General features: G+C 38.3%; 4 protein-coding genes across 6 annotated transcripts in view; 2 read left to right on the forward strand and 2 right to left on the reverse strand.

Moving 5' to 3' along the window:
• Positions 1 to 26,110, reverse strand: part of nkain4 (sodium/potassium transporting ATPase interacting 4) — a 115,376-nt gene extending 89,266 nt beyond the window's left edge. For both annotated transcript variants that reach the window (XM_067446734.1, XM_067446733.1), the window contains exon 1: positions 25,832 to 26,110. In XM_067446734.1, coding sequence (XP_067302835.1) covers positions 25,832 to 25,885 — 54 coding nt within the window. In that variant the 5' untranslated portion in view covers positions 25,886 to 26,110. The remainder of the gene's footprint in view (positions 1 to 25,831) is intronic.
• Positions 26,111 to 35,108: 8,998 nt separating this feature from the next.
• Positions 35,109 to 108,151, forward strand: LOC137078912 (phosphoprotein associated with glycosphingolipid-enriched microdomains 1). Its single transcript, XM_067446735.1, has 7 exons — positions 35,109 to 35,394; positions 76,550 to 76,714; positions 87,212 to 87,266; positions 87,376 to 87,463; positions 89,060 to 89,586; positions 99,002 to 99,127; positions 105,125 to 108,151. Exons 2-7 carry the CDS (start codon positions 76,611 to 76,613, stop codon positions 105,587 to 105,589), a joined length of 1,365 nt encoding a protein of 454 aa, XP_067302836.1. The 5' UTR covers positions 35,109 to 35,394; positions 76,550 to 76,610; the 3' UTR covers positions 105,590 to 108,151.
• Positions 108,152 to 116,282: 8,131 nt separating this feature from the next.
• slc2a4rg (SLC2A4 regulator) lies at positions 116,283 to 215,311 on the forward strand. 2 transcript variants are annotated; one of them, XM_067446737.1, is made up of 9 exons: positions 116,283 to 116,672; positions 120,604 to 120,815; positions 177,754 to 177,854; positions 196,269 to 196,504; positions 201,036 to 201,136; positions 202,274 to 202,529; positions 205,673 to 205,780; positions 210,190 to 210,311; positions 210,401 to 215,311. In XM_067446737.1, exons 1-9 carry the CDS (start codon positions 116,481 to 116,483, stop codon positions 210,510 to 210,512), a joined length of 1,440 nt encoding a protein of 479 aa, XP_067302838.1. In that variant the 5' UTR covers positions 116,283 to 116,480; the 3' UTR covers positions 210,513 to 215,311. The 2 variants fall into 2 exon arrangements, with proteins under 2 accessions (XP_067302838.1, XP_067302839.1); XM_067446738.1 differs by lacking the exon at positions 205,673 to 205,780.
• Positions 215,312 to 215,481: 170 nt separating this feature from the next.
• On the reverse strand, positions 215,482 to 229,070 carry gss (glutathione synthetase). The gene is made up of 13 exons (XM_067446739.1): positions 228,875 to 229,070; positions 228,320 to 228,458; positions 226,841 to 226,986; positions 226,684 to 226,759; positions 226,387 to 226,526; positions 224,135 to 224,251; positions 223,046 to 223,126; positions 222,405 to 222,482; positions 221,153 to 221,222; positions 220,881 to 221,075; positions 216,692 to 216,773; positions 216,307 to 216,496; positions 215,482 to 216,226 (listed from the first exon to the last, which is right to left on the reverse strand). Exons 2-13 carry the CDS (start codon positions 228,446 to 228,448, stop codon positions 216,103 to 216,105), a joined length of 1,428 nt encoding a protein of 475 aa, XP_067302840.1. The 5' UTR covers positions 228,449 to 228,458; positions 228,875 to 229,070; the 3' UTR covers positions 215,482 to 216,102.
• Positions 229,071 to 232,266: the final 3,196 nt, after the last annotated feature.

The raw sequence follows: 232,266 nt of genomic DNA on the forward strand, positions 1-232,266 counted from the left end.
ATGCAGAAGAGTAAGGCACTCCCTGGTCTCTTTTCTTATTTGTTCATTATATACATTGTGTATTATGATTAATTAAACCACTTAGAATTGATTTTCTATTTAACCCTCTGGGGTTCTTCGGTCATTTCTGACCCGAATTTTTTTTTGAAAGAAATGTTAAAAATCGTAGCTTCATCTGAATGGTACGAAACTTGGTGAGGGTATTGGTACTTGGTATATGGACAGAAAAAAAAATTGGGGACAGGATTGGAAAAGTCTAAGTGGTCGTAAAAAAAATAGTCACACTCGGGGCCTTCGGGTCAAAAAAGACCCCCATAGGAAATGAATGGGAAATTGGCAAAAATATGAAAATACAGAGTTTTTTTGTGCATATAATCTACAAATCAGCCAGGATGCAGAAAAAAAGGACTCAACAGTGAAGGGGTGAATCTCTAAAACATCAAGAGTGCAAAACAGACAAACAAAAACTCACACACACACACACACACACAGGTTCTGTAATGCACTCTAGTGGTAAAAATGTGCTATTGCGTGATAAAAATGCTCACTGTGTCCACCAGATGGCACCAATCAAATAAAAAAAAATGCTTTCATGAGGCCTAGGCTTGACTCTAAAATGAAATACAGCTTTAATAAAAAAAGAAAAAAAAAAAAAAAAAAATTCTATTATATTCAATGGGAAAAAATGGGTCATAATTATTGCATAAATATTATTTATAAATCATAAAATTATCTCAAAACACCAAAAAAGAAAAGAAAAAATATTATTGAACAAAAATATATTTCATTGATTTTACTCAAATTTTTTTTTCTTTTATTCCCGACCTCCGGGTCCTTTTAGACCCGAAGGTCCTGAGTGTGACCCATAAATGAAGAACCCCAGAGGGTTAAATGTTTTAATTTAAGTTTAACAAGCATGCAAAGTGTAAGTGTATCAATTTTATTTAAACTTTATTTGATCAATGAGTTGGACCAAAAATTACATTTAATATCATGAATTTGAGTTGGGGCTACACATATTTATTAGATTAAAATCCCTCAATTAAACTGAGTTGGTTGATTGAGCTATTGTAAACACACAGTTTACATATACTTACTCCACAAACTAACATACAAAAAGCTAATGTTAACGGCATTTACTTCTCGCCTTTGTCTGCGGCATTGTGTTTTTCCTCAGCCTCGATGATATATGAAGCACTGCAAGCTGTCGTAGAAGATTTCATCTCCTAGCCCTTCTTTAAGCTCTTTCAATCGCATAACTTATGTCTACATTCCATCTCCATTATCACGAAACCCACAACACAAAACGAATAATCTGATCACAGCGTCCTCCATTCTCCAGTTGTTCACAGCACACACATGATATACATGTGATGTGAACTTTGCATAGTGAAAACAAATAGTGAAGAGACAGAACCAAAAAGGGCCGTTGCATACAATTCAACCCCTGAACATGCAAACCATCCTATAACATCTACATAACTGAAGACTTACGAAGTAACCTTGCAGGCTTTATCATGAGTGAGAATTGGCAGAGCTGGTGAGATCCTTTCATGCTAGAATCCCATCGCCTCTCCTGGGGAGTTACAAGTAGAGCACTGGTCATGAACGTCACCTGTAGTCATGCCAGAAAAAGCAGCACGTATTTGATAGATGCATTACGAAGCAGCTTTTTCACATCAGCAAAAGAAAGAAATCCTTCATACAAAATCCAATAGAAGAGAGTGCATACTAGGTAAAAGTGTGCAGTCAAGGTGGTCTATGGTGTAGGGTTTGTAATAGTCCATCAAAGAAAACTTTAGCATGACCATGGCACTCTTTCAAATGAAAACTCCTTTATTATCAGATGCCTACACACAAAATAAATCTAAAAACTCTCCAACGTGTTTCAACCCATGCCTTCTTCACGGAGAGCGACACAACAAACTCATCAACAGGTAAAAGCAGTATCATTCAATAAGTCATCTAGTTAGTTAACAGTGGTCATGCAACCATCATCTCTTTACAGCATGTAACATTCACCAATACATTTTATTTCCATACTCAAAAACACCACTTCAAACATTAAATGGCTAAAAAAAAAAGTGTAAAATCCAAGACCTTGTTCAATCTGGAATATTTATTAGCCTTATTTTAAAAATCCAAAATGTTGAATCAGTTTAAGTTCTCCATTCCCTTTCCTAATAGTACATGATCAATACCTAGTATTCTAAGGAGAGATGGGTTCCTATCTGTAATTTACTGTCCTTGAGCAAGGCGCTTGCTCCTGGGGGATTGCCCCTGTAATAAGTGCATTGAAAGTCGCTTTGGATAAAATAAAGCAACCCTTTGGTTTAACCCCACTAACCAAGGGCTTTCACAGGTGGTGATGAACCAATTTGTCCCCTAAGGTTGTACTACTTCCGTCACTCTAGAGTTCTGCCGGCTTCAATGCAACCAGGAAAATGGCCCTTGGGGAAAATGTAGTTTCGGACCACCCTGGACTAATTGTATAACTACATGGTTTGAAATCCATATAATAATAACATGCATATAGTAAATAGGGTGGATTTTTATTTCATGCCAACTTTAAACACACACACATCTGTATAGAAACAGCTAAAAAAAAATATGGAGTGTGTGTTGACTTTGTCCAGAATATTTAAAAGTATTATACTCACTTAATTCAGAAAACAAAACAGTCCTGCTCATATCTACTTTATTTGCTATTTTACCTCAGACAAAATTAAGTATTTTTCTCAAAAGTTATTTAAAAAACATTTTCCTTTTTACTGTCCACATCCAAGCAAGCACGGCATGCTGGGAACTAGAAATCCCCTTCTCAGTTTCAGCAATGTTACATTAAAGCCACAGTACGTCATTTTTCGTCGCTAGAGGTCTCTTATTCAAAGCAAGGCGTAGCTTAATGACGCCTGGATTTCACAGAGCTTTTATTATTCCACAGATGACGCTTCCACTTCTTCTGCTCATGCGTATGTGGGGTAACACAGCGCTGTTTTATTATATTAGATACATCTGAGTGTGTTGAAAGTTATGTTATAACGCTACTCTGTAGCCCCTTTCACACTGCACGTCGGACCCGCAATATTCCCGGAACATTGCCTGCTTCTGTGTGACAGCAACCACGTCCCGGAATTGATTACCGAATTCGACCCGGGTCGGGGACCTAGTAATATTACGGTATTCGACCCGGGTCGAGCGCTGTGTGAACAAAAGCCGAAACTAATGCCGCAACATGTACGTAGTTATCGTGCGACTCCTAGAGCTTGTTTTTTCAATAATACAACCCTGCAGTGCCAGAAGAGCTAGTCGGTGTTTTAAACACAGAGAGTGTTCGTATACAAAAGAAACTAAAATTAAACAAGCAGAAATGTGCGCAAACTGGACACAAGTCGAGACCACGGAGCTCCTTACTATCCGCGCTGAAGCTGAGATCGCTCGCCATTATACGTCACATCAGGATGTCACGTGTCAACTCGATCCGGGACCATTACGGGTTGTGTGTAAAAGCGCACATATTACGGTATTTCGCTGGCAGTGTGAATGGGCCAAATCTAGCGGTCCGGGAACAAATGCCGGGTCGCATTATCCGTGTATTTGCCGGAATCGCAGTGTGAAAGGGGCTTGTGTGTTGGCTCTGCAGCTATATGAGACACTTGTTCACACTGCAGTGAGCTAGAGCGATATTAGACATGGTGAAACACGGTACTCGCAGTACATCAAGAAAACGTGACGAACTAAAAAACAATGATTTCCAAACAGTTGCTCGCCTGTCTAATAAAACATACAATATATATTTTTTGGTGTTTCCATGGTTTCTACTAAATAAAAACCGGAAATCGAGGGTAACAGGTATGATGTCATTGGTAAGCGACACACAGACATGACCCGTGTCCTGGTTAAAACGGATTATTTCTCTGGCTTTAAACATTCATTTGAAAACATTTGGGATAATGTAAGTACAAGAATCAACAAAATATATAATATCGTTCTAGTGGTTTTTGGATATTTTATTCCAAAAATCTTACATATTTTGCCTTTCAAAAAGGACTGTAGCAACCCACCCTAACAAACTGATTAACTGAAGTTCTAGTTCCCAAACTCAAATGGACAGCACACAATGAAATTAACTTCCAAGATTATTTTAATGAATACATTTAGCAAGCAACAAAAAAAACCTTAATAAATGTGTACCTTTTTCAACAGTTTACCACAAAATACAGATTACATTTTGAGCTGATTTGAGTATGCTTATTCAGCATCATCACTTCACTTAACTGGAGGCCCCTCCTCTTTGTTTTGCATATTAAAAGCACATCCCTCATGACAGCCTGATTTCTGCAGCATAATTTTGGGAGGTTGGCATGGGAACCTCTCCACTGGACCACTCATAGGAGGCACTTGTATGGAAAGGGAGCCCTCTTTTCTCTGTTCAAATTTATAATTGGTCCTTCAACAGTGAAGGTGAGACGAGGCGGAGCAGAAAGTCAGCACACTCCGCCCTCCGTCCCTCTCTAAGCCCTCGGCACATACAATAAATCACACTCTCCAATCAATAATTCACACATGTTCAAGGAGGGGGAGGAGGTCAAAGAGACAATTAGAGACAGATTCGGATAAAGAGGAGAGCATGCTGGGAGTGAACGGAGATTGACGAGTCTTCTTCACGTTACATTTGTTTCGTTTAGAGCTCTAGCATAACCACTCTCTCTGTACTTTCTACCAGCTAAAAAAACAATTGACATATTTCGTATACTATATTGTAGAGTTGTATGCATAGTAAGACACATGGCATGATTCACTACCTGCCGGTCAGTTGCAGGAGGTATTGGAAATTTGGCATTATCATTCAAGAGAACATTTTATTGAGCAAGAAACCTGTGTAGTCACTGGCAGTTTCTTTTCAGATTTTCCCCCTCCAACGTTTTCTTGCACCAGGGAACAATACAGGTCATTATGACTAAAAGTATTTTCTACAATAGCCGGGCAGAATTTGACTCTGTCAAGTATATCCAATAGTAACACACTGGAGGAGGCAATGTATCCAGTCCATAATGGGGTTGTTTTCCTACCTATCTGGCAAAAGACTGACACACAGACTCTTCTCAAGTAGCACATACATTCTTCCTCATAAGTAGCCATTTTTAAGAGCCCACTTTAAAGGTGCTGTATGTAAGTTTTTGACTGTACTTAGTTATGGTATTTTTAAAAAAAATACCATAATATGTTCCCAGATATTTAGACCTAAAATCACCTACTTGTTTCTTAGAAAACCAATGTTACAGCCAGTTATTCTGCTTTGAAATGTGCGTCCCGTGTGGGAATGTCTGTTTTTGTTTTGGTCTGTGCATTAACACACAAGTGCCAGTTTACCCAATAGTATTTCGACACCACAGGTTGCCAGTTGGCGTAAAACACAGCAAATTGCTGCCATGGAAGCCAGCAAACAAACTGGGTCAGTGATCGCAGATTCTACCCAACCTAAAAAGCCTCAGCATCCATTTTATCTCTATGAAAAGAAATGTGGATAAATCAACTCATCAACAGTGTGGCTTTCCTTATCAATTGTGCTTGTTCCTGTTGCGTGTCCTCAAGCTAACAATGATCTCCAATATTTTGAATTTTACTTGCAGTACCTATTCTGACAATCCTACATAGCGCACCTTAAAGGTGCTATGTGTAAAAATTGAGGTAAAAATATCCAAAAAATGACCTACACGCATCAAAAGAATGAGAAGAAATAAGGGCGATGATGTCATTAAAAAAATGTCAAGTTATAGTCGCAACCTTAATTAGCAGTAGCATTACTAGCCCCGGCCCGACAGGTATCGTAATACCAGTCTCGGCCATGGGAGGCGGTATGTGGGCAACATAACCACCAGACAACCTGACGTACTTGAACCTGATGTCAATCGTGTGGAAAGTACAGCCCACTACTTCATTTCAGTTCAGAGAGAGTGGACGAATGGCCGAAGCCCTTGGCCCCTTAAATGTATCTGATATGATAAAAAATAGCCTTTTTTAACCTGACCCGAGAAAGCGGAAGTGCGGGCGCCCGGCGACTGTGTCCCGTCCCGTCATAATAAAAGTCCCGGTACTCGCGAGCCGTTTAGAATAGGCGCTCTCCAGTGGACAAAAAGTTGCATAGTGCACCTTTAAACTACATTAGCAGTGTTGGGAAGCTTACTTTGGGAATGAAATAGGTTACAGATTAAATGTAATGTGTAGTGTAACCATGTAAATTATTTTATTAAAGTAATGTAACTGATTACATTTAATTACTTTTGAGGCATGAAATCGCTCACGGACATTTTCCTGGACCGTTCCCACCTGGTGGAACGACCTGCCGATCTCAATTCGTGCTGCCAAGTCTGTAGCCATTTATAAAAAAACATCTTAAGACACATCTCTTCCAATTGCACCTGACCAATAAAGAATAGCACTTAACTATCCATTAATTTTTGTTTGTTTGTCCAAAAAAAAAAAAAAAAAAAACTGTGTACTGTGCTAATTAATTGAGACTTCTTAGAGCTCTTACAGGTTGTTGGCATTGTTTGTTTCGTTGCTTCTATTGCTCTCCCCTTTTTTGTAAGTCGCTTTGGATAAAAGCGTCTGCTAAATGATTAAATGTAAATGTAAAATGTACTTTTTGATTCCTTTTCTAAATCAAATTCAAACAATCAAATCAAAAGCATCAGAATAGCATTGCTTTACTAAGTGGCCTTTAAATGGCAGGAGGCATCGTGAACATCAGGCAAAGCAACAAATTCATATCATTCAACATACTCTAGCTTTTTACAGAAAATATTTAGAATCGTTGTACACTTTCATAAGTAACTATTTTAAATTACACATTTTTCTCAGTAACTGTAACATCACAGTTACATTTATTTTGTAATTAAATTACGTAACAGTTACATGTAACTATTTACTCCCCAACACTATATATAGTTAATATGAACTCTGAACAACACAGCATTTAATAATCTCAATGTTAATCTCAACATATACTAACATGTATAAGATCAAATGTTATCTTGAACTAACATGAATGTGACATTTCTTATTAAAAGGGTGGTAAAACAGATTCCTTTGAAGGCTTAAATGTGTTTGCGGGGTGCCCTGTAATGTGTTCATACTTCGTATAAAAAACATGTTTTTACCTTTATTCTACACCGCTCTATCCCTCCTTGTAAAAACGGTCTGATGGTTTCCGGGTTCTATGAAGCCGGTCCCTCAAAAATAAACAATGGGCTCAGATTGGTTAGCTGGCCTAGCTGTGTTCTGATTCGCTAACCGCCTAGTTCATGTGTTTGATGATCAGTAAGTTATCACAGGCTGTGGGCGGGGCGCAGCCATTATGTGTTTTCAACACTGACAGGGAGTCGGAGCCTGCTGGATTTACAACACAAGATCATCCACTTCAGCTGATATATTTTATGTGACATTACGTGAGGGAACAGGGTAGAAAATGATAGTGTTAGTTGAACGGTAAAGTTATCACGGGCTGTGGGCGTCCGCGCCGCCATTATATGTTTAAACACTGATGGAGATGGGGCCTGCTGGATTTACAACACAAGATCATCCACTTCTCCTGATATGTGTGACATTTTTTGTGATTGTGTAATGTAATTTGAAGTGTATGAAACCTAAAATAAACATTAAAAGACACTGAGCACAAGTCAGTCTCTCTCTCGCTCAGTCTCTGGCTCAGCGCCAGTCAACGCGCTAAAACTAGATTTCCATTTTTGAATTTGGTAGTTGATCGCTAAACATTCTAACCACACATGTGATCATGTCAAATGGTCAACAAACTGCTTTGCAAAGCCAGACAGCGTTGTCATTTGTTTACTTCCTTGGTACAATTTACAATACAAACTATTACAGGAACACACATCAATGAAAAATAAATCATACGTACAGGTTATGGCCTGTAATCTTTCAGGAAAAGCAGTTGTACGAAACCTGCATTGAACCTGCGACGATTGAGGAAGCTTTCCTCCGTAAAATGTGCAGCACAGAGAGAGATTTGGGTCATAATTATGAGGGGCCGAGTAAATTGAATATGCAATATCCCATTAATCGCCCCCCTTATTTAATATTCTCGGAGGAGGGGTTTATGTAAATATTGGAGCTGGTGATGTCAGCAACCCTGGAGGAAAAGGATGTAGTCCCTCCCGGCCATTTGCTGTAGTCCTTAGAAATTGATTTCTTTAAAAGCAAATATCTCCCTATACTTTAAACTTTGAGTGTTGTAACTTTGTAGATGTTGTGTATGCTCAAACAGCAACATTACACACTAGCTAAAGTAAGAAAAATCACCCCTTTAATGAACAAAGGTTAATATATGCTGTAAAAATATTGCTTATTGTAGTTCATGTTAGTTAACAACTGTAAAAAGTATGCAAATATGTGTAAAATGGGCTCTTTAAGGAGCTCTTTTTCCAAACAATCATTGATTCTCATACAGCGCCTTGCAAAAGTATTCGGCCCCCTTGAACTTTGCGACCTTTTGCCACATTTCAGGCTTCAAACAAAGATATAAAACTGTAATTTTTTGTGAAGAACCAACAACAAGCGGGACACAATCATGAAGTGGAATGAAATTTATTGGATATTTCAAACTTTTTAACAAATCAAAAACTGAAAAATTGGGCGTGCAAAATTATTCGGCTCCTTTACTTTCAGTGCAGCACACTCTTTTCAGAAGTTCAGTGAGGATCTCTGAATGATCCAATGTTGATCTAAATGACTAATGATGATAAATAGAATCCACCTGTGTGTAATCAAGTCTCCGTATAAATGCACCTGCACTGTGACCCTGCGTCCCAATTCACATACTATCCATCCTAAATAGTATTCAAAAATAGAATTAGTGTGTCCCAAATCGTAGTATGTTCAAAAAAAAGAGTATTCCAAAGATTCCCGGATGGTTTACTATTTCCGGTCCGAATTCACAGTATGGATCGATGGCAACTCTAATGGCTGATATTGCCCACAACCCATTGCGAGTTGGACGAGGATTCGATTAGAACTACAAACGCGGATAAAAAGCGTTAAAAAACTACAAACATGACGATTGTGCAAGTTCGACGGTTAAGCATGCGGTTAAGTAGAGAAGTTTAGATAAAGGGGTTTGAGTGACCCTATCAATATTTAACCTGACAAAAATATATTTATTCAGTGTTGTCCACATTATATTTCACCTGCAGCAGCATTGTGAACTTTTGTAATGACACGTTTGGCCATTAACTTTTAAATGCATCATTATATTTAAACTGCAAACACATGAGGAGAGTCTCTGCATTAAAGACCCACACATGGAAGATCAACGAGCGGCTACATTTATCTCTGATACGGTAGGAGATTAAACTGAATATGGAGGATTTGAACTGTGACGAATCTGACGATGATTGACAGGGCAGATAAACGGTGACGGGATGCACGTAACTAAGCGACAGAGTCCGTTAAAGATTGCGAAGTAGTATGTCCCGAAGCTTGCATACTTTTCTGCTACACACTCAAAAGTATATACTTTTTCTTCACAAAAAGAGTACATACTTTTAGGACGTAGTATAAGTAGGCGAATTGGGACGCAGCATGATCATCTCAGAGGTCCGTTTAAAGCGCAGAGAGCATCATGAAGAACAAGGAACACACCAGGCAGGTCCGAGATACTGTTGTGGAGAAGTTTAAAGCCGGATTTGGATACAAAAAGATTTCCCAAGCTTTAAACATCCCAAGGAGCACTGTGCAAGCGATAATATTGAAATGGAAGGAGTATCAGACCACTGCAAATCTACCAAGACCTGGCCGTCCCTCTAAACTTTCAGCTAATACAAGGAGAAGACGGATCAGAGATGCAGCCAAGAGGCCCATGATCACTCTGGATGAACTGCAGAGATCTACAGCTGAGAGATCTACAGGCACAAATCTGGCCTTTATGGAAGAGTGGCAAGAAGAAGCTATTTCTTAAAGATATCCATAAAAAGTGTTGTTTAAAGTTTGCCACAAGCCACCTGGGAGACACACCAAACATGTGGAAGAAGGTGCTCTGGTCAGATGAAACCTGAAAATTGAACTTTTTGGCAACAATGCAAAACGTTATGTTTGGCTTAAGGGCAACACAGCTGAACCCTGAACACACCATCCCCACTGTCAAACATGGTGGTGGCAGCATCATGGTTTGGGCCTGCTTTTCTTCAGCAGGGACAGGGAAGATGGTTCAAATTGATGGGAAGATGGATGGAGCCAAATACAGGACCGTTCTGGAAGAAAACCTGATGGAGTCTGCAAGACTGGAGACTGGGACGGAGATTTGTCTTATAACAAGACAATGCTCTAAAACATAAAGCAAAATCTACAATGGAATGGCTCAAAAATCAACATATCCAGGTGTTAGAATGGCCAAGTTTTCACAAACGCTCTCCATCCAACCTCACTGAGCTCCAGCTGTTCTGCAAGGAGGAATGGGCAAAAAATGTCAGTCTCTCGATGTGCAAAACTGATAGAGACATACCCCAAGAGCAGCAAAAGGTGGCGCTACAAAGTATTAACTTAAGGGGGCCGAATAATTTTGCACGCCCAATTTTAAAAAAGTTTGAAATATCAAATATATTTCGTTTCACTTCATGATTGTCCCATTTGTTGTTGATTCTTCACAAAAAATTACAGTTTCATATCATTATGTTTGAAGCCTGAAATGTGGCAAAAGGTCGCAAAGTTCAAGGGGGCCGAATACTTCGCAAGGTTTTGCCCGTCGCGAATCTACTTGATTTTCTAATATAGGCACACAAGTATTATGTTTTTAAATAATGGAACTCACCCCGTGTGCTCATTTTCCCCCATCACCTTCTCTTCTATAGAGTATCATATGATCAGTCACCTTTCCCCTCAGTGATATTGATCAGCACATGGGTGAATGACTGGCCTGCTGTTGCACTCAATACAGGGGATTCAGTTTTTCAGAGAGCGATCAATATTCAAACTCAAGGAATCAATCGACCCTATTGAGAAACATCATCTTGTGGACTCAGCAAACAGGTGGTCCAAATCAGTTGTCATGGCTGGGTAATGATTTAAAAAGACAAAATGCCCCATTTAGCAAAGCCAGCTAGCTTAGCCACAATGCATTATTGACAATGTGGACAAAATGCATCTGATATATCTACTCAAGACAGATGCACAGCGCTGCTGATATCACCGAGATAAAGCTTGCGAATGGCTTTCTTTTTTTTCTAGGTGTGAATGCGTCATAATATTCAGTAGCATTTCCTTTTAGCCTGTTCTTGTTTTGAAGATCCTGTTCGTTGGCATTACAATCAGTGTCAATGTTCTCTGAGATGACACTCTTCTTGTTTGTCAACTGGCCAATCTTCACAGAAAGAGACCTGAGAGAGAGAGAGAGAGAGAGAGAGAGAGAGAGAGAGAGAGAGGAGAGAGAGAGAGAGAGAGAGAGAGAGAGAGAGAGAGAGAGAGAGAGAGAGAGGAGAGAGAGAGAGAGAGAGAGAGAGAGAGAGAGAGAGAGAGAGAGAGAGAGAGAGAGAGAGAGAGAGAGAGAGAGAGAGATTCTTCTCCAGCTTACGGTGCTACACAAAACATTTATCTATAACTCAACACTGATCCTCACAACGGGAGATCAGGATGTCAGTAAATGTAGCTGGAGGTCAGAGGTCGATGAGATCAGTTGGTTGTTTGCTTGCTGGTGGGGTGTTGATAAAGCAGTGATTCATATGCAGTGACAGTGTTGACTGTGTGCTTGAGTAAGCACAGATATGAAAAATCAAAAATCATATCCATTTTAGCATCTTGACAATTTCTGGGATATGAGCAACCATATCTAGCTCTTTCATTTCCATTTGCTCTTCATTTCCATTTATTCATTTTGACAGAGATTTTTATCAAAATCGTCTTGCAGTGAATTCTAGACACATTTAATATATTTCAGGGCCTGAATTTCGGTGGCAGATTACAGATATTGCATAATTTGACTCATTTCTGCAGGTTTTCGCACCAACATTCATTCACTATAGCATGAATCGTTTGAATGTGAAAATGTACCTAAACAAATTATCAGATCAAATCAGTAATGTGAAAAGTTTCTAAAATACATAATTTCACAAACACCATGATGAGTGATTCCGTGGTACCATGTAACGTCTTTACCAATGATGACACAGGGTTGCCAACTCCCACGCATTTGGCCTGACACACGCTTTCAGGCTCTGTCACGCTCTCACGCTGACCAACTTCATCTCACGCCAAATTGCCGAACCTGCTTTTGATATTAAACAAAGCTAGGTCTATAGATTTATCATTATTATTACGTTTAAATGCGAAATTCAAACAAAAAATAACGTTTTGGTGCTAATGTTAAAGCAAGAGGGGTTGAAAAGCGAGTTGCTCATGCTCTCATCTCCCGGCGGCGCGCGCAGTCACGTGGCTTATGAGCGCTCAATACTTGTGCTGTGTCAATGCAATGCATTTGAATGGCTTAAGCAGATACACAACAGTTTCACTATACAGATGTTTGCAGCAAGTTTTAGTAAACAGTACAGCTTGTGCATTGATTATTAAGTCAGGATCCTTTTATTACGGAGAGTGATAGAGATGCAACATTGTTAACATTAATTTTATTCTTGTATTTAGCCCTCAGGTATTCCTTACTAATTGGTCACACTCATAGGCTACTCATTGATGGTCAAATGTGGCCATACAACGTTACTATTTTTCAATTAAATAAGTGTTCTATATTTTAGTTCAATAATATTTATTGAATATTTTGAAGAGTTTTGGTACTAAATACCATATGTGCAATGATGCACTTAAAATATTGATGACCACTTCAAATATATTTCCTCTAATATTTGTATTATTTATATTACAATTTGTGTAGTAATTAGTAAGTTAAAATAGAGAATTCCAATTCAAAGAGGTAAATTAGAGTCATTTTGTGGCTAAAAAAATAATAAAGTTGTTTGGCCTTATGGCTCTTTAATAAATACATGTATCTAATCTAGTTACTTAAAAACAGTCTTGCATTTTAATAAATATTTAGATATGATCAAACACTAGATTTATTTAATGCGAAATTATAAAATGTTAATAACTTATGCATCATATTAGGACTTAGCATCCTAATATTTTTAATCAGTAATGATACTTATAAGCACACACAAGTGAATATTAATGAATTCAAGCACATATAATTTGACCCAAGACACGTTTAAAATAGTGCTAAAATAGTTCTAAGACAAACTAATGTTTCCTTATTATGTACAGTAAGCTATATACTACATAAGAATTGATAATAAATTAAAATCGAAATAGACCCCCCCCCCCAAGACTACACGATATCAGCCGGTTTTGACACGATTCATCTGATGTTGGCTGTTGTGGTGTGATTCGTAAACAACAATGGTTGACAGGACGCAATAATCGGTCGTTTCATCTCGTATAGTGTCATATTGCATGACAACCAACTGTAATGCTTCATGATGTCCCAACAGAAAGACTACACTGTAAAAAATTTCCCTGTAAAAAAACGGTAATCTACTGGCAGCTGTGGTTGCCAGCATCATTCCGTAAAAATACGGAGCACTGCTGTTTTTGAAATTAACATCTTAATACCGTTTTTTTCAGCTACAGTAGACAATTAAGTTAAATTACAGTTGTCTACTGTAGCTGAAAAAACGGTATTTAGCTGTTAATTTCAAAAACAGCAGTGCTCCGTATTTTTACGGTATGATGCTGGCAACCACTGCTGCCAGTAGATTACCGTTTTTTACAGTGTAGCATTTTTTTTTTCTATCGGCCCTCAACGACAGATTCCGTCACATTTGTGGCGTTGACCAATAGGAGCACAGAAGCTCTTCCATTCACAACGTTCAAACATGAAACTAAAGAGAGATGATGGTATTGGTGCTGCTATGAGGAATTCAGCAATGGAGGAAATGTTTGTGGAGCTATGGCAACAATGCCCTGCCTTTATAATGTTTCCTTGAGGGACTACGACACGACAGCGTGAAAAAGAGATAACAGTTAGTAAACGTTCGCAGAGGTGCTTCCAGTGAAAAGCATTATGGTAACATGCAGCTTTGGTAGCCATTGTTTGTTCACACTTGTTTTTGGAAGTCAGTTGCTAGTTCCGCCTTCTTGATGACACCATGCACTTTGTTAAAGCTACACTGTGTAACTTTTTTAGTTTATTCTTGGCTAAAATCACTTAGTTCTTTCAAACATATATGTGCTCATTAATGTATATTTACTTCTTTCAAGTAATAAAGTATTCTCGTAAGTTTATAATATGCCATTGAAAATACATACGGGTGAGGGGTTCGAATGCTGGTCGCCATGTTGCCCCTCCATCTTGAAAGTGCATTAGCCAAAGAGGGACATACCCATAAATTCAAGCAACGCCTTTCGCGTTTTAACACTCGATGGCACCGTGTCGATTGTGAAGAGGGGGCTTGCCATGTCAATCTTGGACTAAATCGGCCACCGTAGGAGTTCAAACGAAATCGGAATTGAAAGGAACAGAAACTATTATTCACTGGATGGTCATATACCTTTTCACCGCTAGATGGGGTAATTCCCCCTTAAACAAAAAATGCTTAAACAAAAATGTTGCAAAGTTTTTAGCTGCAAAATTTTAATTTGATGTACCGTTTAAACTGTGCTTCCAGGCTCTACATCAGAACGCCAGCCGGAACCAGTATCAGGCATTCCTGAGTTACACAGAAGCGTTAGAAGCGTGCATGTGTGTGTGTGTGTGTGTGTGTGTGTGTGTGTGTGTGTGTGTGTGTGTGTGTGCGTGTGTGTGTGTGTGTGTGTGTGTGTGTGTGTGTGTGTGTGTGTGTCTTTTTCTGCTGTGTCATTCTGATTCATCCCACTAAATACACTCTAAACAGCCTGAGTGCATTAATAAAAGTTACTAATTCAAAGTACATAGATTGTGTGTGAGTGAGAAATAAAAGAGAGGGTGGTGCCCTGTTTTATAAATATTCATCTGCTTGTCTGGTTGGGAGATGCACATTGGGTGTTGGGCTGAATCATATGCAAATCAGCTGATAAACAGAACCGCACATCTCTGCGCTCATTTGTTTCAGAGATAGAGGCTGCCGTCAGGTCTCGTAAAACCACCGGGCATTTCTAACTCCCCTAGCTGTCATGAAATAGCCAACAGGGGCAAATTAACCTTTACAGGAGGGCAAGAGGTTCCATCAACATAACCAATGAACCCCAGTAGCCCTGTAATGACACCTCCTGAGCAAATTAAACCACAAATTACCCCGTCCTCACATTTTTGCTGCCCTCCCGTGAGAGTCTTTGACATTGTGGAGTCAGCTGGTCCGCGTTTCTGCGGCTCCTCGTTTCCAAAGGGAGCGCTGTTTGTTTAGATAATCTGGCTCTCAGTGGGGGGTTAAGAGTAAAAACACATGACATGTCAACTTTACTTCTTAGATAGACCAAGAGGAAAGGGGGGCCTGGTGGGCATCCTGACTGGACCTTTATTTTGCATGTGTGTACATTACAGGAACGTTTCAACTTAATCTAATTGGTAACGTTGTCGATTGCTACAAAAAATAATTCCATCTTTGTAAAACAAAGCAAAATGCATTTGCAAGAAGTCTAAAAAAAACAAAAACACATCGTTTCAACAGTATAACCACAAGCAATGTTTAGAACTGAGAAATTGTTCCATTTTGTAAAAATACCAGGACTGAATGGTGTTCGGTTCTGTTAACATTTCTTGCACATGCATTTTTAAAATGATATAGAAGAAACGGCATGCTAACTTTGAAAGAGTTTCCTGCGCTTCTTTCAGTGGAGAGCCTCTACACCGCTACTGAATCTAGAGCACAACACAGATGGCACAAACCAGCGCAATTCCCCAAACAAATGACTCAAGGCCGTAACACACAGAGCCATCAGTTAGCCAACATCGGGCCTGGTGTTTGTGGGGTTTGCCGCATGTCACTAGTTGGACCCCCATCGCCGGCTTTTTGGTCGACTAAGCATGATGAATCAGTGGAAAAGACTAAATATACAAAGACGGTGCACTCATATTACTCATGAATTGGAGAAAGTGCAACACGAAATACCGGAACAAGCCCAGCCATTCTAAATAAAAGAGCCATTTGCAATTGGTAGAGTCATAGCATCACTGCAGCTGCCTTTAGAAGCTCATGTGCATTGGCTGGTCTAGTCTGATTTAGTTGCTGACTTAAAATTAGTTATTTAAAAAGGAGTCCGACAAGCAGTTGAGATTTCAGGTTTCCCCAGTCAAGCAGATATAGGACTGAAATTAGCTGCCCAGAGGCGTTGCAAGTAAGGGATAACGTACACCCAGCCGGTTGTTATCGCAGAATAAACCCCGACAGAGTGATCAGGAACCCGACGCGAAGCGGAGCATCACTCTGAAGGGGTTTATTCTGCGATAACAACCGGCTGGGTGTACATTAACAACCGACATTTGACAATTGAACTGCTTTCCTTTTTCCAAATATTAATTCCTTAGAAGCGGCACAATTATGGATCTAGAATCGAAAATTATTTCTATCCCTTAAATATTATTTGTGCTGATTTGTGTAAAGTTATATGAAAAACTTTAACTCTTATTATGACCTTGTAAAGCCAGTAAACCCTGTAACTTTTGTCTGATACATGCAAGTATATCAGGAAGAAAAATCCACCTACAAATAATTATGATGAAAATGCATACATTAACCAGATGCCATGTACAGTACACTCTAAACTCTAACCCAATTTGGGTTATTTGGCAACTCGGATTCAATGTTTGTTTTTTAACCTACATTTTGGTGCAAAAGTACTACATATCTGGATTAAAATAAACCTAAAATGGTTGTAATATTAAACCTAGAAATCTACACATTATAAAATCACTTTTACACACAGAATGACTATCAAAAGTTAGATTTATTAAAAATGAGAACAAAGGCTAACACTGTCAAAAGCAACAATGCGCAAATTATATACTGCTTTGAAAACTCACTGCAATGCTTTCCAAATAGAACTTCAAATTTACAGTCTTGTTCAAAATAATAGCAGTACAATGTGACTAACCAGAATAATCAAGGTTTTTAGTATATTTTTTATTGCTACGTGGCAAACAAGTTACCAGTAGGTTCAGTAGATTCTCAGAAAACAAACAAGACCCAGTATTCATGATATGCACGCTCTTAAGGCTGTGCAATTGGGCAATTAGTTGAAAGGGGTGTGTTCAAAAAAATAACAGTGTCTACCTTTGACTGTACAAACTCAAAACTATTTTGTACAAACATTTTTTTTTCTGGGATTTAGCAATCCTGTGAATCACTAAACTAATATTTAGTTGTATGACCACAGTTTTTTAAAACTGCTTGACATCTGTGTGGCATGGAGTCAACCAACTTGTGGCACCTCTCAGCTGTTATTCCACTCCATGATTCTTTAACAACATTCCACAATTCATTCACATTTCTTGGTTTTGCTTCAGAAACAGCATTTTTGATATCACCCCACAAGTTCTCAATTGGATTAAGGTCTGGAGATTGGGCTGGCCACTCCATAACATTCATTTTGTTGGTTTGGAACCAAGACTTTGCCCGTTTACTAGTGTGTTTTGGGTCATTGTCTTGTTGAAACAACCGTTTCAAGGGCATGTCCTCTTCAGCATAGGGCAACATGACCTCTTCAAGTATTTTAACATATGCAAACTGATCCATGATCCCTGGTATGCGATAAATAGGCCCAACACCATAGTAGGAGAAACATGCCCATATCATGATGCTTGCACCTCCATGCTTCACTGTCTTCACTGTGTACTGTGGCTTGAATTCAGAGTTTGGGGGTCGTCTCACAAACTGCCTGTGGCCCTTGGACCCAAAAAGAACAAATTTACTCTCATCAGTCCACAAAATGTTCCTCCATTTCTCTTTAGGCCAGTTGATGTGTTCTTTGGCAAATTGTAACCTCTTCTGCACATGCCTTTTTTTTAACAGAGGGACTTTGCGGGGGATTCTTGAAAATAGATTAGCTTCACACAGACGTCTTCTAACTGTCACAGTACTTACAGGTAACTCCAGACTGTCTTTGATCATCCTGGAGGTGATCATTGGCTGAGCCTTTGCCATTCTGGTTATTCTTCTATCCATTTTGATGGTTGTCTTCCGTTTTCTTCCACGTCTCTCTGGTTTTGCTTTCCATTTTAAGGCATTGGAGATCATTTTAGCTGAACAGCCTATCATTTTTTGCACCTCTTTATAGGTTTTCCCCTCTCTAATCAACTTTTTAATCAAAGTACGCTGTTCTTCTGAACAATGTCTTGAACGACCCATTTTCCTCAGCTTTCAAATGCATGTTCAACAAGTGTTGGCTTCATCCTTAAATAGGGGCCACCTGATTTACACCTGTTTCTTCACAAAATTGATGACCTCAGTGATTGAATGCCACACTGCTATTTTTTTGAACACACCCCTTTCAACTAATTCAACTAATTGCCCAATTGCACAGCCTTAAGAGCGTGCATATCATGAATACTGGGTCTCGTTTGTTTTCTGAGAATCTACTGAACCTACTGGTAACTTGTTTGCCACGTAACAATAAAAAATATACTAAAAACCTTGATTATTCTGGTTAGTCACATTGTACTGCTATTATTTTGAACAAGACTGTACCTTCATTCATTTTATTTTATTTTTTGGAAAAAAGCAGATTATAATGCTTTCAGTGCCGAGCATAACTTTAATCTGAATGTAAGGATAGGAAAATTGTGAATGTGGATGGTGGCACAGAGGTCTGGCATTCATTCAACATTCAGGCCTTGATTTGACGTGTGTGCGTCCACGGGTAAGAAGTCAGAGAGTATCCTCCTCCTGACCTCATTACCGTATCTCTCCACTAGCCTCTCTGCTCTGCCATTAAGAGGTCAAAGCCACTGCCATATATTACCCACAGTCCATCAGTCACTTTCTCCATTCACCGTTAAGTGTGTCGTTTCCCCTCTAGTCAGCAGTGTGTACGACACGGCAAGTATAGCTCTCTTCCATTGACTGATTAGCCCTCCTTTTCTGGCTCACTTCAAAGTCTCTCAATTTCTGTCCTAGTTTGTTTCGTCTCTTAAGGAAAGAGATAATGTAGAGGAAATGTATTGCACAAGGCAGTTTTATGGATGTGCGTGCACTTTCAGACATAATCTCCACCTCTGACATACTTAAAGGATTAGTTCACACAAAAATGAAAATCATTCTCAAATCCACAAGACTTACTTTCTTCTGTGTAAAAAGAAAAAGCATAGGGACCAAAAAACACCATAAAAGTATGATACATTTGATACATTTCTACCTTTGTGTTTCACAGAAGAAACGTCATACTGGTTTGGACTTTCAAAGAGGTTCACTCTAGGGGAATTATTCCGAACAAATCCCTATCCCTAACAAACAACAAAAAGATTTTTCAATCAAGAAAGCCTTATTATTAAGCTTTGCCTGGATACAGACTAAATTCCTCCTAGGTTAACCACGAATCCCTGCACAGCCCAACCATGTGAGAAAAGTGGTAATGAGAGATGGTTCAACTCGGAATTACAATGAACTCGATAACTGTCCAATTCCCTCCCAACATAGTGATTACGAAGTCAGGTCGGAGAATGCCTGTAACAAAAAAAGCAAGTTTAACTCCGCACCAGGGAGTCTTTAAACCTGCTGCTGACAGTTTCATGTGCTTTTAAACAAACTCCCCATCTATTACTGCTAGAACAGAGATACGGAGGAGGAACCAAACCAGATGTTCCTCAAGACGAGCAATAACGGGTAAAGTTAAAAAACGTTTCTCTGTGTGTGTGTGTGTGTGGGGGGGGGGTCAACCTGGGTTTCCCTGTGTGTCTGTTCCTCTCCTTCCCTTATTCTGCACACAAACATGTGTATCACGAACAAAATCCCATCAATATGGAATGATTCCCCAGAGATTGAGCAATGAGGAGCCATTCAAGGTCCTTATCTAAACTTGTACATGCCAAGCTTGCAGCCATGATGCTGTAGCATTGCTATGCGGTTGCAAAGGTTTTCTGCTTATTGGACTCACTGACTCCCTACAAGACATTCTAGCTAGGGATGCATTGATATTAAAAGACAGAAAAAGAAAAGAAACCGGTAGCAACAAATCTTTTCTTCCGTATTGTAGCGTAAAAGTAAAAAGTTGTCGACTGGATTTTGACTGTGAGATTCCAGGTTAAAGGGGTTAAAGCAAACAAAACGATTGGACGAGTCCGGTATACATCACCAGAGAGTAATCTGTCGTTTCACCACGAGATCAGGTTGATATTTTAATTTACATTAACATTACAGGCTCAAAAAAAAAATCTAGTAAAAAAAATGACATGGATGAATCGTCACAATAAGATAAATATCATACATTTACAAAATACTTTAAAGTTCTGATAACCTTATTATTAAAATTATATATTATTTTGTCTAATTAAATTACAGATAAAACACAAAAAAACTATCGTTTTAAATGCTACAAGTGAATTCAGGCATCGCAACATTATAAATGTGCAGTATGAATATTAATTTTAAGATTTTATAAAGATTACATTAAGAGTGCTATATATTTTTTTAAAGGCTAAAAAATATATTTTTTTAAAGTTACCCGGTTGCCTTAAACTTTTGCGTTGATTGTATTAAATCAAATTTTTTATTTCAATGAACATTTTTGAGAATTTTATGTGGTTCAGATACAATAATATTTTGAGTTTCTATCTATTAAACCAATTTCCTTCATTATATCAACTCAAATTTTTTATTTCAATAAACTCAAAGGCAACCAGGTTACTTACTTTTTTAAAGTTAAAACAACATTTTTTAGAGTGTGGTAAAGGGTGTTTGTATTAATCTTTGTACGTTGCCTCAGGAAGGTACTTCTGCCTACGCCTAGCTTGACCATTCCGACGTGACTGCGCAATCCGTGGCAAGCCGCAAAGCAGCGCAGGATGAGCAATTTAGGTTTAAAAGTATATTCATTTCAAAGCTTTGAAACTAAATTGATTTGGACCCTTAACATTTTATGTCTATTATGTGAAAGAAAATCCTGAAATGTTTTCCTAAAAAAAAAAACTACTTTCTTTTTGAACGAAGAAAGAAAGACACAGATACCTTGGATGAGATGGGGGTGAGTAAAATATCAGGTAATTTTCATTTTGAAGTGAACTAATCCTTTAAAGGGGGGGTGAAATGCTGTTTCATGCATACTGAGCTTTTTACACTGTTAAAGACTTGGATTCCCATCCTAAACATAGACAAAGTTTCAAAAACTAATGTTGGACGTTTGATGGAGTATTTCTGTGTCAAAAATACTCCTTCCGGTTTCTCACAAGTTTCAGAGAGTTTTTTTAGAGTATGGCTCGACTTGACGTTAATAAGAGCGGAAGGTCCTTGTATGGGCCGTACGGGCTCTTCTCCCGGTAGGGTGCACGCGCGCGTGACTAGAGCGAGAGAGGAAATGCACGCCCATAAACACTCAGGTGCAGATCCAGTCGTCCGTGAACACTTATGTGGCGCCGCGCTTCTCTTTATTCCTGTGGGTGACGTCGAGCGACTTCAACGCTTCAGCACAGCATTCCGGGAAGGCAACGCTGCATTTGAACCGATTTGAACGCAGAAATGACGGGAAGCTTCACAACATCGCTTCAGTCCCGTCTCAAAGTTGATTTCCACGCCACAGGACTTTACCAAATCATTCCAAAGAAGTGTGTTTTTGACGGAGCGGTCCCAGCGATAAAGGTTCGGTCCTGCTTTGGAAGCAGCCGGTGAGTAAATCTGCTTCAAATGTCTGTGCTGTCGGCTACCGTCGCGTGAGTAAACATCAGTAAACGACACGATCGCGTGCTTCGTCATTCAAATGCGCTAACGGACTCCATTGCTGTTCTCTGTATAACGTTACACTAGTCTGACGTGCAAAACCGTTTTGCTTGCTACTGCTAAGGTTTAGTCGCATACAATAGTCCATAAACCGAATCATGTCCTCATAAACTGTGAGTAAACACACACAAATGTTGACAGGCCACTAAATACAGTACATACCACAGAGACGGACGTCCTGCTGTTGCCGTTTCTCCTGTTCAATTTATTTTAGCCTCAGATTTGATTGTGGATCATTATCTGTATTAGCTGAGATAGCGATGGGTTTCTCCACGCTTGAGGACGTCACCGCTTTGCACGCACTCGTCATTCTTTAGCTCCGCCCACACGATACGCCTCCAGGCGCTCGTTTTTTTCCGGAAAGACTCGGTACAGCCCATATTTCTTTTAAAATTATAATAAAACTAAAGACTTTTCGGAGATATGAAGGATGCAATACTACTCTATAGGTACTCAAGATTGACATGAGATTGACTGAAACTGAGTGCCCCCCCCCCCCCCCTTAAGTATAAACAACTGTAATAGAGAAGCGTCAGTCCACCAATCATCGAGTAAATGACTCATATTCCCAGTTAGTCTAACAGAGTTTTGACATGTTTCCTCTGAGAACCGTACGAGTGGGAACAGTAGTAACTGCCGTAACTCAGTGACATCAAGATAATAAGATCTCACAGGAAGACAGAGAGCAGAACTACATCAAAGCCCAGGAATGTGTTCCCCCCCGAGGTGCTTACAATGAAAAGAAGACGGACGCTGTCAAGCTCAGGAAGGGCAGAAGGTCTGACAGTGGCCTAGTGTGTGTGACGTGCAAACATGCATGCGGGCCGCAGATGTATTACACATCTGTCTTTAGGGGGCAGGTGTCAACGGCTTTTTAATGCTCCTGTCAGAGAGGATTGTGGGAAGAATGGACGGCGCCTCGACTGAGCGTTACACAAGCAGTGCTGCAGGTAATGTAGGAAACAAGAAGTGTCTACTTCACAGCGTCAACGGCAGTCACATTTGAATAACGTGCAATCAGTCTCCTGCAGCTGTTTACCGGTGTAGGCATACAACAACGCCTGTTTACAATTGTCGTGGGATCCGCTCGGTTGTTGAGACTGGGACTGCGGATGGGGGAGGCTGACTGAAACAATGCAAAAAAGCAGCTGCAAGACTTTCCGTATGGAAATTAGGACACCAGCCACTCACAGCAGAACCATGATGGCTGACTTTGAAGTCAATACACTGTACAAAAATATTGTTGTTTTAACTTAAAAAAGTAAGTTAACTGGTTGCCCTAAAATTGAGTTTATTGAAATAAAAATTTGCGTTGATACAATGAAGAAAATTAGTTTAATAAATAGAAACTCAAAATATTATCATCACTGCATCATCACGAATAACACACACAATTAACCAATTTGCTTACAATATCTTTTAATAATATTTGAATAAAGGTTGTCGATTCTCAAAAAATGTTCATCGTATTAACTCAAATTATTAATTTCAATGAACTCAAAATTAAGGCAACCAGGTAACTTATTTTTTAAATAAGTTTTTACAGTGTAGGATAAGGGATTAATCCGGGATATCTTGGTGATTCTGGCTTAATTCATCCCCTAATATACAGTTATCTTTCATTATCGTTATCGTTCTTGGTGCGAGTGTTCCTTCAGGATACGTTTACACAACAGCGGTGTGCAATACATTTTGCATACAGATGACAAGATCACCAAAATATCCCGGGTTAATCCCTTATCCTAGTTTTTTGCAAAAGGCCCCCCTGGTTGACTTAACATTGTGAGTTTGCTGAAATTAAAAATTTGAGTTGATACGATGAAGGAAATTGGTCTAATAAATAGAAACTCAAAATATTATTGTATCTGAACCACATTAAAAATGTGAATAATTGTAAAAATAGCACAATTAGACATGTTCCACTGCCGCATAAAAAATGTAACACACACAATTACCCAATATGGTTACAAAATATTTGAATAAATGTTGTCGATTCTCAAAAAAATGTCATTGTATTAACTAAAATTTGTAATTTGAATGAACTCAAAATTTTACCAGGTAACTTATTTTTTAAATTCTTTTTTACAGTGCATAACATTTCACTGACATACAACTTCTGTGAACACTTAAGCTAGGATGGAGTATCCGATGAACCAGAACGGGCTGCAACAAAGATTAAGCGACAATTACAGTATAATAGCTTCTTGAGGAGAGACGAACATCTCTCTCTTTGACAGGAACATGGGTAGATCTAACTAATGACTAACCACTGAAAGCTCCTGCCAACTCCATCTAGAGTGTAAACAGATCAATTTAGTGTCGAGGTGCTTACCGTGGGGTCTGTAAAGTTCAGGCAATGAACTTTCACATACTAAACTATTGTTCAAAAGCATGTCAGCACAATACCCTCCGTGTCAACACAGTCAGATATTTATGGAAACTTCATCATCGGTCCATTATTCACCTGTTGTGAGTTCAACAAGGCCACAAAGCTCCGCGAGTTTAGTAGGAACTGATTTTCTGAAACTGTTGTAGTGACAGATCTTTACTTTAATATCACGTTAAAGTAAAACAGTTTATCGACAGGGGCGGGACTTGGTTTTCTGCATCAGTTGTTGATTGGATGGAGGCTGATCTTAATTCAAGCTTTGTAGAGGGGCGGGGTCTAAGCGGACTAAATGACTGGAGAAGTCCTGCATACATCACCATACACCCTTTCATAGGAAGATTGAGTTATGACATTTGATTGAATATTATTAGGTAAAAAAAACATACATGGATAAATTGTTTACTAAGTAAGATCTATAAAATGCATTTAGAGTATATACAATTTTAACTTCATTATGATTTAAGTAATGGTGTATATATTTTGGTGTCACAAGCTATGATATGTCAACTCTGTCACCAATGTGATAAATTCTTCTTTTGTTCTTTTTTCCCCCCTTGTACATTTATATATTTTTACAACTATTTTTATTACTTTTCCTATTATATTTATTGTTATTGATATGTAATGCTTTTTTATTGTTATTTATTTATTTATCCCTTCATTTTTTTATTCTATTTTCTGTTTTTGTTAATCTTTTGTATATGTCAGGGCAGGAAAAATGTGTTCTGTATTTGTAATTTTACCTATTTGATAAAAAAATAGAATTGAAAAAAACCTGTGGTGTGTATTTTTTTAAATCTTTTAACAAACAACGCTAGAAAAACAAAATGGCTTTTGCATTTAATGTATTTGATATAAAAAATATGATTATACTTTCAACACCGTAAGCTGATTTTAATGGTGGTGACAATGCAACATGTAGTTAAAAATCAGGTTAAATACTAGACTTTTCTGTATTTATAATTTTCTGTAATTGTAACATATCATTGTAAAATATTTTTTAAAATAAAAATGTAAAAATACTTTTATAATAATTATTATTCTATAGGCTACTTTAGACATCTGACAAGCTTTGACTCATTGAATGACCAGCATGGAAAAACATATTTTGCCATAAAAAAGCACAATTTTAACAGATTAATCCAAAACAATGAATTGGTATATTAACTTTTTGCAGTCCTGTACACTGTGTTGTCCCAGTGCTCAAACATGTGTATGACAGAAAGTTCGTTTGGGATGACTGAAGCTGCTTTTAGTGCAAGAGCAGAAGCACTCAACTGGTCATAAAAGTGTCTTTTACAACTCTGGGTTATTTTTTTGAGGGTCCAACTGCTTAAACACATGTTCAATCCCAGATCAAGACAAGCACACACACTGTTTAAATAATGTACTCATTGTGTATCCAGTGTAACAGCAGCATTACAACAACAAAGCAAAGGGCATGCGTGATATAAACTAAACAGCTGGTGAACACTCATAGCCTAATTATCGGTGTGAAATGCACCCTTTTAGAAAACAAACTTACCAACTGAAACGTGCACAGAAATATAAGGGTGCACCGTCCGCTGCAGCAGCCCATTGTGTAGTTAAAGCGAGATAATGGGATCCTGAATATAGCTATGAGTCTATCAGCAGAAAGTCCTAAACAAACACAGAGGAGCGCGTCAGTCTCTGTCCGACACAAAGCGGCTCCGTTCCCATTGTTTCCCGCGGCGCGCGTGGAAGTGTGAGAGCTGAGCACGGGCAGCGCGTCGCGAGGAGTGTAGCGCGAGGAGTGTGTGAGACTCGGTGTGAGTGACTGGAGTGCGAAGAAAGAGGCAGAAGGAGAAGAAGAACAAGGGGTAGACGGGGTAAGAGGGGCGGGGGTAGCAGTCAGAGGGGGGTCTATGTAAATCACAATGGCTTGTTCTCGACACACACACAGACACACACACACACACCGTCTGTGGGAATAAACCACGGTGGTTGTGTGATGTTGTTTCGAACCTTTAAACAATTTAATAGGAACCATAGCAAAAATAAATAAACCAAACAAGTGCTGGGTTGTCTGGTTTAATCTGGTTTCAGAAGACTGGCCACTCAGCTGGTTTAGTTGGTTGCCCAGCTGTTATCCCAGCCGGATCAGCTCAGAATAAGTGGCCAAAACCCCTCTCAAATCAGCCTACACAACCAGGTTGTGTAACCAAGATAGAACATAAACCAGCCAAAGTTGGTCTTAGCTGGTTTAACTCCTCTTTCACACCCAGCTACTCCTTCTGGTCAAAATTATATTTTTGCTTAATAATATTTTTTATTTAAAATTTATGTTTAGAGGGAATAATGTGGTACCAAGTAGGCCTGATACTTAGGCTTGTGCAATAACTATGATTCATTTTGTTCTTACATTACAATTTTTTCAGAAAGAATTCACTCTTTTCTATGGCGGTACAAGTATGAGTATAAAGGACCATTTCATCTTTTTGAATTATGTCCACAATGTGTGCAGGTTTGGCTATGTTTTATAATGTTATGACAACAAACTAGTGGTGGTTATCCAATCCAAAACTAGTGTTTGGACATATTACTGGTTTAGAGGTAGGGGTTGGGTTGGGTTGGGCCTTAAAATATCAATAACTTGATATACAATCAATGAAAGTCAGTGTCTTCACTAATATAGTCAAACAAGTGTGTGTGTGTGTGTGTGTGTGTGTGTGTGTGTGTGTGTGTGTGTGTGTGTGTGTGTGTGTGTGTGTGTGTGTGTGTGGTCTTGGTAAACCTTACATTATTGTGTGTGTGTGTGTGTGTGTGTGTGTGTGTGTGTGTGTGTGTGTGTGTGTGTGTGTGTGTGTGTGTGTGTGTGTGTGTGTGTGTGTGTGTGAAAATATTATTTAATATTAACAATTACTTTTTTGGACTTTGTTTGTTTATCATATGTATTTCCATTGTATTTGTTCATTTTGTTTTGTTTGAAGAACATCAATGTTTAGTAAATATTTGAATTGAATGTACAAATATTATTTAATAACGTTAACAATGACTTTGCTTGTTATCAAATGAATTTATTTATTATTTATATATTTTGTTTGAATAGTTTTTTTCTTGAGTTTGTTTTTTGTTTTGTGTGAAGAACAGTATTTATTTTAATGTACAAAGATTATTTAATAATATTATCAATTAGTTGTTTGAGGCACTTGTGCCCTTTATTTGTTTGTTAGTTAGTTAGTTAGTTAGTTAGTTTGTTAGTTTGTTTATTTATTTATTTATTTATTTATTTATTTATTTATTTATTTATTTGTTAGTTAGTTAGTTAGTTAGTTAGTTAGTTAGTTAGTTAGTTAGTTAGTTAGTTTGTTAGTTTGTTTATTTATTTATTTATTTATTTATTTATTTATTTATTTATTTATTTATTTATTTATTAGTTAGTTAGTTAGTTAGTTAGTTAGTTAGTTAGTTAGTTAGTTAGTTAGTTAGTTAGTTAGTTTGTTTGTTTGTTTGTTTGTTTGTTTGTTTGTTTGTTTGTTTGTTTTGTTTTTCAGGCATATGTGCCCTAATTTTATTTTTTATATATAATTTGTGTAAATAGTTAATTTGAATATATAAAGATTATTTAATAATATTAAGAATGACTTGCTAAATGAGACTTTATTTTTTATTTTTTTGTGTGTTATAATTTTTATTTATTTCCATTTTTATTAATTCATTTGCATGTTTGTTTTGTTTTATTTTTTTTGTTTTGTGTGAAGAACAGTATTTCTTTTTAAATGTAATCTTAATGTAGCCTACAAAGATTATGTAATAATATTATCAATGAAAAGTCAGTGTCGTCATGCCATTCCCATGAAGATGAAAAAAATCACAATGATTAAAAAAAGTTACAGACGAGCATCAGAGATTAACCATCTAGTCCCAGTTTAAAACCAGGTGAGACGTGTGTATGTGTGTTTTAATGTTTTTTTAAATCAATGATAACTACTTAAAGTCTGCACTCTAAGATGTTGGTGTTGATAATGACTCTTTGAAGTCTATTACCAAATCCAAGGCGCCATCTGCCGGTCGCGTATCAAAACTACACCCTGTTACATATTTTTTTCAAGTGAAGTCTGTTGGTGTTATGTATCCCTTAATTGTTCACAAAAAAATTAGCAACACATTTATCATCATTCAACACACTAACACTTTGTCAGCATAATGATTTCCTCACTGTTTTTAAGTATGAACATGAGCCAGACAGCAGGCAGTTGATGGACAAACAAATGAGGGAATGCTTCAGTGCTGAGTGTAATGCAGGACTCATGCTTTGCTGCTTTGACTGCTCAAAGTTTCTTTTGCAAATATGTGTTTACAATGGAAGGGCAATGTATTGATCTTTTTTTTCATTAAGTTTTTATCAAATCATAAATAAGCTACTGCTCAGCCTGTTCAGAGACACTTCATTTCCTGTATTGAGTCCATCTGCTTAAAGCTATATCCCCCCCCCCCCCCCCCCCCCCGTTTCCCCTGCTTAATATATTCAGATCCAAATGTATATATTAAATATGTACTTTGCCAAACCACTGTAAATATCTCACACATATGCATACAACCTAAAGGTATTGATGATGAAGTTAATGTGAATAAAATGACTTGTTCTGTGCTAACCCTTCCCTTGTCTTCCAGCCGTGACAGCTGTGGCTTTGTCTGTGCTGATCCATTATAGAGAGGCCCTTAAAAGCGGTTCATCCCCCGCGCCTTGCCGCTCGGCTCCTTCCTCTCTGAACATGAAGCAGAGAGTGATGAATCTTTTACAGGTTGAGCCTGTATTGCTGTGGAACACTTCACTTCTCATTACCTCACTGAAGCCTCTGCTTCCTCTCTTAAAAGCTTCCCTCCCCCTGCCACACACACACACACACACACACACACACACACACACACACACACACACACACACACACACACACACACACGCACACACATGCTCAAACACAAACTGCTATAAATAGTTTTGTGATATTTTTGGACAAGAGAACAGCAGATGCTGTTCTTTGAAGAACACTATACTTTGGTAAATATTTCATTTTTTATTTACAAATGTAATTTGATCATATTAACAAATTTCACTTGTTTTTGCTTCTCTTTGTTTTGTTTGAAGAACATTGCTATTTTGTAAATATTTCATTTGAATGTACAAATATTTAATATTAACAATGGCTTTTGTGCACTATGTTTGTTTGTTTGTTTATTATATTTATTTCCATTATATTTGTTCAGTTTTGTTTTGTTTGAAGAACATTGTTTTGTAAATATTTTATTTGAATGTACAACAATGACTTGTAAAATGACATTTGTGAAATTTGTGCACTTTGTTTGTTATCAGATGTATTTATTTATTTATTTATGTTGTTTTTAATTGTTTTGCTTGAGTTAGTTTTTTGTTTTGTGTGAGGAACAGTATTATTTAGTAAGCATTACATTTTAATGTACAACGATTATTTAATTATATCATCAATGACTTGGTCGAAGCATTTGATGAGGCATTTGTTTGTTTGTTTTGAAGGCACTTATTTATTTATTTATTTATTTATTTATTTATTTATTTATTTATTTATTTATTTATTTATTTATTTATTTATTTATTTATTTATTTATTTATTTTAAAGGCATTTGTGCCCTTTATTTCTTTTTGAAGATCATTATTATTTGTAAAAATTTCATTTGAATTATGAAGATTATTCCATAATAATGACTTGCAAAATGAGATGTGCATGTGCACTTTATTTATTTAGTTTTTTATTTAGTTTATCATTTTTATTTATTTTCATTTTTTATTTGTTCATTTCCATTTTTGTTTTGTTTAGTATTTTTATTTTATACACATTTATTTTAATATAGCATTCAAAGATTATTTAATAATTGGTGACTTGCACAATTTGATGAGGCCTTTATTTATTTTTTATTTGTTTGTTTGTTTGTTTGATGACCATTATTATTATTTGGAAATATTTCATTCGAATAATAAAGATTATTCCATAATATTAACAATGAAAAACTTGCAAAATAAGATGTGTGCACTTTATTTATTTAGTTTTTTATTTTGTTTATCATTTTTTTTTTGTTTTGTTTTGTTTTTTGGTTCATTTCCATTTTGTTTTGTTTGTTTTTCTGATCCGATTCGTTAACTCTAAATGCGTCTCTGCATGGCCTCTTGCTTGCTTTGCCGGTCCCCACAATGTGGGCAAAACCTGACCCACACAAACACCAGCAATGGAAAGAAGGTCAAACTAGGTTATACCTCAGAGTCTGATCTGATCTTCACCTCCCTCCAGTTAAAGTGCGTTGATGTGTCCTCCTCTAAAAGGAGGGTCGGGCCTCTGTATTGTACACTTTTCAAACGGCAAGGCCTAATGCAGACTGACAGGCCAGTTAGCAGACGAGACCTGTGCTATGAGCCAGACGTAAATAAAGCCCACAATGAGACTCCAACAAAGACGGAGGAGTATAAAACCTGCCCACACATACACACAAGCACAAGAGCACTCAGAGAAAGTGAGCTCCTCATTGATTGTTCCGGTGAAGACCCACAGTCATAAAACAGCTGCGATGTTGCCATACAGTATGTGGGCCAGCTTTAAACACAGCCATGTCTATTTTAGTGGATGTTGCCGGCGTAGGAAAAAACATATTCTGTGCTTGATGTTAAATAAACAGGAGAGTCTGGTATAATCCACAGGGAAAGACACAAAACATGTTTTTATTCACATTATATGTAAATACAATACATCACAATACAAATCTTTATTTTACTCTTTATTTTACTCCCATATTTTGCTCTTTAGTTCATACTTTTACTGAGTATTCTGTAATTAGTTTGAAACATAAGCACTTATGTAAAGTGTGACAGCTTTTATTTGATTAAAACTATTGAGCTCTACTGAGCACATTACAAAAACTGTGCACATTACAAAAGGGGTTATATAGCCCAATGGAGGCAGGACAATACAACACTTTAATTGTATTAATCCCAGAGGTGCCATTCAGAGCAGGCAAACAGAACAATGAAGCAGACGCTGAGACACCAAAGTGAAGACCTGAAAAGCATATGGTAAATTTTCGGAGAAATACTGTAAATCACATAGTGTTATGTACACTGAGGTATTAGTTTTCAATGCAATGTTACATATACAATCCTGTAAAGAGGAATAATATTACATTCAGAAGGTCTTCCAGGTTTGTGAATTGCACACACAGACCAGCCACTGGTCATGTGACTATCACTGAAAACAGGATTTAAAGAAATCAGTGTTTTCTAACACATGAATTATCACTCTATTTCAGTGAGTTATTTAACCATGCATTCATTTCTTTGGAAGGCTTTTTCTGCCAAACACATAAAATATAGGCCTACAAATTCTCGTCATCTCATATTTACATGGGATTACATGGATTCCTCAACTTCTTTGTCAATTAAATTTATTTGACCTAATATAATATTACAAATTACTTGAAGTACCCCAGAATTTAATTTGTAAATTGGGTCAAAGATCAAATTAAGTCATTAAAAAAAAAAAAAAAAAAAAAACATCCATCATGAACCCCAGGGAAACCCTGACATACAGTGGGTACGGAAAGTATTCAGACCCCCTTACATTTTTCACTCTGTTATATTGCAGCCATTTGCTAAAATCATTCTTTTTTTCTCATTAATGTACACACAGCATCCCATATTGACAGAAAAACACAGAATTGTTTACATTTTTGCAGATTTATTAAAAAAGAAAAACTGAAATATCTCATGGTCCTAAGTATTCAGACCCTTTGCTCAGTATTTAGAAGAAGCACCCTTTTGATCTAATACAGGTTGGATGGTAAATGCCTTGCGCACTCTGGCGAAGGTTTTCGTTTAAGATATCCCTGTGGCCGCATTCATCTTTCCCTCGATTGCAGCCAGTCGTCCTGTAAAACACCCCCACAGCATAATGCTGCCACCACCATGCTTCACTGTTGAGCAGTGCCTGGTTTTCTCCAGATATACCACTTAGAATAAAGGCCAAAAAGTTCTGTCTTGGTCTCATCAGACCAGAGAATCTTATTTCGCACCATCTTGGAGTCATTAAGGTGTTTTTTTAGCAAACGTCATGCCGGCTTTCATGTGTCTTGCACTGAGGAGAGGCTTCCGTCGGGCCACTCTCACCAAGGCTCTTGTCCCACCGATAGTTCAGTTTGGCCGGACGGCCAGCTCTAGGAAGGGTTCTGGTCCTCCCAAATGTCTTCCATTTAAGGATTATGGAGGCTGCTGTGCTCTTAGGAAGCTAAAGTGCATCAGATTTTTTTTTTTTTTTTTTGTAAGCGTGGCCAGATCTGTGCCTTGCCACAATACTGTCTCTGAGATCTTCAGCCAGTTCTTTTGACCTCATGATTCTCATTTGCTCTGACATGCTCTGTGAGCTGTAAGGTCTTATATAGACAGGTGTGTGGCTTTCCTAATTAAGTCCAATGAGAATAATCAAACACAGCTGGACTCAAATGAATGTGTAGAACCATTTCAGGGATGATCGGAAGAAATGGACAGCACCTGAGCTAAATATATGAGTGTCACAAGCAAAGGGTCTGAATACTTAGGACCACGAGATATTTTAGTTTTTCTTTTTTAATAAATCTGCAAAAATCTGCAATTCTGTGTTTTTCTGTCAATATGGGGTGCTGTGTGTATATCCATGAGAAAAAATGAACTTAAATTATTTTAGCAATATAACTGCAATATGACAAAAAGTGAAACATGTAAGGGAGTCTGAATACTTTCCCAACCCACTGTAATGTAATTTATTGCATGTCATGTTGGTGATAAAAACATTTTTATTTATATTTTCTTTATTGTATCTTTATATCAATGTGGTACAAGAATACTCAAATCAATGTGATGAACAAGTTAGGTCAAAAGTAATCTAAAAGAAATCCAAAAGTACTCTGATTATATTAGCTTAAATATGTAATGCAATGGATTACGTTACCAACTACAATTTTTGTCATGCATTTTGTAGTTAGTATTTACCGATTACAATCTGTAAGTAATCTACCCTAGCCTGACGTGGTCATACTCAATTCTAGTCAGAATATGAGTCTGAAACTGCTCCATTGGGCTGCGATTATGGGGCATGTTTCAACCGAACCAGGAAAGACATCAATTGGACAGACCTACAGCCAATCAGAGCAACGAAGCGACGCATTGTCAAATGTCAACAGAGTTCAACTGCACTGTGTTGCCAAGTCCACGTTTTTCCGCGGGTTGTTTTCTATGTCCACGGGTTGAAGCGACTATTATGTGATATATAGACCCATGAGTGCGAATTTTAGCAGGCAACCGTGTCAAAATAACACACATTTTACCCCCCAAACGCCATTTTTCCCACGGAGAACGCCCCCTGTGAAGGTATTGTTTAGGGCTAGTAGTTGGCGGGTTTTGTTGTAAAAACTTGGCAACCCTGTCTGCACGCGCGCTGGAATAAACAATTTTTGCGGTGTTGTAAAAAAAAAAAAAAATTTAATGATACACAGAGTACTTACCCAACATGATCATCATTTCTGAGAGAAATTGTGAAGGTGAATGCATACAAACAAGCTCTCCGTTTAGGATTTGATCAAATATAATCCAAGCCCCTTTGATGACGTGATGATTACGTTACTGTTGATCATCTGTCCATCATCGTCTAAAGCCCGCCCTGATGATCTCATTGGTCCGAACAGTTTCTGTTTGGGGATAATTACTCCTCTATGGAGTGAGGCCAGACCAAACTGCCCGACCTAAAAATGTGTGGGCGGGGCTAAATTCGGCTGGCATCCAGGCTAAATCTACCCAGCTCTGGTAGATGAAATGTTAAAGGGATAGTTCACCCAAAATTGAAAATTATGAATGTGTATATGACTTATGAAAAAGTGTACTGGTTAATCCAAGCTTTATAATGGCAGTGAACGGCAGCCCGAAATTTGAAGCCCAAAATAGTGCATCCATACATTACAAATATAATCCACACATCTTCGGGGGGCGGCGGGTGGTCTGGCTTATTTCTCCGCAAGACCACCTGCCGTATTCAATTTACAGAAAAAGCCCAACTGGCGCGACATTCACTTTCTTCGTAAGTTGAATATGGCAGGTGACCTGTGGAATTTGGATATTTTTCTTACACAAATGCATCGATTCACTTCAGAAGGCCTTTATTAACCCTGTGTGGAGCACTTCTATAATAGATGGATGGGCTTCAAAATCAGCACATTCTCTCCCATTTTAAAACTTGGATTAGCAGGACATTTTTTTAATTTAGATTTAAAAAGAAAGTCAAATAAACCTAGGATGACTTGAGGGTGAGTAAATCATAGGCTCATTTTATTTTATTTTTAATTTTTAGAATCACTAAGACATTTTCACTACTTTTCAGATCGTGAAAATGCATATGTGTGAAGTTTCAGACAATTTCTCAAAAAATAATGTACCCTAATAGGACAAAGTCAGTTCTTTTTCCACCCTTAGAAAAGATCAAAGGTCATATAGAAAACTATTTTTGGAAAACGAATTTAGTCTTAAATATATAATTTATCTTGTTCAAGCTGCGATTTCATGATTAGTCCTATAACGGGTTAAATCTAAATGGTATAAGTAAAGTAACATTTAAGTTTTTTTTTTAATTATTATTATTATTATTTGTGCTAAATCTCAGAGCTGGGCCGGTTCATTTTCCATTGGGTGGCCCAAACACATTAGTGATGAATAGCATGATTTTTCCATTGGGTGGCGCTGATCGGGCTCGCGCAGATGGAGGGATGAGTCTCATCACATGGTCCATATGCCCGGAGAAAGTGAGCGATCATCGCAGCCTCTGCGCTCTCTAAACTCAATCAGAGTAGGCGGCACTGTTCGCGCCCCACAGCAGACGAACTGAGAGCAGAAGCCCAGCCATGATTGTCAGCCTGCAGCTGTGCGCGCTGGGGGAGAGCTGAGGAGCGGAGAGGAGAGGAGAGGAGAGGAGCGGAGCGGAGCGGTGGTCATGCCGGAGAAGAGCGCGCAGTAGAAGTCTTCTCACTGAGGATGGCAGGGATGCTGCGCGCCGCATCAGTCTCTCTGGCTCTGTGAAACGCACGGTAAGCGCGCTTCATCTTCCCTCCCTGATCCTGTCAGTACATGTTGAACTTTGAGCTGTTTCGTCCGCGTTTTAAGTGTTTGGCTAGGTGGCTTGTTGAGCAGAAGTTTATGAGACTCTTTTTATGTTTGTCACTTTATGTAACTAACATTATGTGTAGCCTAAATATGCTAGTCTCCAGACGTTTCACAGACAACAGCAGTCTCGGTCAGGCTAAAACATGATTAAGGCAGTGCTGAGATCTTTTTCATGAGATATTCGAGATCATTGAATGGACATTCTGAGCTCATATCGATGTTCTTATTGATTTTGTATTTTCTTGAGAGGGGCGGTGATGGAGAAGATACGGAGATAAGGTAAAGATGGTTTAAAGTGTGTCCTGAATGAATGTTGGTTGATACCAAAAAGTACCATGGTACAACCTAATTTGTGCGGATATGATACCATGGTTGTTGTTTTTTTTTGGAGGGCATGTGCTATGGATATCATTTATTTGATATGACCCATTGGACCCTTGTTTTTTGGGGGTATACCAATGTTTACCATGTTTTTTGGATGTTTTTGGGGTATTCCCATGGTTCTACCATAGTAATCTATGGTATTTGGAGGTATTTGAATTATTAACTAATAATATTTGCTATGGTACTCCATACTTAGAATACCATTGTAGCTCCTCAATATTCCACACTATTTTTGTAGTTTTAGACAAATATGAAACCGAATATGGTCATCTTTTTTTGTGTTTTGATGTTAGTATTGTGTGTTTAGATTATTTTTTTTCACCTGTGATAAAGCAGCTGTTTTTATAGTGATCTTCATTCGGAGAGTGCAGTAAATGGTGTGTGATCCCCAAGTGTTAAGTTATTCCAGGCCCAGTGGGATAGACTTTATTTGAGCAAGAAAGTGACTTAACACCAAGAGCTTATGCCCCCCAATGCACGCTGACCGAGAGACTGCGAGAGTCTGTCTGATACAGTGAATATGGATGAATGAAATCCTCTTACACTGCAGCTCAGACTCACTGTGTGTGTGTGTGTGAGAGATATGCTCTCTACTGAGGCTTTACTGACTGATGAACTGTCTTTTGCACTTTATAATGAATTTTAAAGCAGCGCAATTCAGAGACGTCAGCAGAAAAATAATATTAAGAAGTTGATAAAGAAGTTGAATGATTATTATTGGTTAAAAAAAGGTTGTCTAAAGTGCTAGGACAGAAAATAAACGTTCACATGCACATTTTGGGCATGTTCAATTAAATCACATCTTCTAGAGATCATTAACTAGTTTAAATAGAAGATTTTGTTAACGTATACCCACCCTCGTGTCACTCAAAACTAATGTGGAACGCAAAGACTTACTCTCAAAAGGTCAAACCTGATGGCTTTCAAGTTCACCTGTAATTTTGCTTTGTTAAAGAAATAATATTTTCTCATGAAATATCAATCAATACATCATTTTTTATTTCATTTTATTTAATTAAAAAATAGAATTTTTTGTTCTTTAATAAAGCAAAATTACAGGTGAACTTGAAAGCCACCAGGTTTGACATTTTGATTTATTTTTAATAATTCATATTTATTTAATGCAATAATAACTATTACGTATTAAGCAAAATTGCATCTAAATAGACATGTAAAAAAATTAAGCTGTCAGTTATAATATATATATTTTTTCTAATTTAATTTAATTTCATTTCATTTAATTTCATTTCATTTAATTTCATTTAAAAATTGACATCACAAGAAATTATTATTATTATTTAAAGCAAAATTGCATCTGAACAGATTATTATTATTATTATTATTATTATTATTATTATTATTATTATTATTATTATTAATTTATTAATTTATTAATATATTAATAATTAATAATAACCCAGACTCCATTGAACAAAAAATAGACGAATATGTAAAAAATTAAAATAAAAACTGTAAGTTATAAACACATTTTTTCTCTGCTCATGTTTTTGCCTTAATGTAAACCAGGACTGGTTTACACCTCCTCCAAAAAAATAACTTAAAAAAAAAAATAGTGCATGAAAGCCCTAAGTATAGACCCCTCTTTCGCACGCACATGCAATTAAGCCCACATGTAAAATAAACTGCAAACAATAGCAAGACCTTCAAAATGTCCCTTTAAGGCCCACCAGCAGCTTTCTTCTGCTCTGTTGCTTGACTCTTTATATTTTAAACATGCCACATCCTTACAGACAGGCTACAGTGGCTGCGTTTTTAAACCACATGACCAGCCGCGTCTGTGTTGTGTGACGTGACAGACCGTCATGCTGTCACAGCAGGATGCAAAACCTGCTCTCTGTGGCTAGAAGTGCCTGAAAGGTGCACGAATGGGTCAGTTTGTACTCTATATGTGCTCTCTGTGGAGACGCTGTGCACAGGCAGGGTTTAATATGCATGCCATGCACTCTTGCCACTGTGGATGTCAAAGTAGATTCAGGATCAAGTAACACTCGTACGCTTCTGTATCTTAAGACAGACATGAGCTGAACTGAGAGAGAGAGAGATATGGTGGGAGGAGGGAGGGAAAAATGAATAGTCCCTATGGATTAGAGTGGAATATGTGTGACGGTGGGTGGAGGGAGGGTTTAGGGCACCAGACGCACTAACTGTATGAAAATCCCTTAATAATTAACACTATTGCAAGAGGATGGGTACAAACGAATGGAAACCTGCTGTGTACGTGACAATTACGCAGAGTGGTCAACATGTTATCTGAAACGGATGAACTGTACTGAGAAGTGTTGGGGGATCTCCCAAAATGAATGAAACATGAATTTCTTCTTAAAGGCTCTTCAGTGTGTCAGCTTAAAGAGACAGTTCGGCAAAACTGAAAACCTCATGTCGTTCCAAACTATCGATGTTTACCTCAGCTGATTGGTGGTAAACATTCGTCAAAACTTCTCATTCTTGAGGGTCCTTAAATAGACTACACTCACTGATGAGCTTGAGCTGTGGTATTCAGCGAAAGACCTTCAACATCTAAAGCACAAAAGGTTTCTTTAGTGCAAAAGGATTCTGAAGCAAAAACTGTACTTCTGTGGCATTGCTCAGGGGGAAAAAAAAACACTTCTTGGTTGTTCCTGCTACCTTTATTGTAAGAGTACATGGGTCTTTGGAGATTATAACAGTTATTGATTGATATGTTATTTAGATTAATGTACATGCTAAAAGAGAATAATGTATGTAAACTTGTTTTCTTTGTCTGTGCAACACAAAATAAGATATTTGGACCCACTTTATATTAGGTGGCCTTAACTACTATGTAATAACATTGTAATTACAGTTTTTGCCCGTTCCTTGAACACATTTTGCAAAACTTCGCTCGTTGTGCCAAAACGCTACACACAAGTAAACATGACACAACACTGGGAAATATACCATTCACATCTGAACTGAAACTCTACTATCAAAACATTAACTTTGCTATCAAAACCCAGCATTCCTTTGTCAAAATGTAACTCTGATGACAAAATGATACACACTTGCATCAAAATTTATTCAATTTATTCAATTTATTCATTTATTCATTCATTCATTTCAATTAATTTTGGTTCACAACAACCAAAAATGAAAGTACTGTTACAAATGACATAATACTGTACATCACAGTACTATACTTCACACTACAGTACAATCTCAGTGCTATGTACTGTACTGTATGTTACGCAAAAATAAAAATAAAAATGTTACTAAATGAGCACTAGCCAACTTACAATACAGTAATGTGGTAAGGTACAGTACTGTAAATACTGTAGATACAGTCTGGAATGGAGAGTTGCTGTTTTCTAATCTGAATGTTCTTATGATGGATGAATCTGTGAACCGGCTTAGATGTGGCCGGACTCTCTGCCCAGCTTCCCTCACTGTCAGGCCATGACTTACCACATGATCCACCAAAAAGTTGCTCTAATATTATCTGAAATATTGTTCTGTTTATAGCATATTTGACCATCTGGGTCTATAGTGTTCAAGCAACGGGCAAAAACTGTAATAATTTGATAAAATGCACTTATTGTGTACATTGTACTTACATTTTTAAAAATACCTGCATGTAATTAAGTCTGTGGGTCATTAAACTGACCCACACCACCACACCTGTCCCTAACTCTACCCTTAAACTGACCCACACCACCACACCTGACCCTAACTCTACCCTTAAACTGACCGACACCACCACACCTGTCCCTAACTCTACCCTTAAACTGGCCCACACCACCACAGCTGTCCCTAACTCTACCCTTAAACTGACCGACACCACCACACCTGTCCCTAACTCTACCCTTAAACTGACCCACACCACCACACCTGTCCCTAACTCTACCCTTAAACTGACCCACACCACCACACCTGACCCTAACTCTACCCTTAAACTGACCCACACCACCACACCTGACCCTAACTCTACCCTTAAACTGACCCACACCTCCACACCTGTCCCTAACTCTACCCTTAAACTGACCCACACCACCACACATGTCCCTAACTCTACCCTTAAACTGACCCACACCACCACACCTGACCCTAACTCTACCCTTAAACTGACCCACACCACCACACCTGTCCCTAACTCTACCCTTAAACTGACCCACACCACAACACCTGACCCTAACTCTACCCTTAAACTGACCCACACCTCCACACCTGTCCCTAACTCTACTCTTAAACTGACCCACACCACCATACCTGTCCCTAACTCTACCCTTAAACTGACCCACACCTCCACACCTGTCCCTAACTCTACCCTTAAACTGACCCACACCACCACACCTGACCCTAACTCTACCCTTAAACTGACCCACACCACCACACCTGACCCTAACCCTACCCTTAAACTGACCCACACCACCACACCTGTCCCTAACTCTACCCTTAAACTGGCCCACACCACCACAGCTGTCCCTAACTCTACCCTTAAACTGACCCACACCACCACACCTGTCCCTAACTCTACCCTTAAACTGACCCACACCACCACACCTGTCCCTAACTCTACCCTTAAACTGACCCACACCACCACACCTGTCCCTAACTCTACCCTTAAACTGACCCACACCACCACACCTGTCCCTAACTCTACCCTTAAACTGACCCACACCACACCTGTCACTAACTCTACCCTTAAACTGACCCACACCACCACACCTGTCCCTAACTCTACCCTTAAACTGACCCACACCACCACACCTGTCCCTAACTCTACCCTTAAACTGACCCACACCACCACACCTGACCCTAACTCTACCCTTAAACTGACCCACACCACCACACCTGTCCCTAACTCTACCCTTAAACTGACCCACACCACCACACCTGTCCCTAACTCTACCCTTAAACTGACCCACACCACCACACCTGTCCCTAACTCTACCCTTAAACTGACCCACACCACCACACCTGTCCCTAACTCTACCCTTAAACTGACCATACCACCACACCTGACCCTAACCCTACCCTTAAACTGACCCACACCACCACACCTGTCCCTAACTCTACCCTTAAACTGGCCCACACCACCACACCTGTCCCTAACTCTATACCCTTAAACTGACCATACCACCACACCTGTCCCTAACTCTACCCTTAAACTGACCCACACCACCACACCTGTCCCTAACTCTACCCTTAAACTGGCCCACACCACCACAGCTGTCCCTAACTCTACCCTTAAACTGACTCACACACACACACACACACACACACACACACACACACACACACACACACACACACACACACACACACACACACACACACACACACACACACACACACACACACACACACACTGTATAACACTTAATTTTACCATTTACTCTCCCTTTTCGAGTGCCATGGGCAAACCATGCTATAGGAAATAAAAAATCCCAGCCCAGTTTCAGTTAAACTTAAGTTCATAAAACTCAAAACCAATAAACAGTTCAGTTTACTTTAAATATGTCAGTGCTGTGAACTCAAAAAAAGAAAGTTCTAAATACCCAGTTCAACAGTTAATTTAACTGAAATAATTTGTTTAATTTAGGTTTTTCCTACTCAAACCAATTAAGTATTTTGAGCGTTAAGGTTTACAGTGGATATATAGGATTAGGAGGTCCTAATGTAAAAGTTTATAATTCAGCCATTACAAAGTCTTAGTGGTGTCCCTCTAAGGCGGTGATTATTTTAATAATTTAAAGCCCTTTAATGCTGAAATAGTTCTTTGTGTTTTTGTTTATGCGCAACATTAAATCAAAATATACCATTTTTACTTCATGCACATTTATTGTTCAAAAAATAAAAACTTGTTTTTCTTTTTTATAAAAGACAAGCTTCATAAATGTAGACCTGCAAGTAAAATGTATTGAGTGATGCTTAATGTTGAGCATATTTGCTTCTATTTTCATAAAACCTAAAAAGCAGATTTCTAATCAGCACCCCAAAAAAAAAAAGGGTTCCACATGCCAAAGAGCCCCTGTTTGCTGCCATTTAGAATCCATTTTTCATTAGAGTCTCTTGGTTTCTGGGTTTTTAGAGCACCGGTACACAGATGGTTTTCTTTCTGAAACTTCTGAAAAAGTTCCCCCCATGGTATCAAGCTGCAAAACCCTTTCCAAACCTTTATTTTTATTCACAGCTGAACAAGATTATGACCTGCATGCGTTTGGTTCACAGACATCATCTTCTGTCTGAGAGGCGGTGACCCGAGGAACAGCCCTCTCATTTCTCTCTTTCCACAGATGACAGAAAGTGAGATTCATGTTGCTATTCCTCTCATCCAAACAGACAGAACCCCCCTCTCTATTTTTCATCAGTGGCTATCATATGGTCAGGAAATAGGAGTGGGCTGCACCGAACTCAATAGGCATTTAGGCACTTAGGAGTATTTCGGGGCCTGTTGTGATACGCATTAGACTAACATGCTTCATCCATAACACTACACAATATTGATTCATTTCCTCAGGGCGAAGGGCATAATAGCCTTTATCTATTTTCACTCCTTATCACCCTTGTTGCCTAATCACTTTGACTGTTCGCTGCCATTAAAGTGCTTAAATGCCAACATCATAATCTCTTAAGGGTCTGTCAGTAAAGGGATAAAGCATTTGTGTCAATACAATGGCGTGGATTTGACGTTAGTGTGATGTAACCGTGACATGGATTTAGTTCACTAACATTTCGCCCTGTAGAAAGAGGTCAATGAGGCCACGGGTTCTCCATTAGCATTGCTCTTATTACTGAAGTAGATGTCTGTTGTGGTGGTGCTCCATAATATGAATATATACAGAGAGAGAGAGACAGGGTACATACAGATGATTTTCTCCAGTTCAAGTGAAGGAACTTTTGTGTGTGGTCACAGCTCATGCGTATTGACCTATTTTTTTCTGTGGATGGTCTGAGATAAGCTTTCCATGTCCTCTTTTGGCCCATGCTGGGTCCTGGTTTCTAGTCGTTGTAGCTCACTATAGAAGTGCACAACAGGAAAAGAGCAGAAATGTTTGTGAGCTGCAGCGCATCCGCCTAGAAAACACAGTAAACTCAGCCACAGACCTGACAGAGAGTCAGAGAGGAAAGAGAGGAAAAGATTTTGGTGGTCGTGGAACATTGGCCAAAAACATGTTCTAATGGGCAGAAAATCTACTCTGGTACAACATGTTAATTCACCTGCTTCACACAAGTATGTAGATGAAAATGTTTGGCCAATTTATCGCAAAATGTTTTTGTGTTGCTGAGGTGGCAACATATCTCAGTACTCCATGGGGCACTTGGGGACACATTGACATTTAACTCTTTCCCCGCTATTTACAAAATTTCCAGCTCTGTTTGTTATATGGAAGGAGGCCCTATTACATATTTTAGAGTACAGAATCTCCGGTTAAAAACACATGCGAAGAAAAAGCAGAAACAAGTAATATCATATATTACTCTGTAGCATTGAGGGTATTGATGACTCGATGGGCCCAATCATACACCTGGAGCAATGCAGTGTTTTTTGCTAGTTTCAGCCGGACGCAGTTATCATTTTTACGTCCAGTTCCACGTTGCTTAAATAGCCAATGCACTCGCACCCATCTGTTCGCCCATGGGTTCAGGTGCATTGTTGGTGTGTTGCTATTTTAAGGGAACTGAAAATGACCAAAGTGCACCATTGACCAAATGAAACCTAAACCTATAAGTCAATAGCACCGTATTTTATTTGTGTTATTTATAGGACCCGTTAGTAATATGCACATTTAGACAGGTCCACAATGTGTGTACACTTATAACACACACAAGGATGCGCAGCAGCACACAAACATTTTTAAACGTTAAAAATAAAAGGATTCCTCTCTGGACAAGTGTTCAGTCTTTCCACTCGCATATTTCGTCTGGTAGATAACAAATCCGCCATGGTGCGAGCGCAACTGACTTTTAAAGGCAATGGGAGATGAGACTCTGATTAGTTTATTGCACATTATGCCCAAAACACACCCATGACTCATTAAGAGACTTTAGGTACAACCCTTTTGGACCATGCACCGGGCACACCAACCATTTTTCCGTCATTGAACTAGCAAAAGTGGATCTGCACCATTTGCTTTCAGACCATGCGTTCAGATCATTAAAATAGGGCCCTAAAAGTGTTTAAAAACTAAAAAACACTCATGAACGATGAATAAATAATATATTTGCGCTAACTTTTAACTAACATTCTATTAACATTACAGGAGGAACGTTTGTTTCATAATTTTGACAGAACATTAGCCAAAGTTCTGAGGACATGCCCTGTTAGTTGGGTGTTTGTGTCATAAGTTGTGGTCTAACATATTTTGTAACGCATTGACATTGAGCATTTGCATCCACATTGTTTGTAGAGAATGTTACAGGCCTTACATCGCACAAAAAGACATGCACCTCCTATGACTTGAATTATCCTGTCTTGTATTTCTATCTGCGTTTTTTGAAGACCCAGCAGTCTGCAGGGATTGTAGAAATTATGCCGACCCCTTTTGTTTAACCGCTGTATTACTAGTGCTAGATGTTCCACTCAGCATTGTGTGCAAAAACAACAGGATGTATGACTTAGAAGTTAGAACCAGGCTATGAACTATATGAAACAAATCAGTCTCTATTTTGTTAAATGCTGTTGAATGGAACCGTGGAGATTGAAATCAAGACATTACATTGTTTATTTATAGTTTATTTACAATCACATAATCTCTGTGCCGTCGCCCTGGCAAACGTCAACTGCATCCTTATCAAAACAACACCTACACGTTGTTGCGCGTCGCAACAGTCTGCCGTTTGCCAGGAGGTGAAAGAGTGTGCCGGTGTGTGGTAGGAAATCAGTTGTGGTAGTTCAAAGAATCTGTGGTCGTACATATGAAGAGTGTGCAGGAACACGCTCACACACACTCACACACACACACACACTTGCTGTGCTGTCCCCTTTTTACCAGAGTGTCGTGAAGCAACGGCAGACACCAGTGCAAGTCTATTTTTAGCCAGTGCCTGCAAGAACCAAGCACATACGTTAAAATGCTGCTCAGCGGTGTAGCACTGTTAGCTATCTTATGCTCAAGATTTTGAGTAGTAACAGGAATGTGTTGTTTGAAATGTGTCTATTTTTATGCACTTGCAGAATGTGCAGACTGGAGGGTCTATTTTAGCTGCTAGTGTGTGACGCTAATGACACTTTTTGTGTATACTGGACAATTTGGTGTCCTGTTACTTAAAAAAAAGCATCAAATGCTATATTTTTTTGTAATAACTGTTAGATATAGTAGTCTAACACAGATTTATGCTAGCTTGACCTGTAGTTGTACATGTACCGCTTTAAACAGGTGATTTAAACAGGTGATCTTGCTCTGAATCCATCAAATAAAATAAATGACATAATCTGTTGGGCGGCTTATCGAGTGTAGTGTTATTTTAATATTGCTTATACTGCACTGAGAAAAAAATGGTGCAGGATTACAATATTTTTACTATAATAATTATAAAGAAACAGCAAGTGTCGAACATTGAATTAAAGTGTGACATTTTTAAGTACCAAATAGTGTATTCCAGTAAAACAGATTTCAGTCTTTGTTTTATTCACAACTTTTATTATTTAAAATTATTTTAGTTTATTGTAGTATTTTTTTATATATATATCTTTCTAGTTAGTTTTAATTTATTTTTATTTCAGTTATAATCACATCACATTTAAAAATTTAATTTACATTTTTTAAGTTTATTGAAATGTATTGAAAAATATTATTAATTTTAGTTTTAGTTAACAATAAGAATATATATTCAGTGGACTGTAGTTCAAATGAGTCATGACAAGTTTTTTTAGTAAAAAAAAAAACTTATTTTAATAGGTTCACTTATATAAAGTTTTTTCACAAAAAAATCTAATATATATATATATATATATATATATATATATATGTGTGTGTGTGTGTGTGTGTGTGTGTGTGTGTGTGTGTGTGTGTGTGTGTGTGTGTGTGTGTGTGTGTGTGTGTGTGTGTGTGTGTGTGTGTGTGTGTGTATGTATATATATATATATTTATATATGTGTGTGTGTGTGTGTGTGTGTATGTATATATATATATTTATATATATATGTGTGTGTGTGTGTGTGTGTGTGTGTGTGTGTGTAATATATATATTAGATTCATCACCCAAATTTTTATCTAATACATTTTTAAGGGGCAGTCAGGTCAAGCTTAAAAAAAAAGCTGAGCTGTTTATTTTAAAAATTCTAATAGTTTATCATAATAAAAAATGTAACTCCTTAAAATTGTGCAACCAAAGGAGTGGCATCGTTTGGACTCCTTTCTACATCTTGGAGAGAATACAAGACAAATATTACTGTAATATATTAATATTATTGCAGTTTGGACTCATTCATCAGACTTAACATTTCAACCCTGTTATCAAGTTATTATAGTAATAATGTTTAACTAAATATTAGTATTTTATTGGGAAATATAAGTTTACTAATAACTATAAACCAGCATTTGTTCCCAAATTAGTCACTTCTGAATGCCATGTTGGCTAAATCGTTTTTTTCAGTAGGGTCCATTTCAATGTAATGCATATTTGACAATGAGGTTGACAATCAATGTAATTTCAAGCACCTATTTTTTTTTTTTTTTTTTTTTTTTTTTTGGAGTTATGTTTTACACCCAATTCATACAATGAGCTTAATATAGCTGCTAGGTATTAGACTCTCAAAGAAAGTGCTTTCATTCCCTAGTATAGCAGGTGAGGCTTTTGCTAAAGTCATTGGAGGATGAGAGAGCTCTATTTCTGGAGTTTTCTTTGTTGAATTAATTTTGTTTATTTATGCATGCACCTCCACATGAAAGCATCCCGCGGTCCCTAGTGGAACTGATGACTTGTGGAATGAGAGGCGTTTTAGCTCTCTCTCTCTCTCTCTCTCTCTCTCTCTCTCTCTCTCTCTCTCTCTCTCTCTCTCTCTCTCTCTCTCTCTCTCTCTCTCTCTCTGATTCCCTTCTTTCACTTCTTCTGTTTTTTGGACCCGTTTTTCCCTCTGTCTACCTTTGCAGATGAATGGAAAGGTCACTAAAGCGTTTATTCCCAGTGTGGTTGTGTTTTATTGAACGTGATGAATAGATTTGTGTCGTATCGATTCCTCTGATCAATAGGTAGAGTGTTCTGAGAACTACAGAGGACTCTAATGATTGTTAGTAACCCAATTAGCTGCAAAAACCAGCTTATGAATTATTCAAGCCGTTATGCTTGTCTGCCATATCAAAAATAAACAAAATGCATTATTATCAACCTGATTAGTGGTAAGCAAGGTCAATGAATGTCAGTTTTCGTTATTAGTGTCATGACTTCGAATGTGCTCGACCTTCATCATTTTTTCAGCTAAACAGCCAATTCTGTCTGTCCAATCCATGAGTTTAAAATCCCTTTAAAGGGTTAGCTCACCCCAAAATGAAAATTATTTCATTAATTGCTCACCCTCGTGTCGTTCCAAAGACTTTCGTTCATCTTCAGAACGCAAATGAAATCTGAGCGCTTTCTGTCCCTCCATTGACAGGATACGCAACTACCACTTTTAAGCCCTAGATAGGTAGTAATGACAGCATTACAGTAATCCATTAAAGTGGTTCTATTATGCGTTTTCTGTTTGAAAATAAAAAAAGATCTGCAAGGTTGCAAATCTCAAAGTCTATTTCAAAGGGAGATGAACTTTACGATGAACAGCTTGTCTGGACTATAAACATGTTTTTTTCTGGATCTTATGAAGTCATAGGGCCCTATTTTAATAATCTAAACGCAGTGTTTCCCAACCTTTTTTCAGCCATTTTGTGGCACCCCCTCACATACGTTACGCTAGGGGTGTAACGGTACAGATTGCTCACGGTTCGGGTTGTATCGCGGTTTTAGGTTCACGGTTTCGGTACAGTTTGGTATTTGCTGTTCAATGTACAAATGAAAAAGTCTGGTAAGATCAGGCTAGCACTTTTGCCCACGTTTTTCTAGTATCATCTCTGTTGTTTTAGTGTAACCGAGGAGCCAGCACGTGTATCCATTGAGAGAAACACACATAAAGCATTATTTTCAAGTTACAACCCATATTAAAGATGCGTCATTAGATGTGAGATGAACCGCGGTGCAAGTGCGTCAGACGGCACCCCGGTTGGGAAACACTAGTCTAAAGTGCATAGCACAGGTGCACTTAGGGTCCAAAAGGGTTTTCCCTAGCCCCCTAATGAGTCATGGGTGCGTTTTGGGTGTAATGTGCAATAAACCAATCAGAGTCTCCTCTCCCATTCCCTTTAAAAGCCAGTTGCACTCGCACCATGGCGGATTCGCTATTTGCAAGAGGAAAAACTGAACGCTTCTCTAGCAAGGAAACGGATCTGCACGTAGACTAATTCTGATACATGCATTGACTATCCATGGCATGTAGGCATTTTTATACTTATGTACACAATAATAATCTTTTACATTTGAATCCTTTCATTTTTCATATGTTTAATGTGTGTAATAAGCTAAATGTCCGCGCGTTGGTAGACCCACCTATCCGCTTGTTAAGTCGTGACGTAAGGAACGCCGTTTCTGGGTCCAAGCCTCAACTCGTTTCACTTGAGAATGCCATTGACGCCCGTTTACGAGCGCGATTTATTCATATTAAACATCAAACGTTTAAAAAAGTTTAACATTTTAAATACTTACAGTCTACACAACAGTCTCTGTGCTCACAGCGTCACATACATTAATATTTTAACGATTTAAAAAAGATGAATCACTGTCTGGCCATCTAGAATTTTGGTATGGAGAAAAAGGTTATGATTATAGCTTTTTTTGTAGTATCACACCACATTGTGTGTGTATATTAGCACCGTTTGTAATTTTTTTTGTGGTATTAGATAGAGTGTTTGGACCCGGAAGCGCTGCCGCGTGACGTCAGCCTTAACAACCGGATTGGCGCCTACTACTAACGTGTTCTTTGTATAACAAAACGAATATTGCAGCATGGCTGTAGGGGAGGTTTTTGTTGGTCAGTGGTGCAGTTGTTTTGAGTTGCCTCTATATAGCAACTTATCAACAATGCACCTGAACACACCTGGTTTTCAGACCAGTGAACAGGGCGAACAGATGGATGCGAGTGCATTTGCTATTTAAACGTGCTATTGTTGAAACTAGCAAAAAACACATTGCACCCGGCACCACATTGCTCCAGTTATATCATAGGGCCCGTAATGTTACTCATTTCAAAAATCTCCACACACAGAATACACAAAAAAAGTGACGAGGCTTGGTTGAGCTGCATTAGAGAAGACTGTATTTTCGATGCTAACTGATGTCACATATGGACTACTTTCATGATGTTTTTATTCCCTTTCTGGACATGGACAGTATAGTGTGCATACACTCAGATACGCTGTCGGACTAAATATAAAATATCTTAAACTGTGTTCTGAAGATGAACGGAGGTCTTACGGGTGTGGAACAACATTAGGGGGAGTCATTAATGACATCAATTTCATTTTTGGGTGAACTAACCCTTTAACATTTACAATGAGGCTTGTTTGCATTAAACAAGCAATGGCTTAATTTACACACGTAAATTCCAGTACATTTAGCGGTTACTTATACTAAATTGTGGATGATTAGTTAATATGATGAAATGCCACATGTAACTGTTTGGTGCTTTTGCCCAAGGAAAGGAATGATAGATGGACAGATGAGCAGTTGGTCAAATTCATTTGGGACTACATTTTTCATAACTCTGTCAGGCGTAAACCTGCCCTGGCTTTCAAGCAGCATAAAATCAATGAGTGCACCATTAACCTACGATTGCACCGGTTCACTCCACCGCTGCCCCCCCATAGTTCGAACACCTCACACTGCTGTGAAAAAGACAAATAGATAGAGAGTAACAAACAGAAGAAAATCAGAGAATCAGAGACATAGCTCCAGAAAGGGAATTTTTTACATACTTCACTAGCTCCAAATACTATGAGATTGAACAATGCATGTTTTAAAATCCCACATTACAACAAACATCTTAAATGAATGGGTTATTTACAGCTTAATAATTCATAATTTATTTATTTTTATTTTTCTCAGCACTCAAAGCACTTTACACATGGAAGGGGGATTATTTAATATCTTAACCCTGTAAAGCCTGGCATATAAAATATATATTATTTTTATTGTATTTTTTATTTAACCTTTTGACAAAATATTTTTAAAAAATTGCCGCATGTAGTTTAGGTTTTGTTGTCTCATATTTGATATATCAGTTGCTGATATTTATATGGTCAAAACGTAAAATGAAATTATGATTACTTGTAAAAGTATTGTAAACCTTGAGTTTGTAGAAAGGCACTATAAAAAATAAACATTATTATAATCATTGAGATATTTATAATACCATAGCAGACTACTTGCATAACATGCATAATGCAAATAAATATTAGTTGTCAATATCACCCAAAAATATGTCTAATTAAGGTAATATTTAAATGCTTAGTTTTATGATCAATGCTCTGTAGTTTTAATTGTTGGGTCAAAAAACATAATTAAATTATTAAATTACACGAAATTAACGGGGGCTTGGGGCAAAAAAGCCACCAAAATGAATTAAAAATTCCAAAATTCACGATTAAGCTAGATCGCCATGTCAGATGCAGCTTCTGTTCCACCTTTGCAGTTTAAAGATGACCTTTGTTGATTTTTTATTGGTTACTACACTGTAAAAAATTATTTAGAAAAAAAAGTTACCTGGTTGCCTTAAAATTTTGAGTTCATTGAAATTAAAATTTTGAGTTAATACAATGAAAATTTTTGAGATTCGACAACCTTTATTAAAATATTATTAAAAGATTTTAAGCATATTGGGTAATTGTGTGTTTTATTTCTGATGACGCAGTGAAACATGCCAAATAGGCATTTGATATGATTTATCACATTTTTTATGTGGTTCAGATACAATAATATTTTGAGTTTCTATTTATTAAACAAATTTCTCTCATTGTATCAACTCAAATTTTTAATTTCAATAAACTCAAAATTTTAAGGCAACCAGGTTACTTACTTTTTTAAGTTAAACCAACAAAAACCAACATTTTTTTTGAAAAAAAATTCACTTTTTTTTACAGTGTGTCTATAGTATTGTGATTGATTAAAGTAACTGGTTACATTTAAGCATTTTACATAAAAAACAGATTTAATAAGGAAATTAGAAAAAAAAAACTTTGTTGGCTATTTACACTAACTCCGCCCACTAATGTCTAGTTGGGCCAGACAAAAGTACCAACAAAAGTTCTGTAACCTGTCGGCAGTAGTGGTGCAGGGAGTAATGTGACCTTTGACACGATCAGCCCACATATCAGAATGGAGAGGCATTTATTTTCTATAAAACATGAAAAAGAAATTTCAAGAAAATGTTAAATATTTCATTTATTTAATAAATCCATTATACTCAATATGTCATCATTGCATACTGTTTTATAATGCAAAATACTGAGGTGGAAATAGTGTCTAACTACTATTCATCAATTGTTCATTTGGGACTCTGAACAAAGCAATACAATAATGACAGAGACGAACAAACAAACGTTCCTCATGATGTATCATATTTGATACTCACATTTAATATGATTTTACCAACAAAACAAAAAAAGTATGGATAATCAAGTAAACCTAAGTTCCTTCAGTCCAAGAGGCGATCATATTGAAATAATAATAACAATATATTAAAGTTATTCTTATGTTTACTTTGTAAAAATCAGTTAATATTTCAGCAACCTGAAGAGAGACATTTAACAATCAATTGTATTGAACCTGGAATGTTCCTTTAAGACAAAAGAGAAGTTGTTATAAAGTAAAAAGCACTTACAATGAAAGTCTATGGGACAAGTAGAAGTTTCAAACCAGAAATGTGAATCTCGTAGCTCTTGTTTAAATCGATTTTTTTTTTTTTAAATGTACCTGTAAAGTTGTCCAAATCATCCTGTCACTCTGAGAAACTTCTAGACATATGCATAAACATGAGGTTGAAAATCATCCGGAATATGCTTTTAAGAACAAGGCTTATTCTAAAAATCAAAGTCTTTTTGAGGGTTGAGGTTTGATGGATTTTTAGTGGGGGATTATTAAAGAAGCTCCCTTTGTCTTTTTGCTGCATACTGTACACTTCAAGCGTCTCACACGGCTGTTATATATTATTCATGTGAGAATTATGTAACGGTGCCTTCGTTGTGAAATGCCATGGAAGATTCAGAGGAGTTTGTTCGGCATCAGGTTCACAGATCTGATCTGGGATGGAAAAGACAGTTACACTTTCTACTGCCATAGACAATCAACCGTCATTCTGCTTTGTTCTCCTGCTGGAGAAAGCATTCTGGAGCGGTGAAAGGCCCTCGTGTGTTTTATGTGTTTGATCACGATGTGTCCCGGTTGCAGTGGTGTGTGGGCGTGGGTTCGTGCGCTGATGTGGAGGCAGGGTGGAGGTTGCCTGCACCTTTGCAGAAGAAGGTGGAAAGTGGGTGAGTCATCCAAAATTAAACCACAAAAGCAAGAGTGGATCTGTGCGCTGTGGGGCTGCGCCTGCACACACACAACAGCATACACACACACATGGCCGATAATGCAGGTTAATTAATGATTAACCTGCCATTTGATAGAATAATGAAATGCCGTTTGTCTAAATTAAGAACTTTTTTTATTTTTTATTCACAACTCAAAATCATAAAACAGGTCAGACGCCTGTCCGACTAACCCCAGATTAGTCAAACAAGTGATGTGAAATGGAAATTGTTTTGTTTTTTAATATTTGATTCAATATATATATATATATATATATATATTTATCCAGAACAATCTGATTTAAAACAAAGTATAGCAAACGGATTCAGAAACCTTTTCAAATACATTTTTTTCAATGAAAAATACTTCCCCTAGTGTTTCTTAGGTGAGTAAAATAAAGTATTTAAACAGTTAAAAAACACACACGCACGCACACACACATCTTATTTAAATGTATTTTTTATTAAATTGAATATATATTCTACGTCACGTGTATTTATAATTTTAATGCTTATATAGGCCTATGTATATTTTTTATATGCTATATTATCTGAATATATATGCAAATATTGAAATGTATTTTTATTAAATGTATTATCTTTTATTATATGCTATATTATATGAATATATAGACTCGGATATAAAAAAAATATATATATGATTTTTTATCTATTTTATTATGCCATATATAATAAATAATATATATTGTTTAAAAATTACAAAATTATATATTTTACAAAATATTTATATGTAATTTGTAATTTATATTACTATATATATATATATATATATATATATATATATATATATATATATATATATAAAACTTTTATAATTTATAATATAATAGAAGTGATTAAAATGCTACAAAATAATTATAAAATTACTTTGTAACATTTTATATATGTAATTTTAATGTTCATATATTTTATACGCTATATTATATTAATACATACACTCAGATATTTAAAAGAGAAAAGATTATAGTATGTATATATATATATATATTTATATAAAAACACACACATGTACATTTTTTTTTTTTAATCAAACTATATGATGAAGTGTGGTTGAAATAGCAGAATTTTTACTCATCACTTTGAGAGGCGAGTGAATCTTTACCATCATCAGGTTCTTGTTCCTCAGAGGACATCTTATCGTCTGTCATATCTCAGAGCTGAGGGTAGAGGAGAACGCGGTCAGCTTCTGAGGTGACCCTGTCAAAGTCACAGAACAGAAGACACGTCTGTCAGCCGCCGCTGTTGTCTCGCACACTGGGGCCGCTGGAGTCTCTGGTGCTGGAGAGACTGAACAAGAGATGTGTCACCCAGTGCAAAAGAGCAGGATGGAGACAAAAAGAACCAGATAAAATGAGTAAAAGAGCGTTTGAAGCAAGGGATTGGTTCTTTCTGCCTGCATGTATGACTTGTTTTAGCACTCAAATTGCTTTCCGACGTCTGAGCAGTCCTCAGGGAAATATGGGGACGCAGAATCAGCGCATGAGGGGAGAGCGGACACTGAGCGGCCTGATGGATTGGCTTGTGAGTTCTGTCTCTTTGTCTCTTTTTTTGGTAAGGGGGATGCAGTTTGTGACGTTTATAAAGCAATATGAGTTTCTGAAACCCCAGAGGGGTTGTCACGCTGTGAAAAATGTTAAGTTGCAAACACCAGTAAGAGCAGCAGGTTCTTGGTGAGCGTCTAACATGTCTCTCAGGTTAAATGATTATTTCACCTAGAATTTATTTTTAAATAAAACCTTCTGTCCCTCAATTAGAAGTCTGTTCCACCAAATCTTTCACACTTTAAAAAGTTCATAAAGACAATGTACAAGTAATCCATATGAATCAAGTGGTCTAATTGTGAACAGATTTAGGTATATTATTTATTTTATATATTTTATTTTATTCACATAAAAACATTTAGTAATGTACATAGAGCACATGAAATAGTAAACAGAGAAGCGGAAAAATGTGAAGAACCAGTGAGATTAGAAGGTTTTGAAAAAAACAACAACACTTTGTCACTGGGGCAGTACCCTTAAAATGACAACTTTGTACCTTATCAACCGCTAAAAGTTTCACACATATACTTTAATGTAGGCTACTAAAATGCACACTAAACCCACTAAACCCCAAGGCTCAAAATAATGAACTGGTTTAAGTTGGGCCAACTCAAATTAAACTACTTAGTTCAAACAAATTAACATTTATGAGTTCACAAAACGAATACATTTTAAGTAATCTTAACTGTGTCGTTGTTTTGAGTTTTATTAACTTGTTTCTTTTCATTTAGACGAACTTAAAATTAACCAGAACTTGGCTGAGATTTCTATTTCCCAGCATGCTTTGCCATGACACTCAAAAGGGAGAGTAAATGCTCAAATTAAGTGTCATGTTTTTTTTGTTTTTGTTTTCCGTGTGTGTGTGCAAGATTAATGTTAAGGTGGAGATTTGATAGTGTTTAATGTTATGTTATAGACAAATTTCTGTTATTTTGTTTTTGTGTACGGTTACCATCATGTGACGAGTGGAGTATGAGCTTACTTTGAGATCAGATATACACTCACCTAAAGGATTATTAGGAGCACCATACTAATACTGTGTTTGACCCCCTTTCACCTTCAGAACTGCCCTAATTCTACGTGGTATTGATTCAACAAGGTACTGAAAGCATTCTTTAGAAATGTTGACCCATATTGATAGGATAGCATCTTGCAGTTGATGGAGATTTGTGGGAAGCACATCCAGGGCATGAAGCCCCTGTTCCACCACATCCCAAAGATGCTCTATTGGGTTGAGATCTGGTGACTGTGAGGGCCATTTTAGTACAGTGATCTCATTGTCATGTTCAAGAAAACAATTTGAAATGCTTCGAGCTTTGTGACATGGTGCATTATCCTGCTGGAAGTAGCCATCAGAGGATGGGAACAGGGTGGTCATGAAGGGATTGGCCATGGTCAGAAACAATGCTCAGGTAGGCCGTGGCATTTAAACAATGCCCAATTGGCACTGAGGGGCCTTAAGTGTGCCAAGAAAACATCCCCCACACCATTACACCACCACCACCACCAGCCTGCACAGTGGTAACAAGGCATGATGGATCCATGTTCTCATTCTGTTTACGCCAAATTCTGACTCTACCATCTGAATGTCTCAACAGAAATTGAGACTCATCAGTGATATATGCGCGCAATTAGGGGGTAGAGAGCAGCACTCTTTACGGCATAACTAGCAGAAACAGAGATGACAGGGAGCTGTTGTGCCGTAAACTACACTAACCGCCAAAAAGATGGATTTAAAATGGAGTGGTGATATATATCGTCCGCGATAATATTGTAACTGTTATTTTATCGCCGTGCGATCTGACATTATCGAGTATACCCATCACATACACACAGAGAATGCATGCATTCACTACGTGATTAACATTTTTTAGTTCCCACGTTCTTACTGATAGTTTTGTAGATTAGACTAGTTCAGAATGCACGCTTTCACTGCGTGATCTACTCAACAGCTCCCATGGTTCCACGCCCATTCACAGCGTCATCAAGCTATGCCTTTGTTTTTAATAAGTGACCTCTAGCAACGAAAATTACATACTGTGCCTTTAATTGGAACATTAACACAACATGATCCAAAAGTTTAATTCTTTAAAGGAAGTATATGCAAGATTGTGGCCAAAACTGGTACTGCAGGTGTATCCCCGTCCCCCTCCCCCAGACTCGAGGTTGCCAGATATACTGCAGGATCAGCAGGAGCGTTTGTAGATCTGCAGCTGTGGTAACTAGAACAGATCTGGCAACCTGGATGCCAAAACACTGCTGACTTCGTGATTGGTCGATAGGTGGAGGGCGGAGCTTCAGGCCAAAACACAACATGACAACATCAACATCAGTCGAGGGCTGCAACAACAACTTTTAAATGACAATATCCTGGCCGGACTACTGTTGTCAGTGATATAAGTATTTGAAATTAACATGATTTCTTAATGTCTGGTGACATATCAGGGCCATTTTATGATTCATTGAAATACATTTCTTACACGCAGTTCCTTTAATGAATGTAAAGTGACAATGTCAAGTGACATCTTTGACACCTTTATGGTGATTTTGAATCCTCTTTGAAAAAGCTTCAAGTTGTAATTACATTGAAAAGACTGGCTGATACAATTCTTCAAAATCCTAATTTTGACAGTATTCCCCAGCTTTAGACTGCCAGGTTGCAGCTTGAAGCAAAAAACTAGGGATAGTGAAATAGGATGAATGGCTATGCAGATCAGACGAGGATAGGGAAGCACATGGTTTAAGATCTGGGTTGCGTGTCTAACCTCAAGAAGGACCAATCCAGTAGCAGGAAAATGATCACAACAGTTTTTATCACCTCTATTCCCTTGAGTAATGCAACCCAATCATAGGGTTTTCTAGGACACCTGTCTCTTAAGTCTCTCTGGATACAAGGGATTTTCTCTTTGGAAAAGTATTCGCTTAAAGTAATAATTTTATTCAGTAAGGATGCATTAACTGATTAAAAATGAAAGTCAAAATGCTGCTCTTTTGAACTTTCTGTTCATCAAAGAATCCTGAAAAAAGGTATCAGTCTCCATACAAATATAAAGCAGCTCAACTGTTTTCAACATTGATAATAATAAATGTTTCTTGATCATGTGACACTGAAGACTGGAGTAATGATGCTGAATATTCAGCTTTGCACCACAGGAATACATCACATTTTAAAATATATTACAATATAAAATTGTAATAATATTTAACACTCTGTTTTTACTGCTCAAACAAATGCTTGCTGAGCATAAGAGGCTTCTTTCAAAAACATTAAAACCCCAAAATGATAGCTTAAAACGTCTTTGTCTCATTTATTTGGTGTTAAGTAGAAAACTCAGAAGGAAGAATTGGTTCATGCTAAACGTGTTTAGTTACCCCTTGAATATTATGGGAAATCTGATGGCATGAACCTTGCAGACGCTGCCAAATTCAGCGACTCTGTCTTCTTTTCAAACGCTAAATCTAGCAGTCTCTGCCTCCTTGTAAACAGAACTTTATTTCCCGGCGGACTGATAAAAACCTGACTCCTAGAAACGGTATAAAGCCAGTCAGTCAGATCAGAACCTGCTCTTGCCACTGATGTGTGCAATCTGCAGCCTGCCAGTCAATCTGAGGCCAGAACTAGGTCAGATATGGCATGATGTGTCTAATGTGACCAAATGCACATTTAGTATTTATGAACTCCTTATTTTCCACATGTTAATTGATTTATAAAGCTTTTATGTTATCAAAGTCTTTGCGATGTTTGGTACAGGTGCTTAAAACATTCGATTCCGGATTAATGTGCTTCTGGTAATCCCGTAACTTCCCTAACCGGAAGCAAGCGGTGAGCCTCGAACAGATCAGAGCATGATGGTTGATGTAGTCCAAAACCTGATGTGCTCTCTTAGCCATTTTGCTGAGTCTCTCTCGTCTCATGGCAGTTGTGTGTACAGAGGAGGAGCAATGAATTATTAAATGTGCAGAAATAGAAAGCAGCCTTCAGAAGTGTGAAAATATTGCTCATCAACAGGGAAAAGGGGACTGGATGCATAATTTTGTATTAAAGAAACTGTGCGCTGTTTGTGATAAGGATTACTGACAATGATTTATTCATCCATCCACTGATAATACTGTGGTTATGAGTAAGTTTAACATGCATACCATCAATGTTATATTTATTTTTGTATAATTTTCTACACTGTAAAAAATTTGTTTGTGTGACTGATCACATCTACATTTTTCAGTTGGCAGAATTTAATTTCTGTGAATTAAATTGCATCACTTCACATAGTTTCAATATGTAACATAAGAAAAATGCAATTCATTTTCTTTTCTACTTTTATTAGAGAGATACTTTTCCCTTTATTTAATATTCAAATGTATTTATCATTTATATTTTGTACAGTCATGAGCTGTGGTTGCAGGCGAGCACAATGTTGAAGACAAAGAGAATATTTCAGAATCTATAGCCTATATTTTTACATAATCAAATCACAGGAAACCACAGGAGAAATGCGAAGCACACATTACCTCAAAGAGAACCGACAAGCAGTAACTCCATTTTATATATATAGATTAGCATTCCATAAGAAATAGACACAGAAAGTACAAGAATTTAAGAACAGATAAAAATAAAAACAAAAAGTATAAAATATACTAAAAGTATATAAAATATATATATATATAATATGTAAGATTTCGGTACAGCAGTTTTACAAAATTACATTTTATTTATTTATATTCAGCAGTGGTTTACTGAAAAAAATGTGCCTGTCCTTAAATGAATTCAATTATAACTAAATGTTTCTTAAAGATAATACTGTAAATATAGTCCTTGGTTAACAACAGAGCCCAAGTTTAATAGACTTAATTCAGTTACAGTATTTATTTTTAGATATAATCAACACTCATAAGCATCACATAAGGCAGTTTTTGCATTAACTTCTGAATCTAATTATAATTATTTTTTTCTCCAATTCGTTGATGAAATACAATTTACACGGCTGTCAAATCAGACAGATTTATTTAACATAGCTACATTAAATAAACTAGACATCACTAACAGGTTCAGTAGAATATAATAAATATCTAAGATATTATAGTATATTATATAGGAATCGATATATAGCAATCGAACTCGGGTTCGAAGTGTTTTCTGTTTTAGATGCTCTTACACAGCAGATAGGGACAGCCGCCGTCACCCAATTTATTTTTGCCCAGGCTGTTAAAAAGTGGCTGCGCAATACACCAGAACGGTCAGGAGGGACTGGACGACAAACCATTCAGACATCAGTGGACCATGAACTGTAAATAGGCAGTCTGACAAGCCAGACCCACATCAAGAGGTTTGGTCTGGAAACTCACCATTAACAGGGCTCAATCTGAGGGGCGGGATAAACGGTTGTCTTTCAAACTCCCTCTGCACAGCGTGCACGCTACTGGATTGCGCTACAACCAACCAGAGCAACGAAGGTGAAGCAGAGCTCGTTGACACATCTTCCCTTTTTAAGAATGTCTTCAGTGCCGTTCTTTGTTCTTTTCTCAGAGAAAAGCTCAACTCCAAGTCTTCCAGAGTCAACCCAGTTTCTGTGTTTACTAGTCACACGCTGATGCAAGCGCAACTCTGCCGTCATTATGTTAAGTCCCGCCCACCGACTCTACACACGATGTGATTGGCGCGACCAGAGTTTGGCCTCTACAGCTCAGAAGTGTATTGAGAGTTGCTAGACGACACTCGCGGCAGATTAGATTGGCTGCCGCTAGGGTGCGTCTAGATTTCTAGGCTAGTAAATAGGCTAAACAGGACAAATAATGAAATATGAGGCCAATAAAATGTTTTTAATTTACCTTACATAGTGTGGTGTGGTCTGTGTTTTAGGCTAGGCTATAGGGTGGGCATACAAACTTTCAAATGCTCCATCACTTTTATGTATGTAGATAAAGCAGGATATTCATTATAAGCTATTTAATTTATGGCATTACAGTTTCGTATGCCTATTAGTCATTTTCTATGGCTTAATAAATTTAAATTCCACTGAAATCACGTTGATCCTTAGTTTGGTTGAAATTTCAACATTGTTTCAATAGTCCTGATAATTTAAATACCATTGAAATTCCGTTGATCTATGGACAGGATTAAATAAATTGTTTAAAAATATATATACCGGGTGCAAAATGATGTTGAATCAACATCCGATTTCGACGTTGATTCAACGACTTAATGTTGACAACCCAATGTTGATTTAACATCGTTTTAATGACTATTTTCTATCTGGGGTGTGAAAGATCTGGTGTGGATGACTGCCTGAGGTAAATGTGATGCTAGCTATAGGCTACGGGACATTGAAGCTGTTTTTTCCAAGAAGTCCTCGCTGCAGCCTGTAGCACGATGACGTACTGGATCAGATCCAACGCGTACTGGACACGCATGCGCGGTGGTTTCATTCACAATTCGATGACGTCATATACGCATGCGCAGAAGAGTTTTGGGGACATCATTGAATGCACAAGAGAGTTTTGCTGGATAGATAAATACTCAAACCGCTCGCGCAAAAATAACGATTAATAACATGCACACGCCATCAGGACACACGTTTTGCATTTTTCCTTGAATGTGTAGGCTGGTATTTTAAAGTTCTTTACAGATCGTGTTGCATTAAGGATTAAAATAACAGGGACAATTACTTGACTCATTTTTCCTTCCTCTCAACAGCAAGTACGATCAGAATATATAAAAATTAACTGTTTTGCATGCATGTTCAGCGAAACTAGGATAATTTAAGCATCACATTTATGAAAAGATCATTTATTAATCAATAATTACTTAATACTATTTATCAGTACTACAACTACACAGTTTAGAACATCATCTATATACAATAATGATCATACATTATGACTAGCGCATACGCATTATAAATTAACTCAGAGATCTGTATGAATGACATTGCCATAACGATCCACCATCCAGTAGCCTACGTATTGGATCTGATCCAGCAACGTCATCGTGCTACAGGCTGCAGCGAGGGGTGTCTCGTTTTTTCTTTCCGCGTTTGAAACACCGATTGAACGATTACAGGACATACATTTCAGTAAGTTGTAATGTATGTATACTCAACAAACCTTAAAAGATATTAATTCATGTTTATTCTTTATGAAGAGATGATCGCGTTCACTCGCGCGCCGCCGTTTGAACTGACGCCGCGCATTGCCTTGACTGTGAACAGTTACGTCACATTAAAGAGCGTCAAAACGGCATTTATTGTTTGAATTTTGTGATAAAATGAACTGAATACTTAATATGTTCGTGTGGGAACTCGGACTGAAGTATGTTCCACACTTAAAACTGTTAAAGGTTGCACTGTACGGTACACGTGTGCACCAAACCGAAAGCCCTGTGTGTGTGTGTGTGTGTGTGTGTGTGTGTGTATATATATATATATATATATATATATATATATACAATCATAACAAAATAAACTAGATGAACTAATCAATGAGTAACCATAGAAACTAATTAACAATGGGAACAAATAATAATGATAATATTAATAATAATAATAGCTACGCTCCTGAACTACTATAGTATGATACATCTTTGGAGAAATCAACTAGCTATTTACGTCTGTTTCCTGAAATCGTATTGTCACAAATTTGTCATTCAGCCATGTTGTGGTAAATGAAGTAATATACCGCACATGGTGAAGTAATAACTTCTCTTAATAAATCAGATCTAATTAATGCTAGATCTTTTAAAAACACATGACACGCTGATGGATGGAGTTTAAACCACTGATGGATGTAAAGTAAAAAGGCGTACTCCCTATGGCTGTTACTCCAAACCCCAGGTTTCACAGACAAGTCTTAAACTAGTCCCAGACTAAAATGCATGTTTGAGCGCTTTTAACTGAAAGCAACTTCCACTGACAGATGCTGGGGCCATGTTTTGTCTCAAGATGCACACCACTAATGTTTGTTTCTAAGGCACGTTTATAAAAGCTCTTTAATGCCCTAATTGAACTAAGGCCAAATCCTGGTTTATTCTAAGCCCTGTTTGTGAAACCGGGCCCAAGTGCTTCTGCAATGATGCCGAGGGGTCAGGATACCAAACAGGACAATCACAGATTAGTTGCGGATCAAAGCGATTGCCACCCTTCACCCGCTTATGCATCACTGACACTGAAGCAGGGAAGAGATTTGTCACTCGCACGCTCCACATGCTTCAAACGATGCCTGTGATGGAGAGAAGGAACATGCGTTTGACTCTCTCACAGCCTGAAATAGCATTATGGAGAAGTGTTGGGTAGGAACCCTCAGCTGCGGCAGGGCTGACTAGTCTGGAGTTAAGATGCTTTATTTGAAGTTAAGCACTGAAATAATTTTAATCTGCTTTGAGCAGACGGTTTGATATTAAGACAAATTCAGTCAGCATCGTAAATATCCCATTTGGGTGTTTTTACAGTGTACTTGAGGCGTTTAGACTGCCTTCAAACTGTTATGAGAAGTCCTCGAGTGTTTACTGATAAAGCCTGCAGTGACTGTAAACTTCAAAGAGCTGGAGAGCTCAGCGAAGGTCATTTTACAGCATTAAAGAAATTCTTAATGCCTAACATCTTACCTCCATGAGTGTACGCTAGTGTTTGGGATGTTCCTTTAATACTGCAGTTTGCCAAGATACATCAATCTGTTTTCCAAACCACTTGTCCAATATTCTCCCCATTCATTTCCCCATAGTGAGGCATATTGACATACCGCCGTTTGTTATCGCTGAATAAATTCTGACTGGGTGATCTGGACCCTGATGTGAAGCCATTAATCTAGTCTTCAGAGTCACATGATCCTTCAGAAATCCTTCTAAAATTGCTGATTTGATACTCAAGAATCCGTAGAAACGTTTTGGCAATCCCGCATTCGACTCCGAGATTTGAGAAGCAGTCGTCAGTTATGTCATGTTCACAGGAGGACAATGTACAACATAGTCTGGCATTATGCAAATGTATTTTCTAGTGACTTAGCTCTGTCACACAGTGGTATTTAAAATACAGTCGACTGGTTTAGGTGGTTCAGAATCTGTTTTTTCTTTTGGGAGACAATAACATTGTTTATCATGCACTATCGACTATGCAATGTTTACGTTCACAGACAGCTATATTACACACTGCATGAAAGGCAATATTCCAAAAACCATAATAGGGACACTTTAAAACAGTACGCGATCCTTCTGAAAATCACACTGAGCTCTGATTGGTTGGCTGGACCAGTGTGCTGTGATTAGTCAACTATATTAAGCCATTCATAACCGCAAGCGTCAACAAAACCGCAAGTTTCAGTTATGTTGGTGGTTATGTTGAAGTTTATCATTGAAGAAACTTATAAACTTAGAAGCTTCAACTCAACCAGACCTCGCTTGGGAAATTATTTAAATACAGAATACTATGACGTGTTCGTTCCCAGAAGAAAACTCAAGACTACAATGGAGGCGTTTCAGGGAGTTCAGTAACAGTAGCCACGTTTACATGCACACTTTTTTGTCATTCTGATTAAAATCATTCCGATTGAAAGATTCAGTGGACTGTTTACATGAGACGTTATCTAATCCGATACAGGGTTTACATGTCCCGTCTTTTACAATCGGAATGACTTTGTGACGTGCACATTTGCCCACTTTTATGTAAAGTGTTGCTCTTAATCAAGCAACAGTGTGAATTTGTAGGCATATTAATACTGGAAGGTATGAGGAAAAGACGGGCGCAGGTTAATCTCATCCGAGGTCACAGGGTTCTGGAAAGCCTACATCCACTCCATTGTGACCTACGTTGGATAGTGGTCGGCCACCCATAATTGCGTCCATTTGGTCAAAAAAAGGGGAAGTTGGAGGGGTCTGCTCCACTTTTAATGTTGTGCATTTTAGCTTTGAAATACGAGGTCTTCAAAGTCTTCCACCAGTTTCGGTTTTATTTGACAGTATGGTCTGCGCCATTTTTTAAATTTTTCATGAACTGTTTTAAATAAATCCATATATCTAACCTTCCTGCTGTCGTTGAATTATATTTAGTGCCTTCAGTGTATTTATTAATTGCGTTGTTTCAGTTTTACTCCAGTTTTATTTTGCCGCCGCCATTTCACATTCTGACGACCCCTGACCCTGTGTCGTTTGACGCAGACGCAAACGACACAGGGTTTTTTGTTCGGTTTATAGAAAGGTTTATCCCACCCCTCTCAAACCCTTTACAATTTGATTCAGTTTGGGCATTTTATTCCGATTGAGGTGTTTATATGGAGCATTTTCATTCCGATTGGAGTCTTAAACCGATTACAGTGCTCCATGAAAACGCACCTAGTGTTACTGATGTAGAGAATAACTCCCTTTGGAGTGACTTTGTGCTGAGTATGAAGTTTGCAGACCCTTTTCATGCTTAAACAGCAACATTACACACTAAAGAGAGTAAAAACGCATAATAGATCCTCTTTAATGCATAGTATGGGTTTTGTTTCAATCACTGGCACTAAGCAATAGTGATAGTGAAGCTTGCTGGCAGGAGAAAGCGTGACCTATAACTGCTGCCAGCTTGCTGAAATCTGTTGATACAGTAAGTGTAAACACACACACATGGTCTTGGTGTACAAAACCGTCAAACTGCACTGGTCAATCCTGTCCGACCGTCAGCCACAGTGTTTTGAAAAAGTGTCCAGATGGTCCTCTTTGTAAAACCCTCCACAGTTTAAACCCACAGGCCACGGTGGGGATGTGTTAAATGGCTCCACTGTCCGCAAAATACCCAACAGCAACGACTCACCCAGTTCTGAAATGTCGGGGTCAGTCAGGGACTTATTCTGCAGTCTCTCTGAGGATATGGATTGAGGGGTTTTCCGCTCTCTTAATGAGATTTATCCGCATGGTGAGCAGAAATATGGAGAGAGGGATGAGGGAAAGTATGAAGAGCAGCGGGAAGCTGAACTCCCTCGTTCTCACGAGGGCCTGTTATGATCGAGTTTAGCTGTCATATTAGCATGACGAGGATGCAATGAGGTGCACGTGATTCCAACAGCAGCTCTGAAGAGAGAACTTACTGTCACACGCTACAGCTCCGTTACAGAAGAGGCTTTACTGTCTATATAGGCCAGAGACGATCTCTGAAGAAAAGCTAACCATTAGCATTTACAGTTGTTCGGCTGGTGCGTGATCACCTGTATGGATGTAACCTATTCTATTGGCATTTGCTCAAATGTTTTTAAGCCGACCACCCAATTACTATATTTTTAAAGTTCAAAATTATTCTATAAATGTTACTTTATACCCACTACGAAATGGCCATATATATATATATATATATATATATATATATATATATATATATATATATATATATATATATATATATATATATATATATATATATATATATATATATATATATATATATACACACACATACACTAACCTAAAGGATTATTAGGAACACCTGTTCAATTTCTTATTAATGCAATTATCTAATCAACCAATCACATGGCAGTTGCTTCAGTGCATTTAGGGGTGAGGTCCTGGTCAAGACAATCTCCTGAACTCCAAACTGAATGTCAGAATGGGAAAGAAAGATGATTTAAGCAATTTTGAGCGTGGCATGGTTGTTGGTGTCAGATGGGCCGGTCTGAGTATTTCACAATCTGCTCAGTTACTGGGATTTTCACACACAACCATTTCTAGGGTTTACAAAGAATGGTGTGAAAAGGGAAGAGCATCCAGTATGCGGCAGTCCTGTGGGCGAAAATGTTTTGTTGATGCTAGAGGTCAGAGGATAATGGCCCGACTGATTCAAGCTGATAGAAGAGCAACTTTGACTGAATTAACCACTCGTTATAACTGAGGTATGCAGCAAAGCATTTGGGAAGCCACAACACGCACAACCTTGAGGTGTATGGGCTACAACAGCAGAAGACCCCACCGGGTACCACTAATCTCCACTACAAATAGGAAAAAGAGGCTACAATTTGCAAAAATATTGCCTGGTCTTGAGTCAGAAATCTAGTCTCGATTTCTGTTGAGACATTCAGATGGAAGAGTCAGAATTTGGCTTAAACAGAATGAGAACATGGATCCATCACGCCTTGTTACCACTGTGCAGGCTGGTGGTGGTGGTGTAATGGTGTGGGGGATGTTTTCTTGGCACACTTTAGGCCCCTTAGTGCCAATTGGGCATTGTTTAAATGCCACGGCCTACCTGAGCATTGTTTCTGACCATGGCCAATCCCTTCATGACCACCCTGTTCCCATCCTCTGATGGCTGCTTCCAGCAGGATAATGCACCATGTCACAAAGCTCAGAGCATTTCAAATTGTTTTCTTGAACATGACAATGAGTTCACTGTACTAAAATGGCCCCCACAGTCACCAGATCTCAACCCAATAGAGCATCTTTGGGATGTGGTGGAACGGGAGCTTCGTGCCCTGGATGTGCATCCCACAAATCTCCATCAACTGCAAGATGCTATCCTATCAATATGGGCCAACATTTCTAAAGAGTGCTTTCAGCACCTTGTTGAATTAATACAACGTAGAATTAAGGCAGTTCTGAAAGCAAAAGGGGTCAAACACAGTTTTAGTATGGTGCTCCTAATAATCCTTTAGTTGAGTGTATATATATCCTACATGTACACAGTCAAACCAAAAATACAGCTTATGTGATAATAAATATCAGTATGATTATTTAGCATTTCATTACATAATTGTGCTTAAAACCAACAAAATATATGCAAAACTGAATCTTTACAGTGTTGTGTGATTAGACTTGGGGTAGGGCAAAAAAAAAAAAAAAAATCACATTCAGCTTGTGAATTCCTGGCTACATAGGGACGTTGTGGCAGGTCTTTAATCCTGTAGCGAGAGTTTAAAGAAGCTTTGGGTTGTTCCACGGGCCATTAGAGGATGATGGGAGGTCAGGTTTGGGCAGGGAGGGAACAGCTCATCTGCAAAATTTGATTACAATGATGCAGCATGAGTGAGCGCACATTTTTGTGTGATTGGATTTAGATTGCATTTACTAAAGGACTACTTTTTTGCAAAACTCAAAAGACATATCAGTACATTAAATTCCCTGCACCTTACAGAAATGTAATATATGTACACATATGATATGTATGTTAAATATATCCACATAGAAAATGAAAACATATATATATATATATATATATATATATATATATATATATATATATATATATATATATATATATATATATATATATATATATATATATATATATATATATATACATGACATATACACTCACCTAACGGATTATTAGGAACACCTGTTCAATTTCTTATTAATGCAATTATCTAATCAACCAATCACATGGCAGTTGCTTCAGTGCATTTAGGGGTGAGGTCCTGGTCAAGACAATCTCCTGAACTCCAAACTGAATGACAGAATGGGAAAGAAAGATGATTTAAGATTTTAGTGCTCCTCACCAGATATTTATTTTCCAAACACACATAGGGTACAATAGGGGCTAAATGCACACCTTAAAGGTGCACTATGTAGTATTTTTGCTGTAAAATATACAAAAACCACTAGGCCAGTGTTATATATTTTGTTCAGTTGAGTACCTAATATGCCAAACGTATCCAACTATTTGTAAATTGTGAGAAAATGTATATTTTAACTAAGGACGCAGAACATTTCAGCATAGCATCTGAGGGAGTCACCTGTCAATTGCGTCTTATCTGTGCTACCCTGGGTTCCGGGTTTTATTCTGCAGAATCGCTTTACTCTTAGCAGCGTGAACAAGTGAATGGATGGAGTAACGCCATAACATCATTATAAACACACTTAAATGTATCTAATATAATAAACAGAGCTGCATTACCTTATACTCATGACCGGAAAAGTGAAAATAGTGCGCGCCGGGCAACTGTGTCCCGTCCCGTCATAATAAAAGTCTCGCTGCTCGCGAGGCGGGTATTTGTGTAACAATCGCTCCAGCAGCCGTGCTCAGCTCCTCAACACTCGATCCTGCTCTACTTCACACTACAGTAACGTTAATAAACCGCATCCATCCACATGATTTCTGCCCGAGTCCTATTTTCCACCGGCTGTGAGGTGAAGACCACAAGATACTGCGCTCAAACTATGCGTCATCAAACTACACCTTTGTTTTGAATAGGCGCCCTCTAGCGGACGGAAAGTTGCATAGTGCAGCTTTAAGAAAAAAATTGCATTTCTCTACTCCTAAGTGTATGACTGCAAAATAAAAAATAAAAATTGTACTGTACATTGATGGAGCCACTTATTTTATGTGAAAATAAATCATAAAAGTGGTAAATTTTGTTTAAATATTGTATAAATGTATGAGGTTTATTCACATAACCTGGTTTTAAAGTCAGTATCAGGAAGGAAAATGCAAAAGCAGTGTTGTGCTTTCACTGATAGGCTACTTTACTGAACTTGTTGCTATGTGTGTGATAATTAAAATGTTGCTATTTTGATAACAGCATGTGTGATACAGTACAGTTGCTTGCAATTGTGTAAAAATGCAGTAGACAATAGAATGAATGAGATATGTAACATTTCTTAATATAAATGATGATTCTTTTTCTGAATTGAATCTAAAAGTCCAAAAGAACAACACGGGGCAAAATGCACACATTATTTAAAACAATCAGGTTAGCAAAGTTTGTACTATTATCTGTTTTTTTTTATTTGTTTTTTTTATAAATAAAATAATATTTTTTGTTCAATAAATGTAGTCATTAAAATATGTTAGTATAAAATTTTATTTTAAATACAGAAACAAAATTATTTTAAAAAGTAAAGATTCTGACAGCATTAAAGGAGCTATACCATAATAATTGAATATAAACTAATCAGGCATAACATTGTGACCGTTGAAGTGAATAACACTGATTATCTCTTCATCACGATACCTGTTAGTGGGTGGGATATATTAGGCAGCAAGTGAACATTTTGTTCTCAAAGTTGATCTTAAATCACCTTTCTTTCCAATTCTGACATTCAGTTTGGAGTTCAGGAGAACCTAGGGTGTTTCCCAATTCTTATTTGTGCATCCTCGTTTCCTTTCCTAGCTTCCTTTCCTCGCTCCTTAGCTCCACCCCTTCAGGATGCGAGAGAAGGACGCGAGGACGGAGGAATTGAATCAAGTGAAATGATATATCCTCGCTCCCTTTAACGTCACTTCAAAGCGGCATCAATTAATGATGACTGCACCGCTGAATTTAGTCGGGATTCTTGAACATAAGAGATAACTATTTATATTGTGAGCTTCAGCCTCCACAAAATACCACATTTGTCCATATTTTAATTAATATTACCAGTTATTATTAACAACGAATTCCAGTTATTAACTGCTTTTTATTCATTGTATAGTATTGGTTTCTATTTGTTTCTCTATTTGTTTCGTTCTTTTTTTTGTGATTTGATATAATTCTGCAACTGTCAGTTGTTGTTATCTGACAAACGTTTGTGTGTTGTACATGTAAACATAATGATAATGATGAATAAACTGTGGCACAATAAGAAGGGGGAGGAGAATTAATGAGTGCGTCACGTTTAGTCGATAAAACACTTCCCCAAAGGATACTCCAGTGTATCCTCGCTCATGACTCCTCAGGAAGCCTCCTCACTCCTCCATCCTCGCCTCCTCGCGGTGCAATTAGAGAATTGAGATCTCCTACAAGATGGCTGAGCTCCATCGGTTTCCAGGTCATAGGATGGAGGACGGAGGAGCGAGGAAACGAGGAGGGATATTAGGAAGCACCCCTGTCTTGACCAGGACCACACCCCTAAATGCATTGAAGCAACTGCCATGTGATTGGTTGATAAGATAATTGCATTCATGAGAAATTGAACAGGTGCTCCTAATAAATAGAAGCTGAAAAAATGGGCAAGCACAAGGATTTGAGCGAGTTTGACAAGGGCCGAATTGTGATGGCTAGATGAATGGTTCAGATGAATGGCTCTTGTGGGGTGTTTCTGGTCTGCAGTGGTCAGTATCTATCAAAAGTGCTCTAAGGAAGGAACAGTGGAGAACCGGCGACAGGGTCATGGGTGGCCAAGGCTCACTGATGCACGTGATGAGTGAAGGCTGGCCGGTGTGGTCCGATCAAACAGACGAGCTTCTGTAGCTCAAATTGCTCAAGAAGTTAATGCTGGTTCTGCTAGAAAGGTGTCAGAATACACAGAACATCACAGTTTGTTGTGTATTGTTTGTTGTGATCATTACCCTCTTTCAGCAGGATAATGCGCCCTGCCACAAAGCAAAAATGGTTCAGGAATGGTTTGAGGAGCACAACAAGTTTGAGGTTTTGACTTGGCCTCCAAATTCCCCAGATCTAAATCTAATCGAGCATCTTTGGGATGTGCTGAACAAACAAGTCTGATCCATGGAGGCCCCACCTTGCAACTTACAGGACTTAAAGGATCTACTGCTAACATCTTGTTGCCAGATACCACAGCACACCTTCAGGGGTCTAATGGAGTCCATGCCTCAACGGGCCGGGGCTGCAAAAGGGGACCAACACAATAAATTATATTTTATTATATATGCTTAATATCATATTTTTAAATATGATTGTTTTATTATAAATATGGGTATTATCTCTATGGTGGACACCCAAATTAATATAGGATATTTACCATCTGAGTCTATCCATGTCATGTCAACAAATGTCAGCCAGATATTTATTATCACGTTAATTATTGTGCATTTCGCCCCGACAGCATGGGCGCCTTTTACCCCAAATACCATACTTTTAACATATTCTTCCGTTATTGAAAAACTGCTTTAATTAGCTTGAAAATCATTAAGAAGACTTTTGTCTCAAAATATAAACATTAATTTTATCGATTGTAATTTTTGCTACTAAAATCACAGGTTTAAAATAAAAATAAAAAAGTCAAATGTTAGATCAAATGAGCACGAGATCAACTTTGCGCTGCGGTCCGCGATCACGTCAAGGATCAGCCAAATTTCCACGTGCATCTTGAAAAGCAGATGTTTCGGAAAGTGCTGCGGCAAGTTTTCACACCATCTAGTGGTTTAGAGGAAAATTAAATCAAAGGCGCCTCTTCCCCCACGGCGCTTTTAGCCCCATTGTACCCTACAACAACTTTATGTTTGCCACTTTCGATAAAGCTGAACATGCTTTTAGCACCACTCGCTGGACATTTCAATTTGAAAGTGTTGAGAAATGTGCATGAAACAACGTCATTTCATTTAGCAAAAATGTCGTCACAGGCATACTTTTCCAATGAGCCTGGGTTGCAGAAAATATGTATATGGCAATACACATTTACAATAATGGAGAAACATTGAAGTTGATTTCCATCTAAATAGAGTCATTCTTCATATAGTTCAAAGGTTTTGTTGTGGTTGTGTTTCTTTAAATGATGCATTTAAGCTGTTGAACGTGCAGGTTGGAGCATAAAGAAAGCTTTTTCTCTGCGGTAATGCACATTGCCCTGCGACACACTGCACACTTGCCATTTCCTCTGTGCAAAGATATGCGCTGCTATACACACTCAGATTAAAGTGTGTGTGCGCACGTATATGTTGCGTTTGTGCGTTCATCAGCGCTGCCATGGTGAGAGGTGGGAACAACAGAGATGTATGAATTGTTGCTAGAGAAACCTTCCCATGGGGAAGCACTAAACAACACACTCCTCCAAATACTTGCCCTGTTCAAAGACTCGTCCGAAGCCTAATGCTCTCTGTCGGGTTTCTGCGCCTCTATTTATTTCAGTACTAGCTTGCTTTCCTTTCGCCGTTTAGCTGCAGATGTTGCAGGCTTCTCAGACGTTCTCTCTGGATCCGACGGAATATTTAGGAAATGTGCTGACAGCAGCATCACACGGAGGAGAGAGGCAGGGATAGTTTAACATTTTTGGGGATGGTAGAAGGATGAACTAATAAAGCGTTTATCTCACACCGAGGCTTGTTTTATAAACTAGGCACACACATGCACACAACTGACACCCACCATCATAAAAATGGGGGATGCTTTTGGGTTTCCATGACCTGCTTTCCTTAGTCTGTCTTTTGTCATATCCCGCTCTCTCTGCCTCGCGCTGTATTTCTCAGTGTAATCCTAAGCTTTGGCCACATTTCTCCTCTGGCTGCATGCGTGTTGTTTTGTGTGTGTGTTCAGAGGGGAAAGCTCAGGCCATCTTGAAAAATTGATATTTGATCCCATGTGTAAAGGAGAGGAATGAGTCCAGCAAGCTTGACTCCAAACATCATCACTGCTCTCTTTAGTCCGTGATGTATGTGCTCAACAACATACACAATGATGGATTTCTTCATATGCCAGGCTGGCATTTTTTATGACATGATGACTAATGTCAGGACCAGGTGCTGTTTTTTTGTTTTTTTTGAGAGAGAGAAATGTTAGTTATGCCTTGACTACAAAATGACTACATTCCCTTATGAAGAAGTTCATTCAAGTGGGCTATTAGTATACTTTCATTTTTATTTACTTCTCAGAAATATCATTCAAATTATACCTAAGTATACTTGAGAGAAAGTCTTAGTATATTTGGACTATACTTGAACTCAATCTTTTGATCGAGATATACTTGTTTAAACTATAATTAACACATTTTGGCTTGTAGTTGTGTTTACTCTTTTGATTGCGTAGCCTAATAAATACTTTTTTTTCCACATAGTTTTACATACTGTCTCATAAAATATTTTACACAATAAAAAAAAACAGTGATATTGTAAAATATAATTAATATTAAAAAATAACCATTTTCTTTTTTAATATATATTTTAAAATGTATTTTATTCCTGTGACCAAAGCTGAATTTTCAGCATCATTACTCCAGTCGTCAGTGTCACATGATCCTTCAGAAATCATAAAAAAAATAATGATTTGCCGCTTAAAGGGATAGTTCATTCAAAAATGAAAATTACCCCATAGTTTACTCACCCTCAAGCATCCTAGGTGTATATGACAATCTCTTCTCTCAGACGCATACAAACAAAGGTATATTAAAAATATCCCGAAACAGTGAATGGCTGTTTCTGTTTTAAAGTCCATAAAAGTACATCTATCCATCATATAACTGCTCCACACTAGCCTGACAAGCCAGACCCACATCAAGATGTTTGGTCTGGAAACTCACCATTGACAGCTCAATCCGAGGGGCGGGATAAACGGTTGTCTTTCAAACTCCCTCTGCACGCGATAGGATAGCGCTACACCAACCAGAGCAACGAAGGTGCAGCAGAGCTCGTGGACAGATTAAACTTTCGCCGTATCTGGTCGGCAAAACTCTAAATACATCTTCCCTTCTTAAGAATGACTTCAGTGCCGTTCTTTGCTCTTTTCTCAGAGAAAAGCTTAACTCCAAGTCTTCCAGAGTCGCTGTCAAAACTGATTCAAAAGACCGTTCACCAGTTTCTGTGTTTACTAGAAGCACGCAAGCGCAACTCAGCCGTCATTATATTAAGCCCCGCCCACCGACTCCATACATGATGTGATTGGCCCGACCAGAGTTTGCCGTTTACAGCTCAGAAGTGTATTGAGAGTTTCTAGACGACACTCGCGGCAGATTAGATTTGCTGCCGCTAGGGTGCGTCTAGTTTTCTAGGCTTGCTTCACACGGCTCTCAATCTATCCCTTTAATAAACATTTATTATTATTCATCTTGAAACAAATAGGGTTGCCCCATATTGTTTTTGAGGGGAAAAAAACTGATCTATATTACAGGACTTGTTGATGAATAGAAAGTTCAAAAGAGCAGCATTTATTTGAAAAATAAATATGTTGTACTGTTATAAATGTCTTTACTTTAACTTGTGATCAATTTAATGCATCCTTGCGCCATAAACACAGTGATTCCATGTATTTATCTTGGCAATAGTTAGCTTAGCTTTGCCTGTACGCCTCAGCAACTAATATTAAACTTCAGATTTAATCCCTGGCATTACTGTACACAGACACAGATTAAAAGCCAGACATGTCCGTCACTGAGGCATCCAAGCAATATGAAGTGTGAGTGCAAGTGATTCAAGACAAGCGTTAAAGTAACTGGCAGAGATAGGCTACTTTAAAAAAACTTTCATTTGAGTCATAAAGTTACTGGTTGTAAAAAAAAGTTTTTTCAGTTTCCTTCTTGCTTTAGGTATATTGATAATAGTATGAGCCTGTGAGCCGCATGGGGTAAAATAAATGAATGGATGCAAAGCTAAAAAAGATAAAACAACTGAATAATTCATTCTTGCTCCAAACCATAAACTTCCAAAAGCTACAAAAACAGCACTTTCAAACAATTATCCAGCTAAAATGTATAGTTGTTGTTTACTAATGTTTAAACTAATGTTTACCAATGTGGATTTTCATTTGAAGTTCCCCTTCTAAACTTTTTCTGATATTAACTCCCATGTAGTGTGTAACGTGGCTGTTTCTGAATGTAAAAGATCTGCAAAGTTTCGAAGATTAAAGTGAACAACAAATAAGGTTATTGTCTCCAAAAGTAAGAGTCGATTCTGAACTGCCTGAAACGTCAGTAATTCCAGTCTCCTGAATCCAATCTACATAGGTTTGTAACCAATTTGCATAATGCCAGCCTATCATTTTTATTGGCTGCCCACGAACGATGACTACTTTCGCACAGACTGTAAAAAAATATGGACATAGTGTCCATGACGTCACCCATAGGATTCTGAAGAACAGTTTTGAAGCATAAAGTAGAGGCGAGCTGACCATCGCCATCTTGGCAGCACGTCATCGCGCGTCACTCCTGGATGACAGAAAATGGGCAAAGAGGCGGGATGTGGGCGGAGCTTAGGTGACGTAATGACAATAGACAGCAGATAAACTATCCACCTGTCACTCAAAGTGGCCACGCCCTTAATTATACAGAAGGCTTTATATAACGTAAACGAATGAGTTTACATTATACAAAGATAATATTAAATATAAAAGATTATATAAAAAACTATCCCCCCTCACAGTTGTCATAAAGGGCAACATTAGCCGTATAGACCAAAACCACAGTTTGTGCCAGGTTGTAAACATGTTTTTTTTTTCTGCTGTAAAGTTGGGCATTTTAACATGGGGCTCAATGAGATTCTGCTCGCTTCTGGAGCCTGTTTAAGTTTAAGCATTATTGCAGTTTAAAGGTAGCCTGACAAGCCAGACCCACATCAAGATGTTTGGTCTGGAAACTCACCATAGACAGGGCTCAGTCCGAGGGGCGGGATAAACGGTTGTCTTTCAAACTCCCTCTGCACGCGATAGGATAGCGCTACACAAACCGGAGCAACGACGGTGAAGGGGAGCTCGCTGACTGATTAAACATTCGCCGTATCTGGTCGGCTAAACTCCAAACACATCTTCCCTTTTTAAGAATGACTTCAGTGCCGCTCTTTGTTCTTTTCTCAGTGGAAAGCTTAACTCCAAGTCTTCCGGAGGCGCGGGCAGAGCTGATTCGAAAGACCGCCGCCGTTCGCCAGTTTCTGTGTTTACTAGAAGCACGCAAACGCAACTCGACCGTCGTCATTATGGCCCCGCCCGCCGACTCTATACACGACGTGATTGGCCCGTCCAGATTCTGAGGAATACAGCTCAGATAGGAATTGAGAGTTGCTAGACCACACTTGCGGGCAAATTAAATTTGCTGCCGCTAGGGTGCGTCTAGATTTCTAGGCTAGTTTAAAGGGTTAGTTCACCCAAAAAATACAATTCTGTCGTCATTTACTCAGCCTTAAGTTGTTCCAAACCTGTATGAGTTTCTTTGTTCTGCTGAACACAAAAGAAGATATTTAGAAGAATGTTTGTAACAAAGCAGAGAGAACAACCATTGACTACCATAATATTTTCCCCTACTATGGCAGTCAAGCTCTCTCTTCTTTGTTACAAAAATTTGTCTAAATATTTCTTTATTTGTGTTCAGCAGAACAAAGAAACTCATACAGGTTGGGAACAACTTGAGGCTGAGTAAATGACGACAGAATTGTAATTTTTGGGTAAACTAACCTTTTAAGTTACTTCCGTATTGGCTTCTACAGACACTGGTTGCCGCTTGCTTTGACCCTCATAGACCAATCACAACAGACTGGGTCATCTGACCAATCAGAGAAGAATGTAGGGGTTTAGTGAGACCTCGATTTAACAATTTTAGAGACTGAGAAAAGAAGTGATAATGCGAAAAGTGTTTTTTGACCTTGGACACATGTACACCTATTGTAAGAGACCTCAAAAACAAATGTAGGAACCTTTTAAATAGCATAATAGGGTTTTCACATTATGTGGGGCACTTATATCAGTCACTGAGTTGCCAGTCCATCGGCGTGATGTCAGAAAAGATGTTTCTTGCTGTATTCTAAAATATTGATATTAAACATCTTGACATGCCTTGAGCCTGTTTGATTAATCATTTCAATCAAACTGTGCATTCCTTCCTGTAGGCATCTAAAGAGTCCATCGTATTAGCATAATTTAGTACCGCAGTATAACTTGTACATTTTTTTTATATCCATTTTCCGCTCATCTAGTTGTTAAGTGAGTTCTGTGCGCTGTGGGCCTGAAGTCATGACTCCTGTGATCTCTGTCTGCAGGTGCCCTGGACAAGCCGTACGGCAGGACCTGTGTGTGTGTGTGTGTCTGCAGCTCAGTGGAATGTTTTCACATCTCCCCAAGGTGCTGATACTGGGGGCCATCGCAGCGGCCTCTGCCTTCGTGGTCACCATCCTTATCGTCTTGGTGTGTGTGGGGTGTCAGAGGTGAGTGAATATACACACAGACTGCAAACACATTTTACCTAATTCTAGGGTGGAGAACCAGTTGTTCATCATATTCCATATTCCAATCAAATAAATAAGAAGAAATAAATTATAGAATAGAATAAATAATTATAATAAAATAAAGCAAATAACCAATATTAAAGGTGTCATGAACTGATTTAAAAAAAAATGTTATACTGTTGTCTGTGGTCAATGTATGACGTTTGTGTGGTTTAACATTCAAAAATATCATAACTAATAAGTTATAGGCTATTTTCTACACTGGTTTTGAGGCACTGGAGACTTGGAAGTAAACGCCCACAGCTTGGAGAAGATTTGCATATTTAATGAGCTTCAGCTCCGCTGTCAGTTCACATGAGGGAGGGATTGTTTTGAAAGCGGCAACCGGAATGATTCTCTCAACCACAGGGCTCGTAAACATCTTTATCAGACAAACACAATGATTTATTTCTCATCAACCCGCGATTAATTGGAATATTGTTTTTTTTATTACCTGGCCCGCACGATCAGAGGGTATAAGCACGAACCGCACACGCACACACACACGCACGCATGCCCGTCCTTCAAATATCAAGTCAAGATAGTGAACAGCATAGATCAAGAAAGGAACGTTATTTCACTATTTGAGATTCACCGGCCTGAAAACGCATAGCCCCGGGACGTTGGGCTTAGCGAGCCCTGGCCCATTATGTTACATGTCCGAGTCTGTTCCCGAATCATAATGAACAAACAAATAAAGGATTCCTCACCCTTTGACAGCGTGCTAAAGGTATGTTCTGTTAGACACGTACACATAATCAAAAAATGTAGAAGACACAGCATTGTGTTTTAATCTCAATATGTCTGCAAATCCAGTCTTGACCTGAGATTTGTTTACAGACGATCCCGCAGTGAACTGAAGTGAACATGTCTTCCCCACGTGAGCTGTAAAGGGGGGGTGAAACACTCAGTTTCAGTCAATCTCATGTCAATCTTGAGTACCTATAGAGTAGTATTGCATCCTTCGTATCTCCGAAAAGTCTTTGGTTTTATCATATTTATAAAAGAAATATGGGCTGTACCGAGTCTTTCCAGAAAAAACCGAACGCCTGGAGGCGTATTGTGTGGGCGGAGCTAAAGAATGACAAGCGCGCAAAGCGGTGACGTCCTCAAGCGAGGAAAAACCCATCTATCTCAGCTAATGCAGATAATGATCCACAATCAAATCTGAGGCTGAAATAAATTGAACAGGAGAAACAGCAACAGCAGGACGTCCGTCTCTGTGGTATGTACTGTATTTAGTGCCCTTTGTGTGTGTTTACTCGCAGTTTATGAGGACATGATTCGGTTTATGGACTATTGTATGCAACTAGACCTTAGAAGACAAAAAATGGTTTTGCATGTCAGACTAGTGTAACGTTATACACAGAACAAAAATGGAGTAACGTTAGCGCATGTGAATGACGAAGCACGCGATCGTGTCGTTTACTGATGTTTACTCACGCGACGGTAGCCAACAGCAGAGACATTTGAAGCAGTTTTACTCACCGGCTGCTTCCAAAGCAGGACCGAACCTTTATCGCTGGGACCGCTCCGTCAAAAACACACTTCTTTGGTATGATTTGGTAAAGTCCTGTGACAGCAGTGCCGTGGAGATCCACTTTGCGACGCGACTGAAACGATGTTGTGAAGCTTCCTGTCATTTCTGCGTTCAAATCGGTTCAAATGCAGCGCTGCCCTTCCGGAATGCTGTGCTGAAGCGCTGAAGACGCTTGATGTCACCCATAGGAATAAAGTGGAGCGCGGCGCGCGACATAAGTGTTCACGGACGACTGGATCTGCAGCTTGAGCGAGTGTTTATGGCCGTGCATTTCCTCTCTCGCTCTAGTCACGCGCACGCGCACCCTTCCGGGAGAAGAGCCCGTACGGCCCATATGGTAAATGGACTGCATTTATATAGCGCTTTTAACAGACCCTATGGCCATCCAAAGCGCTTTACATCTTGCCTCACATTCACACACCGACGGCGATGTCAGCCATGTAAGGCGCCATCCAGCTCGTCGGGAGCAGCTGGGGTTAGGTGTCTTGCTCAAGGACACCTCGAGACTTGGTCAGGTGGAACCGGGGATCGAACCACCAACCTTTCAGTTTGTAGACAACTTACATGAACCACTGAGCCACTGCCGCCCAGTAGGTTTTGTTTTGTATGTTTGTTTGTTTTGTATGTTTGCCGCCCAGTAGGTTTTGTTTTGTATCCTTGTATGTTTTGTTGTTCCATACAAGGACCTTCCGTTCTATTAACGTCAAGTAGACCCATACTCGAAAAAAACTCTCCGAAACTTGTGAGAAACCGGAAGGAGTATTTTTAACACAGAAATACTCCATCAAACGTCCAACATTAGTTTTTGAAACTTTGTCTATGTTTAGGATGGGAATCCAAGTCTTTAACAGTGTAAAAAGCTCAGTATGCATGAAACAGCATTTCACCCCCCCTTTAAAAATAAAGTTCAACCACTCATTCCTAATATTAGGATCCGAAGGAAGCTCATGCAGCGACTGTGTTCTTCCACAACCAGGCACAGCGCTATATATTACTCACTTCTTCATGTTTATTGCTCGGTAGCGCGCTCGTTAAGCTCCATGAGTCGGTGGGCGGGGCTACAGAAGCAGGCATACATATTCTTATGTTGAGGCGGCATTTCTGCATTCAGTGACGTCAATGGTCGTCATATTCGATCATGTGCTGGGCCTGGTGTCTATAAAAGCTTTTCTTTGACTAACAAGGAAGTTTTCAGCTCTGAAACTTACAGGATATTCTTATATCACGATGAACGTTTATATATCAAAGGCTCAAGGGAAAGTGCATTTCTCAGTTCATCACCCCTTTAATAATAATACATTTTTTGATAAAAACAAAGCTCAACTAGTGGGGTCTAATTCACTAAGCAATCGCTCTCATTGACTGACTTTTAGTGAATCAAATTATTTATGAATCAGAAACATTCGTTTTGTTTGGAAATGAACTAAGAACTGTTACTGTGTTACTGTTGTGGTCATAAGTTTACACCTCCCTTGCCAAATGTTATTTATATAGCACTTTATACAAAACATTGATTTAAAGCAAGCAGCTTAAGAATATGAAAATCCCCATATCCCATAATTTACTTACCCTCAAGCCATCCTAAGTGTATACGCAATGACATTCTTAGGATAGAGCAAAACAAAACAAAACCACGGTCACGAATTAGCAGTCTAAAAGGATCATTTTTAACGAGAAATATCGGAGGAGCTTGAATTTGTTGCCCATCCCTATTTGTTTGAATCGCGAGAGGCGCCATGGGTCGGGTCAGAGGTCACCCTTCGTCCAGAACTAGACTCGCATATGGCCGTTACAGGAAGTCAGTGTTTATAGTTTATAAAGTTATATGGATATTTGTCTTACAAAAACACTTTCAGCCATTCGGCCTTCCTCTGAGTGTGTCAGGGACAAAGAGTGTGTCTGAGTCACAGGTGTAGGTATGATTAGCTACCTGACCTTGATGCACTGAACAGAAGAAATAAACTTTCCTCTTCAAAGAGTCACACCACATATCGCATCATCGTCACGGACCAAACAGTTCAAATGGAAGCCGGAGCAAACTTTTCCAGAAACTCCAAACTAACTTTGTTTTGACCTGATTTCATTAGGAATGACATCACACCAGTTCACACTTGAAATCAGTGTAAACACACCTTATGCAAGACTTTAAATCTCATTTGTTATAGTATCTTTTCTTTTACAATCTGAAATGTCTCATCATTGGGGCAATGCTCAGAGCAGTAAGAGCAATACGAACTGAACTTATTAATTCCACATTTTCTTCCTCAAAAGGACTAGAATAATTAATTGAAGGATCGTTATTCTGTAATCAGAATCCAAACCAGGATCCTCATGGTTCCCATAATGCTTCATTCCTGAGCTGTTTGTTCATTTGCACATAAAAGTGTTTCTGCAGACGCGCCCCACTCATATGTCAAAAGAATGCGTCGTCTTCTTAAAAACTCTCCCCCACTCTTGTGTCAGGGCACCTCCTCCTCTTTTTCTTTAGTTCTATCTCTTGTACTGTCTCCATCTCTCCTTCCCCGCTGTGGAGTGACTTGATGAATGCTAATATCACTCCTTCAGCAGATTGCGTGCCCTCTGTAGGAGCCGTTTCGCTGGGAAACTGCCTTAAGTTAAGCTCTGCGTCGGATGCTCATTTGTTGCAAAGACTTTTGCTTAGAGAAATTACAAGGAAGGAAACCCTCCAACAAATCAGTTTCACATACTCTCAGGCATTGTTCTATTTCTGTTTTGTGCGCCGTTTCGCAGAAAAGATGAATAGGGACTAGACTCGTTTGTTGCATTTTCACCACAAAGTCATGTTTTTGCTTTACTGCAAAACAACTTGCTCTGAATTGTTAGAGCATGGGAATACAAGTTAACTGTACAGAAGCCAAGTGTGTTGTTTTAGTGTCATTCCGATGGTGAAAATAGAGGTACACTAATATTTACTGCCGATATTTAGTGCTGGCATCGCAGCAAAGTCAACAGATGCGTAATGGAAACGCACACTGAGCTCATTGTTCTGAGATGCACAAATTATGATTGAGTAAAACCCCTTTCTCAGAATTAAAATGTTCCATCTCATTTCCTTGCAGAGGGGGATAGTTCACCTAAAAATGTTGTCATGATTTACTCACCCTCATGTTTCAAACTGTATGACTTTCTTCTTTGGAAGAAAGGAGATATTTTGAAGAATGTTGATGCTGCTCTTTTTTTTTAAATGTACAATGAAAGCGTATAGTGGCCATAAAGCATTCTGCAGCTCTTAAATATAGCCGCACCAGGTTTGATGTCAAAGACACCAAGTGACATTCATTCTTGCATGTTTTTATCCAATACCAGGTTGGAAAGGCAAATGAGTTTTGGTAATAAAGCTGAATTAAAATAAAATCTAAATATTAGATTAACATTAAAAAAAGATTTAAACTGTTGCCCTGGCAACTAACTGAAATAAGACTAAAATGAATTAAAGCTTATAATGTGAGGAAGAAGGAGGTTCAAAACAGAAAAAACTAATGAGATGACAAGCACATAAACAAATGTACTTAACTAAAACTAAAAGGAAAACTGAAAATATAAGACAAAAGCTAATTAAATGTATTAATACATATAATGGTTCATATTAAAGGGTAACAAAAAAGTTTATAAAATGAAAATGTGATGTTTATCTGCTTACCCACAGGGAATCCCAGATAGGTGACTTTGTTTCTTCAGTAGAACACAAATTAAATTTGACAGACGGCAACAAACCTACCGTTCCGTCTGTCAATGCGTGTGAATGGTAGCAAAATCTATGAGAGGCTGTTGGACAGTGGTGTATTAGAGGCAAAAAATGCTATAAATACTGTTGGAGTTAAAAATCTTCGTGTTCTACTGAAGAAACAAACACATCTACATCTTGGATGCCCTGAAGGTTAGCAAATGAACATAAAATGTTCATTTTTGGGTGAACTATCCCTTTAATACATTAACTAATATTAACAAATCAGACCTCATTGTAAAAGCATTTCCTATAAAAGATACTAAAATAACACTTATTCAGAAGACTTGACTGCACCAGACATATGGACTACTTTTAAGGCACTTAAATTTTAAATTCATCATTATGCATTTAACGTGAAATAAAGTTAAGCTCAATTTGTGGCATAATGTTGATTAGTACTTTCTTTAAGAAAGCAAAAACTGCAGTCACAATGAGGCACTTACAATGTAAGTGAATGGAGCCACCGTCTGCAAACATTAAAATCATTTCTGTTTCAGTCGTATAGCCACAAGGCGTAAACAATAGATGTGTTAACATGATTTTACTGTGAAAAAATGACAATGTGAAAATGATTTAAACAGCTCTATGGCTCAAATTATAAGCTTCTTAATATTAAATCATCTCATCACTTCCATTATAAACAGCGTTGACAATAACATTTGACAAGTTACATAATCAGATTACTTTTGTCAAGTAACTAGTAAAGTAACACTTTACTGTTAAATGTTAAACAAAATATCTGAGTTACGTATTCAGATAAATAATGCAAGTTACTTTGTTTTCCCATGTATTGACTGACAGCTCTCGTGTCCCAATGTTGAGAGAAATCATAAGTTCAGAGGTGTTGAACATGACGGTTATTGTATACGTTGTTGTATACAATGTTATTGTGACGGAACATTTTTGTAGTTCTTTGTCATCAATAGAATTTGCATAATATTATGTGGGATGCGGGAATAAAATTCCTTTCATCTAAATGGCACAAGGCTTTGTGACACACTCTTGCTATACTACAACAATGCCAGTGTTTTGGTTAAGTTACTCTAAAAAAGTAATGAATTACTAGTTACTAATTACATCTTCAATAGTCTCTCCAAAAAGTATTTAATTACTTATTACTTTCTAAATCCTATATTAACCTCTACTAGTTAAGACAAGAACGGCTCTTATAATTCATTCAAATAAATAATATAAAACTTGGTCAATTATTCTTATTAACTGACCAAAGTATTACAAATGTGAGAAGGACATTGCGAGGTTCGATCCGGGATGAGCACTGTGTGAACAAAAGCCAAAACTAACGTGTACGTAGTTATCGTGCGACTCCTAGAGCTTGTTTTTTCAATAATACAACCCTCCAGTGCCAGAAGAGCTAGTCGGTGTTTTAAACGCAGAGAGTGTTCTTATATAAAATAAACTAAAATTAAACAAGCAGAAATGTGCGCAAACTGGACACAAGTCGAGACCACGGAGCTCCTTATTATCCGCGCTGAAGCTGAGATTGCTCGCCATTATACGTCACATCAGGATGTCACGTGTCAACTCGACCCGGGACCGTTACGGGTTGTGTGTGAAAGCGCACATATTACGGTATTTCGCTGGCAGTGTGAATGGACCAAATCTAGCGGCCCGGGAACAAATGCATTATCCATGTATTTGCCGGAATCACAGTGTGAAAGGGGCTAAATTGAGCTTACTTTGTGCTGAACCTGGAATATTCCTTTAAAACATGGTCGTGCTAATAATGCTGTATTCATGACTGCATCCTCAGAGTGCAGCTGTTATTTTGCTGCTTGAGGTTTTGCCGTATGTACATTCTGCGAGTCATGTGTGTAGACACGGGGTCACTAAAACCCAGGTGCAAACGTGTCCCTCCGGCCTCCTGAGTTCTGACCTTCACAGAGAGCCACGCAGCCCTCGCAACTACTAACAAACAATGTCATTATGGCTATGACTTCTTAGTTTTTATGAGACATTTGCAATACTTTTTTAATGTCTTGTTTTCTATTCATCCATAAAAGCCTTCTTCTTATAGTCTAAGGTTGTAAGAGAGAGAGAGAGAGAGAGAGAGAGAGAGAGAGAGAGAGAGAGAGAGAGAGAGAGAGAGAGAGAGAGAGAGAGAGAGAGAGAGAGAGAGAGAGAGAGAGAGAGAAGAGAAAATCCTCTGTTTCTTATATTTGCGTACGTGTGAGAGATGTGCGTAGTAGCAGATGTTAAAAATGGGGAGAGAGTGAGAAGAACAAAAAGGTGTGGAAAAAAAAGTGTGTATTTCGCAGGCTGTTGGATTCTTGGAGAGAGAGAAGCTATAATTGATGTCACACCTGGTGTGTGTAGGGAAGGAGGGGAGAAGGAAAGCAAGGGAGGAGGGATCGTCAGGGTTACCTATCCATCCTCACTCGCTCTTCCTTCACCACACCAGCAACACATCTAGTCCCTCATGATTACATGATCCCAGCCCTGCCAACCCCACAGAGAGCCATTACAAACACTCGCTGTAGTGGAATTTTACTCCCTGCCATATAGTGCACAATAGCTCTGTTACAAAAGCCAGCGTGCTGCATGTCTAGAGCCTACTTAAGAAGCAGCTTTCTGGAGGCCAATTTACACTGCACAGACAAACTCCAGCAATCACCACACACATCCCTTTCCAGACTTTCCACGACCCGACAAACAACAGTTGCCCAGCTAACAAAAATATGTTCTTAGTATTTTCGCTAACTTTCCCATTAAGTTTTTAAAACGTTAATTCCGAATGTTTTCTGAATGTTCAAAATGTCCAGTTATTGTATGTTTCTAAAACGTTTCTTTCTTGGTTATGGGAACGTTAAGGGAACATTTTGACAAAAGTATGACAAAAAAAACTTTAAAAGACCCCTTCAGAACGTTCTATTAATGTTACTGGAAGAAGGTTTTTCATAACTTTGAGAGAACCTTGCAGAACATTAGCCAAAGTTATAAAAACATTCGCTGTTAGATCGGCGAAAACAAGCGGAAACTAACGGCAACAGACGGTTAATCTCAAGAGTGACTGATTTGACACACAGACTTGTTTTGCTCTGTCGCTTACCGATGTCTAGCCTGACGTGGTCGTCATACTCAATTCTAGTCAGAATATGAGTCTGAAACGGCTCCATTGGGCTGTGATTATGGGGCGTGTTTCAACCGAACCAGGAAAGACATCAATTGGACAGACCTACAACCAATCAGAGCAACTAAATGACGCATAACGTTAGTTGTCAAATGTCAACAGAGTTCAACTGCACTGTGTTGCCAAGTCCACGTTTTTCCGCGGGTTGTTTTCTATGTCCGCGGGTTGAAGCGACTATAATGTGATATATAGACCCATGAGTGCAAATTTTAGCAGGCAACCTTGCCAAAATAACACACATTTTACCCCCCAAACGCCATTTTTTCCCGGAGAACCCCCCTGTGAAGGTATTGTTTAGGGCTAGTAGTTGACGTGTTTTGTTGTAAAAACTTGGCAACCCTGTCTGCACGCGCGCTGAAATCACGCTGGAATAAACGATCTTCGCCGGTGTTGTAAAAAATAAATAAACAATAATAATACACAGAGTACAGAGTACATAGAAATATATGAAGGTGAATGCATTTACAAGCTCTCCGTTTAGGATTTGAACAAATTCAACCCAAGCGCCTTTGATGACGTGATGATTACGTTACTTTTGATCATCTGTCCGTCATCGTCTAAAGCCCGCCCTGATGATTTCATTGGTCCGAACAGTTTCTGTTCAGGGATAATTACTCCTCTATGGATCAAGTCCAGACCGAACTGCCCAAGCTCAAATGTTGTGGACGGGACTGAGTTCGGTTCGGTTCCAGCATCCAGGCTTACAGATGTCAGTCGTGTTCCAGAAATAAAATCCTTTTTAATTTTCTTCAAAAAAAGTGTTAAATGACAAATTCATCATGGTGAAGTACTACACTACCCATAATCCTTGAAGGGAGAGCCCCCAATTTAAATGGGTGCTGTTAACATGGAAATAATATATATATATTATTTGCCAGTGGATTATAATTGCCAGTGCATATATATATATATATATATATATATATATATATATATATATATATATATATATATATATATATATATATATATATATGGCCCCACTTTATATTAGGTGGCCTTAACTACTATGTACTTACATCAAAAAATAAGTACAGTGTACTTACTGTGCCCATATTGTATTGCAAAACACCTATGCTGACATTGAGGTGGGATATGTGTAGAGTTAGGGACAGGCGTGGTGGTGTGGGTAAGTTTAAGGGTAGGTTTAGGTGTAAGGGAAGTGCCAACTGTGTAATTACATGAAGGTATATTTTATAATGTAAGTACAATGTAAAAACATGTAGGTACACAATAAGTGCATTGTATCAAATGATTATTAAAATGTTAGTACATAGTAGTTAAGGCCACCTAATATAAAGTGGGTCCATATATATATATATATATATATATATATATATATATATATATATATATATATATATATATATATATATATATATATATATATATATATATATATATATATATATATATATATATATATATATATATATATATACATACATATATATATATACATACATATATATATATACATACATATATATATATATATATATATATATATATATATATATATATATATATATATATATATATATATATATATATATATATATATATATATATATATATATATATATATATATATATATATATATATATATATATATATAATACTTATAATTCACTGGCAATTACATTACATTGTTTACACTATGGTTCAAAATGTTTTTGAATTAAGTCTTTCATGCTCACCAAGATTGATCACAAATACAGAAAGAATAGCATTATTATAAAATATTATTACAATTTAAAAAAAGATGTATTCAATTGTAATATATTTTTAAATGTGATGTATTCCTGGGATGCTAAGCTGAATTTTTAGCACCATTACTCCAGTTTTCAGTGTCACATGATCCCTCAGCTCACTCAATATGGGAATAGAGCTAATATTGTAATATATTCATAGGACATTCCAGTCATTACAATCTTTTTTTTTGCATGTTTGTTGTATCTTATGTTGTCCTCACAAAGAGTGTCTCCTTTTGTCCACAGAAAAAGCAAGAGCAAACATGGCCAAGCCAACGGAGGGGGTCAGAAATTGGAAACAGTGAGTGCAAATAAGTATATATTAACACACACACACACACATATATTTACACAGAGTAATTGTGGGCATGGATGTACGTACGTATTCATGATAATGTTTTGTATCACAGGCTGCGCTGCGCCAGTCCAAACTCAACTCAATGAGTAAATCTGACACCCGCCTGCATGATATGCACAGGCTGCCATGCAACGCCAACGGTGAGAGAGACAGAGGGATTTAACTGCACTTTATGACACATGTACACACAGACTCATTTACCACACACATACGCACATATGCACTTGCCGACGCACGTGCGTGCAAAGGCTGACGTCTCCAGAGGCTTGTCATGGTAATATGTTTACTAGTTCATGTTTCCACTAACACAAACGTGTGATCTGCGAGGCAGTGAAAGGCAGTTGTCAAGCTGAGACAGAGTTTCCCTTTTAGACGCAAAATTGATGGGAGGAGAGTATTTAAAGGTGCACTATATAGGATTTTTGCAGTAAAATATCCAAAAACCATCAGGCCAGTTTTATATATTTTGTTCAGTTGAGTTCTTACAATATCACAAATGTTTCCAACTATTTGTAAATTGTGAGAAAATTGCTATTTTAAGAAAGGAACTGGGACGTCTGAGGGAGTCGCCTGTCAATTGCGTCCTATCTGCGTTACTCTCGGTTTCCGGTTTTATTCTGCAGAAGTGCTTTACTCTTAGCAGTGTGAACAAGAGTCACAGCAGCCACTGAGCGAACGCACAGAGAAACGTCATAACAAATTTAAACACACTTAAATGTATCTAATATGATAAACAGAGCTGCGTTACCTCATACTCATGACCGGAAAAGGGGAAATGGCGCCGACGACTGTGTCCCGTCATAATAAAAGTCCCGCTTCTCGCGAGCCGTGTGTTTGTGTAACAATCGCTCTAGTACAGGCGGGAGGGCCAGAGGGGATAGTGATTGCAGTACCAGTTTTGGCCACAATCATAATTACACTTCCATTAAATATTTACACCAACTGTTCAGTGTTTGTTGTAGCAGCTGTTAGCACACTTTGAGTTCCTCTGAAACCCTCCACCTTCCCCAGCTCCACCTATATATATCTGCTACAGTTAATTTCATATTTGTGCAGCAGCAGCATGCCTTACACACTCACCGCAGTATGTCTATGTATGTATTGGCAATAGCAAGTCACTGTACTTGCTCTGCAGCAGCAGCAACAATCAACAGCAGCAGTAATATCATCATCATCAACATAGCAGATCTGTTCCACCAAGACCAAATACATGAACCTTGTCATATTCATTACCATGCTGAACTCCTCAGAGATTCGGCATATTAGAAATAGCTTCAACTGTGAAATTATTTTCCTTTTTCTGGTGATGTTACCATGTCATGCAAGTTCAAGAGAGGTATGCTAAGCTAGTTTGCTAAACTGCTATCTTGTTAACTGAAAGCTAAAACACAAAGAAAGCAGAGGTTTTCATTTGACTATATTCAGCTTTGGTAAAATCCTGTGATACATCATTTAGAAGACAAATTCACCTTTTTTTATTTTAAACAGTTGCCAGTGTAGTTTCATGTTGGCTTTGAACTCATTGTAATATTTGTATGCAGGTTTAAAGATGTAAGATTGTGGAAGTGTGGTGAATATATCAAATCAAATAGTAATGGTCTGCCCTCTTGTGTTTCCCTGGGGTATACATGCGTATTTAGTATTTTATCTGATACCAATACTCCAGACTGTCTTTAGTCTTAAACCTCTATTTTCTCATCTCTCTCATCTTAATCTTGTGTTATTTGGATTGACAGGCGCCCCTAAGAGCCGGCCGGCCAGCATGGACCTCCTGCTCCTGCATACCCGCCGCTCCAATTCTGACCTTCGACCCAGCACGGGCCGTCAACTGCCTTGTGTTCCCAACAAGTCTGACAACGAGGAACGTGAGCACACCTACTCTGAAGTTTGCCGCCGCGCCTCTCCAACGTCCCACCCACCAGATGATGGCCTGTATGAGAGTGTTGGAATCAAAGGGTCTGAAAAAGCTGCTCCGCCTGCTCCCCTTGCCCCACTTTCAAACAACACGCCCACTCAGCATCCCGCCCACAGCCCGACGGTCAGTGGGAATGGCCAAGGAGGAAGCAGAGGAGGTGTGAACCAAGAGGCTGTAACGGCTGAATACGCCTCTATAAGGAAGGTGAAGAAGCTGGAGCGCGGCAGGCGGGAGGAAGTGGTGGAGGATGGAGAAAGGGAGCAGCAGAGCGTGTCCAGCAGCGAGTCCTCCAGCAGCACCTTGCCTAGGAAAACCATGGAACCATTTCACCTACCCAATTTCCCAAAGGTGATGACAGATCAGCTACACATTCAGAATAGTTCATAACGAAAAATAGGCAATCAAAATCCTTCCACACCAGGTAGTTAAAGGAACTCAGTTATAGGAGCTGTCCCCCAAGAACTAAATGTTCCCCAACGACCATTTTCCTGGTTGCATTCGCACCGCCATTTGCAACTTTGAAGTGTCGTAAGCTGTCACTTATGTCCTCCTGCTCTGGGTGTTGTGAACATTATTTTGACGGCACTGAGAACAACTTAGCCGGAGCCTGAGCGCACAGCTCTCCAAATCTCTGTCTTCATTCGTTTACTAACTATTTAACAGTCCTATCGGATACGTTATTAGACAGAACTGTTAAACAAAGAAAGTAAATGTTTTATGAAAAAGTATTATAACATTTGCCATCTGGTTGATGCCCAGTGTCAATGGATGAGCAGAAATAATCATGTTTCGCTTAGTCCCTTCAAAGCTGCGTTGGATTTTCTGTTTAGTGTAAAAGTTAAAAATGCCTGGACTTTGGTGTTGGTCCACCTGTCGCGGTTTTCCATGTTCGTGGAGTAAATATATAGGCTATAAACTGTGTTAAACAAGCTTTTTTTAAATGGCAGCTGCTGGTGTTTTGCTAGCATTCCAATCAGTGTACACTTACATCACTGGTAATTCCTATTGTACTGGGTTAGACCCGACTCTGAAAAAAGGGGGTTCTTCGTTAGTTATAAAAAAACGATGAAAAGGTGCAAAAGCCCTTATAGACTACCAAGAACACAATAGCAAGCACCTAGATAAATTCAGCCACCATAGTAATTAAATAAAAACCTCTCAGAACAAATTAGCACCCTCATAGCAACACCCTAGCAACCACCTAGACAACCCATAACTCACTTTAACTCTATTTAACAATGCCCTGTCAACCATCCTGGGCTGCGTTTCTCAAAAGCATTGTTAGCTAACTACGGGCACAAGACCCCTTGATCTCTATTGGTAACGACAGAATGTGTGACCATAGGTGTCTTTGGGTAACACAGCCCAGAACAACCCAGCTACCACACAGTAACAGACTAAAAACCTTTAAACAACTTAGCGGCTACCTAGCATGCAACATTGTAGCAACCTCCTAAAACACTGTCAACCACCACATAATAACACACTTGAAAATTTCCAGAACAACAAAACAACTGCATGGCAGTGCCTAGCAACCCCTCAGAATTTAGCAGCAGCTTAGCAACAACCTATCAAGCACCCAAAACACCCTAGCAACCACATAATCAAGCACTACAAACCTCTAAGAACAACTCAGCAACTGTGAGGCAACGGCCTAGCAACAACCCAGATCACCTCCAACAAACCAATGTAGTGCACTAAAATCTCAGAACAACTTCACAGCTGCTTAGCAACAACATAGCAACCACCCAGAACACCCTAGCAACCACATAATAAAGCACTACAAACCTCCCAGAGCCACTCAACACTTGTGTGGCAACGGCCTAGCTACCACCCAGAACACCCCAACAACACAGTAGTGCACTAAAATCTCAGAACAACTTTGCAGCCGCTTAGCTACAACCTAGCAATCCATCCAAAACACCACAGCAGCCATATAATAAAGTACTACAAACCTCCCAGAAAAACTTAGCAACTGCTTGGCAACACCCTAGCAACCATCCAGAACACCCCAACAACACACAGTAGCGCATTCAAATCTTTTTGCAAATTTGCAGCTGCTTAGCAACAATCTAGCAACCACCTGGCAACCTCCCAAAACACATTAGCAACCACACAATAAAGCACTACAAACCTCCCAGAACAATTCAGCAACTGTGTGACAATGCCCTAGCAACCACCCAGAAAAAACTTGCAATTGCATAGCAATGCCATGCCCAAAACTTACCCCAGCAATCTCATTGTCTTCAGAAATGTAGTGTTTCTAATATTGTTGTTCCTCTAGCTCAGTTAGTAGAGCATTTTAACAATGCCAAGGCCATGCATTCTATTTCCAGGCAACAAACATGAAAAAGGTGTCTTTTGTTATAGTTGTCTGCCATTAGCACAGATGTCAGTAGTAGAGTGTAGAGCCTAGACATGCAATTATATGCTTTGACCGCTAGAGACTGCTGTTTCATATAAAAATATCCTAGATTCACCAACTGAAGCACATCTTCATGACTGCTATGAACGATGACTTTTATAGGGTAAATCTTTCAGAATTTTAGATTCAAGAAATTACCATTAGCAAGTGTTAAAATGTTGCCCATAATCCTAGACATTTAACATTATAAAACATATCGACATAAAGATCCTTTAAAGAGAAAATAAACTGAAGTGATGCAATGTCAGTTGTTTTAGCTAATATATATACTTTGTGCGTCTGTTTGCATTTATTTCACCCATATTCGTGTTCGTCTGTCAGATGATACCTGTTTATGTTGTGTGTGGCTTTCAAGGACAGATACAATTTTCAGAGAGCTGAGCAGCCATGTGGAATGATGCTGCCTTTAAAATGGAAAACACTCAGACAATGATCGTACAATGATCCTGCCTTCCTGTTAACTTAGCTCTGCACTACTTGTCTTTATTTGCGCGCGCGCGCGTGCGTGCGTGCGTGCGTGTGTGTGTGTGTGTGTGTGTGTGTGTGTGTGTGTGTGTGTGTGTGTGTGTGTGTGTGTGTGTTACCCGTTGGGGACTTAAACCGGAATGCACACTGGCTCATGGGGACTCGTGTCAGGGTCTAAATTGAGGTCCTCATGAGGACACAAGCTTATAAATCATACAGAAGAGAAAATGTAAAAATGCAGAACGTTTTGTGTGATGGGTAGGTTTAGGGGTAGGGTTAGTGTAAGTGGACAGAATATACAGTTTGTACAGTATAGAAATCATTACATCTAAGGAGAGTCCCCACTAAGATAGTTAAGACGTGTGTGTGATATTAATTTGCCACATACAGATATAAAAATCTTCTTTATCACGGGTTTGATGATTGATGACTTGATGGCATACAGGATGGCTAGTTGATATTTAAGCAAGGTTACATACTAAATACTGTGTGTGTGTGTGTGTGTGTGTGTGTGTGTGTGTGTGTGTGTGTGTGGGTAGGTTTAGGGGTAGGGGCAGTGTAGGGGAAAATACGGATTTGTACAGTATTACGCCTATGGAATGTCCCCCTATGTCACAAAAACAAACGTGTGTGTGTGTGTGTGTGTGTGTGTGTGTGTGTGTGTGTGTGTGTGTGTGTGTGTGTGTGTGTGTGTGTGTGTGTGTGTTGTATGTGATTATGCAGTGCAGTTGTGCAGCACATGTGTCACTCCAGTGCACTGGGCCTGATTATGTAAGATGTGTTGGCAGGTTGCCCGTCCCGCCATGTGTTTTTTGTTTTTTTTTGTTAAAGGCATCAAGGAGGAACCACAGAGAGCAGGTATAGTTGCTTTAGCCAGAGAAATAAATAGCAGCAAACACTGTGGCCATTCATCTGATGGTATAAATCATTCATAGGAGGTGTGTTTCTTTCCCTCTTTAATCATTGACTCTCTGTACATATCTGCTCCAGTAATGATTAACTCACAGAACACTTCCATTGTAGAAACAAACACCAATCTGCACTAAATTAAGGGAACAGTTCATGCCGTTTCAGACCAGCTTGAACTTTCTTTCTTTTGTGTATGAATGTACCGGCCACCGTTTTCTATATAATGTAAGGGAATGAGGACTGGGGCTGTTGAGCTCAAAAATGACATCATAGTAATATCATAACAGGGATTCATATGATTTTTGCTCATTATTTCAAGTGTTCTGAAGTCATATGATGGCTCTCTTTGACAATATTTTAATCTTTATTCACTGATCAAAGATCTCTCCATGAAGGGGAAGATAATGCTACATACATCATCCCCTTCAGTTAACTGTGATCAGGGTTAGTTTATCACTATTATAGTTTTATTAATATTTAAAGTTTTTCAGGTTTCATTTTAATTTTAGTTAAAACTTTTAGTAATTTTATGTGCTTTTGTCATTTTCATTAGATTTGTTTCTTAATATTACTATTTAATTTATTTTATTTCACATTTTGTTTTACACTGTAAACATTTTTTGTTGGTTTAACTTAAAAAAGTAAGTAACCTGGTTGCCTTAAAATGTTAAGTTTATTGAAATTAAAAAATTGAGTTGATACAATGACGGAAATTTGTTTAAAAAATAGAAACTCAAAATATTATTGTACCTGAACCATATAAAATATTTGATAAATCATGAAAATAGCACTATCTGGCATGTTTCACTGCGCCATCACAAATAAAACAATTACCCAATATGCTTACAAAATCTTTTAATAATATTTTAATAAAGGTTGTCGAATCTCAAAAATGTTCTTTGTATTAACTGAAAATTTTAATTTCAATAAACTCAAAATTTTAAGGCAAGCAGGTAACTTTTTTCTAAATAATTTTTTACAGTGTAGTTTTAATGTAAATAGCATATTTTCTTAATGATAGTCAGATGCTATTTACGCTTAGAACAAATAGCAATAGATTCTATTTAAACTGTAAAAAGAGCAGTATTTTAACTAAGTGTAAATAGTAGTTTTACTTTTATAAACTGGTGAGTTCCCATTCTTGATTCTGATTGGTCAATAGCTGTGTTAGAGCGCTGCACAACACCCTTAGCAACCACTCATAGCAACGTAAACATACGTTTGCTCTCATTGATATTTTTCATTGATGCTTAGCTACTGTTTTATATAAAAAAGTATTGTATTAAAAAAACTGTATTATATACTGTATTATATAGTAAAGTATTGTGCGATAGTGAGTGAGCCAATGTATTGGCTGCATTTAGATAGGTCAGCCCTATAATTAAAAATCAGTTTGAATGTCCACTGCGATATCTTGTCTTTTTAACAGTTAATGGGTTTCCCCGTTCCTGTGCCATGACACTGACAGCTAGTCAAAGCATTTGTCAGTTGAGTCTTTCTCCGTGTTCACAACAAGTTTCAGTCCTTTCAATATAAAAGTCTTCGCTACTGACTGACTCACTCATAAAGACTTTGCCAGCATCTAATGCCGTAATAATGTAACTTCTGTTGCTGTTCATGGTCAGGGACTATTTTTTTTCCAGTGGAAGGAAGGCTTTTAGTTATTTTACTTTATGAAAGTTGCATTGATACATGTTTTTTTGCCTTTGATATATGTATTGTGTGCTAACTGTTTTATAAAAGCAAGAAGGTACTGACCACCTTACTTAGGTACTGACTTAATGGCCCCATTTACACTGCATGGTTCAAGTGACCCAATTCCGATTTTTTCCTCTCATGTGGCACAGATCGGATATGACATGTGAACGTGTGAGCAGTAAAAAAACGCATGAATTCCGATATCCTCAGATCGGATTCAGGCCTCACTCATATGTGGTAATAAATCCGATATGATTCGGATGCGTGCATTAGCGTCTGCCATGTAAGCGGTCAAATCGGATATCCCCCAGTAAATGCGAGTCGTACGCCACTGAAAAAAGGACGAAGGCGAATGACGTCAACTCAGGTGGACACAAACTGCCATTGTTGCCAAGTCCGCGGTTTTCATGCGGAATTGGGCTACTTTAACACAGTTTTGAGTTGCAATTGCACGGGTTTTGTTGTGAAAACCTGCCAACCCCGTCAAGGGCTCTCCTCTTTTTCTCCACCTTACGAGAGAAATGTTTTGCTGACCTTTAAAGATGTGTGGAACAGTGCAGACAGCAAAACATTGTGCAATCATTTTGTCTGCGTCCATCGCATATCACGCTGTTTTACTTCCTTTCACCGGTTAAGAACGTCTTGGGCTGTTTTGCCAGTGTACAGTGTAAATGCAAATATCGGAAACGGGTCGCTTTTGAAAAGATGATGTAAGCGGGTCGTCAAAAAAATTGGATATAGTCACCAAATCGGAATTGTGCATCAAGACCTGCAGTGTAAATGCAGCCAATGTGACTTAATCCACGATGCAGCACGGCCTCTCGAATCTTATTGCTTACCTAAATAGTGGAAATACTATTTGCACCTCAGTGTTGTTGTACATTAAACGTTATGCAATTAAATCATAGAGAGTACATTATTATGTTTATTAAAATTATTAAAGCCCTCCCTACACCTAGCCTGGTTTTACCAGACTCTCATACATTTCATTTGTACATAGAGTCTGGCCACTCTCCATTGACAAGGGTTTATTTTTCGTGAAGGCGGGCACCCTGTTGAGGTTTAAAACTATTGGATCTGCCCTGAGCCACTCTGGATCTGCCATAACCAATTGCTAACGTTTGTTCGTGACGTATGTCATGCGCCCTTCGCCTGTTTCACACATGGAAATCTGACAAAATAAAAGTGCACATGTAGATGCCACCTCAGTGATAAAACTATAGGATAAAACCTAAAACTCGTGCATTCGGATTGTGATTTATTCACGCCACGGTGGAGAGGAGAGTTCTGTGAACAGGAACGCGGCGCTCACGCGGTCCGTAACATGATTGTATGCTGTAAATAAAATGTCATATGCTTGGTATGATAATAAATGCTGCTATAAATAACGGACCGATTCAAATGTTTAAGTGCTTTTATTTTAATTTGTTTGAGCGGTGATGAAATATATTGCTCTTCTAAATACAAGTCTATAAATGCATCCTAATAACAGCAAAGCAACCGTATGGTGCTCTGCAGGGGTCAGAAATGATTACAAACAGTGAATTTTGAAGTGATATATTGTTGAAAACTCAGAGATGAGGATTCGGACAGCTGTTACATCAACATGAGTCGGTAACTCGGCCGGGGATTTTTCCGCGGGTGGTAAGAGACGGACGGCAATAAAATAACTGACCAGTCCCTGTAACCTAAATGATGGCAATACCTTCCGACCCCACGAGAAACAGTTACCGTCCGAATAGCTTCAGCAAACTCCTTCATCACTAACGAAGCGAACTGGAAAATCAAACTTTTCCCGAGTTTACCCTGTTGGAGGGCCACCAACAAACCCCAGCAAAGACTGTTATTGCTCCGGCTTTAACTTCTGGATATTCGGCAGCGGTGCCACAATGCAATGAATGGTTTAGTTTGCATCTTTCACGGCGCCGCCATTACTGAACTACAACTCAAACTAGCGCTCGACATCAACGTCATCGTTCTCAGCCACTCCCTCTGTTCGCTGATTGGACCGGTAAAAATTTGTTCGGAGAAAATCTAAGAATACACCGCAGTCCCAGACGTAGGGCTGGTCGATTCCGAAATTTTTGGAATCGATTCCGATTCCAATTCCTGTTTCCGGAATCGACGGAGTCGATTCCAAGAATCGATTCCCCACTGTTGTTTTCGATTCCTTTTCGATTCTTCTTTTTTTAACAAAATCGATGGTGAACCTAGTTCCGGAGTGACCGCAGGATACAAGGATGTAGAAAGTATTCTTGCACAGAATGTACGAGGTAAAATAACCACAATATTAAAGAAAAAAAAATTATATAAGAGTGCGCAGTTTATTTGTCAATCAGATGCGCGAGCAAGTTGCGTTCATTACTATAGCAACATAGACTCGGTCATTAAGCTGTACTAGGCGCATTTTCTTTCTGTTATCAATGGATTAATGAAAATAAAAGAAAATAGAAAATTAAAATAAGACCCTCACATCTGCATCTGTAAGCAGCGCTCAAAACCTACCCTTGTGGATAACAGAACCATTTCACAATTTAAAATTATGGAGTTTTTGTGTGCAAAATATGTAGCAAACTTGTCCACGATGCAGCATCACAGAAGGAAACAATGACAATAAACACTATTAAACTAAGTGAAGGAAAGGTATAGTAATAATCAGCGATATGCGTTCTCATATGGATCGATTTGAACGTTTCATACCATAAAAATAAGTAGTTAGAATTACGTTCTAGTGACGTCATCACACAATGACGCAAAAAAACGCTGAATTGCTTTATTTTTAACTCGTAATTTGAAACTAAGTGTTCAAAAGAACCTTTTGCAAAAAATAAATAGACTTCCAATCATTATTAGTAAGCGAGAGACAAGTGAATAAAGAGGAGTCGATTCCCCGAGATGGAATCGATTCCAAACGTTGGAATCGACTCTCGATTCCCAACGCCTTGGAATCGAGGAATCGATTCTTTTTGGAATCGATTCCCAGCCCTACCCAGACGTAGTACTGAAGGAAAATGAAAATTGAGCGGAAGTACGTAGGAGGGCAGAGCCAGGCTACCCTACACCTACCCCCTAAACCAGGGCTATTCAAATCTTACCCTGGAGGTCCAAATGCACTGCAGAGTTTAGCTCCAACCCTGATCAAACACACCCACCTGTGATTTTATAATGATCCTGGAGACATTGATTAGCATGTTCAGGTGTGCTTGATTAAGGTTGGAGCTAAACTCTGCACTGCATTGGCCCTCCAGGGTAAGATTTGAATAGCCCTGCCCTAAACACTTTATTATGAAACACACGTAGATGCTTTATTTCCACTTTTTTAAATATTTTTTTATATATTTTTTGAAAATAAATGCTTTTCTGATTTAATATGTGATGGGAAAAGGGAGAAGAGTGAGTTCAGCAATAGGCTGATTTGTACTCGGGAGGATTTTGCGGATTTCAGCTTTCTGCCCCGCGTATTACCACGTGAACAGCTAAGCGTCCTCAGCAGTGGGCGGAGTTAGTGTGAATAGCCTCTGCCAACAAGATGTGCTATTTGAACTTAGTGTATTGACATTTCATAAAGTTTTATTTATATATTTTTATTTCAGCTTTATTTCAATTAACAAAAATGCTTCAATAGTTTTAGTTTCAATGAAAGGAAGTGTATGTAAGATTGTGGCCAAAACTGGTACGGCAGGTGTCTCCCCTCTCCCCCTCCCCCTGACTTGAGGTTGCCAGATAGGCTGCAGGATCAGCAGGAGCGTTTGTAGATCTGCAGCTGTGGTAACCCGGATGCCCAAACACTACTGACTTTGTGATTGGTCGATAGGTGGAGGGCGGAGCTTCAGGCCAAAACACAACATGACAACATCAACATCAGTTGAGGGCTGCAACAACAACTTTTAAATGACAATATCCTGGCCGGACTACTGTTGTCAGTGATATAAGTATTTGACATTAACATGATTTCTTAATGTCTGGTGACATATCAGGGCCATTTTATGATTCATTGAAATACATTTCTTACATACAGTTCCTTTAACGATATTAACCCTAGCTGTTAATCTCTAGGACTGGATCGAAGAATTGAATTAGTCTGATTTATGACGAATGATTGTTGTTTCATTGAACATATCAGAAAAAAAATTATTCATTCACAAAACAAATGTTGCGTCTTCTCTCATGAGCTCACAAACATGCCAATGGGAGCTTAAATTCAGATGACAAAATTCAGTCTGTTTGGGATCTGACCAGCCTGTGTGTTCCTTGTGTGTCCAACAGGAGGCGGTCTTCATGGGCAATGGGGAGCAGTACATTTGGAAACCACCAGAAGAGGATGAGATCATCATGCCAGGGGTTCCTCAGCTGGAGAACGGACACAGCCATCCCATTCCCACCGCCGTGGAGGTAACATCTCCCTCGCTATTCCAGCACAGCAGACGGGATCGGGACATTTTGTCTAAGTTTGGGATCGGGTTGCAGACTTTGACATTTGACCCCTAAAACCCAGGATGCATTTGCATACATTTCGTACCTCTTCAGTCTGACCTTTGTCCGTCAAGAAAGAGCATTTTCTGGCACCGGAAGTGAGTGGAATGATGGCTGCTGTCTGATAAATTGTGGCTAGAGAGCGAGAGAGAAAGTTTGAACCTTCTTTTCCCCCTCCCCCTCTCCTCTCCCTTCATGCTCTCTCTCTCGCTCTCTCTATCGCTGGCTTGGAATGGCATGACTAACAGACAGGTCAAAGGTCTGTAGACTGCGCTAGTTGAAGACTGTCAGTTCAGGGTTGGTGTGAGGGAAGGAGGGAAGGAATATGAGAAGTGGGGAGAGGTCAGGACAGACAGGCAGTCTGAAGCACTCCAGGTCGGTCTGTGTTTAATCAGCTTCCTGTGGCCAATCAAAACTTACAAGCTGGAGTCAGTGTTTACAGCAAACGTATTCTGAACCATTGCCAGACTGATACATTTGACTTTTTACAGAATATACATTACTGATGAAATTTAAGTTCTTTTATTAGGAATACTTTTATTCAGCAAGGATGCATTAAATTGATCAAAAGTGACAGGAAAGGAATTTACAAAAGAATTTGAATAAATGTACTAGTTTTCACAAAAATATTAAATGTTTGATAATAATCAGAAAAGTTACCTGAGCATCAAATTATTAGAATATCACCATATCTGAATGATTTCTGAAGGATCATGTGACACGGAAGAGTATGATGCTGAAAATTCAGCTTTGATCACAGGAATACATTACATTTTAGACATTACATTCAAATAGAAAACAGTTCCTTTGATTTATAATAATATTTCACAATATTATTATTATTTTTTTTAATTAAATAAATGCAGCCAAATAAATGGTGAGGATAAGAGACTTCATTCAAAAATATTACCAACCCTTAACTTTTGAACAATAGTGTATCTCAAACTATTTTGCATCTATTTTAAGTAAAGTTCACTATAACTTTAGTTATATTTAGGTTATATGTAGGTGAAGGAAAAATCATCTTAATTCAAGATTCGAGTCTCTAAATTAATATTTGTATTATTGTGCATTGATCATACAACAACAGTTCAGTGAAACTTTTAACTTCTGTTCTTAACTTCTAGAATGTGTGCCTCGGGTGGCATTAAATGTACTTTTAAATGACATTGTATACATGTTTTGTTCATTAGTTGTGTAACAGTACGCTGAACTCCTTTGGCTCAGATAGAAGTGTTGACTGTTGAAACCGTTGAGCTGAATACACTTCTCCACGCTCTCCACGTCTCTCACTCCTCTGCTCATTCCTTCTCTTGCCCAGACACGCCCAGTTTCATGTCATGAGGTGGGTGTGTGAGTGTGTGGGCGTGACACTGCATGGCCCACTTCACTTAACACATTATACTGAACAAATAACATCCATGAATGTTCAAAAATCAAAAATGACATACAAAACTGTTTAAAAAATTTATTTTTAAAGAAGAAATTAGTACTTTATCAAGTAAGGACACATTAAATAGATTTAAAGAGACACTAAAATAATTTATGATGTTACAAAAGATTTCTGTTTGGAATAAATGCTGTTCTCATCTTTCTATTCATCAAAGAATTGAATGATCATGTGATTGGAGTAATGATGCAAATTTAGCTTTGTCATCACAGAAATAAATTACATTTTAAAATATATTCAAATAGACAACAGTTATTGCCAATTGTAATAATATTTAACAATTTTACTCTGTTTTTACTGTATTTTAATTCAAATAAATGCAGCCTTGGTGAGTATGTAAGAGGCTTCTTTCAAAAAAAATTCCGAAACAGTAGTGTATATGATTATAAACAAAAGGAATGTGTTTGTTTAATATATGATAACGGAAAAATATGAAGAATGAATTTCCCTTGTCATGTAAATTAATGGCAAAAACAATTAAAAAGTTTAGTTTTAAGTTGAATCCGGTGTTGTGAAAATGGCCCCTAAACCAAAGCAACACACGTTACACTTGTAGTTTCTCTGTGAGTTGTACAAACTGCACGTAATATTATTAAACACAAAATATTATATTATATTAATATATTGTATAAGTACAAGGTCTAATTATAACTTCGTTCTAAATTAATCCTTTTTTTTTATTTTATTTTTTACAAAATGCACATTCACACTTGTTTACATGTCTGAATGTCAAAAATGTAAAATAAACAATTTTACCATTTCAAATTATGGGGGGGGGGGGGGGGGGGGGACGACTTGTCCACCTAAGTGCATATGTTTGTTTAGGCCCTGGTTTTAAATATAAAAAAAATATTGATTTGTATCAGGATCTTTCAAATATTACGTTGATATTAATACATAGAAACGGAATATGGATAGGTCAATAACTCATAGTGATCAAATCATCATCTACTTAGCACAGCTGAGTGGTTTGTGTTGTATCAGTGGCCAATCAGCAGCTCAACATTAAAATATCGGTAGCGTTGCTGTTAGCAGTCTGCCGCGCCCTTTCAGAAACCCTTCCCCAGCTCCACCTGTATAGATCTGCTATGGGGGTTATTTCATGTATGTTACATGAAATGGCAGCAGTAGCATGTCTTACATGCTCACAGCAATGTCTGTAAATGTATTGGCAGTGCCAAGTCTATGTACTTGCGTTGCAGCAGTATAGCAGATCTATTCCACCAAGACCAAATAAAGCAGATTAAACGGATAGTTCACCCAAAATTGGAAATGTGATGTTTATCTGCTTACCCCCAGTGCATCCACGATGTAGGTGCGTATGTTTCTTCAGTAGAACACAAATTAAGTTTTTTTATTTCCAACTGTTGCAGTCTGTCAGTCATAATGCATGTGAATGGGTAACAACTCTATAAGAGTAAAAAAAAAAACATGCTTAGACAACATGCACAAAAACCCTGCTGCTCCTGACGACACATTGATGTCTTTAAACACGAACTGGTCGGTGAGAAACCAAACAGTATTTATGTTTTTTTTTTTTTTTTTTACCTCATATCCAGACGAATCTCATCTAGTGTTCCCATCCGTCATTACTTCTGTCTGGTAAAGTCAAACTGGCGCGATCATATATATATATTATGTAAAGTCCTCATCCAGCCAATCCGTGCATGCACTAATCTATCTATCTATCTATCTATCTATCTATCTATCTATCTATCTATCTATCTATCTATCTATCTATCTATCTATCTATCTATCTATCTATCTATCTATCTATCTATCTATCTATCTATCTATCTATCTATCTATCTATATATATATATATATATATATATATATATATATATATATATATATATATATATATATATATATATATATGATCGCGCCAGTTTGACTTTACCAGACGGAAGTAATAGCGGAGGAGAACACTCGATGAGATTCGTCAGGATATGAGGTAAAAAAAAAAAAAAAAACTTAAATACTGTTGGGTTTCTCACAGAAACCGACCGGTTTGTGTCTTAAGACATCAATGTGTCGTTACGAGCAGCAGGGTTTTTGTGCATGTTGTCTAAAGATGTTTTTGTTTTACTCTTATAGAGTTGTTACCCATTCACATGCATTATGACTGACAGACTGCAACGGTTGGAGTTAAAAATCTTCATTTGTGTTCTACTGAAGAAACAAACACACCTACATCGTGGATGCCCTGGGGGTCAGCAGATCAACATCATATTTTCATTTTTGGGTGAACTATCCCTTTAACATCAACAAAACCATTACCATGCAAATCTCTCAAAGAATTGTCCTGACAGAACTCCTGTGCTCACTTAATTGTTGAAATATCAAAATGCTACAAAAAAGCCACCGTGCTTTTGTGTCCAAGTGCAAACACACCTGCGAGAACATGTGTACGCACACATGCAGCCAGTTGTGTAAGATTGAGCTGTTTCAGGAGACTGCATTTGTAAGGAGAGAAATGAGAGAAATGTGTGTGTTTCTGGGGGCGGGGGGAGTAGGGGGTGCGAATGCGAGGGAATGAAGCAATATGAAGGGGAAAGAGAGAGAGAGAGAGAGAGAGAGAGAGAGAGAGCAAGAGGAAGGAGAAAAAAACTGAAGGCTTTCTCAACAGCTGCAGAGAGTTTTGAAACCCCCATCATTGTGATTTCCTCTCGCTCTGCAAAAGCGCTGCACAGCACGGTAAACAATGCTCGACACGGAGGAGAGGAGATCAGCGTGGCACACACAAACATCTGGGAGTGTCGAACAGCATCGAACTCAGCGGTTTTCTTGAAAAACGGCTGGTTCAGTCATGCCTGCGTTCAGACGCATGCTATGCTTCATGCCGCGGCCTGCAGATTACAGTACAGGCTCAAATACTGCAGCGTTGTTAGAGGTGTTAACATGACAAACGCAGTTGCGTCCAGAGCTCTTATTCATGCCGTAACATCTCCTCAGTCTGTACACACGAACGCCGTAAAGGTCACTATGTGAGTTGGAGATCCGAGCTGAGTTCTTGACGGAGATTTTATACGTGCCATTGAACTGGGAGTGCTAAATGTCATTTTGCAAGAGAGGGCATGTGAGGTTAACAGAGCGTGCACACACACACACGAGTAGTTCGCTGTCTTTGTGAGGACTCTCCATAGACGTAATGGTTTTTTAAACTCATTCTGTATGATTTATAAGCTTATGTCCTCATGGGGAGCTCAATTTAGAGTCCCCACCAGGATAGAAAAAACATGTACACACACATCACTGTACATATAAGACTTGTTTTGGGGCCACACATGGACGTTAAAGGAAGTTTGTGGGAAGTCTTCCCACCCGTTTACCTCCTGTCTGGTCAGTGGGGTTAATGCCGCTTCGGTGGGCTGCTGTGGTGAAAGTTTAACTGGCTTATCTGCAGGTTAGGTAACATTGGTGCTCTCCGCAGCCAGATAAGAGTGTTTACACTGGCTCTGTCGATCACGGCCAAAGTGGGTCATGTTTCTGCTGTGTGCAAGCAGAGTCCTGTTACCACGCAGCCCTCCGTCAAACACTCGCCTCCGTGGGCGTTTATGTACTACTTATACTATATCTTCAGGCATATTAGAGGCTGTGTTAAGTCTGATCTGTCCTGTTGTGTTTTAGTTTGCTAAGCAATTGTTACTCTTACTATTGATCAAACTTTGAACAACCCCCTAAATCTGAGAATTAAAGGAACTGTATGTAAGAAATGTATTTCAATGAATCATAAAATGGCCCTGATATGTCACCAGACATTAAGAAATCATGTTAATTTCAAATACTTATATGACTGACAACAGTAGTCCGGCCAGGATATTGTCATTTAAAAGTTGTTGTTGCAGCCCTCAACTGATGTTGATGTTGTCATGTTGTGTTTTGGCCTGAAGCTCCGCCCTCCACCTATCGACCAATCACAAAGTCAGTAGTGTTTGGGCATCTGGGTCGCCAGATCTGCTCTAGTTACCACAGCTGCAGATCTACAAACGCTCCTGCTGATCCTGCAGCCTATCTGGCAACCTCGAGTCAGGTGGAGGGGGACGGGGATACACCTGCAGTACCAGTTTTGGCCACAATCTTACACACATTAGTTAAACTGATGGAGAGAAACAAATATCTTATAGATTTGAAGACGGGGCCAGTAAACAACCAGCTGAATTGACATGTACTTTGTGAATGTATTCTGTGCTCTGAAATCTGTGTGTTTAATGTTTTTTTTCTATTTTTTGGTAAGTCCTTCAGCACTCTAACTGTAACTTGAGAATGTGCTCCACGGGACGGCTATTATTATTACGAAAATCCACTTTGGCACAGCTGATCTTTTGCACACTCTTGAGCGTTTCTCATGCTGTGGTTCTCTCTCTCTCTCTCTCTCTCTCTCTCTCTCTCTCTCTCTCTCTCTCTCTCTCTCTCTCTCTCTCTCTCTCTCTCTCTCTCTCTCTCTCTCTCTCTGTCCTCAGATCTCTGACATGTACTCTACCGTTTGTAAGACCCTGAAGAGGAGACACCAGCAGGGTCAAAGCCAGGAGGAGAGCAGGCCGATGGCTTCTGCCGCGCCCCAGGAAGAGGACAGGGGCGCCGCGGGCTGGCCCGCTGCCGGGGCTGCGGGGGAAGAGGTGTGGGGGAGGAGCGGCCCCCAGGAGGAGCCCTGCTACGAACCTGTGGGAGAGAAGACTTGGCCCCGGGGCCTGGCGGTGGAGTCGGACCCGGCTTACGCCACCATCGATTCTCACCGGAAAAGGGAGAAGCTGGCCAGCAACACGCTGAAGCCCAAAAAGAAGCCCCCACAGGTTCCGGGCAGAGCCATGACCTGCGAGAACTTTTACGAGACAATCGGCGACGTGAAGCAGGGAGCGAACGCAGCGAGCACCACCACTATCTTTACCTTTAACGACGGCATGGAAATGTACGTTACAGGGCTATAAAAACAAGCCTGACTTAAACCGTCAAATGAAACACCTACAGAGGGGAAAAGAACAAACTGCAGCCCAAATGAAAAGATACATACAGCTTACAGCTGCCAAACACATGCCAACCTACATAACCAGATACCAATGTATATTTAATGGAGAGCAACAATCATGCAGACAAAAACAACACTGAACTGGCTGGTTTTTAAGCATGCTCACCAAATACAGGGATCTAAACTGGTTTTTCCACCATGCTACAACAGTCGCTACACTGCAAAAAACATACCAAATATTCGTAAATCGTGAAACATTTATTTGAGAAGCAAAATTACATATAAATTCTTGTTTTCTGGAAAACAAAAACGTCAAAATGAAGTGACTTTATGCTTAAAACAACAAATGTCTGCCAATGGGGTAAGAAAAAAACTAGTTTTCCATTTGAATTAAGTTTATTTCTCGTAAACAAACTTGTTTACTCTTTCACCCCATTGGCAGATATTTTTTCTTGTTTTAAGTATATTCTCACTTAGTTGCAATAATTTTATGACCAGATTTAGTAACTGCTTTTGCCAGCCTAAACCCTCTTTTGTCATATTTTTGCAGCATATGCATTTGTAGGAGTTTCCTTTTCAGACGCAAAATTGATGGGAGGAGAGCGTTTAAATGAACAGTGCACCATGATTTACTAAGGATCGCGGTAGTCAATTTACTGGTATTTGCTCCATTAATAAACGCAGAAAAAAGCGTCTTAACCCAGTTTGCGCTTGACATTCTGCACTAGTTGATGTTGGAGGAGGAACCAAAGGCAACAGAGAGCATATGATAAAAGGGGACAATTTCCTCCACCCGTGTTCATTTATTTGGAATGCTAGAAGAAGACATTATCTGAACATATCTTTTTTTTTGCAAATTCTCATTATTTTTTATTTGCTGTGCCTGTGTTGTTAGTAGATTACCCACTCCTGTTTATCATTGGCTCTGCTAGTTTGCAACTAAATGCTAATTTGCCTGGATCTTGACAGAAATTTCAGAACTCTTGGTAGAAATTTCCACTCCCATCAGCACTTTTATGGCGTTGTGGTCTTAAGCTAAATTGCTCTGGGGTGTGTTTCCTATACAACGCCGTAACTCGCTGTCGTTGAAGAACTCCACTAGGGCCGTGTTTAACTCCACTTTTAGACTTGCAGTCGCAAACTTTCCTAAGCACTTCCAGTTAAGGGGAATCGGATTTTTGAAATGCATTCAGCTTCGTCAAGTGGATGAGGGAAATTTATTTGGACAGAGCCTCGACCCTTTGATTTTGACCGAGGGAGTCTACTGAACATGTACACTTCAGGCAGATCCATAGAACACAATGCACCATGATTGCGACGTCAGAGCAGGTCACGCTTATTGTACCCCCACCCCACACAACTTTAAGATATTCTTATTTTGACATTTAACCGCATTTAATACATGTTGTAGCTACCTTAAAGGTACACTATGTAGTATTTTTGTTGTAAAATATCCAAAAACCACCAGGCCAGTATTATATATTTTGTTCAGTTGAGTTCTTACAATATCCCAAATGTTTCCAACTATTTGTAAATTGTGAGAAAATTGCTATTTTAACCAAGGAGCCGGGACGTCTGAGGGAGTCGCCTGTCAATTGATTTTCAGTTTCCATTTTCGAAATGGAGGGAAGTTAGCTAAGAAAGGGCATACAAAATTGTACTTAAACACAGCCTAGCTAGACACGACTGTTTCCCGAAACCGCATTATCGCAAATTTGACGTTTAAGAACGTTTAACAGAGTAAAACTTATTTTATTTGTTTGAGATTTAATTAATGCTAAAAAATGTTGCTATAAATTATGGACATGGCATCTGAGGACTAATTCAAATTTTGCTTTATTACAGACAAAAATCATAGGCTCTTTCTCACGTACTAGAGAATGTACGTACACCAAGCGGCAACCTCCCGCGATCTCTCTTGAAGCCAATACGGCAGTAATGTAAACTGCACTTCATCGACTGGCCTCTAGGGACAGGCTCCCGAAGCGAGCAGAATCTCATTGAGCCCCATGTTAAAATGCCCAACTTTACAGCAGAAAAAAACATGTTTACAGCCTGGTACAAATTGTGGTTTTGGTCTATATGGCTAATGTTGACCTTCATGACAACTGTGGGGGTGGATAATTTTTTTTATAACTCATTCGTTTACGTTATATAAAGCCTTAATGTTCTGCATAATTAAGGGCGTGGTTACTTTGAGTGACAGGTGGATAGCCATTTATCTGCCGTCTATAGTCATTGCGTCACCTAAGCTCCGCCCACATTCCGCCTTTTTGCCCATTTTCTGTTATCCGGGAGTGACACGCGATGACTCGCTCGCAAGATGGTAACGGCCAGCGCGCCCATACTTTAAGCTTCCGAGCGGCTTATCGGAATCCTATGGGTGACGTCACGGACACTACGTCCATATTTTTTTATAGTCTATGACTAACATGCACTCCTCAAAAATGCCGCTTTGAAACTCTTGAGAAACTGACACGTAAATGACATTTGTATATATTCAAAATAAAATATATAGATTGTACTGAATGTCAGCTTGCTTATTTTGCTCAAGATAAGGGTTTAAGTCCACATGTCATGCAAACAAGAAAACATCTTGTTTCGTGTTCCATTGTTGACGAGAGCCGTCATTCGAACCACACAACTTTGCAATGCTGCATGCAAATATTTGTTGGAACTATATAATTTCGGGGAACACGTTGAGGTGGAAACGACTCGTTGAACTATGCTGATAACAACGGAACTTGTGACCATAGATGGCAAGCGATGCTTTTCTGTAAATGCACCAAGGTTTAGTAAATCTGGCCCATAATATCGTAAGTAATTTTGCTTCTCTTGATTAAATATTTGTTTAAACATTTGTACTGTCAAAAAGAACATGATTTTTTGCAGTGTGATGACAGTTTACTGCAGGGTTAAAGAGTTTGGATCTGATTAAATCAAATCAGGATGAACAGACTGTAGGTCCGTGTGAGCACTACCTGTAGATTAACACAGGGATCACAGGAGACGTCAGCTTAACCCCCCTTCGCTCTGACAACACACCTGACTGGTTCTCTCAGCTTGAGACTGCCGGCCACCGCCACAGTGTTAGTTTAGCTGAAACAGAATACCGAGTTAACTTCTCTTTTTTTCCACCTTAAACATTATGTATGCTGAATGAAAGTTTAGGTGGTGTACATACAGTATGTGTGGTCATTTTTCAATACGCACGTAACTTAAAGTCGGGCTCAGGCGGAATCTGCAGATATGTTTTTACACTGATCTTGGAGAAGAATCTGCATAATTGTGATTAACAGTCATAAAATGAGTTTAACAAATCTACCTGATTACCTGAATGCATTACATACAAATATTATTACTTTACAATAAAATGCATATATATATATATATATATATATATATATATATATATATATATATATATATATATATATATATATATATATATATATATATATATATATATATATATATATATATATATATGCACAGTGAGGAAAATAAGTATTTGAACACCCTGCTATTTTGCAAGTTCTCTCACTTGGAAATCATGGAGGGGCCTGAAATTGTCATCGTAGGTGCATTGAGCTCCCTCCAAAGATTCTCTATTGGGTTTAGGTCTGGAGACTGGCTAGGCCACGCCAGAACCTTGATATGCTTCTTACAGAGCCACTCCTTGGTTATCCTGGCTGTGAGCTTCGGGTCATTATCATGTTGGAAGATCCAGCCTCGACCCATCTTCAATGCTCTAAATGAGGGAAGGAGGTTGTTCCCCAAAATCATGCAATACATGGCTCTGCTCATCCTCTCCTTAATACAGTGCAGTCGCCCTGTCCATGTGCAGAAAAACACCCCCAAACCATGATGCTACCACCCCCATGCTTCACAGTAGGGATGGTGTTCTTGGGATGGTACTCATCATTCTTCTTCCTCCAAACACGTTTAGTGGAATTATGACCAAAAAGTTCTGTTTTGATCTCATCTGACCACATGACTTTCTCCCATGACTCCTCTGGATCATCCAAATGGTCTTTGGCAAACTTAAGACAAGCCTGGACATGTGCTGGTGCAGGGGAACCTTCCGTGCCATGCATGATTTCAAACCATGACATCTTACAGTCCCTGACAAAAGTCTTGTCGCTTATCTATTTTCTAGAAATACCTGATATTAACCTGACTTTTAATTAATTAATGGGTTTTAGAAATAGCTCATATGAAAAGCTAAAACCCTCCCAAATGATGTTTAATGCACTGAAATAAATAATTTTCATAGAAAAAATATTTATCATTTAATCAAGACAGAAAGGTCAAATTTTGGCAAGACAAAAGTTTTGTCGCCTATACAGAAATTGAACAAATTTACTGCAAATACAAAAATATGTCAGCAAATTAAGTTGTGGTGCTGTGAGATTCAAATTTAATATCTTGTATGACTTCCATGAGCTTGAAGGACTGCATTAATGCGGTTTGGCAAGGATTCATACAATTTATTGATGAAGTCATCAGGAATAGCTAAGAAAGCAGTCTTGCATGCCTCCCAGAGTTCATCAATATTCTTTGGTTTCGTCTTCCATGCGTCCTCTTTCATCCTACCCCACATATGCTCAATGATGTTCATGTCTGGTGACTGGGCTGGCCAATCCTGGAGCATCTTGATCTTCTTCGCCTTGAGGAACTTTGATGTGGAAATGGAAGTATGCGATGGAGCACCGTCCTGCTGCAGAATTGGGCCTCTTTTATGGTTGGGAATATAAGAAGTAGCTAAGATTTCTTGGTATTTTAGACTATTGATGTTGCCTTCCACCCTGCAGATCTCTCGCACACCCCCATACTGGATGTAACCCCAGACCATGATTTTTCCGCCACCAAACTTCACTGTTTTCTGGGTGAATTTTGGATCCATTCTGGCTCCAGTAGGTCTCCTGCAATATTTGCGGCGACTGTGGTGTAATTTAACAGAAGATTAATCTGAAAAATCCACCTTCTGACACTTTTCCTGCGTCCATCCTTTTAGCAGGCTGTGGGCCTTGGCAAATGCCACACGGTTTTTCAATTTTGTTTAGTGCTGGCTTCTGGGCACTGATTCGACCATGGAGGCCATTTCGAGACAGAATCCTACAAACTGTTCTGGTTGACACAGGGACTTCAGGTGACCAGGTCTCGTGGAGCTCTGCTGCAGTGGAAAATGGGCTGGCCTTGGATTTTCGAGCCAACAAACGGTCCTCTCAAGCAGTTGTCTTGCGGGGTCTGCCTGAGCTGGGCTTGTCAAAAACGTCTCCAGTCTCTTCAAATCTTTTTTTTATCCTCTGTACTTGACGCTGAGACACATTGAAGGTGTCTGCCACATCAGCAGTGGATCTGGTCTTCAGCCTCTTGATAATCAAAACTTTAGTCTCAGGGTGAATCTTAGGCATGTTTGCAGAGGTCTAGTTGCAGTTGATGTGAAGGTCTAGTGTACTGGGGTTCTTTTTATACACACTTGATATGTATATGTATAGCTCATATGACAAGGTGACAACACTTATGTCTTTGCAAAAATTGACTCAATGGGCTTTACCAAGCTGTCAATATTAGAATACTTTTTGAAAGTTTAGTTTTTCACTGAAACATTATCACAAAAGCTGGTGGAATTAAAATGAGCCATTTCTTGTAAAAAAAAATCTTGATTAGAAATATATTTCAGCGGCACTTCAGGTCAATTTGTACACAAGCGACAAGACTTTTGTCAGGGACTGTAGTGTATTACCAACAGTAACCTTGGAAACGGTGGTCCAGCTCTTTTCAGGTCATTGACCAGCTCCTCCCGTGTAGTTCTGGGCTGATATCTCACCTTTCTTAGGATCATTGAGACCCCACAAGGTGAGATCTTGCATGGAGCCCCAGTCCGAGGGAGATTGACAGTCATGTTTAGCTTCTTCCATTTTCTAATGATTGCGCAGACAGTGGACTTTTTTTTCACCAAGCTGCTTGGCAATTTCCCCGTAGCCCTTTCCAGCCTTGTGGTAGTGTACAATTTTGTCTCTAGTGTCTTTGGACAGCTCTTTGGTCTTGGCCATGTTAGTAGTTGGATTCTTACTGATTGTATGGGGTGGACAGGTGTCTTTATGCAGCTAATGACCTCAAACAGGTGCATCTAGTTTAGGATAATAAATGGAGTGGAGGTGAACATTTTAAAGGCAGACTAACAGGTCTTTGAGGGTCAGAATTCTAGCTGATAGACAGGTGTTCAAATACTTATTTGCGGCTGTATTATACAAATAAATAGTAAAAAAATAAAAAATACATTGTGATTTCTACGATGTCACCTACGATGACAATTTCTGACCATTCCATGATTTCCAAGTGGGAGAACTTGCAAAATAGCAGGGTGTTCAAATACTTATTTTCTGTACAGTAATACTGTAAAAAAAAATTGGAAACCATGATGTTTTTTTATGGTTTATTTTAAATTTTAAAATAACTTTTTTTATTTGAAATGTCTTTTCTGTCTTTAACTGTATTCATTTCTTTAAAAAATATATATCTTTCAGACCCCAAACTATGTGTTTGGAGTATATATGAGTGCTGTAAAATAGATTAATCGCATCCAAAATACATTTGTGTTTACATTATATATGTGACCATGGACCACAAAACCAGTCATAAAAATAAAAAAACATTGATTGGGATTTTTACATTATCTGAAAACTGCATAAATATGCTTTCAATTGATGTATGGTTTGTTTTCGATACAACATTATTTATTATAATTACTATGGAAATCTGGATGCTGAAGGTGCAAAAAAAAAAAAATTCTAAATATTGAGAAAATCGCCTTTATTGTGGCCTAAATGAAGTCCTTAGCAATGCATATTACTACCAATAATATATTTTTTTATATATATTTCCGTTAGAACATTTGCAGTATATCTTCATGGAACATGATCTTTACTTAATAAATGATTTTTGGCATAAATGAAAAATCGATCATTTTGACCCATTCAATGTATTGTTGGCTATTGCCACAAATATACCTGTGTGACTTATGACTGCTTTTGTGCTCCAGGGTCACATATGTGAATGTACTGTGTATATTATGTCTATATATTCGCATGCATGTATATATTTAAGAAAATGTTATATATATATATATATATATATATATATATATATATATATATATATATATATATATATATATATATATATACACACACACACACACACACACACACACACACACACACACACACACACACACACACACACACACAGTATATACATGCAAACATTTCTGAAATATACATGTATGTGTGCGTGTGCGAATAATTATGATTAATCGATTTGACAGCACTAATATACACACACAAACACACATGGTATATATACCATTATTATTTGCAGTAAATGCATTAAACAATGATTATATCAAAATATCTAATGAAGAAAACTGCAAATACTTGATATACAAACACTTTTGCAGAGCTTTCCGTGGAGTTTTGCGGGTGCAGATTCCGTGTGGGCCTTTTTAAAGGTCACTTTATCAACCAATCAATCAACTTTATTTATATCGCGCTTTTACAATGACGATTGTTTCAAAGCAGCTTCACAGTGTTAAACAGGACAATATTGCAACAAAAATTGATTTTTGACTGTGTAAGTGCATTAGCTCTTCAATTTCTTTTGTTATTTTGTCTATAGCATGCCACTTCTGCTCAATCTCTGGATGTCAGGTAGTTTTAGTGATATGCCATTCGTTTCTCACAAGATTTAAAGTTTTTTTCTTTTTTGGCAACATTAACAGAATGGAAAGTAGAAAAAAAAAGCAAAACCCGATTTCCTTGGGATGCCTCAGCCTAGCCAGTTAACATGTCATTTTCAACGGCCATTGTTAACATTGGAGTTTTATGAGGCTTGTAGCGTCAGTGTGCTGGAACATTGTGGTGCGAGCACAGAGGGCAATAAAGGCTTCTAGTTTGGCCAGGGCCGCTCTCGATCCGCCGCTCTCAGGTCAGTGTGAGCCAGCACTGCTCCCCGGCTCACTGGGCCTCTGACTGGCTTAGCCGCCAGCAGCATTTCATGGAGGCAGTGTCCAAGGAAAACACAGCACAAGGCTTATGGTTGCTAGTAAACGTCTTTTGGAAGATCGTCTCATATTCTGGGCTGTGTGTGCGACCTGATCCTATTGTAAACAATGCCTTTCCCACATGCATTATGGGAGCTTGGATTAGGATCGGGGAAAATAACAGCACATTGGAGCAACCTCTGCAAGGGGAAACCATTTGAGATGATCCCCGAAGACGTCCAAGGCCCATCAGCATGAAATAAAACAACTCTAAATGCATGGTTGGTTTACTACACTGCATATACAGATCATTAAAGTCTGTTGGAGGGCTACAGGAAGGGCCCGGAGGAAAGTGATTTTGGGATTCGAGAGGGCCAAATTATCAGCTCAGGGATGGATAGATAGAGTTCATTAAGGATAAATAACCAAGACACTGTCCACATCCATGTCACATGCAACCTCTGGTGAGAAACGTTGGGTTTGTCATGTCAAGTTTTAATATATACTCAGATGAAAGATTTTTATGGCACTCTATTTTCTTATAAAATTGTATTGGTTAACTCGTTTCCACTTGTAGCAACATGCTAAAAAAAAGCTACTATCACTGCCATCCACGTGTTCCACTGTTCTGTTCAAGTAGGCTGCAACTATTTCCTTGCTTGCAATGCATGCTTCTGAAAACAAAAGCTCTCGTTTTTTTTTTTTCCTTTATCCTCTCTGGTGCATCAAATATATAATGTATAATTCATACCCGTGCCTCACACTATAAGACAGTGCCAAAAAAACATAATACTGGCCACCAAATGGGAAGAGGAGGAGACACAACAGGCTGCTGCTGAGAGGTTATGGATCGTCTCAGGGAGCACTAAGCACATATCTGGTCCAGGACTCATCCAAAACAGTGGGGATCTGGTCTCACAGCAACTGTAGGCCCTCCCTGCCGTTTTTAGCATGTGTCCTTGAGACTTGATGTTTGCCATATTGAGAGAGGAAGTGTGCTCCACTTTAGCTTTGGCTTGGCGGTTCCTCCCACTCCTGAATCTGTCCTTCTAGCACAGGGCCGGCTTTGTATATAGCGGGGCGGATCGGTGCTTTTGATGTTGACGCTTCTGAAAGAGGCTGGGAGAAGCGATCGTCCAGATCTTCCATTGTTTTTGTCAAAAACAAGGGTGTGATTTGTACAGATTGCACAATTTGTTCTTAAAAGAGGCAGAGAAATGACAGGCCTGAAGTATATTTATTGGCAAGTGTGTAAATAAAATATCTATTAAAAATCCATCTGCTTGCGTTAAACAGACGACATACGGTGACGTGATGCTTCTCGTTCACCCAACCATTTATGGTTCAACAAAAATGGACATTCTACCATAGTGAAACAGACCAAATCACATGTATATAGAGCATACATCAATGCAACATAACTATGAAAAGAAAAGCTCTGGTATTGATGTTTTAAAAAGCAACGAAAGGTTTCTACTTCTGCCGTTTAGGTTGTATGTTGTGAAGTGTGTACAGTGACACTGCTTCCCCAGCATATGTCCTTGGCTTAACTGAGTGTATGTGTGGTCCACCCAAAGTGTAACACAGAGTATGGTGAATAATAATATTAATAAAAAAAATCTGTTTAGTAATATTCTGTGCAAAAGATTGTAATGTTTTCTATAAAAAAATATCATATAAATATTTGTTTTTACTTTTTTAATAAAGTTGCACCTTATGATTGGATGTTTGCTGACTATTCTACTGTATGTGTGTTTATTATTATTGGAAAAGGCGCTTTTGAAAAGGCTTGTCGGTTTATAAGGTGAGAGAACAAATTGTCTTTGAAAAAAATGTCTAGAAGTAACAAAGGTTAGGTTATAAATAAGAGATAGCCTTTTAACATTTTAGGTGAGAACTGTACATATATATATATATATATATATATATATATATATATATATATATATATATATATATATATATATATATATATATATATGAAGACAATGGTGAAAAAAAATCTACACTGGTTTGCTGGTCTTGGCTGGTTTAGGATGGTCTCAGCCTGGACAAGCAGTTACTCGGCTGGTTTACCTAATCTCCCAGTCTGACCGAGTGAAAAGGGTCCCAAAACCCCTCTTAAAACAGCCTGATAGTCCAACTAAAACCAGCAAACCAGTTTAGGCTGGTTTGGTGCGTGTGTGTGTGTTTTTTTTTTTTTTTTTTTTTTTTTTTTTTTAAAGGGAGGCTAGCGCGGATACTCTTTAAAAATATGTCTCAGTCCTTTGTATTGTTTTGCGTTAGACGAGCGAATATTTTCTTTTGGCACACATAGACATTTAAGCTGAGAAACTATTCGTTTAAAAAAAGTGCGTCAATTTTTACCGGGGCTTTTTTCTCTTCCTCTCTGTCTGTACCGGCCGGCAAACCATCGAGACACACCCCCTAAACTCTTGAAAAAAATCACTCCGACGTTTCCCGAACGACCAATCAGCTGCATAGCTGCGATGGCCGCGTGCCTAAATAGAATGTTTGTGTATGCCGAGAGCCAATCAGAATCAATGAGGGGAGGAGCCTAGCGAATCTCGCCTGGCTGCACGCGCAGGATAGAGTGGGCGTGGTGTGGAGCTCGGCGAGAGAGAAAAGCAAAACAATCATTTTTATCCCCTTTACCGGCTGCTTTTTGGGTCCGTAGTGAAATACACTCTCGACAGGGAGTCGTAGTCCACACAATACTGTTAAATGCATCTTATCCCGCCTAGCACTAAAATCTACCGAGAGCTGGTGATCTTGTGAAGTCACATTTGATCCAGGACAGCTGAAAATGACTTCCAAACGGCTTCTGGAGCAGCCTCGAGCCGGCGACAGCACGCACGAGGGGGGCTGCGCCGGCCAGCGCGAGCCTGTCACTGGAAAAGCGCTGCATGAAGGTGCTTTAAGGAGTTTTGGCAAGGAAATCTCTCCAAATGGACATTACTATACTTCAGCGAGAGAGATGCACTACATTCACAAGAAAGTAAGTGATGCTAACTCAACTTTTTGGGGTTTCTACAGTTTGCTGTATTTATAAACAAGCCAAAACGACTGTCGGAAAACTGTCGGGGGCAATTATGGTGCAGTTGTATGATGGCAGCTCTGCTTTTCGATTAAAACTCAGGTTTGCATGGAGAAATTGCTTGTGAACTCACTGCACTTTAATTTAATCGCTGCCGTTATAACGGTACTGTCGTTGACGTTAATATCGCGAGGCGGCAACTGTTTTTGCACGTAGTTTAAAATGGCGACATAACTTGCATGTTCAAAGTTTAAACGAGAGAGAGAGAGAGAGAGAGAGAGAGAGAGAGAGAGAGAGAGAGAGAGAGAGAGAGAGAGAGAGAGAAAGAAAAAAAAAAACAGGGGGTTGGTACATTTGACCGACTCCCCCCTCCCATCCACCCTATCTAACGCGAGTTGAAGCCGGTGGAAGGGTTTGTTTCTACTGGAGCGCCTTTTAGTGCCGTCTGGTGACTTGCAAGGATATTTACTGATATAAAAAAGTGTTTTCATGTGCAACTTACGATGTGGTTTTGTAAAATAAAGAGACTTTATTATAGTCATGGTTTATGCATTGCTTATGGATTAATGGGTAAGATAACACGTCGGTGAGTTCCATCGAACGTATGTGCGTTCGCTTTAGAACCGCGTCTGTCCAGTAGAGTGAAGCGTTCGTGACACGCCCCTTCCTCGATGACGCGTCTGCTCTGATGTGATGATGTCGAACTCGAGCTGTGCAGGCAATGCGACGAATGCACGACTGCAATGTTTTGGGGCGTGCGGTGCGTCGTGCATTTATTAAAACCCATTCAAACTATCAAGAAGTACAATAATATATTTATGAGTGCATATGTATGTTTTTAAGATAAAGCGCTTGGTTTTCGAGGCACGCAGTTCAAAATATAATCCATTATAAGGCAGATCAGAATAGAAATGAACTCTTAGGCCCTAGATGTTAGATAAAGAACAGTTAGCATTGAAGTTTTGTTGCTTTTGTCAATGTTTTGTCAATGTTTTACAGCTTTGAGGATAAATAAACTTTTGGCATAAATCAGTGGTTCTCAACCTCATTGACTCGACTTCCTGTTGTCCAACACAATATTCGAAGGCAATATTTTATATTATTATTATTATTATTATTATTATGAATACAAACTTTATTCATAAAAGTATACTTTATTAATAATACTTTATTAATAATTATTAATAATACTTTAAAAGTATTATTAATAGGAATTAATGAAGTTATATAATACATATATATATATAATACATTAAGTTATATAATACAAACGTTTGTATTAAGTTATATAATACAAAATCCAAAGATTTCAAGATCTGTATGTTTATCAATAAAAATAAGAATTACAATTTGATTTGATTTTACATAATGATTTTATGTTTTTTTTTATTGTTGTTTTTTTAAAGTTTAGTTTAGTTTTTTTTAGGTCAGAGCTAGATTATTTAAACAATCTAAATGCTTTTGAGAGATATTGGACATATTTTTCCCCAGGTAAATGGACCAAAATGATTTGTGACTCATCTTGGGTTGTCTGTCCAATTTTTTGAATAGATAATCTTTCTGTAAAGAGAATGAAACAGGTGGGTTACCTGTTACTACTAGCTATAGCAAATCATAATTAACTTTTGGCAAAATGTAGCTGGTCCCACTTATCTATAATAATATGTAATATATTCATTAATGAATATACAATTGATACATTTTTTTAAACAAAAATATTTTAGTTTCATAAAAACGGTCCTTTGTGCCAATTATGTATATAAAAAACTAATTTAAGAACATAATTATTATATTATACGATATATATATATATATATATATATATATATATATATATATATATATATATACTATACTATATATTATATTAGAATTAAGTTAAAACGTATGACTAGTAGCGTATTTGCATACAAAACACATTGAATTTAATATTATATTAATCCTCATCCTTTCCTTGGGTCATTTTGACCAGAAACTCTGGAATCGGAGAAAATGGAAAATGAATCGGAGTGTTCCAAGAAGACACTAGGACTTTTCTCGCACTTGAAACACGAATGCACAAAAAACAAAAAAATTGACTGGATTCTTTGGTTGAAATTTATAAAGTAACAAATCCTTCCCTAACGGGGCAGTTTGATCCCCATAGGAATGAATGGAATGCGAGGAATGCTTCAGTACACATAGAAAAATGTTTTTAAGCGTAAAGTAGAGACGAGCTGGCCGTTGCCATATTGGCAGCGAGTCATTGCGTGTCACTCCTGGATAACAGAAAATGGGCAAATAGGCGGGATGTGGGCGGAGCTTAGGTAACGCAATGACTATAGACGGCGGATAAACGGCTATCCACCTGTCACTCAAAGTGGCCACACCCTTAATTATGCAGAACATTATGGCTTTATATAACGTAAACGAATGAGTTATAAAAAAAAATTACCCCCCCCCCCCCCCCCCAGTTGTCATGAAGGGCAAAATTAGCCGTATAGGCAAAAAACACAATTTGTCCCAGAGTGTAAACCATAGACTGTAAAAAAATATGGACGTAGTGTCCGTGACGTCACCCATAGGATTCTGATAAGCCGTTCTGAAGCTTAATGTATGGGCGAGCTGGGCGTTGCCATCTTGTGAGCGAGTCAACGCGTGTCACTCCCGGATAACAGAAAATGGGCAAAAAGGCGGGATGTGCGCGGAGCGGAGGTGACGCAATGACTATAGACGGCGGATAAATGCTATCCACTTGTAACCACGCCCTTAATTATGCAGAACCTTAAGGCTTTCTATAACGTAAACGAATGAGTTATAAAAAAATTCACCCCCCTCAGAGTTGTCATGAAGATCAAAATTAGCCTTATAAGCCAAAACCACAATTTGTTCCAGGCTGTAAACATGTTTTTTCTGCTTTAAAGTTGAGAATTTTAACATGGGGCTCAATGAGATTTTGCTCCCTTCTGGAGCCTGTCCCTAGTGGCCAGTTGAGGAATTACAGTTTACATTACTTCCGTATTGGCTTCAAGAGAGATCGCGGGAGGTTGCCGCTTGGTGTAAACATGTTTTTTTCTGCTGTAAAGTTGGGCATTTTAACGTGGGGCTCAATGAGATTCTGCTCGCTTCGGGAGCCTGTCCCTAGAGGCCAGTCGATGAAGTGCAGTTTACATTACTGCCGTATTGGCTTCAAGAGAAACTGGGGGAGGTTGTCGCTTTATCTGAATGCATGCTGAAAAGAAACCGCAGGACCGACAGGAACAGCTAATTTACTCCATATAGAGCTATAAGGCCATCTAGTGGCAGGAGCAATATCATGTTATATTATCTTTTTTTCCACAAGAGGTCAGCAAAGATACCCAATGTAAAATATTTTAAGCTGTATTAAAAGGGTTATGCATGAAATTGTTATTTTGAAGTTGAAAGAATGTGATTTAAATAACTATTTATTTATTATTTATTGATAAAATCTACTAATGTATAGGTCATTTTTTTAAATACATTTTTTAAAATAAAATATGCTTTCTGGGAGAGAAAAAAAGTTTAATTTTAGGGCTTTAGGTCATTTTGACCCACAAGGGAAGGATGAGGATTAATATAACTACCATATCAACAGCTGTGTCAATCTGCACAATGCTCTATGTAGTGATGAGAGGAGTTCAGTTGCAACTTTCAGAACTGACCTCCCATTTTGTTTATATTATTTCGGATGGGTGTAGAAATAGTCTGACTGAGAAATAGCTTGACAAGAATAGTTTTCTGTCTGAGTTGAACCCTCTCTGGGTTTTAAGTTACCTTCTTTTTCAAGAGGTCAACACAGAGAGAAAAACTATTTTTGTAGTTGCTAGTTGTATTCTTATAGTTGCTGTCTAGTAAACCAGAAGTATCTCTCTCTCTTTTTTTCCCTTCTCAGTTTGCATGTGGCAGAGAAGAGGACGAACAGAGCTCAGGTAGGGTCCTTAAACACGGCTGTCCTGCTCACCGCCTGATCCTGAATGGCATTAGGCAACAAGACCAAACCCACGTGGATGCTCTGGGCCCAGTGAGAGGGCCAGGATGTCACCTTCCATCTCCCGAAACACCACACCAGCACACGTCCTCCATCATCCCCGTCCCACATGACAGGTCAGTTCTGAATGTATACCAAGAGTAAGCTATAGCATGAAATTCAATGTGTGTTGTATGCAAATACATTAGTCTACTAAATGTTTTTACTTAAATGTTCTTAAATTAGTTTTATAGATACGTAAATGTGCTTATTTATGATTGTTTTATGAAACTAAAATACTTTGTTAATAATATTTAAAAAAAAACTGATATATGAATTACCGGGGATATGTTATATAGTATGGATAGATAAGTTGGAGCAGATAGTAAAGGGGTGTGAACAGAATGCACCACATGAATTTGATTTAGTACATTTCATTTGACATTTTTTGGTCACTTCCTACTTTTTAAACTTCTATTTGTGTTATTTAGTGGCTTTGATGTTTTTTCTATTATTCCAAAAATTGGACAATTATTATAAAAGAGTGTTACAGTTATTTTCTTGAAGTAAAAACCATATTTAAAATGTATTTATAAAGAAATTGATTTGTTGAATAGTTACTTATAAAGGTTTAAAGATGGCAAGGTTGATAACCTAGATGAAAGTTACCTTCTTTTTCAAGAGGTCAACACAGAGAGAAAATAGATGGTATTTTGTTGAAGTGTAGAATTGGAATTTGTGGTGAAAAACTACAGTATCCATGATGCTGTTCAAAAATTCCACCAATCAGAGTCGTGGTGAGCAAATTGCATCCAAATAGCTGGCAGAGAATGGCCAATCCCATGAAGCATGGCAAATGATGTAATCGAGTTGGTTTCACTATGCGGGCAAAATACTGAAATATTTGTATATATTTATTGTGTGTTGTGTGTGTGTGTATTCAGAAAGAGGCGTTGTAGGCATGACAGGATCCATGTATACAAGAGTGTGCACTCACTCGGGAATTGTGTGGATGTGTGTAGCGCTGTGAAAGGATAAGCCTGAGTGGATCTGTAACGGAAAACACACACACACACACACACACACACACACACACACACACACACACACACACACACACACACACACACACACACACACACACACACACACACACACACACACACACACACACACAGCTGTTGTTCCAAGTTAAGCAGTTTTGAAATCAAGCAAACCAGGCCTAAGGGAAACAAGTTTGTTTTTACAATTATTGGCCCAGTGTTTTAAAGTCAGATGTGTTACAGAGTTTCTTAATCGGACATGTTTTAATCTGTTCATTGGTTAAACTGTCATTCCGCTTGCTTGCTTTCAATTGCTCACATGCCTTTGGTTTGAACTGGATTAAAGGGATATTTCACCCAGAAAATTAATATTTTATCATAATCTACTCGCCCTCATGTTTATCTAAACCTGCATGAGTTTCTTTCTTCTGTTGACCCCAAAAGATATTTTAAATAATGTTGGTTATCAAACAGTTGAAGGCAGTCATTGACTTCCATAGTAGGACTGTCTGGTTACCAAGATTATTTAAAATATCTTCTTTTGTGTTCAACAGAAGAAAGAAACTCATGCAAGTCTTGAACAACATAAGGGTAATATATTTTGATAACATATTCATTTTTGGGTGAAATATCCCTTTAAAGTCTTATAGCTAGTAGCTTTTTCACCACTACCATGACCCTCAGCTCAGCATACCAGAGGCTGATAATAATGTGATGGCAAAGGATGGTTGGTCTGGAGTGCAGACGAGCCGCTTGGTCAGCGTTCCTTCAGTGTTTATGCAACCTTAATTTTGGCCGCGTTTATAAGGAATGTCTGATCAAATATCTTTTCTGCTGTTTGTGTTGTTTTCTTTTCCATTTGTTTCCTTTCATTTTCATAATGTCTTTCTTAGATCATAATGTGATAGTAAACCATTCTGTCAACATTTACTTATCCTCATGTGAAGAAAGGCGTTAAGCACGTGATTCAAAATGTTTGGGTTCAGAAGAATGATCTTTGAGTGAACTATCCGGTTCAAGGACATACCTACCAGTCCTGACTCCTGACCAGGTTGATTATTATATGGGACTTAGGGCTGGGGCCAAAAGGTGTTTTAAGAGATTTATAATCTGTTTTGTATATGCACAAACCATCATCAGCAGGGATAAACAGTTAGCATTGAGTCAATGTGGTTGCGTGGGATGCTTTTGGGAATGCGAGTTGACAATGTATTTGTCTGTGTTTATCTAAATGTGCTGATATGGCAAGTTCAGGCAAATTACTGTGACTTTATTTACAAAGAGGCTTTTATAATGCTCGCTGACTTTATGAACACTCGGTACACATTCATTTTTGAACATGCTTCCTGAAGACTTCTCCTGTCTGCCATTGGTTACTTAAACAGTTAGCAACGCCCCCAAACTCACGTCATTGGGTGAGCTGTTGCTGTGTGGGCTGGTTGGGATACTTAACCAAATGTCCCATTAAAGTGGGACAGAAGCAAGTATTTTAACACAAAAACAATAGGCATTACCTTTAATTAGCATTTTCATATGTTCTAAAATTAGTTTAAGGGATTTATTGTCCCACTTATTATTCTGTCAGTGGTATTGCAGTAACTGTGAAGCTAAGTTGTCGCTTTGTTTTTTTTAACATTATGTCAAAGTGGCCTAGATTTTAAGTTTTAATGATACCTGGAGCTCATACTCCCAAGGGGTTTATGCAAAACTCTCAGATATACAGGCAAATGGCTTGTCCCTTCACAGCAGTTTTACAATGAGAAAAGCTGAAGAATGTCAGACAAACCCAACACAAGCTCTACCTGTCTCATTTTATAAGCCCTCCATAACTCTTTTATTCACCTGCGGCTTTCTTTCTCTGCTATAGATCTGTCACTTTGCCGTCTTTTATGTGTGTTTATATGTGCCTGGCAAGTATTTCAGTGTTTTATGGTCCAACGCTTTAGGGAGAAGAAATTATGGTTCACACCTATACTTGTTTTAATTATTATTCTATGCATATTAACATTAATTCACCAAGTCTCCAATTAATCAAATAAAGGTAAAAAAGTGCCACTTATTTATTATATCCATTAATAATAATATAGTAATAATGACTCTAATGGCCTTTTGCTTTTAAATTGGCACAAAACGCATAAAATTCATAGTTTATGAAGTGAAATAAATTGGTTTTGGAGGAACACCGGTAGCCGGCATTAAACAGAAGTTGTCTTCTCTTCCCTATTGTGATGTATATCTGAAAAAAAAGAAAAGAAAAAAAAGTGGGACGGGGCTTGATTTTGTTCTTGGGGAATTGATTGGTTGTGGTTTGCTAGTGGTGGATCTCACATGAGTGACAGGTTGCCCCGCCCTCACGCCCAGCCATCAGAGAAGAGAAGAGATGTCGCAAAATAATGATGTGCAGGGATCAATCGTTTACAATAAATACTACAATACTCCATAAAAAATAAGAATGGCCCATTTTGATTGTGAAATGTCGTGGTTAATTTAGCAGTGTTAATTAAACACACACATAATATTAACTGATTTTCTTTTTTGGTCATTGAAATCAATCTCTATATTAGTTACACCCATGGTAAATTGTTACATAATACGTACTATATTTTAGATGGCAGTCAGTATGCTGAGGTATTTCTCTAGAGTGGGCACTTCATGCTCTCTCAACTGTTGCAACTTTAATTACATAGTGGAGAGGGAGTGGCATCAGACTCCGATGTTGAATGACAAAATAACCATATCAAATTCATGCACTACACAGTTGAGTACATAGTTAAGTAAGTACATAGTGCATAAGTGCATAGTTGTTGTTCACACTTAGTCCTGAGACTAACGCAAGCTTCTCAACCATGCAGCCAAGTTTGCATATGAAATGTGGGGGATAAATTTGACTACGCCTAATGACCTTCACAAATCAAATCTGGGCATTACGGATTCACACGGATGTAGTGCACTAAGCAAATACTGAAATAATGTAGTGTGCATGTGCTTGAATGTATGTTTGTTTATTAGATAAGGACTGGTGACCATGCACTTCTTGAGTGCCTCTACACACATTAGTCTTTCATTGACATGTCCAGGCTTGCCTGAGAAATCAGTAAAAAGTCTCTGCTTTACACGGTGACTGACTGGTCACACTGGCAGCAAGTCTACGCTTGAATCTAGTCTTCTCTTATCGCATTTAGTAAACTGGGAGACAAAAGACAAGGTGGATGGTAGAAAGTCCTGCGGATTAAAACACTTGCTTTTTTGAATTTTTAATGTCTTGTGTCTACTTGTGCAACCATTAGAAATAAAATGTAGTAAAAAGATCAGCAAAATCAGCAAATTGAGCTTTCATGTAAACAAGTCCAGTCATGTGGTCATCTCGATCTTGGACGGCATTCAGAAAGAACAATGAACTTCCTGTACATCCGTTATTGCGTGATTCCTTTATAATAGAAGAAACTGGCAATTTTCATACTATCTGTTCTGTATCAGTTGTTAAAAAATAGTGTGCCTGATGTTATGCTTTTTCTGTAGGATTTTTAAAGTATGCATAACTGTCAACTTTTTTGCTGTCAGTATTGTCCATAACCATGTAGCATGGAAGAGGATAAGTATTTTTTTGACTCTTTCAGTTGTTGAAAAAATTGTATGCAAAGTATGCAAGAAGGGTGTAGTGTGCATGCACTTTAATTCAGAAGGGATGTCATGTCAGTGATGTTTTTCCCTTATTTTCTACTTATTGGATTGGACTACTACATTTTTTAATACACAACTCAAGAAGATTCTAAATGAAAGAAAATGTAATTCTGAGGTGAACAATATTGCATAATCTGTCTTATTATACATTTGAATATTGTTTCACATGCTATTTTATATACTGTTCAAAAGTTATTTGAAAGAGAACTTTTATTCAACAAATATTTTCTGTTTAAAATAAATGCTGTTTTTTTTACTCATCAAAGAATCCTGGAAAAAAGAGTTTTATAGTTTTCACTAAAATATTACTTTTATTAGTAGGCCTATTAGTTTATTATGTAAACTGATTTTTTTGATAATAATAAGAAATGTTTCTTGAACACTAAATCAGCATATTAGAATGACATAAAATATTACACAAAATGTTTTTTTTTTCAATCAATAATAATAGACTTCTAAAGGAAGTGTATGTAAGATTGTGGCCAAAACTGGTACTGCAATCACTATCCCCTCCCCCCTCAGACTAGAGGTTGCCAGATATGCTTGCAGGATCAGCAGGAGCGTTTGTAGATCTGCAGCTGTGGTAACTAGAGCAGATCTGGCAACCCGAATGCCCAAACACCACTGACTTCGTGATTGGTCGATAGGTAGAGTCAACATGTCAACACCAACATCAGTTGAGGGCTGCAACAACAACTTTTAAATGACAATATCCTGGCCAGAGCAGTGTTGTCAGTGATAGAAGTATTTGGAATGAACATGATTTCTTAATGTCTAGTGACATATCAGGGCCATTTTATGATTATTTGAAATACATTTCTTACATACAGTTCCTTTAAAGACATAAAAGATGTAATAAAAGGCTGTGTTTTGTTCACACAGCAGCAGAATACAGTTTCCAGTCCTGTATTTGAGTCCTTAACGTTTACACACTTCAGTTATTTACGGGAGTGATAACCGCATTCTATAACCAAACTCACACTTGTACATTTTCAGGTCTCGCAACCGCATTCTTGGAAAACCCACGTTGAGTGAACGCAGCCAGTCTGGAAAACCAGTTGTTGTGCAGAGCAAGATACGCTCTGCGCGGCACAAACGCGTGTCTACGGGGTGTTGCGGGTTTCCGTGTGTGATTTTGCTTTCGGTATCTGATTGGAGCTGTGATAAGAACTGTGTCATCTGAAGGTTTTAGGTCCGGTCACTGTTCTCCACCGAAGCTGAAAACGGAGGTGTCCAAAGAATGTGTCTGAAATTTTAGCTCTGAATACCCGACAGATCATATATTATACCATGCCCTTACAGTGCTCTACATAGCGCCCATTTTGGGCGCATTTACGGCTAAAAATTACTGCGTGTGACTGTGAAAAAATGAATGGATGTGTAATACAATCGGAATAAAAACTACAACTCCTAAAGTGCATCAACACTGAGAAACTGATACGTTCTAGGCTACGTTCCCTACTGCAATTAACTGCTTTTCATGCCTTCAGTCAGCAGAAGAAGTGCAAAAAGTGTGCGATGGACTACACTTCAAATAAAGATTGTTTTCAAAGTGAAACGGGTGTGACGACGAAGCCACGTGCACTTTAGCTACCAGACGCCTCGCGCTGATGATTTACAATCAAATCAAAATGAACTGGAAATACAACATTTGGATTATCATAAACACGCTCAGAAATTAGTGGATGTTTGGGGCATAAATGCTATCAAAAATAATTTATTAATGATACATTTAAAAAGCCCATGAGTTAATCTTTATCACACATGCTGTTTAAAAATACTAAATGTAAATGTATATAATGAGCATATCATGTAGTAGAAGTATATCATGAAGATTTTTTCCAAACCATGTTTTTGTCTTATCCTGAATCAATATGGTACACATAAAATAAGTTATTCTCGCTGCGGATTAGCACAGTATCTGCGTGACTCACTGCAAACAGAGAGAAGTAGATCCGGCTGCAATAAAACATTGATACAGCATTTACCCATGAGCTGCATTCCATGCTTTAGATGTTTGGTTGTATGAAGTCCAGTAACAGTTCTGCTTTTTTGTGCATTTGTGTTGTACTCTCAGAAGGTAATGATTATATTATGTCAGAATTGTGTGATTTTTGGATTTTTAGCTTGCTTTAAACTAGGTATATAATGGTTGTTTCTGAGTATATGTTATGTTTGACACATTTCAGGGTGTTGTGCTGCAATCTCCTGCCTTGTCAAACCTTAAATAAACCTAAACCTAAACACTATGTAAATGTGTCTAAATCTCACTTCTGATTGAGCTTCTGTGCCCCTTCTGCTGTGCAAAGACAGATCTTTTGATGCATATCTCATTTGATTGGAAACAGTCTGATTGTGTCTAATTGTTCTAACTGATTTTATTGTTTAAATTAACATTTTAAAAACAACCTTTCTATTTTTATTTAATAAATTGACAGATGAAGCATGCATTTAATAAGATTAGAAAACATTGCTCTTATAATGGTAAAAATGCCCCTGGATATTAATTTAAAAGGACAAATATCGTCCTGTAAAAGGAAAGATATAATTGGAATGTGTTTGATGGATTAGAATGTGCTCCTAATTTTTTGACTGTGCTCCTAATTTTTTTTAATTAGGAGCACAAGTGCTCCTCAAGAAAAAAGTTAGCGTAGAGCCCTGACTAAATGCCCCTTGTGGGAAGCAGCACCTGGCAGAGAGCCGTGGGAATGGAGCGAGGCCAGTGGCGCGAGTGTTAATGAGTGTCACCTGTACGTCACAAAAGCAGAGTTTCTCAAGGGGACGCTTTGGGAGCATAAAATGAAGGGCGGCGAGTCAGCGACAGTGTGTTTTGCTTATGTTTGTGTGGCAGTCGTCCATGACCCAAACATAAAGGGGTGGTTCCGTGGTTTTTCTAGGCTTGGTTGTGTTTATGGTGCGCAGTATAACATGTCTTAATACTTCTTTTTTTTAAACTTTCTTATTTTTCTTATATTTGACCTTTATTCCACACCACTGTCGCCACTGTCCTTTGAACGGCTTGTTTACTTCCTGCTTCTATGAAGCCCATCCCGCCGAAAAATGCTATGGTCTTAGATTGTTTAGATGGCAAAATTAGGTTTCATGTATTTTTATTGGCTGAAGTGCCAAGCACAGGTTGTCTGGAAACGCCACACCCCTCACCATTACGGGCAGAAGTCACATCTGCGGAGACTAGCGAGGGTTTATGATGTCACCAACCCAGGAAGAAGCTCGTTTTAGTCCAAACCGGACGTTTTTGTAGACAATAAACTGCCGTAACTTTAAAAGACAATATCTCCATTTGCATTGAACTTTCAGCGCTGTAACTTTGCAGATACTGTTTATGCTCAAGCAGCAACATTATACACTAACTAAAGTTAAAAAAGTCAAATCGCATGCAACCACCCATTTAAAGTAAAATACACCCAGACCATTGCAGTGTGTGAATCTTTAAATGCTAATACTAATAGGACAGAGTCCTGTTTATCAGTCCTGTTCCACTCTGACGTCAAAATGGGTAGAAAACACGGACGACCCATTTTGAGATACTATGTGAAATATAACAAAAGGAATGAGTGGATTTTAACCATTATAGGGTGGTTGTGTGTCAATCACATAGCAAACCACAACCATTCAATCAATTCTCCACAGACAAAATCACACTCATCTTACACCCTGTCTTGTTCAAGAAGCCGTTTCACTCTGATATATGTCACAACATGGTAGAAAAGACTATCGGAGAGACTGTATGCGGAAGACATTGAAACGTGCAGTTGAGAGTTGTGGTTTTTTGATGTGTGAATCATGATAATAGACTAGCAGTGTGTTTTCTGAAGAGGTCTGAGGCTACGGCTTCTACAGTTCCAGCTGACTGACTTTGTCACGCTGACATCTCTCAATGGGTCATGACCTCCACTCTCAGAATCTTTGGGGTCAAAGGCCACATCGTATAAGAGACACAAGAATGACTCGCGTTCATGTCAACCAGCACGTACCTCACATCCTGGCCAGCCAGTGAGCTATAAATCTGAACGAAACCAAGAGGTGAGTGGGAGCCAGGCATTCCTTCATCCATCTATAACTCGCCTACAGCGTTCCTTAGACTTCAAGTGCACAAAGCTTATCAGAACGATAGACATTCGGTGCCTCAATTTGATACGTTTGCTGTAATTAACTTCTATTATGACTCGTGTTGATGTTATCAGAGGCCACAACAGATTATAGTGCAATCGGCGTGCTCATCATTGGCTCATGTTACGTAGCAGAGGATGAGTCTATGAAACTGAAGAGAGGAACCAAAACTTTCAGCTGATACCTGAAGGGACGCGCTTCAGATATCTGCAGGCTGCTTTGTTCTGCTTGTGGCAAAAAGAAACAGAAGATAGAGGACTCGTCATAATTTTAGTTCTTTCTTTTTTCAGTAGTGAGAAAGTACCATATTTTGGCCTATTTGCACCTGGGTTTAAAGTCCATGAAATCAACCTTATTTACTTTCTTAATCTACATTGCTAATATTAATGACCCTGTGAACCGGAAGTTGAATCCGACTTTACTTCAGTGTTGTGATGTATTTCCAGGTGTATACTTGGACCGAGAAATTCACGTTGATTTGTCAGCAAAAGTCAGCCGAATGACTATTGATTATTCAAAAAAAAAATGTATCTGGCCGTTAATAAATCTTTTTATAATAGAGTTATTAACGGCGATTAACAGAACTATTTTTGTAAGGGTAGGTTTATCATAATTTCTCTACTCTTTAAACAGCATTATGGTAATAATGAAACAAACGCGTGTTTGGCATAAAACACTGTTTGGGGTCATCCAGTTTGAAATGTTGACTACCTACAGAGGTTTTTCAGTTTTTCTGTCACTGCGTTCTCTCCATATTTACAATACTTTGCAGCCTTTAACCACACGCACTAGATCCTTGACTGGAAACCGAAATTAACTCCCTCCCACTAAACGTTTTCTCTTTGAACTTTTGCCCCTGGAACAATAACGGGTGGGAACTAGGGACTATAGGGTGTTACTCGGTGTGTTTCGACCGCAGGAACCAAGGTCTAAATAATGTTCCGGGTAAAGTTTTACCCCTCAAAATGGCCCTGCTTGTGAGGTAGTACTTTTTCAAAGTTAAGGAACATTCGGGGGTGGGATTTGGGTGCTTACCATGCTGATTGGTTGAGCCCACGCAGCATTTTATTTCAACCTAAAAGTTTAAAAAGTTGTGGAGCGTGCAGTAAGAGTGGTTTGCTATTCAAATCAACAGTGGAGTTTAAAAAATATGACCGATGGAACGGCAATAAGGTTAAGGCTTTATTAAGACAGCAGCAGGTCTGAGGGAAAAAGTTTCTGGGACAAATTGTTCAGGGTAATTTCAGTTGAAACGGGGCTTAAGGCAACACCGTCATGACAAAGTTTAGTAAGAAGTATTTCCTACTAAAGCAAGGTGGTATTTGACTTTGGTCATGCAAATCCATACCAGACTAGTGGGAGTGGCCTTGGACATTGTGCATGTCACGCATATATGAACTTAACCAATGTTTTTTTTAACGATTTTTTTGTTCATAGGGTTGTCTTTTTTGTGACACCACATGTTCCATCATCTAATACTCAAAATGTTATCTTTCGATACACTAATAATTTAATAACACTCAAATGTAATTTTAAAATGAATGTACATTTTTTATAATGTACATGCTGTGATCCCCAAATTAATTTCTAAAATGTAAAATTATATTAGTTTTTATTGTTTTAAATATTTATTTACACAAAATAGTATTATAATATAATACAAATTATATATACGTTTTTCTTTTGTAGCTTATTTGTATAAAATAATTTTACAGCAGGGCAATTAGCAGCTATAAGAAGCTCCTGGTTGTCAAACCCATGTATATGTAACACTTATCTTGAAATCAGGAAAACACTTTAATACACCCTCAATATGCAACTATTTTGAAATCTTATAAACCTCAGTTCCTATCTTGACTGAATTAAGCCTCAAAAAAGCCCATGTTAATCTTCGGTCAAATAAGACATGTCTGTTCAACAAGGCTTCCTTTTGAGACTTGATGTCTCAGTGCATGCCTGCACGACTTACACACACACATGTACATACATGTCTGGTTCGCTCTCTTTGTGTGGACTCTCCTTAGACGTAATGATTTTTATACTATACAAACTGTATATTCTGTCCACTTACACTAACATTACCGTTAAACCTACCAACATACAAAACTTTCTGCATTTTTACATTTTCAAAAAAACTCATTATGTATGATTTATAAGCTTGTGTCCTCATGGGGACCTCAATTTAGATCCTGATACGAGTCCCCGTGAGTCACTGTGCATTCAGGTTGAAGTCCCCACCAGGGTAGAAAAACGTGAACACACACACAGCACAAAAAGTTATGCAGTATTTGAGCTTTATTAATTTATTCTGAAGCTAAGCTGCAATCACTTGCAAAAATCTCTATTATTCTGTATTGTATTGTTTATGTGCACTGGAAGCTTCAGCACCAAAAAAAAATTCCTTGTGTGTGAAAGCACACTTGGCAATAAAGCTCTTTCTGATTCTGATTCTGATTACTCTGGGTCATCCGTTTTTTTTAAATATATAATAATAATTATTGTATAATAATGTATGATGCCCAAGGAAATCACTCATTACATTTAAAGCAGTATTTTCTGGTGCTGAATTTACCGAATGCATGTTAGAAGCTTTTATAGTCCGAAAGGGAGGCTGCAGACATAAATTCAGGTGCTGAATTTACCAAAGGCAGATTTGAAGCTTTTATGGTTCAGAATGAGGCTGTAGCTACAGTTGTGAAATTTCTGGCAGACATAAATTCAGCACCAGACGCCTGGTCTGACCCCAAACATCAGCGTGGTTCGTCCAGTGCACATGGAAAGAGTGCCGAAAAAACGACAGAAACAAGTTTGTTTTTTCGTCCAGACCTAAACTCTTGTCGAGGAATGCTGGTTGTGGACTCGTTGTTTGTCTGTAGGGAAGACGAAGAGCCAGTTAATCAAATGTTTTTACTGGCTGTACTGCCTCGATTGCCCTTAGCTATGCTGTTTACTTTCTTGATTATAGTTTTCATTTGTTATTTTGCTCATATTTTGCTCGTCATTATAGCTCCTTTTCAGATTGTGGTGTGCCGCACCAAGTGAAGAAATTCCGTCTTCAACTGTATCCAACAGCTTGTGTGTACATTTTGCTCCTGGGCACATTGATCGTCATTTTATGGAAGTTGTTTATTAGTGTTTCTTATGTGTTTTCTCTGATCAAAACATTTAACCTTATGAAATAAGTCTATTATGTGCAACTTTCCTGATTTTACTGCTCTCAGACCAGTTGTAATTTGTCATTGCATGATAAGTCTTGGCCTTTTAAGTTCTTTGAGTTTCAGTAGAAATGAAATAGAAGCACAGTTGAGCCTCTCTCTCTTCTTTACCATTCACAAACCCACATCTTACATAATCTTCCACAGTTAGAAGAATTCCCATCTTTTTCTTGGGAATAAATGGCAGCCTACTCTGACTTCTAAAAACAGCTGGATCAGTCCCCTTTTGTGTCAATTCCCCCTTTTCCAGATGAATTGGTCACGCTTCCAGCAAATTCTCCAAAACCTCTGCAGTGTCATAAAGAGCCTGGCCGATTTCACTTTGCCTTTCCATGATGCTCAGGAAAACATGTGCTCTTTGATATGTTTAATCTTTGACAAATATTGTATAAAATTGATAAGATCTCAGTATTTTCATATTCTCAACTCTGTGTTTGCTGCAGTGACCCAGTTGCCTCTACTCTTTGCTCCGGGTCATGGCACCAGATCCAGCTCTAAATCCTTACAATATTAGAGCCCCGTTCCAGGATCAAGGCCGCTTCGCTACTCTCATTCACTCAAACCCACACACTCGCACGAAGATCAATGTGACCCTTGTGAAATCATTTCAGCTCTTAAAACTATCTTCACTGATATAAAGCAGAAAAGCAAACACTTTAATGGATCTGGACACTATAGTATTGATTAATGTGTCACTCAATTTTCTACTCCGAAATGGTTTTGGCACAATCTTTTATCTTGAGTAAAAATTGACGTTAACTTTTTTCATAGTACTCATCCTCAAGCCATCCTGTGTATATGACAAACACAATAGGAGTTATATGAAAAATAGCCTGGCTCTTCCGAGCTTTATAATGGGAGTGATTATTAACTGATTAAAAAGATTTGAGTCACTTATAACGTTTGAAAAAGCAACACGAGTCTTCACAAACTAGTGAAGGGTTCATAAACCTGTTCAACAAAAGACAACGTTTAATAACATGCTTTACCTCACTTCATATCGTCAGTCGAGTGTGTGTGAGCTGATGTGGCTTCTTATCACAGAGTGAGGCAGACGATGCGTTATTTTATAGTATTCTACGTCCGTCACTCAGCACTGCATTATACTTTCTTATTATGAAAATACCCTTGATGGCTTGAAGAACTCAAATACACCATATTTTGTTGCAGTCGTGTTTATTGTCGTCATGTTTAATCAAAGCGTTTCTATCTCCTGTTTACACCGCGTTAGCTTCACATCAGGAATTTCCTGAAAATTAACGTCATTACTTCTCTGAGGCAAATGTAGCGTTTTCCGCTCGAGGGCGCCCTCTGGCTTTCAGTATGAATTAAAAACTTTTGGGTAACAAATAATACGAAAATAATACTTAATACATTTTAAAACTTAATAAACTTAAACAATTATACATTTATAGGACAATCCATGTTTTCTTCAATGTACAGGAGTTTTTTTCCCACACAGTGGATGCACAAGAGGTTCATATTTCAGATTAAAGTCATAGACTTTAAGAAATTGATATCACAGATAAACAAACACAGATTTTTATAATAATATATATATCTTTTATTTTTTATTTTTCAAAAAACTCTTTAGGCTTAGACCTTTCTAATTTGTTTTAGTCATAGGCTGTCTGCATATTAATAGGTAACCCAGCAGTTTTTTTTTGTGTAAAATCCATTTTCTGTAAAATATTACTAAAATTATAATAATATTTAGTATGAGTATTATATTGTTACATTTATTCTGACATACTCTATTTTTTATTTGTAATTATGAAAAAGTTATTGTAATGGTAATATTTCTTATTTGTAAAAATATTTTTAGCAGTAATAATAATCATAATAATAATTGTTAGTATTAATATATAAACACAAAATGTTATATACACACACTTTTAATTTGTAATAATAAAAAAAAAAAAATAATAATCGCATTTTAAATTGCAATCACAATTTTACCCATAATAATCGCAATTATATATTTTCCCCAAATCGTGCAGCCCTAGAAAAAATCCTTACTTAAATCTTTATAGCCTAAAATAATAAACTTCCAGCAGACGACCGTATGCAAGAGGACTTGCGCCAAAAGAGTAACTCGTGACACGATGCATGATGTAGGATGTAGGAGCAGCTGAAGCTTAGACGTCTCTTGCAATTCAAACAAACAGGGTTGGGCAACAAACTCCTCTTATATCGAAATCCTCCAAATTCTCGTTTTAGACTCTAATTCGTGACCGGTGTTTTGTCTTGCTCTATCCTCTGCGCTTCCACATTCGTCAATGCGTCATGTGTTGGGTCACAGGTAGGGATGTGCGGTATACCTCTGGGAAATTACCGGTATATTTTTTCAAATGTCACGATATAATGATTTTGCTGATTTCGTTATATGCTGCTGTTCCATAGTTCTGCTACCCAAATGGAGAAATTTGGAATTACTTAGCTTATAAAACTGATGAAGAACCATCAAACCTTCCAAAGCATCAGTCAGTTGACCATCCTTATTGTATAGACATTAAGAGATCAACAGATGAGTGATTCATTCAAACTAGTTTCAACTCAAACTCATCTAATTTAGACATTTATTGTCTTTTAACACTGATCAACGCACATACATAAGATCATATTGTTTGAATAACACTAAAGCTCCAATGTGCTTTAAACTAGTGACGTTTAGATCTCATAATATTTGCATGTGAGTTTAGGTAGGTCTAAGAGTAGTAGATTCAGTTACAGAAATGCTACAGAATTTGAATAAAGTGATCAAATGTAAAATAACACTGGTAGTCTTCACTGTTAATATATTAAACCAAGCCTGCAGTCTCCCTCTAATTTACTGAAGCTTTCGCGCCTCGATCGCCCCCCGGTGACCGGTCCCAGTATAGCCGCCCCTCTGTGTTTTCTAATGGACGCGAGACAAACTAAACAATAAAATTACACTTCAAATATTTTTTCCCCAAAGTTAGTTTATGTCATTGAAGGCAGTTATCATCACGATGATTTAATTTCAAGTGTTTTTTTTAAAAATAAGTTTAGTTTGAGTTAGTTATCTGACGCTTTAAAAACGGGGGGTGTGACATCATGATTGACAGCTGAGACTGACGTCTTCTATGAGTGAAGTTGTCACTGAGGCACTAACAGACTTTTTTCTGAATTTTTGGGAGCAGATTGGTGCTTTAGCTTTCATTTCTACATTTCCATAACTGTTTATTTCACACCAATATAATTAATTGTTCTGCATCTGCGAGAGTGTGGGCGGGCTTTTGATATCGCAGCTGTACTTCCTGCTCTACTTCCTGCGCTCTACTGCGCAACTCCGGTCCCGAAATCGCTACTGCGCAGACTCGGTCCCAAGATGTCAGTGCCGTGCACCCCCGCCTGAAAGCTTCAAATATGGCAAGCGGAAACGGATGATGGATACTAATAAACATTTGCAGTAATTTCCCATAAACGCGCAACCTGCTAGTATGAGTACAATTATGCGCAATGCCCGTACCCAAGATTCAGACCCCGTATGGTATCGATTTAATAGCAATATTTTGGTATTAGATTGTGGTACTGTACCAAAGCCAGATTGTGGTATCAAGCCATCTCTAGTCGCAGGTTAGTCTTTTAGTGCAAGTCGACTTGCATACAGTCATCTGTTGGAAGCTAGTTAATTCAGCCTGTAAATATTTAAATATGTATATCTTTCTTACAAAATCTCATCACTTTACTTCAGAAGGTCTTTATTAACCCCCCGGAGCTGTGTGGAGCACTTTTAAAATGGATGGATGCACTTTTTTGTCCTTCAAAATCTCATTTACCATTCACTGCCATTATAAAGCTGGGAAGTTCCATGACATTATTTGATATAACTCCAAATGTGTTCATCTGAAAGAAGAAAGTCATATACACCTAGGATGGCTTGAGTAAATTTGGGATAAATTTAATTTTTGGGTGAACTGTCCCTTTAACATGCATTTTTTTCTGTGGCTATTCTATTGAAATAGTCCATGTTGAAGCATGAATTAGCTTTAATCATTTCCATTGTAAGTACCTCCTCAAGCCTAGATTTCAGTTTTTTTTTAAGAAAATGAGGGGCAAGTATAAAATGATATTTTTTTGTGGTAATCAACATTAATCCACAAATGTTATTGCTTAAGCTTAAGCTCTACTGAACCTGGAATATTCCTTCATGTTGGTTTTGCTCGCATTGAATATGCATTGTTGCGCTAACTCAGCACTGACCTCCTCACCTTTAAGACTGTGGCTCATTGTCGAGTTTGGAACAAGTCAGGGAGGTTTTGCTGGTTTCCGCATCCACTGTTTGCTTTATCTCCTGCCTGTTCGCATTTGCTCTAAACATTAGACTGCTGTCTTGTGATCCCAGCAAACTACATTATGCACACAAACACGCTTAAATACACACTCTTGCTCTTTGCTGAGTTCCTAGAAAACGCTAGCGGTATTTACGGCCACACCCAGAGTGGTGGATTTAGAGAAGCTGAGTTGCGGCCGCTTTGCCTGAACCACAGGGTCCAAAAAAACCCTGGAGCAAGGTTAGACCACATTGCACCGTGACTTGCACGCCAGGGTTTTGGATTGAGGGTCAAGGTCTACTGTGGAGGTGGCCCAAACCATGAATGAACTACATGAAATTATCTAGTGTTTACTAAAACCTACAAACTCACTTGTGGATTAGCCACTTCATTTTTTCCGACATCTATTCTGCTTTATTTTATATTGTAACCACATCACAAAACTCAGTATGACATGATTTAGTGTCTCAGCTACAACTTGTACACAGTTGTTAAGTTCCACAGTGCAAAGATTGAAGAAACACGTCTCTGCTGCAAATTTGATTAAATAAGTATGGTTTCTCTGAACTGTTGATTCAACAGGGCTTGGCTACTCACTGTGATTACTTGCCCCTATAATCTGATTTGTCACAGTATTATGGGATTGTAATGGGTGAGAGGGCAGTCTGGATTTACATCTAGTCAGTAAACAATAATCATTGACCCAACTATTGATGATCAGTGTATGAGCCAAATACAACCATGGTTAGATCCAATCACATTGGCCTCTGCAGGACACTGGGAGTCCTAGGATGTCAGAAGTGCTGGTACTATTTACAATCCTACCAGTACATAGTATCGACTTGCTTTGGTACACAGAAAAATTTAATGTAGGATTCGAAACAGTTTTCACTCAGAAATCGCTAGCGAATTCCCCAAATAATTACGACGAAAGTAAAGAAACTAATTGAGTTACACGTGAAATTTAAAGTAGAAATAGTATTTTCTTGTAAAATGTACTCAAATAATCTTTGAAAAATTGTTCTTGCAGTGTAAAGCCGCAGCTTTTGAGCTCCCATGAGTGTTTGCTTGCATGTGAAGAGCGGTAATGTGGCTTTGCGCATGAACGATCAAATGTACTTCTGGGTCAAAATGCTTGTCTTGGCAGGATATTCATGTTAACACAACCAGTTATGTCATAAGTAAATGTAATCATATGGTAAATTTTATTTATGTAGCACTTTGTACAAAAAAAATAGCTTCAGGGCAGCTTTATTGTATAAGTTTCATAAGTCAGTAGTATTAAAAAACAGAATGTGTGTAACAATACATTTGTAACAATAAAAAAAGAGGGAGCTATTCACTGCTCTTGAGTAGATACATTTTAGTGAGCTTTATTACATAATTGTAACGCTGGGTGAACTCAAAAAAACAAAGGAGCGTTAGATCCAAATGCAAAGAGATTAATAACAAAATAAACATAATAAATAAAACCTGGGAACAAAATAGCACCAAACACACATCCATGTAAGACAAGACTCGACAAGGAACACAAGAAACACTGGGGTTTAAACACTAGAAGGGTAGTATGCAAACAAGACAGAACGAATCAATTAGAAAAAAAACTACAAGGGACAAAACATTGCACACACACTGTAAAAAAAAGTTTACGGTAACCAGCTGCAGAACATTTTTGAGTTTTCTCAACTTAGGGTCAATAGTTGTACAACTTTGTTTGAGTTATCTCAACTTTTTTCATGCTAAATAGTAGAATAAACTTTAAAAGCTGAATTTGTCGTACAAAACATAAGTTGGATGTTTTTTTTACAGTGCAGTACAGGATAAAGGGAACAGAAACAGAGTAAAAATGCAAAGTCCAATGAACAAAACACATGCAAAACAACACAAAGCCAGGAAATACTTAACAATAATAATGTAGACTATTCTAGCAATTTGAGTATATTAGCTCTTTCTTGTTAATTGCTTGAAAATTTGGCGAACAGTTGAAGACTTCAAATTGAAGAATTTGTTTTTTATATTTATATAATAATAATATTACACTTTTTAAAGTATGTTCTTTAGCAGATTTGTTTTTGCTGTTGCATCAAAAAGGGTTATTTAGAAATATTCACATTTGTTGTTTTCAGACTGATCATTTGGTATTGTCGATTGTTTTCAGTTTTGCACTAGTTTCAGTAAGGTTTTTCCCAGTGTACTGCATTAGTATTTTGTGGTGTTATTACTGCTAAAAATAATGTTGGGAAATCCATTTGGGAAATGTTTGCGTAGTACTTTTGGGAATTTTCACTGTGATCCACAGTCAACATGGGGATTTTTGTTTAATATTTTTTGTATATTACATATACTGTAACTTTTCTTTGGGAAAAAGTACCCCCCCCCCCCCCCCCCAATTCTGGAATGTAATGATCGTAATAATAAAAAAAATATCCAGGTAACTTTCCCTCTAAAAGCCCAACTTCATGCTATTAATCGCTCAAGACTCAAATGTCTTTTCAGTTAGTTTATGTTTCTGTCATCAAGTTTTCCACAGATTTGATTTCTTCTTCGCTTCCCTAAACTGAGCACAGATGTAAATTTGGAAAGTCAGTCAGAAATCAGCCTAATGAAAGAGGTTTATCATTCCAGCTGTGTGAATTGATACTAACAGTGCTGGCATTATACATAACTTTCATAAACATTAAGACACTTAAATGTTTGAGTATGTTGTTCATTATATAAAATTTGTTCATACAATGCCGTTCAGCTACCATCATGAAAAGCTCTAAGAAATATGTGCTTTTCTTCACTGACTACAAAGTAAAACCACCCATTGTTCCCCTTCTCTTGCTCATCTTTTCTTGAATAAAATGAATGAGTGAAACCTGAGTGCAAAATCCACAAAAACCCACACTGATGCTTATTGGTGTAATAATAATTCAATGATTCCCTACAGTGATCTGAAACCAAATGAGCAATTGCCAGAGGAGCTGAGCTGTGTTTTGTGTGCAGACAAAAGCCCTTCATGTTGATGTTTATGGAGCTCATATTTAGCGCAGAGCTGTATTTACTGTGTTCAGCATAATTGTGTAGCGCAAGAAAGGAAGGTTTATTTAGTGAGGAAAGGGAAGTGAAAGAAATAGAAAAAAATCTTGCATTTTACATTTAGGTTGACATAATAAAATGAAATAAAAATGCCCGTTCACTGGAATCCCTGAGCTCTGGTTCTTAGGGCCTGGTGTTGAAGTCTGAAATAATTTAAAGCCCCTTCCTTTTTAAACATACTGTATGTACAGAGTGAGGCTATTCTTTAATTCCATTTGATTCACACATGGCTGTAAATTAAAATGCTTGAATGTAACTCTACACCCTTGCTTCATTTAGTATATGCAATTTTTCATATCATCAGAAAAATATACCAGGATAACCACACTTCTCTTCAGACTCTCCTGCTTTTGAGTTGTCATAGTTAATGATATGCTAAAACCCGCCCACACGTTGACGTGATTGGTTACAAGGTAGTTTGTGATGTAAGAAACACCAGCAATTTCATATTGCATATATGTCTTTTTTACTGCAGTTTTAAGGAGAAAATACTCAGCAATGGTGTTGAATCGCACATGGTTTGTCTTAACTTAAGGCATATTAAAACACCACTTAGAAAAACACCACATAAACAGAACTTGATTTTCACCACAGGGGGTCCTTAAATACTTCTATAGAATGTGCCCTCCAACTTTTTGGTATTTATAGAGTCCATTATACTTGTATTCCTAATATTTATCTTCATAAAGCCAACATTGGCATCCTCCAAATAGAGTGTGATTTTTGTTTCAGCCGCTTATGTTGTAGTTTTTGAATTTGAATAAGTATTTGAACACCCTGCTATTTTGCAAGTTCTCCCACTTGGAAATCATGGAGGGGTCAGAAATTGTCATCGTAGGTGCATGTCCACTGTGAGAGACATAATCTAAATAATCCAGAAATCACAATATATGATTTTTTTAACTATTTATTTGTATGATACAGCTGCAAATAAGTATTTGAACACCTGTCTATCAGCTAGAATTCTGACCCTCAAAGACCTGTTAGTCTGTCTTTAAAATGTCCACTTCCACTCCATTTATTATCCTAAATTAGATGCACCTGTTTGAGGTCATTAGCTGCATAAAGACACCTGTCCACTCCATACAATCAGTAAGAATCCAACTACTAACATGGCCAAGACCAAAGAGCTGTCCAAAGACACTAGAGACAAAATTTTACACCTCCACAATGCTGAAGAAGCTAAACATGACTGTCAATCTCCCTCGGACTGGGGCTCCATGCAAGATCTCACCTCGTGGGGTCTCACTGATCCTAAGAAAGGTGAGAAATCAGCCCAGAACTACACAGGAGGAACTGGTCAATGACCTGAAAAGAGCTGGACCACCATTTCCAAGGTTACTGTTGGTAATACACTAAGATGTCATGATTTAAAATCATGCATGGCACGGAAGGTTCCCCTGCTTAAACCAGCACATGTCCAGGCCCATCTTAAGTTTGCCAATGACCATTTGGATGATCCAGAGGAGTCATGGGAGAAAGTCATGTGGTCAGATGAGACCAAAACAGAACTTTCTGGTCATTATTCCAGTAAATGTGTTTGGAGGAAGAAGAATGATGAGTACCATCCCAAGAACACCATCCCTACTGTGAAGCATGGGGGTGGTAGCATCATGGTTTGGGGGTATTTTTCTGCACATGGGACGGGGCCATGTACTGCAAGATTTTGGGGAACAACCTCCTTTCCTCAGTTAGAGCATTGAAGATGGGTGGAGGCTGGGTCTTCCAACATAACAATGACCTGAAGCACACAGCCAGGATAACCAAGGAGTGGCTCTGTAAGAAGCATATCAAGGTTCTGGCGTGGCCTAGCCAGTCTCCAGACCTAAACCCAATAGATAATCTTTGGAGGGAGCTCAAACTCCTCAGCGACAGGCCTATTGACCTGATTGATCTAGAGAAGATCTGTGTGGAGGAGTGGGCCAAAAACCCTCCTGCAGTGTGTGCAAACCTGGTGAAAAACTACAGGAAACGTTTGACCTCTGTAATTGCAAACAAAGGCTACTGTACCAAATATTAACGTTGATTTTCTCCGGTGTTCAAATACTTATTTTCCTCATTGTTTGTATGTATATATATATATATATATATATATATATATATATATGAAACACAAAGTAACAAACTACTCTGAAGACAGAACTCTGGTTGAGTCTGCCGTTTTCTCTCTGCGGGAAGTGGTTGGTGAGGTCTGCTTAAGGCCTGTTTGTTTGATTAGTTCAGCTGTTTCGTCTCAGATATTTTCATCACTATTTATTCCTGTACTGTGTTTACCCACTTGAGCTGTGTCAGCTGGGGACGCTGATCAGAGCCCCAAATACACATTAAAATGCAGGATTAGACATGTTCACATTATTCCCATATGGATAGATTAAAATTTATATTGTGGTCAAATACTAAAACTGAACACAACTATGTTCCTTATTTTGGAGATGTATTTTGGATCCATCCATCCAACTTCCATGTAGTTTTTCGTTTTTAAAGTGACCCGCCAATGGAGATGAGAATCAACTTGACACATGTTTATAATTGTTGATAAAGTTCATAACCTGAGGACCAGAATAAAGGAGTGATGTGCTGTTACTTTATTAAAGCAATTAGTCATTCTATTTTTGTCTGGTGAATTATAAATACATGTAAAAATGGGGGGTTGAGTCCTTTGGACTTGCAACACTTCCAGCATCCTAACAACATGATAACAATCCCTTACACCTTAGCAACTGCATAGCAAAACTTACAGCCATCCAACAGGTCATAGAAACACACTTACAACCACTCAGTACACCTTACACTCACCGCCTTTAACAACACACAAAATCATACTAACAACCATTTAAAACACTATAGCAGCTGCACAGCAGCAGAAACAAGAAGGGGTGGGAATCTTAAGGAACTTAAATATCCGATCCAATTCAGATTCTGGTAGTAACGATCCGATTCCCAAAACGATTTTTAATCGTTGTGCTTTTTTGGTAACTAATTATCCTGCTGTGCAAATACATTAACTTTACATTTTAACCAAAATTGGAGTTACTATGCTTTTTGTTTATAGTTAGAACAAAAAGTTATCTGTTTGGCAGTATTGCTATATTAAAAATGATTAAGGTTAATTATATTTTAATTTTATTAACAAAGTTATATTAGGATTAACCTCTGAATGAAACATGGTAAGCCATACAATTGCAAAGAACAATTTTTAAGAATCAACAGTTCTACATGTACAACTAAGTGTGAGTAGTCTTTAAGTCTTTAAACAAAAAAAAAAGTTCTTTCAAGTCAAGTCAAAATGTATTTATATAGCAAATTTAAAAGCAATAGAGTTACGCCAGGTAAGCAGGTTGTAGTTTGTCCATTTTATCTTTAAATTAACCCTCCACTGCATCCCATCGCCGAATCTGCCGGTTTGTCCGACAAAGCAGTCAGGAGAGATTAGCGTTGGTGGACTTGAACTTGAAAACGGTGTGTACTGACGTCTTTCTGCGGTTGAAACAACATTTCTTTTAGTGTTCATTCATGTTTATTTTATGCTTATCAGTGAACTAGAAGGAAGAGATAATCGGTTCACGAGCAGCTTTAGCTGAGCCGCTAGTGATCACGACACATTAAAAAGAGCCCCACAAAACACTATTTGTGGTTTACATTTCTTTACAAAAAGACAACATTTTAAAGTTTAGACTTTTTTTTATATTGAAAGTAACTTGCTCTGTCCTGTCTGTCAGCGTGTTGTCATTATCCTCTTTGCTCCGCGATGAATTTTCTCTACGTGAGAACATGTGTATGTGGCATGAGAAGCCCATGGCGTGTTGGACATAGCAACAGTAACTAAAGAGGCGGGGCTTTGCGAACAGTTAGCATACAAATGTTCATCTATCAACGTGTTTTTCTGTTTGGCCAGTGAGTGGCACCCTAAAAACACACTAACAACCACTTAAAACAGAGTAGAGAGCTGCATAGCAACACTCACAGTCTCCAACAACACCCAAACAATGTTCCAGCAACAAGTTAGAACACCTTAGAAACACAGTAACAATCACTAGCAACACCTTAGCAACTGCATAGTACCACTCACAACCAGCCACATCATTCTGACAGCACGATAACAACCACTTAGAATACCTTAGCAACACTTAGAGCCAACCAGCACACTATAGAAACACACTAACAACCATTTAGCAACAGCCTCCAATTTACAGCCACTAACAGCTGTTTGGAACACATTACTAACGGTATAACAACATTCACAGCCTCCAACAATACCCTAGCAACTTGATAACACCTGCTTGGAACACATAACCAAGTGCTTAGTAACACTTATGTCTATTTTTATCACCAAAAAAATCAATTACTTGAATAATTGTCAAATATAATTGACTGATTACTCAATTACCAAAAATAATCGTTAGTGACAGCCCTAAATCTAACCCAAGCGTAATCTATCCCAACCATAAATGTGCCATATTTACATTTGAAGGAACTATTTAGTCCCTGTTTGGCCTTCACAAGTGAAATGAGTTCACACAAAAGCAAACACTAAAAAAACAGCCAATGTGGGGTTTCCCCTCGCCATCAGATGGAAATGAGAAACTCAGAGATGACTTTTTACACAGTTGTCTGAAAAGGCTGTCAAATATGTTGCTAAAGCCGCAACTGGGAGTTATTGCATTAAAATAACAACAACACGACCACAGAAACTGTGTTTAAGTTCACAAGGATGTGAAGCCTTGTGTACTGCATACTGCTTTAGTCAGATGAACTACATGTAGGGCACTACACTTTCACAGCCTAACTGCCAACTGTGTGTATACTTGTGTGCATATGATTAAGCCCTCAGGACCTTTAAAGCAGTAATGTTGCTCTGGACATCATCTGCGTTGCCAGGTAAGGTATGTCAGGGTAAGCGTGTCTACTCTCAGAGGTATTAATTGAGACTTGTTTTTGCCCTGTAGTGTGTAGGACTGTTCGTTAGATATTCATACTCTACTGAAAAACGCTTCTATGTACCATGTCCACCCAAACACTCATTTATTCGTCCCTCAGCGGACTCCTCTCAAACTTTGTTTACACAACTTGATAGCCTCCATTTTGTTTGGTTTGCTTCAACACTCAAATAGCAAAGTGTGTCTCCCCCAGCCTTATTGTGCTCAGTCAGGCAGCTGATTAAAAATGTACATTTTTTTAATTTAAAAGATTTGTTGTCATCATGCTCTGTGAATGTTTTACTATTATTTTAATGCCAACGTTCAGGGGGTTCTCAAGTGTGAGGATGTTTCAAACTCATCAAACTAAATTTGGACATGTGAGGAAGTGGTTTGTTGTCATGCGGGTGTGAAGTTCTTTCTGTCTGTCTATCTTATTGTTTTTGTATTATAAAATACTCTGGTTTGATTATCTTAGTTGTTTAACTGCTCTCCTAGCCTGGTTTTCATTTGGTTTAGTTGGTAAGCTCTTTCAGCCTTTCTAGCTTATTTTATATTCCACAAATATTGAAGGACCCCTATACAGTGCATCCTGAAAGTATTCACTTCACTTTTTCCAAATTTTTATTTTTGTTACAGCCTTATTCCAAAATGGATTAAATTAATATTTTTTTTCTAAATTCTACAAACAATACTCCATAATGACAACGTCAATAAGTTTGTTTGAAATCTTTGCAAATGTATATAAAAAATAAATAAAAAAAATCACATGTAGATAAGTAATCACAACAATACTCAATACTTTGTTGAAGCACTTTTGGCACCAATTAGAGCCTCAAGTCTTTTAGAGTATGATGCTACAAGCTTGACACACCTATTTTGGGGCCATTTGTCCTATCTTTCTTCACAGGACCTCTCAAGCTCCATCAGGTTGGATGGGGAGCGTTGGTGCACAGCCATTTTCAGATCTCTCCAGAGATATTCAATTGGGTTCAAGTCTGGGTTCTGGCTGGGCCACTCAAGGACATTAACAAATTGGTCCCGTAGCCACTCCTTTGTTATCTTGGCTTTGTACTTAGGGTCGTTGTCCTGTTGGACGATAAAACTTTCGCTCAGTCTGAGGTCCAGAGCACACTGGAGCAGGTTTTCTTCAAGGATGTCTCTGTACATTGCTGCATTCATCTTTCTCTTGATCCTGACTAGTTCCTGCTGCTGAAAAACATCACACATCCCCACAGCCAGGGCCGGCGCAAGCTCAAATGCCGCTCTAGGCAGAGCACGATCGTGCCGCCCCCCACCTCACACTCACAATTAGGTATCCTTAAGATGCATGTACATACAAATTAATATGTTCTTTATCTATAAAATGACACTAAAATAAAAACGTGCAGGCATGTTTTCAGATTTTATTTTTCATTCTGCAACATGAAAAAAGTACACAGTGCTACAGCTGCATATCATTTCTGTTTTATAATAGACAGTGTACAGAATAAAACTAGAGCCCTGCACGGGCCTCAAATCTAGGCTTATTAAAATTCTCGGACCGAGTCCGACTGGAGGCCGGGTTTTTTTTTTTTTTTTTTTTTTTACATTGTTGCAGCCATTAAAACAGTTCTGTTTTGTTTTTAATGTCAAAGTAGATATATTTCGTTTCGTTTCTTTATTAAGTTAATTTAGAAAAATGTTTAGAGCATTTTTTTGTTTGTTAAATTAAAGTTTTATTTTTTTTAAGTGACGACCAAGCGGCCAGCGGCCGACAGTGAGTAACCGCATATTTAATCGATTTAGTCTCTCAAATCAACTCTTGGCTTGTCTTGCCTATAATAAAATCCATAGGCCTAGATATAAAACACTTCAAGCATCACAATGTTAGTTAATTTCGCCTTCTATTACCACCACAGTAAAAGGCATTTTGACGAGCTGAGGCAGACTGATTATGCTCGCGGCTCTCGCAAACGGAGCTAAACAAATAAAAATAAAAAAAGAACATGCAGGTTGTCTTATAGCCTACCTTACACCTACGCAAAATGAATATAAATCCGATCTTCAATTCCCGTGGTATGCCAGCAACGAAAGCATAAGATTAGATGCATTTTATTCAGCAGCTCATTTCAAATTCAAAGACCACATATGAGAGAGCGCGACCTAAGCGCACGATAATTTAGTCATTTCGCAATCAGATAAATACCTGTTATAAATAACGAATGAAGGAACCAGTTGTGAAAAGGCCATAACGCCGGGGACACACTGCAAGCGTGTCGTGAGCATCTCGGCTGCGTGGCGTGTCCGTTTTTATTTCGGCTCCCATGTTAACCGGTTAGAGCTTGCATACGTCGGTCCGAGCCGCGCGGAAAATACGTGCATGCTTCAAATAGAAGATAGGCCTACGCCTATTTTCACGCGACACGCGAGCGTGTTGGAAGCGTTTCCAGGCGAAATATAATAGGAAAAGATGTGTATATGCCATTTTGACACGAATACACATTAATAAAAATGACATTTTCATGTTTGAAAGTCTGTACATAAATGCAGATATAGGCCGAATTGTAATAATAAAAAACAATATAATTATCGATTTTGAAATATTAAACCAGTCAATACAGAACGAAATATTCTGTAGCCTTTTGCCGTCAATACCATGGATATGGTATGGGCCGGCTATACTGCCGGCGTTGTCTTTGCTGTATCAATCGGCAATATATTTATATTTAACATGAAGTATAGGGCTTCCCTGTACATTAATATCAGCAGACGCCCCACGGATGACACGCAACATAAACGCCACGCTTACAAGAAACGCGCGCGGCTGCTGCTGGCGCGGACTCTGAACTTATGCTCTGAACACTGTGCGAGCCATGGCTGCATTTCCCGATAACGTTGTCTCTTAGCGCGCTACGAAGACTCTAAAGGTATAACTTAACTGAAGGTATACCATTTCTAGGTGTGTTCCTCGAACTATACCTTAGGAGGTTGCTTAAGGTATACCTTCTTAAGTGCGACGTAAGCGGGTGCTGTTCGTGGCGGCGGTGATGAATTGGCTTCTATCAATGGCTCAAGAATCGATTATTTACTCTATGCAGGGGCTGTTTCACTGTGTTATGCGAAAAATTATGTTCTTTATAAAAGAAACACTTCAGAAATAGTTGAACTTTCATTTATCATACAAAATTGCACCTAAATTTTACATAATTCTGAAATGAGTGCACGAACCAGGAATCTCATGCTCAACCACCATTTGAGCCATTCTCATGAGCATCACGCGTCATTTAAATTATTACAATATATTTTCCATAGTGTCTTGATTTAATCCACAACCAGGGATGATTGACCATGCAGCAGCTGCATCACATTATTGTGTAAATAACTAATTTATATTATTAGATGGCCTACTCAATAAAAACGCAACACGCAAAACATATAATCAGCTGCTACTATGGCGGAGAAAAAATAAAGAAGAGAAGAGCCGCCAGCAGCTGATTTTAGTAGCTGAGCTCCGTCCAGTTTGTCTCGACAAAGTTGATCCAACAAGATCTAAAAGCTGCTGAATTTGCTGTCGTGGTAGGCGAAATTTATTTTTAATAGCAGCTTCTGACATGGTAGCCAGGGACTAAAGTTTTCACATATGAAATAGTGCACATACACTAAATGGCTCCGCGGACAGCGCCGTCTTTGATTTAGCACAATTATATTCGCTGCCTCGCTGCCAAAGTTTGACTAAACTCCCCTCCACAATCATTCCCTTTAAATAGGCTCCTAAGCCTTTCCTGTCTAATGGTTTGCCAGCTGATGTACCTTTGGATAATATCATTAAAAAGCTAACAACCACTATAGTGTTTGTAATGAAATTTTATGACAAAGAAATTTATGAAATTTCGTATAACAATTTTAATCCTTGCATAAAAAAAAAAAAAAAAACTATTCAACTAGCCTAATTGAACACTGGGTGTATATTACAACTTCGGAATTATATTCGGATAGACTGACATATAAAGAAGCTTTTTGCACAGTGGTGGCCACTAGTGGAATTAACTTTTAATAGTGATAAGGTATAGCTAAGAGTGGTCCAGACCAACCTTACGAAAGTATGACTTAAAGAAGGTATTCTTAACTAAGTTCGTTTCGGGAAACACATATTAACGTTAAGGGATACCTTAAGTATAACTTAAGAATGACGTAGAGTTAAGAAGGTTTCGGGAAATGCAGCCCATATCTTGACAGTCGCGTTAGCTATGGTCTCCTGTTGTTTCCACCAGCAGAACATATGCAATATGCAAACAAATATTTAGCTCATTGGAGGTTTCGATTTTTTTCTTGACTGATACACACAAACACACATTCACATAATAGCCTACATTTCAGAAGCGTGCTCGTCGGGCTTTCGCAGCGGCAAAGGGCTTTGATTGCGTCCTCGAGTTTAACTTTTTCAGCTAGTTCGTGCTCAATTGCAATTAGTAGTCCAATTGCTAGTCCATTGAGTCTGTCTTGTGTCATTGTACGTCGGAGATAATTTTTAATCAGTTTAAGCTTTGAGAAACTGAGCTCACAGTGACGGGGAGAGTGAGAAGCACTCTCAATGCTATAAAAACATTGGGAAAAATCAACACAATCTCATGGTCATGCGTATAAATACTTAGAGTGTAAAATATTTTTTGCGTGCATATGATACGCACTTTATGCGTATGTATAATACGCCATAACCCTAATAATACGGTTCATATAATACGCCATAAAGTGCGTATCATATGCACGCGAAAAACCACGTAGCCTACCATATGCATGCCAAAACTCATTTTGGCGTATACATTCCACGAGATTGAAAACTATTTATAGGCTATGCATTTTCGTGAGATCGGGCTCAGAAAAATTTATTCCATCCCTTTTTCATAGATGAATTTAAGCGCATCCAGTGGTTTAGATCCAGCAACCAGGCGTCTACCCAAAGCAGTCAGCTCTTCAAACTATTTATGCCTATCAACATCCCGTGAGTCTCCATGAGTCAGGGCCTTTTCCAGTCTTAAGCAATCCTGAAGAACTATTGTTGGCTATTCTCCTTTTCTTTGAGAGATGTGATGTCATATAAAAACCCAAATACGCGCCCATGGTCTCGAAGCAGCGGAAAGCGCTCTTCCACGGAACGGATGGCCAGTCGAGCGTATTTTGCACGCATATACTAATCGATGCCGCTCTAAGTGAGGTGGGGGCGCGGCCGGGCGGAAATTTTTATTTTTAAATTTATACTAATGGAGTGGGAAAAAATGTTGTTGATATAAGTGCCATAATTGTAACCTACCTAATGTAAAACTAACAAATACATATTTTTTTTAATTCTCTCTCTCGCTTACAGTTACACTCTCTCTCTCTCTTGCCGCCCTGGCTGAGCCGCCGCCCTAGGCGGCTGCCTAGTTCGCCTATAGGCACGCGCCGGCCCTGCCCACAGCATGATGCTGCCACCACCATGCTTCACTGTAGGGATGGCCTTGGCCAGGTGATGAGCAATGCCTGGTTTCCTCCAGACATGATGCTTGCCATTCAGGCCAAAGAGTTCAATTTTTGTTTCATCAGACCAGATATTTCTCATGGTCTGAGAGTCCTTCAGGCAAACTCCAGGTGGTCTGCCATGTGCCTTTCACTGAGGTGTGGCTTCCGTCTGGCCACTCTACCATAAAGGCCTGATTGGTGGAGTGCTGCAGAGATGGCTGTTCTTCTGGAAGGTTCTCCTCTCTCCACAGAGAAATGCTGGAGCTCTGTCAGAGTGACCATCTGTGCCTCGATACAATCCTGTCTTGGAGGTCTACAGACAATTCTTTGGACTTCATGGGCTCTGACATGCACCATTAACTGTGGGACCTTATATAGACAGGTGTGTGCCTCTCCAAATCATGTCCAATTAACTACATTTACCACAGGTGGACTCCAATCAAGTTGTAGAAACATCTCAAGAATGATCAGTGGAAACAGGATGCACTTAAGCTCAATTTAGAGTGTCATGGCAAAAGCTGTGATATATATATATATATTTTTGTCATTATGGGGTATTGTTTGTTGTATTGAGGAAAAAATAAATAAATTTAATCCATTTTCAAGTAAGGCTGTAACATAACAAAATGTAGAAAAAGTGAAACGCTGTGAATACTTTTCGGATGCACTATATTATGGTCCCTTGAGGGCTCTATATATGCTCTACTGTTCAGAGGTTTAGACTCGGGAAGATTTGATTTAAAAGGAATTAATACTTTTATTCAGCAGGGATGTATGAAATTGATCAAAAAGTGGCAGAAAAGACATTTATAATGGTACAAAAGCTTTCTATTTCAAATGAATGCTGTTCTTTTGAACTTTCTATTCATCAATGAATCCAGAAAAGGATGTCATGGTTTCTACAAAAAAATATGAAGCAGCACAATTGTTTTTTTCAAGATTGATAAAAATAATAAATGCTTCTTGCGCATTATCAGCATTTTAAAAGATTTCTGAAGGATCATGTGACACTAAAGACTGGAGTAATGAAAATTCGGCTTTGATCACAGGAATAAACTACATTTTAAAATACATAAAAATAGAAAACTTCTCTTTTAAATTTCACAATGTTTTGTTTGGTAAAAACAATGAAATATGTAAGAAACCTGTTTTTATTATTATATCGGATTACATTATTATGAAGTATATTATGTAAGTGTATGTGTAAGTAAGACTGTGTGTGTTTAGAGAGAGAGAGAGAGAGTTTGGCTCTGTGCTTTGGTTTAAAGGCAGTGCTGTTTGTCAGACACACTGTATGTTGCGTAAGAAGGGCTTTTATAAATCACAATGTTGTGTGCTATTAAAGTCCAGTCATATATCATTCTATTGCTGTACTGTAGCCTTATCCTCTGGTAAACATGGACACTGTCCCACCTACCACTATGTGTGTGTGTGTGGATCTGGAGTGGAGCAGGGCATTACATAACAGTGTGGTGGAAAACAGGCGGAGACAAACTGGGTGTGCTGGGAGGGGGTTGGGACATCTATAATTAGAGAACTGCACAGAGAGAGAAAAAGAGATGAAAATATAGATGCAAAAGAGAGATAGCAGCATGCTTTGTTTGCTACATCACACAGGAGCCGATAATGTGGAGGATCTGAAAGACAGAAATTACAAAAGAATGAGGAAAAGAAGAGTTATTTAACCGGAAAGTGAAAAATTAATCATCGAGAAAAGGGATGTCAATTTACATTAATTCCCATAAATGATCAGTGTTAAAATTAGAGATCAATTCATCGATTAACTAACACAAAATAGGTGTCATTTTAAAGCTTAGGAGCTTGGCTTTACAGTGAATACCGGGAATATGACTTGACAAGTTTAGTTTGAAGTGCATAGCATGAAAAAAATAACTGCTTTACATGAAAATGTGATCTGCAAAATCATCGTACATAACTTGTCATATATCGTTCAAAGGTCTCAACAAGCAGAGTACAACAAACATACAGTTAGAGACCAAACTATACCAAGTATTTGTATAAATAGGGCCGTTGATGCATGTATAAACAGTATACACCAGTGGCGAGCTGTGACTTATTTAACCGAGTGGTGCGTCATGTCAAAAAAAAAAGTGCCTAATGCAGATATGTTGGATGGGTTTATTATAAGCGTTTGAGATGTTCACGTCTGCTCTAGATTAGAGTGTTAGCTACTCGGTTGCATGACACATAGCAACAGAGCTAAATCTATTCTTAATATGTTGGACCTATTATACATTTACCTGTTGAGATATACTGTCACAAGTACCCGTAGGAGCTGTGAATGTGATGTTTTGAGTTGAGGGAGGCACGGCCCACAAAATATTAGGCTGTATTTTTGTAATGCTGCTAGGTGTCAGTAGTGGCGCAGAAATTACATACTTCACCCACTTCACGGAATGGCGCATCGGCTTAGGACACACTAAAGACAGATACAAATATGAGTATTCTTTAAAAAAAAAAGTTGACATAATGTATGACTTTAACAAATGTAGACTATCGATTAACAACCTCAGATAGATACATTTGTCTTTAACAATTTACATGTTTTAGTAAAAAAATTATTTCCCTATGGAGAAAATTTAATAGTATGAAAATTGCTTCAGTTGTGATTTCTTTTCATTAGATTTAGCTAGTCTATTCTGTATCAAATACAATGGGATTTTCTGTGATCGAGATCTGGCAACAATAGCACATTTTTCAGCTTGGTAGAGCGATTCGTGGACAGCTTTCCCTGTGCTTTAAATCCCCCATATACAGCAAACCAATGAGAATGCAGGACAACGATACATAAAAACAGCGTAGCAAAGCTGCTCTGGATCCGCTTACCTGAAACCCTCCGTAACTAGCAGATTTGAAGAAAATGCCGTTTGGAAAATAAATAAATGACAAACAGTTACATACGGGTTAGCCTTCTAAAACCTCAATTAAGGGAATTTATAGTCATTTATAGTGTTAATACTAATCAGCACATGGCTTGGCTATGTAAGCATTCCCAGCTTATATGGACCTCACTCCCCTGGTATACACATGATGGTTTGGTGCCACATGCTGGTTTCACACAAACATAACATAAGACAATGCGCTAATCACAGAGCGACATGACACGCTGCTTGGCTAAAGCTATAGAACTTTCCATTTCGATCATGACGCAGTGTTTTCCAACGTCATTTGAAAGCTCAACCAATGTAAACTGGGTCTCGGGTGTTCACAGCTGGAGCGCGCTTGGATTGATCTCTCCGATTGACAGGTCTTGATTTACTAGAATAGGAGTGCAGAACTAAATCTGCATCTAGAAAATCATCACTCATCAACCAGCATCTTATTACTTCTTTATTCTAATACTTTTATTGTGGCGTTTCCTCAAGTAAGTAGTACTCATGTTCAGTAAAATCACTTGTTTTGAAATAAACAGCTAGCCTACCTAAGCCATTGAATGGCTTGAGGACATTAGATGTATTTGACTTGAAACTGTGCAGACCGATCATTGTATAGGCCAGTTCACACATGTTTGTGGGGTTTTGTCAGATCAGTGTGTTATCCGCTGTCGGCGTTTTGTGTGTTTTGTGTTGGTGTTGGTTGGGGTTTGTTTTCACCCGACTGAACATGTTTAATCAGCGCTTGTTTGTGTATGTCGGGGCAGTGTGAACATGACATTTGTTTTTTATAAAATTCTAAATCCAACGGCGAACTTGTTTGTTGCTGTTTGTGTGGTGTGTATTGGCCTTATGACATCAAAATCCGCCGATGTAGTTTATAACTATGGCATGTTCGCTTAAAGGGTTATTTCACCTAGAAATGATAATTCTGTCATTAATTACTTACCCTAATGTCGTTCGACACCCGTAAGACCTCTGTTCATCTTCAGAACACTAATGAAGATATTTTGTTGAAATCCGATGGCTCTAAAGACATTGTTACAAAGCCCATCTCACTACAGTGGCTCTACAATCAGCAGCGAGAATAGTGTTTGTGCGCAAAAACCCTGAAATAACATAATTTAATGTAATTTCAAAACACTGCTCCCTGAAGCTTTGGAGCTTAATAAATCAGCATGATTCATGATTCAGATTGCATGTCAAACCGCCAAACTGCTGAAATCACGTGACTTTGGCGAGCTGAACTGCTGAATCTATACACTGATTCATCACGGTTTGAAGCTTTACGAAGCAGTGTTTTGAAATCGGCCCATCACTATATAAGTGCTTATTTAGTTGTTTTGTAACGACGTCTTTAGTGCCTTTTATGGGTCTTGAGAGCGATAAAGTCATTGTTGCCAATGGAGACCATTCTGAGCCTTTGGATTTCAACAAAAACATCTTCATTTGTGTTCTGAAGATTAACAGCGGACTTATGGGTCTGGAACGGCATGAGGGTGAGTAATTAATGGCCTAATTTTCATTTTTGGGAGAACTAACCCTTTCATTTTTCCTTGTGTGTCTGCTGTATGTGTTTTGCGCATGAGCCACACGCACCTCAAAACGCACTCTAATGATGACATTGCTTAATCGACCAGCTATACGTTTTAGCGATTAAAAAGACAATTGAAGTAGATGAAAATGACAAATCACAAAATCCGCAGCCATATCACCCTATAGCTCAAGACAGGGCTGAGCCTAGTTTTTACCTGGATGGGAGACCTCCTGAATAAACCAGGTTGCTGCTGGAAGAGGTGTTAGTGAGGACAGCAGGGGGTGCTCACCCTGTGGTCTATGTGGTTCCTAACACCCCAGTATAGTGATGGGGACACTGTACTGTTACAAGCACGTCCTTTGGATGAGACCAAGGTCCCGACTCTCTGTGGTCATTAAAAATCCTAGGATGTCCTTCGGAAAAGAGTAGGGGTGTAACCCTGGCATCCTGGCCAAATTGGCCTCTATCCATCATGGCCTCATAATCATCCCCATACACTGATTGGCCTAATCACTCTGTCTCCTCTCTGCTAGTGTGTGGCGAGCGTTCTGTCGTATTATGGCTGCCGTTGCATCATCCACGTGGATGCTACACATTGGTGGTGGTTGAGGAGATTCCCCCTTCTATGTAAAGCGCTTTGTGTGTCTAGAAAAGCGTTATATGAATGTGTAACAAATTATTATTATTATTAAATGCCTGGTTTCACAGGCAGGGTTTAGATTTAGGCCTTAGTTAAATTAGGACATCTAAGTAGCTTTTATATATGTGCCTATATACTGTGGATGCTGCACACTGGTGGTGGCTGAGGAGATTCACACCCCTTCCACATATAAAGTGCTTTGAGTACCTAAAAAAGTCCTGAAACATCTTATTGTGTTTAAGTGGATCTTAAAGGCCCTAATATACTTCAAGCGAAATGGAAGAACGAACTGGTGTGACGTCATTTTGAGCAACAATTTTGAAACAGCTTGCCAAAGCGAACTTTCCGAAAAAAGTTTGCTTTGGCTAGTAAACAACTTTATTGCTACCATTGGTCCATGGTGATACTAGGTAGGTGTGACTTTGAGGCTCTGCCTTCATTGACGTGGAAATCTTCTCTGGTTCTCTTCTGTTCTGTTCAGTTCGTCAATGTCAGACTTCCACGAGTGAAAACATAGACACACTGGAAAGCCGCTTTATAGTAGAACATGAGGTTGTAATTCTGATTAAACGATACACTGACACTGGTTTTCATGTAAAGCTGCTTGCTTTTAAGCAAACTATTGTATAAATTGCTATGTAAATAAAGATGATGGGACTTTACTAGAGTGCCAAATTGCAGAGCTCCTGCAAACATAGCCACATTGCTGTGATCTGATTCTTGTTTTATTTTAAAAACAATGCTTGATGTATTCTCATTTTTTGTTGTGTTTTTAATTTGTAATTGAGAGGAAAGCGCACTGCCCCTATTTACACATTCATATAAACGCTGCTTTCAGCAGTGTGGGCGGCATCGGGATGTCTGCAAAAAATATATCACTGGTCTTATATTTCAAACTTCTTTTTACTCCTAAGAAACAGAACTTCGCCATGAGTTTATCAGGACCTTAATGGATCATAACACACTGCTGGATCTTATCCGTAACTATCCATCCATCAGCACTGAGCAAAAGGGGATTGGGGGAGGTGTCGCTCTCGGGCGAAAGTGAGGGATGGAGTGAAAATGAGGGGTTGAGTGGCAGTGACGGTTCACAGGGGGAGGGAGACAAATGAAAACACATGTCAGAGAGAGATCATGTATGAAACAGTCACTGCTCACGTGGAACTGCAAAAGTTTCAGATGTTAATGTGTGCTTTAGAAATGAATAAAAGAAAATATTGGCCAGCTAGAGGGAGGAATGTTGCTTTCTAACTCTGCCAAGGTCGGACGCGGCGGACTTTAGAGCAAGAGACAAACATGCTTCCTACACACTATATTCAAAGGCCTTCCCTGGTTGACGCAATAAGGACAGTTGGCCGACGTGTATAAGAAAATGCACAAACTAAATACAAAAATTCAGAAGAAAGGGCATTTAGATGTACCCTGGCATGCTACTTTAATAACTAGGCCAGATGACTGGTCATGCCGTGCATGCTGTTGTTTTCTCATGCTTAGTTTGATCTGAGGTCAGCCCGTGGGACTGCAGTTTTGAACCTTGTGTGCTCTTCTCACAGCAGCTTCGAAGCATTTCTGATTACTTACTTTATATCAAACAATTCTGACTTTATATCACACAATTCTGACTTTATATCTCACAATTCTGACTTTATATCTCACAATTCTGACTTTATATCTCACAATTCTGACTTTATATCACACAATTCTGACTTTATATCACACAATTCTGACTTTATATCACACAATTCTGACTTTATATCACACAATTCTGACTTTATATCACACAATTCTGACTTTATATCACACAATTCTGACTTTATATCTCAATACTGACTTTATATCACACAATTCTGACTTTATATCACACAATTCTGACTTTATATCTCACAATTCTGGCTTTATATCACACAATTCTGACTTTATATCACACAATTCTGACTTTATATCACACAATTCTGACTTTATATCTCACAATTCTGACTTTATATCTCACAATTCTGACTTTATATCTCACAATTCTGGCTTTATCTCACAATTCTGACTTTATATCTCACAATTCTGACTTTATATCACACAATTCTGACTTTATCTCACAATTCTGACTTTATATCACACAATTCTGGCTTTATCTCACAATTATGACTTTATATCTCACAATTCTGACTTTATATCTCACAATTCTGACTTTATATCACACAATTATGACTTTATATCACACAATTCTGACTTTATATCTCACAATTCTGACTTTATATCACACAATTCTGACTTTATATCACACAATTCTGACTTTATATCTCACAATTCTGACTTTATATCACACAATTATGACTTTATATCACACAATTCTGACTTTATATCTCACAATTCTGACTTTATATCTCACAATTCTGACTTTATATCACACAATTCTGACTTTATATCTCACAATTCTGAATTTATATCTCAATTCTGACTTTATATCTCACAATTCTGGCTTTATATCACACAATTCTGACTTTATATCACACAATTCTGACTTTATATCTCAATACTGACTTTATATCTCACAATTCTGGCTTTATATCACACAATTCTGACTTTATATCACACAATTCTGACTTTATATCTCAATACTGACTTTATATCTCACAATTCTGGCTTTATATCACACAATTCTGACTTTATATCACACAATTCTGACTTTATATCTCACAATTCTGACTTTATATCACACAATTCTGACTTTATATCACACAATTCTGACTTTATATCTCACAATTCTGACTTTATATCTCACAATTCTGACTTTATATCTCACAATTCTGGCTTTATCTCACAATTCTGACTTTATATCTCACAATTCTGACTATATCACACAATTCTGACTATATCTCACAATTCTGACTTTATATCTCACAATTCTGAATTTATATCTCAATTCTGACTTTATATCACACAATTCTGACTTTATATCTCACAATTCTGACTTTATATCTCACAATTCTGGCTTTATCTCACAATTCTGACTTTATCTCACAATTCTGACTTTATATCACACAATTCTGACTATATCACACAATTCTGACTATATCTCACAATTCTGACTTTATATCTCACAATTCTGACTTTATATCTCACAATTCTGAATTTATATCTCAATTCTGACTTTATATCACACAATTCTGACTATATCTCACAATTCTGACTTTATATCACACAATTCTGACTTTATATCTCACAATTCTGACTTTATATCTCACAATTCTGACTTTATATCTCACAATTCTGGCTTTATCACACAATTCTGACTTTATATCTCACAATTCTGACTTTATATCACACAATTCTGACTATATCACACAATTCTGACTTTATATCTCACAATTCTGGCTTTATCACACAATTCTGACTTTATATCACACAATTCTGACTTTATATCACACAATTCTGACTTCATATCTCACAATTCTGACTTTATATCTCACAATTCTGACTTTATATCTCACAATTCTGACTTTATATCACACAATTCTGACTTTATATCTCACAATTCTGACTTTATATCACACAATTCTGACTTTATATCTCACAATTCTGACTTTATATCTCACAATTCTGACTTTATATCTCACAATTCTGACTTTATATCTCACAATTCTGGCTTTATCTCACAATTCTGACTTTATCTCACAATTCTGACTTTATATCACACAATTCTGACTTTATATCACACAATTCTGACTTTATATCTCACAATTCTGACTTTATATCTCACAATTCTGGCTTTATCTCACAATTCTGACTTTATCTCACAATTCTGACTTTATATCACACAATTCTGACTTTATATCACACAATTCTGACTTTATCTCACAATTCTGACTTTATATCTCACAATTCTGACTATATCACACAATTCTGACTATATCTCACAATTCTGACTTTATATCTCACAATTCTGACTTTATATCTCACAATTCTGAATTTATATCTCAATTCTGACTTTATATCACACAATTCTGACTTTATATCTCACAATTCTGGCTTTATCTCACAATTCTGACTTTATCTCACAATTCTGACTTTATATCACACAATTCTGACTTTATATCACACAATTCTGACTATATCACACAATTCTGACTATATCTCACAATTCTGACTTTATATCACACAATTCTGACTTTATATCTCACAATTCTGACTTTATATCTCACAATTCTGACTATATCTCACAATTCTGACTTTATATCACACAATTCTGACTTTATATCTCACAATTCTGACTTTATATCTCACAATTCTGACTTTATATCTCACAATTCTGACTATATCACACAATTCTGACTATATCTCACAATTCTGACTTTATATCTCACAATTCTGAATTTATATCTCAATTCTGACTTTATATCACACAATTCTGACTTTATATCTCACAATTCTGGCTTTATCTCACAATTCTGACTTTATATCACACAATTCTGACTTTATATCTCACAATTCTGACTTTATATCTCACAATTCTGACTTTATATCTCACAATTCTGGCTTTATCTCACAATTCTGACTTTATATCTCACAATTCTGACTTTATATCTCACAATTCTGACTTTATATCAAACAATTCTGGCTTTATCTCACAATTCTGACTTTATATCTCACAATTCTGACTTTATATCTCACAATTCTGACTTTATATCAAACAATTCTGACTTTATATCACACAATTCTGACTTTATATCACACAATTCTGACTTTATATCACACAATTCTGACTTTATATCTCACAATTCTGACTTTATATCACACAATTCTGGCTTTATCTCACAATTCTGACTTTATATCTCACAATGCTGGCTTTATCTCACAATTCTGACTTTATATCACACAATTCTGACTTTATATCTCACAATTCTGACTTTATATCTCACAATTCTTTTGGAATAACATTTGGAACATTTGGAATAAAAAATAAATTTTAAGTTAATGCAACCAAGGAAAAAAAAAGAAATTATTAATTCATTGCTCAGCTGGATCTTCAAGTTATGTAGTCTGTTAGTTAACCTCACCTCCGAATCCGAGTCGTTCTTTCTTTTGTCAATTCACATTTAATCACGTCTGTTCCCTGGAAAGATTAGTATACCTTTTCTGTCAGTGTCTTATCTGGACCGTGACAGCCCTGTAAGCAATGCATGCAGGCACAATTCGGTTTAATTCCTGAAAACAGAATTGCTTAGTTCAGCTCTCTACTCTTCGGGCTCCAGTCATTCCTTCTCACAGCCCCATAGGCTGAGTGCAGAAGGTCCTGTACAGAACCGATGGCCTGTAGCGCATGCACGGTCAACACAAAATTAACAAATCGCTCTCTGAGACAACTCGTTGTTCCCGAGTCATATTTAAGAATAGTTCAAAAAGAACAAATTGTTCATGAACGACGCATCGCTAAAGCATAACTTAGTTTTCAAAAGAACTCAGCTGCACACAAGCTGGAAGAAGTAGAAGAAGATGACTGTAAATGATCTTTGCCGGTGTTGTAAAAACTTTTTTTACGGATACACAGACGGAGTACTTACTAACACAATCATCATTTTTGAGAGAAATAGTGAATGCATATATGAACAATCTCTCTGTTTAGGATTAGAACGAATTCAACCCAAGCGCTCTTTGGTGACGTGGATGATTACGTTGCGTTATCTGTCAGTCATCGCATAAAGCCCGCCCTGACTATTTGATTGGTCCGAACAGTTTCTGTTCAGGCATAATTACTCCACAACAGATCAAGTCCAGACCGCATTGCCCGACCTCAAATGTTGTTGGCGGGGCTAAATTTGGCTGGCATCCAAGCTAGTAATTCTGACTTTGTAATGACTATGTAAACTCGCAGTTGCAAGGAAAAAATTCAGAATTGTGAGAAAAAAAGTTGCAATTAACTTTTTTTTAAATTCCATGGCGGAGACAAACTTCCATACTCAGATGTACATCACAATATGTAAGAAAATATCTGTCTGTCTGTTTTTCTTTTTATGTGCCTTTAAACCCCACAGCCTACTTCTTTGCTATAGCTTCCAAGAAAATTCTGCAAAAGTTTAGCTTGTGTTTAGGCTGAGGGACAAATAAAAATTAAAGTCCATTTTGTCAAATAAGGGTTCTGAATCAACAGTCAGGACAACTGCACTTCTGTGTCACACAAGGGGCTGAGTGTCATCCAACAAACCACAGGAAGAATGATATGTGTGTGTGCACTGCTAACTTTAGCATACCGCTCTCAATGTTCAGTGCTTATTGTGTGTTTTTCTGCAGGCCAGATAGCTTTCCTCTGTCTGGATCGCTGCCAATTGGTGTGACATATCTGCTTCCTGAAAACAAACTCAACGAAGCAGAGACAAAAACCAAACTAATGCATGAGGCAGCGCACTGAAAGTGTGATCTACAGTAGGGTCTCCAAAAGTCTGACCACTAGTAAAAGTGCTCAGATTTTTTTATTTTTACTTTATAATAAAAATGATAATAATAAAGCATAACAATTTAAGTAAAAAGTTTATAAACTGAAACATGAATGTCATAATGTCTCAGATCATCTCTCTTTGTCTTCAATAACAGCAGCATTCTGATCACGGTCATGTTCTCCAGCATGATTTGAGATGACTCAAAGCTTCAGTGGAAGAACATCTGACCAACTGTACAGAGTCACATGATCAGTCTTATTTTTAGTGTTTTCAATTGTTTTGAATTTTTTATATTTTCTAATTTATATATATATATATTTTAAAATATACACAACCATTCAAAAGTTTGGGGTCAGTAAGTGTGTGCGTGTGTGTGTGTGTGTGTGTGTGTGTGTGTGTGTGTGTGTGTGTGTGTGTGTGTGTGTGTGTGTGTGTGTGTGTGTGTGTGTGTGTGTGTGTGTGTGTGTGTGTGTGTGTGTGTGTGTGTGTGGCCTGGTAATCCCTACGTTATGGGGACAAAGATGGCAATATCCGAAATCCTTGTCCGTGTGTGTGTGTGTGTGTGTGTGTGTGTGTGTGTGTATAATACATTTTTAGTTTTTTTTTTTCAAGTAAGGCTGCATAAAATAGATCAAAATTGACATTCACAATGTTTCAGTGCTGTTCTTTTGAACTTTTTTATCCATGAAAGAATCCTGAAAATTAAGTTTCACAGTATCCAGAAACATGAAGCAGAACAACTATTTTCAACATTGATAATAATAATAAATGTATATTGAGCATCAAATAAGCTTTTGTGACCCTGGACCACAAAACCACTCATAAGGGTACATTTTACAATTGATATTTATACATAATCTGAAAGCTGAATAAATATGCTCCCCATTAAGGTATGGTTTGTAAGGATAGGACAATATTTGGCCCAACTATTTAAAAATCTAAATATTGAGAAAATTGCCTTTAAAGTTGTCCAAATGAAGTCCTTAGCAATGTATATTACTACTAATTATAAGTTTTTGATATATTTGTGTCAGGAAATTTAATAAATGTCTTTATGGAACATAATCTTTACTTTAATGTCCTAATGATTTTTGGCATAATAATAAAAATGGATCCATGCAATGTATGGTTGGCTATTGCCACAAATATACCCGTGTGACTTATGTGTTGTGGTCCAGGGTCACATAGCAGAATGATTTCTGAAGGATCATGTAACACTGAAGACTGGAGTAATGATGCTGAACATTCAGTTTTGATCACAGGAATAAACTATATTTTAATATACATTCACATAGAAACTAGTTGGTTTAATTTGTTATAATAATCCAGAATATTACAGTTTTTTTACAGCCTTCGTGAGCAGAAGAGACTTCTTTTAAAAACATTACAAAATCATACCGACCACAAACTTTTGGAAAGTAGTGTACATTCGATTTTCAGTCACAGATAACTAATTTTCCCATAGTATGTGTTTCAAATAAACCTCCACACGTAAAACTTTCTCAAGCAATTTGAGGATAAGGACCAGCTGTATGTGTGTAAGTGTTTGTCTGCCTCTGTCATGCGGGGTGACAGTGCTTACCTTGTTTACACACACACACACACACACACACACACACACACACACACACACACACACACACACACACACACACACACACACACACACACACACACACACACATACACACACACGCACACACACACACACACACACACACACAAACGTTTGTTTTTGTGAATTGTGGGGACTCTCCATAGTAATGGTTTTCATACCCTACAAACTGTATTCTCTATCCCCCTACACTACCTCTACCCCTAAACCTACCCATCACAGGAAACTGCACAGATTACTTGCTCAAAAAAAACTCATCCCGTATGATTTATACGCATTTTGAAAAATGGGGACATGGGGAATGTGCTCATAAGTCACCGTCTCCTTGTAATACCTGTGTCATACCCATGTCATTGTACACATTTGTGTCCTGATATGACACACACACACACACACACACACTCATGCGTTGGTTATAAATAGTGAGGTGACCTACATCCACAGTTCTGTAAACAAACACCCAGAGAGAGTATGACAGTCCTCCTTACAGATAAATATTATCTGTTTACTATCTGACCACAAACACAGAAGACTCATTCACTTCATATTTATCATATTTCTTTTAATTGTTTTGCTCTTCTTTCCTGCAGCAGCGCAGGTTTAAAAAGCAGCAGTTCATTCACACTCTGACTGAACTGCCAGTGTCTATTGCTCCATAGAAAATATTGTCTATTAGTGCTGGGCAAATAATTAATCGCATCCAAAATAAAAGTTTGTGATTACTTAATATATCTGTGTGTACTGTGTATAATTATTATTTAAATACACACACACACATGCATGTATATATTTAAGAAAAATGTGTATATATATATACAGTATATACATGCAAATGTTTCAGAAATATATACTTGCATGCAAACTCCTGAGACTGAAATTTGTCCAATTTATTATAATGTAACTGAAAACTATAATTTTCATGATAGGTCAGAGATCTAGTGTAGGTAGGTCTCTCTCTCTCTCTCTCTCTCTCTCTCTCTCTCTCTCTCTCTCTCTCTCTCTCTCTCTCTCTCTCTCTCTCTCTCTCTCTCTCTCTCTCTCTCTCTCTCTCTCTCTCTCTCTCTCTCTCTCTCGGTGCTGGCATTATTCCAGCCAATAGCAACTGTTCGTCAGTAATGGAGCTGCTCTCTGGAGTGCTATCAGGCAGGGCCGGTTCTGTTTATTTCAGCTTCTATCAGTGAACATGTGCAGCCAGGCCCTGGTTAGAGGGGAGGAGAAAACACACACACAGAGAGAGCAGGCCAGCAGGGCGGAGAATGAAGCTTGTGGAGGCGTGGGAGTTATAGCTGTGCTTCTCTCTGCCTGCTCCATTCGGCATATTACACACACACACACACACACACACACACACACACACACACACACACACAAAACTTTGCACAATTAAAGACATTACACAAAAATACACCATTGCAATGTTCTCTCTATACCTGTACACTCAAAATGATATGTATGAACACAACACAAACACACACAAACTGTCCAGTTTCCCATGAAGTCCTCTGAATAAGCTTCATCCAAAATTCATGGAGTTATTGATAAGTCTAAGAGTCAGGCTGCAAACTATCCCATGCATTGCATTGATATCTGACAGAAATTACAGCACTACTAACTTTGGTGAGTTTTCATATGGCGCAATAGAACATCAGCCTATCTGATTTATTTTCATTTTTATAACGGTTCAATAGGGTTGAGTCTAAAAAAGTTTCTTTAACGACTGCATAATATTTTCATGTTTAATGGGTTGTTTTAATTATTTTGTAGTGATAAAGATAAAAATAAAGATGTTTCCACAATCCTAAATCCATAAAAGTATTCCATGATGGGATGAAGCACCTAACAGAACCCTTTGACCTCTTCTAAGAGTGAATAATACAACATAGCTTTTTGATTAGACATTTTGATGCCCACTGTTGAATTTTACATAATTCCCTGTCTTATTTGAAAATATTTATTCATTTATTTTTGGTTTGTAAAATTCTGTCATAATTTACTTTAATTCTCTTTTTTTTCCATAGAGCATACACTGTAAAAAATGATATGTTCAATAAGTTATGACAACATATGTTTTTACATTGTTTTAACTCATCAATATAAGTTAAGAAATGTTAAACTTGTTTTTATTAGTTATACAAGATGTAACTCATTTTTAAAGTCAGTTTAACATAATTTAAGTTGAAATAACTTAAACATCCAAGTCGATTCTACTGCAAAAGTTCAAAATGTGCCTTTTTTTTTAAGTGTAGAACAAATGTGAAATTTAGAACAATATTCTGGTCGCGCTTTACAAATGAAAGTGGATGAAGAAAGACTGATGCTGTTAAGCTTCAAAACAGCACTGTTGAAGTGGTCTGTACAACTTATATCTCAGTCTCTTCCTCACGCAAGGCTATCATATGTCTTCAAAAGGTTTAAATATATTGAGTTCGATGAACCACTGTTATACTGATACTTTTATGATGCTTCCTTTTTGAAACTTTAAAGCTTTAGTCCTCATTCACTTTCTTTATAAACTGTAAAAAATTATATGTTCAATAAGTTATGACAACATGTGTTTTTACATTGTTTTAACTCATCAAAATAAGTTAAGAAATGTTAAACGTTTTTTATAAGTTAAGTTTAAAGTCAGTTTAACATAATCTAAGTTGAAATAACTTAAACATCCAAGTCGATTGTACTGGAAAAGTTCTAAATTTGCATTTTTTTTTTTTTTTTTACAGTGTAATGAATAAAAAAGTAAGGCTATTCAACTATCCATATTTCTGTTCCATAGAAGGAAAAAAAAGAAACACACACTGTAAAAAATTATATGGTCAAAAAGTTATGACAACATATGTTTTTACATTGTTTTAACTCATCAAAATAAGTTAAGAAATGTTAAACTTGTTTTTATTAGTTATACAAGATGTAACTCATTTTTTAATGTCAGTTTAACATAATTTAAGTTGAAATAACTTAAACATCCAAGTCAATTCTACTGCAAAAGTTCAAAATGTGCCTTTTTTTACAGTGCATGTTTGGAATGACGTGAGGCTGATGGCAACTTCCCCTGTATATTGATAGTAATAGATGTGACTTTCACATATGAGTAAAATAGCTTATTTTAGGTAGTTTTACTTATCAAACAGAAAACTTTAACAGTGTTTACAGACTACCTCTCACCAGAGCCCTCAAAAAGAAAATCAAAAGAGCCACCACATCACAGCATTGTAACAATGGCACACACTGTAGTTGTAACAACACAAACCACAGCTAATACAACCTAGAGCAAACCAGGAGAAAAACACAAGCTGAGATGCTCTTCACTCATGATCTTTACTTCATTTCCTCAGGGTTGTGAGATTTAGATCGGAGGAATGTGACCATAGATTTGTTTCGCAGGGGAATAGCCACTGCGACCAGGCTGTTGTTAAATTGACGGTGTGTGTGTATTTACTAGCCTCTTTCACACATAGTCTGTGCTGGTAAATTACCGTTAAGAGATCATATGTGAATGGGACCTTTTCAAAAATACCAGTAAAGCACTTCTGGCAATTTCCCAGTATGAGAAGTTGTAACATTAGCAGTAAATTACCAGTATGATGCCGTGTGTGAACAAAGAACAGAATTATCGGAAACAGAACACACTTAGAAACGCTGAACACGCTGATGCAAAAAGTCTGACTAGGACCAATCATAAACGGGCCAACGGTTAACGGTAAGCTCTGCTGCTTTTAGGGTGTGTTCATACTTGTATTTCGGTTCTCTTTGTTCTCTTGGTCTGGACCAAAAAAAGGAAATGTTATACATTTTTCTGATGCCTGTAACGAACTGTGATGGGCAACATAGCAACTATGAAGAGAAAATAATGAGAAATATCATTATATGTAGGCTACGTGCATACAACGAGCGCATTTAGGCCAGCACTGCATTGTTTTGGATGTTCGGTAAGTTCCAGCAGGAAATATATATGCAATAAAGGTCGACCAATCAGTTTGTGAACATCTTATGCTTTTAGAGACTGTGTAAAAAACGGTAATGTGAACGCTAAGCTGACCAGGACTAAATGCTTTTTATTTCTTTTTGTCCGGACCAAATGAGCCAAGTGAACCTAACCACAAGTGTGAACATACCCTTATTCAAATGAACCACACTAACAGCAATCGCACCAGAGTTGGTTTTAAGCCAAGTGCACACTGTGCGATTTTGCCGACGATTTGGCCATCTGAGACAAATTTAGCAAATCCTAAAAGATTCCTCTAATCCTAAGATAAAATCTGACGTTTTTGATCGTTTGACATGTTCACCGGCAGCCGATTAATGAGCGCTGCGATCAAATTTTACCTCAGACGAAATTCTGGCAGCTAAAGATTATTTGTAGCCACTATTTTATTCCCGTGTGTAATGCAGCTCACTGTCACCGAACGTGTCATTCATCGACTCTGGACGAGTTTTCTAGCGTGCCCGCTTTAGCGCACCTTGACTATCGTTCAGTCTGACATTAATGACAGCTGAGATCTTATGGAATAGTGTGACATGGATTACATCAGGGATCATGTTCGTACAGTCTGACAAGCAACATTCGCAAAGGATTTAATAAAATCGCACAGCGTGCAGGACCCATTAATCAAACTAAACCTGCCATGTGTGAACACAGCCTAAATGTTCCTCAATGTAAACATGCCAGACAGACAGGTGACCTCTGTGCCACGTCTCGTGCTCGAGACCCTGAAGTGGTGTACTATAGTGACAGAATTAAGGGTCTTGTGATTTTAAGAGCAAAACCGTCTTCTGTGTGATCCCTTTGAGATTTTTTTTTGTTGTAAATTTGGACTGATAGTGAAACTGAAAGGCTTGTCCAGATGGAGTTTACCGGTATTTTGGTACTGATGTGTGAATGGTATCTAAAAAGACAGAAAGCCGTTGCTTGTGTAAACAGCACATTTGTGTATTTAGTGGAAAAGTCAAAAGGAGAAACTGTCAAAACTGTGAAAGGAGCTACTGTCATTGTGAACACACATTTACGGTGTCCACTTTGCAAATGACCACAGAGATGCGACAAAACTAGATCAATCCTATTATGATCGGCAAGTGTTCATGTGTAAAGGGTTCATGTGAGTTTCCGAGTATTGTTAAACTGTAAAAAATTATTTAGAAAAAAAGTTACCTGGTTGCCTTAAAATTTTGAGTTCATTGAAATTAAATTGTTGAGTTAATACAATGAAAATTTTTTGAGATTCAACAACCTTTATTAAAATATTATTAAAAGATTTTGTAAGCATATTGGGTAATTGTTTGTGTTTTATTTCTGATGACGCAGTGAAACATGCCAAATAGTGCTATTTTCATGATTTATCACATTTTTTATGTGGTTCAGATACCAAAATATTTTGAGTTCTATTCATTAAACAAATTTTCTTCATTGCATCAACATTGTATCAATAAACTCTTAATTAATTAACTCTTAACTTTTTAATTTCAATAAACTCTAAATTTTAAGGCAACCAGGTTACTTACTTTTTTAAGTTAAGCTAACAAAAACCAACAACATTTTTTACAGTGTAGGCATATTGTATAGTACTGCTCACTTCAAATCTAGACAGTGTTACACAGACCTGCCAATGCTGTAGACTAGAGTGATTATAGCATGTGGCTTCATTAATAACAGTTACTGGTGGGTGCAGTGTTACACACACACACACACACACACACACACGTTTGTTTTTGTGACATATGGGGACATTCTATATAGGCATAATGGTTTTTATACTGTATAAACCATATTTTCTATCCCCGTACACTAGGCATGTGCCGATATCAATTTTTCATGTTGCGATTAATTGCTGAAGTTTTATCACGGTATACGATATTATCACGATATTGAAATAAGTTGCAAAAAAAAGTGTTGCCATAGCATAACAGCTTTAAGAACTATTTTTGTAATAACAAAAATAACTGAATGTTTAAATACAATAATGCACCAAAAATATATACAGCTCTGGAAAAAAAAATTAAGAGACCACTTAACATTAAGAAACAATGAGAAATCAATGTTAAGTGGTCTCTTGATTTTTTTTCAGAGCTGTAAAAGTACAATTTTCAAACAGATTAAAGTGCAAAAGAATAAGGCTATAAAGAACAACAGGTAGGCTAACAAATAAGGTCTCATTATTTAATGCATTAACTAAGATTGAGCAATAGCTACATTTGGTACTGAAAGTATAATCATTGTTAGTTTTATCTTACGTCCATTAAAAAGTTATTTTGATTTTAATGTTATTAAACACAAACTAAGAAATTAACATTACTTAGAATGATTAATTCTTTATAAGTATTTTTCATTGTCAGTTTGGTAATAATGAATTAACATGTTAATGAAGTCGTATGTCTCAAAGTTTTACTGAACAATAACAAATAATTAGAACAGTTCTAATTATTAGGGCATGTTGTAGTCCAGATTAAAACATAAAAAAGTTTACATTTGAAAATAAATAGCCTATTAAGTCTTTAAGTATTAAGTATTTGGTGCTGTGATGAACAACATTGAGATTACAAAAAACTAATGGATGTTTTAAAAACTACACGTGTTTTCTTTTGTTTGCGGGTTTCCGGGGTAATCGCTGCATTCTGCAGTTCATCAGCGCCCTCTGCTGTCACTGAGCGGCACTTCAGCAGCGCGTCTCCTTCACTTCACGCAGAATACAGCGGTGTTGAGCTTTTATACTGTTGATGGGCAAAGTATTCTTGAGTGCATTATTAAAAAAAATATATAAATTGTTAATAAATTATTATTTACGATATTACGGTTATCAGGTTAAAGTGCCCACGATAACAATATTGTGCATATTCATTATCGTGATAAATCACATTATCGAAAATCGGCACATGTCTACCGTACACTGCCCCTTACCGGGTAATCCCTACGTTATAGGTCCACACAAATATATCCTAAATCCTTGTCCTTGTGGGGACATTTTTTGGTCCCCATGAGGAAAACATCTTATGAATCATACAGAAGGAGTTTTTTTTTTGAGAAAGTAAAAATGCAGAATTTGTTCTGTGATGGGTAGGTTTAGGGGTAGGGGCAGTGTAGGGGATAGCAGTATAAAAACCATTACACCTATGGAAAGTCCCCATAAAACATGGAAACACTGTGTGTGTGTGTGTGTGTGTGTGTGTGTGTGTGTGTGTGTGTGTGTGTGTGTGTGTGTGTGTGTGTGTGTGTGTGTGTGTGTGTGTGTGTGTGTGTGTGTGTGTGTGAATATGGTAAAGTATGAATCATACAGCTGAATGTGATAAAGAGCTTTTTCGGGAAAAGCGTGGAGAAGCGGGAAGGCAGGAAAGCAGGCGGTGTGTGAGTGTGTGAAAAACAGAGTGGGAGGGAAACATTTAGAGAAAACCATGTTGCTGCTTGAGTCTGTGATATTCTCCTGCTCACTCTCTATACCAAATCATTTTGACTGCGTGGATTCCCTTTTTGGTGCAAAAATGACTAAATGGTAATTAGAAGTTGGCTAAATCTGACAAATTTTATTCAGCATATAAATATAAAAAATGTTGCACATTATATTCAGCAATGATGCATTAAATTGGTCAAAAGTGACAGAAAAAGCATTCATTATTTTATAAAAGATTTTTATTTTGACCAAAAATGCTGTTTTGTTGTTGTTTTTACTTGGTGAAGGTTTTCACAAAAATATTAAGCAGCACAACTGTTTTCAATATTGTTAATAATATATATATTAAAAAAATGGAGCAGCAAATCATCATATTAGAATGCAAACATTTCAGAATGAATAACTATAAAAACAAATCTAGTCTAATTTAGATTAGCTAAGTAAATGTGTGTGTGATGCTTTCATTCAGTGTGTATATGTAGGTATGTTTGCAGTTCTGGTTCCGACAGTCTCAATCAAAACAATATATGTAGCAAATTATATTTGAAACCAACACACACACACACACACACACACACACACACACACACACACACACACACACACACACACACACACACACACACACACACACACACACACACACACACACACACACACACACACACACACACACAATGATAAAACCAGCAAACTGCACTCATCTATAATGTGTGTCATTTCCGTCGCCTCTAGAAGCAGCCAGTTTCTCCTCTCCTCTTTTCCAAAACTGTGCGGTTTTCTTTCCGCATAAATCTGTCTCTGTCATTTCTTTCTCTTCTCTCTAAAAACGAGGCAAAACCTTCATATTTTATTTATGTTCCTTATTCTGTCTGCTTCTAATCCACTGCTTGCTTTTCTTTTCTTTTCTTTTTACTTTTTTTTCTTTTTTGCAGCGATAGAAAGATTTTTGGAAGTTGACCCAGATAAAGGAAAAAAGTTTGACAGCCCTGCCAAGTCTCTGGGCTTGGCTTTCAGAGCGACTCCAAACCAGTTTGCTCTGGTTGGGTTGCCAAAGTGGGCGGGGGGGTAGAAGCCCAGAATATGAGGGAATACGAGGGAGTGTGAGTGGGATTTTTTTTTTTGATTATATAACACAGAGACACAGCTTAGCATTGTGTTGGTTTCTGTTCTTAGATCAGTGCTGCTGTTTTCAGGGTGGAGCGGATCAGACGGAGGGAAGAATCTCATTACCAGAACAGCTCTATAACCTATGATTCTCTAGCGTGGTTGAAAAATGACATAATTACAAATGTTGAAATAGGTAATCGACTTTTAAGGAGCAGGTCACCCAAAACATATGAACATTTCATTCATTCACTCTCCATACATTTAGCAGAATGTCCAGGCTGCACTTTTCCATACAATGAAAACAAGTGAGGACGAGGGCTGTCAGACTTAAAAAAATAATAATAAATAAAACCCCATAAAAGTGGTACATGTGCCTTTTGCATTATTGTTATTTCTATATTCCTCTGAAGTCAAACTATGTTTGTGTGATGAACAGACTAACATTTTTCACTGATAATCTTCATTCAGATATGGACAGGCATGTTGCATCATGTTTCACACAATTGGTTCCATACAGTGTTATATGTATTATTTATGTACTAATATATGTAGTTGTCATGATTCCTGTCTTGTGTTCCCCTGGTCTTGCGTGGACTTTTGTGTTATTTCATGTTTTGCGCTATGTTTTGTACTCCTTTGTAGTTTTTTCTTGTTGATTAGTTCTTTGATTGTTCCCAGGTGTGTCTTGTTTGCCAATTACCCCTCGTGTATTTAAAGGGATAGTTCACTTTGAAATTAAATTTTGATATGTTTTAGCTTACCTCATGGGCATCCGAGATGTAGGAGTATTTGTTTCCCCAGTAGTTTCAATTTTGATCATTTTAGGTCAAACCGTTCTTGTCTGTGCCTCACATAATGCAGGTCTATGGTCACCACCTCAAAGAGCATACACAGAGAAGTCCAAATTAAACAATCCCCCATCGTAAGTACACACTGATGGCCTAAGACACGAAACCAGCGGTTTGTGTGAGAAAACGAACAGTATTTATATCATTTTTACCTCTTGTACACCACTACGTCCGACTGATCCGAGGGCGCGCGTGTGTGTTTCCTGTTGTGACATTCGCGTGTTCTGGCTTTGGTCTGCGCAAGCGCGGAAAGCACCGGAAGTGGATCTCTCGTGCGTGTACGGCTCTCATTGTTTGAATTATTGTCCAGCCCTAGGCTATAGGCTTATATATTTAAAAATGTTAGTAAATGGACTTCCATAAACCCAGTATTGGTCTGGGTTTAAACATTCTGACATTCAAAGTGAAGCATTCACGTGACTCGAAAAAAAGTGAGGCTGTGTTTGTCGTTGATCACGTGTTTCTCTGAAAACAACACAGGCTCCGGAATGGAGCTTCATGTGAAATAGCGCTGCGTAATCAGTACATTCTTTGAAGATTCAGTGTCATATGTAATATCACTAGGATTCCAGCTCTTCATTGTTTTTGAATTAACCCATGCAACAAAGATTCGACCAAACATGGACCCAGCAGTGAGGATTATGCGTCTCCATCAAGGAGATTGCTGCCTAGAGCACTATCTGATGGACTTTATCCAACTGGCTCATTTGGCCAAAAGGGAGGTGATCCCTCTCATTAATTTTTTCGGGGGGATATCTGAGCTGAGCCATTCAGCTCAATTATGCCGTTGCACAATCCTTATTGGACTTCAGATATTTCCTCCATGCTTTCCTCCACACGTGTGTGTGTGTGTGTGTGTGTGTGTGTGTGTGTGTGTGTGTGGACCGTACACATTTCTCCAGCTCCTTTCCTCTCCTTCAGCTCCTCCCGAGCCGGCACCTTCCACTCGGGAGCTCTGTTGGTTCCAACGTAATCATGTCCTGTCCAACTCCCTACCTGTCCTGCTATGGCCACAGAGGCCTGTCTTGACACGGCACCAGAAGCTAACCCTAACCTTTCTGTGCCCTTTGTTATAGTTCCCCCTGCCCCGCCATGGTGGTCTCCAGTTCCACCTGGAGATCTGCTACTTAAAGGCTGTCTTGATTCCTGTCTTGTGTTCCCCTGGTCTTGTGCGGACTTTTATGTTATTTCCTGTTTTGCCATCTTGAGTTTGTGGGCTGTACAAACAGCTCCTCTCGAGGCTGCACTGCCCACTCATGAACTCTCTGTTCACTCTTACACAATAATAGAGGTCATCATTTAACTTTCTGCCTGTCCCTATAAGACCACAGAGGTTGCTCTTGAACTCTCACCCTGTCTCCATACGACCACAGAGGTTGCCCTTGAACTTAATGTCTGTCCTGTTATGACCATGGAGGTCTCCCTTAAACTCCCAGCATGTCCTGCTATGGCCACAGAGGCCATTACTGAACTTTCTGCCTGTCTTTACACAGCACCAGAAGCCAACCCTAACCTTTCTGTGCCCTTTGTTACAGTTCCGCCTGCCCTGCCATAGTGGTCTTCTGATCTGCCCTGGTGGACCTCTGCTCTACCGTAGTGGTCACCAGTCCCACCTGCTCCCCCTCGGTGGCCATCAGCTAGGCCTTGGTTGTCTTCAGCCCCACCAGCTCTGCCGTGGGGGTTTTCAGTACTATCTGCTCTGCTGTGGTGGTCTTCTGCTCCACCGTGGGGATCTTTAGTCCTGTCTGCTCTGCCGTGGGGATCCTCAATCTCATGGTAAAAATGGACTGCATTTATATAGCGCTTTCAACAGACCCATGGCCACCAAAGCACTTTTACATATTGCCACACATTCACCCATTCACTCTCTCATTCATACACCGATGGCGGTGTCAGGCATGCAAGCTCCATCCAGCTCGTCAGGAGCAGCTCGGGTTTGGTGTCTTGCTCATGGACACCTCGACATTTGGTCAGGTGGAACCGAGGATGGAACCACCAACCTGCCTGTTTATAGGCCACCTACATAAACTACTGAGCCCATGTCTGCTCTGCTATGATAGTCTTCTTTTCTGATGTGGGGATCCTCAGTCTTATCTGTGGTCGTCTTCTACTCCTCCGTGGGGATCCTCAGTCTTATCTGCTCCATCGTGATGGTCTCCAGCCCCACTGAGAGTGTATTCAGCCCCGTCAGCTTCACTCTGGCGACCCGCTCTGCCTGCTCCACCCTGGCCACCTGCTCTGCCTGCTCCACCCTGGCCACCTGCTCTGCCTGCTCCACCCTGGCCACCTGCTCTGCCTGCTCCACCCTGGCCACCTGCTCTGCCTGCTCTGCCTGCTCCACCCTGGCCACCTGCTCTGCTGGCTACGCCCTGGTTCTCTGACCCTCTTCAGTCTCCTGTTTCATCACACTGGCCCTCTATCCCTCCCTCCGTTCCACCTCCCTCCTGGACTTATGTGTCTGTTTGTTGAGGAGCGTCTGGAATCTGCTACTTTAAGGGGGGGCTATCATGATTCCTCTCTTGTGTTCCACATTTCCAGTTTTGCGACATTTTTTGTAGTCCTTTGCAGTTTTTCTTGTTGATTAGTTCTTTGATTGTTCCCAGGTGTGTTTTTTTGCCAATTACCCCTTGGGTATTTAAACCCCAATATATCTTGACAATGATGTAATGTTTGATGCAGTCCTTCTGTTGGTTGCTTGGTTCCCTGGTTCTCTCTTCTACATGTTGGATTTGTTATTATGTTTGATTTATTATTAAACTCACTGCATTTGAATCCAGCTCTCCTTTGTTTTTGAATTCACCCTATATAACAAAAGTATATCTGATTAGCTTTTACTTTTATATTTTTATTAGGGGTGACCCCGAATAGTCGAAGATTCGATGCATCGATATGCGGAGCCTGATTCGACCACCGATCTCACGGTCGAATCTTTGCGGGTGTTATGAAACGAGGATCATACCATTTTGGCAATATGGGGGTGCCCAATATTTTAAAGACGTGTCGCGGCGCTGAGCTGAGCTGAGCATCGGTGTGCGACCCCTTTAAGGGCGCTGAGCTTCGCACCGCACTTTTAAAATTAGAACACGTTCAATGAGTGTACACACACCGCCGGCAGCATTCAGCGCCTGTCCGCGGCCACTCAGGAAGTTGTTTAAAATCCTGTCGCACCACAGAGCGCTTTCATGCAGCTCATCTGTCAGTCAATTCAAAATTGAGCTCGCGTGTATATAATGTGCGCGTCAGGTGGCGGTGTGAGTGAGATCCTGAGGCACGGGGCTGAGCTTCGCGTACGTCTTCACCCGCTTTAGGCACAATCGGCTTCAGAACGTGCATGTAAACGCACTCAAGGTGTTCTTTTCCTCTCTAGACAGGTATTTTTTTAGGTTTATTTATCAAAATGTTCTTTTATATATTTGTGCGATGTTCTGTATTTCGATCGCGGCTTTAACATGTTATGAGAAAACGGTTTATTAATGTTTATCCACCACATTACCTTTTAGGCTATTTAAACCTAAATAAGAAAGCCATTGTCAGTTCGTCTGTCAGTTGGCAGGCAGTTTTGGTCGCTTTATTAAAAGTTGTTGCTGTGTGCAATGTGTAAAGGAAAATAAAAATAGTTTTACCCTTCTGACAGTATCATGCCCCTCCCAACCCATTCACACACAAACACAGATGATTCGACTATCAGTCGACCATAGAGAGATTCGACAATTCTGATTCGAATGTCTAAATCCTTAGTCGAGGACAGCCCTAATATTTATTATATATATTATCATATATTTATATTATATTGATTGCCAGTGATAACCAAATCACATCCAAAAACAGCTAGATTTTACTGGTATTGGTATCAGCTTCTGACATTTTGGTACAGTGAAAACCCTAGTTTTCAATTAGCTAATAATAACAACCCAGTTCCAAACTGACCGTAATTAACGTGAAATCTGTCATGACAGTTTTAACAAGCTACATTTAATTATACTTAAATGTACAATTTAATTGAGATGAATAAATTAAAATTAAATAAATTAAATAAAAACAGTCTATTTCATTTTTGACGACTGATCCCTTTGTACAAGTAAAATTGTTGCCAATTGACAAGAGATGAATTTATAATACCATATGTATACCTAACATGTTTAAAATTGTGCACATGTACAGTAATCTTGTATAAACATTTTTAATTTGCATAAATATTGAAATGTAATGTCTGCTAACACTCACTCCCTCTCCTTACTCACTCTGTTCTTCTACATTCCCTCATTTTTCCCCTCTTTTACTTCAGTCTAATATAACAGCCATCAATCATGTGCGTAGTGTATAAATACACAGCTCATAGTTGAATCTCACCTGTGAGCAAGATACTAAACAGTTAACAGAGCATTTCATTCAACGGCACACTAAATCCTGGTGTTGATTTACAAACACGAGTAAACTCTCTCCCACACACACGCTGAATAAATACCATTGATAATGGAGTTGTGCTGTGTGGGCATACACCAGAGGCTGAGCGTTAGTGTTTATTACTGCGCTGGAATTTTCCATTACCCGTGATGAGTTCAACGCAGTAGGGAGCTGCGATACGGCCGAGAGAAGTGGGAAGAGAGAAAACGGCCGCTTAGGCAGAGAGCGAGAGAGCGATGCCGGGCTGGGCAGCCCGCCTGACAGATGTGTGTTGTGTTATGTTGGTGTGAGAGTACGCTAAACATCTGGGTCTGCTTGACGTAATTGGTTTTAGTTGATCCAGGTCTTTTAAAACCTCTTTTCTCTTGCTCTTTTAACAGGAGGCCTTCTGGTCATGCTGATAAAGAAGTGATGGCTGCCACCGTCCTGACCACACTGTCCACCAGCCCGTTGGTGCTCAACCCTTCCTCCAGTGCCTCAGGTTAAACTCCGCTCTGACCCCCGGTCTACTGTCTAGCGCTGTTCAACGCCTGTTAACTGATAGATCCCAGAGCGTCTAGGTTGAGTGGTGGCTTGTCAAACAAGCTCTAAATCTCCATAAGTGCCCTAAAGGACTCCTGCTTTCTCCATTTTTATTTTGTATTTTATAAAAAATGGTTTTAATGAAGTGTGTGATTTCTGTGCTACTAAACCGAATTGCAAAAAATGGTTTCTTGGTCTTCTAATGGTCTTCTAATGTAACCAGTCTGTTTAATTTCAAACAGATAATCCTGCCCCAAACTCACACCATTGGTTGAGCCAGCGTTGCTAAAAAATACTATGCCGAAACAAATGTTTTGAATGATACCGCCACAGTTTAGACTTTTTGAGGGAATTAAATGGCTGACTTACACCACCACTCAAAGGTTTGGGATCGGTTAATACTTTTATTTAATTAAAGATAAAATATAAAAATTATAATTTATAATATATATTTAAATTATATTAATGTATACGGTATATTAACCAGCACACTTTTCGGGGTGGTAACAATACAAAATGTTTCTGGGGGATCAAATCATACCGCAATGATTTCTGAAGGATAATGTCAGACTGAAGACTGGAGTAATGATGCTGAAAATTTAGCTTTGCATCACAGGAATAAATTACATTTTAGGAATTGTGTATAAAGCAAGATTTCTTTGCACCAAGAATTGTCATAATTTAGCTTTACACTAGACTGGGTAAACCCAGCCTGATCTGCCGGCGATTTGATTTCCCCCGGCAACTCAGTCTGGAAACCTGTACATTTATTTCCACTGCTTCTGTTACACTTTTGCGGGAACCAATCACAGACTGGCTTATCCACCTGATGCGCTATTGGAGGGTATAACACGTTGGCAGATAGAGAAACAATGGGTCGTTGCCCATTGATCATGCCTCTTGTGCAGTAGAAAATACAGAAGCAGACTCCCCAGACCAATGTTTAATCTTAAATTGAGCTTGGTCTGGTGATAGCCAGACAAGTTCCCTTTCGAGAGAGGTTCCTCGTATTACGTATGGGAAAAACTCCTTTTCTCGAGAATGTGAAGCAAAACTTTTAATAAAGGTATCTATGTAAAGCGCAGTGAGCTGCACGGCCATAGCCCAGCGCGAGGAGCGCTCTGATTGGCCGGGCTGCGGCAACTGCAGGAACCTATGGTGAGGCGGCTGAGAGGAACGAACCAATGGGGGGCGTTCCAGAAGCCCGCCGAAAAAGGTGCTTATATTTGCATACAGGAGGCTATATAAGACCCTAATTCGCCATAGGTGTCAGATTTTATCTCCTTCAGCGATACCTTCGCTGGTCTCCGGAAGAAGCACCGCCGTTGAAAAGGCACCAGCGGAACCTGCAGCTGAGGACGACGGACTCCCTCTCCGCCTTCTCTGCCGTTCCAGCTACGCCATCCGGCGTTATATATCCTTTAAACTGTGTCTATGTTGAGTGTTATATGTGTTTGTGTGTGTGTGTTGCCGCTGCAACGCCACTTCTAGAGCTTACAGGCTTGTTCTACTCGAGGACTCTCTCGTTCCGCCGCGTCGTTAAGCGCCGCGGAAAGACGGAGCTCTTCTCACTCTCCCTCTGCTCTCGTCCCGTCGCGCTGAATAGCGCCGCGGAAAGAGAGAATGTTAGAGGACATGAGCACACTCAAGCCGAAGCTCTCTTCACTCTGCCGCCGCCGCGGCTCTTCTTCCGCCGCTGCCACAGAGTTGTTCCCACTCTTCTCTCATTCCGTCGCGCTACAGCCGCGGACAGAGAATACTAGAGTGAATAGGCGAACTCGAGCCGAAGCTCTCGTCACTAATACCGTCGCGCTGAGGAGGCGCCGCGGACAGATGGAGTTTTTCCTCAGTCTTCCTCTTCTCTCGTCCTGTCGCTCTATCGCCGCGGACAGAGAATACTAGAGTGAATAAACAAACTCGAGCCGAAGCTCTCGCCGTGCTAGAAGCGCCGCGGACAGAGTTTTACCTCACGCTTCCAATTCTCTCGTCCTGTCGCTCTATCGCCGCGGACAGAGAATACTAGAGTGAATAAACAAACTCGAGCCGAAGCTCTCGCCGTACTAGAAGCGCCGCGGACAGAGTTTTACCTCACGCTTCCAATTCTCTCGTCCTGTCGCTCTATCGCCGCGGACGGAGAATACTAGAGTGAATAAACAAACTCGAGCCGAAGCTCTCGCCGTGCTAGAAGCGCCGCGGACAGAGTTTTACCTCACGCTTCCAATTCTCTCGTCCTGTCGCTCTATCGCCGCGGACAGAGAATACTAGAGTGAATAAACAAACTCGAGCCGAAGCTCTCGCCGTGCTAGAAGCGCCGCGGACAGAGTTTTACCTCACGCTTCCAATTCTCTCGTCCTGTCGCTCTATCGCCGCGGACAGAGAATACTAGAGTGAATAAACAAACTCGAGCCGAAGCTCTCGCCGTGCTAGAAGCGCCGCGGACAGAGTTTTACCTCACGCTTCCAATTCTCTCGTCCTGTCGCTCTATCGCCGCGGACAGAGAATACTAGAGTGAATAAACAAACTCGAGCCGAAGCTCTCGCCGTGCTAGAAGTGCCGCGGACAGAGTTTTACCTCACGCTTCCAATTCTCTCGTCCTGTCGCTCTATCGCCGCGGACAGAGAATACTAGAGTGAATAAACAAACTCGAGCCGAAGCTCTCGCCGTGCTAGAAGCGCCGCGGACAGAGTTTTACCTCACGCTTCCAATTCTCTCGTCCTGTCGCTCTATCGCCGCGGACAGAGAATACTAGAGTGAATAAACAAACTCGAGCCGAAGCTCTCGCCGTGCTAGAAGCGCCGCGGACAGAGTTTTACCTCACGCTTCCAATTCTCTCGTCCTGTCGCTCTATCGCCGCGGACAGAGAATACTAGAGTGAATAAACAAACTCGAGCCGAAGCTCTCGCCGTGCTAGAAGCGCCGCGGACAGAGTTTTACCTCACGCTTCCAACTCTCTCGTCCTGTCGCTCTATCGCCGCGGACAGAGAATACTAGAGTGAATAAACAAACTCGAGCCGAAGCTCTCGCCGTGCTCATTCTACCGCCGCCGTGCTGAAGCGCTGCGGACAGAGAATACTAGAGTAAGTCAGACGAGCGAGCTCGGGCTGTTGGGTATGTCAAGAACAATGTCGCTGCAGCGCGCGCTTACTGCCAAGGAAGTTGTAATGGCTGCCTTGTCATGATAGCGCGCGCCCCTTCCACAGCGCGTTGCTGACTAGAGCGCGGCTTACGTCATAGCACGCGCTCACTGTCAGAGCATAAGGGCGTCGGAAAATGGCTGCCAAGCTAAGCCCTTTTTTCACTCTATCACTTCCAGTCCCCTTTATTCAGGCGGCTGGAAAGGTTTTTACACTGTAGACAAAGTGTCCACTACACAGTGTGCACCCCTACATAAGCACTGTTAATTCAGCCTCACAAAATCACAAATAAATCCCGCCGCGGCCGGATTACACCATATAAAGTCAACTAGCCTTATTGCAGTCAACTAGCCTGTGGTCAAACACGCTTGTCTGCATGAGCGCTTTCAGTCTAGACTAGAGCATAACGGCATTGTGGAATGGCTCACATACCACCCGCACTTCCTTACATTCTCCCAGTTCCCTTAAGTTAAGTGACTGGAGATGAAATATTGCAGTCAACTAGCCTGTGTTAAACACGCTCGTCTGCACACTATGCTGTGTGCGTTTACCCCTGTGGATTTGCTCACTGGTTTGCACCGTGGGTATTCTACGTAGGTTGTGCGCCACTGCACATTGTTTACACTACACACAAAAGAGCTTTCTATGTAGGAAATGTGCCCACTTTACAGTCTGCACTCCTGCACCCAAGCACTTTTCACAAAGTTCACTCTCGCACACACAATATAAATGTGAGGCGTGCGCCCACTGCAAAGCCTGCACCGCCAAAACTAACACTATCCCCACAGTGTTACAAGCAGTGTTACAGCACAAGCAACCCGGCTAACAGGCCCCTATTACTAAGCGGCCAGCCCCCGAATCTAATTCAACCCCTGGCTTTACGAGCCCAGGCCTGGCAGGCCATTCCTGGTATATAATATTGGGTGTTGAACATATAAAACGAGGTTCTCGCTACAGTTTTGCTCGCAGACCCCGCGATTCAAGCCGTGGTCGAGCCCTCTGTAAGAAGCAGTGTCAGTCACGTGCTTCTCGCTGAGGCATTGAGACTGTTAAAGGAGAGAGCGGCGAAAACAGTACACCCGACGCTAGCGAGTCAGGTTTTTACTGTCGCTAATTCCTCATGCCGAAAATGGGTGGCGGTCTCAGGCCCATTTTCCAGGCATCTGAACAAAGCACTTATGACACGCTCGTTTCAAGGTGCTGACGGTGAAACAAATCCTCGCGCACATTCGCCCCGGGGATTGGGTTTTCTCAATAGATCTGAAAAACGCATACTTCACGTTACGATAACCCCCCACCCCCACTACAGGCCATTCTTGAGATTCGCCTTCGAGGGGCAGGCTTATCAGTACAGTCATTGTCATAGACTCAAGACTTACGGCATAAGAACCGTGCATGGCTAAGCATCTCCTTTTATGGGCAGAGCACAATCTGAGCTCCCTAAGGGCGGCTTACGTGCCAGGTATTCTGAATCAGGGTCTGGACATGTTATCCAGAGGACCCATGTCCCCAGGGGGATGGTCCCTTTACCCGCAAACAATTCAGCTCGCACAGCACACGCTGCCCAATATTTTTTCTGCAAACGCAGGGATGCCCTGGCCCATGTTGGCCCAGACTCCCTCTATATGTTCCCTCCGATCGCGATCCAGCTGCAGCCTGTGCTTTTTAATAGCCCCACTTTGGAAGAACCGTACATGGTTCTCCAAACTGTTTCAGCTGTCAGACACAGCCCCATGCCTATTCTGCCAATGAAAGGGAAGGTCTGGCATCCCAATCCCGAGCTGTGGGCCCTCCACGTATGGCCCATCAACGGTATCCGGGAACCTCTCTGACAAGTTATGAACACTATTTCGGAAGCTAGAGCCCCTGCTATCTGGCAGCTCTGCTTTGAAGTGGTCAGTGGTTTTCTAACCAATGTGCTACGCGAAACATCGACGCACACTCATGCGAACTGGCGGAACCGCTCGCTTTCTCCAAGAGCTAATGGATGCGGGTCGTCCCCCCTCCATACTCGGGGTGTGTGTCTCCGCCATAGCAGCTAGCCACGCTCCGATCGCGGCACATTCACTAGGGAAAAGTGATCTTATTGTGTGTTTTCTTAAAGGGGCCAGGAGATTCAGCCCGCCTTGCCCCTACCTCGGTCCCTATTTGGGACCTCGCCATGGTTTTGGAGGCCGTGAAGGGTTCCCCCTCCTAACCACTTCAGAACACGAGCTTGAAGCACATATCACTCAAAACCGTTTTTCTGCTGGCGGTGGCCTCGGTTAACCGAGTGGGTGGCTTACCTGCACTCTCCGTGAGCCCTTCCTGTCTTGAGTTTGGGTCCAGCAACTTCAAGGTTGTGCTCAAACCGAGGCATGGTTTTATGCTGAAAGTGCTATCAACCCCTTCAGTATGCAGGTCTTTGCACTGCTTAACCCGCGTCTCAGAGAGAATAAGACGCAAACCTATTCTGCCCAGTCAGAGCATTGAGATTGTATCTAGAGCGCTCCGCCCCCTTCAGGCAGTCGGATCAGCTCTTCATTGCTTCGGTGGCCGCACTAAAGTTTGTGCTGTCATGAAACAGTCTCTCACACTGGATAGTGGATGCAGTCCCACTAGCATATAGGTCCAGGACCTAACCTGTCCTACAGGCATTTAAGCCCACTCCTCTAGAGGCATGGCCTCATCTTGGGCTTGGTCGTGTGACATTTCTTTGGAAGATATCTGTGCGGCGGCAGGCTGGGCCTCTCCGTCCACTTTTATCAGATTCTACAAGTTGGAGGTTCCAGCTCTACAAGCAGGGCTCTCTCCATCTAGGCTCTATCTTGACCCTGGCAAACAGATTGCCTTACATTTTGGCCTGTACACATTAGTCCTTAAGCACTATTCATTCATCATAAGATCCGACTATGTCCGATCAGCTGTTCAAACGAACCGACTCTTCCGGTTCTTCATTCCCCTTATAAGCCGCCTCTGTCGGTGTCTCGGGGGTTTATAACATGTGCTTTGGGTATACTGGGTCAGTCAGCACACACGGCGCTTTACATTGTGTTCCCATACGTAATACGAGGAACCTCTCTCGAAAGGGAACGTACTCGGTTACTTTCGTAACCTCGGTTCCCTGAGAGAGAGGAACGAGTATTACGTTCCGTGCCGTGTTTATGCTTCTCAGGTATCGCTTCAGTCGATCTTAAAACCTGACACCTATGGCGAATTAGGGTCTTATATAGCCTCCTGTATGCAAATATAAGCACCTTTTTCGGCGGGCTTCTGGAACGCCCCCCATTGGTTCGTTCCTCTCAGCCGCCTCACCATAGGTTCCTGCAGTTGCCGCAGCCCGGCCAATCAGAGCGCTCCTCGCGCTGGGCTATGGCCGTGCAGCTCACTGCGCTTTACATAGATACCTTTATTAAAAGTTTTGCTTCACATTCTCGAGAAAAGGAGTTTTTCCCATACGTAATACTCGTTCCTCTCTCTCAGGGAACCGAGGTTACGAAAGTAACCGAGTACGTTTTACACTACTCTTTACAGTTAAACAGGCTGTTTTCCATACTTTACCTTTAAGACTTCTGGGTGTAAATAACTTGGCTAATCTCAGCATAGTTCACACTATTGTTCATTAGTACATTAGTTCATTAGACTAGCTGAGCAGTCATTGTAAATGTGACTACAAAATTACGCCTTAGCCACAAATATTTCTAAATGGGCTGTTTTTGCAGATTAGCTTCACAAAATAGTCTGTGTAGACACAAGTTATGCATAAATACAGTAGGTCTACATGGTCATTGGATATTTCAAAAGAGCAAGAAAAATCCTGTTTTCTATTTTATGTCCCCTTTAGCATGATGAAAGGAAACCCAGACTGGCATTTGAATGGGTTTGTGCAGTGACTGGTCCTTCCTTAAGCTCAGGGCTTCCAAAACCAAAAGAATGCTTACAGTTTTTCAGAAGAAAAGACAATAGACATTGTTCAGCAATAGTGCTTGAGCTCTTGCATTGATGTTTTGAATCAAAAACTTTTTTGTCCTTGAATGAAAATGACACCCTCATGTCGTTCCAAACCCATATGACACCAAACAAGATGTTTTGAGTAATTTAGCGGTTGCTATCTTACTCAAATATAGCTTGAGGTTGCTGGAGCGAATCAGTCCGATTCTTGAAAGAATCATTTTTGTGAACTGGATCAACTGAATTGAACAGAACTATTCCTTAGCCAACGATTGTTCTTTAAGAGCAGGATTTTTAATGTTAACTGGACTGTGGTGAAAGCGTTCTTGTATTGCATTTGTTCTGACCTTTTCAGAGATTGTAGAACTAAATGAAAAGTGAGAGTATTCTTAAGCTGTGTCACAAAACAACTAGTGACTCCACAGTATCTCACATTTGTGTCTTGGAAAGAGCAGGCTGCTTTAATGGATCCCCTGAACTTTTTCCGTGTAGGATTTCCCTGTTGTTTGTTGCTTCAGTTATTGAGTAACTCAAATCATCAGCTCTCATCTTAGCTTAGGGTGTATTCACACCAGGAAAGTCTGCTAGATCACTTGCTTTGGTCCGGACCAAATACAATGTAGATGTTTTTTGGTTTGGTGTGGTTCATTTTCACACTGGCCTTTTTGCAAGTGAACCAAAATCTGTAAGCAAAACCACATGTGCTAAGGTCATCCATTCATTGGACAGAAATGATCAAGCAGGGAAAAACAGGAAGTGCACAAAAAGGCTAATCAGGGAGATCTTTTGTAATGCAATTTTTATTCTTTAATGAAACTTTAATGAAACGAAGAAATTATAACTTTATTTGGTGTTAACGCAAAAATGAATAAACTTATGAGAGTCATATGACACAATGTCATCTATACCAGGGGTTCTCAACTGGTGTATTTATATATATATATATATATATATATATATATATATATATATATATATATATATATATATATATATATATATATATATATATATACACACACTGACGAGGTTCAGCGATTTAAAAAAAAAAAGAGTAGGATTTGGTTTCATAAACTGAAAATAAAGATTTCGAAAATCAGATCACTACATTCATATTCTGAATACTAATCCTTTTCCTGGATGATTTATGAAAATGTGAATGTGCAGCAAAATAAGGCTTTGAAATGACACTGGACGTTAATACAGTAAATTGTTTTTCTCGTGTTCATAATTGTATGTCATATTTCAATGTCACTTTGATATAGATGCTTTCGGATGATAGTACACATCCTGGAATATTATTATATCTCATTACTCTTGCCTAGAGGACAGTTTAAGAAGTGGCAAAGCTTTCCTTACTCTCTATTACTATTTAATCTAGGACATTGGCCTTGGGAATGGATTTTATGTGTTTTTCATTTTGAATTGCCATTTTTTAATATATTTAATGCAAACACATTGCCCATTTGGGAAATTAAAGACTTGCTGTACTGTATCATGGTAAATGCACAAATAAAAGACAAGAGTCATTTCCCTCCCCACCAGAAAAAAAGGGTATGCCGGTAGCTTAGTATATTCTCATGTAGCCTAATGACTAACAGCATAAGGCCTCCCCAAGGCAGCTTGTTCGTGCGAAGAACTGTCTCTAAGGGCTAGATTTACTAAATACAGCTAAATATCGTGCAAGCGCAATTCCACAAAAGCGCAGGTGGGAGTGGAGAGTTCTGCATATGATCTACTGCTTAAAGAACACAGATGTAGCCAGATCATTTCCACAATGACCAACGCAATCTACCAAGAGCAGCGCAAATTAGTACCTGGTTTAAGACATGTTGCCGTATTTTGCTGCCGTACCATGGGTGGAGCAGCGCAATGATATTTTGAGGTACTGCGTAATATCATTGCACCACTGCACCAATGGTACGGCAGCAAATTATGCAGGAGTGAGAGTATAGTTCCTAGCCATATCGGAGAAAATCGCAAGTTTTAATTTTTCCGTCGGTCTTAGTACACAATGTAACTATCAGTGATGCCAGTAACACGTTACTTAGTAACGCGTTACTCTAATCGGACTACTTTTTATCAGTAACGAGTAATCTAATGTGTTACTATTTCTAAACCAGTAATCAGATTAAAGTAATTTATCCAAGTCACTGTGAGTTACTATTTTAGTCATTTTCCTAAGTAAAAGATAAAAATAAATGTATTTTTGCTTTCTTCTTGCGTCTCGGGTAGAGTATTTTTTCAGGAAATATTTTATAATTTCAATTTAAAATGTCAGGAGATACATTGTTGACATTACTGTTAAAAATGCACTTCCAATAAAGTGAGTGCTGACAAAAAAAGGTTGTCATTTCTATGTTGAGGCTGCAGGGGTTTTGTCAGCAACAGTGTTAATTTTGACAGCAAATTCAGATTTAGTCTTAGTCTTAGTCTTTTGAATAACACACCATTTAGTTTTAGTCCCATTTTAGTCATCGTAAATCTTTTAGTCTTAGTCTAGTTTTAGTCGACTAAATATCATAAGAGTTTTAGTCTTAGTCTCACGGGTCGGTTTGTATAACGTTTTAGGTTCACGGTTTCAGTACGGTTCGGTATTTGCTATGTTCACAGAATAAAGGACTATTAAAAATAAAGAAGATAAGAGCAAATAACTTAAATACAAGCAGTAGCATAAATAAATTCTATTAAGCAAAGATACTGATAAAATGAACAATGCATTTCCTGTTTTTCAGGTAGGTCTAACGTTAGTTTTAGGTAGAGAAATAGAATAAATAATCAAATGTAAAATAACTACTTATTTAACTGTTTAAATGAAAGATTAATCCTTATTAAACTTACACAAGCTATTCAATCAAGAGCAGTGAGTCCTCATATTTTCTTTGACATTAAAGGTTGCTGCCCCTTTAAGACAGGGGTATGCGTCATCTTTCTCGACTGTATAAAGTTCACTTAAGGCATATTCAGACTATATCTGCTTGGATACTTAACAAGATGGACATGTTGACATACGTTTTGTATGAGTTTGTCCGTTCAAGCGCAAGACTTGAACGATAACTGAATATTTGCGCGCTGTGGGACGCGTGCGCGCTCTCGGATGACAGATCTTCACACAGCGCGTGCGCGCTCTCATTCGCGTCTTCTGGCGAATATACCCGTCCCGGGTGAGGACGGCGAAATGACTGGACAAACGGCAGCACTCGCATGCATTGAACACAGTTTACAAAGAGAAACCATTTTGCCAGTTTTTATTTTATTATCGTTGTTGTTGTAGCCTATCACTGAGGAGCCAGCACGTGTATCCATCGACAGAAACATACATAAAGCATTATTTTCAAGTTACAACCCATATCAAAGATGCGTCATCATCAGATGTAAGATGGATCGCGGTGCAAGTGCGTTTTACACGGCACCCCGGTTGGGAAACGCTGGTCTAATCAATACAGGTCAGACGTGGTTTTCTTTAGCTTCTATTTTATTCCAAGCAGGGCTCTACGCTAACTTTTTTCTTGAGGAGCACTTGTGCTCCTAATTTAAAAAAATTAGGAGCACAGTCAAAAATTTAGGAGCACATTCTAATCCATCAAACACATTCCAATTATAACTTTCCCATTACAGGACGATATTTGTCCTTTAATGTCCAGGGTCCTTTTTACCATTATAAGAGCAATGTTTTCTAATCTTATTAAATGTATGCATCATCTGTCAATTTCTTAAATTCAACATAATTCTGACATAATATTATCATTAACTTCTGAGAGTACAGCACAAATACACACAAAAAGCAGAACTGGACTTCATACTATCAAACACCTATGCATTTAATGCATGAGTTAATGTTGTATGAATGTTTTACATATACGTTTTTGAATTTAGAAATATGTACAAATTAAACTTTAAAAGTTTAATATTTTAAATAAAAAAAAGTCCATGCAAAGTATAAATATGAAAATAAAAACCGCCAGTAGGTGGCGGCAAGTCATTCAGTCAATAGTTCAAAACACAGATTCATTTGAATCGAATCGCTTGGAGATGTGAATCAGTTCTGGTGAGGCTTTGATTTTCACAAATAGACAATGTTGTGGCTAAAACGTTGTTACTTAATATCAACTTGTCTATTAGATTTTTGTACGAGATCAGTATCACACATGCAATCATGCCAATACTCGGAGCTATAGCAAGCTGTAACTTTTGGCGCTCTGGCGCTTCATAAACAGAACCGCATGCGTCTCGCGGGAGAACATTGCAGCCGGATCTACTTCTCTCTGTTTGTGGTGAGTCACGCAGATATTGTGCTAATCCGCAGCGGGAATAATTTATTTTGTGTGTAACGTTACAGTGATTCAGAATAAGACAAAAACCCGGTTTGGAAAAAATCTTCATGATATACTCGCTCATTATATACATTTAGTATTTTTTTTTAAACAGCATGTGTGATAAAGATTAACTCAAGGGCTTTTTAAATGTATTATTAATACATTATTGTTTGATGGCATTTATGCCCCAAGCATCCGCTAATTTCTGGGCTTGTTTATGATAATCCAAACGTGGTATTTCCAGTTAATTTTGATTTGGCTGATAAACAGCGCGAAGCGTCTGGTAAAGTGCGCATGGCTGCGTCGTCAGACTCGTCACACATGTTTCACTTCAATCGTTGTAAACAATCGTTGTTTGAAGTGTAGTCCGTCGCACACGTTTTTGCACTTCTTCTGCTGAGTGCTGACTGAAGGCATGAAAAGCAGTTGATTGCAGTAGGAAACATAGCCTAACAGTTTCTCAGTGTTGATTCAGTCAGTGTTGTAGTTTTTATTCCGATTGTACACATCCATTCATGAGAATCGATTGGGTCACTCGCACAGGTGCGCCTAAATATTTTTTCACAGTCGCACGCAGTAATTATTAGCAGGGTTGCCAGGTTTTCGCAACAAAACCAGCCCAATGGCCAATCAAAAATAGCCCAAAAGTAGCCCAATGGCCAATCCAACTAGCCCAAAACTAGCCCAATACCAAAAAAATCTAAATATAACACTCCAATACACATTTTATGGTAGTGTTATGCACTACACACCAGTAATACTAAAATATAATTGTATAAGTAAGTAACTGTATAAGTAATTATAAACAGTCTATTTTCATAAATAAAATCATCTTACCTTAAGATTGACAGCTGATGAACGTAATGATGAGCTGATTAGCTTAAAAACGTAATGGATGCAGGCGGGAAAATGCAGAATTACAACTCCAGTGGAAGTAAACCACAAACTTGTGAAATTCATTTCAAATTAAAAATAATGTAAAATAAACATTGCAATATTCCTCATTAAATGTTAATTTACAGAAAATTCTTCTGTGTATGACATTTATTTTTTAAATTATTATTTACCACCAACAACCCTGGAGAGCACGCATTCGGTTACCATAGAAACGAAAACAGCCGGTGCAGCCGCAGCACACACACACACACACACACACACACACATTAGCGAACAAGCCCAGCAGTGCCACTGTACCTCACAAAGTGTGCGCTCATCAGCACAGTTATGCTGATATGATATTGCTTATGTCATCATCCTAGAATCCTTGTTATCATTGGTGGAATATGAATTGTCTAAAGTAAAATATTTATTTCAACACAACCATTTCAGCTAAATATAACTGATGCAATATGTTAAACCTTTAACCCGCGGAATAAAAAATCAACCCGCGGCAAGTGGTTAAAAGTAGCCCAATTCCGCGGGAAAACCGCGGACTTGGCAACACTGATTATTAGGCGTAAATGCGCCCAAAATGGGCGTTATGTAGAGCCCTGCCAAGTTTAGCAGCTAGCGGAAACACGGTGGTTTATCTGATAAAATAAACTTGGCGTGCGTGCTTTGGCATGTAACTCATGTGCCTCTGACATTTCTGTTCTGTCTTTTCTGTGTAACTGCTGCTGCGTTTGTTTAGCTGTTGCGCTTGCATTTGCCGCGGCTTTTTTAAATGGCTCTCGGCTGCTTCTGCATAGATCAACCTACCCTCAAAGATTCGCTCTGATTGGATTTCTACGTTTCTACCCAACACGGCCCACAAAAAGAGTATTTATGATTGGATCTCTTCTCCATTCGTCCCTCCCATATATTTTTGTCTCATTTTTATTCGTTGACTAAAGTGCCAGTTATATTTCGTCACGTTCTTCGTCATCATATCTGACTTTTTATTTAGTTTTTATTTAGTTTTCGTCCGTGAAAAAGGTTAGTTGACGAATATTTTTCGTCATAGTCTTCGTCAACGAAATTAACACTGGTCAGCAACTACTGAATGTAACTAATAAAGTAAATAGTAATCTTACTTAGTTACTTTTAAAACCAAGTAATCTGTAAAGTAACTAAGTTACTTTTTAAAGAGTGAATGGTAATCAGTAATCTGATTATTTTTTCAGAGTAACTGTGCCAACACTGGTAATTATACACATTACAACATGTAAATAGGAAAATGTTGGTGTTATTTTGTCCCAGTAGGCTAGATGGAGCCGTTTACCTCCAGTCTTTGTGCTAAGCTAGGCTAGCGGTGGGTGCGTCAGACAGAGTTATAGCACGCACAGAGTTGAGAATGATATTTATTGACTTATATAACTCTGGGGGATACGGTGAATAAGCCCCAAAAAGTCGGCGTGTTCCTTTAAATAGGGTGGTAAATACTGGCACAAATACCAGTAAATTGACAAGTGCAAACCTTGGTAAATCACCATGCGTGATTCATTTAAATACTCTTCTCCCATAAATTTTGTGTCTAAAAGGGAAACTCCTACAAATGCATATAATGTCAGCCATAAAAATAACCCTGTCCACACCTTTTCATCGCTAATTTTCACTGACGCCAAAAGAGGGTTTGCACTGGCGCAAGCTGTTAGTAAATCTGGCCCTTAGAAAGGAAGAGCCTGTCTGACGGACTTGCAAAGTGACCAACCACAGTTTGGGTTTATGTGAAATGGATTATTACCACAATATAATATTGATGTGTGGAGAACTATATCAAACAATGATGCATCAGTCTTCATGTAGGACTAAAACTGTACACGCTTAAAAATGTATTGCCATTGGAATGAAGAACGTTTAACATCCATGGAACCTTTCAAATGCACAAAAGGTCCTTTATAGTAGAAAACGGTTCTTAAGATTATTCAAATGTTCTTCACACGAAGAAAAAATTGTTTGGTGAAAGGTTCTTTGGGGAACCAATAGTGGTTCTTCTATGGCATCCCTGTAAAAACCTCTTTTTAGAGCCTTTATTTTTAGGAGTGTTGGCCACCTAGATGACAATTATTTCCTGTCGCCATTGTGCCCTTGAGCCAAACACTTAACCCTTAAATCATGCTACTCCAGAGAGACTGTTCCTGTAATTAGTGTACTTTAAGCCACTTTGAATGAAAAACATTTGCTAAACTGCAAGTGCACTCATGCTGGAAGAGCCCAAAACATAATCCTAAGAGGTCAAGTGTCATGAAATGCCACTGATTTGCCCTTTTGGGATCATTCAAGGTCAGCACAGCGTGTACTGTTGCTCAAAGGTTGTGTGAGATGTCTTTAAGCTTAGAGATTTAGTTTGTTCAGGGTCATAATTGCTTAACATCAGCTGCATTGGTTTACTTGGATATTTCTTTAGAATTGTGTTAACAGCTCTTATTTTTTTGTCTAATTATTTTAGAAGTATAGTCATGCTGCTGATATTGAGCATAGTGATGAGCAATTGTGATTTATCGGAAACCAAAGTTAAAATGAAAATTAAAACTTAAAATGGTTTATTAATTGATAAAATAATTCATCTGGATAGAAGCATTTAATTAGCACATAAGGAAGTTTCAACTTTTTAATGATACAGTTATAAAGTAAATCAATTATTATTTCGTCCTTCCAAAACTGTTTTTTATTTTCTGCAGAATATTTTCAGTTGCCTAAATTTCGGTGCATCACTAATTGAACATTTAGATTTTTCTTCGATGTTGAGTTTTTGGATCAATAAAATATGGATGAACTTGTTAACATCGGTCAATGATCATTTATTAATCTAGGTGATGTTAAAGTTACACTGTGTAACTATTGGCCCTCTAGCCATTAAAAAAAAAAAACATGCATTTTGCAGAAGAACATTGTTTTGGTTGTGCTTCAGCTCTGAGTAACTGTGTGGATGAATATGACCCTTCACAATAGATAATACTTCACAATGAACTCTGTTAGAGAGAAACATATGGCAATTTGTCTGTTCAATAAAACACCATCTCCTTGTTACTTTTGCAACATTTCAAATCCCTCAGTTCTCACAATCTCCAGAAAAGCCAAGCCAATGTTGATTCTGGTTGATTCACATTCTCTTTTTGCCAGCAGACTCACCTCTGTTCAGGACTGGAGTCTTTTTAAGTGGATGATTCCCTGGAGGTTGAAGATTTAGCATGACCATATCAACTTTTCTCACTCGTTGTGACAGCTCACCTCTTTTCTCTATTTATGGATACAACGAGAGTGGCGTTTGTGTTCATTAGTGTGCACAAGGTCATGTGTTGCAATTTACAAAGCATTTCTTTGACTAAAATGCCACAGGCAACAAAACAAGGTGTAAAACAAATTTATATCATGCATTATTGAAATAACACAATGGCTTTAGTGTGCCTCTGTTATTTTATCTTGATCCAGTGTTGCGTGCTATCTTTTTCTTTATCTTCTTTGTTGTTGTTGTAAGTTCTTATCAACTTGGTGTGACTAAACAAAGGTATAACATATCTCCTCTCCAGTCTCCACCACTCAGCTGGTGTGTGGTGGGCCTTCTGGCACATTGGTGGTGGTTGAGGAGATTCCCCCTTCTATATGTAAAGGCCCAATTAAATTGTAAACTATATTCACAAACAAATCAATACTATTCCCATGGGTCTAATGCCAAATTGCCTGCATTCTGTGAGAGAAAGGATATCTTGGCATATATGGCACACTCACTTTAACAGAAATTGGCCTAGCCTTCAAATAAAACGATGGATACTTATACAGGTTTGGATTGCTTTAGAAAGATACTAGCCTTATTTTAAAGAAGACCTATCATGTTCCTTTACATGTTCAACTTTGTGTAATGTTGCTGTTTGAGCATGAAAATGGTCTGGAAAGTTACAAAGCATAAAGTCACTCACTCCAAAGGGAGTTATTCTCTATATCAGTAACACTGTTTCTGAACACTTTGAAACGCCTTGATTGAGTTTTCTTCCAGGAATGTAAATAATTCCCGCCCAAGCCTACATGTATACAGGTGCTGGTAATATAATTAGAATATCATGGAAAAGTGTATTTATTTCAGTAATTCCATTAAAAAAGTGAAACTTGTATATTATATTTATTCATTACACATACTGAATTATTTCAAATGTTTTTTTGTTTTTTTTAATTTTGATGATTATTACTAACAACTATGGAAAATCCCAAATTCAGTATCTCAGAAAATTAGAATATTACTTCAGACCAATACAAAGAAAGGATTTTTAAAAATCTTGGCCAATTGAAAAGTATGAACATGAAAAGTATGAGCATGTACAGCACTCAATACTTAGTTGTGGCTCCTTTTGCCTGAATTATTGCAGTAATGCGGCGTGGCATGGGATCAGTCTGTGGCACTGCTCAGGTGTTATGAGAGCCCAGGTTGCTCTGATAGTGGCCTTCAGCTCTTCTGCATTGTTGGGTCCTGCATATCGCATCTTCTTCACAACATCCCATAGATTTCCTGTGGGGTTAAGGTCAGGTGAGTTTGCTGGCCAATACAGGGATACCAGGGTCCTTAAACCAGGTACTGGTTGCTTTAGCACTGTGTGCAGCTGCCAAGTCCTGTTGGAAAATGAAATCTGCATCTCCATAAAGTTGGTCAGCAGCAGGAAGCATGAAGTGCTCTAAAACTTCCTGGTATACGGCTGCGTTGACCTTGGACCTCGGAAAACACAGGGGACCAACACCAGTAGATGGGATGGCACCCCAAACTGACTGTAGAAACTTTACATTGGACCTCAAGCAACATGGATTGTGTGCCTCTCCTCTCTTCCTCCAGACTCTGAGACCCTGATTTCCAAAGGGAATGCAAAATTGACTTTAATCAGAGAACATAACTTTGGACCACTAAGCAGTCCTTTTTGTCTTTAGCCCAGGTGAGAGGCTTCTGGCGCTGTCTGTTGTTCAAAAGTGGCTTGACACAAGGAATGTGACAGCTGAAACCCATGACTTGCATACGCATCTGTGTGTAGTGGTTCTTAAAGCACTGACTCCAGCTGCAGTCCACTCTTTGTGAATCTCCCCCACATTTTTGAATGGGTTTTGTTTCACAATCTTCTCCAGGGTGCGGTTATCCCTATTGCTTGTACACTTTTTTCTACCACATCTTTCCCTTCTTTTTACCTCTCTTTGAATGTGCTAGGACGCAGAGCTCTGTAAACAGCCAGCCTCTTTTGCAATGACCTTTTGTGTCTTGCGCTCCTTTTAAAAGTTGTCAATGGTCGTCTTTAGGAGAACTGTCAAGTCAGCAGTTTCCCCATGATTGTGTAGCCTACAGAACTGGACTGAGAGATCATTTAAAGGCCTTTGCAGGTGTTTTGAGTTAATTAGCTGATTAGAGTGTGATGTTGAATATCACATACACAATACTCACATATTTTCCTTAGTTGTCAGTTATAATCATCAAAATTAAAAGAAATAAACATTTGAAATATATCAGTCTGTGTGTAATGAATTAATAATTAATTTAGCACTTTGGGATTGTTTTTAACTATGAAAAGGGCTTTACAAATGGAATATATTATTATTATTATTATTATTATTATTATTATTATTATTATTAATATAATATACAAGTTTAACTTTTTGAATGGAATTACTGAAATAAATAAACTTTTTGATATTGAATATTCTAATTATATAACCAGCACCTGTACTGTAAATAAAGGAGTGAGGCCTGGTTGAGTTAGTAGTGTGTTGAAACTTGTGGTTATGGTAAGGGGTGTGACATTTCTAAAACCCGCTAGAAACTAAACACAACGTTACTGCCAGATTTGGAAGAGAGGTGCTGCAACAGTGCAAAATATGTGAAAAATGTGTTTTTTGAACATTTAAGCCTGAAAACGTATTTTTGGTGGTTTGTTTTATTTTTTGCTTTCAATCTGTTGATGTGTTTGCTGCTGACTTCTAATTGAATCCTGCAGTGTGTTGGACTCTGGGAATAGGTAACAGTGCATACTGCTAATAGGCCAACAGGTCAGTCAAACTGTCAAAGCTCTTTTCCTGCTTTTAAAATTGCTGTGTTTTTTTCTTCAGGTGTAGATCTGGCTAGTAAGGGCTGGAAGGAGATCCTGTCTGCCAGCTACAGCAGCTCCACCAGTGGGAACTGGAGCTGGGACGCCAGTGACCAATCGGTGCCCTCCACGCCGTCCCCGCCCCTCTCCAACGATGCCGGCAAGAGCTTCCTGCTTTCCTCCCAGAGTGATGACAACAATGAGGAAACCGAGAGTACACACTTCCTCTTTGAGGATCCCATCCCCCGGAAACGAAAGGTAGGGGTCAGGTCATACGAGTGAACTTGTGTGGTTTATCAGACATCAGTAACAATGTGGAGTTCTGCAGTAGTTTTCGTGGAAAAAGATGGCAGTGAATTTACCTTCAGTAATTTTAAGACCTCCATTAAACACATCGGCTTGACTCTTGCACAACGAGTCTTGTCACCCTCATGATGGAGTGTTTTCCTTCTCTCTTTCATTCTCTCCTTTTCGTCCCCTCTTCTATTCAGTTTTTTTGAAGTGTGGAATCACTCCAGAACGTGAATGTGGTTTCAATGTCAGGAAGCCATTAGCCTTTCTGCCTGCCTACCTTCTTTTTTGTAGAGGCCGATGATGTGTGTGTGTGCTTGTGTGTCTGTGTGTTTTTGTGTGTGTATGAGGGGGGGTTTCCGTTACAGATCCACTCGGGCTTATCCTTTCACAGCGCTACACACATCTTAACACAAGTTTTTCCACACAATTCCCGAGTGCACACTCTTGTATACATGGATCCTGTCATGCCTAAAACGCCTCTTTCTGAAGAAAAGGAGAAAAGCATGTTTTTTTTTTTCTTTTCTTTCCTTTTTTTTCTACACAATATTTCTCAATTCTGATGCAATATGTGCAATCCCAGATATTGGATGCAGAAATTAATTGGGCATAAACACGACAGAAAAACTTTCCTTAAGCGTTAGATGACATTTTAAAGTAATGTTCTGTTTTTTACAGTAATGTTATGTGAATTAGTGATAAGTATTAACTTATCTTTAAAAGAAGTGTAGAAACAAAAATCACATTTGCAGCAAGACACTTGCTATGGAAATGAATAGAGCAAAACACTGCACTGGAATAAATGTTTAAAAGTAATATCTTTTAAACACCATATCTGTGCAAAGTCGTACTCTCAAAGTCTAATCTTTCAATTCCTGTCATTACCATGTGAAGTTTGTAAACCAAGTAACTTTGCAAAATATGCCACGTTATCAGCAAAATCCAGTTACAAGAATTACATCATAAAGGTTACATAAAAAAGCTTATCCACGGTAGATAAACAGATGATTTTACAGCTCTACAACCCAGCACAACTTTACTTTTGACTTAATTTTTTTGTGTGTAAAGGACACAATTCTGTTGTGAAAGCCTGTGGACTTCCATTATAACCTTATCAAAAAATCCTAAAGGATGTGTACTGCATTGCTGATAGAATTTCTTTCATAACTTTGATCTTAAAAGACTTAAAAAATACTTATTGGGACCCTACTAAGACCCTACAAAACTTTTTTTTTAAGTTATATTTTGTCAGCTTAGTGTCTTTTTTTTATTTCAAAAGAATTCGTAGGGGATTGAAGAAGGCAGGGGTCTCAAACTCGTGGCCCCCTACTTGACATCAAATCTTAGTGTTAGTGCAGCCCGTGCATTGTTCTGAAAAGCACATTTTTGCTGAGTTGTTTGCTACCTCACTTTGTGTGTGTGTGTGTGTGTTATTGGTTGACACCATGTGATTGACAGAAACAGAATTTGGGGCTGATCCGTGCTGATCGGACAGTCGAAACGAATGTGGTCTAACAGTGCTCAGATGGCCAATCAAATCAAAGTAGGCGGGGTTCATGCACAGTCTTCCCACACACACACTCAGATGAGCATGTCAATCTATTGCTTAATGCCATTGTGGAAAGAGACTATTCTTTCCAGTGAAATAAAAAAATAAAAATGCACTCACACAAATGCACACAAAATGCAACGTTTCCATGCTCTTAATCATTGATGAACATCTTTGCTTTTAATGAAGAAGAAAAAACTATATGGGAGCGGATTACAACTTTTGACAGTTTACTATAATTCTACCACTGGGGAACTCAAATATTAATAGCGGATCTACGTATTCAAAAACTCATGTGAAGAATCTCTGGACTAATAATATATGTGACGCAAATTAATACAAATATTGTTTGCAAATAGTCCCAAAAAGATTATTCCCCAACTAGAATTTTGTTCACTGTTCTGTTTGACCTGGTAACGGCCTTGCTTTGAGTTAGTCTATTATTTGAAATAAAATTTAAATCGTTCATAATTTCATTATTACATAACGATTTAATTTCTATAAGCTTTATTTTTATTTTTTATTGAGTAGGCAAGAAACCTATGTTCATGAAGAACCATTCATGTTCAGAAGGAAAGTTCAAATTCGGAAGACCAGTTCATGTTCAGAAGAAACATTCATGTTAAAGAACCCTTAACAATAAAGACTGAGAAGATTGGATAGGTTGTGCTCTTTTTTTTATTTGATGCGGCCCAGCCTGACCCAGAGTCTACCTCCACCGGCCCCCAGGTAAATTGAGTTTGAGACCCCTGCCTTAGGGGATCCCATTAGGATGGTTTCAGATTATTTTAGAAACCCCATTAGCCATCCTTTACACAACTAGAAATTTTGTCAAATTGTCGAATACAGGAATCAAAGAATAGATAGTAGAGTTGTTTATTTCACGCTGGTGCGCATTACATAATATTTAATATGGGTTCAGCTCATTTTTGGCTAGAGTGTAATTCTCCTGTGTGTGTGTACAGAGACAGATGGATGTGTCCCGTACTGCTTGTGCTTGTCTTAGGCAACAGCGCTGGCTACCTCTTCTATTATTTCAGCTCACCAGAGGCCTCCCTGCATGCATATATGTCCTGCCATAGCCAATAAAAACCACTGTGAATGAAGGAGACGAGAGAGAAAAAAGTTCCTTGAGCCGAACCTAGCCAAATGTTGAGCAGATGGGTGAAGTGTAACATAAGAGGACTGGCGGTTCATTCATAAAGACAGATGGAAACGTACATTTCCCAGCCCTTTCTCCGTCGGTTTTGGTTGTCCCATCATCTCTGACGAGGCTTCGACAGGGAATGTTTCATAGGCTTTTGTGAGAACAGGCGAGAGTATTTGTTGTTTTTGTGTGTTTGAGAGCAGACACACAACCCCTCATTGACTCTGATGAGGGTAGTAAACAGGTCCGGACATGTTAAATGTTTCAGAGTTAATGTGATCATTTTTCTCACAAATTAAGTTCCCGGTGTGGTTTATCAGAAGAAATAATGATAAATATAAATATAATGACAATATAATCTTGGCTCACTGTTTGTTCTGGAGTGCCTTTCATTCACACCGTTCTCAGTGTCAACTATGGGAATATGACACAGTAAATAACGTAGTATATTAGTGTTATATTAGTAGTATATATATATAGTGTTAGCACACTTTCCACAATATTAACATTCAACTAAAAAATTAACTATTGGTAAATAAATTGAGAATATTTGCCTCCAATAAATATATCTATATGTTTGGACTGCTGCAGTACATTTTTAAATAAAATCAACTCGGATGTTTAAGTAATTTCAACTTAAATTACTTAACTTATTTTGATGCGTTTAAGCTATGTTAAAACATATGTTGTCATTAATTATTGATCATATATACGGTATATATATATATATATATATATATATATATATATATATATATATATATATATATATATATATAATTTTTTTTTTTTTTTTTTTTTTTTTTTTACCGTATAGCAATACATGTATTTATAATTGTATATATTTATCAATAAATGTCAGCAGATGTCAACAGATCTGCATATCAGAATGATTTCTTAGGACTGGAGTAATGATGTTGAAATACAGCTGTGACATCACAGGAATACATTACATTTTATTTAATTATGTCATTTTACTCAGTTCTTGGCACTTGTCGAGTGTCAACTTAGGATATTGGATATATTATATAAGTATAAATCGCAGCAAAGTGTGTGAGAGTGATTCATCGTTTGGATCACCCACAGAAACACAGGTATCAAGTATGTTAGATAAACACATGCGATTTAGAGCAAGAGGAAAAATCTAAATACACTTGAGCACTGGTGAACGTGACAGAACAGCAAAGCACAGGAGGTGTGAATCTCCCACACATGACACGCTGATGCCGTCACCTGGCAGTGTCACTGTTGTTTTGAAGTGCTGTAATAGTTGTTTCACTGCAGCAGTGAAGAGCCCTCGTGCCTTTGGGGCAGCAGTGGGCTGAAGGGAATTTCTGCTGCACATACACATGAGGCTTATGCAATCAGACCTATGAATCACTGCAGATAGCGGCCTTGACTGCAAATAGAGCAGATCTCTTTTTAAAGATGCACTTATTAATTATTATTCTCTCATTATTCATTTTTTAAAGCAGGTTTTATGTTTATAGCTCTAAGTCAGAGCTGTATTGATATTCCTTAGGCATTCGTCAAACATTCAAACTTTGTTTTTTAGCCTTAGGTGGGCTGTCTATTTTGTTTTTTTATAAGCATTATACTTTTTGAGAAATGTAAGATTCAAGTTTGAAATCTCCCATCGGCTTGATAAAATAGAACACTCAAAACAATGATGTCATTGTGAAATTTGCATGTGGATTCGTGATTGGCTGTCTTTACAGTCCAGAAACTTTGGCTTCCCTAAACTTTAGCATCACTTGTATCTCTCCTTCATACAATGTAAATTGTATGCTTGTTTGTTCCAGAACTCCATGAAGGTGATGTTTAAGTGTCTGTGGAAGAACTGTGAAAAAGTCCTCAGCACCTCCTCAGGGATCCAGCGGCACATCCGCACCGTCCACCTCGGGTAAGCGTCAGTCAGAAAGAAAAGAAAAAAATACACCTGGAATAGATGAACATGTTTGTTCTGCAGTTTGAACATTTACACAAGCAATTTGTCTGCCCACACTAGACGTGACTCGACTACAAGACGTGACAAAGTCAATCAAAAATCACAGCCAATCAGAAGAGCATGTGGGCTGAGTCTCTCTGCAAGCGCACTGCACTCACAACGAATTCATAAATATTACACCAATTTAAAGGGATAATTCGCCAAATATTTTTACTTTTGTCATCACTTACTCACCCTTAAAAGTTGTTCCAAACCTGTACGAGTTTCTACTGTTGAACACAAAAAAAAAATTTCCAAGCATGTTGGCAATCAAACAGTGGCCACTGACTTCCATAGTAGGAAAAGAATACTATGGAAGTCCATCATTTGATTACCAACATGCTTCAAAATGTATTTTTTGGGGTTCAACAGTAGAAAGAAACTCGTGCAGGTTTGGAAAAACTTCAGGTAAGTGATGACAAAAGTTTAATTTTTGGATGAACTATCCCTTTATTATTATAAATACATACTGAGTTACTGAAACAATCTTTGTCATAGAATATACTTGTTTGTTCAACGTTCTTGTTTCCTTTTATTTTCAAAATTTCAGGTCAATTATCCATTGTCGCTTTCAGTACAGCTATAAAGTGCACATAAAAAATCACATTAAATTAGTTTAGTATTTAAAAGGCCCATGATCAGTACCTGAGATCATCACTGTCATACTCTGTATGTTGTTGTTCCAGCCGTGACGTCTGTCGCGACTGGTCAGGACACAGTGTTAAAAGTCTTATACACAGAAACGCGGGGACATATTGTGATGTTAAAGCTTTTGAGGCTGCGTTTGTCTGTCAGTCTCTAAGGATGGGTTGGCTCAGGGTGCTCTTCCCTTTCTGAGCTCCATAACAGGAGGAAGAGAGGGAGCCACATTCTGATGGAAGTAGTAAGAGTGTTTTTATAGCCTCTTGTTGCTACCTAACCATCCCATGTAAATCAAGCCCAAGTTATGAGGTTGGCACTGCTGCCCCCTGCCGGCTGCCTGCTGTCACGCGCACAAGAGCACTGAGCCTGCAATCGGAGGCTGGCCTAATTTGTAGTATTGTGTGTTTTCAGGCGGAATGGAGATTCTGACTACAGTGATGGCGAGGAGGATTTCTACTACTCAGAAATCGAGGTGAACATGGACACTCTTTCAGAGGGGCTGTCCAACCTCACGCCCACCTCTCCTACTACGTCCGGGCCGGCCCCTGTCTTCCCCGTCCTGACTTGTGATGTGTCTCGATCTGAGCCCACCCACGTGATCCACACCCCACTCAGCCAGTCAGCACCGTCGGCGCTGTGTCACATCCGCACTGATCACGCTTACCAGGTACCATCGCTCTTCCCTGCGTCTAGACATCTTATTGAACACACAGTCACTTCTATCTGTGGTGTGAGCATGTCATATTACGGGTTTGAGGCTTAGCGATGAAGTCTTCATGCACACTCGCCTACGGTTCATTTGTCAATCTGTATTTGCTTTGAGAACATCATATTCTTTCAGATCCCCCCACAAGGCTATTTTAGTTATTAATTAAACTCAAATCTCTCACCATCAGTGTCAGAGTCAATAAAGCTTTATTATTATAACTATAAACTATATATTCACATCATAAACTAAAATATATTACACTTTGCACCTCATTTTGTATTATTTTCAAGACAACTAATTCAGGGTTTCCGCTGGCCTTAAAATGTCTTAAACTGGATCAGAAAGTCTTAAATTCAATATCTTGGCATTAAATTAGGGTCCTATGATTTCTGTGACGCAAATGTGGACGGAATTGCAGAATCCAATCATAAAAACGGAATTAGCTGTATAACGCAGAATGTCACAGAATTTGTCAAATTTTGGATGAATAAATCAAAAATAGGTCAGATCACTTAAAGAGACAGTTCCCAAAATTTTAATTCTGCTATCATTTGCCATACTAACCCTAATGTCATCATATAAAGTGAGCGAGTCTCTTCAGAAAATGTGGAATAAACCACTCGATTCGTATAGATTAGTTGCTTAGACTGTCAGTGGAGATACAGAAATATTTCCAATTTCCTTAAAAATATCTTAATTTTTGATCCAAATATGAATGAAAGTCAGTTTAAAAATGTAATTTAGCCATTAAAGCAGAAAATTCCAGAACAATTTAAACAGAATAAACTATAAAACAAAACAATAGGGCTCTAAATGCGATTGTAAAATTGAATTGCATGCACTGCAAGACAAAATTGTTCTTCCGTTGTTTTCCAGTACAAACCAACATCCTTAGATCAAGATATATTTAATGACATGCAAAATTAAAAAGAATTCTTGTTTTCTGAGAAATTTTACTAAATTATGGGAGCTTAAAACAGGAACAAATATCTGTCATTAGGTATGAAAATTACTTACATTTGAATGAAGTTGACTTTTATGAACACACTGACAGATTTTTTTCCTTGTTTTAATTATAAAATCACTTTCACAAGATCATAAGATTTCCCAAGATTTCTTATCTCAAACTTTACGTTATTTTCTGTAAAAATGGGCATCTGTTGAAAATTGTATTTTCAAACTTTGAAGTGTCACTTTACTAATATAACTCATTGTGTGCTTAGGCATTTACATTTAGAGAACTTATTGACCTATTGTTCCCTTCAATTTTCTTTATTTTTTCTTATAATGTCTTAAATTTACCTTCATAAAACCTACAGAAACCTTGTAATTAGAGTTCCCGAATAGTATCATTAGCATGTGTCTTAAAGGGACAGTTCACCCATAAATTCTTACTCATGTCTTTCCAAATCCATATATCTTCTGTTTGTCTTTGGAGAACAAATGAAGAGATCGTTTTCTTCTCATTTCTGTCCATTAATTAAATATGAGATAATATTAAAAATATCTTCATTTGTGTTTCAAAGATAAATAAGTCTTTCGGGTTTAGAATGGCATTTAGGGTGAGTAAAAGGTTTTTGACTGAACTATATCTTTAACATTTATTTTTTTTAACTGTAATTTTCATTATTCTCTGGGATTCTTATTAGATTCTCACAATGGTAACACATTAATGGTTCTGCATTACGAATAATTGTAATGGTACTAAAAATGAGCTTAATTTTCTTAAACTTAAACCATAATATCCTTTTTTTCTATTTCAAATATAACTTTTACCTAAACGTCATTGAACTATTTGCCACTATTTGCTAATCAGTAAGAACATCTTAAAGGGTTAGTTGACCCAAAAAGGAAATTGATGTCATTATTGACTCCCTAATGTCGTTCCTCACCCGTTAGACCTCCGTTCATCTTCAGAACACAGTTTAAGATATTTTATATTTAGTCTGAGAGCGTATCTGAGTGTATGCACACTATACTGTCCATGTCCAGAAAGGGAATAAAAACATCATCAGTGTAGTCCATATGTGACATCAGTTAGTTAGTTAGAATCTCTTGAAGCATCGGAAATACATTTTGGTCCAAAAATAACAAAAACTACGACTTTATTCAGCATAGTTTTCTCTTTCCTGGTTTGTTTTCAATCCTCAAATAAAGATTCAAACGGTCATGAATCAGTGATTCAATGTCACGTAATTTCAGCAGTTTGGCAGTTTGACACACAATCCGAATCATGAATCAATCCGCTGATTTATGACCATTTGAATCTTTATTTGAGGACTGAAAAAAAAAACACGGAAGAGAAGACAATGCTGAATTAAGTCGTAGTTTTTGTTATTTTTGGACCAAAATGTATTTCCGATGCTTCAAGAGATTCTAACTAACTAACTGATGTCCCATATGGACTACTCTGATGATGTTTTTATTCCCTTTCTGGACATGGACAGTATAGTGTGCATACACTTAGATACGCTGTCAGACTAAATATAAAATATCTTAAACTGTGTTCCGGAGATGAACGGAGGTCTAACGGGTGAGGAACGACATTAGGGGGAGTCATTAATGATATTAATTTCATTTTTGGGTCAACTAACCCTTTAATCCAATATATATTATTGCCAGTGCATTAATGTTGTTTTAAGGATGTTTAGAAAGTTTACAAAGAACAAGGTTTTTTTGCTGTGCAACTACACTCGCTAGTGTCTGGCATCTCTTTGCAGGAATTTCTTAAGATATTTTGTCCCAAATGGGATGAATGACCTTTCTGCAGAGATTTATATATCTGACCTTTGCTTGCCCACCAGATTGAGGGCTCTGTTAAATATCAAAGCCAGACTACTGCATACACATGTGTCTGTTTAATTGCTGGATTTTATTGATGTATTTCTATGGGTTAGTGCGATGAGGTCAGCAAAGGCCATGATTTCAGGACCAGGTTTGGATAGGAGTATGAGTCTCGATTCTAATGGCTTGTCATGATCGAGTCTTTGAGGCAGCTCTTCTTGGCTATCGCTGGGTTGTGGTTGTGCTCAGCAGTGTTTTCTCTTCCTCTCTCCGCTGGCTTTGCTAATACCGCCTCTTACACACACTATGTTTTTCAGGCTACAACCCCTGTCAGCATTCCCAGCATGCCCTCTGAACCGCCTCACAGTGAGGATAGGATTAGTGTATCCTGGCAGTCGCCCCCTGTCATATATAAAGGTCTACTGGTGAGATGGCTACTTTCTTTCTCTCTTCCTTATTTTCTCACAATCTCTCTCTCTCTCTGTTAGAGACGCAGTCAACAGCGTTTGTCACTGAGCTCATTAAACGTTGAAAGGGCAGTGATCCTGTAAGCTTGGTTGAGTCTCATTTGTCTTTCTCTGTCTCTTGGGGTCTTTCAGAAGTTGCACTTGCATGTCTTTTGGTTTCCTGTCTCTGATGCTTTTGCAAAACACAGAAAGTAGCTTCCAAACCCCTGTTAGAGGCTGATAACTGCAGAAATCTACATACCCGGAAAAAAAGAAGAAAAAAGTTGCTGTTTGGATTTAAATTGGCAAATGCTTCAGAGTCAATCAACGGATCATTATTGCAGTGATTATTATGTTTCTAGCATGTTATATGTTTGGCTTTAGCTCTTCTAACCCTCATTGATGGAGTGTGTAGATTTTCATTTCTTAAACAGCCATCTATGAAGACACATCATGACCATATTCCAGGAGGACAATGTCAAGATTCATCAGCTCAGACTGTGAAAGAATGAAGAATCATTTTCACTCACAATCTTGACCAAAAATGTATGCACATCTTGATGGAAATGAATGCTGTGATGTTATTTCCAATCAAGAGGTGCATACATTTTTGATCAAGATCTTGTATTGACAATTAGTTTAGTTTATTTGTTTATTTTCGAACATGAGAGAAAGAAAAATACAATAATGTTCAGACATTATTAAAAGAAACAAGTAAAGGTGAAAGAGAAAAAAATAAAAAATAAAAAAATAATAAATACAAAAAATAAAAATAAATTCATTCTACCTCATGAACGAAAAAGGAGTAGGAAGAAGTAAAACTTATATACTCCTACCCCTTTAATTATTATTTTTCTTTAAATAACATGCATATGCCTACGCCTACTCATACACATATATACATCTACACATATACATACTCATGTACACATTTGTATATATACATACATACGCCCATATATACAGTCTTGTTCAAAATAATAGCAGTACAATGTGACTAACCAGAATAATCAAGGTTTTTAGTATATTTTTTATTGCTACGTGGCAAACAAGTTACCAGTAGGTTCAGTAGATTCTCAGAAAACAAATGAGACCCAGCATTCATGATATGCACGCTCTTAAGGCTGTGCAATTGGGCAATTAGTTGAATTAGTTGAAAGGGGTGTGTTAAAAAAAAATAGCAGTGTGGCATTCAATCACTGAGGTCATCAATTTTGTGAAGAAACAGGTGTGAATCAGGTGGCCCCTATTTAAGGATGAAGCCAACACTTGTTGAACATGCATTTGAAAGCTGAGGAAAATGGGTCGTTCAAGACATTGTTCAGAAGAACAGCGTACTTTGATTAAAAAGTTGATTAGAGAGGGGAAAACCTATAAAGAGGTGCAAAAAATGATAGGCTGTTCAGCTAAAATGATCTCCAATGCCTTAAAATGGAGAGCAAAACCAGAGAGACGTGGAAGAAAACGGAAGACAACCATCAAAATGGATAGAAGAATAACCAGAATGGGAAAGGCTCAGCCAATGATCACCTCCAGGATGATCAAAGACAGTCTGGAGTTACCTGTAAGTACTGTGACAGTTAGAAGCAGCTGTGTGAAGCTAATCTATTTTCAAAAATCCCCCGCAAAGTCCCTCTGTTAAAAAAAGGCATGTGCAGAAGAGGTTACAATTTGCCAAAGAACACATCAACTGGCCTAAAGAGAAATGGAGGAACATTTTGTGGACTGATGAGAGTAAAATTGTTCTTTTTGGGTCCAAGGGCCACAGGCAGTTTGTGAGACGACCCCCAAACTCTGAATTCAAGCCACAGTACACAGTGAAGACAGTGAAGCATGGAGGTGCAAGCATCATGATATGGGCATGTTTCTCCTACTATGGTGTTGGGCCTATTTATCGCATACCAGGGATCATGGATCAGTTTGCATATGTTAAAATACTTGAAGAGGTCATGTTGCCCAATGCTGAAGAGGACATGCCCTTGAAACGGTTGTTTCAACAAGACAATGGCCCAAAACACACTAGTAAACGGGCAAAGTCTTTCCAAACCAACAAAATTAATGTTATGGAGTGGCCAGCCCAATCTCCAGACCTTAATCCAATTGAGAAATTGTGGGGTGATATCAAAAATGCTGTTTCTGAAGCAAAACCAAGAAATGTGAATGAATTGTGGAATGTTGTTAAAGAATCATGGAGTGGAATAACAGCTGAGAGGTGCCACAAGTTGGTTGACTCCATGCCACACAGATGTCAAGCAGTTTTAAAAAACTGTGGTCATACAACTAAATATTAGTTTAGTGATTCACAGGATTGCTAAATCCCAGAAAAAAAAAATGTTTGTACAAAATAGTTTTGAGTTTGTACAGTCAAAGGTAGACACTGCTATTTTTTTGAACACACCCATTTCAACTAATTGCCCAATTGCACAGCCTTAAGAGCGTGCATATCATGAATGCTGGGTCTTGTTTGTTTTCTGACAATCTACTGAACCTACTGGTAACTTGTTTGCCACGTAGCAATAAAAAATATACTAAAAACCTTGATTATTCTGGTTAGTCACATTGTACTGCTATTATTTTGAACAAGACTGTATCTATACCCCTATATCCACCGACACATACACATACCTCCAAATGCCATATACATACATGCATAAATTCAAAATAACCACTAACAAATATTATAACTCTTAACAAAGGAGTACTCCCATTTTCCTATAGTACTTCTTGATACTTCTTAAGAATCTTTTCTCTATACATTTTTTTTAAAGAGGAATATGTTGGAGCATTGCTTTAAATTTTCATCTATTTTATTCCACAATTTAACTCCACATATTGATAAACAAAGTCTTTTCCTTGTTGTTCTGAATATATTAATCTTAAAGTTTCCACATCCCCTTAAGTTGTACCCTCCCTCTCTCTCAAAAAAAATATCTTTTGTATATTCCCAGGCAATAGTCTATTTCTTACTTTAAACATGAATACAGCAATTTGATATTCAATTTGGTCATAATATTTTAATAATCTCGGGTTCCTGCACAACGGGGTAAACAATGCAAGGGTCCTGCACTCTGTAAAGTCTCCTCCAGCACAATGAATTTAAGGTCTGGACTCAGTGGAGCCAATTCATGAGTGAAAATGATTCTTCATTCTTTCACAGTCTGAGCTGATGAATCTTGGCATTGTCCTCCTGGAATATGGCCATGATGTGTCTTCATAGATGGCTGTTTAAGAAATGAAAAGCTACACACACTCCATCAATTAGGTTTAGAATAATCACTGCAATAATAATCCAGTCACAGCGTTAAATCCAAACAGCGACTTTTTTGGCTGGGCAGTGTATTACCTGTCAAAAAGAAAGGTTATGAGTTAGTTATGAAAATATATCGTCATCAAGGATGTGCCGTAATGGAACAACAATTTGATCTGTGATGGCTAAGAAAGCATTACTATTACTATTGCTTTGCCTTAGAAACTAGCCATGAAAAGTAACCATATAGAATCAGCCAGAACATCCTAGCAACCACCTAGACCCTGTAGAAACTGCATAACAACACCCTAGCAACCATCCACAATACCCTAAAATTGTTTTTTTTCTATAATATAATACATAATGGCACAAATTCAGAAGTCAAAACACTCAAGGTTGAGTAAAACAACAACAATTAGTTTTATAACCAGGCATTAAATAATTTTCTGTGTATATGTTTTACTGTTTGGGATCAGTATTTATTTTTATTTTTTTAAGAAATGTATACTTGTAGATTCAGTGACAATTATAATGCTACAACCCATTACTATTTCAAAGAAATGCTGTTCTTTTGAACTAGCAAAGAATCCTAGAAAAAAAATTATCACAGTTTCGATAAAAATACTTTCTTGATTAATACAAAATGTTTCTTGAGCATCAAATCATATCAGAATGATTTCTGAAGGATCATGTGACGCTGAAGACTGGAGTAATAATGCTGAAAATACAGCTTTGCATCATAGCAATAAATCATTTTAAAATATAATAATGAAATTTGCAATATTACTGTTTTTACTGTATTTATTAATCAAATACATGCAGACATGATGAGCATGAGAGACTTCTTTCATAAACATTTAAAAAACCCATAAAATGATATTCTGTTCCGGCAATCCATTTTTTTTACTGTACTATATGGTAGGGGGCACTATTACACATCTTCTGAAAGAGTACTGAATCTCCTGATCAAAACACAGCATTGCTTTTTTTTTTGCCGAGCATAAGAGACTTCTTTTAGAAACATTCAGAAATCTTACCAACCCCAAACTTGTGAACGGTAGAAGTGTCAGCTGAGATGTAAGCATGTCTTCACTTCACCTTTGTTTAGTCAGATCAGCTTTAACATGAAATGCCTTTGCAGGGCCCGATGACTCAAATCCGCACTGTAAGCATCGGTGAGAAGAGACAACCAGTTAACCACACCACTGTCAGCAAAACAAACACCAACAACACCTCCGCTTCCAAAGCCACCACTGGAACAAGGTAACCCGTCTGCCAGGCTCATGGCTGCATGATGATTGCAAAGCCTTGCATCACAACTAACCGAAAAACCATGTGAAATATTTCCCCAGGAAGCCGCGTGGCGAAGCCAAGAAGTGCCGAAAGGTGTACGGCATGGAGAAGAGGGACCTGTGGTGCACAGCGTGCCGTTGGAAGAAGGCCTGCCAGCGCTTCACTGACTGAGCTTGATCCTACTTCAGAATGTGCTTTTATTGCGCCTGTTCCATGGACTGAGCACCGATATCTCCTGCACACACTCGCAGGGGACTTGATGAGCACAGATGGGGTCCGTCTGAGGCATGTGGCCTTTTTGTCACTAATTCCTCCAGGTCACAAGGGGGTGCTCTTTTCCTACTGCTTCCGTAGTGGAACCACAAGACTTTTATTCAGAAAAAAAAACCTGATAAAAAGCAAAAAAAGAGGAAAATACTTTGGAAAAAAAAAGCTTACTGGCTTTTGCTGCATTGCATATTAAGGCAAAAACAAGTTACTTTTTCATAAGTAATCCAGAAACTAAACATTCAAAGCAGATTTTTCAGGCAGTTTATTTTACTTTCGTGTTTCGCGTGTGTTCTGTGGGACACGGCTAACGATTTTTCACGATTTTAAGTGTGGCAGACTTTATACATAACTGTTAAAAACTCTGTAAGCTATTTGACTGGGTATTGAGTATTTTAAACATTTAACACAGAGAAACTCAAATTCATTTATGGACGTCATTTAAGCTTTCTGGACTCGACGCTTTGTTTTGCCTACAAGCACTTTTTAACGGCCGTTAGTTTTCTATTTCGATAAAGCAGAGTGCAGTTTAGCTTTGGAACTGGGGCGTTCACATACACGGTGAGCATTTCGGCAAATAGTCAAGAACTGTTTCGTCACATATTGCTAAAGTAATACCTCTAAACAAGAATGAGCCTTACAGAGAGAGAGCTCTGTGTACTTCAGCGGCATAAAGTTGTAGTGCAGGAATGTAAAATGGCCTCTCTCTGCGCTAACCCACCCAAACTATTCTGTCCCTCACAGATCAACTGCCTCTTTATAAGCTATGAGGTTTATTCCTGTCAGTCCACAGTATTAATTCAATGGCGGGCACTTTAATCCTCCACACTTCAGAATCAACCGTCACCCCAGCAGGACATCCCAGTCTAATGTGATCCACAAATCAAGTGTTTTCCACACAAACACGCCTTCCTGCTTATCGCGGAGTTTTTGTGGCAAATTCAGGCCACATTGTGTTTTCTAAGGAATTATTTGCTTCTCGTTCAGCTTATGGATATTATTCACGTTAAGGAAACGCTTGCTTTCCTATCTTATGGAGGTGATCATGTGACGTCTTCATGTAAACAGACCCTCTCAATGTGAGCAGCTGTTACACTGCCAAAAATTATTTGCATTGTATTTTTGTCTTATTTTCCATTACAAATATCTAAAACCCCTTAAATCAAGATGCATTTACTTAAGAATGGAAATTACTCAATGTTAAAGAGATCACACTTAAATGAAAATTGTGTCATTAATTACTCACCCTCATGTCGTTCCAAGACTTTCGTTCATGTTCAGAACACAGATGACGATCTAAGTGATGAAATCTGAGAGCTCTCTGACCCTCTATTGACAGTTACACAACTACCACTTTGATGCTTCAAAAGGTTTTTTAAAGAGATCGTGTGTATTAAGTGGTTTAGCCCAAATCTTCGTAGTTGGAGCGGTCAGAAAGGTCTCAGATTTCATCAAAATTATTCAATCAATAAGGTCTTATGGGTTTGTAACGACATGAGGGTGAGGAATGAATGACAGAATTTTCATATTGGGGTGAACTATCACTTTAAAGACAAGTTCAAATCAAAAAAGATAACTATATTAGCATCCACTCCGGCGGACAACATCGTTCTGTTTATTTAAGCGCGTGCTTGTCTGCCGCTTTAAATGCTCGAGCTCGTTAAAGCAGGATCAATTCTGATTGGCTGTCAATGTTTTTATCATTCATCAGCTGGAAAAAAAAACTTTCTGAAAGTGATCCCATCGATATCGTTTCTCTGTGCCTGTATCATTATCGGTGTGGTGTGAATACCTCTGCTATTCTCTGCTAATACATCTCTATATCTAATATTGAGAACGATTTTTAGAACTATATCTTTATCATCGTCCTCAGTGGGAACGGGGCTTAAATCATGGCTTCTGGAAAATATATTTAAAACAAGAATCAATATTCTTGCGTTACCCCATTTGTTATAAGCCTCAACTCACTTGATAAGTAACAATGCACTCTTGCATTTTTGTTTTTTTCAGAAAACAAGATGATTCAATCATGTTGCCTCTCAAGTAAATCTGTCTTGATTTAAGAATGTTTCGATATATTAATACTGGAAAACAAAAATACCCTTTTTTTTTGCAGTGAACCCATTAAAACACTGATAATCATTGGACATGTGAATGTGATCCGTATCATTAAAGGGATAGTTCCCCCCAAAATTAATATTTTGTCATCATTTAGTGACCCTCATCTCGGTCTAAGCCTGTATGACTTTTGCGAAACATCACATAGGACCTCATTGACTTTCACTGAATGGACAAAAATATCTTCTTTTGTGTTCCACTGAAGAAAACTTTTATGGAACGACAAATCCCTTGGAGGGTAATAGTTCACGTAAACATTTTTCAATTTTGGGGTGAATTATTCCTTTGAAAAAATACTCTAATCCCAACCTAAACTTCATCTATTAACATTTTGTGTCAAACCATTTGACACATTATTTTTTAGGGTTAGTTCACCCAAAAATGAAAATTAGCCCATAATGTACTCACCCTCAAGCAATCCTAGGTGTATATTATATTTCTTCTTTCAGATGAACAATCAGTTATATTAAAAAATGTCCTGGCTCTTTCAAGCTTTATAATGGCAGTGAATGGGAGCCCAAAAAAGTGCATCCATCCATTATAAAAGTAATCCACACGGCTCCGGGGGGGTTAATAAAGTGGTTTGTGAAAAAAAATCCATATTTAACACATCACTTAGCTTCAGAAGGCCTTTATTAACCCCCGAGAGCCATATGGATTACTTTTATAATGGATGGATGCACTTTTTGGGCTCCTATTCACTGCCATTATAAAGCTTGAAAGAGCCAGGACATTTTTTTTTAATATAACTGATTGTAATCATATCCAATATAGATATTTTTCTTACACAAATGCACCACTTCGCTTCAGAAGGCCTTTATTAACCCCCCGGAGCTGTGTGGAGCAGTTATATGATGGATAGATGCACTTTTATGAACTTCATAAATGGCCCAAAAGTTACTGCCATTATAAAGCTTGGAAGAACCAGAACATTTTTTAATATAGCTCAGATTGTATTCGTCTGAAAGAATAAAGTCATAAACACCCAGGTCGGCTTGAGGCTGAGTAAATCATGGGCTAATTTTCATTTTTTGGGTGAACTATCCCCTTAAATCTCATTTAAACTTTTATCAGACCAAACAGAACTGGTAATCAAAATGTAGCGGCTCAAAGAAATAACTGGGCAAGTGCCTAATTGTCAAATGACCGAATCTATCAAAGTATATTCTCCAATCACCGCTTAGAGCAGCTTTGTCAGAAAGGAAAGAGCGTTCCTCTCATGATCGTAACCTTCACTAAGTGCCAATGAGAAGAACAAGAGGGAAAAATTTGTATTGCACTAACTTGTACTGCACAAAACGTATATTTTTATGTACCGTTTTTATACGCAGAAAATTGAAGTTTTTAAAAAGCAAAACCGCCGTGCTTCTCTTCATCGGGTCAGGGACGGGGTCTTTTCTCTGACCTCGCAGCTATAAGCTTACGTGGCGGTACTTTACGGCCTCGCAGAGCATGACGGTGCGTCTGACTGCAGGCTTCGCTGACTAGCCTTCAGGCTCGTTTCTAGGGAACGTCACTGTCTTGATTTATAATAAAATCCCGTCTCATGTTAAACATGGATTTTCTTCATAGGAAAACGCGGGACGATTTGGATTTTAGGCATCAAAAATCAGTCGGTCAGACAGTGACGCGTTATAACGTTCATCAATTTCATGGCTTCTTTGCCAAGACTTTGATAATATAATAGAAAAAACCATATGAGTGAAAATGCCTTTTTGTTTTAAAGTAATGAATATATCATTGTATATGTTGGGCTGAGGGAAAAAGGGGAAAAAAGAAGCATCAATGAATGTAAAATCTACAAAATGAAACGCTTGTGATCTGAGTTTGTTTTATCAGCTGTCTCACACGAATACCTTTCTGTCTTTTCTTTCATATCAAGTAGTTAGAACCACTCAGTGTTTTTTTTCTTCCTTCGTTTTCATGTTCAGATGGCACTTGCATTGATGCGTTTTTATTGTTGTGTGTGTAGATCATGGTGTATGTATGTATCATTGTGAGGCAGGAGGGACTTTGCTATGTGGATCATTGCGTCATCCGGCCCTGCACATTCCGATAGATGACTTCATGTTAGTTCGTCTGAGCCTTCGTCTGTCTATTCCCTGTTCTTCTAACTTCATTGAATGCCTGTTGCTTCTTCAGCCAGGATATTAAGCTAAACATCAAAGAACATGTTTAAAAGCTCCACTTACTCTCTTTGTAACTTTCGAAACGTTTCAGTGTTCAAAAAGCATCGTCACAATAATCCCACTATTCAATACAGCTTTAACATGCATCATACGATTGTCTCTTCCAGAACTCTTCCTGCCTTGTTTAACCGTTGAAGTCTTGTCGTTGTGTCAAGCCCTTTCCCTTTTCCATTGATCATTGTTTGAGATTTGATGCATGTCTTGTATCATCAGTGTACTATCTTGCTTTATTGGAACCATTATTGTTTTTCAGAAGTTGACAGTGACTTGTCCAGAGTTGAGTGAATGAACGAGAGGATGGAGGTTTTTCTGGTGTTGACTTCGGTTGGTTGGTGATGAGTGTGATTTCTTGTGGCTGTAATGTGGAGATTGAAATAAACATGGATTTCAGAATGATGTTTGATTGGAATTCGATTTTGTCCTTTATTTGTGGTTTGTGCGTCTCCAGTAAATGCTCCTAGAGCATCTTAACCAATTAAAATTACATAATGTTTCCACAGTTACTGCACCCTACTGTTCAAAAGTGTGGTTGGAACTTGGTAATGTGTTTGAAAGAAGTCTCACGCTAACCAAGGATGTGTTTGTTTAATGAAACAGTAAAAAGAGTCATATTATTATGATTTAAAATAACAGTTTTCTGTATTAATATATTATTTTTATACTGTAATGTACTCCTGTGATGCAAAGCATTGTTACCTCAGCCTTCAATGTCACATGATCCTTCATAAATCATTCTAATATGCTGCCCATGAAACATTTCTGATTATTATAAATGTTAAAAACAGTCGTGATGCAATTTAGCTTTAACCGAGATCATAATCATTATCATCAACTACTTACTTATTGTTTGACCATGGATGTTGGTTACAATGGAAATGTTACCAGTGTGGTTTAATAACATCAGTTACCAATTTATGTAAATGAAAAAAAAAGTTTAAAAATCTTTTTTAAATCTTTCCAATTTTATAAAACTGACTACTAACACCCTTCAACAGATTAATCCTTGATTGAGGAAATAAACATGTACAAGAAATCAGCGGTTCAGTCATTACTGCATCTTTAGGGAACCTTCAACACACTAAATCTTTGCTAAAACAGATGTCAGACAGAAAGGAATCACATGGGATGAATTCCCCTGTGGTCAGTCGTATGTCATTCTCCTCCGGTCCAGTGGGTGGTGCTGTAGTTCAGAGCAGCAGTGGGTTATCAAGAACAGCTACTCCAGCAGCCACGCCCCCATCAGCGTGCTCCGAGCTCTTGGTCCTCAGCAGGTGACCCACACATTCATTAAACACCATGTCTTTGCCTTTCCTGTGTGTGAAAAGATGCCGTGATTGACTGTGACAGTGAATTTGTGAAGTAAAGAGGTTTTGTTGAAGCACTGATCCCACCTCACATACGCTCCGAACGCGCCCAGTTCACTCAGGCAGGGGTTCGGCCTCAGAGGAGCTCCGGGCCTGAGCAGGTAGTTCTGGACCGGGACGGGCTGGATCTTGTCCATCAGAATGTAGGCCGTCCTCTCGCTGGTGTTCTTCAGGTTCTCCAGCACCTCACAGATCTCACTTCCGTAAATGTTGTTGCCTGCGACATAGGAAACTTTTGAGCAAGTGTTTGAAGATAGATAGATAGATAGATGGATAGATAGATAGATAGATAGATAGATAGATAGATAGATAGATAGATAGATAGATAGATAGATAGATAGATAGATAGATAGATAGATAGATAGATAGATAGATAGAATCAGTACACAATACATGACTTGAGAATTCTCACCTCCTCCCTCCCTCTGAGGTTTCAGCACATACTGATCAGGATTGGCCAAAGCCATTGCTACCGTTTTATCACCTTCTTCTCCCTGTACAAAAAGATAGGTAGACCATTTAAAATCGGTTCATAAGATTTTTTTATTATTATTAAATATCGTTGAGTAGTCAACAGTGGTACTCAATCCTGCTTTTGACGTTCAAAAGTTTAGTTCCTACCGAGGTAATCATACAATAATAATGAGTAGAACACCTGAAATAAACATTTATGTCATTTCTGTGCCATTATTTGGTCCACTATCAGCTGATACATTGGTTCTCATTCACTTATAGTGGCCCTTAGACGCCATTTAGAATTTAACGCAGATGAAAACATGGCTGGTACAATTTCACAACTTGCAACTTTAAAACCGTTTCACGCCGTTATTTGTCTACAGAAATCTGTATATTGTTACACAAACTAGTACAGCCCATTAAACACAATGTTTAATCCCTCACAGCCTAATCTTCGCTAATATGGCGCTACCCTGACTAATGTCTGTTGCGTGAACTATTCATATATTCACGAGAAACCTTCCCAAAAATCTGTCCAATTCACAAAAAATTTGGTCTTAACCTCATGTTAAAGATCCCTGTGGTGAAAATCATGTTATTAAAGGGATAATTCACTTTATAATTAAATTTTGATATGTTTTAGCTTACCTCATGGGCATCCGAGATGTAGGAGTATTTGATTCCCCAGTAGTTTCAATTTTGATCATTTTAGGTCAAACCGTTCTTGTCTGTGCCTCACATAATGCAGGTCTATGGTCACCACCTCAAAGAGCATACACAGAGAAGTCCAAATTAAACAATCCCCCATCGTAAGTACACACTGATGGCCTAAGACACGAAACCAGCGGTTTGTGTGAGAAAACGAACAGTAACGAACAGCCATCAGTGTGTACTTACGATGGGGGATTGTTTAATTTGGACTTCTCTGTGTATGCTCTTTGAGGTGGTGACCATAGACCTGCATTATGTGAGGCACAGACAAGAACGGTTTGACCTAAAATGATCAAAATTGAAACTACTGGGGAAACAAATACTCCTACATCTCGGATGCCCATGAGGTAAGCTAAAACATATCGAAATTTTATTTCAAAGTGAACTATCCCTTTAATGTTGTTTGCATGTCTATGTGGTGTTTTTAATATGCGTTCAGATTCATCAGTCAACACCACTTCTGAGTATTTTCTCCTTTAAACTGCAGTGAAAAAAAGACAAATATGCAATTGCTGGTGTTTCTTACATCACAAAATACTTTGCCTGAACTATATGCCTTTCACAACTGACGATCTATGATGTTCAAAGCGTTTCTAAGGATGCTGATTTCTAGAAGGCAGCCGTCTTACTCTGAGATGGCGAACTGTGATTGGTTGTATTACATGTCAGTCAAACTTGGGCGGTCCTTGACCAATGAAAGACCAACCCTCTGCCGTCAGTCTGGTGTGTATAACATTAGCAACACGTTATTAACAGTATGATAATATATTGAAGCAAAAGGCTAATCATATTAACTAGTTATGTGTCTGACGTTGTACAGAGCGATTCATAAAACGCATTACCACTCTGATACGTCGACTTGTAGACGAGCCTGTATAAAATACACACTTCCACTTTAATCAGTTTCTGGTTCAGACCAAGCCTGCAGTCTCCCTCTCATTTACTGAAGCTTTCGCGCCCCGATCGCCCCCCGGTGACCGGTCCCAGTATAGCCGCCCCTCTGTGTTTTCTAATGGACGCGAGACAAACTAAATAATAAAATTACACTTCAAAAAATTTCCCCCAAAGTTAGTTTATGTCACTGAAGGCAGTTATCATCACGATGATTTCATTTCAGGTGTTCGTTTTAAAAATAAGTTTAGTTTGAGTTAGTTATTTGATGCTATAAAAACGGGGGTGTGACGTCATGATTGACAGCTGAGACTGACGGCCTCTATGAGTGAAGTTGTCACTCAGGCACTAACGGACTTTTTTCGAAATTTTTGGGAGCAGATTGGTGCTTTAGCTTTAATTTCTACATTTCCATAACTGTTAATTTCACACCAACATAATTAATTGTTCTGCATCTGCGAGAGTGTGGGCGGGCTTTTGATATCGCGACTGTACTTCCTGCTCTACTTCCTGCGCTCTACTGCGCAACTCCAGTCCCGAAATCGCTACTGCGCAGACTCGGTCCCAAGATGTCAGCGCCGTGCACCCCCGCCTGAAAGCTTCAAATATGGCAAGCGGAAACGGATGATGTCGAGTCGTCCATATTTTTTTACGGTCTATGGTTCAGACACACATGTACATATATAGCTGAATTAAACCAGTATTTCCACTTGCCATTGTACAGCGTTTACTACAGTAAAGTTGACAGAGAGTGGATCTATAGTCTTTATCTCTGAGCTGGTGTTGTGTGTGTGGAGGCGGGAGTAATTTGCATATTCATGGTTCAGCTTATGCTAAATGAAGCAAGGGTGTAGAGTTACATTCAAGCATGTATTATTTATGTACACAGGAAAATCATTTAATACGTACTTTTGGTGATCAAAGTTGAGTTTTAAGGGGTAAAATGATTGACTACAGGTCCCTAAAGTTAGTAATTCACACAAACACACCCAAACCATCTCCATATAAGGAGGGCTTTCTGCATGCCCTTTACTTTAAACTTGTTGTTCCTATATTCTTTTGTAAATTGGGAATAAATTTAGTATGAAAGTAAATGAAGCGATTCCTGTGTAAAAACAGATTTGCAATCATTCCATAAATCTCTATACTGTACTGTCACGATAATGAAATTTCGGTAACACTTTGATATAGGGAACACATATTCACTATTAACTACGACTTTTGCTTCAATAAACTCCTATTTTACTGCTTAATAATAGTTAGTAAGGTAGTTTTTGTAGCATTTAAGTTAGGTATTGGGTTGGATTAAGAGATGTAGAATAAGGCATTAATATGTGCTTTATAAGTACTATTATCCTATTAATATGCAAGCTAATAAGCAACTAGTTAATAGTTAATAACTGAACCTTAACGGGGGGGGGGGTGAAATGCTGTTTCATGCATACTGAGCTTTTTACACTGTTAAAGACTTGGATTCCCATCCTAAACATAGACAAAGTTTCAAAAACTAAGTTGGACGTTTGATGGAGTATTTCTGTGTCAAAAATACTCCTTCCGGTTTCTCACAAGTTTCGGAGAGTTTTTTTCGAGTATGGCTCGACTTGACGTTAATAAGAGCGGAAGGTCCTTGTATGGGCCGTACGGGCTCTTCTCCTGGTAGGGCTCCTTCTCCTCGCGCGTGACTAGAGCGAGAGAGGAAATGCACGCCCATACACTCCGCCGCGCTCCACTTTATTCCTATCTGTGACATCAAATGTCTGTGCTGTTGGCTACCGTCACGTGAGTAAACATCAGTAAACGACACAATCGCGTGCTTCGTCATTCAAATGCGCTAATGTTACTCCATTGTTTGTATAATGTAACACTAGTCTGACGTGCAAAACCGTTTTGCTTGCTACTGCTAAGGTTTAGTCGCATACAATAGTCCATAAACCGAATCATGTCCTCATAAACTGCGAGTAAACACACACAAATGTTGACAGGACACTAAATACAGTACATACCACAGAGACGGACGTCCTGCTGTTGCCGTTTCTCCTGTTCAATTTATTTCAGCCTCAGATTTGATTTTGGATCATATAGCTATTAGCTGAGATAGCCATGGGGTTCCTCCACGCTTGAGGACGTCATCGCTTTGCGCACTCGTCATTCTTTAGCTCCGCCCACACGATACGCCTCCAGGTGCTCGGTTTTTTCCAGAAAGACTCGGTACAGCCCATATTTCTTTTATAAATATAATAAAACTAAAGACTTTTCGGAGATATGAAGGATGCAATACTACTCTATAGGTATCAAGATTGACTTGAGATTGACTGAAATTGAGTGTTTCACCCCCCCTTTAAAATAAAGTGTTAATGAAATTTCTAACTTCGATACGAAGCCCTGAAAAATATTGATAGTCACTCTCTACTGAGAGTGCTCTGTTGATTCTACTGTTTTGTATAGAGTTTTGTTGAAGTGCTTCATTAGAGCTGGATCTAATCATACGGTCTGTCTACTCAAGCAGGATTCAGCACCCCACGTCAACAGTGTTGTTCCTCTACCATGTCCAGGGTGTACAGGCCAGCGAAAGTGGCCCGAATCTGTGCAACTGCTTCAGGTTCGTCAGGGAAGAAGCGCTCCAGAACCCCAGGCCGGGCCAATTCCTGCTGCACCTTCTTAGTTCCAGCGAGATGAGTACTGATGTCGGGACACTTCACCGCCAGAGAGCGCTCCATCAGCAGACGGGCCTCCCAGCTCTGAAACATACGTCAGACATACTGACATACACAAAAAATACATTTCTGAGAAGAGGAAAATAAAGCCACGTCCTCACCTGCTCTGATGTGTAGTTTTGGGGCATGTATCCGTTACGGAAGTAAACAATGGCAACTTCACGGCCATCTCTGCAGGGATTGAATAATTAAACCTTTATTGACATGGTATTGTAGGGTTGTGACTATATTTTAATCAGTGTTGTAGTTTTGCAATTGGAAGTCACTTCATATGACAGGAAGTCACATCACTTCCTGATGGCTGAGCGAACTGCGCAGGCTCAGACTGAGCTTGACGACGTAGATGTGACGTGAGCAACCTTGCTCAGACAGTTGTAGGTCTTCTAGTAGTTGTGGAAAGTGAAATCTGAATCACGTTGTTTAAATGTTGTCCCATTGCTTTTGGCTCACTATCGGCTTCTCCCCATTCTTCTCCCCTGACTTTATTTTTCCACGTCCCCCCGACTGTCTGATAGACAGTAAAAGATTGCCTGTGAGTGTCTCCTCCTGTCTATACGGTAATTTCTCTACTGTGCGACAGTCGTGTTGGTTATGACGCAATCGTTAGCCTATTTTTACAAAAACAGCTTCTATGGGGCGATAGTGTAAGATACAAGGTAACGGAGCCTTTTATACATTGTCGTGTTTCTTTAGAAATAAACAATGGACAAATGGAGTCTTTAAACCCCTCAGCTATTCACTCTCAAAGTGACTCAAAAATGAATGGGAGTCAATGGGATGCTAACAGCAGGTGATGGCTTGGTTAGCAATGGCCGCCCCTATGGCTGGAACGCTTTCCGAGTGCTAGATTACCCCCTTGATGTTAATCTGTCGCTTGATGGCGACTCTATTCTTACCCGTGAAATCACAAAACAAAATGCAGTGTCCCTGCTCTTAATATACAATAATTGAACATCTTTGATTTTAATGAAGGAAAAAAACTATATGAGAGCGGATTAGGACCGGGAACCTTTGACACGGCTTACAAAAATTCGACCACCAGACCACCAAGGAATTCAAATGTTATCAGCGGATCTATGTAACAATTCACTAACGGGAAAAATCTCGAGACTAACAATATATTTGACGCAAATTAATGCAAATATTATTTACAAATAGTCCCACAATGATTGTTTCCCAACCAGAATTGGACCTAGAATTTCGCTCACTGTTCTGTTCATAAAAATAAAACAAATGCTCCCCCCTCCCAATGCTCAAGACATGCTTACGGCCTTGCTGTGAAGTATTCTACAATGCTAATGCTAATGCGTTGCACATATGAGAAGTGTGAGATATTGAATCACAATCACTCACACAAAGAGTCTCTTGCTCTGATCCAGAGATCCAGTTCTGCAAACATCTTCAAACTGTCTTCTTATTACAGGAATGTTTCTGTACATATAAAACAACGGTACATCACTTTTGTCCCTATAAAAGTTCTTGGGCACAGGAAAAAGTAACGGAGGTTCTTTACTTCACAAACACCATTAGCATTCATTTTTATTATTAAAGGGTTAGTTGACCCAAAAATGAAATTGATGTCATTATTGACTCCCTAATGTTGACTGAAAACAAACGCTGAAGAGAAGACAATGCTGAATAAAGTCGTAGTTTTTGTTATTTTTCACATATGGACTACTCTGATGATGTTTTTATTCCCTTTCTGGACATGGACAGTATAGTGTGCATACACTCAGATACACTCTCGGACTAAATATAAAATATCTTAAACTGTGTTCTGAAGATGAACGGAGGTCTAACGGGTGTGGAGCGACAGGGTGAGTCATTAATGACATCATTTTCATTTTTGGGTGAACTAACCCTTTAATAACAGGTTTGTGTTGCTTGGCAACAGAATTATATACACATGACAGATACTCAGCACTTACTAATGTAATAACAGTAATGTAGATATATAGTAGTTAACTTATGTCAAATCTGACTACATACTGTACCTTTTCCACAGCTCATTCTCTACATATCGATGGTCATAAATATTCCTCTGAACTTCCTCAACCAGAAACATAACCACTGCCCTGTAAGGGACGACATAAGACATGAAGAAATGATCACTTTATCACTTCCATTACAGAGTAAACAATGATAAACCAGCAGTGAGTGAAACACTCATTTATACATTCCAGTTTGATACAACCTTTCAAAAGTTTGGGGTCTGTAAGATTTATAAAAAAAAAAAAAAAAACAAAAAAAAAAAAATTATATATATATATATATATATATATATATATATATATATATATATATATATATATATATATATATATATAAAAAAGTATATTATATAAATATATAATATTTTTATATTATGTATGTATATAATGTATATATATAAACGTTTGTTAGGCAATAATGTTTTTTTATGCCATTAAAGACATGATAGTAATCAGAAATGTTTTTTGAGCATCAGATCATTATTTTATAATCTGTTTTTGTCATATTGTTTGTAATTTGCATGTTCCGCTCATTTTTAAAAACAATGATACAATTAAAAATCTATACTGTAATTATAAAAGTACATTTCAAAAGTATTAAATTACTCATATCCTGAAATAATCATACCAACCTGTTCAGTAAATGTAAAAATTTTGTCTTCAATTTAGTTTAGTTTTTTTTTTTATTAATGGGGGCAACAACAAAAAAAATCCATTTTTTTTATTTAAAAGCCATTGCAACCATATCAAGATATATATTGAATAGCGTAAAAATTGTGACAATATCAAGATATATTATATATATCGCCCAGCCCTACTCTGAAGACTGGAGTAATGATGCTGAAAATTCAGCTTTGCTCATAGAAATAAATAATATTACATTTCATTTTAAAATAGATTACAATAGAAACAGCTATTTTGAATTGTAATAATATTTTACAATATTACTGTTTTTACTGTATTTAAGATAAATGCAGCTTTGGTGAACATAAGAGAATTCATTCAACATTGGAAAGAAAAAAAGAAGAAAAAAAAATCTCACCGACCCCAAACTCTCTGTTTGTCCAACAAAAGGTAAAATGTTTAACACACCTCTCAGACCCATAGAGCTCCCAGGCCTTGGCCAAAGCTCTCGCCAGACCTGCTGCTGGGTTGTTGTCGAGAACACGATTACACTCCTCTGGCAGGTTTGCGACCTTCAGAATGTGTCTTACAGGATTGAGAAACAGTTTATCACAGCACTGACGGCATCATTTAGTAAACCAGTGCATCATTTTAAAGGTGCCCTAGAATGATTTGAAACAATATTTTAAATTGTTCTCTGATATCTACATAGAGGGTATGCGACTTATTTAAGCAGCTATATCACCCTGTAGCTCAAGACTGGTTTCCCACTGAAGCCAAGCAGGGCTGAGCCTGGTCAGTACCTGGATGGGAGACCAACTGGGAAAACCAGGTAGCTGCTGGTAGAGGTGTTAGTGAGGCCAGCAGGGGGTGCTCACCCTGTGGTCTGTGTGGGTCCTAACACCCCAGTATAGTGATGGGGACACTGTACTGTCAAAAAGCACCGTCCTTCAGATGAGACGTTAAACCGACCCCGACTCGCTGTGGTCGTTAAAAATCCCAAAATTTGCCCATTGGCCCCTGTCCATCATGGCCTCCTAATAATCCCCATATAATGATTGGCTTAATCACTCTGTCTTCTCTCCACCAATCAGCTGGTGTGGTGGGCGTTTTGGCGCAATATGGCTGCCGTCGCATCATCCAGGTGGTGCTGCACACTGGTGATGGTTGAGGAGATTCCCCCCTTCTATATGTAAAGCGATTTGGGTGTCTAGAAAAAGCGCTATATAAATGAAATGAATTATTATTAAGGTAAAAAATTGTCCAGATACAGTTTTACAGGTCCATTTACAACCCTAGAAATTGCCCCTAGGATGTAATGCTCTGTTCTTGCCTTATTTGGAACGGTCATGAATATTAATGCAGAGTTCTGCTCTGATTGGCTGTTTCACTGCACGGCTCAATGACAGCTAACACATTTACACCATCCGTCATGACAATGATTTTACAATGATAGCTTCTCAACTTTGAATCACGAACTGAATTTGGTAGCGTGTAAATATGTTGTTTACAGTAACGTCACAGTTTGACAGTAGAGTACTGATTTAAAAGTCGATTTATTTAGCCAAACAAAGTAATGTAGAAGCCACTCAAAATAGTCAGTGTCATGTTTACTACTCATCCGCTGCAAAATAATCCTACTTCAGTTCTCAAAAATGTATATTTATTTAACAAATTGACTAGAAGCCTTCAATCGTTTCAGCTTAGATGGTAAAGAATGTAACGTTAACTACAATGATCGACTGAGCGATCTGTAAGCAACTAAACAGTAGTAGTAAATATAGTTAGCTTCTGAATTATGTGTTAATGATGAAATTTAGGCTCATTTAGATTTCAATCCGTCAAAAGGGATCGACATAATTATCTACTGTTGTATTTTATGACAACACTGGCAGGAAATAACATTAACCTTTCATTTGACAAATTGTTATGTGTGCTACTTGGAGTTTCCAATACTAGCATCTTGCGTTAGATCTAGACAACAGAGGGGATATTATCGTAATGTTGTCTAACTAAGAAACTTTCAATTTAATCCGAAATGGGTTCGACAGTCAAGAAGTGGATAAAATCACTACTTACTGTTTGCAGGAATATGGTTGGAATCGACCTTTTCTTCAGTTTTAGATGCTGAGCGAATCCTGCTTGATATTGCCCCAGATTAGAAAAACTCTCCGTGGTGAAATGGGCCGAGCAAATGAACAACTTTGAATAACATTGTTGCAGTAGCCGATTGTAAATAAACATCAACCATGACTGTTGACATTTTTTATCTGTGGGAAGGCTATGAAAAGTCCTCACGTCCCCTGCACAGCCTAAGACATGACATTTGTGTCCATGATATGCCGTTTTCGCTATCCTCGCGTGACGCTCGTTTGCCTGCAGAATGCCGTTGATTTGGCTGCAGTTCTGCCTGACAATGAACATGGGCTAAAATGCAAATGTTTGGGCCGTACATATTAACGTTCCTATCGATTGCGTCACAGTTGCCGTTATGTTGAGAATTGCTTGTTTTTCACAAACAAGATTTACATATGAAGGAGGAGGCAATGGTGTTTTAGACTCACGGTATGTGATGTCCATGTATTGAACTCTTGTTATTTAACTATGGCAAGGTTAAATAAATGTTTCATTCTAGGGCACCTTTAATACAAAATCTCCTCTAGCGGAGCTAGTTTTTAGAGCTCTTTGGAGATTACATTTAGCATTTAGCTCAGACTTACCGATGGACATCTGGTGTCCGTGAAGCAAGACCACCGAAACTTGCAGCAATAGTGTTGATTTCAATCTGCTTTAGAGACATCCCACCGTCTGGTCTATGGTCCAACATGTAATCCGAGCGATTCAGGCCCAGTGCTATTGACTTAGGGAACACACGTACATAAAGAACATATACAATTATAGTATTAATATTACATTTATACAAAGTCAGCTCTATTACATGTATAAAAGAACATGAACAGTGAAGTACATAAAAACATATTTTTTTAATTCTACAAACCACTGGTAAATCATTATACCTGGGGTAGATGTTCCTGTTGAACTTGTTTGTAAATGCTGAAAAGTCTGGCTGTAAAATTGTCGACTTTGATAGTGCTGGTGAAGAAAGAATAAATAAATACACACATATACAAACATATACACACACATACACACACACACACAATAGTTTCATACCTGGCCAGAGTTTCTTCTAGAAAGGTGGGATCCTGGCTCACCCGGTCCACCAACCGGTTAAAATGTGTCTGTACTGCCAGTGCCTGATGGAAGAGTGCTTTGGGCACAGGTGTGGGAAACAGTGTGATCGGTGCATAACTCACCACCTGTCAACAAATACACATATATTAGGCATGTTCTGCACCATCAGAGCCACTTCAGTCACTCCTGATTCTTTGAGCGAGGGGTCTCTGCTCAGTATCGACTCAACGGGGCAGAACTAACTCTCCATAATCCAGAAACAAAACACAGCCATAGGACAGACAGAATTCCAGACATGACTGTGAATTAACTGCAAACTCTGGGACAAGATGTCAGTTTCAATCCTAAATGCTCATATGAAATCATGTTTGCCTGTATTTAAGGAATAATGAGCTATCTAGGAGTCTTGGGTTAAATCTGGGTTAGGTCTACAGCGCCACCAGGGCCGTTTCATGTAGGGTTAAAGAGCCTGTCGCTGACTTTATAGTTCATTAATTTACTGTAGCTCGAAAGCAATGTGTAACTAAATATTATTTACAATATTACAAAATATTAAATATATTGAGTAACGGTCAAAAGTTTGGAAACTATTTTAATAGTCTCATGCCCATCAAGCCTGCATTTATTTGAGCAAAAATACAGATGAAAAAACTAATATTGTGGAATATTATTACAATTTTAAATAAAATACATTTTATATATATATATATATATATATATATATATATATATATATATATATATATATATATATATATATATATATATATATAATTTTCAGCATCATTACTCCAGTCTTCTCTTCAGAGTCACATGAAGTTATTGCTGCTTAATATTTTTTTTATAACCTGTGATACATTGTTTCAGATATCTTTAATGAATAAAAAAACAAACAAAACAAAAAACATTTATTTTAAAAAGAAATCTTTTGTAACATGTGTATGTTACATATACGTATACCGTTCAAAAGTTAGGGGTCAGTATTTTTTTTTTTTTTTTTTAAAGAAATTAATACTTTTATCCAGCAAGGATGTGTTAAATTGATAAAAATGATAGTAAATATTTATATCGTTTTAAAAGATGTCTGTCTTATTTCTGAAGGATTATGTGACACTGAAGACTGAAGGCTGAATGGCTGATTAAAATTGAGTTTTGCATTACATAAAAAAAATCATTTTAAATTGTAAAAATATTTCACAATTTTACTGTTTTCTTTCTATATTTTTAATCAAATAAATGTATGCTTGGTGAGCATAACACTTTTTTTTTAAACATTAAAAATAGTATTTTTTTGTATACTTTTGACCAGTACTGAAATACATTGTACAATTATAATTATATATTAAATATCTAAATAAATATTATACATACACATAATATAACAATTGTAATTTGTAAATGTGATTTTGCAGCTTAAATGACATTTCTTCCAGACACATTAAACACTGTTGCTCTTACTTCTGGAGAGTTTGGTGTTTCTTTGGTCCGCATCAATACCCCATGTAAAAGTGCTGTGTCTTTTGCGATCTCTTCTATATTTTTGATCAGGTCTTCATCTTTCAGGACATCCTCCCGTTTGACAGACATAGCAGAAAATCTAAAATTGAAATGAAACATAATGTAACCTAGTCATCATGACATTTGCTTCATGCATGCCACAGATTTTTACAAGGGAGATACAGACTTTCAGCTAGCTGTTTTTATTTTATTTTAAAGATTATATCATGAAAATATATTGTAAAAAATATTTACGTTAAATGTTAACATTATTAAACTTCCATTACAAGGTCTTTGTACAGTTGAGAAAAGGGAAGTGACTTTACGGTATGTTAATTAGGACTTAAAGAGACTCGCAGATAAAGGATTGAGACTGTGCACATACAACACGTTTTGTGAATGATCAGATCACTGCACTCATCATGACACGGCAAAACTGCACTCACCTAACTTTACAGACAGACAGCACACTATAAATGTCAACACTAGCTCTTGTAGCTGTTAGTTATGGCATACCTGATGCTCGCGTACTCTGTTTGGTGACTCTTGTGGCACTGCAGGTCCTTGTTTACAGTGGGTCTGTATAATATTTAGGTTCAGTTCACCTTTTGGCGATAAGACTGGCAGTCATATGAAGTAGTTCCAGCAGGCGTGCTAACTGTGGTGCTGTTCGTATCAATGGCTCGTACACTAACAGTAGCCAAGCCAATCAGTGAACAGAACGCTGATGACGCCACTATCCACGTGCGCGCGCGCGCAGCACTGTCTTTGACTTCATATTACACAGAACAGTTGGTCAGTATTTTCTTTTTGAACGTACTGTAAAAAAAGGCACTGGACACCAAAAACCAGGATAGTCTGCTCACCCTAGCTTAAATAATTAGAACTCAGTCTCTGATATTATTAGGGCTGCAACCATTGACGAAATCGATAATGAAAACATCAAAACAACGAATCGCACGGAAGCTCCGTTAAGTAACATCGACTTACAGAACTGACCAACGCATTTCTGTGTTGCGAGGTTGAATAAGTGATGAGCGATTTTGAAACACTGCTTCATGAAGCTTTAAAGCCTACAGGTCATTCAAATCAAATGGTCTGAGTATTAGTTGCATTTACACACGATTGACCAGCTGATGGCGTGTAGTGTCTCGGGCGCTTTGTGAATCGCTTTGAATCGGTGTCAGTAGTATATACCTGCACAACCGGAGGCGGCAGTTTCAGGACCCCAGTTTCAGGACCGCAATTCTAGGACCCTTTTTTGTGACAGCGCCACCTACAGAACTGGATGATATAACGGTGTGCTGCAGTTTCAGGACCTCAGTTCTACGACCCAGGTGGTTTAGTTAGTAGCCTACATAGATATTTCATCTCAGGAGTATATTTTATGTGATTTTTTTTTAATTCAAAATGCATCAGAGGTTAATTACAAAGTGTGTAATACCTGCTTTGATGCACAATTTAAAATTAAAACAAATTAATTTACAAAAAATATAAATGAAAAATGTATATCAATCTTTAAAAAAAAGTTGAGTACCTTAAATCTTAATTTCTTTAATTATACTCTATATTGATTAACCTCCTTAAGTCAGATATTTTAAGGTTGTAGAGAGGCAAGACAAGACTCAAGAATGATTGAAGAATATATATTTGTCATTTTTGCAATAACAACACCCCCAAAAAGACCCCTTTTTTCGTCAGTTGCTGCACAGACGGAATGGATATATCCGATTGAACACTTGTGCACTGTTGGAGTTGTAGAAAAAGAAATGCAAACCAAATATTTATGTTACTGATGTCTAATTCCAAACTATTGTAAACATTTCCTATACACCTTACTTAGCTAAATGGATGACGACTAACAGTCATTATACTAATCTGGTGAACATGGTAATTTTGATAAATGAGCCATGACACAAAATTAACTGTAGATAAAAAATAATAATAAAAAACTGCACAAGTTATAAAAACCAGCAAGTGTTACAGAGATGAATACAAATATATATTGTTATAATACCCTTCTATTTTGAAGCACTCCATCAGAAGAAGACACCACCACTTTCTAATGAGAGGCATGTCCATCTGAAAGACGTGTGACATTGACAGATACTATATTAGCATATACTTTGCAAAAAACAAAAAACAGAAACAACAACAACAACAAAAAAACACTGAGACTTTATCCCGCAGTCATTTCCACAGTGATGGCGTGGCAATCCCTAAAAGCAAAAAAAAGGTAACATACATGTCAAAAGCCATTGCCATCTCGGTTACATTATGAAATCGACATGATATGCAGAATGGAATATAATAATATTTGTTTGGAGTAGCTAAATATGCATTTATTAATCACTGCAATATTATGCCCAGTCTTTTCAGTCTAGCTGCAAGGATAACAAAAAAACATTTGTGCAAGATTCATACAGATTTTTTTTTTTTTTTAAATAAAGAATTCATTTTAATAGTTTTAATCCTTCACAGCAAAAATATATCAGTACAGGCTATAAGAACGTAGCCAAAGTATAAATGGCTGAACTTGTCAAACATTATGCATCATTTAGACAGGCTAATATTGTAGTGCAACCAGGCAGTCAGCGCAGTTATGTAATAATATTTTATTCTTAACTATGGTAAAACAATGAGTATTTAGCAAGTTTGCCCACTAATACAGTAGCCTAAGCTACAGGTAATAATACGCACCCTTACACCAACATGCTTTTGTTATCTTTTTAAGTTTAATTAATGTGCTGGCAGCTGGCAAGATGTATTATAGTCATTAAAAATCACAAAGGATTTAATAAATGTCAGCCACACCACGATCAAGAACATCAAAGTAGCCTAGTTAATAAAATTAGCACACAAATTCCTAATTTGTCTGAATTAATTATTAATTCATAGTTAGCAGCTCTCACTTTGGCTATTTTGTTTCGTTTAAACGTTATAAAATAAAACTTGATTGAATATCGGTACTCACAGTCTGATCGGTGTCCATCGTCCATCTTAAATTAGTGTTTTGGTGATTCGGTGGTAGGTGGTGCTGTCACAAAAAACTAGGGTCCTAGAACTGCGGTCTTAGAACTAGGGTCCTGAAACTGCAGCCTCCGGTTGTGCAGGAATACCCTTCTCGTTTCATCTGCTGCTGTGGGATAATAGGCAAGCACTAAAGCTGCAGTATGTAACAATGTTCAGTAAAATATCCAAAAACCACTAGGCTAGTGTTATATATTTTGTTCATTTGGGTTCTTACAATAACCTAAATGTTTCCAACTATTTGTAAATCGCTATTTTAACCAATGAATGAGGGAGTCGCCTGTCAATTGCGTCATATCTGCGTTACACTCGGTTTCCGGTTTTATTCTGCAGAAGCGCTTTACAGCAGTGTGAACAAGAGTCACAGCAGCTGCTGAGCGAACGCACAGAGTAACGTCATAACATAATTTTAAACACACTTAAATGTATCTAATATAATAAACAAAGCTGTTATCTCATACTCATGACTGGAAAAGAAGAAATGTCACCGGAGACTGTGGCATCATAAAAGTGTGGCTGCTCACAAGATGTGCATCCGTTCATCTCATTTACAATCGCTCCAGCAGCCTTGCTTAGGTCCCACAACACTCGGTCCTGCTCTGGTTTACACAGTAATGTTAATAATCGCATTCATGAACATGATTTCTGCCCGAGTCCTGTGAAGTAAAGACACATGTCCCAAAATTCTGTTCTCAAACTCGCTGTCATCAAAATACACCTTTGTTTTGAATAGGCGCCCTCTAGCAGACGGAAAAGTTACATAGTGTAGTTTTTGTTATTTTTGGACCAAAATGTATTTTCGATGCTTCAAGAGATTCTAACTAACTAACTAATGTCCCATATGGACTACTTTGATGATGTTTTTATTCCCTTTCTAC

This window comes from Pseudorasbora parva, chromosome 6 (genome assembly GCF_024679245.1).
Source record: "Pseudorasbora parva isolate DD20220531a chromosome 6, ASM2467924v1, whole genome shotgun sequence".
Taxonomy (NCBI): Eukaryota; Metazoa; Chordata; class Actinopteri; order Cypriniformes; family Gobionidae; genus Pseudorasbora; species Pseudorasbora parva.

Bases quoted from the DNA above. Each gene is read 5' to 3' on its own strand.
- LOC137078912 (XM_067446735.1), top strand. From the start codon at position 76,611: ATGTTTTCACATCTCCCCAAGGTGCTGATACTGGGGGCCATCGCAGCG. The intron at 76,715-87,211 runs GTGAGTGAATAT...TTTTGTCCACAG, and splicing joins GTGTGTGTGGGGTGTCAGAG to AAAAAGCAAGAGCAAACATG. The intron at 89,587-99,001 runs GTGATGACAGAT...TGTGTCCAACAG, and splicing joins ACCTACCCAATTTCCCAAAG to GAGGCGGTCTTCATGGGCAA.
- slc2a4rg (XM_067446737.1), top strand. From the start codon at position 116,481: ATGACTTCCAAACGGCTTCTGGAGCAGCCTCGAGCCGGCGACAGCACG. The intron at 196,505-201,035 runs GTAGGGGTCAGG...TGTTTGTTCCAG, and splicing joins CCATCCCCCGGAAACGAAAG to AACTCCATGAAGGTGATGTT. The intron at 202,530-205,672 runs GTACCATCGCTC...TATGTTTTTCAG, and splicing joins GCACTGATCACGCTTACCAG to GCTACAACCCCTGTCAGCAT.
- gss (XM_067446739.1), bottom strand. From the start codon at position 228,448: ATGTCTGTCAAACGGGAGGATGTCCTGAAAGATGAAGACCTGATCAAA. The intron at 226,527-226,683 runs GTATAATGATTT...GTGTTCCCTAAG, and splicing joins AACAGGAACATCTACCCCAG to TCAATAGCACTGGGCCTGAA. The intron at 216,774-220,880 runs GTAGAGGAACAA...CTTTTTGTACAG, and splicing joins GCCTGTACACCCTGGACATG to GGAGAAGAAGGTGATAAAAC.